The sequence below is a fragment of the Oreochromis niloticus genome, linkage group LG5, assembly GCF_001858045.2.
Source record: "Oreochromis niloticus isolate F11D_XX linkage group LG5, O_niloticus_UMD_NMBU, whole genome shotgun sequence".
NCBI classification, from domain to species: Eukaryota; Metazoa; Chordata; class Actinopteri; order Cichliformes; family Cichlidae; genus Oreochromis; species Oreochromis niloticus.
Window position 1 is genome coordinate 26,811,731 of NC_031970.2, and position 270,668 is coordinate 27,082,398.

General features: G+C 40.1%; 7 protein-coding genes and 1 long non-coding RNA gene across 23 annotated transcripts; 6 read left to right on the forward strand and 2 right to left on the reverse strand.

Moving 5' to 3' along the window:
• The first annotated feature begins 22,533 nt into the window (after positions 1 to 22,533).
• Positions 22,534 to 139,770, forward strand: dlgap4b (discs, large (Drosophila) homolog-associated protein 4b). Of its 7 annotated transcripts, XM_025907383.1 has the most exons (16): positions 22,535 to 22,983; positions 33,002 to 33,064; positions 54,534 to 54,600; positions 95,715 to 95,763; positions 111,807 to 113,095; positions 113,273 to 113,487; positions 114,784 to 114,885; positions 115,607 to 115,751; positions 116,889 to 117,144; positions 117,439 to 117,591; positions 126,437 to 126,876; positions 127,489 to 127,577; positions 128,916 to 129,397; positions 131,182 to 131,273; positions 133,337 to 133,507; positions 134,370 to 139,770. In XM_025907383.1, the coding sequence occupies exons 5-16, from the start codon at positions 111,875 to 111,877 to the stop codon at positions 134,601 to 134,603; spliced, it is 3,600 nt and encodes a 1,199-aa protein (XP_025763168.1). In that variant the 5' UTR covers positions 22,535 to 22,983; positions 33,002 to 33,064; positions 54,534 to 54,600; positions 95,715 to 95,763; positions 111,807 to 111,874; the 3' UTR covers positions 134,604 to 139,770. The 7 variants fall into 7 exon arrangements, with proteins under 7 accessions (XP_025763171.1, XP_025763168.1, XP_025763167.1 ...); XM_025907386.1 differs by lacking the exon at positions 33,002 to 33,064 and having other exon boundaries at positions 22,534 to 22,983; positions 133,337 to 133,544; positions 134,370 to 134,544; XM_025907382.1 differs by lacking the exon at positions 33,002 to 33,064 and having other exon boundaries at positions 95,715 to 95,796.
• A 1,357-nt stretch (positions 139,771 to 141,127) lies between these two features.
• On the forward strand, positions 141,128 to 147,485 carry tgif2 (TGFB-induced factor homeobox 2). Its single transcript, XM_005469297.4, has 3 exons — positions 141,128 to 141,448; positions 142,938 to 143,176; positions 143,864 to 147,485. The coding sequence occupies exons 1-3, from the start codon at positions 141,430 to 141,432 to the stop codon at positions 145,340 to 145,342; spliced, it is 1,737 nt and encodes a 578-aa protein (XP_005469354.1). The 5' UTR covers positions 141,128 to 141,429; the 3' UTR covers positions 145,343 to 147,485.
• Positions 147,486 to 148,420: 935 nt separating this feature from the next.
• myl9b (myosin, light chain 9b, regulatory) lies at positions 148,421 to 154,201 on the reverse strand. Its single transcript, XM_003441545.5, has 4 exons — positions 154,128 to 154,201; positions 150,753 to 150,956; positions 149,580 to 149,741; positions 148,421 to 149,482 (listed from the first exon to the last, which is right to left on the reverse strand). Exons 2-4 carry the CDS (start codon positions 150,934 to 150,936, stop codon positions 149,307 to 149,309), a joined length of 522 nt encoding a protein of 173 aa, XP_003441593.1. The 5' UTR covers positions 150,937 to 150,956; positions 154,128 to 154,201; the 3' UTR covers positions 148,421 to 149,306.
• Positions 154,202 to 156,130: 1,929 nt separating this feature from the next.
• On the forward strand, positions 156,131 to 168,705 carry LOC100697401 (phosphatidate phosphatase LPIN2). Of its 4 annotated transcripts, none has more exons than XM_005469294.3 (20): positions 156,131 to 156,216; positions 160,447 to 160,647; positions 160,741 to 160,836; positions 160,924 to 161,165; positions 161,829 to 161,936; positions 162,062 to 162,170; positions 162,279 to 163,053; positions 163,154 to 163,247; positions 163,436 to 163,623; positions 163,708 to 163,801; positions 163,924 to 163,993; positions 164,137 to 164,229; positions 164,447 to 164,505; positions 164,873 to 165,023; positions 165,126 to 165,274; positions 165,453 to 165,539; positions 165,760 to 165,912; positions 166,121 to 166,235; positions 166,583 to 166,686; positions 167,400 to 168,705. In XM_005469294.3, the coding sequence occupies exons 2-20, from the start codon at positions 160,456 to 160,458 to the stop codon at positions 167,548 to 167,550; spliced, it is 3,030 nt and encodes a 1,009-aa protein (XP_005469351.1). In that variant the 5' UTR covers positions 156,131 to 156,216; positions 160,447 to 160,455; the 3' UTR covers positions 167,551 to 168,705. The 4 variants fall into 4 exon arrangements, with proteins under 4 accessions (XP_005469351.1, XP_005469353.1, XP_005469352.1 ...); XM_005469296.4 differs by having other exon boundaries at positions 156,211 to 156,330; XM_005469295.4 differs by lacking the exon at positions 156,131 to 156,216 and adding an exon at positions 156,224 to 156,435.
• Positions 168,201 to 170,466, reverse strand: LOC112846947 (uncharacterized). The gene is made up of 2 exons (XR_003220170.1): positions 169,166 to 170,466; positions 168,201 to 168,809 (listed from the first exon to the last, which is right to left on the reverse strand). It is a non-coding gene; the product is annotated as an uncharacterized LOC112846947 (long non-coding RNA).
• trim107 (tripartite motif containing 107) lies at positions 168,719 to 172,384 on the forward strand. Of its 2 annotated transcripts, none has more exons than XM_005469292.4 (2): positions 168,719 to 168,851; positions 170,473 to 172,384. In XM_005469292.4, the coding sequence occupies exon 2, from the start codon at positions 170,484 to 170,486 to the stop codon at positions 172,029 to 172,031; it is 1,548 nt and encodes a 515-aa protein (XP_005469349.1). In that variant the 5' UTR covers positions 168,719 to 168,851; positions 170,473 to 170,483; the 3' UTR covers positions 172,032 to 172,384. The 2 variants fall into 2 exon arrangements, with proteins under 2 accessions (XP_005469349.1, XP_005469350.1); XM_005469293.4 differs by lacking the exon at positions 168,719 to 168,851 and adding an exon at positions 168,990 to 169,148.
• Positions 172,385 to 172,614: 230 nt separating this feature from the next.
• tpra1 (transmembrane protein, adipocyte asscociated 1) lies at positions 172,615 to 180,005 on the forward strand. 2 transcript variants are annotated; one of them, XM_019358765.2, is made up of 11 exons: positions 172,615 to 172,774; positions 173,511 to 173,710; positions 173,883 to 174,015; positions 174,315 to 174,401; positions 175,582 to 175,654; positions 175,849 to 175,928; positions 176,033 to 176,143; positions 176,237 to 176,297; positions 177,142 to 177,244; positions 177,666 to 177,746; positions 178,095 to 180,005. In XM_019358765.2, exons 2-11 carry the CDS (start codon positions 173,538 to 173,540, stop codon positions 178,363 to 178,365), a joined length of 1,173 nt encoding a protein of 390 aa, XP_019214310.1. In that variant the 5' UTR covers positions 172,615 to 172,774; positions 173,511 to 173,537; the 3' UTR covers positions 178,366 to 180,005. The 2 variants fall into 2 exon arrangements, with proteins under 2 accessions (XP_019214310.1, XP_003441595.1); XM_003441547.5 differs by having other exon boundaries at positions 172,616 to 172,774; positions 173,527 to 173,710.
• Positions 180,006 to 180,211: 206 nt separating this feature from the next.
• Positions 180,212 to 233,054, forward strand: chchd6b (coiled-coil-helix-coiled-coil-helix domain containing 6b). Of its 5 annotated transcripts, XR_003220172.1 has the most exons (11): positions 180,212 to 180,486; positions 181,172 to 181,271; positions 181,520 to 181,574; positions 182,384 to 182,540; positions 196,443 to 196,463; positions 200,877 to 200,960; positions 208,422 to 208,492; positions 220,287 to 220,422; positions 227,525 to 227,654; positions 227,747 to 227,884; positions 229,906 to 231,492. XR_003220172.1 is itself a non-coding variant. In XM_025907387.1 (9 exons), exons 1-9 carry the CDS (start codon positions 180,403 to 180,405, stop codon positions 227,567 to 227,569), a joined length of 753 nt encoding a protein of 250 aa, XP_025763172.1. In that variant the 5' UTR covers positions 180,212 to 180,402; the 3' UTR covers positions 227,570 to 231,492. The 5 variants fall into 5 exon arrangements, 2 of the variants coding, with proteins under 2 accessions (XP_025763172.1, XP_003441446.1); XR_003220171.1 differs by having other exon boundaries at positions 227,747 to 231,492; XM_025907387.1 differs by having other exon boundaries at positions 227,525 to 231,492.
• Positions 233,055 to 270,668: the final 37,614 nt, after the last annotated feature.

A 270,668-nucleotide genomic window follows, 5' to 3' on the forward strand; every position in this document is an offset into this window, starting at 1 on the left:
AAAAACTGTGTTTACAGTTTTTAAGTCCAATTTAAGTTCGTTTGCGCTTGCTTCCTTGTTGTCTGTAGGTTGTGGTTGTGGGTGCAGCAGATGTTTTGGCTAACCATAGAGTCAAACCTCAAAGCAGTGGGTTCAGAGCTGAACGGAGCCGTCCAGTGAAAGACGGGAGCAAGATTTAGTGTGCTGGTGATTGCAATCAACAAACACGAGCCAAGGGAGTGTATGAAAATTACTATCAGGGGGAGGCAGTCAAAAAAGGGAGCGGTATTGTCAGCTGGCATTTGGGTAGCTCAATTTCCCACTCCTTTTTTCCCCTGTAGGATGTATGTGTACAGACTATTTATCTTAGATGCTAATGTATTAATATTTACTATGTTGTGGTTGTTGTACACCATAGTAAATATTAATATACCAAAGAGGAACCATCAAAGGACGACCCTGGGGAAGGCCCTGCTTGCTTGGATCAAACAACTTGCAGAGCCTGCCTCCCTGACTTGTTTGGGTTTTCTTCTGTATCTAAGCCTGCAGTGTAAGCGTTATACCACTAGGTGTCATGTCTCATCAACTGTCACAGTTGTGTAATGACTGTAATTTGAGACGGACAAAGGAAAAGTCTCTTGCTTCTCAACAAGATCAGAAGAAGAAAAAAAGAGTTGTTTTTGCTCTTAGCACTCTCTCTGGCATCTCTCGTCCACATATCATCCGTTGACTTCAAAGCGCCTGACCATACACTTTAAGCGCTGTAGCAGCCTCTCCTAAAAAGGACAAGATGATTCACTAAAATAAGCTTGAACCGAACAGGGACTAATGATAAGTGTTTTCCCCCCTGCAGCCAGGTGAAGGTAGTTATTTCCACTAACAGGATAAACTGATCCAGATGGCATGAGGACTCAACTCCAGCAGCACTGCGACCCTCTCCTCAACTACCTCCACGAAAGGTATTATTACCAGCAGACCAGAAAACATCTGCTTGGAAGAGCAAGCAAAGGTCACTGTTGCACATCTGTCTCCAGAAAGATCTTCCTACTTTGATAAGATGCTGTCTGGCTTTAAATATGGGTTCAGTCAAACTTCTCGGATGGCTAAAGTGGAACTGCGAGTGTCATGGTGTTAATCATCTGAGCATGAAGATGGGCTCGTTGTGAAGCGAAGCTGAATGTATTAGCTAGTGAAGCACAACGACACGATGTGCGAACTCCACATTGGTTCAGCGCAACAGAAAAAAAGAGAAAACAGATGAAGTTCTGCAGACAAAGCATCTCTCAGACACAAGTTTCGCAAAATCGGGTGTGGCTAAAGTGTGTACATCTCTTTGTGTGTGTGTGTGTGTGTGTGAGAGAGAGAGAGAGAGAGGGAGAGAGAGAGAAGTGAATGTGGATCTACAAGTGTGCAGCTGTGTAAGCAACTGACCGGACATTCACATTAGCAAAGAGCCGGGTCATTAAATGCATCCACATACACACAGCATACACACCACACACACAAAGGCTGTGTGCAGAACAACATACATGTTACGCGTGCAGAGCAGCAAAGTGGTAACCAAATGACAGGATGAGTGGTGACATTAAAACTGGAAAAATTAAAGGACAACTTATTTCTCATTCACTGCTGTTCTCACTTGATTTATCCAAACTTTTATTTAATTATGTATTCATGTTTTTTTACTGCTGCTGCTTGAGCATCTGTGTGTGCATGTGTGTTTTTCAGCGGTTTTACAGACACACCTGTCAGTCTGTGGCTGTGTTTGTCCAGGATTGAAAGGCTTTCCAGGAAATAAAGTTTTTGAGGTTTTTTTCACTCTTTTTTCTTTTCTTTTCTTCAGGTCAAGCAATGTTGTGCATCTGCTGCTGCAGCAGCAAAAAAAGAAGCCTAATAATAGCACTAAGTGAATTAATATTCTCAATGCTATGATAACAAGACAAGCTGGACTACACAACCTCAGCAGCTGGTCGTTTTCACCTCAACAATCGTTTCGATTTTTTCTTTTAATTTATTTTGTGACTTTCTTTCTTATACTTAAATTGTGACGCTTATATCCTGATACTTTTCTCCTTTTTTAACACAATTTATTGTTTGAAAAAAGCAGATCAGTTTCAAGTCCTTATCAAGATATTTCCTATGGACTTTTTTTTTTTCCCAGAAAATTGCTATTTGAAGACAGAAAATAAAGTTTCATTCCTCAAGGTTGACAACTTGATCCAGTAAGTAACAAAAATAAAGATCCAGGCATCTTTACAAACAACAGGCAGCTGACCCTGGAGAAGGCCGTGGGAAGCTACTAGGTTATGACCTTTTGTCTCCAGACCTCGACACATCCCACAATTCCAGAAAGAAAATAACAGATACGCACATGTCAATGTCTGCAACAGACAGGTGGGATTTCTTGATGGGAGACGGATTCTTGAACAGAATAGTCAGTGAAACTTTTTTGTTTCTTCTTGAAAGGCTGTGGCGATCCTATGCGAAGTAAGAAGCACCTGAAAGTAGTTTTTTGTTTGAAAGACCTACAGGTTGGAAATTTGACCTCCTGTGTCATAAGAATGGATTTTTATAACCTAGAAAATGCATTGACCTACTTTGCTCACCTGGCCTTTGTCTAAAACTCAATCAGAATCAGGTCTGTGGTCTATCCCACTACTGTTCTTCTAAAATGAATACTTGTATCACCTATCTAAAAGGTTTTCAGGGCGGGCGAGGCTCAGGAGGTGAAGCGGGTCATCTAACCCGTCATCAGCTACTCCAGTTTGCACGCAGAAGTATCCTTGGGCTAAACCATAAGTTGCCCCCTGTGCATCCATCAGAGTGGGTGCTTGTATGAATGTGTAATAATAACTTGTTTTTTGTTTTTTATAATGTGACTGAAATAAAATATACTAAAACAAATGCTAAGCTACACAGAAAATGTCACTGTGGTACTGAGATTTTATGTATTTCTATCTGTATGTGACCATCCATCATCTTTCCATAAACACATCCCTCTTTTTCCTTCCTTCGAAACCTAAAAGCATGGGAAAGCACGAGTTTCATGTGTGCAGACAGACCCTGAGGCAAAGTGTTTTGTACATTTGCACATTTACATACCTGGAGGCCAAAATCAACCTCTTTTAGTCACTCTAAACTGGTGCCGTGCATCTTAAATTACTACTCATTCCCAATTATTTCCTAATTTAAACATCATAAAAGCTTGATTGTTCTATTTGAGCCACGCAATTTTTTAAAAAGCATACAAAAAGAAAGATACAGTTGAAGAAAGAAAATAGAGAGAAAAGGGGAGATTTGAACATACCTTGACGCCTTTCTGTGACTTGCCCAACTACCACGGGAAAATCATTTGTGCTCTGTTCTGTGTAACAGCGCTGGAGGCTGGAAACGTTGGTGAGCAAGCCTTAACAACAGCCTTGACCCATGCAACAGGTGTACCCTGCAAGGAAGGGTGGAGGAAAGGAAAGGAGGAGGGCCTAAACAAGAAAGCGATGCTAGTTTATATGAGGTGAATGAAATGCTGTGGTCATGCTACAACAAGCCCAGATATCCTTTAGTTCACTCTCTCTAATTGTCTGTATCTGTATTTGTAAAGAGGTATGGTTGTAAAAACACTGCTGTCATGCTTGGGTTTTTTTGTCTGAGCGAGAAATCCATCTTAACACTTCATTTCCGGTCTTTTAACACTGTTTTTAATGAGTGCAACACTCGAAACAGAGAAATTCTGTCCTTGTTGTAGACACAGAACACAGTGGCCTTCATGAGAGTTCAGCTGGTGGTTGCTGGAGGTAACCTCTTTTGAATAAATATAGCTGTGTACATGCACAGCCCAACCCTGTTCTCACTGTACTGTACCCAGTGTGCCTGCTTTCCTCCCCCGTCACAGAAAATGGAGCTTAAAATTTGGGTCAAGCAGCCCCAGGAGTCAAGAGGCCATCTTATTCCAATTGCAGCATCATTGCGTGTAAAATAGTGTGTCTGCATCATTTATCATAATCACAAGCTTCCTTTTTTCCTTTATGCAACATCCCTGAAATCAAAACCATTAAAAACTGCTGCGTGTAAATGCAAAAATGGATTTGTGGCTTAGAACAGTGAGGGAACAGACCAGACTGAGACATCTACATTAAATAAATTTAAATAAAACACAACCACCAAAATGTTTTGCATTTCTAAGGCAGAGTTTTGGTTTCTTGAAGAACTATGAAGAATTGTTTCAGCTCCAACAATGACATACAATACACAGTTGCTTCTTTTACACTGTCAACAAGATGCTGCTTGATTTCAGGTCCAAAAAATCTGTAAAAGACTATTTTATCTGTTTGTGATACATGACAAGCCGTGTCTCACTAGAAATGAATCCTATCATCTCATCTAGATCTATGAAACAAAAGAATTAATGAATTCTGTATAAATATAGCTGTATTTCAATGCCTTGGCAATATTTACCATTACCATTTATCTGGTATCTTATTTCACTAATAAAGAAATATGAATCATTAGGTAATATTTTATTATTCCGACACAGTTCAATTCATGCAAATAAAACTTGAATTAGTCCCTGTATACATTTTTTTCATTTTAAAATATCACTAGTTCACATTTTTGCCCTTCTTTAAACATTTTTGTCTCACTATCTACAGTAATTATTTTGCTCCCTGCTCACACTCTACTGAAATGTGTTGACTGTTCTCTGCTGTATCAAACCACTGAGCTGCAGCCTTCAACACACTCTACAGAAATGACTTTCCACCAGCCTCAGGAATGTGTCAGATATGTTTATTATTGTCATCATCTAGTTGTATTTTGAAGGTTAGGGTTTAGCAATTTGTTCCATTTCTGACAGAAATGGGCCTCTGTACATATATAATCTTTGTCCAGAGAAAATAGTGTGATGTCAGAGACAGATGGCATGCTTTTAGACAATGAACTGGATTTACTGACTGCTGCCTCGTGTGCTCAACTGCACAGCCACTGCAGTCACTGTGCAGTATGCTGTATACCGCATACAGAGCCTTCCCACTCGTAAGACTGCCTCAGTGTGAGTATACCTCCTCCTATAGAAACGATGTTATCTCCAGCTTCTTGCTGTGATGTTCATGCAGAGATGTAGGCCAGTGTGAGCACTAATCCTTCCTTCTTCAAGTCTTTAATTATTGACAATGGTTCAGAGACAGGGCACAGACCTGATGTCGTTTTACTCTACATGCTATGCTTTCATGTTGGTGATGCACTGAAGCTCAGATACACTAGAACAAAAAATATATATTTCCAGAATGAGAGGTGAGTGATCATACTCTGAGTAGAAAGCAAAACCAACATTACAAACTGCTTTCAGGGTGAGAATTTAAAATTTGGCACCAAAATAAAAAATCTGTTAGAGGATTACACAGACTAATATTAGGATATGTCTTCAGAAGGAGGAAGCTTTATGTTCTTTAAAATGTTTCATGCTGCAGAATTAAAACATATACAGCACAGCTGTTTAATAAAACAGAGAAAAATGCTGTACATACTATGTCCAGCGCTACATCTGATGTCCCACAGGGCTTCACCATGTATGGCATCGTTAATCCACAGATCCTGACTTTGGTCAAAGCCCTCAGGAAGTTTAACAGAGGGTTCTTATGGGACACAGAAGCATGCAATAGCTGTCAAGATACACAAAACCAATTGAGTTGTTTGATTACAACAAGGCAAATCTTGTTACTTTTACTTCCTATTTTCCAGCACGGCTGTTTTTAATGGCTCTCTGTTGCCACACACATTTGATTGAAGACCGAATAGTAAGCTGCCTTTTCTCTATATTTCAAGCTTTGCTTCCAGTTCACTGATGCTAGGTTTCACTGCGTAAAATTTAGTTGCAATCAGCTGGTTGTTCTCTGTTAAGCTTACATTTCAGTGTTCATTGCTAAATTTACCCTCGCTACCTCTTGCTCGCAGATAGAAAAGATCTCGCTCCAGGCAATCCAGATCTATGCAACGAAACTACTAATGAAAGCACTTGATATGCAATGCCGAAAGTGCGTGTGCTGCTTCAAAAAACAGCTTGTAACACAAACAGAAACGCTAATGAGTTGGGTTTTGATCTGCTGTAGGAGTTGCAGGTCTGAGACCAAAGTAAAATATTTGAAATTCAGCATTTGTTTGTGTTGCCTTTCAGATCTTATCAATGATATACGTGGTGATTGCTTACCCAAACATGACTACACTTGCAGGAATACTGCGCGTCCTTAGGCTAACTCAGACTTCAAAGATGTGTATTTTTGGCAAATATGACTCATTTCCTCCTGTCAAGACCCGAGCATACATTTAAATAGACACGTTGTTGGAAGCGCAGATATTTTTATGCACTGTATCAGTGAAAGATGAACTGTAGGCCTTAACTTGCTGAGGAAAGAAAATATATACGAAAAATTCTTCAAATCCATGTTGAAGATATTCTGTTGATCGTGATCACAGTTGATTATGTTTAAAAAAAACTTCAAAGGATGCTATAACTTGCTTGCAAATCTTCAGCTGGTCTTAAGACAGCATTTCATGATAGATTTTAGTGTTTTCATTGAGGGCGATCTTACCTCCAACTTGGATGTCATTAAAAAGCCTCACCATAGGCCCAATCAAAAGAGACAGTCCTGCTGTGCAGCTGCTTGGAGAGTAATTTAAACTGCATATGAACAGCTAAGCAATCAGCACTGCTCTCATGATGCCAAACTAGAATGCAAATTATCAGAGCGAAAACAAGCCTAATAGCTCAATGGCATGCTTTCCTTACTATGAATGTCATTTTAAATTAAATGTTGCAACCTGATAACTAATTTTAAACACACAGTAAGTTGAATACTTTGCTTTTCAAAAAATGCAGAATGTTTGCCATCATTCACAGGTGACCCATTAAAACGTTGCCATCCTACAAAGGCGTGCATGAGCAATAGCAACCTCTAGTGGATCACGCCGTCTTGGTGTAGGGTGTCCGCTTGGTGGGAACACTGATTGAGAGACTGCCTTGACTGCGGTGAGTCTGCGTCTGTGTGTTTGTGGGCGTGAGACAAATGAGTAAGTGAAGGGGGTTGACGGGGTGAGCATACATCAACAGTGTAACGTCTGCAGATACTGTAAAAGTGTGGGTGTGCGCCTGCAGAGCTCAGGAAGTTGTTAACACAGAAATGTAGCTGCGAGCAAAAGTCTCTGTGTCCATGTGTGTGTGTGTGTGTGTGTGTGTTGGCTCAAAGTGTGGTTATTGCTGTCTTGCTGTGTGTGTGAAATTTCTATTTAATTTCCAGTTGCTCTCATTAACGAGAGGATGTTGTTTAATGACGGCAACATGCAGCACTGCGCTGCAGTTGCACAGTGTTAATGAAAAACTAGCCTGTTGATACCCACACAACATCAGAACAGAGCTGCCATTGACATCTGCAGGTGTGACATTCTAGGAACAGGCAGATTCAACATGTTAAAGTCCTCTGCCATGCAAATGCACTGTCATATATGTGTACGTGTTTGATCATCGCACCTCTGCAGCACAGACAGAGACAGAGAGCTGAATGCACTCATCTACAGAGACTGCCAGCTGTGATGCCATGTGAAGGGATGAATGATGCCTGGAAATGTTACTTCAATCAGATGCCGCTGCTTCCCCCTTTTCATCTTTTTAGCCGATCTTTCTCAGGGAAGCTATAGAAGGAGATAAAAAACAAAAATAGGTACGAGGCAAGGCAATTTTAAAGTATATGGCGCATATTATTATAAGTAAATCTGGTTTTCTTTATATTTAAAGGCATGAAGCAAAAATGAACATGCAAAGCAGACAGCATTAAAGAGGAGATGATACGTCAAAAAAAAGGGTGGGTGAACAAGAAAAACAGCACCCACCCACACCTAAGACAGTGCAGAACTCCACATCGACCCTGCAGGCACATACAGAAGCAGTAAACAGTATCTAATCTTAAGCCCGATAAAAGAACAATTTATTTTTAAACGCAAATGAACACGTCTGAGTTTTTTTCTGATAAAACACTGAACATATTTATGTGCTAGGGCACATGAAGAATTTCAATGAACTCCTTCACACTAAGGTTTTATGGTGACATTGTGCTATTGATACAAATAACTTTTTGTTAAGGGTTCACACCTGAAAATACAGTTTGGTTTACTAGCTTAGTTTCCAGCACAGTAACAAAATTCTTAAAGAACTGGTTACATTCGAATAAAGTAAGAAGATTCTAATCATTTTCTAGCATCGCACACACTGCCAGGCTTAACTTACATGTGATTAAAGGTGATACAGATTCATGATGGAGCATGTAATTTTACTTTCATTTGGATATAATGACCATATGTCAGTTTAAAATGAAGAACCGAGGATGACCTACTGAGGAGAAAAAACAGATAGAAAAATATGAATAATTGAATTCCTGCTTCACATGAGGCTAAATAAAGACACTAAAGTCATTAACACCTGGGCTTCATAATTGAACAAAACCAGACATTATAGGTGGCTAATTGTCAGGTATGAGCTTCACAAGCAGTGACACCCGGCTCCCTGCAGCTTCCTGTGCAAGAAGTTATGCTATTTTTTCCTATTAGCATCCTTCTTGAGACTCCTCAGTGTTATAGAGGTTGCAAACCGGTGGTTTAACAGGGAACCTCTGATCAGAATGAATACAGAGTGAGACATCAAACTTTGAAAGCTATTCCACCATCAAAACCTGAGCCAAGGTAGAGGCACACTGATCACAGGTGGGTACAGCTATTGAGTACTTGCTGAAAATATTTTTCATCATTAAAATACTCTCCAGTCCATTTCAAGAAGCTTCCAGCATGACGCAACCAATCGCCAAAGTTTGTTTCTAGGATCCTAAGATCACACTTCTTCTCCCAGACTGACTTTTAACTCAAAGTCAGAGGAGATAAAGTGAGCTGCCTGGCACTGTGAAGCATTCCCAATTTTGGATAAAGAGAAAAGACTAATAAGTGCAAGCTGTACACCTACAGCCCACCAGGTATTCACCAAAGCCAACAGGATCCACTTAACCCTTAGTGGATCCCAATGTATTTGATCCCAAGGACACTATTTGTTTTCAAACTGTTTAAACAATGCAGTATAAGAAAAACAATCATTCATAATGATAAAATAAAAGCAAAGCATGGCCAATCATTGCCCATGATGCAAAACATGGGCCCATAGATATATAGGTCATCATTGGTACAAAATCAACACTATCCAAAATTGACAGTTTTTCCTTAGTCATTGACAGTTAATCTGTCTCCCTGTCCCCACAGGTTAAGAGTCTGCGTGTCTATAGTACTCTGTCCTTCCATTCCATTATTAATAATATTACCCCGTGAGTGTATTTTCCCATATGTAACATCAAACCGTATTCGCCACATCCTCACTCCCCATACCACTGCTATCCTTGTTCACAGCCTTCTTACTTGTCGCCTGGATTTCTGCAACTCCCTCTTCTTTGGCCTTCCTCACAAATGCCTTCTTAAGCTTCAGCTAGTCCAGAATTCAGCTGCCATATTATCACGACAACCCCCTCTGCTCACCACATCACTCCTGTTCTGCAACAGCTTGACTGTCTTCCAATTAAATTAAAACCTTTTATTCATTTATTGTACAATGTCCTTGGGTGTTTTGAAAGGTGCCTATAAATAAAATGTTTTATTATCATCATTATTATTAATATTATTATAGGTCAAAGCATACACATAAACGGTAAAGCTTACAAAGCACAGCTATGACACAAGCACCATCCTACGGTATGAGATCAAATTTGGGCCTGCAAAGCATATGAGGCAAAAATAATAAAGCCCTACTTCCTGCTTGTAGGCAATACAAGCAATAGAATTAGCTGCAGTGACATGAGGGTAAGGCTATTAGCCACCAACACAGCTCCAAAGTCCCAATCAAACAGTGTATTGTAATTAAGGTAAAAGGCAGCCTATACAGTGATTATCCAGCTACAGCCATCAGTCCCCAAGATTGAGAATTTGGAGGGAAGGAAAATCCACAGATGGATCTGGACAGCTAAAGAAGTCAGGAGGGAGCAGGAAACAGGATGGACATGAGTGCACCGTTTGATTAATGCCATTTAAGTTTTTATAAATAATGTCCTCGGTGTTCTGGGAAGTAGTGCATACTGTGTCTGTCTACAGTATGCATGTATGTGAAAACGTGTTATGTCTAAACTTCTTAACACACAGTGTTATGCCTATGAAACAACAGCTAACCTGTCATGTCGTACTTAACACTGGAGAATGTTTTAGAGATAAGTTTTAAGGTCACACAGTTGAAAGAGGCAGCGTGTACAGTCTGAGAACAGTCTGTTCACCTCCTCATCTGTGCATTTGCTGAAAAGTTAACAATCAGCAGTGTCGCTACTCCGTTTGTGTCTAATACAGTATTCCACAAAGGAAAAGAAACACTTTCCATGATTGCACCAAATGTTTCCAAAGTTTAGTAGGCCTGACTAATACATCAATGCAGTGGTGCAGAATAAATACAAAGTATCCTACATATTTATAATGCATGACAAACAGTTCAGAGAATGAACGAGCAGCTGTTGCTTATTTTTCCCAGAAGAATCATGACTTGTCATTTCACATTCATGAGGATTTTCTGCACTTTGTACTCAAAGAAGTATTATGTATTCCATATGTTCTTTTGTGACTAGTTCCAAATTTGCCAAAAGGCTTACACAAAGTTTTTGCTCTCTAAGCCGAGCTGCAAAGAATCTGAAATACACTGAAAATATTATCTTCCAAAACATGTCACTCTGTGGATAAGAATTTTTATGACATAAATGCACGCCTATGACGTCCCCACCCTAATGTGGATACTTAAGTTCCTCACTTATGCTCTTCATTTTCAGATATACCATTGGCAGCGTTAGATAATGGCCACCATGCTGGACAGAATTGTTCTCATCTGCTCATAAAGCCTTCCAATAATCTTTGCCTAAACCACAGCTAATCTTGCACATGCCCGGCTGCAGTTGACAAACAATGATGACAGGAGCACTCAAGAAGAGGAATTCCATGTTACTATTATTTAAAACGCACAAACATTTGAGCTTTGATCGTTTTGCACTCAAGCACTCATCCTAATCCTCCAGTCTCTTTTCCGCCTTTGTTGGAAAACAGCTTCTGCTCCCATTTGGCTGATTTCATGCCCCCCCTCTCCCCCCACCCACATCTCTAAATGTCCATGCTAGCATTAAGGAACCATCTGTGGCTGTGTTTCATTGGACACTGGCTCAAGGCTCTGATTTTTAAATAGAAGCAAAGGAAGACTTAGCCCTAAATGGAGCATAGTTAGGCTTTGGTAATATTTGTGGATATATAAGCATGAATGTGTGAATGCATTACAGGATAAACATTTTTTAAATGAATACACAGTAAGCATCAGTAAAGAGAAAAGAGGATGAGCTGCGAAATGCGAGAGCTTCTTTTACAGCAGGTCAGGTCATGTCAGGCTTAAACCAAACACAAGTACAGTATGTTCATACACAGAAAAGGTGGACTACGACCTTGAGACCTCCTAACATTACTTACTGCCTTTTTAATTGCAGTTTGTCTTTGCACCCTGGGGAAGACATTTCAGAGCCCATAAAACCACAGCGAGAACATGGAAACTGTGTCCAGAAGACTGCAGGGTCGCACTACTTTATTTCTTCTCCCAGCCTGTGGCGTGTCCAGCGGGTGGCCTGGGGGGGCACAGGCCACCCCCCAACCAGACTGGCCACCCCAGGTGCCACCCCGAAGCCAAAACAATAAAATCCAATGAAATATCAAATGTACGATTATGTTTTCACAGTGAAGCTCAGATATCCGAGTGTAAGTGAATGCAGCATCGGCTTCTGCGCTATGAGCATCATGTTAGCAAAGGTAGGAGAGCCAAGCACGAAAGACAGCACCACAGAAAACAGTTTTTCGGCGAAAGATTAACAGTTTAACATAGCTGGACTGGCCATCGAGCATGGCGGAGCTTCCACGGCGGCTAGCAGGTGGATGAGGCAAGGGGAGGCAGGAGGAGGAGAGACCCGAGGCAGCCGCCAGTCCGAGTGTCAGGTGAACTGAACTTCAGGTAAGAAGTTATGACTGCAGTCTATCTGGGTCAGATATAAACCAAGTTTAGGTGGAGTTTATTTTCGTTGTGCTGACTTTTTACAGTCAGTTACAATAACACGTACTGCGTGCTAGCTAGCATGACGGAGTTTCTATACAGCTGGGTGGTTGCTGTGATGTTACTGATGGTGAACTTTATTTTATTCATAAGGTTAGTTTGTAGAGTTGCCAACGGCTCCTTAAAAATGGAATGGTCCCTCATTCAGAGAAAATATTACACGTTTGGTATTGAGCTGAGAAGAGACGCAGTTTGTCCCGGACTTCAGCTAGAATGAAAAAAAGACACAAATCTGGAGTTATTCTGTGTCTTTGCTGCACAGCTGTCTCTTCTTCTCTCCTTCTCTCCCCTCCCTCTTCTGTTGCTATTTCAATCATGAAACTGATCAATGATCAGCTGATCGGCTTTTCTCTCTTGTTTGTTTATCGCCCACTTTGTGCCAGAAAGAGGAAACCAGCGGATGTCGCGCTAAACAACAGCAGCACCTTTAAGCTTGATCAGCTGTTGTTAGAATTTATTTAATAATAATTTCTAGTATCAGCTGATGTTTGCTGGAGCCACAGCTGTAAAAGCTGCTGGTCATGATATCGGTTTGGATATGTGGTGAGAGGGAAACATGAAGATGAAACCAGGAGATGTCCTTACTGAATCATCAGAGCTGAACAGGTGATGGAGAAACAGGTTTACCTTTTAGGTGACATGAATGAGTTGAAGGGAAGTTATGAACTGTTTCTGAGAGACAAATAACACCAGGATCCTTTTCTGTGTAGCTGACAGCTGGTAACTGTGCAGGGGCAGATCTAGCAAAGTTATGCCAGGGGGCCAGGTAGGGCATTAACAGGGAAAGGGGGGCACAAAGAAATACTTTATTATTCTCATTTAAAATATCTAGCTTTTATTAAATAATTATCTGAATCTTGCGAACAAAGTTTTTATCTGACGTAAAATTTATAGAAATCATACATATACCAACAAGACAGTGTACATCGCTGTCACAACAGCGTTTGTCTTCATTCAAAGGCTTTATGGCTTTAATACCTGGTGGGCCGGTCTGTAGTCAAAATGCCCAATTTTTTGTCCCAGTCCAGCCCTGCAGGTTAATACTGGCAGTGTCACCATGCCAGCTGACTGTATTTCATCATCAGCCAGTGTTGTTCTTTATACATCAATATTACCAAAGTTTACCATAAGGCAGCATAGAAAGTATTTACTTGCTTTCAGGTTTCATTCAAATGTTAGTCTTTTCATTTGTTTCCCCACTTTTTTCCTGTTTCAAAATCAAACACTAGTTTGTGAGAAGATTATCTTCTTTTTTTAATAGGCAGATAAAGTTTTGCATTGGCTAATTTGCCAATTGTATGTTAAAAATGTTTGTATTTTAATATTCAAAAATGTTTTTGCCCAAAACATATGTGCCCTATATGTCAGTAAAAATACTATGCAAATATTGCTGTCCTTGAATGCTGAATAAACACTGACAAAGCACTGATTGTATCTCTTGTACTTTATCAACGCAGTATCTAAAAACTTTGCACCGTAGTGGTTAAAACCTCATTCTAATAAGAGTCAGAAGCAAATTCAGTTATTAGGTTTACAGGGTTATTGAATGATGGTTAACGGTTGGTAGATTTTTTTTTTTTAACATTATCTGCCAATTACATCTGCCACCCTTCTCCAAATCTGTGCCCCTACCTGGCCCCCCCAACAAAAATTTTCTAGACACGCCACTGCTCCCAGCTGCTCTTAAATTTACTCTGTATTACCTGATCATCCTTTGGTCAAAAGGATTTTAGGACACAGGACTCATTTAGCAAATGTAAAAACCTCTTTATACGCCATGAACTGAACGGTTTATGTGCGCGTGAGAAAGAGTTCAGAGAAATAAGCCCATTTCTTCTGGTGAGTGAGAGACGGCACATTTTTCCTGACATTTCTTATGATGACATTTCCAGTCCGACTGCGAGGAAAGGGAATAAAGAGACAAAGCAATGTAAAAACAACACAATGTAGCAATTTGGCTGCTCGTGTCACAATGGGCTTAGGTAGCTGGTCTTGCTTTGCTCCGCTTTCACACGGGAAATAATTGGTGTGACCTGTGGGAATCCAGCATAGATCAATTATCTGTGTTTTTGTGTCAGAGCAGTCCTGCTGCAGTCTGACAGGGGAAAAGGTCAGAGAGGCAGCTAATTGAGCAGGTACTCATTCGGTGGAAGACGGTGAGGCAGGGCGTCTGGGCACTAGGTGAAATTGAAAAAGGAATTACAATTTTTACACCAATATATTTTGAATAGAACAATGTCTCTGTAAACACAACAGATCTTTGGTTTCGTTTCAGAAAGAATGAGGAACTTGCTGATTGTGGAGGAAAGTCTTCTACAGATGCACAGATACTGCTGGAAGATGAATTGTGTAATAAAATTCTGTAAGAAAATAGAAAAAGGAGCTAGAAGTGACATTTGAGAACAAACAAAATGAGTTATATTAAAGATGGTGTGAAACTTTATTTGTATAATCGTTGGGGGGGAAAAATCTGGTCTAGAGCAGAGTGCAATAAAAAATACTGTATATATAAATACATCAAACAATATATCATCTTCTGTTTGTTTCCATTTATTTTTAATCAAAAAGAAAGTAGCTTACTCTGACTACTTCGGAGAGACAGAGATAAATACATTTCATTTTCACTCAGTGTGGGATAAAAAATACAGCTCACAGTCCATTATAATGATGTAGGGCATCGTTACCATTATCCTTACCCTAAACAGGTTATTTTTAATGGGATGCGATAATAATTCTCAGAGCGCTGTCTTCTGATTGCACAAAGATAAAAGTTGTCCTTCCACTGACAAAGTAAAAAAAAATCCTGAGCTACAATGCAGTCCTGATTGCTAAAAGCCAAGGCAGCAACCTCTGCTGGCATAATCAACCAACAGCTTCTCCCAGTGCCCCATAAATCCGCCTTTGTTCCTGCCTCCGAATTTAAGTCTCATTTTTCAGCATTCACTTCAAGGACCAGAGTTATGGAAGGAAATCTGCCTAAAACCAAAAACAAGCTCTGCACGGCCCTCCTGTGACCTACTGTTAAAACTGTGAGCCCTGAAAGGCTTATCCATTGAAAATGTTGAATCGTAATCATCTGTATAATTAATGCTGATTGTATTTATTCTGCTATATTTCAGGTGTTTGCTGTCAAAATTGCTGTTGATGTGACGGGGGAGATGTGAACAACTCCAATTGTTGGCACAGGTTAAAAAAGGAAAATGTACAAAGGCACAGCTCTCATCGTATGAATTGCACAAAAAGATTTCTAGTTTTAAAAGGAGGGACTTGTGCTCTTGAGAAGAACAGCAGTGTGTGTTCCTGACTTGCAATGCCAGTCTGATGGTCCGTGTGTCAGTAGTAAGCCCACAACTGAAGTCCAGATACCTCTCAAATAGGTTGAATTAGGATGAATTGAATAAGGATGCTTTATAAGGATGAATTATGACCGCTCTGATGATGATTTTAATCAGATATGGTATAGATTTCAGTGTAAATGTTATTGTTAGCTATGTGGAATCTAAAGAATATATAGATGTTTATGGTTTATGTTTATTAGGTTTTCTAAGTTTATTTCTATTTTGCCTAGGTTGATTGTTATAGTTCATTGTTTTTTAGATTCCCCTTGTGTCTTCTACCCCTGTGTTTAAGTTTCCCTCGCCCTTTATGTGTTTCATGTCTGCGTCTTTTTATCAGCCTTATTAAACGGCTCTCCTTTTGTTAATATTCAAGTTTTGTTTCACGTTCCTTCGTGTCTGCATTTTGGGTCCATTCTTCACAATTCATACAGTTTGCCTCGGCACACTGTGACAGCTAAACAGTTATGAAGATAACTGTTCGCTGCTAAACTTTGCTAACAAGACGCTATTGTGTTATGGTTTACACAAAAAGACTGAACGACAGAAGGGATCTAGAAAAGATTCAACACTTGTAGTGAGCAACACATGTAAGTGCTACAGGTGTTTTTCAGGCTTTTCGTTAAGACACTGGTTCAGTCCAAGGATTTCAAGTGTTTCCTGAAATTCATTTCCTCTAGGTTTGAGTCCTGCAGTTTTAAACACACATAAGAAGCCGAGGTAAGTAAAAGTAAGGTAAAGTGTGTTACAAAGCATCAAAGTACAAGAAGTGGGTGTCAGTGAGAAACATACACACCAGCTGTAGCTGGCAGCCATGTCTAATTCTGGAGCACAGTTAACCACACCCATGCTCACACATGATAGAGAGGAGGAATAGATGTTCTTCAGGTAGGTCCGCATCTGAAGAACAAGGGAACTATGACCTACTGCCCTCATGTTAGTATTAGTAGAAACATTGCTGTGCATGTATATAGCCACATAAAATCTCTATTGTCTTCTTGGTCTTGTCAATTTGACGGAGGTGTCTTCCTGTTCAAAGGGAGTTTTTCCTTCCCACTGTCGCCAAAGTCCTTCGTCATAGGGGGTCATATGATTGTTGGGTTTTTCTCTGGATGTATTATTGTAGGGTCTACCTTACAATATAAAGCGCCTTGAGGTGACTGTTGTTGTGATTTGGCGCTATATAAAGATTTGATGAACCTTTATAACAACATGCATTTTTATCAACATTTAGACTTAAAATGTTTAACTTGGTCTTAAACATGGTGAAATGAACTAAATTCTACACATGCGCATACATTACTGACTGGAGAAGCTACACCCAGAATATACACATTTATCCTCATCTGTAAGCACAGCACCTGAGGTGGTAGTCAATTAGATCACGTTTGTATCATGTTGACATGGCATCAATATGTAGCACATAATTCTGAGTCTGCAGAAATCTCACATATAGTATAGAGCTGTACTTTGCACATTCTGTAAAACTGTATAATGTGTCCATTGCAGGCAGTGAGTCCTCATTAGATGCGCTAAGAAATTCTCATACATAACTATTTTCCCTAAAGACCATTTAATCGACATGAACTGAGTGAGTACGTGTGTAGAGGACCAAAGCAGATTCTCTCAGATTCTCAGCATATTTTTTACTACATGACAATCTGGCATAAATGCAGCATTTACCAGTGTCAGCAATCGAAGCAATACATTCATCAGGCAGCCTCTACCTCATAGTTGAGTAGTGCATATGAAGGACAAGGCTGCACAATTAATCAAAGTTTAAAGTCAGTCATGGTTTTGGGTCCCCACAATTAAATGAGCATGCTCCGCTATTTAAAATTCAAAGCAAAAGCAAATCAGCACCTGACCACATGCCACATGTTACAGCTGGTCCTTGCACGGTGCAGCTCGAAGTTTCCTGGACTAGCCTGAATGAGTAAGAAAATGTTAAAGGACAGCACAACACAATTCAGATGTATGACACAGCAGAAGCTGAAGAGCTTGTTCCTCAAGCTGTTTGGAAATACTTTGGATTTAGAGCAAGTGAAGTTAACCGAGAAGAAATTATACGCAAAGAGTGTCTTTCATAACAAAGCAACACAGCAAAATGATTCAACCACCTGTATACCCATCACAAAATGCAATATAATGGATAAGAAATGCAGTGGTTGCAAATCCAACATCAGCTCAGACGTCCACAAAAATGAGTCTGTACAGCGCATCATGGTTCAGCTCGCGAAGACAAACTGAAATCACTAAACATGATGAGTAATGAAGGTTCAGGAAAAATGGGCTAAAGATATGATATCCCTTCATAAAGTTATTTTTCCAAAGCGGCAATATCTGCACTGTATGCATGACGCATCACAGCCATCGAGTACTTTGCTACAAGTTTTAATTAACACTCGTTGTGGAGGTACAAGCAGTAGAGTGAAAAACTTTATATTAATTGTATTAATCAAGCACAATGTAAAGATGAAAGCAATGTCCTGTTGATTTCATATATTTCATACATACATCATATGCATATACACATGTGAGCTCCATTATTTTTTTCTGTTTCTGTTTTGCAACATTTTCCAATTTGCAGTGTTAACTTCTCAGGGCCACCATATGATAAGGGTGACTAATTTTATTTTGAAGCAAAATCAAAGCTCTGTTTACATGACAGTAAAACTAAAAAACAATGTCTCTGAAATCAATGAATATTCATTAGAAATAACTCTAATCTCAATATTGAACAAAATAATTGGCCATTTTGGCCACGAGCCCTATGAAGGACAAACAGGTAGCAGCTGCATTTTTATTAAACCAACTGAAGGATCCTTAACAGAAACAAATTTAATATCTCTGCTTACATCCTCTTTAGCAGTGCTGCCACCAACACATTGGGTCAGAGTGTGTTGATTAGTTGACCATGCCCTCTCTGCGGTGCAGAAAGCTCTAAATCTGGAATTAAATTACCCAATGAGCAAAAAGATGTGCAACTGACACCAGCTGCCTGTTCAGATGGGAACATTTAGCAGAGGTGGACAGGTGCCTCAGTGTGACTGCATGCGTGCGAATGTGAGTGTGTGGGCACGTGTGTGTGTTTGAGCGATCATGGAGGAGGACGGGTGTTTGGCATGGATAGATTCGCGCAAGTGGTTGGTCACAGCATTTCCAAACTGAGAGTCAGTAGGGAAAATCTTAAACTGCAGGCATTGTTTACATTGTCAGCATCCCCACTGAGAGCTTCTTCGTATGCAGGCTTTTGTGTTTAATTAAAGTGATAGGACTCCAGAATAAATAAATAAACAAACAAACCAATTTTGTTATTAAACAGCTATTTCCTACCAACAAATATGCGCTTTCATTCATTTTTATGTAGGTTTTTATGTAGGTTATGTGATCCTGGTGACGCCTTCTGTACAAAGGCAAAGTGCTTCAAGTATTTTGGCAGGTGCTTGTCTGTCTGTCTGTCTGTGGGTAGATTTTGTGAGAACAAAAGTGCAAAGGGGTGGAGCTGACATCAAAATGAAGGTCATATTTTAATTATTAACAATACGGGGCCAGAACTATAGCGGGTCCAACAAAAATCCCCAAACTGCTTTTAAATTAAGAAGATGCACTGTGAAGCTCAGATCTGCAGCACAGCTTCAATTTTTGTTCCCAATTGTTAATATGCTGTCAAATTCTATTCTTACACCACATGCAGTTAATCGGTGTTGTCAGGGACGTTGATGAGCAGGTGCAGACATCATGCATAAACAGAACTATTTCCTTAATTAGTCGCACCAGTGTTCGTGGAACAGAGTGAAAGGTCCTGAAAGGTCCCTTGGTTTCTGTGAAATGCCACTACTAATTCCCATATGCGACTTGAACCAGCAACGTACTGACTTTTTGTGACTGTGTCAAATGTTAGAGAAGAATCGGTGTGTGTGTCTGTGTGTGTGTGTGTGCGAGAGAGAGAGAGAGACCATCTGTTTGTTAGTTGGACCATGACTTGGCATTACTAATCTGCTGAAGTTCAAACTGAGCATCAGAAGAGGGAAGAAAGGTAAGTTAAGTGACTGAATGTGGTGTGGTGGACAAAAAAACCTGACAGGCTGGTATGAATATTCTGAATATTTCAGAAACGCCTGATCCACTGGGATTTTCCCCACACAACCATCTGTAGGATTTAGAGAGAATGGTTTAAAAAGAAAATATCCACTGAGTAGCACTTCTCTGGACAAAGATTTCTTATTAATGTTAGAGGTCAGAGGAGAAGAACCAGACTCCTTCCACCTAGTAGGAAGGCAGTGTTAACTTGAATAACAACTCGATACAACTAGAAAAACCAGACAGGCTACATACCACAGCAGGTGCCAACTGGTGTGCAACTCAAATTCACCAGCACAGTACAACAGATCTAGGACTGATGAATTTTGATTTCTACTTCGACATTTGGATGGTTAAACAACATGAAACATGGATCCATCCTGTCTTGTTTCAGCGGTTCATCCTGATGGTAGTAATTAAATAATGTGGGGGGTTGTTTTCTTGGCACACTTAGGGTCCTTAGTACCAGCTGAGCATCTTTTAAATGATACAGTCTACCCGAGTGTTTCTGCTGATCAGCCTTTATGACCACAGTGTAAACATCTTCCTATGGATGCTTCCAGGAAGTCAATAACACAAAGCTCATCGATGTGAAGCTGGCTTCTATCATGTGTGATGCTATCATGTCAATATGAACCACTTTTAAAAGGCAAAAGAGAGTCCAGAGAGTCTAGAAAGGCACTCATAATAAAATGTCTGGTGAGTGTATGTGTTTATAGGGTCTAATAGAAGTTGCAATTACTCACTATCTTGTAAAGCGAATGCTTTGGGAAAGATTAAATAAATGGTGTTTGATTACTTATGATTACACTCCTGATGTATTGCCCTCACACTAACATACAAAGCCTAAGTTCCCTAATTAAGCAGGTAATCCTCCCTCACATTGCCTCCTCACAGCACAGATGCTGCTGAAGTACACGCTTAGAGAGAAAGGCAGCAGAAGGGAGTTGCTTTAATTTTAATGCACATGAGCCAGGATTATGCAGGCTTCGTGTTGCAGCAGACATGACAGGAACACATGTAGAAATGCCTGCCATGTGTTGCAAGGAAAGGTCTGGATCTTGAGAGTTTTTACCATCAGAAAACCTCCCTTTAGCTTCGTTGTATAAGGCAGCAGAAATGCCAAGACACAGAGCCAATCATTTGTGCACCCTAGTGTATAGACTGTGTTCTTGCTCCAGGAGAAAGGTGTCAAGTGAACAGTGGCTGAGGCTTCACCTCATTACCAGTTCAGTTCAAAAATTTTGCTCAGAAGAAAGTGTAGAGATCTCTAATGGAAAAGTGATCAATAAGCAACAACACTGTCCTGTTTTGGAGAAAATTGCTTTCTGTAGTGTGTAGAAATGGTCTGAGAGAGACTGATGAGTTGGAATAGAACCACGTTCTTCTATCACCCCAGTGTTCTTCTATCAGTTTAACGCATCGATTTTTGTACTTCAAATACAAGAAAACTAAAATCATCACCTTTGGCAAAAAATTGTAAAAAAAGTGAGACTAAAATAAAAGTCAAGTGGTATTTTGTAATCGTATTGCTAATGAGAAAACTAATGAGCTAATTATAATTGGGGCTAATCTACCTGTGTGAGCGTATGTGTGTGAGCGAGAGAGAGAGATCGAGAGAGAGAAAGTGATCTTGTGTGTGTAAAAGGTAAAAAGTCAACCTTTTAACAAACACTTGTATTTTTCCCCGGCTTTAACATCCTGGGGGACAAGAGCAATCAAACGTGACAAGTGGAAACAGGCCTACAATAAAGCCATAAACATGTAGTGCTCTCGGTGCATTAGCTTGACTAAATCTTCACTGATGTCTCGCCACACTTGCCGTGCCTCCCTGTCTTTCTTAGTCAGTACACTAAGAGTTTGTGCCTCAGTTTGTGAACATCATAATTTTTTAGTACAATGGCTCTAATCTTAATATAAGTCTGTTCCGAGCTGAATTTAGATTAACTGACATAATTACAAAGGCGACAGCAAGAACAAGAGCAGCGTTTGGCCTAGTTAGGCTGCAGACCGTGAGCTGTCCATGGTACTGAATCATTTCATATCTGTGTCTTTTGCTCACTTTCACCTCATTTCAGCCTGTACTCTTTTTGCATAACATACAGACTTCATACAGTGATAAAGGAGAGGGCGACAAAATGAATTACCTTCCCTGCGCAAGAGAGGCCTGATAAAAACAGATGGGCAGGTCCAGTGTTATTTTCTGTTCATTATGGTTGCCTGTCTCCCTAAATGTGGAACATCTATCTCGCAGAAAGGGACTCAGTAAATATGTTCATTCTCTTTTGTCAGAGAAAAACTCAACTGAAAAGGCTTTTGCATTATCATATAAGAAACAATAGATTTCTAATGTGCATTTTTGAATGGTTTTTTTTTTTGTTTGTTTTGTTGGGGGCCACTGGTATCTATTTATGGTTTGAAACCACAAACTGCTTAAATCTGTCTGTGAGCGGTTTTGTGACATTTCAATTGGGGGATATTTCAGTTTACAGTAGTTGCTGGATGATTCTGAGAATCTGCATTTTTATTGTTAGCTCATTGTGATATTAATAATTTAAAACACTCACACACACTGTTGATGAAGAGTAAATAGGCAACATTTCCTCAAATCCATAATAGAGTTTACATTTTCCTATCATGATTACCTTTTTATCCCAGCTGGAGTTTACAGATAAAGCAGAAAACTGATTTTTTTGCAGATGATTTTAACTGTGAAAAATGTCGAATCCAGTGTTTTTAGCTAGACTCTTGATTTGGATATAACGCTGAATAAGTCCATTATGGTAGTTAGTTAAGAGTCATCTTTGCAGATGGTTTTCATGGTGATGAATTACACAACTCCAGATTAAAGCCTTTTGCTAACTGAGAAGTCAATAGCTTACTTATGCCTCTCTCCCTCTCCCCCTCTCTCTCTCTGGAGTTTGTTGGTTGGTTGCAGCAGTGTCTCAGTCTCTCTCCTCGCTTGCCTGACAGACAGAGGCAGTCCTCCTCTCCTTCTACTCACCTGCCTGTGTGTCTCTCCCTCTTTCGGTCTGTCTCTTTGTTCATGTGCCTGTCTGTCGTCTTTAAGCTTAGAAATATAGAGTGAACACAGAGCTCGGTAATGGAGACCACGGTGGACCGGCGTTCCCGCTTTTACCCCCGCGAGAGGCACACAAACTCACCGGACAAATAAGGCGTCAAAGGACGGCACGCCGGGTTTCAGCGGAAAGCGCCTGTCACTGCTATTTACCACAGCGACGCTCGCAAGTGTGATCTCCTTCATCCTCCTCCTCTTCCTCGCTGTCAGCACATCTTGAAAAACAGATGCCCTGCACGGGAAGTTACGGACTAAACACGGATACATTCTCCAAGTCGTCTTCTCCAATTTCCGAGAAGCGCTCTCACCCGAAGGTAAAAAAAAATATTAATAATTTTTTTAAAAACCCAAATCGGCTCCACAGAGACTGAAACTGTTGATTTACTTGTTGTTTGTGTCTAGGAGCCCACATATCGCCCACTGAATTTCTCTGTGTTTTACATGTTAAGTCAAATCTGTTAGACAGGAGTGAACATTTCGTCCAAAGTGGGTGGGAAGGTGACTCATGCTGATTCAAAACGCTGTTTTTTGGTTTTTTCCTTTTTTTGGAGCCAGTATTTACACTGCGCCTTTGCGGGTTTAGAAGACATAACAGGCTAAAGGCTATTTCTTGAAAATTCACAGGCGCTCTCATATGATTTGGGGGCTTGCTGGTTTCTGTGTGGTTAAATAAAACAACATGGGGCTGTGGGATGTTTTGATATGTGCCTGAAATGATTGATGCAGTTCCTCCTCCACAGCTTTCTCGGTGTGATTTTTTTGGACAGGCACAGAAGTGCTTATTGGGGGTTTGGACTCTGACATTTGTGGAGTGGTTAACTATGTTGTAATAATCACGGACTGCAGGATTTGTTCCCATTTTGTGTATGGAAATTAATAGAAATATAGCATACAACTAAGATAGTTGTAAAATCTGAAAGCTCATCTTTAACAGTTCCTTCTTACAAGCAGTTAAAAACATGATTAGGGTTTCTCAGTTTAATTTGTATGTTCCTCCTTTAAAAATAATCATATTCATGCTGTAATTGGGTCATACTTATAATAAGAGCCTTGCTTGAAATTTAATGTATTCACAAGTTTTTTGTCACACATTGCCTGTCAAAATCATGAGTCTTTCTCCTGCAGCTTCTACAGAACCTGAAAAGCCTGACTGTCCCTTAATCTTTATGTTCATTTATCAAGTTTTGTGTGTGTTTGTGTCACCAATTGCACATTGCCAAGACAGCCACCTGCTCCATGGCTACTGGGAGCCATACATTTCATGAAATATTAGTTTTTATGTAAATGCTCGTACTGTTTCAAGTGCTAAAAAATGAGGAACGGCTAATTCAGAGATAATGATTTAGCACAGACTCCCAAGTTCCATATTTACAAGGTCAATTACTCCACAAACTCAAATGAATCACCCATCCGACTGAGCTGAAGAGTCCCTTTTCCCACAGCATTGCTGAGTAGAGCCAGCTCATCATACCGAGGATAGGGACGATGTTTTCAGCAAAAGGAATCCGCAATGTTGACTAAAGACTTTGGCAACCTGCAACCTGAGTGGCACAAACAGTGAGAAGAATATGGCAGTCTCTATTTGGCACCTTAAAAAAGGAGCAACACTGTCAACTGATTCTGAGCCAGCTGTGCTCAGCCAGTAATCAAGATTTTTAATTCAATCAAATTAACTCCGGTGTGGCTGTCCTGCACGCGTAACACGACGACATGAGACAACTTGTAGCGACACGATGTGCGGCAGCATGCTTTGATCCTTTACTAGGTTGCGGTGTCTTTTATTCCATCAAATTAACAGTGGATTTAGGTCTAGCTACCCTTTTAGTACAGCTTTTTGAGTGACCTGAAAAGCAGCCTAACTGCTGCGTTAGTGGCCTCAATTTGCTTCAACTGCAATAAAAAAAAATAGTAGGCCATGCTAACTCATAGCCATTTATGTCTATCTTCCCTCTCTTGTTCTCTCGCTCATTCTCATCCACTTTCACACACACACACACACACTATCCCCACCACCATCACGACCCCCACTAGTATGCACTCACTCAAACTGTGTCTCATCGCATCTCATCACTCTCAGCAGCACTCTGCCCACCCCCCTCGCTTGTCTCCATCACACATGCACGCACATGCACACATGCACAGAGAGAAGCATACCAGCCCTCAGCCATGTTGTTTCATTATCCACTTACCTCACATGTGCATCAACATGCGTCAGAGCGCCTTTTTTTCATGTCATTTATTGATAACCCTGCACTTATTCTGGAGTTGTTGGGGGTTTTTTTCTTTGCGAGAACCCTTTGACCTCAAAAACAAGATTATCAATGTCACATATTGTATGGATGGAAACAGTGGGCTCCAGAATAGAACTTCCACACCCTGGTGGTATTTCAAGGGCAGGCCGTTTCTAGTTTTGCTTTAGAAGGATGCAGCGGTGTATGGCTTAGGGCCATTTATTATGTATAGAACAGTCCTGTATTAAATATCTGCTTGGTCAGGGGGGCCAGATTACACCATATTGCATCAATGGAGTGATGAAGGCAAAAAAATCTTTTCCTTCTTGGGTTTCTGCAGAGAGCCGTGAGAGACCTGTGACTTGTTGAATGTGTGGGCTCAGGGATGATTAATATTAAAATGGAAGTTTTAATGTTAGCGCAGTAAATATGAATTATTATGTTGACTTCCTAGAGGAAGGGTTCAGGACATAAAGCTGATGTCACTGCTGCTGAAGTTCAAGGATGGCAACGTAAAAGGAAGTCTGGTTCGCAAATCAACAGACTCTCACGCTGTAGGAACAGCTAAAGCAGCGGGAGTCTATATTTAAATGGCCTCACTGGAGAGATAAGATGTCGTCATTCCTCCCAGTTGGAAAAAGGGTCCTCAGAGGAAACCAAATCTCTTATATCTTGGTGTTCCTTTTTCTACTTGTTCTCAATAAACCTCTTTAGAAATAGATCACAGCTCTGCGTCTATTTGCAACATTGTTTCGGGCTGTTTTGGATTAAGAGCGCGTTAGTGTTGGGGCGGTAACACACACACGCACATATTATTTCCTTGTTTACTTTCCGTAGCAGTTGGAATGTCGTAGCAGAAGTCAAAACTGATTAATGCACATGCTGAAAATGCCAAACAAACCTTTTTTGCTTATTGCCGGTCTGTTATTCTCACACATAAGATGCCTGTGAGATGTTGGATGACAAGCAACTTTCTTTTTATAATTTACTTGAGATGTGTTTTTTAGCAAGAGTGCTGTCAGAAAACCAGATTATTCTTAACAAAGGCTCAAAGTCTCTATTATTTAGGCCTGATTTGTTTAGAAAACTGCGGTGATACCCGGAAAAGATCATGGAAGTTTTGTTTGCTATTTAAATTGTCATTGTCTGCTGATTACAGAACACAGCATTCAAGAAACCAAAACTGTGTGTAATTTTAGACAATTATCATGTCGGTGTCAGCGCTACATTTTCTTGTTTTCTGTACTTTTTTTTAAAAACTCTTATCTGCTAGACATTTAAATTTCAGCTGTTACAAACATACTCTCTCTAATTTAAACCAAAGACTTGGTTTTACTGCCTCCCTTTTTCCCCAGTGAAATCACAACACTGCACAAAGTAAGATACTTCTGACATCAATTAAAGCCTCCCCTACTTGTCCAAAATGCCGTGCTATCTACTCTAATTAAACCTTACGTCTCACTTCTCCAGAGGCACCAGGCTGAGGAATGAGCGCCAAAGCCCCTTTTCCACCTGCACTGGAGCTAATATCCATGCTAGCCAGGCTGCACTGGGATAGTGGGGTTGGCACAAGTTCAGGCTGGCCAGGGGGAGCTACACCGCCCAGGCTGTTGTAATTCTGCACACAACATGATGAGCTACTATCGCTGGTGTGATGCCAGGAAAGGCCCATTAACTGTATGAAAAAAAAAAGTGTTTTGTGCGACCAGTAGTCAAAGATTTTAGCATGAATCAGAACACTTTTTACAGCGAAGCATAGCAAACAGTGGTGATGTTTATTTTTCTTTCTACAGGAATCAACAAACCATGAGAAATGTATGAAGTTGTTTTAGGTCTTTGTATTAATAGTTCCTGTGTTCAATAGGAATTGTTTCCCTTTTTTCCATGTGGTGATCAACATGACTGAGTCTGTTTTCTTTAAGGTGATCTGGTGACTGTAACCCGATAGAGAGTGAGACCAGCAGAGCAGTGACTGGAGGATTTCACAGGAGTGTAAAATGCTGTTATGATGAGTCCATGTCAGTTGTATCTGAATATATATACATGTAAATGTGTTTAGGTGTATGTGTGAGACAGCAAAAGCCAGGTTGTGTGTAAAAGCTGGTCACTGAGTGTGATACTAAGTCTTTTGAAGTGTTGCAATAATATTTCTGTTCTGGCTGTGTGAAATAATTTGCTGTATCCCTCAGCCAAATGGAGAAGAGAGATATTTCTTAAAGACAATCATCTATTACAGTGTCAGTGGTGAACTATTTTTAGATTGTAATGTGTTAGCGTTACGCACCTCCAGAAGGAAAAATCACGAGGGAACAGAAATCATTTGACGTTATAAAAGAGACAAAATAGTTAAGCATTAAAAATTCAATGGTAAAAGTTATCTTTTCATTGCAAATATAATTAGATTTTAAAGGGTAAGATCTTTGAAAAAGTGCTAACCACTGGATTTTAGATAGCAAATGTTGTTATTTTCACAAGCAGCCACCCACCCACCCAGCCGCTGCTCTTTTTCCAGAGAGCCACCTAATAACAAGGCTGTTCCACACTCAGGCCTGCATTAAGATGCAGACCCTTCTCTCTCCTGCTCTTTCTCAATGGCCTTAATCCTTTCCTCCTCTGTGCTATGAATGATAGCCTCAGCAACTAGTCTCCTGTCTCTGGCAGGCAAAGGCCCATTGCTTAACATAATGGTGAGAAAATGGCTGGAGTCAAAAGATGTGTCTTAGTGAGAGGAGGTCAGCCTTTCAGCTGCTTAGCTACAGTGTTTGGGGCAAAAAGAGCCGGGAACCTGGGGTAAAGAAAGGTTTCCTGTTGCATTGTAGATACACATCCCCTTGTCTTATTTTTAGATTCGGAAATACAAGATTAGTAAGTACAGTACAAGAGGTCAGAAATTTGCTTATGCTGTGGTTGATAATTTTGTTTAGAATGCACAAAGCAAGCTCTGTCTTTAAATTCAGATCAATTTTTTGACTAGTTCTGTTAATTGTAGCTTAATTATATTAATATAAAAACATATATTGGCAAATATAATGGCCATATATATATATTAGCTATTTGCAAATATATCTATATTTATAGTTCCTGATAAATGAAATTTAAAAAGTATATTAAAGACAAGAAACACCCTTCAACTATGCACTGAGGTTTGCAGTTTGTCCACCAGAGGGCTCTCTGGAGCTTCCCTGTTGGTAACATGTGTTTGTCATGCCACAAAACAACAACCAGCTTGTCATATAATCTTAGTAAAAAACTAGTAAGTAATAACTACACACAAGGAATGCTAGAGAAATCTTTTTGTGTATCTAAAGGATAAAAAATGTCAGCCAGTATATTATATTTTTACATCACCAAATATCGATATCAGTATTGGTCTTAAAAATCCTATATGAAGCAGTTCCCCAATAAAAAGCCACACCTTACCCACTTTGAGCTGTTTGTTACGATCTAAGTTATATTATTGTGATAGGAACAACACTGGTAAGCCTCTCCAAGCTGTATATTTTATGTATATGTACCGGTAATGTTCTTCAGATATTACTCGTGAAAATAAAGCAAATCAATGTTTCTAAAATTTATGTTAGACATTAAACTTATTATATTATAAAGAAGTTTTTTTTTTTAAGACAACAGTACAGTTACAGTTGTGGTCAGAAGTCTACATACTCTCATCATAGACGTGATAATTTGGGGTGTTCAGTGATTTCTTTGATATCTTCTTTTTCCAGAGTGGAATGATTGTTGGATGATTTTTGGTTTAAAGAGAAATGGGTGTATAAGTTTGAATATATTTTATTTTTAGTATACAGATACTCCTTAGAAAATTCCACCTCAACCAGATGATTTTGGTTTTTGGTCAATAAGCTTCTGGCACAATTCTAGCCGAATATTTGACCACTCTTCTTGACAGTTCATTTAAATTAGTTGGTATCTTGTCAGTGTAGGGAGGTGCAAATTTCAGTCAAGCAGTTCCAGCAGTTTCCAGTCCATGGCAGGTTTGAGCCTTGGTGGTTCGTGGGTTTGTTATGAAGATTTGAACCATTTTCCTCTCATCTGAGGGTCACCACCTGGCCAAAGTGAGGACACATCAGAGTAACGTATACTTATGTGCAGTTGACTCCTTGGAAGTGGCTTCATTAAGCTTCTAGATTAGTCTTTCCAAAGCCCTGACCTCAATCCTACTGAAAGTTTGTGGACTACATTTAAAAGCTGGTTCTGTGTCAGGAAACCAACCAATTTAAATGAACCTTGTTGATGGCTTCCAAAAGCATCAGGGTGGTCAAGGTTTAATTTGCTAAGGAACATTTAACCAATTTTTTTGTGGGGGTATAAAGAACAGGTCAAAGACATCAATAAAAAAATACCATTATTTTCATGTCCATGACTAGTTTATATAAAGTTTTGACAACAACAGCATATTTATTAGTTCAGTTCATTAAAGAATGCCACCACAAATGCTTCCCCTTGCTGCCTCTTTCCCCTTCAGCCAGGTCCCAAACAGTATAAAGGACTGTTCTTTATTAGAGGCAAGTTCACTTCCCAGCTGGACAGGAACTCATTGATATCCAAGAGCCCTGCTGGAAAACAGAGTAAGAAAAAAATTAAATTAGAGGACAGAAGAACAAGCAGGGAGGCGGCCCACCTCTGTGTTCAATTTACTTGTTAAATCTACTCACGATGCCTGAGTAATCATCTCTCCCTGTCACTTACACACACATACAAAGACACACTCAAGTACATACAACTTGTAGAGAATGGATTCTCTTGGAGTCTGTCTATGAATATTGCATATTTAATATTGTCTGTGTTGGTTGTGCAATGCAGGTGGCTAACCATGAATGTGTTTTGCAGTTACTCTCACTTTGTAACAAGAGTAAGGTGCTGTGAATCGATTAGGGTACGATGTCGCATATTTCAAACATGCTTACAGAAACATGAAGCATGTATCTAACTCTCACAAAAAAAGCACACGCACACAAACTACAAAAACCATTCTGGTCTTTGATCACATTAATCGGGGCTTGATCTTAACACCCTCCAGTGATCGCTAACATGCTTTTTTAACTCTCTGTCGCTCTTCTACTGCTCTCCTCTGACTTCAGAAATAACCCGTCTCTTAGCACCAGATAGTTTTAATCATATACAGCAGATATCTGCAAGATTTCACCTTAATTAAACCACTGAGTTTATATAACAAATTAAAAAAATACACTACGAGAAGTGAAATGGAATCCAAAAGCTGCATCAGTATCTGCTTTACCTGCATGGTTTCATCTGTGAAAGAAACTGGCTGATCTCTTTCTTTGAACTGGGATTGCCTTTCTTTTCTGTGGATGTAGTTGATGTACAGTAGTAGAGAGGAGTTTCTAGCTGTACACCGAGGTTCTTATTACTGCCCAAAAATGAAAACGAGATTTTGTTTAATACCTGAGAAAAGTGTACCTATTAATTAATGTCTGGAAGAGCTGATGGTATCAAATGGTCTGTAAATGGATCATCACTGGCTTGTGGCAAGGAAGTTGGTTATAAGAAGATTTCTAAGATTGTTTGACAGCAAATTAAAGTGCATGGAATCCATGATGGATAATTGCATTGTTACAGTGGGCTGACTTTTTGCCACCATTTGTAAATTAACTAACACAGTGTGGCACAAATTAATGACGCTGAAAAGATTCAAGGAGCCAAGCGGCAGAAGAATATGGAGAACGCCTGGTTTTCCTCACTAATTGCCTGACATAATGCTAATTGAGCTGCACTCTGCTGCTGTTTCTGTTACACAAGACATGACTTATTAGTTGCCACATCACAACTGTTTATACCTAAAGAGGTTTTTCTGATTAGTTTATGCAGCTCTTGAGAGTGATTTAGGGTCTCATTTCCAAACTCAAACCGGAGTCTTTTTCCTAATGAGAGCTGGAAATGGTCAGGTTGATAATTATCTGGATCCAGACGCTTTGAAACGGTCTTATCCAACGAGGTGACTGATCGACCCATCTAGCTCGTTCGCATGAAAAGCAGTTTCTCGATTAAAAAACGATCTTTCCAACTAGGATTGCTGCAGTACAACAATTAGCCAATCAGCACAATGGGCAGGATTAATACTGTTGTCAAGTTGTTGTCAAGAGTTCTCAATCTGTGATGCGCTACAGTAATAATTGCTTGCCTGTTTTGGGCACCCCTGAGGCGTGTCTATTGATATGAAGGAAATGAAGGAACAAGCGGAACTGTTTTACTTCGTTCCACTCCACTCTTTAAACCCTTGCAAAACCTGTGTGCTGAGACGGTTATGCCTCAGTGTGTACTTAGAATAACATTAAATTCAGGGTTGATAGGCCGGGCTCAAGTGATTGGTTAGGGAAAATCAAACCCCCCATCCTCCACGGATATTGTTTTGAGTAGACGCAGGAGATGGAGGCAGAGTGTACTAAATTCTGTTTGGTAATAGACAAGCTTAATAAAACTTTATTAAGTGCTTCTTTATAACATGTGATCGGTTATGTAGTCTAATCAATGTATTCAATGCTGCTTGCATACTGAATAGATGGTATGGTGGAGTTTACACGAGTAACGTATTTGGACCAAAATGGACGAAATGTAATGAAATCCAGCCTTACACCTGTTGTGTTCACTGCTCATTTTTTATTATTTTCACCTTTTGCTTTGATTCTTTATTCATTCTTTTTATGCTACATTATCTATGCATTCTTTTGGTCTGTTGTGACATTTCTATTCTTCCTTGAATTTTTAAGGCACTTTAATAAACTCGGTCTTTGAAATATAAATAAACCTGCCAGGCCAGTTGTTCTGGAGTAATTACTGGAGTCCTCCGCAGCATAGACCTGCAGGTGACTCATAAAGGATATCACTGAGTGAGAAGAAAAACAGGAAAGCAGGAAAGGGAGAATAGTGCAGATAAATAGACAGGCACTGAAACTGCCAGGTTCAGAAGCCAGCTCTCAAAATAAAAAAACAAATGAACAAAGATGAGGCAGAAACTCTTGAGACACACACGTATACTTAATGGAGTGTATTAACAAATCTGCATATCAGGGCAATTTCCTTTAATCTGACACAACTGATGTCAGATTCATATTCAACAAGTCATTGTTTTCTCTCGTTTTTTCCTGCAGTCACTCTACAAGCACAATTTCTTTAATTTCCACGACATCTTTCAAAAGGCAGAATGCAAAAACAGCTCATCAAGTTGTCTTTAAAAAAATGACAAGTTGCTATTTGGTGATCGGTTTGTTGTATTTATACATTTCTGCAGACTGGATGATATATTTGCATAAGAGATTTTCTCTTTGTCTGGCAATGTTTGTCTGTCTCTTGGTGCGCCACTGTACTATCTAAATGTGCTAAATGCATTAAACATAATTACTATTATACCATCTAAATCAAATTTTAGCATTGTCGTCATCCATCTTCACATGTGCACTGCAGCCCTTACCTCAGTTGATTGGGAAAAAGTTTGTGCAATGTCCAGCTGAGGCCATGTAACAGGGAGTGGTCTTTCTGTGTCATACTTCTGTGTGCTCTACCCATGCAGCAGCCATGCTTAAACCTAATGAAACATTTCCTCTATGTGTGCACTGCATACAAGAAAGGGCAACTTCAGACAATTTCCCAGCGTGATTATCCCAACCATTATCAGTATGTTGGCATGCTGATGTTAGTATTTAGGTTGAAGCACTGCTGCACCTAAGTATAGCCTCACAGAGCTGTGGCTGTAGAGTCATATGTAAATAGTTGCATTTAGCAGCCCTTATGCATCTGTTCTGAGTGTTGAAGAAGACTAACAAGATGTTAGCAGCGGATCATTTAAGTCCTGGAAGCTTTAATGGTTCAGACTTGTTTTTCTAGCCCATCCTTCAGTTCCTCAATTGGAGTCATCACCTTGAACTCTTTCACGTACCGCAAACCATTGCTTAACAATGGTGGCTGTGTGGCACTGTGCATAAAATTTTAGAAAGAGCCAGTTAATATAAAGTGGAGTTTGTGGTTTGCAACAGTGACTAAACGGCTTATATCTGTCAGAGTAACAGCCACATGAATGCTAAAACCCAAGGTTTCTCTGCATAACTTGCATACCTTCTTCCCACAGTGCATCCTGTTGGCATCTCGTCATGAGGTTAGAGAATACACACAGCTAACGACATCATTTCAGGTAAACATTCATCAGACCAGACCACCACTCTTTAATTCCTCCATGTTCCCACTACTCTTATACCCACTGTAGGCACTTTCAGTGATGGACAGGCGGCAGCATGGGCCTTCTGACAGGTCTGCAGCTGCAGCTGGGAATAACTACTCCACACAGGAAACACCCTACAAGACCTGCCATGTTTTTGCAATAGTCCAATTCAATCCTATTGCAGTTGCTCAGTTCTTTGCCTGGACACTTAACTGTTTTTCCAGCAAGAACTCACTGTTTACTTGCTGCCTTATATATATCCTATCCCTTCAGGTGCCACTGTAAATAGATAGGTAATGTTCTAATGATAACCAGTATATATTTATTTATTTCTCAATACATCTAATTTGCCCTAATCATGTTTACATTACATGTTGCTTCTAACTAATCGTTGTCAAATAGACAGACAACTTTATATCTGTGATCAGTAAAAATTAACTGAGATGTTAGCTTGGCTCATGTATCATCCGAGCTTCACTTCTGCTTTTTTATGATTTCGTTTTTTAAATACATCAGTCTGTTTTCAGACACACGGTGCATCCTCTTTAACCAGCTAGAATAGAAAATATGATCACTTCTTTGAAAGCAATATCAAATGAAAACTTTGGCCTTCTAAATAACCTCAACCGTCATCAACCATGTAAAATAAGCTGAACTCTTAGTTTGTAACTTTAGCCATGCATCCCCTAGTGCTAATCCAGTCATAGAGGATTAACAAGGTTATCTATGCCAGTCAGATCATGGGTTAGTTTTGATCAAATGGCCTGAAGTGACCCTGGCTTGTATGAGAAGAGTGGAGCTAATGTTATTTCATCTTTTTTTTTCTTTTTTTGCTGCGTCACAGCGGCTCAGCACTGGGGAGCTAATTCACACTAACCTTCCTCAGTCGCTCTCATGGGGCTGAGTCATTGATGACTTGTCAGTGCATTTGAGAAGTTGTGAAGGGAGCAATAAGCCCTCTTGGCACTACAGCACTAATCATATTACACTTTGTACTGCACCAACAACAGCAAGGATAAAGGCTCCCGATACAATATTTCTGTTAAGAAGCAATAAAGTATAATTGTGTTAAGAATCAGGTCTGTGTTGATGATTATGTAAGGTGTGCATGCTATAGCTGTTTTTTCAATTTAGCAATTTCTGTACATTCTGGGAAGCTTTTCCAATCTGAGAAAAACTTGAATACACTGCATGAAAGCATTGTTTGCATGTCGTCCCTTTATCCGTTCTGTCTCAGTAATAAGCAGCCCTTGACCTGAGTTGGTCTTGTATTAAAGAGTGAAAGAGTTCAGACACATACCGACAAGATAAATGTTGTCAGTGACGCCAGACAAACTGCAGTGAATTCAAAAATTGGATTACCAGAACACTGATGCCAGAGCCAGAGTTTTGTGATGGTTAAAAAAATAAAAAAAATCCTCCCTGCTGTATTCTGCACTGTAACAGGCAAAGAAAAAAAAAATCATGCCCTTTACTTGATAGTTTCCTCTCCTCACTAAGACGTTACCACAGCTTGTATCTCGGGATCTATTTGGTCTCTGGATGACTTTATTAGAGTTGATGCTCTGACTGATGCACCCATGGTGGAGGTTATTATGCTTTTATCAGTGAGTCATAAAAGGTACAAGCAAGTAATGAACAGCAGTACCACACAATAAAAGAGAAAACACTTTATAGACAAGTGCATCCGATATACGATCTCTTGGGATCCGCCAGTGAACGCTCCACAATCACAACCTGGTTTTTAACTCTAGGATTCATCTACATCTGTGACTAACTATCACAAAAAACTGTTTCTGAAGACTGTGATTGTGTTATAATTGCATCATTTTCCACCCCAAAATATTTCATTTTATAACAGGTGGAAATTTATTTATCTGATTACCTACCCCCTACCAGCAACAGCATTAAGTAAATGACGGGAAAACACAAATTCACACTCAGTTTAGTTTATTTGTGATATTTCTTCCATCTAAGTGTGTGTAGACTAAAATAAATGTGCCGTACACGGTATTGACTTGTTGCCTATTTTATAAATAAGACGATGCACACTGAATAGCATACGGAGAAGAAAGAATATTAGTGCTGAGTGTTTTGTTAACCTTAAAAGTGCCGTCTGATCCAAACCTTGTGTCGTGTGGCAGCAATAATACACCCTGGTGTCTGTAATTTTAAATAGGCTTCATAACCGCGAGACAGAAGTTCATTTCAAAGGAATGAATCACTGTGATAATAATGTTTCCCTTAGTTCTACTGTGAATTGGTGACATTTCCAATATTACTGACATCTTGTCATGTCACTGTATTGTTTCCTGCCATCATATGAGTCACGGCGCCTTCATATTAAATGCCCATGACCTGATTCTTTTTTTTCATGCTCTATGTGTCAACTTAGGCAGGCGAACCAGCTGCATAGCTGCATATAGCCAGCTTGTATCTGGCCTATTTAATATAATGCCATTACTGAGCAGATTATAATGAAATCATATTTGACCAAGAGCATTTGTTCGTACAGTTAGATGAAAAGAAAAACACAATCTCTCTAATAGAAATAATACATTACTGTAGTACTAGTGAACTGTATGGTTGATGGTCTATTGCTGTCTTATCAGCAGAGATGGGCAGTAACAAGTAACGCGTTACTGTAATCCGATTACTTTTTTCAAGTAACGAGTAAAGTAAGGGATTACTATTGCAAAAAAGGTAATTAGATTATTGTTACTTTCCCGTAAGCACGCTGCATTACTGCGTTAGTAAAACCGTGATTTTTTTGCGAGAGTGTCTCATGACAATGACGTAAGCGAGTGCGACGTTCGTGGCAACAGCTGTGTGCAGATCAACAATGGATAATATATCGAGTGCGGGAGAGAGTATGAGCGTGCAGCGTTTAAAGCGTGGAAGTACTGACCTTACTTTGAGTATGATTCCGTAAAAAGTGACAAAAACATTAGCGCCTGCTGTTCACTGCGTGGAAAGAAAACTTCTTTTTACAGCGAAAAAACCCCTTAACTCCCGAGCAAGCGCCGAGTACGCTACCACGGAATGAGAAATTCACAGACAAACTCGCGGATTCTTCCGCTAACCGCTGCGGCACACCTGCACCAGGGCAAACCTCCACCTGCTATACAGGTGAAAATAGAGCAACAGGACCCCTGAGTCTTTGATTTTATTTATTTTCTGCTGTGTTTCACTTGCATTTATTTGAAAGACTGAGTGTAAGCACAAAAAAACTTTTTATTTTATGTGCTGGAATGTGCAGAAAATAGGTTTAAATGTTAAACAAATTTCTTCCAGTCAGAGAATGTTGCATATAATTTAATTTTTGCTTGATGCATAAAGTTAAAAGATTAAAACTAATAAAACAAGTTTTAAAAAGAGACTTTTCCATTTGATTACATTTTGTATGATGGATTATGCAGAAAAAGTAGAATTGGGCTGAAAGATCTATCGCTTTATCACCTATTCAGGTTGTAAATCGTGTTGTTAAAAAGTAACTAAGTAACTAAGTAATTAATTACTTTTGAAAATTAAGTAATCAGAAAAGTAATGGGATTACTTTTGGGGGGAGGTAATCAGTAATTAGTTACTGATTACTTTTTTCAAGTAACTTGACCAACACTGCTTATCAGTATAGTCTAACACTGTTATCTGACAATGATATAAAAAAGAGCAAGAGAGAGGTTAGTGAAATTAGAGAAAATTACAAGCGTGGAACATCAACTGATTTCAGAAGGAGAGGAGCATTTCCTGTACCACAACACTTTGTGTGGTTAACTTAAATTTTTAGAGTGAATAATGTGTTTTAAGACTTGAGGAGTTATATGAAACCAGAGTTATTGCAGTTGATCTTGAGAGGCTGCGAAAGTGTGTACAAAATATCAGTCCATTCAATAGTTTCTGAGACAAGAGCGCACTGACTGAAACAGGATGGTCCTTGTTACCTCAGGACATGTCTCTTCCTCCTCCTGTGGTGGCAAGTGCTTATCCTGAAGTATTTTTTGTGTAATCCTGACCTACAATGCGAGTCAAGTTACTAGTTGCAGAAAAAAAGGTGTAAGGATGAAATCTAACTTTGCAGTCTAGCTGCAAGAGTGAGTGAAGCATTGCTGTAAAATTTTCAAAAGCAGTGATTAGTCATTATGGCCCTAAACTGTGGTCTAAACTCCTTCAATTACTGAAATGTGTGCTCATCTCATTTTATTATAATAATAAAAAGTATAGCAGTGTGTACTGGAAGTCATTTTAATTACTAGCTCATTAAAGCCTTAGAATTAGATTTGGAAAAAAGATTCATGTACAGATGTTTGGGGATACAAATATTGGTTTGTAGTGGTAATACTTAGAAACATTAGGTCACATCACTGTTTTAAGATCAATGACACGAGTAGTAATTAGTTCCTGTAGACTTCTGGGCTTTAGTCCATTCTCTGACTTGTGTAACATCTCGTACGTCATGTTGTGTGACCAAGGTCACAGACAGAATTAACAGCAGAATTCGCTCTCTGTGACATTGCAAGTAAATACATATACTTAGTGTGCTGAGCCATTTGGACAACCACTGTGTGTGTGTGTGTGTGTGTGTGTGTGTGTGTGTGTGTGTCAAAGAGGCAGTAAGAGAAGGTTGACCTTCACAAAGACAGCTCTGCACTTGTCCTGGGCTGTTAGCTGGTCGCATGAGCCCGTGCATATTTGATACAAAACCTCACTTGACCTCCTTGGAAGTGCAACAAAAAGCATGCTTTGTGAAACATCTCCTCAAGTGTGCATATTTAGATGTTTTTATGCCTATCTTATGTGTTATTTACTCCAGCATAAGCGCTCAAATGACTAAACAAGCAAGAGGCCTTGACTTCGTCGTGCCTTAAATAGGCCAACTGCTGACCTGATTGTCAGCCCTGCTGTCAGTAGAAATAGGAGTGGTGCTTCTGTGGAGCTAAATGATGCTCAATGAAGAGGAAATATATGGAAATGTACATGTTTCTAGGCTGTGCAGGCCTTTAAAATGGCCACACATGACCATTGCCTTTGTGAGCATGCACACACAAACAAAGACAAACAGACTAGCCGTTTGGACATATCAATAAAAGTGACATGAGGTAAAAGCCCTACTTGGTAATCTGTAGCCTCAGCAAAGGGACCGTTTTTGTTTGGCAGAGACGGTGAAGTCGAGAGTGTATGCTATGTTTACGTGAGTGGGAAGGACAGAGAAATGTTCGTGCATGCGTTTGTTGCGTCTTTTCACTAGTCAGTACCAATCAGGCTGATAGGAAGCTATCAAATGTGGATTATTTTAGAGTGGAAAGCTCTGATTTTTCCAAATCCAGGCTCTGTTCTGAGCAAGCTAATGCCAGGGTGCTCTGAGGTCAGCTTCTGCCTCTTTTAATGCTGTTGCTTTATTCCCCCTTTTATTCTTTCTCTATCCCATCCCCCCCTTCTTTCTCCCTCCCCTTGCAGAAACTGCCACTGTCCTTGTTTTTGACCTATATCATGACCTGGACAATGTCCTGACAACACAAGGAACCATCAGATTTTGTCCCTGTGCCAGCTTTAGCTCCACTCAGCCATGAGGCATCGTGGTTTAATAAGTCTGGATTTCGTCATCGCTGACTCATAGCAAGACCAAATGTATTTTATGAACAAAGTGCTGGATCTTACATAGGCTTGATTTGTGTCATTATGCCTTCCAAAAATGCTAATGTTAATTTTAATAACTGACACGTCATCCTCAGTTATTTCAGTTTATTACTTTAGCATTTAAATATGGGGATAGGAGGATTATCACGGCACTGACAGTTGCTTAAGGGACTATATCATCTGTTAACACTGACGTGACTCATGCCATCAGAATCTGTTTTTCTTCTGCAGGATTTCATGCACTAGTTTCTATTAATGCAGCCAAAGTATCTCGAGCATATGCTGCCATTCCCGGGAACGTTTATGTTAGATATGCAAGGAGAGAGAAGCGTCGTGAGATCCTCCACTGAAGCCGACATACTTTTTAGCTCCTTTTGTGTCTCGTCTACTTGATCTCTTGCAGCAGATCACTTTGTTCTAATTTGAAAATAATTAAACAAAGAATAATCTCTCGAGAAGAAAAGTAACACAACAAAAGCAAACATCTGTCTAATAACAGCAGAAGAGGAAGCTCTGAACTTCTTGTCGTGACAGCTGCAACAGGATTAGTGAATCGCTGTGACAGCCTGACATCTGAACCCAAGGGTAGAGCTAGCTGGTAAAGTTATGCTGATAGTTGTTAGCGACTGGATTCTGACATTGCCTGTTGGTATTATTATAACTGTTTGTAGAACAGTATCCATGCAAGAGCTTGTGTCATGGTTTTTATGATGTGGGCAGATTTAAGAAGGATTTCTGGTTAATCCTTTAGGGGTTGCCCATGCTGGGAGATAATAGCTCACTTCAGCTGTAGTGCTGACAGTACAGATGAAAGGTGGATATCTCCTCTGGTCACTGGATACTGATGTGTGGCAAAAACAATACCAGGAAGCGGTATTCTGGTACTTCAATAGAAAGAGGCTATTTAACTGTCAAGTTCTGATCCAATTCAAGTACAACAAACAGAATATTTGAGATGTTTGTACATCGCATCAAATGTAAGGACCTAGCAACTTTGACCCACCTTCTCATATGTGCTCTTCCATTATAAAGGCTCAAGTTTAGCATTTTGGCTGTCACGATCTTTGTTTATTGAAACCAGACGCTTTAATGGTAGGCCGGAGCAGTCAGACTAGACTACAACTGGCTAGCTCGGTTTTCCCACCGATGCGTCCTTTTTTTCCGTATTTTTAGGTGTGTTACTAATTTTGGCTTCTGTTAAATATCATCATTTTACACCTCTGGTAATTAGAAGAAAGCGATATTTCAGGGATTGGGGGGGGGTGTTAGAGAAACCAGAAAAGAAACGGTTTGTTTCAGACAGAGGATAAAGCTGCATAAAGGGCCACCTGCTAATCATCTAATACAGTTCTGGAATAAAATATAGAACTGGAAAAGTGGAAAAGAACAGTTCCCCTTTAACGTCTGTGTTTCTGTTGCTGTTTCTTTGCTGGATGACTGTTGCCCTGAAACATTTCAAAGATTTCGAGCATATAACATTTTAGATTATACTAAAAATAGCAAAGCTAATTTCAGTGAGGTGCTTTTAGTGCGCTCTACAAATTAGAAAAAAATCATCACCGATCACTTTCCCCACCTTTGTCTAATCCTAAGTGTGCTAATGCAGAGTGTCAGCTGTAGCCCTTGCTAAAATTGTAATCAGATTGGACCAGATCCTTATCTGTGCAAAGAGTTCATTATCTGACCACTTGGTAACCTCTTAGCGACCAGAACCTTCTCTGAGTGCAGAGGTCACACACAGACTCATTCAGCTCATTAAAATAATGTGCCACTACTACATCTGGATTGCGCTGTAAGCTTGTGAGTCAGCTTCATCAAGCACTGACCTCATTTGGTGATTTATGATGGGTTATGTGTTTATTCAAAGATGTTGAGGTATAAATTTGGCTCAGGAACTTCCTCGTGGCAATGAGGCGCTGACATTTGGGAGTTTTTTAAAAAGTGGTGTCCCGGCCCCGGATAAGCAGAAGAGGATGGATGGATGGATGGATGGATGGATGGATGGAAGGATGGATGGAAGGATGGATGGATGGATGGATGGATGGATGGATGGAAGGATGGATGGATGGAAGGATGGATGGATGGAGATGGATGGATGGATGGATGGATGGATGGATGGATGGATGGATGGATAGAAGGATGGATGGATGGATGGAAGGATGCATGGAAGGATGGATGGAAGGATGGATGGATGGATGGATGGAAGGATGGATGGATGGAAGGATGGATGGATGGATGGATGGATGGAAGGATGGATGGATGGATGGATGGATAGAAGGATGGATGGATGGATGGAAGGATGGAAGGATGGATGGATAGAAGGATGGATGGATGGAATTTCATGTTAACATGTTAATATGATAAATGATGTCACAATAAAGTATTCATTTTGGTCAGCTGCAGTCACATTGCCACAGAGCACAGATATGATTCTTAATGTCACCACATATTTCTGTGACGGGAATTTAATGCAAGTGCCAAAATGAGGGTTTTGTCCTAAGAGAGTTAATATCCCAGAACGCAAAGCAAATTCCCGATTATTATAATGTTGTGCACCCCTGGCTCCATTTTGTTCTTTCCATGCTAATTTAGTTTGCTCTATGTTTGCATAGTTTACACCTCCACCACAAATGTAGCAAAATATTCATCTGCCTGCAGTCAAAAACAACTCAAAACAAGATGTGACTAATTTATGTGTGCAGAATTTGAGTTTTAAATATTACATTTTTGTATGTTTTGTCCTTCTCTTTATGACTGTAATTTTATTATGGATGGCTATGTGCTGTTTTATTTAGTGTTGACATTAACACTGTGCTTGACTTGTGTATGTGTAATTAGCAGCTTGCTATCAGTACATTTACTACAGTAAGCATGTATACTAGGATTATCATCTTTTTATGACCATTAAGAGTATTTTTAAATGCTGATTACCTTATTTACCTTTACAAATATTGTTTATTAATATTTGTTTTCCATCATAAAAAATTAACTAATCATACATTAATTTAATTAGGACAATTAATTAACTGTAAGGATTTAACACCGATAACTGGAGTTAAGAGATTACATTAAAGGTTGTCCACTGAGGGGAATAAAATAATTTGTCTGTTTTGGGAGAACAGTTGTCAATATTAATTATCTGTGAGGAATATTTTACGTGAACTTTTTTTATCCAGTAGTTTCATATAAAAAGCAGTGATTTCACATACTGAAAGCAGAGTACAGCAGATGAAAACAACACAAGGTAAACACAGGAAGATGGCTTTCATGCATTTCAAAGATCGTCTGCAACACATTTCATAGTCGCTCAAAGTAAAAGATAATGTAAGACAGCACTATGCCTCCTTTGTGCTGCATGAAAGGTTAACTTGCTAGTATGTTGGTGTTAGATGGGAATCACCTTGAATGAAGACCAAGCAGCAACAACTGCTGCAAATTGTCATGTCTTGTGTCCAGACATGGCGACTTTCTCAACAAAATCAAACTATTTCATTTTGTATAGCACCATCCTGACTTACTGCCATCCCTGCTCCCACTTCTTTACACCTTCTCTGTCAAGTGCCCTCTCATGCTTTTTATCAATGAAGGGCCAGAGATACAGAGGTGCTGCCATCCATCTATTCCTCCACAAATAGCTATTAGAGTGCACAGCTTGTTGTAGCCACACTGCTCTCATTCAGTGTTGGGCAAGGCCGAACCATTACATATGTTTGCATGAGCTCATACATACAGAGGTAAGCTCATACACACTGTACTTTTGTGATTTGCACACATGCATATGCACAAACCCACATTAAGTAATTATTCCACTTGTGGTTTTCTATGTTTTTGTACTTTGCTTTTGCATTAATACACTAATCTATGCAGTCCTGTGAAAGTACACCCTAAGTAAAGTCTTACTGCTTTTATAATAATTAAGAGGCTAAGTATCAGCCAAGTGCAGTTAATCAAATACATTTTATTAATTGATCGTCAACATGTGTGATCACCTCTAATAAAAGCAGATGTTTTGGCAGTTTGCTAATCTGGAGCATTCAGATTTTTTATTAACACAATGCTGCAATTTTCCCAGGAGTGGCTGTACCTGCAATTTCACCCCAAAGTCAGATAGTGCATTCGTCTGAGAAACTCCTGAAGAGCTACACACCAGATTCTGCAGGACTTAGTTAGCATGTTGAATGTTAAAATTCAGTACAGTTGGGAAATTTTTGGAAGGCCAGCCACTAGAAAGCCTCTTACATATCTAAAAAGAACATGGAAGTGCAGCTTTGTTTAGTAACATGTGAATAAACCAAAAGATTCTGGAGTAGTGTCCATCGGACAGACAACATCAACTTAGAAATATTTGGCCATAACACACAGGGAAAAGATGTTGCTTTGGAGTTTGTTGTGCAGTCACAGGACCTGAGCCACTTACAGCTATTCAGTCGACCATGAACTCCTCTGTATGTTCAGACCTCAACCTGACTGAACAGAGGCTGTCCATGAATGAATGTCTGCAAACCTCAATGAACTGAACTGTGGACCAAAATTCCTTCATACAGAAGTTATTCAAGTTATTCAAGTTATTGCTGCTAAAGCTGATTCTACAAAATACTGAATCATTGGGTGCATTTAGTTTTTGATAGGACTGCATAAAGTCCTATGAAAAACGTTCTTTTTCACAGAACTATATGTGTAATTTGTGGAGAAGAACCCAGTAAGATTTGGCACACTAATGTGCAGTTCTCAGCTTGTCAGAGGATATTTTAGCATCTTTCAGCCATTTGTTTTGGTTTTCTAGTCCACACCTTTTATCTTTTGGTTCTTTCTCACCTCTTTCATGACCACTGCTAGCAAAAAAAGCAAGTTTGAATCCTAATACCAGCAAACAGACACGTTACTCTGCTTACTCAGTACCATATGAGTGACTCAAAACTTCCTATACTACAAATCCATATTCCTCTTTGAGTGACTAAGGGAGTCTCAATATGAGTTGAGTGAATATTAGTCCAATAATAGTAACAGTAATACATGCTGCAAATACAAATGCAAATGGTACATTATAAACAATAGATTACATTTCTGACTCGCTTATGAGAAACAATATGTGGTACAATTTTGGGTTTATTTGACTCAAGATTAAACTGATGCAGTCTAGCTCAAAGTTAAACACTCTGATTTCTGCTGCAGTCTGAAGTAAAACTCAGCAGCTTGCTGCACCTGAGGGAGTCAATGAAAGAGGCAGCCAGAAGTGTTTCTTTCTAAAATAGTTTATTAAAAATGAATTTGGCCAGTGGCTTTTTTGTCTTAACATCTGTTCTCTTTTTTTCTCCTTCTTTGACTGGGGTTCAGTAGATACTGTGGTCCTCTGATGGTAATGTATACTGCAATCTTTCATGTAGCACACATATGTAGGCTATGCACTGCACAAAATAAACACATATAGCGAACACAGTCTCTGTCATAGATCAAGCACTACCGTCTTTCTTTTATTTATTTAAGTATATCCTGTAAATATACATTTAGATTTAGAATCGATGCCTAGAAAAAAGGATGGCCCTAATATTGACAGGCAGCTGTGAATGTCTGCCTACGTCTGTGTGAGTGACGCATTGCAGACCTGATTGAATCTCACATACAAAACAACCAGTGGGCAGAAAATTTGTCAGTGAAAAAGCATGTTTTCCTTTTCTGGAATTCAAATGACTTTATGCTACTGAGTGTTTCAGCCGCTTCTCCTCTTTATGTATGTGAAATAGAGAATAACCGTGTCACACTGGAAAGCCAACACCAATTTCTTGTTTTTTACCCTTTTATCTTTGAATGATTTTCATGTACGTGCCACAGCTGGATTGTGAAATCATAACACGGATCTGAGCAGCTAAAGACAAGAAACTAATTGCTTATCAGCCCATTTTCGTACAAAGAGAGAAGCTCTTGCTGTGTACAAGCACATAGGTATATAAACCGTAGCTGCATTTGCGCTTTCAGTTTTTCTCACCTTATCAATTTTTGATCAAGTCTGCAACCGAATTTCCAACCGCATTTCTGCCACTAAAATGAGGTTTAAAACAACAAGAAATATGAGCGTGTTAACCACATAGAGACAAACGAGAATGTATTTATTCGTCTTCTGCATGATTTTTGGTCCAGTCTAGTACTTTTATTTACTCTGCTCAAATCAGTGTTTACAGTTGATGCACATTAGCATGTGACAGAGTTTCAGGCATATTCAGCTGAGTAAACTACTGCTGGACAAAGTGAGCAGTGTGTCATTGTTTAATATGACACACACTTATTTGCTATCTTCCTCTAAGTGTTTTGGAAAAGGGGCCTAACTTCAGTACAAGGAGAGAAGATTTATTCTTTGGCCATGTCGGCATTTGCCCCAGTCCAAGAATGCTATATCTCATTGTGAAAATTAGACTTATGGGTCTTTCAAACCTGTTTAAAACAGTAAACATGTAACCTGGCAACTGATGTAAATGAAATGCATATTAAGCAGGACAAGAGCTATGCTTACCCTAGAAATCATGAAGTAACAAATCCAGAGAGGCAGAGAATGAGAGAGATGGAGAGTGCAAGTATCATAGTAATTTGAACCTGAGTGATGGGACTGTGAATCTGGAGTCAGAGAAAACACATCTGTAATGAATCTGCCTTCACCCCGTTGCTTTCTCATACTGCCTTTTCCTGTTACCCCTCCCATCCCCCCTCTCTCTCCATAAGCATCATCCAGCTGGATGCCGTCTCCATGGCAATTCTTATGGATCCCTTTGACAAGGTCACCTTCACTTGAGAGAAAAAGTCAATAAGAAAAGAAGGCAGATGGCATCTTTAGGAAACATAGAAAAAGATATATTTTGTTAAATTTAAGTCTGTGACTAACAAGGAGAAAATGAGGAGGGAGGAAGATAATGGGTTTCTTACTGGGGAAGAAAGATGTCAAAGGAGACGGAAGAAGGTGGTGGAAAACAACAGAAGAGAAGAGAGGGAAGGGGGAAGGGCGCATAAACAAATAGATTCGTTAGCAAATCTCAGACTGGAGAACTGTGCTTAGTTCACAAGGAATAAGGGAAAAAAGGGAGGAAAGCCACTCATGAGCTCACTCTTTGCTTACACACACATTCTTGGACAAAGCTCCAGATTACCTGGGAGCAAATTACCAGATGCATGTGAAGATGCCAGCTGGCAGTTGGGATAACATGGTTTTTCTCATACGCACACATACTCCATCATGTTTCACTGCACCTTGCCTCCATCTGCCAGGGCCATTCCTCATGCTAAAGTTAACCCACTTTGACTCGACCTGGCTGTGGCCACAGCCTGTACCCCCTGCAGAGACTGCTGGAGGTTGCCATCGCCTAGGGACATCAATATTTCAGGGTCTCTCAGCACTCTCGCTCACACGGGCCACTCGCAGCCCAAGGGGGGGTGTTGATGGAGAGACAGAGGCAGGGAGAAGGTTAGAGCTGGAGACTCATAAAGAAAGGTAAATTACAGTGTGAGGGATGAGGCGGCAGAAGCCATGAGAGAGGTGAGAGGATATGATGCAAAAATTATAGTGTGCAACTTGAACAAATGAATAAGGATGCTAAAAAGAGGGGGATGGAAGAATCACTAGGGTGGGTGAATGACATTAGGTTGATAGACGAGGGAGCTGCTTAACACATATTGTTTCTGTTTTCTTTTTGGGTGGAAGCTGCTGCAAGAAATGAACGAAAGAGAGGAATACTGTAATGGGGATGATGGGAACAATTTCTGTATTTATGAACTGAAAATCCATTTGTCTGAGAATTAAGCAGTCACTTATCTCTTGAAAATGAGGTAACCTACAGATAAAAGACAGATGAAGAGATTAAAAAACAGGATGAATCGAGAGGAGCTTCACCAGATACTAATGCATGCCCCATCTGACTGCGGATGACAGAAAGCCTCCTGCCCTCTCCTCCTCCTCACCCTCTCGTCCTTTTGTCTCTGTGTGAAAAAGCTGCGATAGCCAACTGTTGCTACGACTGCAGCTGTTGCCACAATGGTGGTCATTAGTTGGGTTGTTACCATAGCAAGGAGTCCCATGGGCAATCAGATGAGAGACACTCTTAGCTCAATGATGGCTGATACACTGAAGTTGTTTTTAGGTGTATTTTTCCAAGCAGTCATCATGGTGATTTATAGTTCTCTAGGCAATATGATGTTCTCATTGATCTAATACTGAGTGAATATTTCCAATGACCAGTGATTTGACTGCGCTGGTAAGGCTGGATAAGCTGTCGTACATCACATGGCAGTATCCCATTGTGTAAAAAAACACGTTTGGGTACATTTCACAGTTCAATATCTCATAGAATCTGTATTCTGTATGACTTTCTCGATCTCTCACATGCTTGCGGAGGAATTTTACCCTACTCTAGATTGTTGCTTCATTTCATTTGCTGGCATTCATTTATGATGCTCACTTAAGGTGCCGACACAGCGTTTCAATCAGGTTGACGTTTGGACTTTGATCCTAACCATAACCCTGGACAGCACCTTGATTCCTTTCTTTTTGAGAGGTTCTTTTGTAGATTTGCTGCGCTTAGGATCATTCTCCTGTTGCATGACCCAGTTTGGACCAAGCATTAACAGTTGTACAGATCATATTTCCCTCTAGAGCACAAAGGTATGCACAGGAGCTTGTGGTCGACTTGAAGAGTGCAAGGTGCCCAGCTCCTGGGGCTGCAAAACGAGACCAAATCTTCACCTCTTCGCCACCATACTTGACAGTTGGCTTGAAGTGTTTGTGCTGACATGTTTCTGTGCTAAACATCTCCACTCTAGCCTCATCTGTCAGAAGCACATTGTTGCTGAAGTTTTGTGGTTTGTTCAGAGTCAACTTTGCAAGCCTAAGCCGGCTGCCATGTTCTTTTTAGAGAGAAGACCCTTTCTCCTGACAAGCCTTACAAGAAAGCTATACTTGTTCAGATATTTTCTAATTGTACTGTCATGAACTTTGACATTTAACATGCTAGCTGAGGCCTGTAGAGTCTGAGATCTAACGGTTGGGTTTTTTTGAGGTTTTTTGAGGCATTGCACGGTCTGACCTCAGAGTGAATTTGGTGGTAGATCTATTTCTGGAAAAACTGGGAGCAAATTATCTGAAAAGCTCAAGGCTGCTTTGCTTATGATCAGTTAATCAAATGCATCTCATTAGCAGTAGCTGGGTGCTACTTATCCTCTTAATTCCAATGCAAGCAGTAATGATGTAGTTAGTTTTTCATAGGACAGCATGGATCCTATGCATCCTATGACTTGGTAAGTGGACTGATTATACTAATTTTCTGATTCTGGAGTACTCAAAGTGCTTTATACAACATGCCTCATTCATCCATTTACACCCATTCACCCATTATACTTAAATGGTTTCTATCTACCAGTCACACACAGTCATACTCCGATGGATGCATCAGAAAAAAAAACTCGGCGTTAGTATCTTGCCCAAGGATATTTGGTATGCAGACTGGAGCAGCCGGGGATCAAACCACCAACTTTCTGATCAGTAGATGGCCTGCTCTACCTATCCAGCCTAGCCATCCCTATCCCTATCCCAACTCTCAATCCCCGACTTCTATTTCACCCCGGCTTCTTCAAACAACTACGTCAGAGTCATCTCCCATGCTAGTAATTCTCCTAGTCTTCTTAAGGGCACAGCAAAGCTTTGAAGTTGTAGTGAGTAGTGAGACAGAGAGCGTACCAGTGGTCAGAGAGTGAATGGTAAAAGTAAGTGGTGTTAATTTGAACAAGGCCGTGAAAATGAGGGACATATTTTTCTGATTGTTTCATGTGTTAAATTATAAAGCACAATGAAACACGCCCTCCTCTGTAAAACCCTGAGGCAAGGTGCCGCATTGCAGAATTTTGTTTAATTGCTGTCTAACTGCAAGCTTGATCCACGGTTTCGCTGCTCTGTGTCCGAGGACAGTAGTTGACTAGATATTTCACTCAAAACCAGAAACTGCATCTTCAGGGGGACCCAAAAGACCAAATCCAGTTCACCAGGCTTGTTAACATTCATGGTCTCAGAACCGTAAATGCCTCTAAGAGTTTTCACAGTAATCACTGTATAAGATATTACAATCAAAATCACAGTGGTGGTTAGTTGGTGCTGTATCTTCTATTGTGTCTTGACTTTTGTTATCTTACCATTTAAAAGGTTTTAAATATAGTAAAGCAAAACTTTTACAACAGCATGAACATTTGTCAGCATTGATGGACTAGCTAAAGAAAGTATGCCACAGCAAGGTTACTTATAGGGGACAAGAAGTAGAGCAGGAAGTAGAGCAAGAAAGTAGCACTCACATAGAAAAGCAGCCTTTTGCAGTATTCTCTCAGGAGCGAGCTTCAGCAAGTGACATTTGATCACAATAGGGATAGCCAAACATTGCTGTTCAGAACAAAGGAAAAATATGAGAGCAAACTGAGCACTCCGCCCTGTAATTTAATGTAACCATGGAGCAAAGTGAGTGTGGTTGATTTAAAAAAATACTCTAGGTTTTGCTTACATGACTAACAGATGTAATGACCACATAGTCACCTAGTGGAAAAATTAGCATCATAGTGATCTTAACATGTGTGGGTGACAGTGAGCCCAGCAGTGGTGGTGATGGTGATGTACATGTGTTTTCTATCTACAAACCCATTTCTAAAAACATTGGGAAGCTGTGTAAAATGCAAATATAGATAGATAGATAGATAGATAGATAGATAGATAGATAGATAGATAGATAGATAGATAGATATGTACGAATGTACAGTTTACTATATACTGCAGACAGAAACAAATGAGGCAGGAATATGATGTCATGTTTATGTATTTGAAAACAAAATTTTTGGCATCAGTGTCTCAGTGGGGTATTCTCTGCTGGCATTACGCCTTTTGTTATGTGATAGTGAAAATGAAAAGAGCAGGATTAAGGAGAGGAGGGGAGGGTGTTGATTGTTTATTTGCAAAGCAGCTCCTCCAGTCAGATCAAAGCAGGATTGTGAATGATCAACTCCCAGCATGCAAAAAAAGATAAGAGAAAGAAAATCTGACATATGAAAAGCAATGTGTGTGCAGGGTTTATGAGAAGGCAATTAGACAGAGTGGCAAAACAAAAGTTTGGTGGGTGAACAATAAGAGACGGAAGAGATGAATGAGCGATCACAAAGACCAGGGGCTGATGAGCAGCAGAGATGCTATGCGACCTGCAATGAAATGTTTAGATCTTGCTCAGAGACGCTGCCTCCAAGCCAAAAGTGTGTCACAGGAAAGCTGGGTTAATTCAGCAGGATAATGTTGCTTCAGTGAGTTCCTGCTGCATTCAGGCCTCCTGGTTAGCACTTACTGTTACTGTTTGTGCAGTTCAAGCTGCGAGAAACCAGAACAGCGTGAACTACAATGAGGAGTTTAGCTTGTACACGGGCGAGCCAGCCCTGCAGCAAAACTCTGCTGTGAGGATCTGCACTCGTCACTAAACACTGCTCAGTCACTTGAAATTGTTTTTTTTCCTCCTCATATGACCCTAAAAGCTCCAGAGGCTGGCAGTGCACCATAATGCAAAATGCAAAAATCAAAGCCTTGTGCACTCTCCAAGATCAATGTTATATTGGCAGAATTAATGACCTCAATATATGCAGTAGTGTAAAGGCAAGATTTAAATTGCTAATGTGTTAGCCATCACATTATTGTTTCTTTTTCTTGCAGCTTTTGTGTTTCAACTTGAATGAACACTGCGGTACTGACCTCGTTTATAATACGTATGAACAATGATCAGTCGTTTCCCAAAATCAACACAATATATCAGCAACTAACTATATTATATACTAGAGGCTGGAATGATGTGTAATCTAAATGCAAATCTGAATGGGATATTAGACATATTATGAGCACTCTGAGCTCTTGACATACATATTTCTTCATGAAATCATATACATAGTAATAGAACGTCATATATACATGTTTACTCGTGGTTTTATGCATCTGGCTTCAGCTGTTAGCTGTTTTCCAGGCAAAGTTAACATAACATAGTCATCTTTATGTGCATGTTGGTAGAAAAAGATCTGGTGGTCAAAAACACTTCCCTCATGCAAGCCCACTGAGTGTGAAGGTTTTTTGGCCCTAGAAGACATGCTTCTCTGTCTTGTTTATGCTGTTTGTAATATTGCTATGGTGAAAAGGTTAATTACAGTTTCATGAATGCTACAGACACGTTGATTATGGCTTGAAGGCTGTCAGTTATGCTTCAGGCAAAAATGTGGAGGGAGTTGGAATTATTTGACATTTCTATGTGTGTGTGTGTGGGTGAACTCATTCACTCATGCAAATCTTGTCACAGGGAACTAACTGTGGCACATTAACACACTTGAAATGCACAAATGACCCGTGGCTAATGAAAGATGAACCTAAGGGAACAGACTAAAATTATGCTTGAAGTATTTCAGGGTTAGGCCTGAGGTGTAGGCCTTAAAGTTACTGATCAGCCCTACCTCTGTGGCTCATCACGGCCACATGATGTGGGGGCAAATAAAATAAACAATGTGCAGCTAAGGAGCCGAGTCATTCTCTTTTATGGAACTTAAATGTAAAAAAAAAAAGGAAAAACCTTTGCGGGTCTGCAATATTAAATCTTCATCTTTTTTATGTATCACAAAGCCAATGTAAGAATTTATTTTTGAAATACTAAGAAGTTAAACTTTCAGCAGTAAATACTTGATTAGAAACTCAAGTAATATGAGTTGAAGTCAAGCTTACCTTGAACCGCTAAGATGTACGATTTTCAATTTAGTAAATCTGAGATTCTTTTTTTGTAGCAAGAGCGTCTATTTTTCAGTCATTTGGTTCTTAAAGGCTCGCTGTGCTTATGTGATAGAGAAATTGCTAAATATTTCAATATCTCAAGAGCAGATGATTAATTCCACCGTGAACTGTTGAAACTCAAAATTCTAAAATGTGCATATACCACTGTCCTGGTTCTGTTATTTTTCCAATACCTGCTGGGTTATATTCATATTCAAAACAAGGACTATCAGAAATTCCTTGTAGTCCAGTTATTGCAACAACAACAAAAAAATGAAACAAAAATGAAACGTATAAAACAACAACGAAAAACTAAATGAGATTCTGTGCTTTGATACAGTGTTTCAGACTCTTGAGTCTCTAAGTTAGGGAACGGTTTACCAGCTTTCAGGATGAATGCAGTGTTAATTAGTTGCTGGTAATAATTATAGTATTAGATGTAGTGCATAGATCACTCCAGACATTACCAAGAGGTTCATCAGCAGTTCTTTGGAGACCTCGACAAAGTCACATAGAATGACTTTCACAGGCTTGTAATGAATGTGTAATGAACGCTGGTAATGGATTACTATAACCAGGGCTGCTGCATCATCTCAGATGTGGCTCATCAGACTTAACCTGAATGAATGAGAGAGAGTGATCACAAACTAATCCACCAACTCACAAGATGGTTTTATGACAAGCCGTCTCTCCAATTCATCGTCTTCATTGGAAAGGTGGTTTACGCTAGTTGAGACCCAGACGATTCTGCAAATTTTCATAATACTTTTATGTCTTTAAGCAGCTTTTGGTGTGTAGTAGTTATGTTACAACATGAAGGACTTTTTTGACAAAAAGTTAAGTTCACAGTGTGGTTCATAATATCAAGAGTATGTTAGGAGAAGGTGAGGAGAGAGATATACCACTGAGTATCTACAGCCGTCTCTAGAACATGATGGAGGCTGTGTCATGTTTGATAATGGGTTTCAGCCAGTGGGGGTCTTGTCAAAATTGATGGAATTATAAACACAGAAAAGTGCCTTCAGATTGTGAGTTTGATCCACCATAAAATATGTGAACTAATTGGAAACACCTTCGTGGTGATGATCCTAAAAACACTGCCAATGCAGTAAAAGTATTGCTGGATAGAAAAACACAGAATGGAAAATTATAAGTCATGCACTGGACTCCCCAGAGCCCGGACCTCAGCATCATTAAAGCAGTGTGGCATCGTGTTAAGTCCAAAGGAGAGCTCTGTAATATCTTTTAAGAAACCAGGAGAATTATTCCTGAACGCTATTTAAAGAAATTACAAGAACGCTTGTCTAACAGTCTTCTGTAGTGATGAACTATAGCATCGCTGTAACTCCTTCTCCTTTCTTTTGTACAATCTTTATTCATTTTCTCTAGCATTTAAGCTGTATTGCATCGAAGTCATAGTCACTTACAGAACTGTGATTGTGCCAGCAGTCACATCCAGTGTCTGATTTTGAAGACCTTGCAGCTGTTTTAGCAAGAACAGTAACTTAATGCCTGGATGTAATGGGGTCTGAAAGGACTACAGAATTGACTAGTAATAGCTCTTAAATAATAGAGGGCGTCCTCTACAGTGTAGCAGGCCCAGCTGAAACACTTCAGTCCTCCTCAGAAAATGATCAGTTATATATTCCACTTTGTCACTTGAAACAGTCGTCTGTTTTGCACAACACTGGGCTGATATAGATGTAGTCAGTGATTTTTTATTTATTTATTGTTTTTTTACAGTTTTAATTTGGCAGATTTATTGCAGCATTTACAGTTCTCAGCTCTCAGGTTGCATTTCCTAAAGCAGACGTTCTGCAATAAAGCAACAAAGCATGAGTGAATCACTTCCTGTGTGAATGTCCCTAAAAAAGCCACTCCACCAGATCAGGGAACACTCCGTCGCTCCATTTTCACAAATTGTCACTGAACTCACACCAAATATTCCCCCTCGGGAATCAGAAAAGAGCTTACATCCACTGCATCTTCCTGTAGTTTGTTATCTTTTCCTCGCTGGGCCACCACATATCCTTATTCCTTTTCCGTGAGACTGCTGTTTCCTCTGTAAAATGTTTATCTGAGAAAGTCCCTCCATGTTCACAGTTGTTTCTTTATTGCACTCAAGCTCTCTAAATAGATTTGACAATACTTGGACTCGTGGCTCACAGCCGTGAGCGTGGCAGATTTTGACAATTAGATGGACTGTGAAAATGTCAGAAACATTTTTGACTCTGCTTTGGTAGCAGATGCATACACATTATTACAGTTATGCCTAGTTATTTGCCTAAATGTACGCAAATACTAACAAAGAGTGAGAAATTCTTTATTCTCCCCTGATGGGCTCAAGTAACAAACCGTTTTGAGCTGTTTCTCACATTTTTCGACAACTTCAACCTATCTTTCAGAAGAAAAAAAGAAAAGTAAAGCTAGTATGACACAGCAGTCTATATTTAGTGCCTTTTTAAAAAATATTTGGCTTTTAAATTTCTGTACGACCTGTCGCAGCACTGGGTAAAGCTGAATTGTTTAAAGCATTTTCTGTCGCAGGAATTTAAAAAAAGAAAAAGAGCTTCTTGTAATTGATGTACATAGTCAAATTACTGCTTTATAATTTTAGTGAGCAATATGGTGAAGGCATATTGCATAAGCAGAAAAATATTTCTCCTGTTCTAGTTGCTGCAGATTTATTGCCTCCAGAAGCATTTTCCTAATCTAATCTTGGGTTTTTAATTAAAATATTTTATCTCTTAAGATGTGATGTTTTCTTATCTCCAAAGACTTATTGAATTTCCAAATGAATGAAACACAATAAGCAATATTGAAGACAATGAAAAACATGAAGAAAGGGCAATAATAATGCTCACTTCTGCAAGTCAAAGTTAAGCTGTCTAGCGAAAGTCTGACAGAGTCTTAGAGGACTTGGCTCATAACTTTATTTTCATCATACTATAAATTAAAATGACACAGTTTGTTATAATCCCTGAAGTTGATGAGGCATCTTTATTTTTACAGGATTTCTTCCTCTATGAACCAGCTCTTCACTGACCTCAAAAACAAGCTCTTCGGCCGCCTCAGTGAGGTACAGTAGATCTACTCTTCTTTTACCCTCCACCCCATCACCACTTTGATGTTCTGTCTTCATCTGTTGCCTATTTTAGCATCTTATTGCCAGTGTCAGGAAATCAATATCCTCCAGGAACAGTATAAGTGCAGTACTAATGTGATGTTCGCTGGCTGCTTGCTGTTGTTGGATACATGAAAGCCGCTTAACCACCAGGAGAACTGGCTCATAAAGAGCTCCATAAAGACAGCACGCCTTGACCTTGCCTAGACTCATAGATCCTGAAGGCTGTGGGGGGCAGAACTTGTTGTCCTTTGCCGAGACTAATAAATCTCAGAGGGTGTGTGGTTGCTGAGGCTAAAAACCGATCAGAATAGAAATGTCAGTGTATTTGATTTTAAATCATTTGAATGTAACACGAGTACAGTAAGTGTGCTAGTGTTGGATGAACATGAACAGACATGTTTTGTCATGCTTGTACAGTGTTGCCCGCGAGCAGCCAGCACTGATGGAACGTAGCTGTGGTGCACAGCATCATGGCTACCCTCACTCTGGCAGGGCTTCCCTGAGGTACAGCACTGACTGGACTGATGATTTCACACTGGATTAATTTCAATCTGAGCACAAATCTCTTCTGCAGTACTATCTATAGGAGAAAACTGGACCAAACAACCATGGGGAGGTACCTGAACGTCTTTATTCAGCTAGCAAAGGAAGAATTCGTGTATGATTAGACGCATATAGAGATTGAGAATGATGCTGGATTTCATAATCAGTTAAAATGTGAAAGAAAGCAGATAGATTGTTTTTTTTTCTTTTGAAAGTGCCAAAAATGAATAAGAAAATGTGCTTGAATGCCCAGTGAATGTGTATTTTGCTAACTTTGCAGCGTCATTAAATGTAGCTCCTTAGTTTTTGTACTCAAAGACACAAATCAATACCCTTCCTGCAGTTCCTGCATTAGTGATTTCTTTTTTCTTTTGCTTCACTGAGTTGCAACACAAACACACACAACAGTGGCCCATTCATCGGGGCATGCTGAAACATCAAAGGTGAAGAGTTTAAAAGCCTAACTTTTTTGCAGTCTTACAAACAAAAAGACCTTTGATAGATGTTTGAACAAATACAGGGAGTGCAGAATTATTAGGCAAGTTGTATTTTTGAGGAATAATTTTATTATTGAACAACAACCATGTTCTCAATGAACCCAAAAAACTCATTAATATCAAAGCTGAATGTTTTTAGTTTGAGCTATTTTAGGGGGATATCTGTGTGTGCAGGTGACTATTACTGTGCATAATTATTAGGCAACTTAACAAAAAGCAAATATATACCCATTTCAATTATTTATTTTTACCAGTGAAACCAATATAACATCTCCACATTCACAAATATACATTTCTGACATTCAAAAACAAAACAAAAACAAATCAGCGACCAATATAGCCACCTTTCTTTGCAAGGACACTCAAAAGCCTGCCATCCATGGATTCTGTCAGTGTTTTGATCTGTTCACCATCAACATTGCGTGCAGCAGCAACCACAGCCTCCCAGACACTGTTCAGAGAGGTGTACTGTTTTCCCTCCTTGTAAATCTCACATTTGATGTAATGGGGTTCAGATCAGGTGAACAAGGAGGCCATGTCATTAGTTTTTCTTCTTTTATACCCTTTCTTGCCAGCCACGCTGTGGAGTACTTGGACGCGTGTGATGGAGCATTGTCCTGCATGAAAATCATGTTTTTCTTGAAGGATGCAGACTTCTTCCTGTACCACTGCTTGAAGAAGGTGTCTTCCAGAAACTGGCAGTAGGACTGGGAGTTGAGCTTGACTCCATCCTCAACCCGAAAAGGCCCCACAAGCTCATCTTTGATGATACCAGCCCAAACCAGTACTCCACCTCCACCTTGCTGGCGTCTGAGTGGGACTGGAGCTCTCTGCCCTTTACCAATCCAGCCACGGGCCCATCCATCTGGCCCATCAAGACTCACTCTCATTTCATCAGTCCATAAAACCTTAGAAAAATCAGTCTTGAGATATTTCTTGGCCCAGTCTTGACGTTTCAGCTTGTGTGTCTTGTTCAGTGGTGGTCGTCTTTCAGCCTTTCTTACCTTGGCCATGTCTCTGAGTATTGCACAGCTTGTGCTTTTGGGCACTCCAGTGATGTTGCAGCTCTGAAATATGGCCAAACTGGTGGCAAGTGGCATCTTGGCAGCTGCACGCTTGACTTTTCTCAGTTCATGGGCAGTTATTTTGCGCCTTGGTTTTTCCACACGCTTTTTGCGACCCTGTTGACTATTTTGAATGAAACGCTTGATTGTTTGATGATCACGCTTCAGAAGCTTTGCAATTTTAAGACTGCTGCATCCCTCTGCAAGATATCTCACTATTTTTGACTTTTCTGAGCCTGTCAAGTCCTTCTTTTGACCCATTTTGCCAAAGGAAAGGAAGTTGCCTAATAATTATGCACACCTGATATAGGGTGTTGATGTCATTAGACCACACCCCTTCTCATTACAGAGATGCACATCACCTAATATGCTTAATTGGTAGTAGGCTTTCGAGCCTATACAGCTTGGAGTAAGACAACATGCATGAAGAGGATGATGTGGACAAAATACTCATTTGCCTAATAATTCTGCACTCCCTGTACTGCCCCCTGTATTGTACTGACTGCATTGACTCAATGTTGCCTAAGAAAAGTACACTGAAGGGAGGAATCATACAACCCCAATACCAGAAGAGTTGAGAAGCTGTGTAAAATGTAAACAAGACTGCAATAATTTGTATATCTCCATCCATCCATCAATCCATTCATTCTGTTTGTCTAATTCAGTGTCGTGGGGGGGGGGGCTGAAGCCTATCTCAGCTGCCATAGGGCGAGAGTCTCAAATCTCACACGTTCATATTTTATTCACAATAGAAAATCAAATGTTCAAACTGAGAAAATCTTTAATTTGAAGATTAATGTTTGCTCATTTTGAATTTGATGAGAACAGCACATGCAAAGAGCAAAGTTGGGACAGGGCTATGTTTACCATGGTGTAGCATCTTCTCTGTATTTAACAAAAGTCTGCAAACATCTGGGAACTAAGGAGTTTAGTTGCTGGACATTTAGGAGAGAAATGTTCTCCTATTCAAGTCTGATATAAGATTCTAGCAGATTAACAGTCCGGGGCCTTCTTTGCTGTATTTTTCATTTCGTGATGCTACAAATGTTTTTAGTTGACGAAAGGTCTTGACTGCTTGCAGGCCATGCTGTTGTAATAGATGCAGTATGTGCTTTAGCATTGTCTTGATGAAATGTGCAAGATCTTACCTGAAAAAACATCCTCTGGTTGGGAGCATATTGCTCTAAAACCTTTCAACACTAATGCTGTCAATTCCAAAGGCAGTAATTCTCCTCTGCACAATCAAAAATGCAAGCTTTTGGAGATTGCTGTTTGGTCGTGTTGGCGAACATAAGACAAAACTCGGACCAATAAAATTTCAGCATTTTTCCACTACACACTTTCTAATGATGCCCTCGCACATTTTAAACTAGAATGACTCACATTTTTAAATGGATTTAAAGCACACGAACAATGTGCGTTAGCAGAGAGAAAAACAAGATATGCCTGTTATATTTGACTTTACAAAAATCTGCCTCGTCTTAGTTAACAGATGTGCTTTGTCTCAATAATTTACATAATTCCCCTGTTTTCATTTACATAGTAGGACATGTAAAGTGCCTCTCTCCTCACCATTTAGTACCCTCTTAGGATTTGATCCAGGATTGCCGTTTATTAATCACACAAACATTATACGCTGCACTTTTGTTTGCTGTTAATATTGTGTTAATCAACGGCTGTAAGAAGCACCATCATATATAATACTGCATTTCATATTAGTGCTAATTAGATACATAAAATCAGTACATGCAATATTTTCTTTTGTCCATTATGTGAATTTAATTGGTGACAGTGAACAATCGAACACATTTGGAATTCAAATGGTTATTGTCATAAATGCATATGTTAATCGTGTGTGGATCCTGTCTGCAAAGATAAAGTGAATGCATTTATTAAGGATTGTTTATGTAAAACAAAAAGGGCAGAGCTGTTTGCGATTATCCAGGAGAAGCAACTGTATGTAACTCCATCAAACATTTGCCCTGTTAAACTGAACTGAGTGCACAGTAAACATGCTCAGATTTTCCTTGTGTTCATTTTTCAGGGAAACACACTGTAGAGCATCCATGTTGAAATAGGGATTATGGCATGTTTAGTTGGCTTCTTCACATCTTGAAACCGGGCCTCACTGCATAAAAGACAGCCTGCTTTCGGCCTGCAATCAATTACTTTGATCACACTTGGTTTCAATTTCTGTTTTTCATTAAGCGCTGTACTAATCTGTCAGAAGCAACTGACACCCAGACAACCTTTACAACTTTCTTATTCAGGGACCAAGACAAAACAGACACTGTATTCTACTGTGTGGCCAGGAATATCTTCCGCCCACTCTAAGATCTTCTAATATATTTCTTTTCTTGTTCTAATCTTAAACTAATTACACAGCATTGTAGATAATGGTGGAGAAAATTATGTGCCTCTCAGCTGTGTACAGGAGCCCTAAGCCAAGGCTGCAGTCCTGCAAGGGATTTTGTCTCTCATGAGAACACTTTGTTCCATTAATTTGCATAGAGGCAATGGATTGGCTTTAATGGAGTTGCAGTACATCGCCTCACGCAAGGTGATTTCATACAACTTGTTTTTAGAATGCTGAATCTACTTTGGCCAAACGAACAGAAGTATTGCTGACACGATAAAAGGCGCAGCTTCATTTGCTTTACTAATCACTGGGAACTGTGAGTCAGTGAGTCATTAGATGTTTGCATCATTTTTTTATTATAAAATTTATATTAATATAATAGATTTAGTCTCCGCGTGTGTGTGTGTATGTGTGTTGTGTGTTGAGAGAGAGAGAGTGCTGTGTGCACTATGTCCAGTTTGTGTAGGCATGTGTTGTGTTGCATTAACATGGTTTAATCCTCACCATGGCTTATTGGATACAAATCCTTCCCAAAGCTTTTAAAGCTTCTGCCTTTTCATTTCTGTCTCTCTGCCTCTCTCCCTCCCTCACTCAGTGTCTTCTTTCTTATTTTTAATTTTTTTTTCCCAAAATCAACCTATGTGCGGTCATGATACAATTAATGAAAAGTACATACACGTTGTAAACTTCAGTCTGTCTCTTTCCCCTTTGCTAATGTCTCAGTAAAAACACGCCTTTGGTGAAAAACGTTTGGGCAGCACAGAGAGTCTCTCTTACTCTCGCTTGTGCCTATCCCTGATTACCCTTTCGCTAGATATAGTTGTGTCTATTTCGGTGTTTGCCATCATGAACCACCACCAGCTTTTATATCGCACAGACAGCTCTGCCTAAAAATGGAAATCACCAAAAATAGAAATACGTTTAATAGCAATGGTAGACTGTTGTTTTTCAGGTGATGTGTTATGAAAATGAAGAGAGAAAATACAAATTTTATTCCGCTATTCTTTTTTACTCATTTTTCTCATTTGGTTATTTTGTGAGATGAGAAATTAATATCTGGGTAAATGTGCCTATTATTAACCCATGAGTTCTATTTTAATAACCTCACTTCCAATTAATGGTTCCCTTAAAAACCTCTACCATATGAATGATGTAACCTAATTACTGTGACAGTGATGGATGCTTCAGTTTCTCGTGTGTGATCTCATTTCAGTTAACATTTGAAGAAAGAAAGTATATTTAAATAGACATGCCGAGCCTGTATTAACATTGTTTTAATATATTAAAGAAAGAAAGCGTATTACAACATTTACTATTGTTAGCATGTAACTGAGAAAAGGTCTCTGAAATGTCCAGATGCTTACTGTGAGGAGCTAATGTAGGGCAACTGTGTATCTACAGATTATTAAAGGGTTAAAAACAATGCTTAATACAAATAATAGGTTTATAATAAAACTTATTAATACATTTTTAATCACCGTGGTGTGTTTTGACACATTCATTTCAGGTGCGTCACCTGATCCTGTAAATTACATCCGATCCTTTGTATTCTTACATCCTCATTCTATATGGAATTAATATCAAAGTCCCAGATAAAGTTCTCATCTCAAGGTAATTTTTTCACCCAAGTAATTTATTTATAAGCTCTGTCTTATCTGCCACACTTGGAGACTTTTGTAGATTATCCCACCGTATGGCTGCTCTGCCTGTTATTTTTATCACCACCGAGGAGTGCAGTCAAGGAAGACAGGTTATATTTTACATTGAAGTTTAAGCTTGGACTGTGTGTCACATCAAGGGCCTTCTTTTGCCTAAAAGATGACCGCAGCAATGTATCAAAAAAGTAACAGAGCTGAGGTCATCTGTCCTTCTGTGATTCCCTGTGTGGGGGTTTTTTTCTCACATACATGTGTTGCTGCTTTTGTCTTGATACCTGACTTTATCTTTATCTTACCCCCCACCCATGCATAATTCAACAGGGAGCTGTATTTCTGCCGCATGTAATGACAGCAAGTTGTCAAGGAAAGCACTATGACTTAACATCTGAGAGCCAGTGACAGCAGGAGCCATAGCCTGTCATTTTCACTGACTCCTTCACCCATGTGAATGTCTCTCCATGATGTCTCACTCCTGAAAAATCTTATCCCTTCCCATTCGGCACTTTTATGGGGTGCTTTTTGCACTCAGTTTCTCTCCTCTTTCCTCTTTTTATTGTTCTCTCCATTTTGCAAAGCCATCTGGTCCCCTGTCCTGAGCTCATGTCTGTCTATAATATCCTTGCTCTCTGAATCCATTTGACAAGATTAATAGACTGAACCTCAGTGAGCTGCTCATTTGGTAGGGATCGCTGGATGAGGAGATGAGCAGACAAGGAGGGGGTTTTTTCTCCTTTTTTCCCAATTTGATATCAAATAGTGTTCTGAGAGAAAAAAAACAACAACAAATCACTCTGATGTGAATTGAGGATGACAACATGATGCTTAAAATTTGACCCTGTTTATCACCTCTGTGTCAGGCTAGGTCACAGACGCATTGAAACCACCCAGCTGGCAGCATCAGCTTCACTGCCCTGAACTATATTCTGATTAAAATGCTGCCAGGTGGAAACCCACTTGATAAGCTGATTGGTTTGACATCAGCTATATTTTATTATCTGGATAGAGCAGGATATGGGTCAATATTCTTGATTATTTTATTTCACCTTACATTGCTTTGCATTACAGTGTTATTAGGATCAAATATTGTCTAAATCTACTAATATGATATCACTACACGATGACATGGCATTTCTGTACTGTGTATTAAACCACTGACATAAATGATATTGATCATCTAGGAAAAACTGGGTTATGGCATGGTGTGTAGACCGTACCTGGTGAGTGAAAGTGAAGTTAAGACATGAAAATGAAACCAGTTGGGAGAGGAAAAAACAGTCTCCTAAATGCTACTCTCCACCCCTCTAGCAAAGAGCCTTCATCTCACCTTATCTCTAGCGTCCTCCTCTGTCACACCAACCTTCTGCATGTCCTCCTTCAATACATCCACGAAGCAGTTGTTGTTAACCCAGGCCCTCATGGATCTAGTATGGAAACCAGATTTTTTATGACCCGCATGATTAATTTGGTGATGGATGCCCTTCCTGACATAACTCTTTATAAGAGTCACACATTTCTTTGCAACCAGATGCCCAACTCTGGTTGTATATAAAAGCAAGGTTGCTTCTTGTTGTTGTTGTTTAATCGCCGTCTCAATGCACCAAAGATGCTTTGAAGATTCCAACTGACTGCGAGTGGTCGCAGACCTGGTCCTCATCTTCAAAGCAACAGGATGTGAAGTACTTCCGGTTGTGCCCCAGTCTCCAACCTCTGTTTTCCCTAGTCTGACTGTGGCGTTTTACTTCCAAATCCAATCTAAAAGGCCCTTTGTGTACTGTAGCGCCTGTGTACTGCCAAATAAAATGCCTCCAGTTTCTGGTGCTGTGCTTTGTGGGAGCAAGGCATTAGCATTCTACTCAAGTCCCCTTCTGACTTGAGTTGAATACAAAGATAACACACAGACCCTTTCACAATGCAGTGATCAGTAATCCTGCTATCAGTGACAATAACACTGCATGCGTGCATCACTCAATGAAAAGTGGGAGCTTTAGTTGTGCAGCACAGTAAAGGCCTGTTTTTTTATGTTTAATTTAATTTTTAGCTGAAATCACAGAAACTTTTATAGAGGTTTATACACACTACTGAATAAGCACCACTTATGAGGTGTTTGACTTGATGCTTGCTTGGCTGGCATTAATTAGGCTTTTATCTTTTTTAAAATATGCAGTGATAATAGACAAACACTGTGCTTTTGAGAGTCAGCTATGACTGCTTCTAATATATTTGAGTGTCATACACAACTGATTTAAAATATTCCTGTCATTTCCAAAGGTTGTTTTTGTCCATCGTTATTCAGCCGTCCAGTCATGGGCTTACGATGAACACCATTTTCTCTTTGCTCTTTGGTGCTTTTATTCTCACCAGTATAGTAAAATGCATAAATTCTAACCAAAAGATTTATTGCATCACATTCACAGCGGATCCTATCCTCGGGAAACCTCAATAAAAGTGTTTTTATCCATTTTCTGAGGTGCCAGCTTTCAGTACATCCTGATGTAGTGGAAATAACACCAACTGAATGTCGCTTTTGAACCACTGGAAGTCCTGAAGCACTCCATTCAGTGAGTGCCATCAACGGTTCACTCCTGTTTTACTTTTGGTTTCTCCCTCTTCACCTTCCTTGTCTGCTTTCACAACAGGGCTCTTTTTCCATTGTGATTCTGAATTTTCTACTATCCATGACTTTAACCTGGTGACAGGTACTAGTTGGTAACCTGTCACCAGGTTAAAGAAAAGCGTTATCCTCTTCCTGTTTTGGTTGCAGAAATCAAGCCTTCATTTTTCCAAGAGATTTTCGCACCCAGAATTGCACAGTGAGAGCTTATAGACAAACAGTCTGAATGCTGATAGTGTGTTTGCTCTACAGCCACTTATTTAATCAAATATACTTCATAATAATAAGTAAAAGCAAAAAGCAGCAATGTGATGATTTAATCACGGTGTCAACGGTAACAATGTTTTTGTGTGTGTTTACAAGTCCAATTATAGTTTCAACCTTTCAGACACCTCGTGTTCTTTCTTTTTCTCTGCACGTCTCTCAGCCTCTTTTCATCTCCTCCACACTCGTGCTTCCTTTTTTCAACAATCCAGTTTATGTTGCTAATTAACAAGACTGGCCTCAATTAAAGCAGTAATTGGAAAATTCAAACTGAGAAACATCACACTGATTATTTGTTATCCTCCTGTGAAGATCTCTTATAGAGTGTAGGTTGTTTTAGCTGTGATTTAAACAGGAACTAGAGTGACATTTGTTTGCTGGGCTCTTTAATTGGACAGAGGATGCATTTTTATAAGTAACACAACTAATGTCAAAACAAGTTATTCTAATGTAAAAGGGACAACTGGATGACTCCCAAATGGACATAACTTGCTGCTTTTAAAATATTTGGTCAGCACTAAAAGAGACGAGAGAAGATTCCAGATTTCTTGACTCATCAGGCCCCATCTAATCTTAAAGACCTCACAGTACCGTCTCATCCCAGTGGAGCGTTTCCCTCTGAGACTGCTGGCTTACTTGTGGCTCTTAGGATATTTAAAAGTAGAATGGGAGGCAGAGCCTTCAGCTTTCAGGCCAGTCTTCTGTGGAACCAGCTCCCAGTTTGGATTAGGGAGCCGGATATCTCTACTTTTAAGATTAGGCTTAAAACTTTTCTTTTTGATAAAGCTTATAGTTTGGGCTGGATCAGGTGAACTGAATCCACCCTTAGTTACTCTGCAAAAGACCTGGGATGCTGGGGGCTTCCCATGATGCACTGTTTCTTCTTCATTCACCTGCATTTAGATGGCTGCCCCTCCCTGAGCCTGATCCATTTTTATAAGCCTTGTTCTGCCAGAGGTTTCTTACTATAAAAGGGAGTTTTTCTTTCCCACCCTCTCCAAATGCTGGCTCAGGGGGGTTGTTGCATGTGGTGATTTGGTGCTATATAAATAAAATTGAATTGAATCGAATAAAATGAATGAAATTATAATAATAATGATGATGATGCACTGCTGCTGTATAAAGCAGATACAGTATTTACTAGGTCACATCTGTGAACTTCTTTCCCTGGCAAAAGCCATCACTCCTTCCACTGTTACCTTTTTAAATCCTTTTTTGTGGATGTTGATTTAATTATCCAAATCAGTGGAGCATATTAAAGTATGTGTTCTTGATACCTTCATACCTAAGATTAAGAGTCACCTTGAATGACACAAATGGGTAAAATCATATTTTGTTAAATACATTTTTACTAAATGAGTCAGTTAGCGATAGTATTTGTTTATAGTAAGATACATTTACATATATCTTTGTAATCATGTGCTGTGTTTTCCACATGTTCCAAGATGAGAAAGACTGTTGTGGCCTCAATGAAATAAAGGCGTTTCTTCAGTGTTTCCAGGTTATTAGAGTGTTAATCACCTGGCATAGTTGCTTTAATGCATAATCTGGAGTTATGCATATTTCTCTGTGTTACTACTGTGTTTGAAAATGTAAGTGATGGCTTCATATTCAGCAGCAGATGTGCATCATTTCCCATTCTTTTGTTCTGTGTTGTATGTCAGTGGAAACTCACAGTGTGGTTTTTGCAGTGACAAAGCTTTACTGCTCTGCTGGAGAGCAGCTCACTACAAAAACGTTTAACAGTAGGCCGCTCACCTCCACAGCCTTTCAGAGAGGCTTTTCTTCTTATTAACTATGAGAGATGGGCTATGCATGCAATGGAGTTTGTTCTGTATAGTAATGGAAAGATGGAGATGGTGCAGTACATGTATCACTCTCATCCTGGAGAAGTGAACATAGGGACATAGTGGATATAGGCAACAATTAACAGTGTGAAGTGGTGAGCTTAAGATGTTTGCAGAAGGAGTGGTCATTAGAAAGCCATTGAGAATGTGAGATTAGGATGTTAGAAGTCAGATGGAGGAGGTGTTTTGGTATCCTAAACAGCAGGAGTGTGAATATGCAAATACATGCGGTCCCAAATGCCCCTGTGGAGCTTCCAGAAAAAAGCACTGGGCAGCTTCCTTGTATTAGTTTGGTTGAAGTGTCAGACTCTTTCTCCTCTTACTACATTGACTCTGAGCATATTGCTTGTTGCTGTGGTGCTCTCCAGACATGAGACTTGATATGTCTCTACCACAACTATTGAATTATAACTTGCATTTTATTTTTGTCATTTATCATCCCCTTATAGATGATTGACAGCTTTCTTGTACTGTGTTATTTTTGACAGTTAGGGGCGAAACAGGAACTGTTTTCTCCACACAGAAGCGTATTCATGCCAGAAAGTGACAGCGGTCCTTGTACGTTGATCAAACTGAATTAGTAGATGTCTTTACTGAAACCTATTTGAGTCAAATCTATTTCAGACTGTTAGTAAAGTTATTTTTTTAAATAAATCTGTGACAGTCACCATTGTAGTAGCTATAAATATCCATCCATCCACCCATTCCCTTCCATTTATCTTTATCAGGGTTACCTTTCCTAGCTACCATAGGCTGAGAGGCGGGGTACACCCTGGGCAGGTCACCAATCTGCTGCAGGGCTAACACGGAGAGACAGACAACTATTCACACTCACATTGATACCTGTGGGCAATTTAGAATCACCAGCTAGAAATATTAGCTAGAAATATTTTGCTAAAAAATATCTCTGGTAAAACTTTATAAAACAGCCTGCGAATAAGGGGCATTGCAGGAAACAATGAAACAAGTACACTGTAAGTACCCTGTACTTTTCCTGCATATTCCACATAAGTAAAGGTTACTTGCACCTTAGTCACTCCATAACATGTACAGGGTACTAACAGTATACTTGTTTCATTGTTTCCTGCAAAAACCTGACTTGTTGGCAGCAAAATGCACGTAAGTACAGGGTATTTGTGCCTTATTTGTGGATCTAGTTATAAAGTGTATCTTTGTTTCAACATCTACAACTATCTGCAATGTGTTTAGTGAATTTATATTTGGACTAAGATTTCACGTGGGTCTGGTAACCTTAAAAATGGAGCATATAGATCAGACTAAAGCAGTGGCGTGTCTAGAAAATTTTTGTTGGGGGGGCCAGGTAGGGGCACAGATTTGGAGAAGGGTGGCAGATGTAATTGGCAGATAATGTTAAAAAAAAAAAATCTACCAACCGTTAACCATCATTCAATAACCCTGTAAACCTAATAACTGAATTTGCTTCTGACTCTTATTAGAATGAGGTTTTAACCACTACGGTGCAAAGTTTTTAGATACTGCGTTGATAAAGTACAAGAGATACAATCAGTGCTTTGTCAGTGTTTATTCAGCATTCAAGGACAGCAATATTTGCATAGTATTTTTACTGACATATAGGGCACATATGTTTTGGGCAAAAACATTTTTGAATATTAAAATACAAACATTTTTAACATACAATTGGCAAATTAGCCAATGCAAAACTTTATCTGCCTATTAAAAAAAGAAGATAATCTTCTCACAAACTAGTGTTTGATTTTGAAACAGGAAAAAAGTGGGGAAACAAATGAAAAGACTAACATTTGAATGAAACCTGAAAGCAAGTAAATACTTTCTATGCTGCCTTATGGTAAACTTTGGTAATATTGATGTATAAAGAACAACACTGGCTGATGATGAAATACAGTCAGCTGGCATGGTGACACTGCCAGTATTAACCTGCAGGGCTGGACTGGGACAAAAAATTGGGCATTTTGACTACAGACCGGCCCACCAGGTATTAAAGCCATAAAGCCTTTGAATGAAGACAAACGCTGTTGTGACAGCGATGTACACTGTCTTGTTGGTATATGTATGATTTCTATAAATTTTACGTCAGATAAAAACTTTGTTCGCAAGATTCAGATAATTATTTAATAAAAGCTAGATATTTTAAATGAGAATAATAAAGTATTTCTTTGTGCCCCCCTTTCCCTGTTAATGCCCTACCTGGCCCCCTGGCATAACTTTGCTAGATCTGCCCCTGCACAGTTACCAGCTGTCAGCTACACAGAAAAGGATCCTGGTGTTATTTGTCTCTCAGAAACAGTTCATAACTTCCCTTCAACTCATTCATGTCACCTAAAAGGTAAACCTGTTTCTCCATCACCTGTTCAGCTCTGATGATTCAGTAAGGACATCTCCTGGTTTCATCTTCATGTTTCCCTCTCACCACATATCCAAACCGATATCATGACCAGCAGCTTTTACAGCTGTGGCTCCAGCAAACATCAGCTGATACTAGAAATTATTATTAAATAAATTCTAACAACAGCTGATCAAGCTTAAAGGTGCTGCTGTTGTTTAACGCGACATCCGCTGGTTTCCTCTTTCTGGCACAAAGTGGGCGATAAACAAACAAGAGAGAAAAGCCGATCAGCTGATCATTGATCAGTTTCATGATTGAAATAGCAACAGAAGAGGGAGGGGAGAGAAGGAGAGAAGAAGAGACAGCTGTGCAGCAAAGACACAGAATAACTCCAGATTTGTGTCTTTTTTTCATTCTAGCTGAAGTCCGGGACAAACTGCGTCTCTTCTCAGCTCAATACCAAACGTGTAATATTTTCTCTGAATGAGGGACCATTCCATTTTTAAGGAGCCGTTGGCAACTCTACAAACTAACCTTATGAATAAAATAAAGTTCACCATCAGTAACATCACAGCACCCACCCAGCTGTATAGAAACTCCGTCATGCTAGCTAGCACGCAGTACGTGTTATTGTAACTGACTGTAAAAAGTCAGCACAACGAAAATAAACTCCACCTAAACTTGGTTTATATCTGACCCAGATAGACTGCAGTCATAACTTCTTACCTGAAGTTCAGTTCACCTGACACTCGGACTGGCGGCTGCCTCGGGTCTCTCCTCCTCCTGCCTCCCCTTGCCTCATCCACCTGCTAGCCGCCGTGGAAGCTCCGCCATGCTCGATGGCCAGTCCAGCTATGTTAAACTGTTAATCTTTCGCCGAAAAACTGTTTTCTGTGGTGCTGTCTTTCGTGCTTGGCTCTCCTACCTTTGCTAACATGATGCTCATAGCGCAGAAGCCGATGCTGCATTCACTTACACTCGGATATCTGAGCTTCACTGTGAAAACATAATCGTACATTTGATATTTCATTGGATTTTATTGTTTTGGCTTCGGGGTGGCACCTGGGGTGGCCAGTCTGGTTGGGGGGGTGGCCTGTGCCCCCCCAGGCCACCCCGCTGGACACGCCACAGGACTAAAGGCAGAAGATCAAGATCATAACCCTGCAGCATGATAAGCTGTCCATTTTTCTTCACGAGAAATATTGAAGGACTGCACTGATTAAAAGTAACGCGTTAGTAATATTTCACATTGGATTAGCTTTGAAATTCCTTCTCTCAACTCGTTGATGCCAAAATATTGTGAGAAGACGAGCTGCTTTTCAGGAAGTCCTGCAAGCTGTCATTGTCTGACTTTAATGGAGACTATCTCAAATTTTGTATTACAAGCGTCATCCACCATACACCAAATACAATTTACACTATTCATCTAGGAATTAAACAGTATATATACTAATACTTATATATCAAGAAGACTTTTACATGTCTCCATTGTCTGATCTTGGTCAAAGGCTTTTATGAGAAGTTACTTTACCCATTTTTGCCGGCTTGCCTATTGCAAAACTTTCGGGTTTTTTTAAGTAACAGCAGATGACATCTGAGATTTTTTGTTGTTATTGTTTAAATGCACAAGTGGCAGCAGTGGGCTTTTTTCTTTCACTGAAGGCATCGAAACTATGAATGAACACGTGGAATTATGTAGTGGACAAAAAAGTGTGAAATAACTCAAAACATGTTTTAGATTTTAGATTCTTCCAAATCACCACCCTTTGCTTTCATTACTGCTTTGCACACTCTGGGCATTCTCTCGATGAGCTTCATGAGGTAGTCGCCGGAAATGGTTTTCCAACAGTCTTGAAGTTCAGTTCTTCAGTTCTTAAAGTTATGATGGACTGTGTACCAACCTGCACAACACAACTGATGGTCCCAACCCCATCAAGAAGGCAAGAAATTGCACAAATGAGCCCCGACAAGGCACACCTGTGAAGTGAAAACCATTTCAGGTGACTACATCATGAAGCTCATTGATAGAAGGCCGAGGGTTTGCAGCACTGTCAACAAAGCAAAGGGTGACTACTTTCAGGAATCTAAAATATAAACATATTTAGAGTTATTTATCTTTTTTCTCTTTGCTACATGTTTCCATATATCTTGCTTCATATATTTGATGTCTTCAGTATGTATCTACAGTGTAGAAAGTAGTAAAACTATATGTAGTAAAAGCATTAAATGAGAAGGTGTGTCAGAACCTTGGAGGGCTCTTGTGAAAACTACAAATAGAAGTAATACTTGTAAAACAACCTCTTAATAAGGTGGGTTGTAGGTAACTTGAAAAGATAAGACAAAATAATTTATGAGTAAGTGGTTAATAGAGAAGAGAGAGCCAGCGAGTCATGGTTAGTACTTTTGTGATGCTATTCTGCTAGAGGTTTCGGATCCTGCACTATAGTAAGTAACTCTGTGGGTTTGTGCGTGTCTGTGTGTGAACTAGACAAAGACATAGAGCTGTGGAAATAACACAGAAGATTTCTTTTTTGTTGTTGAATTGTTTGGTCTTGCAGTTGATGATCAAGGGGCGATCGTGGCTCAAGAGTTGGGAGTTCGCCTTGTGAATCGGAAGGTTGCCGGTTCGAGCCCCGGCTTGGACAGTCTCGGTCGTTGTGTCCTTGGGCAAGACACTTCACCCGTTTCCTACTGGTGGTGGTCAGAGGGCCCGGAGGCGCCAGTGTCCGGCAGCCTCACCTCTGTCAGTGCGCCCCAAGGTGGCTGTGGCTACAATGTAGCTTGCCATCACCAGTGTGTGAATGGGTGGATGACTGGTTGTGTAAAGCGCTTTGGGGTCCTTAGGGACTAGTAAAGCGCTATACAAATACAGGCCATTTACCATGATAAAGTCATCAAGAATATGTTTTTCAAGGTCTTACAATTAAAACACAATCTCGTTTTTCAACTCTCTTATTGGTGCATTTCAGCTTTGACAGTTCGATGGCTTTCTGAGGCAGGGGGAAAGTCCTTCCTGGGTTCTGGCCAGAACCTGTCTGTCAGGTTTATGGTCCAGATTTGAGGTAATCTTTTGGCCAGTTTTGTGGAATATTAGTTTGTCCTATACTTCTGAGTTTATCTCTCAAAAAATAAGTCATGCTAAGCAGCCCTGCATGCTTTTTTTTAATCTATAATTCATGCACATTTGTAGGCTAAGCTACCAGTTACCATATATAGCAATGTAATAACTTCCCAGCTATGGAAAGTTATTCTCTTTTACTTACTTTTGGCATATCTTTTATTGGAACATCAAATGTAAGTATGTAAGCCTGGCATTTTATATAGGAATGATTCTGAATCCATAGACAGAGCCCTTGAACAAGACAGCAGAAGCAGCGATGCATTTTCCAAGTCTGGATCTGAAACACTTCACTTCTGTGGAAGAAAAAAAATGCTGTCTCATTCTTCCTAAACGTGAACATAGAGGCAGCCTCTAGTCTGAGAATCTAACTGCATAAACCTTTTTAAGACGCCATGCACTATTAATCCACTAGAAGGGGAAAAAAAGGATTTATATTAAGCTCCAACAGCTGCCACGCAGTGCTAACTTTAGCATTATCAACATGTCACTTCTGGGAAGCTTATTTAAATAATGAAGAGCCGGCTTGCACCATAAACTTATCAGGAGTGCCCAGCTAATATTTTACTTTGCACCAGATTGAACTGCATTAATGCTCTTCTGCAAATATAATCAACAAACACATTTGGCAAGAGGATTGTGCGGCTGTGCTTTGGTTTCTGCTTTAAGGTTGTCTTCGAATAAAGACTAATGCATGCAAATGGAAAACAGACACTGGAGGGATGGGAGAAGACGAGATTAAGGCCACATCAACCGGATGCACCGAGAGCTTTGGCATCATCAACACGTCGCTGCAGGATGTCAGAATGTCAAGCTATGTGCGAAGCTTTATTAAAACACTCCTGTCCAGATCATCCTACTAAGAGCTCATTTTTTTCCTCTTTGTGTCACACAGACTGCATATTATGATATTGCCAGCTGCAGCCAGCTCTTACAGAAGGGGTTGCAGTACTGTATGCTCACCATCTCAGTCACTCCCCTGTTTCTCTTTCCACCTTTATCATTTAAAATCAGCTATAATTATGTCATCATCCTCAGTGCTTCTCTCTCTCACTCTGTTTTTCTCACTCTTTTTCTACTAGTGTCTTCCCACCTTATGTAACCGCTTCCTCCATCTGTGATCAAACTGTCTTTTGCCTCGTGTCCCACCCCGTCAGTAAGCAGGCCCATTAGCATAGCATTCTTTGAGCCTTTCCAGAGATGTGACACGTGACAACGTTTTAAACTACCACTGCAGACGGAGATGGTTAGCTGAAAACGGTAAAAACATGGTGGATGATCAACAGAGCAGTAGATATTATTTTTAGCGCGTGTGTCTTGAGTGTGGCATTTCTTACTTGTTTGTTTGTTTTCTTCTTTTCTGAGCCACAGTTGACCATGACCTCTGGAGGTCTGATGCGAGGGAGTGGAGGAGCACATCTGGTACTTGGATGTCTGTGTTTGTGTACGCTTCTGTGTGTGTTTGTGGATTGTGTGTAAGTTGAGCATCCCATCTGGCCTGGCGAAAAAAAAAAAAAGAACAGGACTGAAGCCTGGAGCAGACGGCAGGAGGGGGCTGTCACTCATGTCTGCGAAGATGCCCACATCTGTTTATCTTCCTTACAACAAGGAAAGTAAATAAAAAACAGCAAATAGCTGGATAACAGATTTTACACACACCATAAAGCCCACTTTTTTTTTTAGTAAATCTTTTTATTGTGGGTGAGCTTCCACTCACGCTACAGTAATAGTGTAAGACATATCTAATGCTGCCAAATGCACCGTATAGGCCTGAGGCAGGTGTCCAACCCTGAAGAAAAGAATAGCAAAAATAGAATTGCCACAGAAACACACACAAACTTGCACTTAGGCTGACTCTGTGTCTTAGAGGCTGTAAATATCACAAAACTCTCACAAAAGTAAGCCTCTTTATCTCCTTAGTCTCCTTATCTTCCAGACCATAGGTGAAAATATTAATTTGTCATAATTAAATACTTGTAGCTTATATTTTATTTTCAAATGCCAGTGTGTTTGTTGCTTCAAGTACTTTGGCCTTTAGGTTTTAGTGTATGAATATGCATCATTGTCACAGCAGCCTGTGAACTTGTATGCGTGTAGTTACACACTCAGGAATGTAATGGCATTTAACGGTCCTAGAAGAGACTTCAGTTTAACGTCCATGTTAACACCACAGCTTTCGTCTTTGACTACGTTTATTATATTTCATTTGAACGCAAGTGGACAGAACAGTGAGTGTCCACTGATTAACCAAGTGACAGGCAGCAAAATGTTCTGATGGTATGCCTGGCATGCCAGAGGCTAGCAAGCCTGAGGTCCTCTGGCTGACTGGTAGCAGTCTAGGAAATTGGCTGGGCCTAGAAAACACATTTAAAAGTCCAAAATCTACAGATTGCTTCACATTTTCTAAAACTGTCCAGTGCACAGTTGAATCTCCCTGGCTCTGTGTTTGACACTCCTGCTCTCACTAGCAGGTCATATGTCAACCAACTCGTCGCTCGCCTGAAAGTTTATCGTGGTTCCTGCCCACCATCACCAGTGGTTATCAACAAATATCATTTACTTTTTATAGTCTCCGGTTCAAACGTTGCTGCAAAACACTCCCAGTGTTTACGCAATTTAAAGCTGGATGGGAAAGCAGTGCTTTTTACCCGTCTAAAAAATGTAATATTAAGAAAGAAACCACATTCCCTCCAACTGCTTGATAGTCTTTTGGCACAGAAGGAGTGTGGTTTGACGGATGTGAGTCATCGGGCTGTTTAGATTGAGCACCACATGGTCAGGGTCTAGCTGGACAGAATGCTGAGGAAAAATAACAGATGTAGCTAAACGCTTTAAATGGTTTGGATTTAGTGTGAATTTGTATTCTCTGATCTTCAGCTTCACTGAAGTCCAAATATAACAATGTTAACAAAGAAAAGGGCTGACACATTTACACACGCTCAGTGCTATTTTCAGTCCACCGTCAAATTTATTTGGGGACGAGATCTCGCTCAGACTTTGTTGTGATTCGCTCTTAATCTTTGGATTTCATTCGGCGACAGCCATTGTGAACGTGGACCTGATCAGCGTGGGTGCCAGGATGAGACACTTCCCTGCGTTCTACAGTCACCCCACCCACCCCCACCAGAGATACACTGTGTACTTGGCACAGGAAGTGGTGCTATCACATTCTGTGTGACAGCCACACAGTCATATTAAATGTGAGAGGAGGACAAGCAGTCTGGGAAATATGAGTCAAGTGCTTTTTTTTAAGTAAAAAAAAAAGCTCTGCAGAAGTCATCACATCAAGGTTGAAAGAAAGAAAGAAGAAAGGCGAGCTTACCATAGCTTGCATACAATCTTCAAGTACTTATGTATGTTTCTATGATTTTTGTTTTGTTTTGTTTTATCTTCTCCCATTCAGTCCCTGCTATGTCATTGCCTTTGGTTCCAGAAAGCATTTTTTCCAGTGCATGAAGCTGCTGAACAAATGTCTAAGTCAAACTGAGCTGACAGGTCAACTGAACCCAACGTTGTTTGACAAATATGGACACTACTACCAAAGTGCAGCGCTTTTCTTTTTCTTTCCTCTTTTTTCTTTTCTAAAGTTTCTTGTACCAAAACTTTCATAGTGAGTGAGGGCTGCAGTGCTCTCTTTGAGTGATAGTTGAGTTGATTTATTTAATGTCGAAATCCATAAAAAGGGGTAGAAGCACTGATGTACTAAATAGAGCAGTGTGCATTTGGGACAAGGAAGTGGGGCACAAATGAGGTGACACGCACTACAAGTTGATATTGAAGCTCTTACGCTAATAAATAATTTAAGCAAGTCAGTGTGTAGAAAGGCAGTCTCATATATCAGTCTCATATACATATATATATTAGTGCTGTCAATAGATTAAAAAAAATTAACTAATTAATCGCACAATTTTCTGTAATTAATCACAATTACTTGATCAATAGCCTGGTTGCAATTACGTTTTTTCAACTTTATATTTAAGCTTGTAACAGACATTTATGCAATATAATGAAGTAAATGCAGAATAAACACAAAGAATGCATGCTTAACTTCAAAGAGAATTTGAAGAGTTTTCTTCAATCTTTTAACACAAGTTCTCTCCTGTGAAATACAACTTTTCAAAAAACCTACATACTAATAGGTAAGTGTACACTAATATATAATATATATTAGTGCTGTCAAACAATTAAAATGTTTAATCAGATTCATCACAGGGTTACTGTGGATTAATTTCGATTAATCACGATTAAATATCATTCATTTTTATTCTATATTAATCGCATTTCATTTTACATGAGCAAACAGACTCGAGAAAAAAGGGAAAATAAACATGTTTATTGAACATCTTGAACATTCATGTTAACAAAAAACACTGTAAACATTTATCCACTCTCTTTCTGTCACTCTTGGGGAGGCACTTCAAGTCCTTGAAACAAGGAACCAAAGCTATGTAAAGCGCGTGTTCTCAATGATATTAATTGGTCTGCAGTTTGTTGCAGTCCACTTGGCAATTGTGTCAGTCAGTATGTCCGAGGTAGACTTACTGAGTCCCCGATGCTCCGTGATTGGTTTGTCGCAAGCTGGGTGACGCGTTAGCCAAAGTCCTAGCTAGCAGCATCCCCGACTAATGTATGCTTCGCGTCAATGTGATATTTTAAGCTGGAAGTGCTATATATATAAATATATATATATATATACAAATATATGTATAATAGTCCTGTCAGCGTTAATCTCATTAAAATGACGTTAACGCCATTACCGCATTAACGTGGCAAATCTCCATTAGCGAGTTAGCGCAGTTAGCTCGTTAACGCGTTAGCGCCGTGCAGCCCCACGCACGGGGTGATCCGCGCTAACTCGCTAACGGAGATTTGCAGCGATTTGCATTAACGTCATTTTAACGAGATTAACACTGACAGCACTAATAGATATAGATATGGTCATAGTCACTACAGTGGACAGCTATTCAAAGGCTGGTCGTTTAATGTTACTATAGATGTATGACGTGTTTCATTGTAATTATTGTTATTTAATCCTGTCAATGATGAATTATGACAACCTCAATCAGGATTTTTTTTTGTATCTTTATTCATTTTTTTCATTTTTACTCATCTTTTCATGCCTAAAGATGAATAAAAATCCTGATTGAGGTTGTCATAATTCATGCATGAAAGGGTTAATAACATAAAAATAACATTGATAAAAAAAAATATAATGCAATCACACAAACAACATTGTTCTCTACTACAACTATTGCAAACTTAACTAAAGATTTCTAATAACATCATCGTCAAAGTTTCATCAACTAAAAACGGTGAGCAGGCACCGTGTTTAAACTGACAGCTCTGTGCAAGAAGCTGTGACACATATTGGGTCTATGAAGTAACTATGAGTACCGGAAAAAGACTGTATTCATTATGCTTCTCCATGTTTTTCCTGTCTCCCCCTGCTTGAATATACCAGTAATTACGAACAGGAGTGTGTTTCAAACGGTTAAGCTAATCACAAGGATTGATTAAAGAAGATGTGTTTTCTCCAAACTTCAGTTGTCAAGATCAAACTGCTGTTGGAGCAATGTGTTACTGCAGAGCAACATATGCACTACCTACGATGCAAATGAAGACATAGCATTCAGGCTTTGCACTAACAACTATGTTTGCTGCAAATAATTCAATTTTTAAATGTGTGCAGCAAATGTTGCAGGCTATTTGTCTTAAAAACCTCAAAAAAACTGATTAGGATATTCAGTGTACATGCCAAGTTGAATATTTAATTCAAGGATTTAGTTAAATAGTGGACATATGTGATTAAAAAACCTCTTATTTACAAGTCCATCCATATAATAGTTAAAAGCAGAGCAGGAATGAACCGAGTGTCTGTCTACACTCGCCTCCTCCTCTTAGCTGCTGTAGCAAAGACGTAAGCTTCTCAATTAGCTTGGGATTGGTTTGAGTGAGACAGGCTCATGTAATATGTCAAAGTGGTTAAGCCCCTGGGCATCTTTAAAGAGCTTTCAGCAGCCACGCAGGGAGAAAGACAGGAAAGAGGGCAGCTGGGGATGAAAGGATAGAAAGGAGTTCAGAACAACAGAGAGTAGAGGAGGCCTTTTTTAAGCACAACCAGGGGATGGAAAGTTGAAAGTAAGATATCATCAGGTTAAAGTGAAATACTGTAGCAATTAAGAAGCAGACGGACAGATTTTAAAGGGAGAAAGAGAAGGAAGTCAGCAATCTCACACCAGCGAACAGAGAGCTTGGAGTCAGAGATGACTAAGCTTTATTTCTGTGGATTTGTCCGTGCTGAGCACCTCTAAAGCCTCTGGCAGTGACACACTTATGTTTCCACTCTTCAAAGGAATCTCCCAATGCCTCTGTGATTTACATTAAAAAGCACTAATAAAGTCTGTGTAGTAATAGGTGACATATTCAGTTCTACTTAGCATTTTTAATGTGTTGCGTTAAGTCTTGGTGGGTGGCGATAAAGAAACCAATCCTGTCAGGTCTGACATGCTGCCTGTTTAGTGGAGGAGGACGCGTCAAAACGCTTCAGTCTGACCCAAAGGCTGGACCACAGTGAAAGGCTGGCACGGCTCTCTCTTGGTTTAGCTGAAAGTGGCCGGCATCGAAGCAGAGCAGGGGTCATTCTGCTGAATGCTTCTTCCACCCGTGCTAATGATGTTCTTCTCACCTGTGAATTGTCAGGCTCAGCCGAGCTCCCATGACCTGTATTAGTTTATTAATCAACCACCAGGATCAGAGCAGTATACAAACTCATACTCCTCTTGAATCGGTGTAATAATAGCCTCATTAGGAGAAAACATTTGGTTGTGACAGTGAGTCACCTATTGACATCCCGACTTACAGACTCTAAAAAACTGCTTCAGAAAAACAAGGATTCTGTGCGGCTCTGCTGTCATTAAACAAACATTAAGTGAGGACCTGTGCTGATAAATGGCAGCACTCAGGCAAAGCACCAATTGTCCTGGTCAATCTTTTTTTTATTTTTTTTAATCCAGGTGCCAGTGGATTATATCGTGACAGGATAGCATGGTTGTTAGTCACAGTCTCACGGCTCGACTTACGATACGAAGTGGAAAATTAAAGGACAGCCTCAAGCAGGATCAGACCTATTTATTCCCACCACTGGAACAGATTTTTTTTTCCTTTTTATTTATTTATTTACTTGTTTATTTTCTGAGAGAAGGAAATCTGTATGAATAAGAAAACTGTCTGAAGTTGCCTCAAGATATTAAGTGTTAAGTATAGAATGCTCATCCTTCATTGAGGTTATTGCTCCATAAATGAAGTATTACAGTTGTGTATGTTTGTGTGTGTGTGTGTGTGTGTGTGAGAGAGAGAGAGGGAGAGAGAGAGAGAGTGTGTGTGTGTCTCCTCCTATGCATATTAACACGTGGACAGTAGCCAAAGAAATATTGAACTCAGACTGTGTAGTGATGTGTAAAGTGTAGTAGATTAGATTTAAAAGCCAAAGCATAAGTAATTCAAAATTATATAACACGTATTTTAATGTACAGCAAATAAAAACTTATTTATCTTGAGATGTAATACTTCCATGTGTCTTTTCATGATTCCTAATTTATTTAGTGTTATGTAACCAGTTAAAACTGATCATACTCTTTGTATTTAATATTTCCATATATGTATATATATATATGTGTGTGTGTGTGTGTGTGTGTGTGTGTGTGTGTGTGTATAGCAGAGTATTAGTGTGCTGTGACTTTCAAAGAGCAAGCAGAGATGATTGATCCCCCAATACACACTCACAAAAACATTTTCCTCCACTGTTTACCTATTTAGCAAAATAAAATTAATGAGATTGTGCTCAATACTATTACTGTTGTGAAACTATTACAATTAGCTGAAAATGGCAAGTGGTGTAAAAATTCTTCAAACTATTCCTTTAGGAAAAGAAGCAAGAAAACACTGTGAAAATACCTCAGCACACATAAAACTGTGTTATTGGGAAATCATGCATAAAACATCAAAAGTTAAAAATAATTATTCTGCAGAAAATGTTCCCCATCAGTATTAAATGGATTAAAGTTGCTGCTGCACATGTTTAAGATTCATCTCATTTTATCGTCTTATTTCGCAAACATTTTTATAAATACTAAAATTCCTTTTAATGTCCAGCATCATATTCTGTAGATTATAGATTTATAGTGGCTGTCATTTAAGGACCTTGTATGGATTCGTTTTGGAGTCTGTTTTAGTCTCTAAAATTCTTAAGGCCAAGCTTGTTGCTCCCTTGTTGGTTAGTTTTCTATACAGTGAGGGCTTGACTTTCATTTTCTCACACCTCTATGTCAAGAATAAGAATCTGACCTTTTATATGTACTCTGAATAACAACAATAAACAGACACAATTTAGAGTATCGTTAACGTTTTTCTGCACAATAGTGGTTTTTAGGGCATTGTGCAGTTTAGCCACAATACTACTAACATCGGTTTGGTTAAGCACAAAATAGGCTTTAAGTTCTCAACAGTCAACCATCATAATGGTGTTTCTTGTGATATTACTATAATCTGTTTTTTGTTTTTATTTGGAACCCCCCTCTACACTGTTGTAGAAAGCTGAGGAAGTATATCAGCGAGGATGACTTGGAAAGGTAAAGCGACTAGCGTCACTGCAGCGCGTCACTGCTGTTTTCAGGAGACCCCTGGGACTGTGTCACAGATGTGGAAATAGAGATCTGGGGCACTGTTTGATTCAGCTTAGGCTTCTTCACTTAGAGAAACTATGATTAAACACACACCGGCACTACGTTGATGGCTGATTACGATATTCCTTGAAACCTAAAGGTTTTACCTTTTCCTTCGAGATAGTTCACGACCATACAGCAGCCTTTGAGCGTGTCAGTTATTGGGCCAGGTACTAAACTCTCTCAGACTCTGGTAAATGAGAACAAGAAGGTGCAAGGGTGTGTAATCGCATAAATAGGATCACTTTGCAGTACATCCTGTGTCAGTTGCTTTGGTTTCTGTTTAGTTGAAATCTCCCACTTTCATGCATTAGTTTTACTTCTGCTCTGTTTTGTGCACTAACATAACCAATTATCTAATTAGTCTTCCTATTTTATATAAAATGCAGGCGGCTTGTTTTTTCCTGTTCCTGTTTTCCTTCAGAAAGGCAGTCTTATCAGTATCCTGGATTGTACAGTAGAGTAGATTCAATTCTCCTGCTTTTTTTGCTAGTTTACCGTCTGTTTCGAGTAATGTCTTCTGTCCTATTTTTTTCTTCTCGAGTTCAGTCGGGTTTATATATATAATATATAACAGAAGTGTAAGAAGTGTCGGAGTGTTAATATCTGCTGATTTATTTCCTCTTATATTTATTTTCTGTATTATATTTATCTTCCTGTAACTTCTTCCATGGATAGTTTAATAAGACGACCACCCACTCTGGTCTGCACACACGGTAGTGATGCCGCCTTACATTTGCAGGCAGCAAAGTGAAAAAGTTGGAGGGAAAAATGTTCAAAGTTACATTAGTCACACACAAAGAACAGAGCCATCTGCACATCTGTATGCAGCACATATCTCTTTTTTATAACTCCACTTGCAGTGATTGCTGGAAAAGTGCTACCAACTCTGTACAGTCACTGCATTCAATAAACCAATCACATAATTCCACAGATCCAATTTTAGGTTACTGATTACTTTCCAAAAGTTTACTGTAATTTTCCCCTGTGACTGGCATTCATTTCTAATCACAGCATTTTCTTCTTTCCCTTTTTTTTTTAATTAATCAATTTAACAATAACCTTTTCTGCAGATGTTTACAGATGACTGCTTAGTAATAGCAGCTACTAATCATTTCCAAGCCATAAAATAATCCAAATAAACTGATTGTGGTTATTTCCTGTATGAAGAACTCTAAATATTCGTGGAGGAACACCTGCAGCATTGTTTGCGCACCATCCTGTTGCTGCTGACATGAAGCAGATGTTTGTGCTAGTTCTCAAAGACTGACCAGATGTCTACTTCATGCTCATCTTGATTTGGAGGAAAAACACAGAGCAGACTGCAGGGCACACATGGACCATTTAGACACTATTACTCTGAGGGAAATCTTATTGAAGCCATTCTGTGTTTAGCCTAGATTCCTCTCCGTGCCCTTCTGTCCCACTTTCTTCACTTAAAGTGGTTTACTGAAGCTCCTTATTCTGTGGCATTATCACTGTGAAAATGGGAGGATAAATGTAATTGGATTGTTTATGAAATATTGAAGAAAAACGACTTTTTAAACTGCCAGACTTATTCGCAACTATGCATGCTTTCTGTTCCAGGCATCTAAGTGAAGCAACCTAAGAGCTGTTGCCTGGTAGTGACACATGGCAGCCTTCTGAAATGGCCATGCATATATTCAGAAGCTAATCTTAGAAATGTTAAAATTCCATCCTCCCTGCAGTGATTTCTTTGGGATCGGTAGCTGTTACGGCATGTGGCTAGCAAACCCCTTCAAATCACCACCACTAGGAAAATGAAAAGAGTGTTAATGCTCAGTTTAAAATAAAAACCTTTAATACAGGTAAGCTACTCTGTTGCTGCAAGCTAATATAAAGGGTAGAAACAGCATTAATAAAAGCTGATGAACACATGCTGCACTCCTGCTGTCTTGCTGTCTTAACATGCTGTTGTTCCAGCTCAATAAATGCAGCACTCTGCTGTCAGTCTGAGTGGGCTTTCTTTATCTGTGAGCTTCCCATGGGCTTTTACAGTAGGCCAGCCTGTTCTTGTCCTACTTTCCAGCGTTCCCGTCCTCCCTCCTTGTTGTCTGCTGAATATGACGTGCTTGCTCTCCTTTCGCTGACCTCTCTGAGGTATCAAACATAAGCGCCGGTAGCTGTAGAGATATAGGGTGGCTAGGTATGCATCCATCCATCTTGTTTGCCTCTATGAAATTCAATTCTCTCCCCTTGTGCACGCATCTCCACAGACACTCATCCATCTTTTGCTTCCCATAAATCTGTGCCGTCTGGCCAGGAGGTGCGAGCACGTCATTTGTTTCAGTTAGGGCTCTATCCCTCCCCCCTCCCTACTTTTTTCTGTACTCCATTCTCCCTCTTTAAATAGCCAAGCCACTGGCCTGTAGCTCACAAAGGGCCCGGTGACGCTATGTCCATTGTAACAACATCACACTGGCAGGAAAAGAATGAGATTTGAGCTTTTGCCGTCAGCAGCTGCTCTAAACCAATAAACAGGATGTTAAATTGAGAATCAAGGCCATAGCCAGGTTGTTGGCAGTACCTTTGGCCATAATCCAAGAAGCAGTAATAGCATCATTGGTAATGCTATAGGTATCAACGGGCTGTAATTGAATGTGGCTTATTGAGTTACACATATGAATCTATGTCTCCCACCCTAGCTTGGAAGGCGCCTCCTGTGGTTTACCCCACAATAAAGACAGCAGAGAGTTTAATAAAAGCTACAGCAATTTAATGGTGGGTAACTGCCAGAATAATGGAAAATATCTGGTGTCACGTTGCATCATTGTTTTCAGTGATATAATAGCATCCACACATTGTTTTGTATACTGAATCACTGCATGTCTCTCTGCTGTTTTTATTGCATACTCCTCAAACGGCATCAAAAACAATCTTGTTATCAGTAGCACCGCACACTCACACACAGCGGTCGGTCTGATGTGAATACTTGTTAACCTGAGGCGCACGTACCATTATCCACATTGCCATTCAGCAACCTTGCTGAGAGGCAGAGCGGGCACATTGTTCTCTTATAGCTTCTCTGACAAGAATTTGCCTCAGTTGTTTATAGAGTTTGGCTGTAAGCTGTTACCTGTTGTTGCACTGCTGTACTTGCCAACAAGGTTATTTAATGTCTTAAGCATGACATACAGTAGCTGTCACCGTGTCTGTCAGCCTCCACCTTTGTGTTGCTGGTACTAACATACCTCCAGGAATAGCGCTATTGCTCTGTCGGTCCATCAGTCCACCTCTGTGGTTCAGCTTAAACATCGGGATCCATTTATCCTGAGTAGGAGCCTCGCGTTTCCTCTGGCAGTGTATATGAAAAGGTGTCTGATTTTTAGCCAAGTACTTAATGGATTGCCATGACAATCACCAACATTTTGTATGCTGTGTTGCTATGTTAACATTTAACTTTTTCATTTTCATTCAGTGCAACCATCAAATTAAAATGACACTAATGACATTTCCACTGGAGGGTGGATTTCTGGCTAAGAATCGGACCTTGAGCAGTAACTACATACTACAGTAAGCATGATCAGTCAGCTACAGTGTGTCCGTCTAACCACATTTGACAAAAATCGGTGCAGTTTTCTGTTGTTTTTCATTTTAACTGCGTGGATTACATGTAAGATGTGAGGATAGCGACCTGAAGTATGTAAGAAGCAGAATGAAATAATACAAAAAGTGCAGAATCATGTTTGCCAAACAGAGAAGGTCCAAAAATCAGTATTGTACTTTCCCTTTGTTGTTAAAATGAACAGCTGTACAATTGATTGCACTCATTCTTTTAAATAATAGCATGAGATGGTTGGTTTTCCATTTCCTAGTATAAAACATCTGCTAATGGGTCACAGTTCACACTTGTGTTAGTTTCAGTAGAAACATTTTTGTTCTAGAGACGGGAAGGAAAAGGGGGGATTAATTAGAAAAACACTGAGTGCATGCAAACATCTGCTATTCTCTTGTTAGCGTTTATGAGCCATGTGGTTCCATTTGGTTACGAATCATGTGATGCTATCGGTGAAGGTGCGTAGGCTCGCGAGCAAATGTCAGATTGCATGTTTCTAGGTTATATTTGCATAATGCATTTTGGAAGAGGTATGTGGTGCTATATCTCACGAGAGTGTTGTACTCAAATAGACACAGGTCAGCAGTAAGGGTATTCCATTTTCTACAGAGTTGTCTGGAAGAAAAATGTATTTTTAATGAAAGAATGTTTGGATGACTTGTGACAAATTGGTCCAATATTTACTTTGGCTCTATCTGATAGAGTCTGTTGGAGTTTGTGATCAGGTTCACTTCTCTGCTTGAAGTAATAAACTCAGGATCTGCCACTGCAGCTGTGGAAAGAGGTGGGAGAGTTGCAAAACGCAGCTAGCAAAGTAAAAAGACTCCTCACTGTGTCAGCTTGTTTCCCAAACGTCTCAGATCCTTAAAACTGACAGGAAGGGTTCGTACAGCTTCACTCTAGATTGGAAAACTGGAATCCTATAAGAGATAGCTTTCAGTTTTAACTAACTAACTTTTGCAGCCATTTGTGGAAAAAATACAGATGAGTCGAGAAGGTATGACTACTAGAAATCAATTGTTTTCAGGTTTAAGCAGATTTGTAAACTGTGACATCTTTTAAGTTCATTCTAAAGTTCTCACATTTATTTTAAAAAATTACCAATTATGAGAAAAGTTAAGTTAAAGAGCCATTTTTTTGTCTTCCACTGTTTCCATTTTCAGCACCAAGGCTGGACTATAAACCCTGGACAGTGTGCAGTGTATTGAAGTGTCTGAGCTGCCAGAGGGCACGCAGACACCTGCGTATAAGGTTATTAACGAGGGTCAATGATGATGAATGTCGGCTTTGTTGGCAAAATGTTAACAAAGACTGTAATTTAGTTTATTAAACACTTGCAGCTTCATAGGAACTTCATACGCACCTATTCATGCAAGCCATTCATGCAGAGCAACAGTAATGTTATTAATTGATCTAACTATAGTACCAGTGAAATGAACTGTTGACTGGTGCAGATAAGATCCATAAAGATCAAACAGAAAATCAGACACAGGTGAGATCTCACACACAGAGTTGTGTCGTTACTCGTAAAAGCCGAGAGAATATTGAGGGGCAATTCTGAATGTTATATATAAAAAAAACATATAAAACAACATTTATGTAGCTGATATGGCATAACTCAGTCATAATGTTTGTACATTTGTGCACGGGGAATTATGTACTGCAAGAAGCAATGAAAACATGATTGATTGTGACTTCAGTCATTTTTCTGTAGCCTCATAGAGCCAATAGCTCAAAGCTCTTTTGTAGCATTGTATGTGCAAACATACAAAGATTCTTACACAGATGCAGAATATTTTTGATTCATCCAGCATTTAGAACTCTTTGTTGAGACTTGGCATGTCTGTGCCACATGGGGGTTCACCCCAAACCTGCTATTCTCTGTGAGAGGTTTATCCAGGGCAGTCAGACTATTGAAAGTAGATTTTGCACGCTGTTATAATAAATCAACAATACATTGGAAGATATCCTCTTTAAACACTGGCATTCATTTAAGTGAATCTTTCACTGAACACTTCCGAAACAAATAATCCTGCAAAATCACACGTACACACATTCATTTGGAAAACACAAGCACAAACTTGTGAATCTCAGAGATGAAAATAAGTGGAAGTCTAAATTTAAAGGGTTTTTATTACCATCTTAGCACCCTCGATCACACAATTTCAAGTACGTACTTAACAGTCTTGTTACTACTTAATACTTATACACTGATGTAAATGAGCTCTTAAAGCACTCTGAAGAAATGTCATGTTCATTCCAAGCTAGCTCCATACTTACCCCCTCTGCTATGCTGCTCTCACTCTCCATCTGTCAGTGGAGCCCTATACGCTTGTCATCTGTGTTGATCTGCATGTGCTCGTTTTCATGTACGTACGTGGTTGGTAAACCACATGCATGAGGCTGCACTTCCCTGTCTTCAGCTTCTTAACATTGCCTTATTGCTGCAGTCTGAGAGAGACGGACATTCAGGAAGGGAGACAGGTGCTTTCTGAGTTCCTGCCTCTTTTTGTCCTGTGTCTGAGTCTGTGTTAATGCGCCAGTGTGTATCCTGGGGTTCATGTTTCAGTGCTTCTGTGTAATTGCATACGTGTGTCGCTGTGTATGCTTCTTGTGCATTTTGGTTCCATGGTGTATGCATCCATTCAGTGTGTGTGTGTGCATCTGTGTATCTGTGTGTGTCTATTAGCTGAAGGCAGTGCCTCATCCTCTCTTGAGCCAGGTCCTGCAGAGTTAGCATGCTGCTTTCACAGTCAGCCTGCATTTTATCAGCAGTCTCCATTTATACCGTCTGCCACTCGACAGTCCACAGCTGAAACATAGTATATGGATTCTCTTGCTTCCAGTATGTGCCACTGAGGGCAGCTTAGTGTGGACTATATTTAATGTTCAGTCGTATTAGAAAACAGAACACCAGGGTCTTTCATTTTCAAAACAAACAGAGTTACTTACAAATGTAATGAAGGTATTTACCAGCAGGTCCTTGGGTGTTTGTGGTGTGTACTGATTAAACAGACCCATATGTAGCTTGTATGTCAATGGAATACATAATGCACTGCATTTTTATATTGCAACATGAAACCTAAAAAGCAATGCAAAAGCATATATTTACTGACAGAGAGAGCTTTCCAAGCTTAAACAGAGTGTACTGGACCAGGGATTGGTGTTTCCAAGCTCATCTATTTTTAATTAGGGGTTTCTCTAATTGATTTGGGTAGCTAATTGATGGTCAGGTAACATTTAATTCATGGAAATAAAAAGGAACTAACTTCTTTGTCAACAACCACTTTCCTCTGGAGGTTCCATTAGATTAATGTCATAAGCTTCTCATTATAATGATCCAGGCAAAGTAAATGTTTTTCTTCTCCATTATATCCAGGATCTTCTCTGTGGTCTTCCTCTTTTTCATCTGCAACATCCTGGATATATGCACTGTCCCTTCTCAGCACATGTCCAAACCATCTCATCCTAGCCTCTCTAACTTTGTCTCCAAACTGATCAAACCTGAGCTGATCCTCTGATTTCTAATCTTGTCCATTCTGGTTACTCCCAATAAAATCTGTGCATTTTCTGCTCTGCTACCTCAAGCTCCATCTCCTGTCTTCTGTCAGTGTTGCCATACATCATAGTATGTCTCACTAACATTGTATAAACCTTCACTTTCAGTCTTGAGGCTTTGCTTTGGTCACAATAAATAAATAAACTGTGCAAGTTCAGTAAAGTTTTTTTTTTAAATTTCTCGAAGAATGAAATCAATATATCAAATAAGTAGTGCCTTTCCACTGCACTGCACAGCGAGGCAAAGTTGTTTACCCAGTGCTCTAATGAAGTTCATCTAAATGTCTGATAAACACATTGAATTTGCAATGTCTTCTTCATAAAAAATATGCAGTCATTTTGCCAGAGGAAAGCTTTTAGTGTGCATTAGCACTAACTTAACACAGGTTTGGTACAAATAAGATGTCAAAATAAGAATTATGCATGTGTGAATGTGGGAGGCAGGAGTGAAAAATAAACTTCAAACCACAGAGATTGGAGTAGAGCCCATAATAGTATTGAAATTTGGACATCGAGAGGCTTTTAAAAACAACTTTTTTGTCTGGGGGAGGGCAGCTCATTAATGAGACCATAGTTGAGCTGAGATTGGTTCTGCCACCTCAGCATAACTTTTATACTCGATTCTTCTACTAATATCTGGCTTTTCATTTTGAGAAGTTGAAGAGATTGTAGGTGAAATTTTAAAAAAAAGGACAAAGTGTTTAGAATGATAATTACACCGATCAGGCATAACATTATGACCACCTTTCTGATATCGTGTTAGTCCCTCTTTTTTGCCAAAGCAGCTCTGATCTGTCGAGGCACGGATTCCACTCCCTGAAGGTCCGCTGTGGTATCTGGCTCCAAGATGCCCCCAAGGATTGGACTTGTTTGTACAGCAAATCCCATAGATGGGAATTGGATTGAGATCTGGGGAGGCCAAGTAAGCGCCTCAAACTCATTGTTGTGCTTCTCAAATATTTCCTGAACCATTTTTGCTTTGGGGCAGGGCGCATTAGCCACAGCCACAGACATCAGGGAATACCGTTTCTATAAAAAGGTTACATGGTCTATAACAAGACTTAGGTGGGTAGTGTGAGTCAAAGGACCCAAGGTTTTCAGCTGAAGAATTCCAAAACGGCCACACTGCCTCGGACGGTTTGCCTCTTCCCATAGTGCATTCTGATATCAGCTCTTCCCCAGATAAGCGATGCACACACATCCGGCCATCCACTTGACGTAGAAGAAAACGTGATTCAGCAGACCAGGCCACCTTCTTCCTCCGTGGTTCAGTTCTGATGCTCATGCATCCATTGTTGGCACTTTCAGCGGTGGACTGTGGTCAACAAGGACACCCTGACTGGTCTGTAGTTATGCAGCCCCATACACAGCAAACTCTGATGGACTGTGCATTCCCACACCTTTCTATCAGAACCAGCATTAACTTTTTTGGTGATTTCACTTTCGGTAGCTCTTCTGTCGATCGGACCATACGGGCCAGCCTTCACTTGCCATGTGTGTGTCTCAGTGAGCCTTGACCATGTCGTTGTTCATCACTGTTGCTTCCTTGGACCACCTTCGAAAAATACTGACGGAGATGTTCTGACCCAGTCTCTAACTATCACAGTTGGGCTGTTGTCAGACTTCCTCAAAAATTTACACTTGCCCATTTTTCCTGCTTCATACGCACCTTGTGGACAAAATGCTCCCTAATTTATCGCAGCCACTAACAGTTGGCTTGATGAAGAAATAATCAGTGTTATTAACTTATTCTGTCAGTGGTCATAAGGTCATGGCTGATCGGTGTAGAATTATAATTTTGCTTTTAGTTGTTTTTTATTTATTTTCGGAAGAGTTTGAGTTCAGTCATCCTGCTCTGGATACATATTTTGTCGATGGCACGTTTAAAAAAATTGAGAGCAATTTTTTGAAGTAAATTGTTGCTGCTGTAATCAAATACTTATCTGGTAACCCAAAATCAAATAAAAAAACTAAAGTGGAAGACCGATTGATCTTTGTCTAGTGCCCATACCACATTCCCTGTAGACCTAATGTTTTATATGGAAGTTATTGGAACCCAACTGAAAACTCATTAAATTTCAAGAGCAGAAACTTGGCATCCACTGAAGCAGTTTTATTTTCAACTTCAACTCATAGGATAGCCTGAGCTGGCTGTTTTTCCAGCACTTTCTCTCCCTCATTTTTTCTGTATTCCATCTCCTCGCTCGGAGCACGGAAGCAGCAAAGTTCAAAGAATTAATATGAAAAAATACGCTAGTGCGCAAACATTTTTTCATACACTGCAGAGCCCTGGAGTTCTGTACTTTCACTGAAATCAAGTAGCTTGTATGAGAACCAAATAGTCTAAATGGATCTATGTTCAAGTTGAAGAACGTTTTGACTTTGCCCAGTAAAGAGAGAATGTGAAATCACCCTTTTACAAAGAATCTGTCTTGTTTTTTCAGTGTTGTGCACATTTTGCCTCTGTGTAACTTTAAATCTGAAAACTCTAGTGGTTAAACATAGTTAACATGTTTCACAGTTATGCTGCTCAGTGGGTCTTACTGAACCCCATAATAATAAAAGTAATACCTTTTATGGTGTCTCTGATATCCCCGAGTTGGTACTGTTCCTGCATCATTACAATAATTAGTTTTTTGCTTATATAAAACTCTCTTCTGGAACAAGTGGTAAGCATTTAAAGTGTTTTCTTTGTTAATTTATATAACAGAACATATGATCAAGTTTGCTTTGCTGTTATCAAAATATAGGTTACATGTTGGTTTGCTAGTCATAGTTTTTACTAGCATTAGCCGTCTTCTTGGCTAATGCTAACTGAGTGGCAAAGTGACTGGTCAGTTGCAAAATGTTGATCCTGGACCAACATTATGATGATGCTATATGAACAACACCAACACGTGGATATCAGATCTTTTATTCCTACACAATTCCCAGATTGTTACCTTTACATCGTGTCCCTTGTGTACCAGCTAAAAAACTGTCAGCAGGACAGCATCTCTTAACTCAGAGACATGAAATGCTAAATACAAGGACATCTTGTTGGGAATAACTTTCTAGAATAGACCAGCTTTTTAGTCTCCAAATTTTGATTAGCTTTATTAACAATCTGTTAATCATAACTTTTCATGAAGCAAAGGATGTCAGAGGGTAATTGTTTTCAAAGTTGTCTTTGCATACAGCCGCAAGGCAGGGTTACAAAAATGTCTTTATTTCACCTGGATAAGATACTCAGAAAGGCCATTTTTTAATTCAGCAATAAATGATGATGTGCAGATAATGTCGGCACATGTTTTATATGCACTCACGTACCTCGCTCTCGCACCAGGCGCAAACACACATACACACTCCTTTAATTATTGCAGAGATCACATTTAATCCAGTTGCCGGATCTGCTGCCAGCTACTGAGTCATTAGAATAATTATATCACGCAGAGATTTTGCGAATGAGCGTGTGACTCTTTCCAAAAGCGTTGTCACACCGCCTCACTTTTTGGGATTTATCTTCAGTCACACTTAAGTTGCCTCCCATCTGCTCATTGAATACTACAAATTGTATAAGTGTCCTAATCCTGATCCTCCTCCTCGTCATCTTTAACGAAATGCCTCAACAGATTTCTTAAAGACACTCACACGTCTTGGCCTTTTCATCAGTCTTTTCCTCTTTAGCGTTCGTCTTTTTAAAACATTTATGTTACTGGGTGGACAACCATGAAGGAGTCAGAGCCTTTGAATAATCAGTGTGGTTGATAATGACACTTAGAAGTGGAATTTCATAGTGTAGAACTGATGACTTAGAATAGTTTTTTGCACTTTTCAAAGACATATTGACGACATTTTTCACATTAATTATCATGTATGTATAAAGTTGCAATAAAGTAGATATAAAAAAAACAAGGTACAAAGGAATATTACATTTCATGTGTAATTGCGCATAATAATATGCTTCTTAACTTTCCTTGGCAAATTTTCTTAAGTATGCATTTGTTAGGTATTTTCCTGGCACTGAACAAATGTGCATCCAGGCTCGAAATTGCATTTGGTTTGCATTCAAACTTGCTCAGACGATACATTATTGCAGATTTTATTTCTTTAGGCACACATGCATGCAAACATATTCACAATAAAATACTCAAAAAGATCATTCGCTTCCAAAACAGCAACTTAACTAATGTTCCACCAATATGGCATCTGTACCAGTCAGGGTCTAACATTGATAAGTGGTGTGAACGCTTTTAGTTATTCTTATTATTATTATTAGCAGAAGTATTAGTATTAATGTTATTGTTTCTGTTTTGCAATTTTAGCATCCAAGCACATCAATGTACTTACCTGTATCTGCTCAAATCTATAGCCTCGATCTCTGAGTCATTTCAAGGCCCGACACTTTAATATATCAGTGTCTTCAAGGTTTTGTCTTTACAACCCAATTTTCCCAGTTAGTTTTAGGCATAATTTATAAACTGGTTCAGGTTTTGATTAAATGTAAATAAGCATGTTGTAACTCATGTGTCTGTGCACTTTCTCCATAATAAAAGGATTAAACTTCATCAGGTGAGTGCCTGAAGAGAGCTATAATTGTATTAATGTAAAACAGCTGTGATTACATTTCCCTCAACAGATATTTGCTGTTTTAGTTCAGGTATATAGGAATATAATTTCTAACAACCAGGGTTGTTATACAGGCCTTGACCCGAATCATAATTAAACACCGGCTGGATATTGCCAGTGCACAAATGAGTCAAATTATGTTCATTGAGCCACTCAAAATACACCAAACATATGATGGTTTATTTAACACTAGCATATGTCTGGTGTTAAATACCAGTAACTGTCGTTTAGTGGGATTTCATGTCCTCACGATTTAAACATCATCACAGACTTTCTTTTTTTTTTAATTTGGCTCAAACGTTTGCTTGAGTACACTGACCTCATAAACTTTAATAGAAAGTGCTAGTTTTAGTGCACATGTGGACAGACGTGGATATTAACTGCAACTTTATTAAGACAAATATGGGATGAACTGGAGCATTTGAAGTGCATCTGGATTCAAAGTTAGAATGTGGTGTGTCCTACCTCTATGAGCTGCTGCTTCTGCTTTTGGTTTTACGCAGATGGGGAAAAAAGTGGATTCAGAATGTGCTGGCTAGCTGGAAATTTCAGCTGTATTGCAACAGATCAACAAGAAGTAGTTATATTTCAAAAACAGCGGTAACACAACAGTAACCTTTCTTGTTCTTTAGCAGTCTCTCTGGGTTGCAAGGGAAACTTTGTAGAGCTCCCTAACTTCCACTTCAGACCACAATGAGAGTCAAGAGCACTTAAAGAGGTCTTTACAGGCCAGCGTTTATATGTAGTTCAATAGTATAGTGTAGTGTGTTCATGTGCAGCTGCTTGTGCATGTACTAAAACATGTATACCAAAGCTTCGCTGAAACACACAGCAGAAATACCTGATAACAAACTGTTTTAAGTATAATCCATGTTTTAGCTGTCATGAGACGTGGTGACATTCCTCATATTGACGCGATAGCATCTCACAGTTGCAGTTTTGTCGACTTCACATCCATGATGCAAATTCCACTACATCCCAAAGGTGCTCTGTTGGATTGAGATCGGGTGATTGTGGCAGCCATTTGAGTACAATAAACTCTCATGTGCAAGAAACCAGTTTGCACTCGGTTTGGTCTTCTGCTGCTGTAGCCCATCTGTTTAAAGGTTTGATCTGTTGATGTGTTCAGAAATCCTCTTTTGCATACCTTGGTTATAACAAGGGGGCATTTGAGTTACTATTGCCCTCCTGGCCTCCTCTGACCTCTGGTATTTTCTGTTTTTCTCGCTTTTCTCTGCAAACGTCAGAGATGCTTGCTGATCTACTGGGATTTGCCTGCACAGTTTCTGAAATACTCAGACCAGCCCATCTTACAACAACAACCATGCCACATTCAAGTCACTTAAATCACCTTTTTCTCTCCACACTTCCCCATTTGAACATCGGCAGGTCGTCTTGAAGATGTCTTCACACCTAAATATATTAAGTTGCTGCCATGCGACTGACTGAGATGTTTGTTTGATTAGATGTTTGCTTGAAGGAATAGTTGAACAAGTGTACCTAAAAAGTGGCGAGTTTGTGTATTTACCTGCAAAATTAGAAACATTGATCTTAATTTAGCCTAGCTTAATCACAAATTCCCCTGCATACGTTCAGTTCAATGCATTCCATCCAATGGAGAGATTTCCCAAAGCAGATATTTATAATGCATTCCATAAATGAAGGGCCTAATCAGCAGATCCCGCCTCAATCGGTTTTCTAATCTCATTTCTAATTTATCTCACTCTGGCCCCCAACAAACCCGGTGCTGTGAAGTGCATTTTGACATCAATCCTTCAAATTTGCAGTGGGCAGTAAAGCAAGGCAAAAGTGGTTTGGCATGAATCCCATTCACAATTCAATGCATAAAACTCCATAAAGTTCATTTGTCTTCCATTCAAGTTCATCTGTGCTCTGTGAATGGTTTTAAAGCTGTGTAGATGTGTCTGTTCTTTCAGTGAGTTGAAGAAATCCTTAAGGTGCATGTGGCTGCACATGGGAAACATGAAGAATCAGCTTTACCATAAACATTAGCTGTAGGTACAGTTTTTACTCTGTGTCAAAATAATTGCGATCCATACTGGTGATTGTTCTTGTTAGGGGCCAGGCTTGGTTATGTTCTTGTTCTTGCCATTTAGATTCTTTTGAATAACACTTTACAGCCAATACGAGATGACCTTTAACACTGTTAAGAGGTGTGTGTGTGTGTATGTGTGTTTGCATCTTTGCAATTTTTCTTGACATTTTATCAGAAAAGGTCACAGCACTTTTGAGTTTTGTGTTTGTTGATTCTGTCCCGAAAATCAAAGCTAACCTCTGTGTGTGTTTTTTTCTTACATATTTCACAATGATTGTGGATGTTCAAGGCCCAATGCTGTGTCTATAGCCTGAGTTGTGGTTTAGGAACATGGCATTTCCTATAAGGGTCCACTTCTGAATGTGGCTGAAGGGCAGCCTGCTGTATCATGTTATTGATGCCAGCAACAGGGACACTCCCATACTGTCAAGCAACTTTAAACTCATCCATTAGTTTGATAATCTGCTCAGAAATAACTTTGATTTTTTCTTGCCATTGCCTTAATAGGTCCTACTATTTTTCTGCTACTTAGGGGTATGACAAGATGTTGAGGTTGTCAGGGGTCACCGCTAACATTGTTTTGCCCATAGAAATATGTCACACTTTGAGGTTACAGGAAGAAAAACAGCTCAGTTAGTTCACGGTTCCCTGCATTCAAATGTCTGAAAGAATTACACTTTACGTGTGCAAAAAGGCATTGTGGCTAAGAAAACATAACTCTTTTGATCAACAGACTTATGATATTACACCGCCTCAGTTCTGAATATTAAAGTCATTGGTCAATGTTTTAATTTAAAATAACTACTGTTTCCTCACAGGACTGTTGTTGCACTGATAGAAATGCAGATGCATCTCCATTAGCGAGTTGACGCGGATCGCCCCGTGCATGTGGCTGGACGGCGCTAACGCGTTAACGAGCTAACCGCACTAATGCATTGTGCACGGCGCGTCAACTCGCTAACAGAGACTTGCGGCGTTAATGCGGTCATGGCGTTTTAATGAGATTAACACAGACAGCACTATTTATTATATAAATTTGCAGCAGTTTTTGCTTGAGTGGGTCACCAGATTTAAAATTGCTCAAACAGGGTATTTTGTATTTTAATTACCCTCATCTATTTTAAACAATAACCTACTCTCATCAGTTCTGACTGACAGCTCATATATATATATATATTTATTTCTAAACTTCACTGTTGTCTTTAAACCTGCACGAAAGATCTTGTGGGCGGGTTCTGTATCTTCGTTTGCATTGAATGCTTGTGTTGTTTGTGTGGCATCCACACTCTTTGTTTGCTTCCCACATGAATGCGTAAAAACATCAAAGAGAATATTTTCGAAAGTTGTCATACTTCGGGATGAAGCCTTGGCATGACACACTCTGCACACTGAATACTAACACCAAGGTTGTGCCCTTCTACTCACTGTATATTTTAGTCCTTGTGGCATTGATGAACAAAGCCTTCTTTTCACTGAAGTCCTGAGGAGAAGCTCAATCCATAATGCAAAATAAGAGTTCTGGGATGCCGTTTGATGCCTGACCTTCGAGGGTGGTTCTCCCAGGATTTTAGATGGCACTTGTCAAAGTGTGGACCTTTTGTACTTTCCGGTGAGAAGCCTGAACTCCTTCTCTTCTTTTCCTAACTAAGGCAACATGAAATTAAAAAGAAAGCTGTCCACAGAGAGACTTTTTTTGTCCAAGCACTGATCATACTCCTCTGTGTGGAGTCTGTTATATCACAGAGTCCACACAGGACAAAACAGTGAGTGGACGACTGCTTTGAAAGGCCTGGGGTCAAAAGATTTGTGATCCCACGCTGTCATAGTTTCTGTAACACTGCAGGTGTTATAAAACCAGCCGGAATATGAATGAGTGGGAGATTGCCATGATTGAAATGTCCTAAAGCAACTCTGTGCCTTTGTAATATCCTCCAAGGTGTGGGAGAGGCAAAAGATAGCGAAAGTAGGACACTCGGGCGTAAAGCAGAGACAACAAGGTGGAGCTGCTTGCTACTTTGCTGGCCTGAGCCTGCATACAAGTTGCCCTCAGGCACTGGTTCACAATCAGTATATTTTGTCCTGATTTGCAATGCTGCATGGCAAAGCCTTATCCTCAGCTCCGTGTGCTCCCCGTGTGTATAATGTGTGTGTGTGTGTAGGTGTCTGTCGCAAAACAGCTTAACAAGGAAAGCATGACATGATTATATGAGTTCATAACACACAGAAATGTTGAAACACTTTTTCTTTGTATATCTTCCAGAAGAGCTCCCCCAACTCAGATCGAGGCTTCTGAGAAATGAGCTGCCAATGTAAGTCCCTTGGCTGACCTCAGCACTTCGCTGGTAATGTTGCTTTTAAATTAATTAAACTGACTGAAAGTTATAATTGAGTACACAAACACTCGTGCATGCACAGAGTCATAACCTTGTACCCCAAACCTTTCCCTCACTTCACCTCACTAACCATCAGGGACAGGGTTTGCCACTGACATACACTAATTTATTAGCAGCTAATTGCTATCCCTTGCAGACATTCTGGTGGGACATCAAAGGATGACACTCCTCAGGAGAAACGATTGAAATTCAAATTTCAAACAATACCCTTTCCCTCTGTATCGTGCTACGGACTCGCCGCCTTTGGTTTTAGTTTGTCATCCCAAGTGCATGGAAGGCTTAAGGCTTTATCAATAATGGATGAGGATGTGAGACTTTACAGTGGGTTTTCCAGGAGATTCGGTGCTTCCATTTAAAGCCCTGCAAGACTGGCACTCTGTATACCTGGAAACTGCTGTTGTCGCTTTGAAGCAGTTCTTGAGGCAGTATAGTCGCTCAGTGCTGCTTACAGAAAAAGATAAGAAGCTGTAACTTTCAGAGAAGCACCGCAGCTGTACACATGGGATTTTAGGGTGAAGTCTATGCTGCGGTCTTTCATAGTGCATTCCCTTCTAAAAGCACGCTGTAGCAAGCTCAGGCCCACACAACAAAGGCACTGCAAAAACGTCCCATTTGTATCATATTATGACCCAGTGTGAACTGCAGCCTGTTTTCTGTTCTTAGCTGACAGGAGTGGCACCCAGTGTGGTCTTTTGTTTCGAGATTTGACTCAAGACTAGATAACAAAGACACTGCAAAAGCATCGCGTTTGTGTCATATTGTCCTGTAAACATTGTAATGACTGATTTTGTATGGACAGCTTGGAGCAGTTCAAAAATCTGTTGACTATCTGGTATTATTTCATATAGTATGTTTCCCACTTACAAACTATGAGAATTAGCAGACACATCATTTGCATTTTGTTTACTAGGCAATTATAAAATCAGCATTCAGCATTTACGCTTTGTTTCTTCGCTAACTCTGGAGGGAAAAGCTAAGTCATTAGTAGCTAAATGCTTTATATGCTAGTTAATGACTTTGTGTTAATGGTGGTATATATTCAGCTTTTTTGGAGCACCTTTGCTGTAACCATGGCTAGAAATTCAACTACTGAAGACCATGAGTAATAAGCTTAAGGCCTAGGGACTGTTTGACGACCTCCTGTGTATTTCCTGAGTGGTTGGCAAGGAGTTGTTGGAGGCTGCTAGCTGTCGCTGAGTGAAATGGGTAGCAAAGAGAATTCTGGACCAAAAACTTCTTTGTGATTACTTTAGGGGCTAGCGGATTGCCAAGATCTCCCTTTGTTTACATGAAAGATGTTGACTTACGTGCAAACATTTGCTAATTAAACACCAAGCTATAATGAAACTTCAAAATAGCATAAAGCAAACAGAGAGCACTCTCCTTCAAAATAAAAGCTGTGCCTTACCTGAAACCAACAAATTTCAAAAGATGCACTTTTTATTTATTTGTCCTATACCCATCACAGTTTCACTACAATTTAGTGAGAAGCTGGCAAGTGTTTTGCAGACAAATCAGCAACTTCTATGGGCAGCAATCTGCAACAACCAAAGAAATCACAAGGACGTTTTCAGTGGAGCACCATCTCAAAGAGTACCTCTTTTTGACCAATTTCACCTAGCGACTTCCAGCAACCTCCAGCTACCGATCACAGTGTATCAGGGAACACACATTTTTCCTAGCAACTGGTATTTACCAGCATGTCCCTGACTGATCTCTAGCCATGTGTGGTTGGGGCTTTAGCCGTGTACCTGCCAGCAGCCACTCACAGCTAATCTGGGAAGACAAATTTTTCCCTACCAAGCCATGGTGGCTAGCATTAGGCCCCAGTCACTCAGAGACTGGGGCATCAATCATTAAAACAGACAGTTGTGTCTGTTTTATTTGGTAATTGCTTATGGACCCTACAGAAATGGCTTTCAACCCATGCAAACATTCCCACGCAGAGCTTCAGAAAGCCAACACCGCCTAGCTCAACTCTGCGTGGGTCAGATGCCGATTGATTGACAAGTGACACTCGGTTTTACTTCAGCTCTTTGTATTTTGTAACTTTGCTCCTCTGTGGAGTTGGCTGAAGGATCAGCAACAGCACAAATCAGTTTTACCACATCCTTTGGATACTCCCTCTTTCTGGCAACAGGCGTTCCCTGCTGTCTGCCGATGCAGTGCCAACGGAGAACTATGTTGAACCCATAAAACACTCTGTAGAACTGAAGCCCTCAGAGGTGGATGATAATATTTTCTCACTGCAAATCAGCAGCCTCTCATGTGCCCGTGCCAGGATGTTGTAAACCAGCAAGGTGGAAAAGTGAGTTACATTTTAGACGTGTTGTAAAAACAGCACGGTTGGGCGTTCATTCATTCATTCATTCATTAGGGTCACATTCATTGCAAACATGTTAGTTGATGTAAACCTGCAGAGAAGGTTAGCCACACTCACCAAACATTGTGTAAATTCAATATTATGCGTGTTGCAAAGTGTTTGAAATATTGATGGTGTTTAAAATTAGATGATTTTAATTAGATTCAAACTGTATTTTTGACCTTGTCCATTACATCCTGATTGTTTCTTGCGTGCTTTCTTCCTCTTACATAACTCAGTTTGTTTGGGTTTTTGCCACATTTAATCAACTAGGAAATTCATCCTAAGGAACATTTCTCATTATTCTAGAAATGTCTATAATTTGAAGGGTTGTTTCTCATTCTTATTTTTGGTTAAATTAATTCAATTATCTGCCTATTTAAGCTTGTTGATTCTCTGGGAAACAGCTTGCCCTATTTTTCTACCAGTTTATTTCCTTATACATATATATATATAGTGGGTAAAAAATAAGTATAGAGACAAAAATGACCACAGATATCGACTTTTAGTACAAATCTGGCATAACTGTGTAATGTAATAATGTTAAAGCGTGAAAATAGAGAAACCACAGTTGTAATATTTAGCATTGTGTCTGCAGTGTCGCATCTTTGTGCAGAGCAGGAGTTGTTCAAATAAAATGCCTTGTATTTGCCACTTTCTCCATTTGGTCATTTTAATGGAAGTTTTACACTGTTATCATATTTAAATGAAGGATTAGGACAAAAGCTGACTAGCTCTCATATACTCAGTGTATATACCCCTAAAAACATACACAAAGATGATGCAATCTTTATGTTTTCTTATATCACGTCACACATACACACAGAGAAACGCATTAGTATGCAGATACGGCCCTTGACATTTATACTCACAGGCAAATGAACAGACACTTCTTCAGGCCAACACATAGGCACACATGTTCACACATACAGCCACTTTCCTGCAGAAACAGTGGTCCTGCCAGCTGTGTTGCTGTGGTAAGGAGATAACAGGAAACTCCAATCATAGGTCTTCTCTCAATCCATTCCATAACACCCCTGATGGGAGTCTCCCTGGGGTGGAGGATGAGAGGGTATAGCAGACATCACACTAACAATAGGCCATGCTAGAGGTGTTGAAATTGGATCTAAAGTTTGCATTCGACACAGGCTTTTGTATAGTACCTGTGTACCAAAAGTGCACTGATAAAAAATTAACCACACAACATTTTTTTTTTCAATTCAAGCGGAATTTGACAAGAAGTAATATGAACAATAACAGCTTTGTGAAGAAAGGAGGAAAAGGGGTGCAACTGCAGTACTGAAACATTGTGATCAAAACTGAGCACGCTCTGAATGAGAAGGTAGGGTTGAGAGCGGGGCTGCACTGCACAGTCATGATTGATGCATTACTCTGCCCTAGTTGTCTGCACACAAGAACAGGAAGACTGTGGCAGTTTTACCCAATCCCAGTGTAAAACTTCTTTTGTCTCTTCACTTTCCCACTCCTGTTTTGTCTCTCTATGCACTTGCAATATGAAGAGCTCATCCTTTGCTATTAAAAAGCTTCTTATGTGTGCAGACAGTAAGAAGCAAGCATGGAAATCATTTTTAGCATTAAAGGGCTCTTACTGTCCTACACATAGAATATAAACTATCTCTTCCAGAGAATACAGACTATTTCATCCCATTTCCTGCTGCCTTTTAATATGCTGCACACAATCACATCGTAACTGTGACGTGAACCGTTCCGTTTTTCTATCCTTTGTTGCTTGATACCTAAAAAGCAAAAATGAAATGCTGTTTCATCCCCAGAGATGAGATGTACTTCTGCCTCTGAAATCTGTTTATTTTTAGAAGAGTCACTTGAGACAAAACATTTGCTAAATGTATATGGTCTAATATATCAGGATGAATTTGCTCAGAAATGCGCATTCCTTCTTGTCAAGGTCAATATCTTCTCTGACTCAGAAATCCTATTAGTGGGAGATCTCCATTACCTGCTTTAGTGCTGTTTAATAGGGTAATGAGTCTCAGTGGTAATATTCAAACACAGAGGGAAGGAAACCTCACGGGGATTTGTAAATCACACCCTAAAACGACTCAAAAGAGTAATAGAACTTTTTCAGCCTTTATGGACTGTAGATACAAAGACGCAGCACTGAACTTGGATTACTTTGTTTTTGTGAGTTTCAAAATTATGGAAATACTTGCCGTATTTTTTGGACTATAAGGCACACCGGATTATAAGGCGTATTACGTGAAACAAAACAGTCAGATAAGTCAAACTTTATTCAACTCATTGTTCTTGCTTCCTCCACTTCCGTACCATTGATTCATTAATGGTGAATTCCCTCACAGCTGCTCTATTCCCATGCTATTGCAGTATATTAATGACTAACCTCGTATTGTGGAAAGATTATGTCAGTTGTTCTCCTGACTGAAGTTTGGTCTGTTTACAGCATCCTGCCATATGATTGCATTTGTCCCTAACCTTCGGGAACCTTCACGTTAACTTTTATCGAGTGGAAAAAAAGTTAGCGTTCATCCTCCAGCTTCACTGTTTATGTTATGCTAACATAGCTGTGTCGCTAGCGATCACGTAGCACATCATTATATACCAGCTAGCCCAACTTCAGTAACCTTACAAACATCACTACTGTTTAGTTTTCTATTTTCATCTATGTTGGAAGTGACAGCAGAGCTGTACTTTTGAATTTTTTCAGAAATCTCTCAGTCAGAACATGCTATATCATGTTTAGGTGGAAACTAGCGAGCTAACTTCCTGCTAACTTCTAACTCCGTTAAGTTTAATAAATTCTGTTTTAATGGATGCCTGGATGTTAAACGTAATTGTTACACCTGATAAAGCAGCAACGCTGATCATTTTATTAAAGAGGAAAGAATTTTGACAGTTTTTAACTCTTAGTGATGCATTTGACTTTGGGACCTGAAGCGGACAGAGTTTTGGACCCAGATAACTCAGAGTCTGCGAGGCTCCTGACGACATTAGCCGTAATGCTCCGACAACCCATCAAGAGGTGCAGCCTCGTAGCTTACCAAAGCTGTACTAAAACATTTTTTGACAGATTTTGGAGCGCCATGTACCACATAAAATCAGTTCGAGGTCAGTAAGCATAACCAGAATTCATACATAAAGCACACCGGATTACTAGGCGCACTGTCGATTTTTGAGAAAATTAAAGGATTTTAAGTGCGCCTTAAAGTGCGGAAAATACGGTGTGCCCTTTTTTTATTCATACTCAATAGATTTACTGTATATATCTGAACAGAAATAAGACAAGTTACAGCTGAATATGTACGGAGCCAATGGCATTTGTATCGGTCTCTATTTAACTGTTGTTGGCATCCCAATACATCAGATCAAAAGGGCGAATGCGACTGTAATCATTATGCTTAACACCAGCGTGATAAGATTTTTGTTTCGACCAGAACTCGGAGGTTTACAAACACTGACTTGGACTCAAACTGAACAGAAACTGTCAAACAGCAAAAAACAAGAATAAATTGAATAGTAATTAATGCAAAAGATCATAAAATGTCATAAGACGGGAGAAAATGATGAAGGTTTGACATTTTAATGTGTTACGGTTTTAAGGTCAATTTTATAATTTTCTGGAAAAAGCAAAATTTTCTTGCTTGCATTATTAAACAGTATAACTCAGGGGTAGAAAGAGGCATTTTGATCATAGGTCACTGTATCAAGCTATAGTTTGGTATAGGTCAACTAGATGACAGCCTAGGGTGTCAACAATTGGATGTGTGCATAGAGGGGCTGCTACTTGTGTTACTCTACGTTTGACATATAGTGCAAAATTTATATTATCAGAAACACTGTTATATTATAATACTGAAAGGAGACTGCAGGAAGACATTCTACAGATGCTGACTGCCAGTGTTGCCCACACTGCTGATTACTGAGCTAAAGATCATGTATGAGTAACAAGCTTCCTGTTGTTCCCTGCAAAAATGACTGTAATGTGATTCAGTTCAGTCAGGCCACCGATCAGTTCCTGCATCAGGACAGATGAGTCCCCCCCTTCCTTCTCCCCTAGAATTCCCGGCAGCAGCTTCATTGCCTCCATTAAATGAGAGCTCATCGAATTATGCCTCCTTTGCTTTTGCGAGTTTCAAAAATATAGAAAAGCTTGTGCTGCTACACAGTAAATTTACTGACTGTCCATTGAGGGAACCGTGCTTCCAGATTGCTTGTTGTTCGGTGGACTGTGGCTTAATTCCTCATGAGCACAATCAAGACTGGGATGTTAGCATTGTCACCGATACATTTCTATCACAGCAAAAAGATCTTGGGTTTGAATCTCGTGGCCTGACTGGGACCTTTCTGTGTGGAGTCTGAATGTTCTCCATGTTCCTGCTGATGTACTCTGGCTTCCTCCCACATTTCAATGACATGTTTTAAAGACTAACAGGTGATTCTAAACTACCCTTACATGTAAAGCTGAGTATGAATGTTTGCCTGTCTCTCTATGTCAGCCCTGTGATGGTCGGGTAACTCATCCAGAGTATACCCTGCCAGTGACTGGGTTTCTTGTTAAGTTTTAAGGATTTTAGTATGAGCACAGGTGTGTTAAGCTTGGGTATCGGTGAGTCAGTAGGTTTAACAAAAAGAAAACAAAAAATAATAATCTTCTGAAATAAAAATAATGTTACTGATGCGAGGTAGATGTTTGTCATCTGATACTGATAGCCAGTCTGTAATGATATAATGACCATGATTTACATACATCCAAAATGACAAACAAGTTATTGTCATGTGTTTAGTAGTCACGTGTCAGCAAAACCTCAATTATGGAGACCCACCAGAATCTAATCTGGGATTGGCACAGCCTTAAAACAATCTGATCCTGTGTCCCTCAGGCTGTTTCCTCTGAGTTATACCTTATTACATCTTATTTAAATACCTTAGTTATTTACAATTATTTGTGTGCATTTGACACAATATATAACTTCATATATTACTTTTAACTCAAAATCATTGTATTTATACATATTTAGACAAGTAAGTTTAATTTAACTGGTTTGCAGGGGCAGTTCAAATCTTAGGCAGTAATTCAAACCCTATGTTTGCATCTAGAAGTTTGGCTCATTGCTTCACTTAGCTGTTGTGGCTTAAAGCAACTAAGTCACCTTCATCTCCTGGAAGTAAAAATATTCCTGAACCATATTCCTGAACCTTTTGTTCAGGGATACTTACTTGGGGCTGCTATGTTATGAATTTGTCAAGTCTAAGCTATTAGCAAACAACTGCCAGCAATACTGAGAAAATATTCATGCTAATCTTTTAAGTTACTTTCATGACACAAGCCGTGCATTTATTTTTATGCTCTCTGCTTTATGCATATTTTAGCCTGTGGCTGAATTCACTCAGTATGCATTATATAGTACCATTTATTTACTTATTCCCCAATGCAATGCACCACATTTTCCAACTTTTAGAATGACCCTTTATGCAGCTGTCAGTGATGATGCAAAATGATGATCAATAGTGCCTGAAATGCCAGTGAGTCAGCAAGTGTATTTTACTTAAAATGGTTTTTGGACCCAACCATACCAAATGTTGCTAAAATACTATAGTCATTATTATCAGAAATAGCTCTTACTAAATCTGTATATTTATATACCTCTGTACTCTGGCATACAGTCAGCTTGCCTTTTGTAAAAGCATGTTTTTTAACTTGCATCCATGTGATTTTGGCAGCAGCAGCTATGTAAAGGCTGCATCTCATGTTTTCTAAATGTCATGGCTCTGTTTGAGATACAACATGTAGCATTTCTGCCTTTCCTGCTGACTTTTTGACATGACAGTGGCTCGTCCCAGCGCTACCGACGGGTTGATAACTTGACAGACTGCCATTAGGGTATTACTGTGACGTCGCATGGGGATTGTGAGTCATGAACGCAGGGTTGACCCACTTCCTGATGATCCCACACCTCCTAACAGGAAGTGACATTCAATTTTAAAGCAAAAGAAAAACTGCATTGCACTGATGCTTCCTGTGTGTGGGGTCAAGGCTATGTCAGACTGAAGCATGGCCGTTGTGTTTAACACCAAGGACGTTTTGAGTAGGTGAGGTTCGAAGCATATCCCGGTGCAATTTATAGCTGCGCTGTGGATGTTCATAACGGTCTGTGGTTGACAGCTCCGAGCTCATACACATGCAATGCAGCAGCTCACAGAGAGCACGGGATGTCACTAAGATGAAGCTACGCAGTGAGGGCTTTAAGCTATTTTTTAATCTTTCACGTTTGACAAAGTTTACTCTTGATCACTCTGGAAATCCATCAAATAGTCAACAATGGGCTTCCAGTGTAACCAGTGGACCATCATCTCCTTTTCTTCCAATTGTTCATATATTTATAACAAGTTAGTAAAGGGCTAAGTCACTGTCAAAAGAAAAAGATGGCCGTCTAATATATTTTTGCAAACCATCTATTTTTTGCCCTTTACATGGCTGTTTATTATCTACATACAGTCAGTCAGGTTTAGCTTGATTAAACAGAGTGGCTAAATACTGAGGACACCAGTGAGGATACCAGGGTGTTTTTGCCTTTGTAGTACATCCTGGTGTACAAAATGGTTCTCTTTGTATGAGAACATGTACTTGAATGTCTTTGCATTCAAGCATTTAATATACATTCATATAAACACACTAGTCTCTCTGTGTTTGCATGCACATCTCACTGTCTGTTTGCATTAGTCCTTCAGATTTGCCCTAAATCCAGAGATAGAGGCCACAGCTGCAGCCCACAACCCTCTTTGTGCTTCACTGTGCACAGCATATTCATCTCTATGTTAGTTCCAAATATGAAAATATACAAAAGTTATAGTAAGTAATGTCCATTTATTCTGCCAAGACTTGGTTTCAGATTACAAATATCACAAGGTTCAAAGAGAATAGAAGTTCACAGTCAGTTGTTTTTGTGTCTTTTGAGTGTTGTATTTTAGCTTATCTATGTTTTATCAAAGTTTCTTAAAAATAGTTTAATGACTGGCTGAAGTTGATCATGAACTTTATATTATTACATTTTAATCCTACAACAATGCAGTTTCCATCCAGTTGTCCTTTTTTTTACAGTTGTCCTAAAAGATCGTCAGGGAATCATCCACAAGTCCAAAACATGATAACCATTGTTGCAACATTTGCTCTTGCTATGAAGCTTCTAGTGCACAGTTTTTCTGCTGATGTTGATGCCAGAGGTGGTTTGGAAGTCTACAGTTATTGAGTCAGCAGAGCGCTGGTGACTTTCATGTACTAAGCGCCTCAGCAGCCGGCAACCCCGCTCTGTAACTTTATGTAGCCTGACACTTTGTGGCTGAGTTGCTGTTATGACTAAGCACTTCCATGTTGCACTAATACCACTCACAGCTGATTGTGGAACATCCAAGAGGAGAGAAATTTCATGAACTGATTTCTTGTAACCGTGACACCTTTCAAAGGACCACACTTAGATTCACTGAGGTCTTTAGAACAACTCATTCTCTCACAAATGTTTGTAAAGGCATATTGCATGACGATGGGGCTGAAAACACCTGAATTCACAGAATCAGAGGCGTGGCCCAGTACTTTTGTGCATATAGTGTACCAACTTGAAAACCAAAAATAGTTTTGAGGACATGGAAAGTTCCATCACTGCCATCAGAAGTAGTGAAGTGGTGCCACTGTCTTTCACTGACTTCCTTTCTGGCTCACAGTCTTTAGAGGAGGGCTAAAATGAGTGGGTCATCTATCACAACAGAGGGGAGAGTGGTAAATTTATAGCTGTGAAAATAGGCCAGAGCACAGCACTGATGGAATAGATAGACTGTAATTAGGACAAGGTTAGCCTGCTTTGCTCGCACACACACACCAATGCACATCCATGTATGCTATTTATTATTAATAACATAACTCACACATGCATCCAGGTATGCATATGTGTGTGTTCGCTCGCACACACATACACAAATTATTCAATTACTTTTCACCTGAACTTGCAAAACCCTTACAACATAAAACAAAGGTATGGAAATTCTAATATCTCAGCCAGCCGTAGGCAATTATTATCTCTCACACGCATATGTCTCACATATTCACACTTATTTACACCCTCACACCTTTCTGGAATAAACACATGCATCAGACGTTACGCTGCCACACATCTCCTCCTCCAGTACCATCTGATTACCGTTCCTCAAAGAAAAAAAGAAAAAGTATCTTCTTTGCTTTATCTAGACACTCATTGAACTCATTGAAAAACTGAACTCATTGAACTCTTTTGCTCCCTTGGCAGCCATCTTTCTCCGTTTTTCTTTCTTTCTTTCGTTTCCTCCCTCTTACTGATTTCTGTTCTTTTGTTTTACTGGATTTTTACCTTCTCCCCAGTGCGCAGTTTACAACACATTGACTCATTTTCACACCTTCTCCTTCCTTTTAGATTGCTTTCATTTTCGCTGCTGTCAAATCCCACACCTTTCTCCCTACAGCTTTTCCCTCACTTCCTTCTGTCCCTTCCTCCTCACCAGCAGTCTGTAAGCATTCATCTGTCTTGTTACGTGTCGCGCACACACACACACACACACACAAAGCTGCCCCCTGTCTTTCAGGGCAGTGCTGTAAGCCTATGGAGCAGATGGGCTCAGGGCTGACTGACTGAGCTGTGCTCTGACAAACTGCCTCTCTGGATATTGTTGCTCAGATGAGGGGATGATTTCCTTTGCACAGTGGCTCATCGAAAATTGTCCACCCACAGACTTGCCAATCTAAAAACTGGCAACTAGTCTAGAAATTTGAATACTCGTGCTACAGCTAAAACTTTTTGATACAGAGTTTAGCAACGGTCTTAATATTTCCTAGATTCTTGGGTTTGCTAATTAATATACTGGGAATAGGAATTCTCGCTATGTATTAGATCAGGGACCACATTTAAATTTGTAACTAGTTTTGTGCCAAGAACTATGCAAATTTAGTATCAAGCATAAAAACTATTGTCATTGTTTCAGATGTCTGAGTTGTTGTTTTCATCTTCATTTAAATCATCATTTGAAGTCTAATCAATTTGAATTTAAAACCCACGATTCCATGAATGAAAAGCACAAAATATAACTCATATCAGAACAGAGCTCGACCGGCATATTGGCCAATTTTTAGCTATTTGCCAATGAATCTGTATCGGCATCATTAAGAAATGACGAATTAAAATTAAGAAAGTAAAGGAGAGAAAGGAGAAGCACACTCTGACCCCATTATGAGTGTTGATGTTGTGTAGTTTGTCCTCCAAGTAGTGAAGCAGAGGCAGTGAAGGTGCATGACTTTAAATGGCAGGGGTCAACCACAGTGCACAAGAGAGGTGAAGAAGACAGCCAGGATACAGGGGTTAAGGGGTTGTTGACAGAAGGATGGCAATGGCAGTGACGACTTTATTTATATATCAGATTTTGTTATACTTAAAGTACTTATACTTAAACCCACCTCTTAATACAGAAGATAAAAACATAAAAACATAGGTAGGTTTACAGTGTATTAAGGATAGCAGCATGAGTGAAAGGGAAGGTTTAGTGAGACCTGCTATGATGTTCGGTTCAGAGACACTGCCGCTGACAAAAAGACTGGAGGCCAAGCTGGAGGTGGATGAGCTGAAGATATTAAGATTTTCATTGGGAGTGACCAAGATGGACAAGATTAGAAATGAGTGTATCAGAGGGACAGTTCAGTTTGAGCAATTTGGAGACAGACAGGCAAGGTTGAGATGTTTCCAACGTGGGAAAAGGAGGGATAGTGGATATGTCAAAGAAAGCATGTTGAAGATGGAACAGGAGGACATGCAGAGGGTTGGTGTAAGAGAGGATGCTAGGAATAGGGCAGGCTGGAGGCAGATGATCCGCTGTGGCGACACCTAAAGAAGAAGCAGAAAAAGAAGTTAACACTTCCTGAATCAGAAGAATCCAAGCTGAAGTACAGTAGGTCCCTGAAATTATCCAACCATTCCTTCCGTCTATCCATCTATCCATCTATTCTCTTCCACTTGTCCAATTCAGGGTTATTGGGGGGCTGGAGCCTATCCTAGCTACCATAGGGCGAGAGGTGGGGTACACCCTAAGCATAGTGTTTGATTGTGAATTTACCTTTATTTGAAATCCACATACATTATCCGGAATCACACTGACACATTAAAAATCTGCAACAGATAAATTATTCTGTTAGCTTCGACTTGAACAAGTGAATTGTCAGCATAAATACTTCCACATGCTGTATAGAAACATCAAAAAATAATGGAACTTGGCAGAAACACCAGTACAGCTTGTGTTGAGTGTGTCGCCCTCTTCTGGTTGACACCATGAATTGCCTGTAGCCCTGACATTGTGATGGCTGAGAAACCGAGTAAGGTCATGAATTGGACACAATGCCAAACACTCCTTCTCCCATTGGAAGAGCAGATGGCAGCTCCCCAGTGCACAAGGCAGGGAGATGCCACCACCAGACGCTCAAGGGTGTAGAAGCACACACGAGCACAAGCGCATTAACATTCTTGGTATTCATGCATTTGTGTGCGCACCAGTAGTATACACTCGGAGCACTGAACGCACACACACGGACTCGTGTCTAGGACCCAGCTAACAGAGGCTTGACCTAAATTCCTTAATTTCCCATGTCTGAGGGTTGAATTGTCTCTTCGCCTTTCTGTCACACAGTGAAGTAAAGTTGTGGCAGGTTTGCATCATAAGCACTCACATCACTGGTTATATGTCACGTATATACATTATCTGCCAAGCTTGATTTTGCTTAATGACAGTTATAGTAACATGCAGTGTCTACCAGTCCCATTGAGTCATGATGGTGAACTCAAGGCACCACGTTACCCAACGTTTCCATGTAAATCCAACTATAATATCTACTTTTTCACTGTATGAACTATAGCTTGAACTTGAATGATTAATGTCATTATAAAGTATAAGCCTCTATGACATGCACTGGTAAGCATCCCTATTTAAACCATCTTATAATAAACACTTCATTAGCACTTTTATTAAATACGGATGCACTGCAGTGATCGTCTGCTCAAAACATACAGGAAATGTCAATTAGCAGACAAATTTGCTGTGTGTATTTCACCGCATACCCTCGATTAGAGTGCTTGAGATCCTGGGCATTTAGGCACACAGATTTGTCACGTTGCCTCCAATACATAATAATAATGCGGCTATCAGTGTCAGTTTGAGCCATATTGGTTGACACATTGAGGAGGGTATGCTAAGCTTAGCTGAGTGGCGTGTCACGGCGGGATATGAGGCAGTTAGCTAATGTGGTGTAAAAGGATTTAGAGGATTTGACCCTATCAGCGGAGATGGCACTCAGAAAGGCTCTGTTAATGACACTAAATGAGTCTGTGCCTGGAGCATGCTAATAATGGTGGAAATAAAGCCAGTTCATAATTTACATGGAGATTTTTTTTGTTGCTTTTTTCTTTTTGGCAAATGGTTAATTGCAAAAAGTGTGTCAACGTAGTGCATACTTTAAAGGTGAAGTAACACCTAATGTTTCGGTGCCTTCTCTGAAACAATGAGTTGTAATCAACTCAAATTGCCCTTCAAATGAGGTGTAATTTTTAGGTGAGCTGCTTTGTTATCACATTGCCTGTCTCACACTGCACTGTGCCATTATCTGATTTTTATGCATGTTTGTAACTCTCCTAAGGTGATAATAGAGATTTATAGCAAACATCTCCTCGCCATTTCTCCAAAGAAACTGTCTGATTGATAGAAACTCTGACAGAGAAGAAGAAATGTCTGTTTCCGGTCTGGTGGTTGATTTCCAATTTGACTTTCAAATTTTATGAATAGGAAAGTGGTATAAAAAGCCATTAACTGCTAGGCTGACAATTCACATTAGCTTTCTCAATATGGAAACTGTGAATGATGAAAATTAAAGAGCAATGTTATTTTGACGATTGTTTTTTATGGAATGAGAGTACCTGACTAAAATTCAAATGAGGGAGTGATGGTTTTTATCTGGCCCGAACCCATAACCTCCGTAGCAAACAGCAGTTTGTGCAGAGCGACTGTAAGTTAATACATTTTCAGTGAACTGTTGTTGTCCTGCAGAGCTGACTTCGTCTGAAAGTAATTAAGATTAAATGTACTGTGCTGAACATGAGATTAAGTTTTAACAGTATTATTAGTTTTCCTTGCATCTGCTTCGGAGGTAGTCTCTAATATTAAGACATCCATATTTTATCCCAGTTTACCTCCAGTTTACAGCCTGATATCATAATATACTAACAGTATTTATTAAAAATGGCAATTAATTCAGTAGAAATGTGCGTGTTTATTAGCTGTCTGCCAAAATGTACAAAGAATAATTCCAGTTATTAATTCACTCGACTGCACCAGCAGAGATAAGGAAGCAGCATGCTTTAAAAAGCTGAAATGTAATGTACTTACAGATGCTCGGTGGGCTTGTTTACTATTCCTTTGGCTTAAAAAGTTAGCTGAAATTGAGTAATAATAATTACACTATTCAGCTATTAATAACTTCATATCCACATAGGATAACAAGCCTAATACCTGTCACTATCACCTTTGCATGATATCCCTCCATTATAATCGTTCATGGTCCATGACGAGAAGCACCATTCTTGCTGCCCTGCCAGGCAGGGCATTGGCACAGCTTGACTAGGAGGACAAGAAGTTGTAGCTGCCAACTCCTGCCGCCCACCGCCCACTGGTCAAATCCTCTTTTACTGGTTTCACTATGACATTCTGCCCGCCATCCTTGGCTCACCATGCAAAGCTAGGACAGGAGCTTCATCACTCGTGCCAGGGATACCCACTGGAGGTGGGAAGTGGAGAGAGAAGTGACAGTGGAGGAGGAGAGGGAAAGAGAAACAGATGGAATAAGAGAGAATGATACAAGCTGAAAGAAAGGGCTTTTACAGAGATTTGGCCATTGTGTGTCACAACTTACCTGGAGGAGATACAGTGAGTCAGCCAGAGACAGCAGGTAGTGTTGTTAACTATATTTTTTTTAAACTGCCTTAAGTGTGTAATATTATGTTTTGGATTTTTTTAAATTATTATTAAAGGAAAGGCCACAAAATCAAATCTGCATTTGTTTGTGGGTGCTCATGAAAGGAAATGTTTGTGCAATGATGAATATTCCCCTGACCTTTTTTTTCTGAATGTGATTAGACAGAAAAAGGAGATATTTGTTCGCTGGCAGCTGCAAAGACCCACATAAATGCAGAGGCGTCTCGAGTAACTCAGTACTGTCAGCAGTTTTTTCCCTACTGATAATCTAAGCCCTGACCCACAAGCTGCAGCGCGCCTTTGTTTAACATGTTGTTTTTCTATCCATTTCTTGCATTTTAACACAGATGTTCACTGTGGGAGACAGTGGAAAGCTGGCTCATTCACTGCACAGACAAAAAAATGCCTTCCAGCTAGTCTGTTTTAGTCTGGTTTAGCACAGAAGTGGGCGTATTTGTGTGGCCAAGCTGATGTGGATGGTTGAGTTTGAGTGTTTGTGTTATGTGCTGTATTAATCAGCTCTAAACCTTTTTCCTTCTGTCTTTGTGTTGGGTTGTTTGTCTCTCTTTTCTAGGAAATATCTTCAAAGGAATCTCTCTTCTGGCCTGGAGGTCTTCTAGAGGGTTGGACCTCCTCGCCATCATGAAAGGCTTAGGGACCAACCGCAGCAGACACCTGTCTGATTCCTGCAACCCTTCTGCAGACCATTCAGAGGCCCTCTTCTCTCAGAAGACCACCACACTTCCTCGCAGCCCTTACTTGCTGAGTCCCACAATGGACCACTATGGCACCATGGACCCCCACCTTTACTCTTCAGCTAATCCAAGCTCCCTTCCACCAGAATGCATGCTGCCCCTCAACAACCAGCTGTCCAACAGCAGCACCTTTCCTGGGATTCACTACAACTCCTACGACCAGTCTGATTTTTCTCCTCCTGGGGACAGCATCGGAGGAATAAGCACAGGGACCTTGGGGACCTCCATGTCCATGGGCATGGGAACGGGAATGGGCATGGGCATGGCAGGACTGAGCGCACGAACACCTATGATTACAAGTGGCTCGGCAACAATATCACATCATATGACCAAGAACCAGACCCCACCAAGTCTGCTTGAGTTTGATAAACAGTTACCTGGTGGCCGTGATGGATTCAGCACATTGCAGTTTCACCGAACATCTGCTGCTGCTGCTGCCAAGCAGCGTACGGACAGTCCTGGTCGTATTCGTTACATGCTGCACTCAGTGCAGAAGCTCTTTGCAAAGTCGCAGTCACTGGAGAGCCACAACATGAAAGGAAATGTTAATGGACGGTCGACCGGCAGTGGTGGAGGTTCGTCTAGTACGGAGGATGGAGGGAAGCACAATCGCAGAGCCAAAAGTAAAGATCGGGGTACAAAATCAGAAGCAACTGCCAAGCGACGGCCACGCTCCAACATGTCGGGCTACTGGAGCTCGGACGATCTGGACAGCAGCGATTTGAGCAGCTACCACAACACCATGGCCATGATGACTCTCGGGCGTCCATCTGGCCCGGACAGCCACGGGGGGCAGAACAGATACATCCACAGTGGCTACAACACTATCAGCTCCTCTAAAAGCAGCAGTGACTTAAAGTATCAGGCACTTCCTGGGCCAGGGGGTGGAGGAGGTGGTGGATTAAGTGGACTAGGTGGATTAAGTGGACCAGGAGGTTTGATGATGAATGATAGTGACTATATGAAAGGAGGGTCATGGTCCACATTAACCATGGGTCAACCAAGACAGATTATTCAGAAGGGCTCAGCTACTCTGGACAGGTCCATGCTCAAGTCCAAGTCCTGCCAACAAGAACTAACCTGCAACTACCTACAGGTTGGAAGAAGGGTGAGTAGCCCACAAAGTAGAGTGGATAAAAAATTATATTCTATCTATTTGTTGAGTGTTTACTGTATGTTTATATAAGCTATTACCATTAAGGGAAACACTTCAGTGGTTAGGTAACAACATAGATCGTTAAAAACTGACTGAAGACTCATTTTGTTCACTTAATGGTGGCTATAGGGTGACTGGAGCAGCTCATTAGGTCGCAGCGGGGGTGCCAATGAAATCCCATGCCGGCGGATGCGGAGTGGTAGCTATGTGAAGGCAATGGGAGACATGGAAGACAGCGATGACTCTGAGGGAAGTCCCAAACCCTCACCAAAAACTGCTGCTCGGCGTCAGAGCTACCTCAGGGCTACCCAGCAGTCTCTGAGTGACCAGTTTCCCCCACGCAAGTAAGGGCACAAACTGAACTATGGTTTATTACACATTAGCATAAACAATAAGGGAGAAACTCTTCACATACAAACAAGGATCAAAGAAGAAGAAGAAGAAAGCGTATGGTTACCGTTCATGAGAACAACTAGAAACCATGCCTGTTTCTCCAGTCATGATAAGCTGGGAAAAATACAACATGTTGTTTTTAATGCATGACTATAGTCAGAAGAAAAGTTACTGATTGGCCCTTTAAAATGTATGTAGCCCCCCAAAAAATCTGCTGATTTTCAGAGAACGCCCAAAACGTTTATTAGCGCGCACTGTTATAAATACTGATTGGCAAAAGCTCTTAACAATCAAACAACAGGAAAAAAAATTCTATGGATACATACTGAAGCCCCAGCCTCAGAACAGACACACACACACAAGTGCGCACGTGTACACACAGTTCACGCTGCGCTTACTCACGCATAGAAGTGGTGTCAGACTCCCTGCTGCTGTCCACATGTCACTCTTACTATCATACCTCAGCTGTGATTTACCTACATACTATTGGCCTTAGAAAGCATCACTAAGATAATACGCTATACAATAGTGCAGTTTACACAATACGACACTGACTTTTGTTTGCATTCAGCCAGTAAATCAGCACAAATCAGCCCGATCGCTTTGACTAAGTGGGATTGTGGCTCACTTGCCTCTGAATGACATGCTTTCTGGAGCAAAGCATTGCACAATGTGTGATGCAAGCACAGTGGGACATTGCTAATTGACTGTGCTTTTTCATGCAAGGCAAGAAAATATAGTCATATTGTTTCATTTTTATCCACAGCGATGTTACACTAATTTAAGCCACAGCTGTCACGCTTTCTAATGTATAATCAACTTTTCAAATATTGACTTGTTAGAGAAATGTATGAAATTTTAATACCCCGCGATAACATCTTTTCCCCCAGATTATCATGCTTTGACAAACTTTAGTGTATTTTGGGCTTTTTTTGTCAGTGTCTATTACATTCATATACATACATGACACAAAACCTTGATGCAATAATGTGTTGTATAATTTCCTTTTGATGTATCTTATAATTCTGGTTGGATCAGAGACAGAGGGTAAAGAAGACAAGCAAGAGGTTGGGGGGGTGGGGGGGTGGGGGGGTGATAATCATGGGCACAGCTTACCTACCAAACACACCAAGCAATTTAAAATCTAGAATTACGCTTGAATGACTTACCCTAATACCCCCCTGCTAATTCCTGATCGTCCAACCCTACTTTCTTCCGTTCTGCGCCTACCTGATTGGCGTGAGCAGCAGAACCCTGGAATACACCTTGTTGCAAGGGGAGCTAGATGCCCTGTGGTCTCCACTCCACAGTATGACCTCTCTGCACCAGCTGGGCAGGTCAATGAGCAGGTTAGTGATAGGTCTGCAAGCCACTTCTCAGGGGCGCGGTGCAGAACACTTCAGATCGGATTGGTCTATGATCAGTGACTTTGCACTGCCCCCCTCAGATGTCTGAAAGTGGAAACTCCAAATGCAAAAATTCATGTCCTGCTGCCAACAACTGCTAACCTCCCGTAAGCTTGTAAATACCATCTGTCCAGTGCTTTTAGGTGGAAAGTAGCTTCAACACTATTCAAATTAGGGAATGAGGGGGACATCTGTGTCCATACATTTTGGCATGGCATTTTACTGCCATGTCACTATCACTGTGTGCCAACAAAGAACATGTAAAACATTCTATTTTTAGCTTAATAAAAACCTAAACATGTTTTGTTTTGGCACCATGATGGCATAGAACGCTGTGCACTGTACATGCCTCGCCTGACATCATTGGCTTTGCATGCTGGGATGCTAAAATGACTAATGCTAAAATTAGATGAAATAGAGATGAGATTTGGAGCATCAAAGTGGAAATTAAAGGGACTTCAATAATAAACTTGTCCTCCTTTTATCTCTCTTTCAATTTCTGGTTTTGCTGGTCACTCATTTTCTCCCTTGATCAACGTTTTCCCTTTTGCCTTTCTGTCATTGTGCATTAGCAGCAGCATATCCTGTTTACAATCATTTTCCATCAGTTTTTCTCCTTAGACTTCATATCCCTAAATGATATTTTGGTTACTTCCCTTCCCAGCTGTCTTCCATCTCTCAGAGAGTTCTCCAATAATCGCAGCCTAGACAACCTAGACTGTATCGGGAGTATAGGCTCATCTTTGCCACCATGGGACGACGATGACTTCAGCCAGGCTTGCAGTACCTTGGGCAGACGCATGGGACAGGTCAGTGTTTTCCTGGAAGACTGACAGGACAAATGTGGCATCTCTTATCTTTCAGAGGTTAAAAAAATGTTTTCCATTTCTGTCTGTGTCTCATTTGCTTCCATTATCTTCCTAATGAGTTCCGAGTGCATTTGTTCTCGATCATAATTTACATCATTTGGCTCCTGGCAAACTTTCTACTCTCACATCACCAGTCAAAGACCCTTTTGTCTGCCTCGAGCTACACTCGTTTCCTTAGTATAATTTACATTTTCACAGATACAGCCCGAACAACTGTAATAAAACGAGCTCCCAGCGAACAAAAATTCCCTATTTTCTGACTGCATCTCACTGATAGTTTAAATTTCCAGTTCATCCACTTACATAAGAACTATTAGCCTCCCAATGTCAAGGTCGGTGAGATGATGAACAACTGTGCAGCGTGGCTCTGATCTTCCTCAGTGAAATGAGGCAGTGCAGGCTATTAGTACAGGATTTACAGCCAATCTCTGACAGCTCACTCACTGCATTACAACACATTCGCCCAGTATATCAATTTAGGGTTTGAACTTACATGCACAGTAGCGAGCCATGCAAATTCATTATGCATTATATTTTTGACTTAGTGATGGACTTTTTCCAGAGCAGAAAAATTCAAATTACCTGAAACATTTACCTGATTGTGCCAATGTGTGCTTACACTCACCTTTAGAAAAGTCAGAGCAAAAGCTGAATTTATATGAGCACTGAGTCACTACATGAAAAAGTCACATCTGTTGCCTTATTTTTTTTGGTTTCTTTGTTTTTAGCATTATTGTTGTACAGTTTTATGTGAGGAAAAAAATTTAAATAACGGTGCAGATCACTAGAAGAAAAAATTACTTTAATGCATACAAATATAGCCTATAAAATAAATCACAGTCTAATATATCATAATTTGGACATCATAAAAATGCATTTATAGCAAATTCTACATACCCTTAACCATACACACATTTGCACAAGTGCACACATTTGGTGGTTTTACTGCACATCTAGAGGCTACTCCTAGCAGCTACTCTCAAGGCAGCCGCCTTGAGTGCGCAGAGCAGCTGCAGTGAACAAAATAACTACTGCTACATCAGTGCCAATCTTGTTTTTTTTTTTCCTTCACTCTAGCTACGAGACCTAGAAAGGAGCCATCATTATGAAGACCGCAGCTCAGATTCTACATTTAGAGATTCCTGTTCCCATTCTCAGGACAACTCAGAGCCTCCAGACCTACCCATGCCTACGTGCTTCCGATCCCGCAGCCACAGCTACCTGAGAGCCATCCAGGCTGGCTGTTCCCAAGATGACGACGTTGCATCCATCGACTCGGGCTGCTCTCCGCCTCCCATTGACACCACGGTTCGCACCTACAGCACCAGCACTGGTGAGTCCCAGACTGAAAAACTGATGGTAAATTGCAGATTTTTTATAAAACAATATAGGAAGAGTCATTGCCACAAATCACAGTAATGTGTTCCCAACTGATAAAACCATTTTCTTTCACTCCTTTTCAAGTGTGACACAATCACATGAGCCCAAATTCTTTGCTTTGCTTTGCGTTTTCCATGGTAGTAGTTTGAATGTTCATTATAACCTTGGTCTTTGGCGGGCAACTGATCCTCCAGCATGCACACAGCATTACATTTAGCTCAAATGCAGCCTTTTTTGCCCATGCTAGACGACCTTTCTGCACAATGGAAGACATGGAAAGAACAGTTTGGCTCTTACCTGAGAGCCACAGGCTTGGACAAAGAACCAAAGGAGAAACAACTTGCAATTTTTCTTCAGCGTTTTGGGGCAGACAGACCACGCATCCTACCCCCACGCACAGGTAACAATGTGAAACCAGCCCCCTTTCCCCCTAAAATCATTCTATCCATTTACCACTTCATGAACTACAAAGAAAAAATAAATAAATAAAATGTTTATCAGTACAAATATAAAGTTGTCAAACTGCTGGATAGAGACTAGATTGAAATCATACTCTAAGTATACATTACTGTGTAACTTGTGATTACAGGACATGGTAGCACAAGAAGACAGTGGGCAGTTTGTTTGCTAACCTAAATTTTAATTTCACAGGAATGTTTTACTGGTTGTTGACATCTCCTGACGCAGAACTGGAATATGGGTTTATATGCCTAGGTTACTATTAAAAAACAAACAAAAAAAACATCCACTTTGTGGCGCTCTTCACACAGTCTGTAAATCACAGACCACATGCTGCCTTCATGGTAATGAAACTTTTCAGTGCTACTTGGGGGATTATTCTGTAGCTTCAGTCTACATATTTTCACCAAGGATTTGTTTTTTGTTTTTTTATTAAATGTGTTTACTTGCGCATAAACACAATAGGAAAAATTAGCTTGTTTGTTGTTTTGTTTTTCAAAAAAAAATTGCATAAACAATTACAAAAATTACAAATTACATTTGAGAAATTAAATCCAATTTCATTTCTGATTATCAGAGTTTAGAGTTTAGACTTAAATACATCAGATAGAGTTGCTTTTTTGTTGTATAAGAAACAATCATATTTTACTTAGAAAGGGTCTTTGTTGCAGTTATACTAATACTTAATTTACTTGTGCAAAATTTAAGGCATTATGAATATGGTTGTGTCTAGAATTGCATTTTACAGCAGTGGAACAGAATTAAAACTAACACTTTCATTGGCAGCAAGCCTGGGATCCTGCAAAACTTTACAGTTAGAGAAAGAAATTTTCATTTTAGATCTCATTTTATTTCAGTTGTTGTTATCCTTACCCTATTTTTTATGTCTGAATTTAAAAAAAAAAGAAGAAGTTGTAGGACCTTGCCGATGCTATTATTAGCATTTTTTTTTTTAATGGAAAAAAAGAAAGAAAAGAAAAAAGCTTTTGGTCTTCTGACGGTGGTGATAGAATGTCCGAGGTGCTCCTGAAGGCATCAAGTAGAGCTGCCACCACGCCTCCCTGGAGCTCAGAGAGACGCTCCAAACAAAAGGCAACAAAACCCGGCTTTTAGTCTCCACAGGCGTGACAGGTAGTGCGTGTCGACAGCTGTCATTGAAACAGTCTTTACTCAAGACTCTTCGTATTTTTTGACTGCGCTCTGAGAACAGGGTAAGTAAACTAACCGTTCTCAGCTTACTGTTTACACTTTATCATCAATTACGCTCAAGTTTGGTGTCCCGGTTTGTTCGGTGACAGGATGACGTTTAGCTGTTGCCCACGGACGTATGCTTTGTGGCGTTAGGACGATAATTGAGCATTCCCGTTGATAGTTTCTGATGGATAAGGGCGGTGTTTCTGAACACAAGTCTAAGTGGACGGCTAAATTCACTTGTCTTCATTAAAATTGGTCTGCACAGGGGGATTATTTAAGGGCTGCCCCAATATTCGCCCAAATGTTGGTTTAGAGCCCTTTTCAGGTTACATTTAAGGCTCTGCAGTTCTGTAACTGTGAAAAATCTGCCTGTGTCCTGATGATGGTTTCCATGACAAGGGAGTGGTGGTGATGGTTACAGGCAGTGTTGTGTGTTTCTTGTGATGTTAATGGATTAAACTGTACACAATCCATACTTTGCTGATAAACCCAGCATCACAGTCCACCTCGTGCTGTTTCTGAACCATCAGTGTCACTTGAACCAGTTGTTGTTACTGATCCAGTGTTTATATTGGCTTACGCTGAGCTGGACCTGTCATCCACCATGTTCAGTCTTTCCAGTCTTTATTGAGAACGTGGTTATGTTTGGATCCAACCTTCTTGCCCTCAGCTTTTTTCCATCCTGGTTTATTAAATAAGCATTTTGGGATGAAGATTAGTGTGTTCTTTAGTAAAGTTGTGTACCCTATAACAAGATGGATTATATGCTGGATTATAGCTGGTGTGCTGGTATCTTAAGGGTTTGGTTTTTAACTTGTTGTGTCCTTAATTATTTAATTACTATTGCAATATTCTGCTTGAGGGCGAACTTTAACTCACTCAAGCTCCTAAAACGAATTGATCAAATGTTCCAAACCCGATGGTGGGAACTGCCCTTCAAGCAGTGGTTGCATTGTGGGAACTACAAGTGGTTATCATCTATTCAGTATTCCCATACCAAATAGTAAAAAGCTGTTAAGAGAAAGGAGACTACTGTTTGTCCTGTAGCACATGTCCTATTTTTTCTTTCAGTTTGGGATTTATTCTTTATTCTTTAGTTAAGGTTTAATTAATTGGGATGGTTTTTAAAAATTGATTTATATCCTCCTAAAACCTCAGCAGTTCTTTTTTGTCCTCTGTTAGGGACATGAGTCTAAGACCTCTACATCAAGCATCATGAATGCGATCTATACGAGTCCTACTTTACTGTCAAGATGACATCCTGGTCTTTCTATTTATGCCAATGTGTTCTCTGTCAATTAAATTTCAATCATACTGAAAATCGGTTGAAATAATTTTTTGGGATGAAACATGAAAACAGGACAATACTGACTGAGACCACCAAAGAGGTGGTCCTCTGGTTACATCAAGCTGAAAATGGGCACCCGGGTTTTTTAAATAAATAAATGTCAAAGCACATAAACCAACTGCAAAGGTTTATCTCTGAAGGTAGCATTAAAACCAAACATTAAAAACACCAGCTTAATTCATTCTTCAGCATATCTGTGTTCACAGCATGACTCAGATAACCTCTGCTCTAAATTTACTGGCTCCTAGTTATAGATCGAGACAGATTCTTCAAGCTTACGCACTCCAGAGTAATACTTGATCTTCATGCCTCAGATAAGGACGAAAAGAATAAAGCCTTCTGAAAGGTGATGTAACAAGGCTGCCTCATTCTGCTGAGGCAATGGAAAGACGATTTCCTTCACAGGCCAGTGTCTTGTGCGGCAGAGCCCTACTTTTTACAGAAATTCTTATCAATACAGTGGGGGAAATAACTATTTGATCCAGTACTGAATTTGTAAGTTTGTTCATTTCTTTGGAAGCGAGCTGTCTCTAATTTTTATGGTAGTTTTATTTTTAAAGGAGAGAGACAGAATATCAACCAAAAATCCAGAAAAAACACATCAAATAAAAGTTACAAACTTTGTTCACACAGCCACAATTCTGGCTCCCAAAATTTGTCTATGTGCTCATGTGACACACAAATTACAGTATATTACAGATACTACTAATCTCAACTTGTTATGTGTACAAAGCACTTCTGTCAACAGAATCAATTTCTTCCATTCAAACCTTTCCGCGAAAGTGGGCAAGACCAAAGAGGTGTCAGAGTATGTCACGGGAACGCTTGTAGACCTGCAAAAAGCTGGAATGAGCTGCAAGGCCATCAACAAGAATCTTGATGAGAACGTGGCAACTGCTCGTGCGATTATTCAGAACTGGAAGAAATATAAAATCGGTCACAATCAGGAGCTCCATGCAAGATTTTTCTTTGTAGGGTGAAGATGATTATGAGAACGATGGTGGATCAGCCAAAAAACACATGGCAGGAGCTTGTTAGTGATCTGAAGATAGTTAGGACCTCAGTCACCAAGAACACCATTGCTAACGCACTGTACTACATAGCAATGTAGTACTATACATTTCTCCTGCTCAAGAAGTTTGACAGTGAACATCTAAATAATTCAGTGAAAATTTGGCAGAAAGTGCTGTGGTCAGATGAAACTAAAATCAAGCTCTTTGGCACCAACCTGACCCGTCGTGTTTGAAGGAAAAGAAATGCTGAGTATAATCCAATGAACACCATCCCCACAGTCAAGCAGGGAGATGGAAACAGTATCATTTAGAGCTGTTTTTCTCTTAAGGGTACAGGATAACTTCACCGCACTGTTGGTTGAGAAAACTACCATAACTAATAGAGACTGTTAACCTCATTGTAAGTGAGCAAACCTACAAATTGAGCAGCAGATGAAATAATTATTTCCCACGCTGCTATTGTGTCTCAATAGAAGATAAATCTAATTTTTTTTAAAAACAACAACAATTGATGCAACATGTTGCTTTCAAACATAATGCTGAAATTATCTAAAAAAAATCTAGATATCAAAACATTTTTTTCAGCAACCTGCTTTTTTTTTCTCTCTCTCTCCTTTGTTAAATTTTTTACTCCAAAGACCAACTATATGTTTTTAATTCAGTGCATCCCTGTTGAAGCTTATTTTGTGTAACTAAAAGGCAGCAGTTTTTGGCTTCATGTCTGTTTTGTAGCTCTTTTCTGCAGTTCTGAAAAAAACTTAGGGTTAGAAAGGGCTGGCTGCACTTTTATTGTACAATTTAAAAGAAGATTTTTCTGTTTCCACAGCTGTGTATGCCGGTGTGGCTGAAATCTTTAACCTAAGCAAGTACAGGAAACAGTCTGATGAGAGAATGTGCTACTTGCTGTTCCTCTGTTGTTAATGCGTTTCTGCACTGGGTACTCTTTCTGATCGCAACAGGCTTTCTACACCTGTTTTCTATGCTATCATACAGTTGACTTTTTACACTTTGCTCATTAATCTGTATGAACAACAGTGGATTGTGTGAGTAAACTCCAGACTTGTTAAAAACCAGTTGGGTCACTCGTGTGGTTGCTAATCTGTATCTGGAGGAATCTGCATAGTCTCGTGGGAACACAGTCGTGGTGCTCAAAAAGACACGGGAGAAAATGTTTGACAGTTTGTCAAGTAGACACAAGGTTTTCCTACCACTGTCCATCTAAAATATACCGTCTTTGGAATTAATGTTGTTTATTTGACAACATACTGATTGTATTTGAGTGTCCCGTTTGTTGTGTCCAGCTCTGCTGATTTATCTCCTGACTAATCTCAGAGGCAGATGTCAGTTATGACAGTTGTGTGAGTAAAGCAGATTCGGCGGCATTAAGAGTTAAGAGGGTGAATTCTGGTCAGATGACGAAAGCGTGATGTGACACTTGGAGATCTGCGGGGCAGGTGTCCAAACACAGACATGCACATTATCTATGCCCTCTAACACCTCGTCATGGTGACAGTTACCCCGCACGCTGGGACTGATTGATTGATATACCTTTATTAGTCCCACAAGGGGGATGCATTAGTAGTGCCAGCGCACCACATCACACGCTGTGCTCTGCCTAGTGTCTAACTCTCGTTAGAAAAAGGAGAGGAAACGTGGACTTTTCAGCTGTATCAGCGAGGATGTTGGTCATTCTTGGTGGATAGTGACGTGTATGGCTATGATGAGTGTTAAAGTGAAACTTTCTTGAATGACATTTGTTTGACAGTGTTTGTGTGGAAAGATGTCGAGAGTGGATAGGAGCTGGACTGAAATAATGGCAAGTCCCAGACACTTTACAGTTTTTGTTTTGTCAGCTTTTAGGCTAGCTCAGAGTTGGTGCCTTCCATCTTTGAAATGTGTGTTTCAGTGCATCAACTATCGATGCATCAGGTCAACAAGAAGAACTGTTACAAGTTTTTAAGGCTGATGAGGAAACTCAAATCTGATATTTGTTAACCTCTACAAATGCCTGATTATGCAAAAGTCAGCGAATAATTGTGCTGAATAATCGTGTTCTCGATATTGACCGTTATGACTATTCAGGCTTTCGCCATATTGGCAACACCAGTGGATCCTTTATTGTCAGTTTATGTTTCCTATTAGGAAAGGGTGTGTAAAAGGGTGTGCGTGTTTGCTCTCCTCTCTGTGAAAGGAAGAAGACACGCTCTATGACTGGAGCAGGGCCAGTTTAGGTGTGGACTGGGTATCATCTCCACTGTTTATTAACTCTGTCATTGTTCAGGCTTCTCTGGAATGTGATCTTGAGTGCATCGCTGTTTAGTGTCACAGGGGGGACAAAGGGCAGCAGTCACAAGTGAGACTTCTTGGCTGTTGACAGGTATTAGTCTCTCAGTAGGAAGTATTGTATTTTTGTTTTTTCCAGACGTTTATCTTCAAAGTCCTGAATTATTCCATTCAGACTTTTTTTGTGCTAGTAAATGAAGTAACAGCATTTTTTTTCAGACTGGAAAAAGAATTCCCTGTATTCATACATCTTGGACTGCCAGAAGGACCTTAGATCTAATGACGGTCCAGTACTTCAGGCTGGTAACTGACAGCAAATTGACAAAATTGACTCGCACTTTATCAGATTAAACTGACTCAATAATATGTACGAGGTCAGATGAGCTGTGAGTGTGTGTGTTTGGAGGTAAAGATAAGGAGCAGATTATGGTGAACACATGACCCTTTTGTTAGTGATTCAGAGCAGCTCACATGTTTGCTGCAGGGCTTTTTAAAAACCCTTCTTGGTATTTTGACCGCAGCTTTCAGTGAAACCTGATGAAGCGTAAACAATGTTGAATGGAGTTCACCAGAAGCTGTTGTGTTTCTTCTATTCTAAAATGTAAAATTTAGCACGTGACTATAGGAATCTCTGATCATGTCCTGCTGTTGTGCCACGTTTTACGCTTTGATTAACAGAGCTTTTTGGTAGTGAAGCTAAGCCTGACTATAATGTTAAATAGGCCAAGTTTAAATTTCTATTAAGGCGTTATATATTATATTTGATGCATGAGTTTTTGTGACTTTTTGACACTTTCACATCATCTGTGTGCTTTTTTTTTTTTCCCCCAGCTGAAAAAACAAAATAAAAGGCACAACACATTTTTAATGATGTAACAAATCTGATGCCAATTAAAACTCATATATGCAAATATTTACTTGATTTTACTTTATTTTATCAGAAAGTAAAATAAACAGTCCCATTTCAAAAAATTAGAATTTTCCAGCAATTATTTCATGGTTCAGGCTTTAAAAGGTCAGTTTCTTCTCTCAGCTTCAAAGGGTTGGACTCTTCTCTGTGCCAATACTCTTTCATGTTTTTTTACTCATTCCTCTTTTTTTCCTCATGTGATGTCAAATAAATCATCTATTTGAGGGATTATACAGCAACCAAAGGGTTTACAGTGTTACAGTAATATTCCCTGTTTAGATTAGACATTTTTAGTGGTACTCCATCGCACTCTGCCATTACTGTGTGTGTAGCATGAGGGGAATAGTGGTCTCTTCTACAGAGTCCTTGTGTTTAGACTAACTATAGAAGCCTGTGAGTGTGTTTACATGATCTTAATGGGAATCTGTTGCCTTGAACTGAACATCTATATAGCTTATGATTGATGACTCGATAATACGCAGCTCTAGAATGGCCAAATGTTCTATTCTTAAAAAGATTTATATCACAAATCCTTCTTCCGATTTTACTAATATAGATCAGAGAGAAATGAAAGCTATAAAGAAAACTGAATGAATAGCCATGCTAGCATTGAATCATTGTGGTCTAATAGGCAGAGGGCAGACGTTGGTATGAGCTAGAAAATCTGCTTTTTATATTGCGTGATGGTCTCATGTTGTGTGGATTTCATGTAAACTAACACAAACTGTTACCAGTATAAGGAGCTTGGCTTCAGAATTTTAACCCCTGTATATGGTACGCTGCCATGTGACCATGAAACTGGAGCATTGCGACGCGGTCGAGTATTAACACACAGCTAGCATATTTGTTTTGTTGGTGCAGCATTGAATATGTCAAAGCATATAGACCCGAGCCCCTTTCAGATGAGCCCTTCTTTCCATTGATCTGATGGCATCTGAACGCGTCGGGCTAGATGAGCGTCTGACTGGGCACTCTGGTTACTTTTCGCCACAGCAATCTAACTCGCTCAGAGTGTGAGGTGCGGAGGGAGCTACTGCATCACATGCAGCACACACACGCTTACATTGAGTAAGTTACTCAGATAGATATTAACATATATAGTTACGCTTAATGAATTAATGCTTACAGTTTTCATTAATATAGGTGCAAAAAGTCTTTTCTCACGAGTGCAATGGTGCTCTCCACCACTGTCACTGATGTATCTGACAGAACATTAAAAGTGACCTGTGTCGGAGTCACTGCAGAAAACTTATGTATCCCATGTTTGAAAAGCCCAGCTGCTTGCTTTTTTTGTGTCTTGCCAAATTGACATTTATTACTCAACATGCTGTAACAACAAGCATAAATGCACTATGAAAGGTGGTGGAAAGAGAGAATATTTTACTTGTAAAGGTGTTATAAAAATGTTAATTGCATGTTATCTCTTACTACACAGATTTTATTTGAGTGGTTTTTCTCCCTCCTTTGTGTATACGTTCTCTCTGCGTTATCTTTTATGACTGGAGGGCATTTTTGGACTGTCATTGGTGAGCACTGCAGATAAATCTATCTCCCTCAGCTGTTCTACCATATTTGGCTTTGAGTGTCAAGTGGCCAGAAATTGGTTTACTGATTTCATCACCTGTCTTGTGATTGAGTCTTTGAAGCACACGGGGTGTGTGTGATTTAATTTAGCAACCTTTATGGGATGATAAGTTTGTTCAATTTTCTGCCTGATTAGATTTTCCACTTTATGGGATGCTTCCCCAGTTCTGCTGGAGCTCCAGCTTTCATGCAACAGTGTCTCTGTGTGTTTATGTGCAGCTGAAGAGTTTTGCTTTGGACATGTAGAAAAGTGGTTAGCGAGTTCTTAGAACGACCCTGATAAACAAATGGGTAATGCATTTAGCTGTTTGCAGTTCTACTTATGCATTTTATTATCATTGATTCCTCCTTGTTTTGCGTTCACAATCCCTAGAAGTCACTTGCCAGTTCACTGAAACTCTTATTTATAATCCTTCTCTTCTAATTTCTCCCTCTCTGCTCTTTTCTCCTTCAGTCTCCACATGCATAACCACCTGTAAGAAAGCAGCTCCTCCACCAGTGCCGCCCCGTACAACCTCCAAGCCCTACATCTCAGTGACCGTGCAGAGCAGCACAGAATCGGCCCAGGACAACTACTTGGACCAGCAGGACAGGAGGTCAGAGGTCAACAGCCAATCTAGCCACGCTCAAAGCAATTCTTCTGACAGCCTTGACAGCACCCGTGCCAACAGCCTGGCCCGGGGCATTCCCCGCCCTCCGCACATCATCCCCACTCCTATTGCTACCCCGAGAGAACCAATTGCCCCCGCCACTGCAAATGCTTCCACTGAGACAAGTGACTCTGTAGTCCAGCACGAACCCCTAAAATCGGGATTTAATAAAGGAAATCTTGCAGCAGAGGAGCCCCTAGTAGCCCCGGTGCCCAGGCGGAAACTTTCCTCCATTGGCATACAGGTAGGACAGGGGTGGCTGTACCACTGTTGCACAGTTGTGTAGAAATCAGACGTTAACTACACATCTAACACAAAGCAGTGCCAATAGTCACATCGTTGACTGAAGTGTAACTCGTTTTGCCTGCTGATCTTGAATCCAGGAAAAAGCTAATTTTGTTCATGATCTCTGTCTAAATGTTTCCCATCAAACCTAAAAGTATGCCTGGAAGTTAAAGGTCTCATTACTGTGACTCTTGCTCTCTCATTACACCTGGCGAGAGCAATTTTTTTTTTTTTTTTTTTTTTTTACTGTGGTATTGAAGTCAAACCACATATTTTCGCTTCACCCTCTTCTCACTTTCTGTTCTGAAGCAGAAATATTTTATCCATTTTCCAGATCCGGCTCTCAATGACTCATTTAGAACAACCTTTGGTCTCAGCATTGTAATGAAACCAAGCATAAATTATACAGGTTTTTTTTTTCTTTTCATTTTTTCCACTAATGTTTTGTTTTGTCACTCTGGGATGCCAGCTAGTAGCCATTGCTCGGTGCCATATTAATTGATTCGTGAGCGTAGTTTCGACAAAGCCTTTGACTATATTTTTGTTTGTGTCATTGTTCCTTACTTTTCAGGTGGACTGTATTCAGGAAGTTGCACGAGAAGAGACTCCTCCCCTGACCAGATTTCAATCAATTGGAGTACAGGTGGAGGACGGGTGGCAGTAAGTCCTCTTCCTGTCCTTTTAACAACGTGAGGAATTTATATTATAGCCACACATACTCCTCTGACTGTTCTTTCCCTTTCCAGGAGCTTTGTAGATGTTAAAGCACCCTCATTGTCTTTGTGTGTTGTGTTTTCAATGTTGAACCATATTCCCATAATGAATATTTACTACTCAAAGATCCCCTCTGGGCATGTACAAATAAACAAAAATATTAATCACGTGTAATGTAATGGGGGGGAAAAATTAATTACTCGCCTAGAAATTCTTAAAAGCCACCTACATTGAATTCAAATTGTCAAATATGAAGCTATTTTTTATCTTAATTGAAAAGTTTAACTGCTGGTTGTAAGGCTCCTCATTCATTACTTTCTGTGAGTGATAGTTGTGCAGCAGGGTCCAAAATTATCTTAGTTTGCTAAAGTCTGTCTTTTGAACTCAACTTGTAGCAAGTAAATGTGAAAATAGTCTTAAAGTGTTAAACTGTGAACATGCATAATGCAGTTAAATGTGAAATGTGCACACAATTTAAACTTGCCACAGGGTGATGACTCACACTGTTTCTATAGATTATATTCAAGTGCTGCAGACAGTCTGGAAAGTGCAGATTGAGTGTTTTATGCATTTATTAGACGTGTATACAATCAGTTAGCTTATATAGTAAGTGACTGTCAGCTTTCTTGTCTCTATACAGTCTTTTGCAAAGTGCTTGAATATAATCAAGATAACGGAGAACAGGGCAAATGCACGTCTGTCTCTGGCAGCTAGTTTTGGCTTCGCACCACGGGAAACTTTAAATATGTCTCTGTTTAATGTGTGGTTAAGATTCATTTGTTTGGTGCAGTGCATTCTGTGACTTTGTATTTTGCTGGTATTGTGCTATGTGACTGTTATGTCAGTTTTGGTGCAATAATACTGTCATTCTTCAGGTTTTTTTCCTCCCTCTTCTTTATAATGTTTCATTATTTGACTGAACGCAAACCTCCTTATGTTCATTTTCTGACTGATAACAGTAATGCTCAGTCATTGCATCCATCATATCTAATCAGCCCTACAAAAACAAGAAGCTAGAGTTTCAATCCTCACAAATCATTTGATGCCGGTCTGAGTGCATCATGATGTATGCAAGGCCCAGACTCCATCAGATCCTCTGTATTTATAATGTCTACATTGACCAGTGGAATTGGCTCACTGTTTAAACTAAGAAAGACCTGTTTGTTCCAGTAAGGAGTAAACAGGTTTTCTTTGTTAATGTTGTGCACATAAAATGTCACAATGTTTTTCTTCTAGTTATGAAAAAAAGCAAATTTATCACAGTGTCAACTACTTTTGTTTCAGGCTCAGTCACTCCAGCAGCATGGCCTCAAAACACGAAACAGACTCAGACACGCAGGACATCTCTATCATCTCCCATGTAATTAATGCCAAACCCACTGAGAAGAAAGTCATGGTCAATTGTGCCAGTCAGTCCATGAGCTCCCCTCCTGGACGAGACTCTTTAGACAGCGCCGACCCCACCGGAGACACCTCTTCACCTCCACCTCCCAGGCAGATTCTCAACCGCTCCACCACAAGAAGCAGCTCTTCCTCTTTCTCGGAAAGTCTGGACCCAGCGTTGGACCCCTCTTCTCTTCCACCGCCAGACCCCTGGCTGGACAGCGGGAATAACAGCAGTGTCCCTCAGAGCGGAGGAGGGGGAACGCTGTGTCGGAGGGACGGCCAGTGGTTCTTGAAGCTGCTGCAGGCCGAGACGGGACGCATGGAAGGCTGGTGCCAGCAGATGGAACAGGAAACCAAAGATAACCAGCTCTCAGAAGAGGGTAAGGATGGCAGGGTGCTCACTGTAACACAGTTTTCTCATTGTTTAAGTGCCTCTGCCAGCTGGAGAAAGTTGCAGAATAGGAAAAGCATAAATCAGCTTACTTTGTGTTGTTTCGGATATGGTTTAGGTTGTGGTGACACATTTTGTTATTGTCTGGAACAGAGAGTGTTAAATTCACAGCAGAGCCTGTGACTCCTGGGTATTGGTGTGTACCACAGTGGCAAAATTACAGGAAGAAAAACAAGATTTCTCGGAAATAAACATGAACTAATTAAACCTCGTGACCATAAAACAAATTCACAAGTTCATTGCACTACCGGGGATAGTTTTGTGTGCAGTAACATAAAGGAAATTGTTTTTAAAAAAAACTGATACGTGAATCAATCGGGACGCACTCTCCTGAAAAAACATAACACTCCAATTGCTCTGGTTTCCTCCCACACTCCCAGAATCATAGACTGAGCTGTGGTGACCATAGTTTTAATGGTCACATAAACCCTGAACAGTCAGTTTCTCTTTACTGAGTTTATCGAAGACGTTTCACCTCTCATCCAAGAAACTATGTCATGACATAGTTTGTCCAGTAGGATGCGCTGTTACTCTAGTATTTACATGAGTCAGCAGGAGTAAGCAGAGTCTGCAGCACATGTAGTTGAGTCCACTTATAAGAAAAACTTTTCAGTAAAACGTTCTTTTTGGGGAGTTTTAAGCGGTTGTAAATGTATTTACTGCATAGGAGTGTGTTTCATTATAAGCTAGCGATGCAATCACATAAATACCATGATTGTGTTTTGTTTTTTCTTTTTTTTCCATTAATGATTTGAAACTTTCTACCTATGGTTGATGTAGTCATAATTTAAACCAGAAAGAGCACACCAAGGCTAAATGTCAAGTTACTACTGAAGTCAGTCATGTGCAGGCCTTCTGAATGAGCGCTTCTGCTCGAGCCGAATTCTTCCAAACGTCTGTTGTTGTCTCGCTCGGGCACTTGGTGCGGAGCTCAGTTTATGGGGTCTTGCCTCAAGGCCTCTTCTCACTCTTATCAGAGTTGCACAGCATGGCAGGGATGAGGCGGTAATACCTGGGGTTACCGCACACAAGCGGGCCTCTAATCTCCAGAATTACACAAATCTAGTCTGGACCTGATTAAACCCCCAGATTAGATTAATGCCTCCACATCAGCCTGTGGCATAGAGCAAATACACACAGTACACACAAGCAGGGCTGTGGGTGGTCAATATTCAGACAAGGCCCTTTCCTATATTTGACTGCATGTACTCAGGTGTGTGTGTGTGTGTGTGTGTGTGTGTGTGTGTGTGTGTGTGTGTGTGTGTGTGTGTGTTAATCATAAATAGTATAATAAATTTGAAATGCAGTGATCAAAATTTTGTCAGGACAGATGTTTGTCCTGATTTTTGGCAAAGCAAAAGACTAGCATAGTGACAAGTGACAGACAGAAGGCTGGGGTATCTATATAGGCTTACATTCCTTTAAATAGGATCACAATGTCCAATAGACTGTAATCCCCTTCATGACATCCTGTGAAGTCTGTTAGATTCACTGTTTCCTACACCTACGTCTAGACCCTAAAGATTTGCTTTGTATGATAATGTTCTGCACAATAGGAAAAAAACAGCAAGTGTTGACCCAGTGAGACCAACTGTATGCAGGTCAGTGTGTAAAGTACCACTATGATTCCTGTCTCTACTTTAGGAGGTAGAAAGAAAGAAAAGAGAAAATCTTCAATGATTCTTACATTTTTGTTTCTTTCTCTCACTGTAGTGCTGGGGAAGATTCGCAGTGCAGTAGGAAGTGCCCAACTCCTAATGTCTCAGAAGTTTCAGCAGTTCCGGGGACTGTGTGAACAAAACTTGGTGTGTATATCGCCTTTCTGTGATGATTCCACTCTCCAGGCTCGCTCACGAGACTGAAAGTCCCAGCTAGTTTCTTGTACCGGTTACCAATTTGGGAATTTGGGTTTTTTTCTGTCCACAGCAAGAGCTGCTTGCTTTGATGATTAGAAAAGCTTTTACACACATGACAACTAATCTGATATACAGCATATTAGGCCTACACACAACAAGTCATTGGGATCAACCCACACAAAAGAAAAGGAGCTTAAAATAAAGAAATAAGCCCTTCATCTCAAGTGTTTTAGTGAAAATGGCTATATGCCGCAGACTTTACAACAAATGCTGCAAAGTAGGAAATAAAGAGCAACTACACAGTTTATCTAAAATATATGAATATAGATCACAGCAGTGATATAAAGCTGCATAAATGTAGTGCACAGAAAAAGAAGGCACAATCTAAAAGCCAGCCTTCCCCAAGCATTATAAACAATGGCTGTGTGAGAGTAAAAGATCTCAGAGCAGCCTTTACTTCATATCTGTCAGGCAGTATCTGCAGGTTAAATCAGCAGAATAAACATAGAGGGGACAGTTTGATTTGACACTAGATGCTGAGTGGTTGTTTTCTAGATCAAAGTACTGAATTTATCAACGTGGGAGTTGGAAATGTATGATGATATTGAAATGACTAAAACCAAACCGTGCTGTGACAGTAGTCCCTCCAGCTCAACAAAAACAGTTAAGCTGTGATGTAGCTCCCCCTAGTGCTAAATATGAAAACAACAGCTTTTCTGTACCACAACTCTTGCTGGTCAAAGTAGGCAGTGCTATTATGCAGCTTTGTCCTCCTCCATTGATATTTTTCTTCTTTTTCTTTTTCTTTTTTTTTAATTTAATAAGAAGATAAAACTCTTGAGAACTAAAATACCCTCTGTGATCATGTGTTGGCCAAGAGAGGCAGCGGCTTAATCAGCAGAACAATACACACACAACAGGCACACATTTGCATTATAAAATAATGGAGGCTCCTGGTTTGTTCCTCAACATCTTAACCTATTTCCTGTTATCTGAGGGTGCCGGTTTGGGTCTTCTTCTAGACCTTGTCAAATTGGTGACACATTTGAATAACTTGCATATGGTTGTTTGAGCTGATGATCTCCGAATCTGCATTGTCTATAAATGACTCCCGATCTAAACTGTAAATAGCATTGTTGTAATTCAGCTAAACACATATTAGCAGCAGTTCTTTCAAGCCTCAAAGGAGGTTGTTTTAAAGCCAAAAAAAGGGGACGGGTCTGTTATAGTTAAAAGAAAAGAGAAAGGAGCAACCAAATAAGCTTTCTGGGTAAGAAACAGTGCTCATTTTAAAACCAGCAAACCTAGAGTCAGTGCTGTCTACTCTCTAGTCAACCTGCTGAAGGCTTCCATGGACAGTGGTGGTTCCTGCTGTGGTGAAACTACAATACACTGAGCTCCTGAGGTTCCAGTGACAGACTGGGTGTGATGTAAAGAAACCATTCCACCAAGCTGATGGCACATTATGGACATAGATACCACCCTTTTACTTGCCAAGATCATTTCAAATAGAGTTAGCCAACTTTTACATTTTCAGCCGTTAATTTTATTTTTATTCATTTATTTTTCATATAAAATTTGTTTTCCATTTTCACACATGCATTTTATTCCTGGACAAGACTTCTCTGGTACACTGAAAAGGCTGAAAACAGGCAAATTTGTCAGAATCCATGGCTTCTTTTTTGGAGCTTTAAAGGCTACACTGTGATAGCAGGAAAACAAACTAACCCATAACCAGAATGAGATTGTAGATTTTGTCCAGAATGTGAATCAAACTCCAAAAAAAAGTTAACATGTGTGGGCTTAAGGGTAGTAATAAAAAATTTTTAAAAAGCTTTTTTATTTTTAACAAGGTTTCATCAGCGGTGTAACACTTTGTACACTTAAACTTTACTGCAGTCAGCTTTTATATCTTATGATTCTTTTCTCATTGTAATATTCATTCCAGTGTTATATAGATTACATGTATTGTATTCTTACTCCTCAATCATTTTCATCTCTCTTCTGGTTAGAATACAAATGCCAACCCACGCCCTACAGCCCAGGACCTGGCTGGTTTTTGGGACCTCCTTCAGCTATCCATTGAAGACATCAGCCTCAAATTTGATGAGCTCTACCATCTCAAGTCCAATGACTGGCAGCCCGTGACATCTGCAGCTGCCCAGTCAAATTCTGAGCGGAAGGTACTTCCCACCCCTGCTGCCCAGTGCCCTGGCTGGGGTAGGAAAGCCGCCGAAACCGGCCTCTCTCCTCCCACCACCACTACCATTGCTCCCACTCTTCTTTTACCCCGCATCCCCTTTGTGGGATGAACTCTTACAAGGCCTCCCTGTCCAAAGGGGCCAGAGTGATCCCTGTAGGCATGCATGGAAAAATTAAAACATCTCAAAGAGGGCTGACGCTTGTGTGTTTTTATGTATGAAGCCCTACTTTGAGCATGCATGTGTCATTTTTCCGATCTGTGTTGCAGCGAAGCATGGCTGAGATGCGCTTCATGTGAAAGAATTCTGGCTTTTGTTATTTAAAAGTCTGTGTCCTTGTGTGTCCTTTGTTGATTGTTAATAAGTAACTGTGTATATGTGTCTCTGTGCCTGCATCTTTATGTCAGTGGCTGTTTTACCTGTCGCTGAGGTGCTTTTGCTTCTGTTGCTTGTCAGTATACGTGCATCGAGTGTGTCTTGTGAGCCTTATAATTATTAATAATGTAAACTCCCCATCAGTTCATGTTACCATTTCATGTCTTTGAAAATTGATATTCAAATGACTGTTTAGTCTTTTTTTTCTCAGTGTCTGTTTTTCAGTTGTCTGTAATGTCAGTGTCTCTGTTTATCATGTAAAATCACTGTTATTTCAATCTTAATTGAAGATAATTAGCCCTGTTGTAATGTCTCGTCAAAGTCCTGTTTGCTGAACCTGTCTAAACTGATAAAGGACCTTGATGTTTCTTGATTACATTTTCTCACTGGATGATATCTGTCTTTTTCCCCCCTTATCTCCTCTTTACTCTTTCCTCTCTGTCACTTTCTGTCACTCCCAACACGACAGGACGAGGAGAAGGCGGCGTCAAAGAAGCCTGGTAAGGTACGACCACCGCTGGGCCGCGAGAAGAGTGCCGACTCTTCATCCAACTCTTCCTTGAGCTCTGCAGAGAAACAGCGACAAGAGGCTCGCAAGCGTCTGCTGGCTGCTAAGAAGGCTGCCTCGTTTCGCCAGAACTCAGCCACAGAGAGCGCAGACAGCATCGAAATTTACGTCCCTGAGGCCCAGACTCGTCTCTGAGAGAAACTGTGAGAGAGGGCCGTTGGGTTGGAACAAAGGACAGATAAGTGTCAGTGAAACACCTGGAGAAAGGAGAGGAAGCTTTTGCAATGTAAATGAGCCATCTCAGTGAAGATGGGTACGGGTGGAGGGGAAAAGAGTGGGAAATTCCTGGGTTTGGAGGGTTTTGACACATTCATACAATAATAGGCTGGTCCTGGTGACTGCAAATGAGCAAACAAGTCATTGAATATTTCTCGGACCCAACGGACTTTGAAGCAGGAGACTCCTCATTTGAGTCTTGCCATTGAAAACCTCAGCTGATGAACTTTCTTTTCTTGTTACTGTTCTTGATATTATCATTAAAAAAATTGTTAATGAAGGTATTGTTATAATGACAATTATATCCTAAAGAATCTATATGAAGACTGTTTTAAATGTTCCTGTATCTCGGCTATAAGATATTTTAAGCAGACAGAAGGCAAGCGTTAATGCTTTTCTGTCTTCCATCGTCCTGCTCTCTTCCCAGACCATTGGCCATCTTGTAGCTTTTGCACAACACCGCCTTGTGGCCATCACAGACACTGCACACATACCACAAACTCACCTCTGTGTGTCTTCCTCCTATTTAGTTTGTTTACTTTCTTCATCATTTGAGTTATATAAAAATCAGTTTAGATCAGGTTATTACGAATAGTTTTGGTGTGATGAAGCTGAAAGTCAGGTTTAAAGGGGTATTTATATAGATAGCTGTTACCTCTTGCGTATGTCCTACAGAGTGGATTGTGTCAAAGATGTTTTTTAACAAACTTTAGGTTTAGTGTCTGAATGGATTTTGAATGAGAACCCATCCCAATAATCAGGCAAAGCTTGAGGACATAGAATTTTAGGATACGCACTACCGCTCGAAAGTTTGGGGTTTCTTTGAAATGTTTTTGTTTTGTGAAGAGAAGCTCACTTGTTTTAAGCTAATGTAGCACTGACCAGCAGAAATGTTATAATTGGCAGCAATTAATTAAAATTTCAGGCATACATACCTTCACTCCTGTGTTCTAATGGCATGATCCCTAATACCAGTTTGTCACATTAAAAGAATAATTATTAGGAAACCTCTTTCAGTTATGTTAACATAGCTGACAAAACTTGTGCCATTAACAGAAGCCATTACATTACATGCCATTACATTCAATGTTGTTTCTCTCACTGTGTTATTCAAGGTTACTATAGTTAACAAAAACGACCCTAAAAACTAAGATTAGATGTTTAAAAAGATGTTTTAGATAACTAAAATTTAAAAAAAAACTGGGGGGAATTTAAAACTATAACTGAAACAATTTTGTGAACTTGGAACACTAATAAATATATAGAAATAAATATATAGAGGAGATATCCTTAATTACTATGTGTTAGTTATGTCAAGAAGAGGCTGTGATGTGTTTGAAACTCAGGGTCTCTGGACACTGTGAACCAGCTGCTTTCAAAAAGTTGTGTGATTTTATTGTAATACCTGGACTGATTTTCCTCAATCTTCTCTTTGACATATACAGTCCATATAATTTTAATTAAAATGAACACTAAAACTAAACATTTTCAAAGAATAGAAACTAAATTGAAATAAGAGAATCACCCCTGGAAAATAACTGAAAAACAAACAGTCAAAATAAAAAGTAATTAGAAATAGCTGAAGCAGGTCCAGATATTGTCACTTTATAAAAAGCATTTATCGATTCATACAATGTTTTTTTTACTACTCCCAGCTCAGAGAAGTGCAAACCAGCTCTAAACAGAACAGAAAGAAGAAGATAACACCCTGTAGATCATTGCGCTAGGAGATGTAAATCAGTCATAAATCAGAGTTTCTAGTCTTCTATTGGCAGCTTTATTAATTTGACTGCCTGCTCAACCATTTGGTTGAGCATATACATTTGTTTGTTTGATTGTGATCATTATTGACCCAAAGTATTAGAAAATATGGACAAATAATTCTTTCATTGTATTTTTCTTGGTGAGGCAGTCAAAGGGTTAAATGGTTCCCATAAGAGCCAAGTCATGTTGGTTTGTGAAAAGAACAGTACACACTGTTTAACTTTTCAGGCATGTAATAGGTAGTTCCCTTTTTTTAAGAGAATTTTGAGACTACACTAAAACCCATAAAGGCTGATGTATCAGACTCTTAACTATCCAATATTTTTAATCAGCGATACAGTTTTCATAACATTATCAAATAGGTCAGGAGCACACTGCTTGCATTACCAGTACCATGTTTGCTTCTCGTGTTAACAAGTTAGAGCAGTCTGTCTGAGAAGCACGAGTCAGCACTCTGCATCTAAAGACCCAGAGTGTCACTTTTTTTTTCTCCCCAAGTGAAACATGCAGCTCTCAGCAAAATCTGTGAAAAAAAATAATCTATTTATAGTCATGTTGTCAGCCTAGCAGGACTATAACTGATATTTTTCAGTATAATTTAAAGATGTGGAATATATCTGAGAAACGTTTTTCACAAACGTGGAATAAATGCAAGCTAAATAAAATGTCATTAATCTGATATAATATAGGAGATAATTACCAGAAACACAATGAGGGTTATAATTATATTATTATTGATAAGTTACCAGAATCTTTGACAGGGAATATCTTTCCTGGTGCACTCTTTCTTTCTGAACTGTGTGTGAGCCACAACACTTTATCTGTCATGCATAGATAGAAGCTAGGTAGCTAACTTGCACTTGCTGATGCAATCTGCCACTGGAGCACAGGATTGATCCCTTGATATATATTCCAGTAATGATTGATTAATACATTTTAATTTGCAACATTTTTGTAAACCATTACTTTATACGCAGCGTAAGATTTATCCTACAGCTGCCCTAAATGAACAGTTTTGGCAATTACAAAAATCTGTTTTTAATGTTTGTGTAGTGGTTAATCCACCGGCATGCACACGCTCTTTAATAAAATGATGTGTTTAATACTAAATATAATTACTGTTGGTAACCATGAATTATCAAAGTTGTTGTTTCGCAAAATAGTTTTTTTTTTGTTTGTTTGTTTTTTTTTTTGTTTTTTGTTTTTTTTTATGAAGATCCCAAATTACTGTTATTTGCTTGCATTCATGAATTAGTTTTTGTGGTTGAATGTTATATGTCTGATTAATTTCGGACTTGTCTGAGAAGTCCAGTGTACCAGCTCAAGTTTGGGAATATTTTGATTGGTCATTTTTAGTGTTATACATGAAGTGGGAGTTTTGTGAAATTACCTCAAACTTTTGAGGGGTAATGTTTACCCGACAGAATGACATGGGGAACTATATACCGAATATTTATTCCTTTTGTTGGGACGAAATCTTTCACCCCTCCTGGTGTCTTTTGCCTTCTCTTTAGCCTTTCGTGTTTCCAGAAGTGTTTTTTGATTTTATTTTGCTTCCCATCACTCAACAAAATAACGAAATCAAAGTTCATTGTTACATTATCCCCACCCACCCACCCATCCCCCCCGCCTTAGAGGAGCACCCAAATACCTGCACTTATTTTTATTCAAAGAAGACTTTCTTATTAAAGCATTACATACATTAGTGATTGTGTTTTCATCATTTATTCAGTTGCTTCTTTTTTTTTCTTTCCACTGAAGACTGCATAAGCCAAAGATGAATTCACTGTTTTAAATTCATCTTGTGTATTTAAATGTCAGCTTCAAGGAACTCAACAGTCGACTGTGAAAATAGATTAAGTGCACTGTAGCCATAGCAACATATAGATTTAAAGATTTTGATAAGTCCGTGTTTGACAGCAGAACCGGCCATCACTTGTGGATCAAACCTCTCCGTTTGGTTCATGAACTTAGGAGTTTGCATTTTGAAAAGCATCGTTTCTGAAGTCTGCAGCAGCAGGGGCTGATTTTTTTCTTTTTCTTTTTCTTTTCACTCAAGAAAACATATGATGTCTCTGCCATGTGTTTACAGTGAAATGACATAGCTGGCATTGCATAATTTGCATGAAGGGGACACATCGCTTTGATTGCACATATCCCCTCACTTTAGATTTTTACACTGCGAGTAGCATACCGAACCAGCGAGTCACCCCTGACATGCCTTAGATCAACCACTGTCATTTGCCTGTCTTCCACTCAGTTGGTAAGCAAACAAACTCCAACTGTCCCCTCCTAATTACTTGCCACTGACCTTAGCTGTTGCAGCGTCTGTTTCTCACCTGCTGTGAACCAGAAGTACATAATTTGAATTGGAAATACCTAGTAAGCACCACTTCTTACTCTTGATTGCTCACCATTCTTTCACTGTTGTGTTTGCCTGCTGGGGATGTCTGTCAGCCAGAAAAATGGCACAAAGGTGTCAATAGTTGGCTCCGTGATGGCTGTCAGTATACCCCCTTCCGTTTGAGTGGGGGTGAATAGGGCCGTTAACATCTGAGGCCTACAGTGTGACTCAAACTTGGTGGTTGGCTTGATTTAATTTCTGACTGTCTGGAAGAACTCGTCTGACGAAATGTTTTCCTAAAATAAGCATAGATGTCTCTTTTATGTGTAAGCAGGGCGGCTTCTAGTGGATATATATGTATCAACGACAAGATGACAGTGTCTTCACTCTATGCACTCACTTCCATGTTTTACAATACCTAATAATTATGTAATATGTTACATAATTTCATGTATCATTTTCTTTTCTTCATATTTTTTTCCCCCACATATTGCTTGCTTGCACAAAACCGTAGGACTTGAATGCAGATAAAACACAAATGTGGCATCTCCGGTGCACTAAGGGGAGGAGGCCAGGAACACAGAGAAAGTTGTTCTGTGATCTGTTTCAAACTGAGAGTCAAGACTTTTTCCAGCCTGTTGATGACTGTGTGTGTGTGTGTGTGTGTGTCTGTGTCTGTGTGTGTGCGTGTATAGGAAACCAGGGGATGTAAGTGGGGTACTCAAAGAGACAAAAGAAGGCTCATCTCATACATTTAAACAAAGCTGTTCTTTAGCACACAAATAATCACTGGGGCACACCTAGCTGGATTTCCTGGGTAGGTTTATCAGTGATTCACTCAGTGGCACAGTGGGGGGGATTGCTGCTCTAAACTATTGATTTTTATGGGTGATAATGAATGGGCTTTTATTTTGCATCACACTAAATGCATGATGAGTTTCATATCAGAGCATAGCTTTGATGAGCTAAAGGGTAAAAGTTTCATTTTGGGAATCCAAGTTTGATACATTTTTGCACATTTAAATGCGTTTCCATCAGACAGTGTGAATCTAGTGAAACTAACCCCACGCAGTACTCTGAAGAGAGGGGGGAGGACAAAAAGCTCTTTCGTATCCCTTCATTGTTTCTCTGACTTTGGAATATAACTGGGTGAAGGGCAGGGGCAATACTCTTTTAAACATGAGAGATATGATGTAGCAAAAAAGTGTCTGTACAAATCCTAGAAGAAATACTTTATGAAGCAAGCACATACTTTAAATCTGTTCATTAAACTACTCTTATAGGCTGTGTGTAATTCGAGGTCTGTGGGTTTGGTAAAACTGGTTGTGCTGTCTGAGACAAAGTTGTGAGAGAGTGGATGTGCTCATAAAGTGAGATTTACCTAGATTCTTGTCACTATACTCTGGTAATATTTAAAGTATATGCGCAATACTGAGTAAAAGGGTTGTTTGATATTAAGACGAAACTAATAATCTTGCATTTCTCCCCCCGTGCTTCTTAAAAATGTCTTCTGTAAATAAGAACAAAGTCGGACTAAAATCCCCATCTTTTACAATGCTGTAGAGCTATTTATACTATTTCAAGGTTGTTCAAATGTATAATGCAGAGACCTAAAATTCAATAAATGCACACAGTACTTTCTCAAAAACGTCATCATGGCTGCCTTTATTTTAGTGTTTTGCTGTTTTAAAAAGGTGATTTCCTTTGCTTTTCTTTTTTTAAATAATAAGTGTAAAAATCGTTTTTAACACTGAAAACATACTGTGATCTATAGTGTTCCTTTACAGTCATCTTACGTTGATTTGTTTGTGCTGTCTATCTCACAGAAACCAAAACTCCCGCTTATTTTCTGGAGGAGTTTGGGTCTCCCACAGATGTCGAGAAATCAAAACAGTCCCATTTTTGTCAAACGAGCCTCTCGGGCTTGAACAGAAACCGAGCAAAATGAATAATAATTCACCAGTCAGCTCTTAAGACGCTTATGTTTTTGTGTTATGTTTTACATATCTCAAACTAAGATATAAGCTATCTACTGGAGACGATAATAAAATGACCACAGTGGTCTGAAGGTATTACACCGTTGTTATATATAAATCCCGCTTGTGTCAATGTAACCACTGGGTTGTTGGTTGCTCCCCTCCAGTTTTAACCGTGTCGAGGTAATAACAATGTTTCAATGACTGCGCTGTATTTTGAATGAAATGGTTCTCCCGTCACTCACTGTGACACCGAGTCCGTCTTCTGCCTGAAAACGCGCCGCGATTGGCGCATGTTCGCCTAGGAATAAATGCCGCGACGCGATTGGCCGACAGCTGTGAAAGGGGTGGGACGGACTGTCAAGATTAGCAAACCGCTGCAGGTAAAAGGAAGGAGCGACAGAAGACAGCCAACATTTATCTTTGCAAGAAAGCGAGGAGTGCGGTGGAAATGTGACTTTTGTTTTCTCCTCACCCCCGTGCGGCACAACTCTAGCGGCGACGGCTTTTAGTTCTTTTGGAGTCGGGACGAGAGCACCAACACCTTCGGCGCCTTGGAAGAAAGTGTCGCTGTGTCAACCATCGTTTGGCTCCCGGGCACGCTTTGTAACAACGAGCAACTTGGACAGCTGCGTGTTTTCCATACAGCTATCAACAAAGAATGAAAGCAGTCAAAAGAGGTGAGCGTTACTCGTCTTTTGCCGTGTCCGTTTCTCGCCAGCGGAGTGTCTGCCTACGAGCCCCTGCGTGGCTTTTCGCTGTTGACTCTGGCTGGTATGCGGGGTTTTTTGTTGCGAGCAAATGCAGCGTGTGTTTGTGTTGAAATTTGGAGGGACAGCTAGCCAGCTAGTTATCTCTGGAGGCAGGCATGGTGTCCATCTGGCGGAGCGACATGCGGGGAGGCTGTGCGTCCCTGCTCGCCTCCTTTTGTGCCTTCCACATGGCTAATTTACCCGTTTTTCCCCCAGGTTGGTCATATTTTATTTTATGCAAGTAGTGGGGTTTTTTGTTTTGTTTTGTTTTAATACATCCCAATAACAAAGCGGTCTGTTGTGCATAGTTTGGGCAATCAGATTTTTTTTTCTTTTCACGGTCTCAGCAGCCTGAGACCGTGACCATGTATTTGTAAACTTTTTTTTTTTTAGGGGTTACTTTTTCAAGCCTTTCCAAGGCGACCTCGAGCTGCAGATGCCTACAAAGGTAGAGAGGACATTTTGTAAACACAAGTTGATCAGCGTGATGCTGATGTGACAATCTGGCCTATCGGAATGAAAGCGAACTAAGCCAGCCCTGCACTGAATTGTATTTGCTTGCTGTCAGTAAGATAGTTTGGAGAGTTTTTTGTTGTAGATCTTAAAAGGTCCGTGCCGTGAGCCAGTGGAGTTGTAGTATCACGTACGTCACGCCTCTTCGGGGCACTGCAGGGAATGCCTCAAATCTCTGTCAAGCGAGAAGTCCTGTTTTTTGTCAGACCCAGTTTGACCACATTAAGGCTGTTTTTGAAACATCTATCCCATTCATAGAGTCGGGCTTTCTGAAATGTTTTTATTAATAGTAATAGGATTTTATTTCCCTCCTGCCCTTTTATTTTTTTAGGCAAATGGAGGAATGCACGTTTGTCAGCTGCTCTAGCAGCCTTCAGTTGAATCGGCTCGAGGTGCTTTGCATTGTCAATAGATTCCTGGGCCACTAGCTGCTGTGATGTTGATATGGCCACAATGTCTTTGTGAGGACAGGCGCTGCCCCCAGGGGTCAGGTTTCACCCAGCCCCACAGAAGGACATTTACTGCATTCACTTGCCCACCCCTGGGATCAGGCATGCTCCATTTTGAGGGGAGATTCCCTCCTGTGCCAACCATAAATGTCTTTTTCTGCAAGGCACGCGTAGCACAAAATCACAAAGCTCTTGTAAATCTGTTTGTTACTAAGTAGTAATTAAAAAATAAAGTAACTGTACTTGTTTACTGCTATGTGCTTGATCAAACCGTTACCTTCCTTTAATGTTTGTTTACCTGGTGTCTGAAGAACTGCCTAAACCACACCATGCATGAGCCAGAATAAGTGATGGGTAACATCAGAATCAGAATACTTTATGACTACCTCCTACAAACCAAGTCAGCCAGGGGTGTAAAAGTCAAAATGACTGACGTCTTGCCTGCTTTCCCTCAGCTCTCGCAGAGGATACTTGCCCGGAGCATGAGGAGCACACCTCAGCGGACAGCGATGATGGCTCCCCGCTCGACCTGTCAGGAAGGGGGCTCTCTGGGAAGCGCCGTCGCCGTGGTAACCTGCCCAAGGAGGCGGTGCAGATTCTCAAGAGCTGGCTGTACGAGCACCGCTTCAACGCCTACCCGTCAGAGCAGGAGAAACAAAGTCTGTCGAGCCAAACCAACCTCACTGTGCTGCAGGTAAGGAGCAGGTTTTCTTTTATTGATTTATTCTCTTCACTTGTTAGAGGAACTTGCATCAGAGACATGACACTACGTCTGTTAGTACAAACAAGTGTGACGCATATTTGGCTGATGATGTCTGATGGATTGTGCATGTAAATCTAAAAGCACTTTTACTGCTTTAACGGCTCTTTCTGATTGTGAACAAGTGAAAGCAAAACAATAGTTGAATGTTTGTGGAATGTATGCATTGTACTAAAGAGAACAGCATTTTTCCCAGCCTTCCTTTTTTAACTTTGTTGCATCAGTGGTAGACGTTTCCTCTTTCCCTCCCAACACGTAGGCATGCACAGACAGGCTGCATTAGATAAGGCATTTGCAGATCAGTATGAGGCTGCAGCAGAGTTTCTTGTTATGTAGTCAGTTCACTGGAATGCCTTTGGCTGGCTTCTCTGTGGCTCAGCATATTTGAGCTCAAACCTTCATTACTGCCAGCTGTATGGGGGCTCTCACGCCTTGTCTTGTCATGTGAGAAGCTGTACCACTAGAGGGAGTTAGTAGGGCCTTGGGTACAGGTTTAGGTGAAGAAACATTGCTGTTTGCGTCAGTTTTCTGACACTTTGTGATCCTCTTTTAGGGTGGTAAGCAGAAAATATTGGTTCTTCTCATACCTGAAATTGATAATTTTTGTATTTATTTTCACAGATCTGTAACTGGTTCATCAACGCACGTCGCCGCCTGCTCCCTGACCTGCTTCGCAAGGATGGAAAAGATCCCACTAAGTTCACCATCTCTCGCAAGGTTGTAGGTAGAAATGAGGGGCACTCCTCCAGCGGAGGTGGCGTCTCCTTCACAGAAAGCCACTCCTCTCCCAGCCCATTGCCGGAGCGCCCATCTGTCATTCATTCTGCCCCTGTTTTCGACCTCGGTGTTCTTGGGAGCACAGCAACAGCTATTCTGACAGGAGCAGGTTACCCTGGTAAGGAAGTGTCAGTCCAGGCACTGATGAAGCTGGATACACAAAGTCTGCTGTGGAAAGTGAAAGAACAGGGGGCTTATTTGGCAAGTCTTGCCAGCAGAAATACAGCAGCTAGCACCACCACCAATGGCCTGTTCAACACACCTCCACCAACTCCTCCAGATCAGTGCGCTCCCCCGGACTTTAGTGCTTTGCGCCTCCTCGCAGATGTAGCTGCGCAGAAAGCTATAGAGCTCGAAAACGAGATGAAGCTGAAGAGCCAGAATAAACCCACAGAGACTGAACAAGCAGAGTCACAGAGCAGCACTTGTAACCGAGAGATAGGCCTCACACCTCCTCCAGAAGACAACCAACAAATCTTGGATCCTTCCAGGGTGCAGCATCTAATGGAGACAGCTATGACCGTTCCAGCATCAGATGTGCCTTCGGGAAAGGATTTGGTGCCTGCGAGCACAGAAGCATCTCTTCCAGTCCCAGCTCCAGTCTTTCTCTCAGCTCCAGGGATATCACCTCTTCATATGAATAAAGTCATCGTTTGCCACATAGAGCAGGATCAGCCTCAACTCATTACAGCCCATCTACCAACCATGATGCCAATACCTGCCTTAGTCTTAAAACAGCAAGATCCTCACAAACCAGTTGCTGCTCCAGCCTCACCAGCTTCAGCCTTGAGCTCAGTTGCAACTCAGTTGTCCACTACATGTCCTGCAAGTGTGCCGGGCTCAGTGCCATCCCCAGTCCTTCTGCCAATCACAAATTTATCTTCCGTCTCTGCAAACCAGGAATTATCCACAAATGTAGCTGTTGTTCCACCCACCAGAGGAATACCACTTCAGCTGCCGTGTCCCAGGTCCCCCTCAACTCCAGTTGCAGTAGCATGCCCACTGCCATCTTCAGCTGTCATGTCTTCTGAAGCCCCAGTTACAAGCCCAGCATCTGCCTCTGCCCAGGTTTCAGCCGCTGCCTCAGTTTCGCCCCAGTCCGCATCTATCACACCTCCTCTTGGCCTCAGTTCCCAGCACACCGCCTCCCAGCAGCCCACGTCCCCGAGCAGTACCAGCACAAGTAGCAGTAGTTCACAGAGGAATTCAGCTTCTGTGCCCCGTGTTTGGAGCATGGTCACCAGGCAAAGCCGCTCCCTGGGGAAAACCCCCATTAGCGCCGTGTGGGGCCCACTGCACCCGGTGAGTGAAACTGTCAACTAGGAGCTCTTTTTAAAAAAAAATATATAGTTGTGGAGACCAAACACTAGTTTTAGTATGGACAACACTATATTGGAGAATGTATTATTATTACTTTTTTTTTTTATTCATCACCAGTACCTTTTGATATGATAACCTGAGCCTGTAGAATGTGCAGCGGGGAATTGAATAATCAGATGCGCAAACTGGGATGAAGTAAAGTAACCAACATAATGGTACTTATAAAGTGTTTATTATGCTGTTTGACAACGGAAGTGGGGTTTTTTGTTTGGTTTTTTTTTTAAATCACTTTTTCAAAATGAACATTCCTGCAGCGTAAATGCAAAAAAAAATTTTAAATTTATTTTATCTTTTGTTTTGTTTTTTTGTTGTTTGTTTGTTTGTTTTTTACCTCTTCCCATTTTTACCAGGATGTATTGATCGCCCACTTTTTGGTGTAATTGGCACCACCAGCAAAGTTGGCCTCTTTAGTAGCAGTACTGGATTTTATTGAATGTACAAAAGACACTGACTGCGAAACATCCACTCCCCTCTAGGATAAAAATGAGGGCATGGTTTTGTTTTTTTAATATTCACATCACCGCCTTCTTAGTTTAGTGCAATGTTTTCTTTTCTTTTTTATTATTATTATTTTTTCCTTTAAATTCATGTCTGTACTGTCTACTTGGGATGAGAGAAACTGATTTTTACAGCAGGAAGCTCGGACCCTTTCATAATGTATTCCTATTGTTCTTTTAGTTAAAAGGGGAGGGACTTGTTGTGTCAACTTTCCGCGAAGTATATGCTTTGCTATTTTTTTTTTTTTTCTACAGTTATATCTGTAGTTTTAATTAAAATCAGTATTATAGTGATTTAGCCAAAAACACGTTTTTCTTCTAGGCAATCATCTGTTAACATGAAGCCCTCACAACTCCACGATGCATTCAGTTTAGTGAGAGAAATGGTGCTTTTTATGGTTTATAATATTTATGGTTTCTATGTTCCCATTTTATTCAGCAGATATTTCTCTGTGCACATAGGTTCTCTGCAAAGCAAATGTACCACACTCAGTAGCTGACTTTTTGTATATTTAATGTTCTAGTATTTCCTCATCTGTGATTTCCACTTTTATTTACAAATGGTTTCTATAGACTTTCTAATCATAAAGTTGTAGTTTCCATGAAACTGTATTAGGATGAACCACAATTTGTGGCTGAATGCCATCTCAACTTTTAACAGTAGCAGTGTTTCTGGGAAAGTTACCTTTGTATGAGAATAATGCTGTAGCAAAACTTAATCTACAATACTGTCATGTTTACCAGTGTTACCGAGCTGTGTTCAGCTCAAACGGTTAGGTTTATTCTGCGTTTTTGGTTTTTGTTTAAATAAATGTGTGGGTTGTAAATGTTGTCATACTGCCAAGCATCGACCATCACAATCATTCCTAGAAAATACTTTTCCTTTTTTTTCTTCTTTCCTGTCTTGCTCTTGACAGACATGAAAATGAACGTGGGAAAATGGTCGTACATTTTTATTTTACTGTTATTGTTTTGTTTTGTTTCCTCACTGCCAGTTGTATTTCAGGATTTTGATTTTTCTTTTTAAGGCTTTATTTTGTTCAGGTATTCTGTTGTCTGATGTGCATTTATACCTCAATTTACAAAAGTCATGTCAGACTTGGGTCATGTCAAGGATATTAAGTATTAAACGCAATCTTTCTTTCCTTTTTTTTTTTTTTTCTTCATTTCATTCATACTAAATCATGTCACTGTGACTACACCTTAATGGTTGTAATACTGGATGGATGACTAAGGTTTTTTTTGTTTGTTTTTGTTTAATGGCAGTGCTTTATATTAAGTTTCCTGTGATGTGCTTTTTTTTTTTTTTTCTTTTTTTTTTTGATGTTTTGACTTAAGCTTTATAACTGTGTGGCCTCTGTACAGCTACATGCATTCAAAACGTGATCGTTCAGTTTCATGTGACTCACAACTGAGTGCTGGTAGTATGGCTGACTGTTGTGCCTTAAACCTACAACTGATTAAGATGTCCCATTTTATATTAAAGACTTACACAGTCTGTGCAATATATGCCTTAAATTTAAAATGTCTTGTCTTTTTTTTTCTTTTTTTTTGTATGAGCCTTTCAAAGAAATAAAATTTCAAAACTGTTTATAAATTTTTTCATTTGCCTTTGTTTTGCTCCTGAAAGCAAATTGTGATCACTTGTGAGTTCTTACTAGGAGTAGTGGGGTTGACCTTGATTTCTTCAAACATCTTGGCTAAAATTCAGAAATTTAAAAACTTTTGCAGCTTTTAAAGGTTTAAATATCAAAGTTTCTAACTTGCAATCTGGCTATCATTGTGGGATGTTTCGTTGAAAAAAAAACCAAAAAAAAAACAGGTGGTGTTCTTTTTTACTTTTTTTTTTTTACTTTTTTCAAATTACAAAATTTTATATGACAGAATATCTATTTGAAACAACTTTCAAATTCCATGTTTATTTTAGCCCATCTGCTACAAAGTGTGTACACATGTACTCCCAGATATGTTTTTATTAATCTAAATGAGTAAAAAAAATGATTCTTTAGGGTGGGTGTAGGGTTTATGGTGGCACTTTTGTGTCTTTACATACAGAGGCAAGAAGTTTTATTACAAGTGGACCAATTTAATACGGGACAAAAGCTGATTTGCTGTTGAGGAAAATCTTTTTTATTTTACTGTCCAGATGTTATAATAGCAAAAATTGTGGAACCGACACCTATAGATCTCTTCTGGTCTATGATATGAGATTTAAAAATTTATTTAAGCAACTAGAAAGGGGGGGGTTTGCAACACACAACAGCTCATGTTCCTTTCATATGTAAGTCATGTAAACAGCTGGGATGTCATATTTCTCAAAATGAATCCAATGTCTCTTTTTGTCCTACCTAAAAGATTCAGCCCAACAAGCAGAAATAAAAAAATTTAAAAGTTACATTTTAATCACAAATTTATTAAAAATTGGTGCAGTGTATCCATTCTCTTTAAACCCCTGATAAAGACACAAATAACCAAAAACCATCCATGTCAGTAAATGTGTGTCAGTGAATATGTACTTATTTAGTTCATGCTGCAACGTGAAGTAGCTGTAAGTAAATATTTATTGGTTGCATTCCAGCTAAATTTAAGTATCTGGCAGTTATGTAAAGCACAGAATACTGTACTGCAGCTTTGTAGGAAAAAGCGCTGTCATGAAATGTTTGAATGCAGGCATGGTACAATATTTTAAAAATACGCCAAACACGCTCTCCACTTGCTTTATTTGCCTGAGAAATTTCGAGACGGAATTCCTTCAACAACACAGACATACCCGATCCTTTAACAAATACACACAACCAGCTGACGGGAGGATGATCTCACTTGACTGCCATTCCTAGTGACCATTTCAACTACAGGAAATATTTGCACCACATTTGATTGTCTGAACCGAATAAAAATGATGAAAGGTCAATTTTTTTTCTTTAATCCGTTTTCATCATACAAGGATATATATTAGACAGAAAAGGAGATAAGTTGCGCAGGTGTGGTAGCTAACTGGCAGGAAGAGGTAAACATGGCTGGTATTGTATGAAGTACGTCAAACAGCCCCTGCACACAAATACACAGATCTGCTTAATGCATCTCCGAAATCCAACCATGTTGTCTACAAAGGCCAGAAAAACTGCAGTCAATGTGGATGAAGACAGGTGCAACATAAATCTGGAATGATGTTTAAATTTAAACAAAAAAGTGGATCTCAAATTACTTCAGACATGCTACCCTTGTTAAACATGTAGGTATTTAAATGTACAATAATTTATTTCTGCCATTTTATAAAAGATATACTGCAGTCCTACATGAATTCCTTTTTTCCCTTCAAATCTGCAAGATTGACAAAGACAGGAGCTACAGATGGATTTGTGGTGCAGCATGTGTGCAGGGGGGAGGCCAGAGGCAGTCATTTTCTCCCTCTACTCGTCATCCTTGTCTTTGGCGCCATGTTTGAGGATGCGGGTGAACTCTGCATAGTTGAAGTTGCCCTTCTTGTCGATGGGAGCCTCCCGAAATAGCTCGTCCACTTCTTCATCTGTGAAGCGGTCACCCATGGTGGTCAGCAGCTCTCTCAAATGGTCCTCGTGGATCACACCTTGGACGTGGAGAATTGAGAGGGGAGTTAATGATCCGAGCCCTGGCAGAGTGAAACAGGATTTGTGCGTGTGTGTACAAGATGCGTATTGACCCACCTGATCCCTCCTCATCAAAGCAGGCAAAGGCATTGCGGATGACATCCTCGGGGTCTGTTCCATTGAGCCTCTCTCCAAACATGGTAAGGAACATGGTGAAGTTAATGGGCCCTGGTGCTTCGCTCATCATCCCCTCCAGATATTCATCAGAAGGGTTCTTACCTGAGGAAGAATATCGTCACATGCATCTATCGCTCATCTAGGAATTAACATCTTGCTGTCTGATAATAAGTAATAATCAACCCAAACCAGCAAGTGTGGATGAACATTAAAGTGTCACATATAGTTAGTTTGTTTACCCGGGATCACTATTAGCAGCAGACTCAGGTCTTTGCTATTCTTTTTGGGGTCCTTACATAATCAACCCAAGATCCATTTTAATTGCAGATTTTCCTGCTTTTGGTAATCCTGTTTTAATCAATATTTCGAGTATTCCTTCGTACTCTTATGTACAATTTGAAGTGGTGATGACTTCCACTTCAACACCCCTCTGAAAATCAACCTTTTCTGTATATTACTTGATTCAACTTTCAGCCATTATAATCTCCTTTCTGTTGCAAATCCTATTTAACAAGTATATTGACTAAAATCGCAAAAGTGTCTTTAATCTAGTACAGTTGGCAACCTTGTCATACTTGCATTTCTTATTAAACTTAACAGAGTATGGACTGATCCCAGATTAGCATGCATTTCATTTGCACTGGTTCTGTACTGCAGTGCAAAGCATGCAGCTACTATTTTATTTCTTTTGATGACGCACTGGACTCGATCACACTGCAGTAACCAAACTGTGTCAGAACTAATGTATTTAGAACCAGTTTTAAGTATTTGATCTCTGTTACAGTCACCGTGTTACACTTCATTTTGGTATTATTTAACATATTTATTTTTTAATTAAAAAGGCACATTTATTAAGTCATATCTTTATACTTTCACTGTTTTCACTTGGAAAACATTTTACTGATTCCCTAATTTTTCTCTCTCTTTCCCTGACAACATAATCACCATCATCATCATCATCTCTGGCCATCACCAGAACTGCAGTTCTGCTAATCCCGCAGTTTTATAATGTGGAAAAAACAATTCCCTCAACTCCTAAGGGAAGTTCCTCTTACAAGTAAAATGTGACCTGTTTATATATTTAGTCACGTCTATAAATGTAACACTGTTTACCCAGAGAGGCCAACATGTCATGGAGATCTTCCTTGTCGATGAAACCATCTCTGTTCTGGTCGATCATGTTGAACGCCTCTTTAAACTCCTGAATCTGAGACTGATCAAACATAGCAAAGACATTGGAGGTGGCTCTCTGCGGGCGCTTCTTGGTGGTCTTTCCCTTGGCACGTTTGCTCGACATGGTGGCGTCTGGATCTGGACCTGTGCACATATTCGTAAATTAGATAAAAGTGTGATAACCCCCAAAGACATTATACAAAGAGAGTGCAGTCTTTTTTTTTTTTACAGTGAATGAATTGTGAATTAGTGACACGCGGTAGTAACATCACCTTAGTTACCCAGCTCAAGATGTCGTACTTCTTTGGGACTCGACCACATTTATCTGCTCTTTTCCTGCACAAACCTGCCTGTCCCTCTATTCTCCGCATCCTATTGCACGTTGGTTCTAACACAATCAAACAATCGAACACACTCACACTCACATACACAGACAAATGGAAAATCCCTGCAGACCCTGACACGAGTGGCAGGTTTAATTCTGGAAGGAGATTGAGTTAGCTGCTGCTTGTACTGTGAAGACATGTCATTTTCACACTCATCTCAGCACCTGACATTTAGCGAGACTGCAATTCCCTCTCTAGGGGAAGTGAGAGAAAGAAATTTACCAGCATGGGGACAAGCCAAAGAAAAAGAAAGGAAAAGAAATGACACACCAACCCCCACACACACCACCTAATGTACATAATGCAATCGAAGCCATTCCCTTATATGGTTTAATGATGATGTGGATAATGGTGTCAAACTCCACATAATGTGCCTATAATTTACATAATTTTTATATCCGTCAAACCTTTTGGTGACTTGTGCCTTATAGATCGGACCATTGTCACCCTGGAAGAGACTGCTCCCCTAAGGTTAGACACGTTTCATCACAGGATGTGAAATACAACAGTGAGTCAGTGACAGCTCATTGCAACTTGTGCAGCCTGAGAAAACAGACAGAATGTAGTACTGCGTCTTTTCTTCATCCGCGTCATGTGATTCTATTAGAGTGATTAGAACAATAGCAAGGGAGCATTTCTGTTTATTTTCAACTCTTCTGTTCTAGACATCATACTAGAATAAACTTCCCAAACATTGATAATAATGCATCTGGTGTCAAGAAATGCTACCCAACAATGATTACGAAAATAGAAAGCCAGTACAATAACTGGCAATTAGGAACGCACAGACACACCGTTTGTTCTTTGAGCTCTCAGTCATCAAAAAAACTGAACATGCATACAAAAAAAATACACTAGGCTGTCCTTATCTCCACAGCAGACAGCAAGTTTTGTTTAATTGCTCAGATAATCTGGAAAGCTTTTTAGTTTCTCCTCACGTTAATCTGTCAATAAATTGGCAAAACTGCTTCAAATTTGGTTTAAATGCGTGTACTTAACAACTCTCTGCAGAAAAAGTGAACACAATTCAGTGTTTGTTTGGTTTTGTGGGCAAAATGAACTACAATCCCTTTGTTTGATTGCATGCTTTAATGGCTATGTGCATTCTTCACTGCTCCATTTTCACAAAAGGTAATGTCTTGGTAACAGTGTCATCGTATTTAAAGGGCTGGGCTAGTCTTAAATTTCGGCGTCTCTTGTGTATTTTGCCAGCATGATTCATAAAAGGCTTCACAGAAAAGCATGTGAAGACAGGTTTGCCTATCTAATCGGACCTTTATCTTTCCTAAACTAAATATAAAAAGGTTCTTCTTCTGTTGATTTCTATACAAATGAATGCACTGTGACAGAATTTGAGTTTTTATTGCCAATGCAAATCAAGCTCTGCCCCAAGTTTCCAAATGGGTAACATTTACATAAAGACATAAAAATCCAGATATGGATCTGCATGCTTGGGTTCCCGCTATAAATGGTACAGGAAGGGTGTTTATACAACTGTGTGCCAAGTGAAGCAGACACACACACACACACAGAGTTTCTCTCATCCCCTCTTTCATCACAGACACATGTTGGATTAATCCTTCCTTTCATTTGGCTACTGTTTGGCTGCTTCAGTCCCATTGTGTGCCAGAAAAATGAAGAAATCTGGAAGGTGTGCAGTTGGCCCGAAGCCCTCCCATTCTCCATCTCTCTGTCGTTGAGGAAGCTAGAAACAAAACATTGTATAGCTCTACTTGATGGTTTCAGGAACAGAGGAATTCCTCCGCCCGATTACGGCGTCTCCCTCCTGCCTAGATGGTAAAGTCCTCACACAACACAAAACGCTTGGATTATGCAGACACTTTGCTTAGGTCTCAAATGAAGTGGCTCAAGCGTAAACAGTCCAATGTGAGGCATGTAGTGGAAATTAGTTATCTGTATTGTGGAGTCTTGTTTGGCCTCACTGATAGAATTCTTGCTGTGTAATGAGAGAGGCTCACTGGTATTTATCTCTACATCGATATCGCTTTGAAATGAGATCCATGTAAACTCTGTGAGAGGAAGATTATGTCACAGCTCACATTTTTAAGCTGCAAGAAGACAGAACGTGGTTTCAAGTCCCTCTGCATCTGGTGCTGTAGCAACAGCTAAAAACTCCCGCATTCTCCACAGAGTGAATCAACAATGATTCATAAAGAAGCTGAAAAATCAACTATTTTTGACAGCAACGTAAGCGTTTGGCTGACGCGTCTCAGCTCAGCTTGTGCTAACAATTGTATTTGTTCTCCGGCTGCCTCGGCTCCTCCATGGACCCTTTTATCCACTGAGGAGTGACAAAGCTTCTCTGTCCCTCTGGCCAACGAGGACAGACACCCACGCTCACACTCTGCTATCATCAAACATTCAGGCTGTCATCCCACAGCCTTACATCAGGTCGTGCAGGTCAATATTACTGAAGCGCAGACCAAGAGGCCAACGGTCAGGAATTCCAAAAGCAAACAGAGTGAAGAGAAATCTCATCGCCTATAAAAAGACATCATCAGAGGATTGTGTGTCTGCGTGTAAGACAGTGTGAATGACACGGCTCTAAATGGGTCAGCTGCATTCAGAAATTCCCCTGTTTAATGTGCCGTGGTGATGACATGGAAGTAAGCACACATCCATACAGTTTATGCAGAAATTCAAACTCTGAGATAAATAACATCTTCAGGTTTCTCCCTGCCTTGATCAAGGGATGAAAATTTCCTACTGCTACTTTACCTCCTTCCTAGTTTCCCGTTTCAGCAGCTCCCTGTAACTGTATCCTCACTTTCACCCTCGCCACTGACAGATGAGCATTGTACCCAAAAATTTACACATCAAATTCACTTGTGGCTCACCGAACAACAGCTCTAAAGCTATGTATTGTCTATTTGTTCAATCCAGGCTTAAAAACAGCTTTTATTCTCACCTTTACTTCAAGTAGAAATGTTTGGGAGTACTTCAAACTCCTTTTGTCTGGCCCCGAAACAGCAGTGGGAAGAGAAGCAGGCACTGAAAAGTTTGCTCAAAGAGTCAGACTCCCAGTGGGTCCCTCCCCTTTCTATCCCAGCCAATGGAGAGACTGGCCTGTCCTGCACAAAGACATCCCAGGCCAGGCCATTTCTCCATACAAGGCAAAAGAATGCACAAGCTACAGCTTGCTACTGCCACAGACGCTGCTCGGGATGTTTGGGGGAAAAGGGAGAAATGACAGGAACTACGATAAGGCTGCCTTATTTAGAGAAAAGGCCCTAAACATTTAGAGGCTCTGCATGGTGGAGTGGTGGAAGCACGAGGAAAGAGAGTTGTGAGCAGATGCAGAGCCGTTTGGGAAAGGAGCGTTTCTTTCGCAAGACTGTGGGTTTCCTTAAATAGGCAGTGTGGCTGGTCACCACAGAGGCCTGACTGCAAAAGAAACACCTTGAATGATGTCATTAAGGCAACGTCTGTTTTGCGGTCGCCTAACCTTGCTCCTGTCCATGAACAATGCTTGCTATGAAGACTAGTCTGACAAACCCTTTTCCTCACTTTTTGTCTTTTTCTGTCAGGTTGTTGTCAGAGAACTATATTTTATCTGTGTGTAACATCTTATTGTTTCTTGTTTGGTGTTGCATAATGCGTTATATTTTTTATGCTTTTTCGATTAATGTGGGTTTAACTTTTCAAAGGTTTAAAGGATTGTTTAATCCTTTCAGTGTTGTTGCAATGAAAATAAAGTTCTGTGATACAATCAGGTTGGCTAATATAAAAGTAACAGCAGACAAAATATTAAGCACAACCAAACTTAAAATGAAGTAGAACAGCTCCATAAATTACAAAATAACTCAAGCAAAAATAGTTCAATAATGTATAAATTACATAAAATTAAAGGGCTCAGAAAACCAAAGTAAATTAAAGTAATAATCAAAATAAAATGCAATAGAATGCTATTTAAAAAGTGGAATATAATACAATAAGGAGCTTAGTAGGTGGTGCTACCAAGTGTTACTAAAATAACAATATTCTGCATTTACATGTATTATCTACTTTGGGGAATTTATCAACATAACATAATCTACTTTCATTTGTTTTTTTGTAATCTTTTAATCGGTGTATATAAGGATAAAAATTACAGACCGATCATTTTAAAGCTTGAAGATATGAATGATTTCAGGCAGAGTGAGGCGGTTTAATGAATCTCAGTGCAGGTCCATCGATGTCCTCTGCTGGACCAATCTAGTCATGATCTCTGAATGTTAAAAAGCCACGTATGAATTGTGTTGATTCACATTGTACATTTATGAAGATGTCAATAACAAACATGGAAGTTAATTAATTAATTGTAGTTTATCTTAAAAAGATCTTTAAAAGATATAACTTTTGAAACAGTCATCTGTCCTTTTTCTTAGCTGCTTATCGGTAGAGGGTTGGAAACTATCCCCAGCATATGCTTAATATATATATATATATGTAAACATATTACCGGCATAATCTTTTCAATCCTGTACTTTTTAGGTCCTTAACTTCAGTAAAGTAGCAGTTATGTGAACCTTATGAGTTTTGTTTAGGCTTCACAGCTTTAGACCTTTTCCTGCAACTGCTCAGATGAATTTATTATCATTAACTATATTATCATTAACTATATAAACGTAACACTTCATAATGGATTTAGGTCAAACTTTGTAAGGCTTTGAGACTTTGTGAGACTGATAGAGTTTGTGTAGAATCAATATCTAAAATCACCGTTTGCCATTAAGCAGCAAGATAACAAAAGACTATTTACAGATTCCATCCCTTTGATAAATTACTGTACATACAATACCTGTTCATTTATTACTACACTGACAACTGAAATCCCCAATGAAAACATCCAACGTTGATGCCTTTGTTTACTATTCAAAATTGGAGGCGGGTCATGTTTTCTTTCCAGCTTTCTCATTGGCTGTTTGTTGGCTTGGGTCGTGCATGCGCAGGCGCACTAGTGTAGGAAGAAGGATGGATGGTTGGATGGCTTGTCAATCTAAAAGGCAACACGAAAGGTAAGCTACTGCCTTTAAAACCTTACTTCTAAAGAAGTGAGAAGGAATGAAGCCTCTGTAATACACGTAGCTGTCAAGGAAGAAGTCAAACAGCCAGTGGAGCAGAGTTATTTAGTGAGTTTGTAAAACTGTTTTGTGCCGTTAAAGTGAGACACATCGCTTCACAAGATAAGTCCTAAAGATGGTTCAGCGCTAAATTCCCGGTCAAGTTAAGTTAAGGTGGGTGAAGTACTTCAGAGTAAGGCTAAGAGTATGTGTAATGTCCTTTTATTTTTAGCGCGTTTGAAGTGTGAGGAAACGTGTTTTCTCAATAGTTTGAGTGGCTATTGGCTGGACTGTACCAGACACCTTTGCGGAAGTTGTTTGACTTAGGGGTGTACCTCCATCTAACTAAATATATACACAAGTCAGTAATACAAACTCAGCAAGAGCGTCTTTAAAATCGTTTGTTGGTTTACAAAGTAACTTTAGTTCGAAAGCATTCAACTATTTGCGTAAAATGTTAATGTTCCCCTTGGGTGACTGATTTTAGCGAATCTCTGATGATGGTGCTAATATTATGCAATCATAAAATCTGACGTAATGGATGTTTCACTGCATTTTTTTTATGCAACGCTGAATAGAAAAGATGACACATGTGTTAGACTAATGTGCAATAGGGTGAGGCAACTTCGATGTCTGCGGCTTAGAGGTAAAGGTCAGTAAAAGCAAAAGAAAGAACAAACTGATGGAAAACTGATGAAATCATTTGTGAACGGCTGTGGTTTTGCAAGTGTGAGAATATGTTGACTTTAAAGTAAGTAATTTGCATTTTTGGACTGATGGACAAACAAATTAAGGCATTAAACTAACCATGGGCTTTTATGAACTGATGACAGTTTCTTTGAATGGAATCAATGGGCGTGATGATAGATGGCATTTACTTTAAGGTAAGTTATTCCTCAGTAATGAGGCAATAACGACAGTGATTCTTTGAAATATACAGTCTTTCACTTAAGGGATGAGTATAGGAAGTTTACGAATGAATAAGAAGCACTGTGAATTGCAGATCAGGTATTTGACCCATGTATAGCAACGTTAACTTTTTTCCTCACTATGTGATGGCAGTTTCAGTTTTGAGATATTAACTTGTGCAAAACCTACCCTCCAGAAAACAAAATGTGCAAAGATGGGCGTAGCACACATTAGAACACATTAGCATACGGTGGAGAGTCGTCTTTTTTCCCTTAGGCCTACCTCTTTCCCTCCATAGGGAGAACAGGCAGTGTTTTCCATTCAGATTTGCAAGTCGTTTGCTTGAGTTCTTCCAAAGTGAGCTAGGATTATGAAGGGCTTTCCAGTCCTGTCAGAGCATGGCTGCTGGAGAGTCCCCTCATCTCTGATGGGCCAGAGAACTGTGGTCATTCCCAGAAACTGTGTGGCCGAGCAGTTCACGTGCGTGAGCGGTTTTATGCCATGCGTCTGTGAATAGCCTGTCCGACCCTTTTAGAAAGTGCTGGTCTGGCTGTCATGTGCACAGCTAGTGGGGAAGTATGAATTCAGTGTGACAGGAGGGAGTGTGTGTGTGTTTTAGTGTGCGCTTGTGAAATTGTATAAGATAGAGGAAGCAATAGTGTGAGTGAATATACTAGGACTCTCTCACAGATTGCCATATTTTTGCTTTCAACCTCAGAACTGAGAGGACTTGATTGCTGTCATCGCTGATGATTAGTGGTAGAAGCGGAGGTTCTGGTTCCACTTAGCTAGTTATAATCGACTGTTCACACTTTTGTAGCTGCACAGTTAATAATGTAGCCTCACAAATGTGGGGGGGTTAGCGACCTCAAGAGAAAGGCGAGCACTCTTGGGGGATCATAGCTGACAGGTTGCTCAGGTGGACATGGAGGTAAAGTGTCTTGACAAAGTTTCTTAGTTCCTGCTGTTGGAAAAGTAATTCTTGCGGTGCCGTATGGCAGACAGGAGATCTGGGAAACACAGCCTGGTGTTGAGGGGCCGTCTGCATCCTTCTCTGTGGGTAAGACATGAGATTAGCATAATGTGAAATTTAGATGGGTAATAGACAGGTGCAGCGGTTTGCTACATGATAAATCGGTGTTCTGTTGAATTTTGGTCTGTTATTTTATCGGTTCTTAGTGTTAAAATCATAGAAAAAGTCTGTTTGGGGGAATTTTTGATAATATTATGAATTTCAGTCTGATGGATCCTCACACATCTCGACCATTTCTGTTACTTTGTTAAGTTAACATTAAAAGCATCACAAGCTGTACAGAGCTGTATTAACGTAGATAACTCTAGGCATTTTCTTTAGTTTTTTTCCCCCAAGTTGCTACTTTTGCCCTTTGTGTTATTACATTATTACTTTGCCACAGGATCAAATACAACACTTCAGAGATTACCTATTAAAAATAGGTGGAAAACGACATCAAAAGGCTTTGATGTCTTTCTTTGAAGATGTACTGTATTAACATCACTGGGGCTTGTAAGACCAATTCAGGTAGAAGTCCTGTTTACAGATCCCACAGAAGCCAATTTCCCAAAACAGCGATGTTGATGGTGGCAGAAACGAAGTCAGAGCTGTTTAAGTAGATCTTGCCAAAGTTTGGATTCCTTTCCACTTGTTGTCAAACATGTTACAACCTGTTACAGAGAAAATCACGTATAATGGGTTTTTACATGTGACCATCATGACTAGACATAGAAATGACTCCAGTAGTTCCCTTTTGTTACCGTGACATCTGCACATAGTCATGATAAAAAGAAAGTAAACCCTCTTTCAGTTCTAAGGTTCGGGAAATAAATAGGTCTTTATTGGGGCTTAAAATGAGGTAAATACATCCTCAGATGAACAACAAAACATAAAATATAACACAGTGTCATTATTTATTCGGCAATACAGAAGCAGTGTGTGTAAAGCTAAGTATGCACCATGATTTGGTAGCTTACTGAACCCTGTTTAGTACCAGTGACTTGAAGTAATCATTTTCTGTTTATCAGTTTCTCACATCATTGTGAAAAGGTTTTGGCCCTCTCCTCTTTACAGGAATAATTCAGTTCACTAAGATTTGTGGGCATTTGTTAATGCAAAGCAGAATATTTATGTTTGTGTTCATGCAGCTCTCCTAAGCATCAGGTTGAGTTCTGTACTTTGACTGGACCATTGATTCTTTTCGTTCTGTTGTAGATTTCTTGGTGAGCTCGGGCTCATTTGACATGGGAATATATTGGTACACAGAGGAGTTCATGGTTGCCTCAGTTACTGCAAAGTGTCCAAATCCTGTGGCTGTAAGGAAAGCCCAAAATCAGTTGACAGTTGGTGTCAGGGTGTTTGTGCTGATATGCTGTGTTTGGTTTTCACCAAACATGGTGCTGTGCATTATAGGCAAACATCTCCACTTTGCCCTAATCTGTCCAAAGGACATTGTTCCAGAAGCTTTGTCACTTGTTCAGATACAACTTTGCAAACATAATTTGTGCTGCCATGTTTGTTTTTGCCTAAAAGAGGCTTTCTTCTTGCAACCCTTTCAAACAAGTCATACTTGTTTAGTCTTTTTCTAACTGTACTGTCATGAATCTTAATATTTAACATACTAACACAGCCCTGCAGAGTCTGAAATGAAAGTGGCGAAAATGAAAATGAAGCTACTGGGGTTTTTTTAGTTTCTCTGATCATTGCATGATCTGACCTTTGGGGAAGTTGGATGCCCGCTTCTGGGAAGACTGGCAACTCTCTTTGTTTTCCCCTTGTGAATAATCTTTCCCACTGAAGAATGATGGAGTAGGAATTGTTTGGAAGTGGCCTTTTAACCCGTCTCAGACAGTCAGTAAAATCAGTCTTCGCTCCTTGGCATTTCTTGGCAAACTTTACCCAATTAATTACGACCTCCCCACCCCACCCACCAAATCATTCAAGGACAACCCTCCGTTTTACAGTTAACTTAGATTTAACTATGTGTTTTTTATCAGCTAGCAATGTAACATATGTGCATATGGATAATTACAGGCTGAATATGAATTTTATCTTTGTCATTTAATTATTTTAATGCCTACAGGATGTATGACTGTACTGGCTTTTCCCTGCTATACTTGCTGCTGAAAATGTTAAACAAAACAAGAATTAAGGGTCAAAGTGCAGACCACAGACAGTTCAAATTGCAAAGTCGACACTATTTTTTTAATTTATTTTTTGGTGTGGTGTGACACGTGGTCTCCCTTCTTCCTTTTTGTTTCTAGTCCCAAACCATGAATATTGTGGGCCAGCTAGCAGAGACGGTGTTTGTGACGGTAAAGGAGCTGTACCGCGGCCTCAACCCCGCCACTCTCACAGGAGGGATTGATGTCGTCGTAGTGCGACAGCCCGATGGGTCTTTCCAGTGTTCCCCGTTTCACGTCCGCTTCGGCAAGCTCGGCGTGCTGCGCTCCAAGGAGAAAATTGTTAGTGTTTTGGAATATTTGTGTCATTTCAATTTCAGCATGATTGACTTCCTGTTGTCCCTGTGATAAGTGCATTGTTTACTGTGACTATAGGTGGACATTGAGATAAATGGAGAATCTGTGGATCTGCACATGAAGCTGGGTGACAATGGAGAAGCTTTTTTTGTGGAGGAAAATGAAAATATGGAGGTGACCACCAAATTATGTTTTTTAAATGTTTGCTGTCTTTTATATTCATTTTAAGTTTATTCGATTACTTATTTATTTCTGTCTCAGGTGCCAGCCCATCTGTGCACCTCGCCGATACCTCTTGAGGTCCCAGATGAAACGGAGGAGGCCACTGAGGGCTCCTCCTTAACTGGGTCCTGTTCCCGCAAGAAGAAACGGCGGCGGAAACGCATGCGCTCCGAATCTCACCTCAAAGAAGAGGTCAGCTCCTCATCGGATGAGAGAGAAAGTGATCATGCTCAACAAGAGTGTACACCTTCAGAGGAGCTTGCCACAAAATTGCAACTCAGGTAAGTCATCAGAAAAAAATAAAATAAAATGTGGTATATCTTTCAGAAGAATTCACTCTTTAAAATGCCTTTTTTTTGTAAATATAAATTTGAGTCTTTTAGAACTTATGCTTATGGTTTATGACGGTTAATCCTTGAGATGCTTTTGGAAAAGGGACTTCTCCTAGCGTCAGCTGAAAGATGACTCATATTAGCTTAAATGTTAATTTACAGTTTTAGGCAAAGTCACTGTTGAACACTTCTCTTCTCTATGAATTCATTCTGCATCTGGTAGTTTCTATTTTGTCTCTTGAAACAGGTTAAAAAATGCAATTATTCTTTGTGTAGCAAGTTTCTAATCGTGAGTTTAAGACAGCATGCTTGAAGGAGGTTTTATTGTTGCTTGACATTAGCATGTTTTGTTAAACCTGACATGGAATTTAAACATGTCATCCATCTTTAAATGTTGTGTGCGGGACCAAACCTGCCAGAACAAAATAATGAGCACAAAGCAGCTGGAAACTCCATAGAGCTGCGATGATGAATTTCAGTAGAACTGTCAATACAAGCAGCCCGAGGGAGTAATGTAGCCCAATATTTGTCTAAAACAACAGTCTACTGGAGCTGTAATGATGGTTTAAGATGAAATTTTATGTTAAGTGTGTGTGTGTCTGTGTTTTAAAGTAAATCGGTGTACTATTCATTGTCTGAGGAGGCAAATGAGGATCCTGGGGCCACCCAGACCAGAGAGACTCATCCACATTCAGATGGAGAGCAGTCACCTTCAGAAAAGTGAGAAAAGTCTATTAACTGACTAATCATATTCATTTGTTTGCATCAAGTGTCTTGTTATATCATCACTTTTTTCTGTCTCTGTAATTATGATCCTTCTCCTCTGTCTTTGTACTTTGCTGCAGTGTGTTCTTCAGTCACTCGTCTTCTCCTAAGAGCGACTCTGAACTCATGTTTAAAACTCAAGAGTCACCTGGTCCTCAGATGCAGTGGAACTGGGGAGGCTTTCCCACAGTAGGGCGACATACGCTCACACATGCAAATGTGTACCACTTCTGCGTACCTGTGTTGTCATTACTGACTGCCTGTGTCATATTTCTTATCCTGCTCTCCCTCTCGTAGCTGTGTCAACCAGAGAAGACGGCAGTGGATTCACAGGGTTGTTCTTCTTCCGACAATTTTCATTTCCGTGCCATTAAAAGACAAGACTCCTTTGACATGAGCTACGATCCTGTGATTAGCTGTGGGACAGTGGGCAGCGTCACTGTGGTGAAACCACAACCTCTGACTCACGTGCTCGATTTAGATGGACGCAACATGCAAACCATTGCTTTATCCAAAGAAAACAGTCACATTTCCATGTCTGCCTCCAGTGACGTCTTCAAGTCTTGTGCCTTATCGATGGATATGCCTCATGCTTCTGAGGCTGCAATGGAACAGGAGCAGAACAGAGACTTGTCTTCTAATTCAGTCAGTAAATGCACCGATTCCCTTACTAACAAAGGAAGCACACTGACTGTTGTTAGCCCAGTTAGCCCTGAAAATGAAAGTACTGTGGTCAAAGTGGCCACACCAAGCAATGCACAAAAACAACTCATTAAAGACCACACGGACCTAGAAACAAGTCCAAGTAATCCAAAATCCTGTAATGCACAACATCAGGGAACGCTATCTGACCAAGGTGAGCAGAGTTACAGCAGTAGCGCTCCTGTGAGTGAAGGTGACAGTGGAATCGATCCTTTCTCTGAGGGAGGGGAAGAGAACAGTGAACCCAGAGGGAGTGAGGGGTCAGCAGGAGCTTCTCCAAGACCCGAAGTGACAGACGCTGGGGTCAGCCTGCCCGCTGCAGAGGCATCTGCAGCATCTTCTAAAGCAGAGCAACAGGATAAGATAAAAGGTGAAGCATTTCTCTAAGCATTCCTGCTGTTTTAGGCATTACTCCATCATTTTGTACTCAGTCTACAGTGTATCAGTGTTAATGTGTCAACTGGTCACAGGTAAACGTAATCACCACCTAGGACCGACAGATATTTACCTGGATGATCTGACCACACTGGACCCGGAGGTGGCCGCACTTTATTTCCCCAAAAGGTGAGATGTCACATTAAGGTTCCTTCGTTATTGTAACTGAGCTCGTTGTTCCAATCTTCATTACTGACAATGATAAACTAATGTTAGAAATTGAAAGAACATACAATCATCCAGTAATTGTGCTCGAGTATTGAGTAGGTGTTGATTAGGTGTAGTTCAATTACCTTAAATCCCTGTGTTTCCTGAAGTGAGGGAGAGGGAGCGTTTCAGAACGGGGCAGAGCAAGGCTCCCGTTCAGGAAGCCAGTCGCCTCAATCAGTGGGCAGTGGGGCAATGGACAGTGGCACCGAGTATCTGTCAGATAACACCTCCTACAACATGGATGTCAGCATGTCCCTTTGCGGACGAGAAGGCAACACCAGCAAGATCACGAAAGGTAAGTGTGGTTAAACTGCTGCTGATGCCTGCAGAGTGTCTGCCACTGAAGTTAAGTTAGTTCCTGCATTCCTTCTTACTTCAGAAAAGTTTATGGAGCACCTTGTGACATATCAGGATTTTGCCAAGAATCCAGGAATCATTGAGGATCCAAGTCTTGTCATCTGCATAAACTCCAAGTACAGTTCCAAAAAATATATAATAATCTATTTCTAAAGTCACCACTATGTTATAACTCCAACAAGTTTATATCCATGACTCTTCATCAGCTGTTTTTGTTTTGTTTTGTTTTTTCTCACAGCTATTACAACTGGGCAGTGGCTGCTCCAATGGTTTTGTCAATGATGTCCTTTCAGAAAAACCTACCAAAGGTATTTTATTGTATTAAAACTAAACCACAAAAATGTTAGCTAAAGAAGCTCTCTTTATATTCTGGTACAGTTTTTATATTTTATTTATAAAAAGATAATCACAACAGGGGGAATATATTTGTTGTCTTTTTTTTTTTCCATAGAGTACAATAGAGCGACTGGTGAAAGACAAGATGCCCAAAAAATCTGGACGCTGGTGGTTTTCCTGGAGAAGGAGAGACATGAACAACAGCCAGGTAGATGCTCAGAAACTCATCACAGTCGTTATTTATTAGGTTTTGACAGTGTACCTAGAAGAAAAGACACACTACTTGTTTGGACCTGCAGAAATTAAACATGATACCTTGTGAGGAGGACGCGGCCTTGTCAGCCTTTTTTTTTTAATGCTCAACTCAGACATCAACTCGGATAAAATGATGCCAATGTTGGTTGGTTTTTTTTGTTTTTTTCCAGCAAAAAAACTCAAAGGAGGAGCCAGAGGAGCCACTGGCAAGTGTTTCTTCCACAGTAAAGTAAGCCACCTTTAATTACAGTAACTACCATTGTTGCGTTAAAAAATATCTTCCAGAGTTGTCTTTTTTTGTGCTGGGCGTAAAAAATGTTTTTGTCTTCTGTGGCCTTCCCTTTCTAGTATCAGATTTTATTCTAAAGTCACACATTTTAAAAGAACTATCTATAAACTGTAGCAACAAGACGAGTGCTTTTTCTATCCAGCTATCCAAAACTTTAGTACGCGTTCTCTAGTTTTTAGCATTTCTATAGACTCAAAGCAATCAAATGGTCGTTGTCTGTAAAACAGCCTCTGCATGTCCTCCAACTCTTCGCAAACAGTCCATTGCCAAACAAATTAGACACAACATTTTAATATCGTTTCTTCAGAGCGACACTGGATGATGTGGACAGTGATGAGGCAGCGGGCCTTGGACGAACAGCTGTCATTTCTTCCAGTCTTTCAACAGAAACCCTCAACACGGCTCAGTCTATCAGCCAGCTGTACCGCAAATCATTACGTCTGACGTCTAAACAAATCGTAAGAGATAAATTCGCACAAATCTTCATGCACCTCGATAAACTCTAATGTATCACAATCAGTTTATGTTAGGATGTATTTAACTGTTCTCCCTATACCCAGGAGGATTTAAACCTGCATGAAGGAGCGAACAAGGTGGTGTTCAGTGTGACCACACAATACCAGGGCACCTGTCGCTGTGAGGCTGCTATCTACCTGTGGAACTGGGACGATCGTGTGATCATATCTGACATAGATGGCACCATCACCAAGTAAGAACAAACACGATTTCATGCAAAATTATTAACAAACAGCTATGAGCAGAAATTAATATACACTTCTATTCCCCAGAAAGATTTCCAGCAGACTCCATCTGTCTGTTTGTTTTTCTTTTTTAATCAGCCTCATTCTTTTGCATTTTGAGCAGTCTTCTCTTTTGGTCTCCCGCAGGTCTGACGCTCTCGGTCATATCCTACCTCAGTTTGGAAAAGACTGGACGCACAAAGGCATCGCCAAGCTCTATCACAAAATACACGAGTATGTTAAATTGAAATATTGTGATATTTAATATCGTACCTGTAGTTTAACCATTACAGAAACATACAAAAAAAAATTGGAGTTTACCAATAAGATTAATATAGGGCAGCTGTGACATGAACCCTACATTGCATGGTAGTCTAATACATTTTTTAAGCACTGTAGATAAATTGCTCCCACATTAAAGTAAAAATTTATATCACTGTCACTTTCTTTGCAGAAATGGCTACAAGTTCCTGTATTGTTCAGCACGAGCTATAGGTATGGCTGCTATTACCAAAGACTATCTGCAGTGGGTCAATGACAAAGGTACCGTCCTCCCCAAGGGCCCCGTACTGCTGGCTCCCAGCAGCCTTTTTTCAGCACTACACAGGTACCACATATTCGTACTGAACTATTGAACAGAAAAGAGATGTAGTATGAAGCTGTTTAATAATGCAAATAAAATTGTTTTTTTAATGTACTGCTGACCCCTAGTGGCCAAATTGCCAATGCTCAGCTATTGCCAAAGACATAAAAATGTATGAAAGGGGACAATCAGTTGAACAGATGTGTGTTTTAACCTTAAACCATGTGTGCAGAGAGGTGATTGAGAAGAAACCGGAGGTCTTTAAAGTTGCCTGCCTCGGTGACATCAGGGACTTGTTCAACCCGCACAGACAGCCTTTCTATGCAGCTTTCGGCAACAGGACCAATGTAAGCAATGCTATGGGGCTGCTTTTAGCCCGGCTGTGCATCAAACCAACAAGTGTATTTGAAGTTTTCCGTTTATTTGAAGTTTCCCAGGTGTTAAGCTGCTTGTCTGGCAGTTATTTTAACCCCTGGCACATGACTGGGTTTATATATCATTGCAACACATTTAGAATTAAATTATGAGAAATATAGTAGTAAAGTGTTGCTTGTGGAAATGAATAAAACATTGGATAATGATTTATAATTATTGATTTGTGCTCCAGTAGCACAGTTTGGCGTACATAAATGCTGCAGAGGTGAAGAGAAGATTAACCTTAAACTCCTGTCTGTTGCTGCCTGGACTTTTACAGGATGCATATGCCTATAAGCAGGTTGGAGTGCCTGAAACCAGGATATTTACCGTCAACCCAAAAGGAGAGCTCATCCAGGAGAAGACTAAAGGCAACAAGTCTTCGTAAGTATGCAGGAGAAAAGTGATGGGAAAGTACATTGTTGAAAAGCAATACTGTTTTCTTTTTAAAAGGGAAACAAAATGTATAGATATAAGACACATTACACATGTTTTATCACACCATACAAATCAAGCAATAGTTAAAAAGCATAGTTTATGCACTTTAGGGGATGAGGAGCTTAAACTAAAAAGAACAAGGCTAAAAAAACAATCCATAACAGGCTAAAAATTAAATAAAACCAAAGACCTGTGTATAGCAGTGATCTGGGTTTGTTATTATAACCCATCTGTGGATTGATGTCCAGTGGTTAAAAATCCTTTGGCATTTCTTAAATTATTTTTAAATTTTTTTGCTCTTTCGGTGTGATAGTTTTCTCAGTACATACTCTCTTCTATCATGGACTGCTTAAGAACTAGACTTATGATGCCTCTGATAATATTTCTCTGGCTTATGACAAGGAGTACACATCTGATTTTACATTACAGCTGATTTTAAGCACTCTCCTTTAAAAAAGAAATATCAACAATTCAAGACGTTATATTTTTTTAAACCTATAATTGAAGTTTAAATGACTAACACGATAATTCTCGATGCAGGAGCACAGCTTTCAGAACATGTAATCCTTAATGTGGACATTTTTTAGACCCCTCACCTTCCATATATAAATATTAATGGTGTTCTCATTTGTGTTTTTACAATCCGTCATGTTTTGCAGATACAGCCACCTCAGTGAGTTGGTGGAGCATTTCTTCCCTTTTCTCTCTGCCGAGGGCAGAACATCCTCTGTTCTTGACTGTCCTGACTACAGTAGTTTTTCCTATTGGAAGGAGCCTCTACCAGAGCTGGACCTGGACGCACTACTGTAGACACGCAGTGCCAAACTCATACACAAAACATACACAAGCTAAGGCAAGCGCATATACTCCTAGGTTTTTCCCCGGCTTCACTGACTGTTGCCTTTGTCAACTGGAGTGCCTGTGTATGAGCCACCGAATAAACTGAAACATAAAGAGACCGCTCTCTCTTCTTCTGCTGCACTCAAAGGCGGAGCCCAATCGATGCACTGCCGACTGTGTCTGTTATATTTTGCTGTTTGTGTATTATACTACAATCAATATGCCACAACTGGAAAACATATGCCTTTGAACGGTTTTGAGCTTGTTGTTACTGTGTGTACCAGTGTTACAGCAGCACAAAAATATAATATTTAAATATTATAAGCCCAACAACTCAGACATCAGCTATGAACCTGTACAGATATAAAACTGAACTTTATTAGATGTGTGATGCCTAAATCCTCCAAAACATTAAATTAAATGTGTTATCCTTTATTCTAAGAAGATTGTAGAGAATTTATGACTGTGTGCTGCTGACAGCAGAAAATGTCTTAGGATTTGAGTGTTTGGGTGTAGATTGCAGCTACATGTGCTGAGAAACCAAATATATATTCAACACATGTTTAAAATGCTTTATTCTAGAGGTGGTTTCCATTCATTTGGATGTAACTCGTGAGGTATTGCCTGATCTGCAGTGACTGTTAATGGAGTGTTTTTAAGTTAAAGTTGACACAGGTGAATGCAAACCCCCTTGGATGGAAAGCTGTAATAGAATACTACCACTGTGTCAAGTCTAAATGTAAAGTAAGCAAGCAGATTACAGTTTGTACACTACATGAGTGAGAGGGCCTCAGACCTACAGCCACTTACATTTCAGTTGAGCAGGCAGCTGTTCCACTTTGTGATGACACTGTTGTGTTTAGTTTTTTATTTTTTTGCACATATTTTGTCCTCCAACTGTGTGGCAATGCATTGAAGCTGAGGATACGGCTGTTACTGTTTAGACCAAGTATGCAGAAATACGCATGTCGTCATTTGTTTTTAATGATATACTTGACTTCAGTTTAAAAGATTAATTATTGCAAGAGTGAAGTTAAATTGCCAGGTGGGATTTCTTAAATGTGCATTAACATCTGTAATACAATAAAAGGCAATACAAAGTAATCAAATAAAGAGCTAACAAATTCCATTGGTAGCTGCAGTTTTATTAGCTCCACGTGGGTAGGTGACGGCGTGTTTGCTGAAGAGGATTACAGCGGATCTCTGCGCGGGGCGTTTTCTTGACGCACCTGACACGGAAGAAGCAACACAAAAAATTACGGTTCCTTCAGGTAAGTCTTTAAAGCTGGATGGTATGTTTTAAAATAATAATACTAATAATAATAACTACATGTTTCTAAATAAGTGCTTACGCTTTACACGATGCCCCAGAAATTTGGGGCTTGAGAGGCTTTTGAAGAGCAATCGTGCAATGTGCGATTTAATAAGAAAACAAAGCCGAATTAAGTGAGCTCATTTTTTTGTTCCCACCCTAGCAGGAAATCGTTCATCGTACATGTTAAGGAAGGTAACCTTTGGATTCCGCTCGTGTGCGTCCTGTTCTCAGGAAAGCGAAACTTAACCAACAGGTTAACAGTCTTCTTACCAGTTACTCGTAGATCTTTCTGTTTCCTCTTTTATGGCTACTACTACAAGTTTTCATTTACAGCAGGCATCCTGTGACGATGCTCACATATGGTCTTATTTTGTTTTCAGTGCACTTCAACTTTTCAGTTGCCTTTTGTTGTGCTTAGTCACTGGTGTAACTTCCGGATTTTACTACTGCAAGAAAATATATTCTATATTTGGACTATGTGAGACACGGGGAACGATGTAGACGCTACCAGTTATGGGGAAATAGCTAATTATCATTTTATTGTAATGCATTTAGGAAACTGAAAAAAAAAACAAAAAAAAACGTGGTTTGTCCGTCTGTGGCACCAGCTCTGCAGTTTCCATTAAATAATGTGTTTGCTGTTTTCAGCTCATCAACCCTATCTAGAAAAGAAGTCGATGTCGCTCAAATACATTATGCATCCAACCCCCAGACCATGAAAATTAAACCAGATTAAACCTTTTGGAAGCCGAGAAAATAAATATTTGTTATTAGATCATGACAAAAACATAGCCGGGAAAGAAGTAACAGAGCTGCAAATCAATGTTACTGTTGCACATATATTTTTCTGAAAGTGATTCTAACTGTAAATCTATCATTACTGTCAAGGTCATAGCCAGAGTTCTGTAAATTATGTCTGCCCACATCAGCGAGTGCCTCACTGGTGTCCTTTCCCCTGTGTTTTGCTGTAATAGTTGTTTTTCTCCTCTGTCAGGTGAAATACACTTCATTTTAATGCTCAAACAAATATAAAACTTGGTTGGTTTGCAGTTTGGTCATTAAGAAGACAGAAGCTAAAGAGCTTGGTATTTAATCACTGTCAACATTTTTTTTTCTTTCTACTGTGTTTGCATTAGGTCTGGACCGCTGCCAGACCAGTTCAGTAACATACTGCTGTAATACACGCACAAAGTGTTATGGCATTGTCTTCCTGACATCAGCACGCCTTCTTTCTGGCAGCATTTATTGTTCCGAAACATCTGTAATGTCAATCATCATTAATGGTGCCTTCAGAGATATGCAGTGCTACTCCAGAATCTCTTATAATAATGTATTTTTCTTTCCCATTGTTGTTTTAACTTGCATATGTAAAAGCAATACTTTTACATAGTAAAAAGTATTGAAAAATGATCTGTGGTTCGTACATGTAGTCATATATGCATTCATTCATTATAGTTAGTGTAGAGTGTAAGCCCTTTTTGATAATCAGTACAAACGCTAGCAAACAATTACATTAATTGTGTATTGTGAATTACTTACCATTGCAAATGTTTACCACAAGTTGTCTTTTTTTTCAGCACCTGTCATCATGTCTGAGAGTGAGAATGAAGAGGCTTTGGCTTTGGAGCTTACATGTCCCATTTGCCTGCAACTATTCTCTGACCCAGTTTCTCTTCCTTGCGGTCATTTCTACTGCTTTGCCTGTCTTGAGACCATGGCAGAAGGCCTTGACCATCACAACTGCCCCGAGTGTCATTCTGAGTATCAGGGATCCGATGCCTTTGTGAAGAACTTCAAAATGAGTTGTATTGTAGAAACCTACAAAGCCACTGCTGGGAAAGTCCTCCCCCCTGCAGACCCTGCTGATGGCAGCTATGTAACAGTCGAGAGCGATCATAGCTCTATGACAGAGGATTCTGAAGCCAAATATCACCAAGTGCAAGAAAAAGCTGGAGAGCTCCAAGAGGAGAGCGAAGAATGCAAAGCAAAGGATGGGTTTCGAATTGGGTCTGGATCCACAGAGCATCCCTTTTCAGTGGATCAGGAAAAAGGTGGTGGCAGAGGCAAAATGGAACTGGATGAACCAAAGTTTAAACTGGCGTCGCAAGTGACTGAGCTGAACCTCAAGTTAGAGATGGCAGAGGGTGTCCTTAAGAAAGAAAAGGAGTTGGAGTTAGAGGTGACCACTGCTAGTGGTCGGCTGAGAGAGAAAGCATCCGGCCTGTTAGAGAAGATAAAGGAGCTGTCACAGAACTACATCGAGGGAGTGACACAGATGATTGAAGAACAGTTAGGTCCACCTGAGGCCATCATATGCTCTCGGGTTAGTCAGGCCTCTGAGCTGACCGAGCAGCTGAGGCAGGCTTTGCAAACAGCTGAATCCCTTTTGAAAGAAGAGGATGGGGCAACATTTAGTGAAGAGCTCCAATGTTTGCAACCACAAATTGCAGATTTGATTTCAAAACAAGTGGGAGAAGAGGAAGAGCTTGTTAATGTAAAAGTCAACCTTGCACAGGCTTGTCCCAAGGTGGAAAACATGAATGCTGAGCTGAGGGAAAGACTCGGAGAGATTCAGCGCTCTCTTCGAAACACCCTCAACCCTTCTGAGATCACCTTTGATCCAGAAACGGTCCACCCTAACCTTGTTCTCTCAGAGGACTTGAAAACGGCCACATTTAGTGCTGCCAAACAGAACTACCCGTCCTCTCCTAAGAGGTTCACCAGCTTCTTCCAGGTCCTCAGCAACCAAAGCTTCTTTGAAGGTGATCATTGCTGGGAGGTGGACCTGGAGGGGTCACCTTGGATCATTGGCGTGTGCTACAGTGGGAAACTAGAACGCAGCGGGGTGCCATCTGCTCTGGAAAGCAGTCGAAGCTCTTGGTGTCTGATGTGGTTCAACAACCTTCTGACTGCCTTCGAGCAAGGTCACAGTGTACCTTTGAAGAGGACCACAGTGTCACGCAGACTTGAGCTCAAGCTGAGCTTCAAGACCCACAGGCTGAGCTTCTACAATGTTAGCCCTACCAGTGGAAAGACTCACATTTATACATTTAAGGCTAACTTAACTGAACCAGTGCACCTGGCCTACAGGATGATGTCAGGTCACCCAAAAGGCCGTGTCACAATTTATTCATAATTGTAACCACAATTTAACAAACTGTGCCTAGAAAAAATAGTAAATAATTTAAGTTAAGACTTGTACAATAAAACAGTTTTGCCTTGTACTAGAGGCTTTACATGATGTCGGAGGGACGCTTCTCAATTTGGCATCAACATAAAATCATTAATATGAATGAAATACCTGTTGCAGAATGACTGAAAGACTAGTGCAGAAATGCAGAGCTCAGAGGGGAATATGGATAAATATATTTTTCTTACTCCAGCATAATGCACTCCTAATGTAATGTAAACAAGGAAGAACACTTTAAAATGAAGATGTACTTTTAAAGATGTTCTACTTTAACTGATAAATAAACTCCTTACAGAATCCCCAGGGCCTCTGTTTCATAATATATTATGATTATATAATTAGTCTTCACAACCATACACGCTATTTTACACATTTGTGAGAGATCAGTCTTTTGTGCTTTGTGTTTTACTTGCTTAAGACTTAAGTAAACAAAACCTCCCTGCTGCCACATCCATTTCATTACAAAGTATGACATCTCGCGAGACTTGCTCGTTTTGTTTGGTGGGTGAGAGTGTCAGCTGACCCGACGGGAAATTTGTTAACGAAAGTATCCGGCATAGCTATGTCCCCTGTTGGAGACCAGTGTGTCGGTCGATTACTATGTGTATGACAGCACATGTGCTTGAATTACATTATTGAATAATATATTTTACAGCAGCTATATCCTTAATTCCGAGTCTTCTGAAAAGGTAAGATGCTAATATTTACTATTTCATGCTCCATGGTGTGTCGGCGTCAGTACACTGCCACCAGTTTGTTTTGTTGCTAACGCTAGTCCATCGGCTTTTAAGCTGTGGTACTTTATATTAATTAAACAAGCCGCATGTACTATGAGTACTCTCGTCATTGACGAATTCGTTTCTGATGAATGAGCGAGTAGCTTCGTTTAATAAATAACACAAATTCTGACGGGAGCTAACGAGCTTAGCGGCGTAGCTAACGTCTGAAATTCCCCTTCCCTAACTGAAAGTATTCCGATAAATAATACGCAGAAGTCCTGCTGCGACATGATTCCTGCCCATTTTCAGTTTTAGCTGACTCTAGCAAAAAATGTACTTATGTTACTCTTAGCCCCTGGTATTTTTGTAAGCTGTGGACAAGTTTGGAAGGCTACTGTAACTTGTCTCTTGTCCAGTTGTTGAGTAGGCGTTAAGTAAATGTTAACGAGATTAGTGGTACTGCTTGGCACTGAACACTGCATGTCGAGTTTCTCATTATGTAACGTTCAAGTACATGAGCTGTGATTTCTTGATACATCGTCTGCACTACTTCTTAAAGAAGTGTTCTCGTGTATATAGCTTTATCTAGAAGACCAACTATAAATTCTTTAAAGGAGGATACAGCAATCTTGTATGTAGCTAAAGCAGACCCCTTCAGTACCTGCAGCACCCCCACAGTGTTTGAAATATTATTTGACATAATCAGATATTTTTTCCCTCAGGCTCTGACACCATGCTAGCCACAGTGACTACTGTGGTTAGTTTTTCTCAGGACAATGGCAGTGTTTCACCTACGCCACTGGGAAACACAACAGCATTCTCGACCTGGCAACCTGATACCCAAAACAACATCACCAAGCCTCACAAATGCCTACAAGTTCTCTATGAGGACATTGGAGAATCCAGGTAATCAGCTGATTGTGCAAAATTATTGTTGAAACTACTGTTACAATAAGTGCAAAACAGAGACTGTTCAAAGTAGACATTTACCAGATTATCAAAATGTTTATAGATATGCACTCGTTGCTGAAGGACTTAATCCCTTCATTTACCCTTCACATTCACCTGTCTGCTTCAGGGTGCGGTTCTGGGACATTTTATTGCTCGTGCCTAATGTGGCCTTCTTTGTATTCCTGATGTGGAAGCTGCCCTCAGCCAGGGCAAAGATCCGCCTCACCTCTAGCCCCATCTTCGTCACTTTTTACTTGCTGGTAGGACACCAACTGTACAATCAATGGATGTGCTTTTTCCTCTTTGAACTGGCATACCAAAGCATTTAAGATGTAACAGATTGATCTATTTGTCAAACAGTATATTAATACACCTTACCTCAGCCATGCATTGCCTGGCAAAGTAATAAAGGAACTGTTGTCAATAGCGTTGTTGAGTACAGGATTGTTATCAGCTGTACTTTGGCCTAATTTTGCACCAGTATATAATTTTATTATGACCATGTTATGTTGACAGACTATATCATGTAGTCTAACGTGTTATGTGCTGTGGTTCTTAGGTTTTTGTTGTTGCAGCAGTTGGAATTACCCGGGCTATAGTGTCCATGACTGTCAGTGCATCCAGTGCTGCCACCATTGTAGACAAAGTAAGCAAGCACATGATCCACAAGTAAAACTTTACAGGTTTATGGCTACAAGTTGTAATTTAAAGTAAAATTATAATCTGTGATAGAAATGACACCTGTTGAATAGCCACACCACAACCAAAACGATCGAGTCTGTTACGGTGTCAGAGGTTTGTTTTCAGAAAAAGCTGTACAACAGAGCTGAATTTCAAGTTATTATCTACCGTTTAAATTTAATATGTGTCTTCCCATTCCTAATGTTACTGCAATGTACAAATGGGAGCATACCTGGAATTTGTTAAAATGTCTTTTAATTATAGGCTTATAAGAGACTGAAATGTATGCCTTTTCCAAGTCTCTTGTGTACAAAACAGTCTGGGTTTCTGTCACTATAAATATTTTTTTTTTTTTTTTTTTGGTACAGCATGTCTCATAAGCTTTATTTTTCATTTTTAAATTGTAAATTAAACAAAAACAAACAAACTAACAAAGCAAACAAACAAAACAGAAAGCTCACAACTATGGGACAGAGCAAGTATCAACAAGTAACCACAACAAAACCGGCCATTTGGCCACAGAAGCACTCCCAGGTGCACACTCTTGTATTTGTGTCTTTCAAGGATAACCTCAGACACCTGAAAACCAAACACAGAAAATACAAGCATAATCATAATAATAATAGTAATAATGATAATGATAATAATGATAATAATAATAATAATAATAATAATAATAATAACAACAATAATAATAATGATAATAATAACAACAATAATAATAATGATAATAATAATACTAATAATACTAATATAGCAAAATTAATAATTACAAAAAAATTTTTAAAAACACTCACTATAAATATTTGACTTGTTTTGAAATGACAGGGACAATATCCTGCGAGAGAGATTTTTTATTAAGTGTCCTAAAAAGTTTTTGACCTTTCATGTTTAAAAGAAAAGGCGTAGCTTCATTCCACACATACCAGGCAGATCACTATGGAGCTTAGAGAGATGGACCTGTTATTTCCATTGCACATTATTAGGGCTACACTATTAAATATATCAAAAAGAATGAATGAATATATAACATAATGGTGTGTCTGCTGCCCTTTAAAGTTATGCACTTCGACTTAACACGTGTTAAAACACAACTGATCTCCTTAACAACAGGAATTCCTCCTAAAGTATTCTTTTCTCTTTAGGTGCTCTGGGAAATTACTCGCTTTTTCTTGCTGGCTATTGAGCTCAGTGTCATCATCTTGGGACTGGCTTTTGGTGAGTTTGCCATGTTGGTTTCAGTTCTCATTTACTATGCATTTTATTTTTAGATGTGTCATGTTTCTAGCTTGTTACATGACAAATGTGTTTCATACGGGTTTTTTTTTTTAAAATTTTCTTTTCAGTGCTGAGTGCAATTAATTTAATGCAGCTGTTTTCCTGTTAAGCATAATTCTTTCTCTGTTCATTAGGCCACCTGGAGAGCAAATCCAGCATAAAGCGTGTGCTGGCTATTACTGCTGTGTTGGCTCTGGCCTACTCAATCACACAGGTAATGGCAGATGGGAGGTTAAATATAGTTTCAAATGATTACATCATGACATATTGTGGCAGGAAATTCTGCATGCAGATGAACTGAATAATACATTGTCTCAGGGCACGCTAGAGATACTGTATCCTGACAGTCATCTGTCAGCGGAGGACTTCAACATCTATGGTCACGGGGGCCGGCACTTCTGGCTGGCAAGCTCCTGCTTTTTCTTTCTGGTCAGTAACTTCATTATAATGGCAGCATGAGCAAAAAGATCCTTGACCATAAATGATCAGCCTGTTATCTCATATTTGTCTTTTTTTTAATAGGTGTACTCTTTGATTGTGATCTTACCAAAAACTCCAGTAAGAGAAAGGATATCTCTGCCATGTAAGTTAAATTGCATTAAACAACAAAGTTAAGATTGGAGAAGTAGAATTGCTCCTGACTTTTTATATGATCAAAAAAAGTTACAATTTTTCAATAGCAGAAGTATTTTTGACCTAATTGGCCACATAAAGTCGTGTCGTGTCTTTTATAGTTAACTTTTTAAAACCACATCTATACTTACCTCACGCAATTGTACTTCCCCTGCTGCGTTTGTGTCATTGTCTTCATTTTCACATCCTCACACAGTTGATCAGAGGAGCCATTGTTATTGACCTTTGCTATAAAGTTAGAATAGTTGGGGATTTATCAGCGAGGTTCCATAAAGGGTCTTATTTATAGTGAGTGGATTATCCACAGTAGAGGCCAGTAGGGGGCGGCAACAAAGTCCATTTGACATACTAAAAAATCAGTTTGATTGAAACTAGAGCCTTTTTTTTCTGCTTTTGTCCACAATGCTGACAATGTTGACAAAAGTAGTAGTTCATATTCTGCCAGGTAAAATGACTGTTTTTGTTAACAAAGACTTGCAGCTTTGAAGAGAGCATAGATCATTTTGATGGCTTCAGTTTCCTTACATAAAGGGCAGTAAAAGTATCTTAATTATAGTCAAACTTTCGCATGTCCCACTGGTTTTGTTTTTTGTTTTTCTGTTTGTTTTTTTTCATCAAGTGAAAATTAACAGTCCATAAAGACTGAAAGAGAGGGGAAAAAACACACCCATGTATAAAACATATAACATGGAACCCAGTGTTTTCTGACTCTGATATCGTTAAAGCCAAACTTGGTATTTAACATATTAAATTTACCTGCAAAGCCCTGATTGATCTCTGCTTCCTTTCTCCAGCTAAGAGGAGTTTCTACGTCTATGCTGCCATCCTGTCATTGCTGAACCTTGTTCAGGGCCTCGGCAGTGCTCTGTTGTGTGCTGGAGTCATAGAGGGACTATGGTCAGTATTCTGAAGCATATTTGCTTATATTACATCAAAAATACATTATATAGCTATAAAGCCAATTTAGATTTTTTTTGTGATTAAAATAAGTAAATCAAGCCTCATATTTAATTTTATGCTTCTAAGAAGAAACAATAGCTACATTCAGAGTAGCTGTGGCTCTAATGCTTTGTAAGCCTATTAGAAAATGCCCTTGATATGGAGCTGGCTGCCTGTTTTAAAACCTCTTAGTATTTTAATTTTGTTGGCTGAGTTGCACCCACTGGGATGACTCACTGTTTTGCTGGGTCCACCAAAGTTCAATGGAGTTTATACGGGTGAATCTGAACATAATAGTCAGGGAGCAATCTGTTGGTTATGCTTTTTGTGAAGCTGAATAAGCTTACTGAGACGGTTTGCTCTTTCTCTTGTGAACCAGCTGTGTGGATGTCACAACGTTCCTGTACTTCTCTGCCTTCGCTCCGCTCATTTATGTCACATTCCTCAAAGGCTTCTTTGGGTATGTAGTCACATGAGATGTAGAGACTAAGAGTATAATCAGCACTTATTATACATTTGTTTTTTTTCTTATTAGTTTTTATTTATTTATTTTTTACTTCTATTTTTTATTTTTATTTTTTTTTTAAATTCAGCTTCGTTTGTATTGTATATGTTTGTATTGAGAACATATGTCAGACAGGATTTAGGAAATGTAGCCTATAGATATGACCATGAAGTGGTTTTCTCTTACATCAGTTTAGATGCTTGATTTATTTGATGAACACTGCAGGAACTGACAGTTTTAGGTCTGTACAAATAAAAGCTTACCTTTTCCCTCCTTTATGTCAAAACTTTCTCATCTCTGCAGTTCAGAGCCCAAGATCCTGTTCTCCTACAAGTCGCAGGTAGATGAGCCAGATGAAAGCGATGTCCACCTTCCTCCAACCGTCGCTGCAAACCTTGGTCGTAAAGAGATGAATGACCAGGGCCTGTACTATTCCTCCACCCAGATTGATGGCTCTGGTCCGAGCAGTACTCGCATGGTTGGAGCGTACCTGGATGATGTTGCCTCCGGACCCTATGGGTCCAGCAGCGTTAACAGCGTTGAAGCTGACCGCTGGAGACCTGTAATTGTGTGAAGGGGTCAAGAGTTGTACAGCTGGACTAAAATTGTTGTGCATGTGTAGTGTTGTCAGCAATATGGAGATCAGTGAAATTGGTGCAGAACAAAGCAGTTGGACACCAAGGAGGGTGATAGTGGTCTTTTTTTGGAGGCCTGAAAGTGCTTCAAACAAACAAACAAAGAAAAAAAACGTATTTCTGGAGGACTGTGAATTTAGCAACTGCTTTTGTAACATTGTCCAGAGTGCATTGCTGCTGCTGCTGCTGCTGCTGCTCCAGCTCCGAACTGGGAGCGCTGCCCCTCATTGTGGCCCCAACAGGCTTGATAATGATTCTGCTCTGCAAGCTCTTATTTCTGGGCGTTTATTGACTCGTCTCACCACATTTTCTGTCATTCCAGCACTAATGCAACAATGAATATCTCAGTTCTCACTGATGATGTTTTAAACCTATTTTAAGTACAAAAGTTTGTAAAACTGATCAAACATTCTTGTGATGGAAACCTTACATCTGTACATTCCCACTGAAGACTTTCAGTAACAGTATCTCACCTGACTTGAGATTTGTGACCGATCAGGCTAATCAGTTTGCACTGGTCACGTTGCTTATTGGGAACACTTCAAAGACTTGTGCTAATTCATTTGGTATGTGTTGACAAGTAAAACAGTGTTGTTATTATGTATGTAACTTCATTATAATAGGGAGCTGCTGAATACAGGCAACGCATTGGTGTTAAAGGTCAGAATGTCACAGACACAAAGGACAATTCCTAACAATTGAAGCCAGATCTTGTGGATGACATCTTTTCATTTCTGTCTTTTTGTTGTGCTTTTTACTTTAATTCCAGATGAATCAATGCTGCCAGTGAAATTACATTTGTTGGCAAGTTATATGTGTGTGATTTGAAAACAAAATTTGCAAAAACTTATTTGTGTATTCCACTTCTTGTGATTGATACCAGTGGTTTTCCAGTTTTGCTTGCTGCCAAAGGTTGCTGTTGCAGATTTGATTTTTTTTCCTATATTCAGAGTTACAAATGTTACCACAAGTGGTGAAATTACACCAAAAAACAACTGTTTTCATAGTATCTAATGGGGGTATTGATACAGTTTCATTACATAGTTTAAACTTTTGTCTTCTTTTGACAAACAAGGTCAGGCACTTGCATTGGATCATTGTAATACAGTGACAAGGATAAAGCATATTGCATACTGTTGCCAAGGAAAATACAATATTTGGTATGAGTTGATTGCTGTATTTAAGCTAGCAGTATTCATCAGCGTAGTGTTGTAACCAATATGCAAAAAAACAGAGGGTTGCAATGATGTTTTTCATCATATTTCAACAACGCCACAGTAAAGAATTCATGAGATTCATTTGCGTTTTTCCTGATTTGAAATATTTTATCCTCAAACGTAAGTGCTGGTGAAATTTGTTTCATGTGGGGTGATGGATTAAAATATTCTTTTCCTTTTTTTGGACAAGAGTTCACAAGTTGCATCACAACAGAATTCCACTCTTAAAAACTTATTTGATGGTGAAATCGTTTGGAAATGTTTAAAATTGCCTTTTTCTTGAAGTGCATTTATTGTACAATATTGCACCCATGTTAAATCAAGGTGTTAAGCATTCCATGAATTAAAGAATAAACAGTGAACTCTTTCTTTCAATTGTTTTTTTTTTTTTTTTTTTTTTTTGTCTAATATATATAATGTGTGTGTGTGGGAGAGAGAGGGCAAATGTGCTCTGTATGACCTTAAATATACCACACAGGTCGCATTTTAGATTCGTCAGTCTGCTGTTTAACTACAATTCCCATCAACCCTTCATCCGTTTACGGTAAGCTACTCTTAGCCATTGGATCCGTAATGTAAAATCTGGCCAATAAGCTTTCAGGATACTGCAGCGTTAAAATGACCTTTATTGGAGTATTTTGACCAGCAGTCGCTGTGGCGGCGACTCGAGCCGCTGTCCAATTTATGTCTTCTTCACATAAGAGTCGACTTGGCTTGTATTGCATGATTTAATTGAGTGGGAACGGAAAACTGTTCAAAATGGGAGGAAACGGGAGCACGGCGAGGAAAGTGTCATTCGGACTGGACGAAGACGAGAAGGTCACAGTAATTGAAGGCGTAAAGGTATAGAGTACGTTGTTGCTTTAGGGGTAATTCACACCATAGTTTGAATTATTATCATTATTACGGTATAGCTGCTAATGGCAGAGGCAGTAGTGGGATTTTGTGGTGGTATCCGTATGTCTGCTGAGAGCCTGACAGGTCCAGTGTCCTTAAATGAACCCGGGTCAGAACTTCTTTTTCCTGTCATGTCCAGTTACTGTTGCCCTCTTTCTTAGGTTATTATTTTAATATTGTAATGGATGACTGATAAAATGCTAGCACAGCGGACAGTTTCACAAGACTAGGTCACATGAGATGCTGGTGTTATTTCCACAGCAAACCGCTGATAGCTAAGACGCTATGTCGACAACAGCAAACACGTTGCTCTTGTCCAATGGTACGTTAATCAGAAGTACATGTCATGAAACATGGGCATTTTCATCAACATATTTGCAGTTTTGCAGCATGAGAATATGTAATCATCTTTTCTATCCCTGCAGGCAAATAGCTAGCTAGCATTTGTTTCAATACCTGGTCACTGGAGTGGTAAGGTGCAGCTCTACAGCATCACATGCCGCAGAGCTGGTAGGCAAGGAAGTATGTTAAAGGACACTTGAATAGGCTAGGTGATGGACTTTTGGACCTCTTAAGATTTAATCTGGTATACATTTACACTGCATTACATGTGTTTATTAATCCCATCCAGCTCTCAGAGGATGTGCTCCGCAGGATGAGGGAGTCTCGGGGGTCTGACAGCAACAAGCCACCAAAGTCCTTGCCGGACAGTCACAAACCTCCACCACCAAGTATGTCGCCGGTCAAAGGCCTTTCCTGTCTCACAAACTTCCCATTGTAACCGCAGCAAATATGTTCCCATGCACTGATTCTTGAGCACAGCATCAAAATATAGTATACTTGCACTATATAGTTTTGCCATGATTCATGTCTGAAGGGATCCTATTATACACACTCCTAACCCCGCTGCAAATCCTGCAAACTGGTTCATAATGTCATTTTTATATGCATCAGTAATGCTTATCCAATTGTGTGTTAGGTGCAAAACCATCAGGACCATCTTCTAAAGAAATTCAAGAGGAAATGCGGAAAAAGTAGGTGTTCACAATGTCAAGGTCACTGTTCCCTTGTGTTCAGTCATGATTGTTTACATGTTTAGAATTTGTCCTGTAAGTTGGCTTTGTTGCTCTGTTTTGTACACACACTACCTGTTGTTTGTCTGTAGAGGGATCACTCCTCTGGTGCTTTTTCTGAAGTTTCTTCTAGTTTTCACAGTTACTGAGGGGAGCCTTTTTTTTTTTTTCTTACCAGGTTCACAAGGCTAAGGACTTGGTTTATACATGCCATAGACTGTAAACCTGTTTCAGACAAATTTTTGATTTCAGATATCAAATTCTCACAAATTGAGTTGTATTTCTGTCCTAGTTGGTTAAGGAACAGCTGCAGCTGAATACATGGAGCTGACAGATATTTGAAATGGCGTGCACACAGTGTGCAATGCTGTGCAAACGTACACATGCTGAGTGACCTATTGACACTGCCTGTGCTACATTACTCTGTATAACAGGCATGTTTCTGTGCTGTTGGAGTGCCTATATGCTGTGCTGAGCCTCTGAAGACTTACATATTGAAGTCCAGCAGTTCTCACTCATGCTCATTGCAATGCAGTTAATGTAATCTATGTATATTTTACTTTTCTATCACATTACAGTGGAACACCATGCGTAACATTCTGGAAGTGACTTCTGTAGGCGTTTTCCACATTTATTTGTAATGCTTTGCATAAAGCAAAATCTGTAAAAGCTCAGTGGCTAACCCGCTATGCGAACAAAAACTTGAGAAGGCTTTCCATTGCAAAATAAAGTGTCAAAGGTTAATAGATCTTATTTTTCAATTATTTTAGCTTTGAACGTCAACAGGCCATGGTGAAGGAGGAGCTGGCCAAACTGGCCCAGAGGGAGAACGAGAATGCAGCAATCACTGGCCTGGATGAGCTGACCTCTGCCCTCATCATAGAGAAAGGAAAATCCCTCGAAGAGCACGAAAAGTCCAAGATACTGGTGAGTGATGTTTTCTGGATCTATGCCAGGAACACATTTATTTGAATCTTCACGTCCTGCATAATTTCACTAGACATGTCTTGATAAAAATATACTTAATTTGTTAAGGCTTAACCTTGGTAATGCTCTTATATGAATTTAAAGATGTGGGGAGACGTGTTTGTGATTCAAGTTCCAGAAAGTTAAAAAGAGCAGTGTTAATTCATTGAGATGCTGTGTAGATATATTTATTTATATTTTTTAGCCTAAGTTAATTATTCCAAGACTTTAACATGAAATAATGGCTCAATTTATCATTAAAATTGTAAAATCTAGCAGTAGTATGGATGCAGAGTACTACCCTGATGTAGTGGTAAACAGCACCCTCTACTGCTTTGACTTTGAATACTGAAGCTTTAGTGAAGCAGGGGATGTCTGTGTCCATGGTTTTTGCTCTGCATTTCTGAATAACACGTGTTTGTAAAAGCAGATAAATCAGATATTTGGATATTCAAAATCTGATTGTCTTCTCGTTGTTCAGTTAGTAACATTTGTCTTATCGTCATAGTTGGTACATGAAAGTTTAGTTCAGTATATTTCAAAACTCAGTGGTGTCCTATGCTATTTGTGTTTGGCATTGGTTGGAGTTTCTGATGATGTGAGTAGTGCGAGAGCAACATAAACGTCATGGTAATATGGGGCTGGATAATATACAGTGTCTACAGATCATGGAAATTTCTGATGGTTCCCGCAGTGCAGGGGTGTCGAACTCCAGGCCTCGAGGGCCGGTGTCCTGCAGGTTTTAGATATCACCCTGGGTCAACACACCTGACTCAAATGTTTAGTTCATTAACAGGCCTCTGGAGAACTACAAGACATGTTGAGGAAGTAATTTAGCCATTTAAATTAGCTGTGATGGATCAAGGACACATCTAAAACCTGCAGGACGCCGGCCCTTGAGGCCTGGAGTTCGACACCTGTGCCGTAGTGCTTTGCAATTAGTAATGACTTAGTTCAGGAGGTCATGTCAGTAAGAATATACAAGAATATATGATCACAAAGTGTCTCCTACTATGAATATTAACACGCCACATTAATGTCCTAGTGTTTAATTAAATGTAGGTAATCACGTCACCCTCGCCTTTTAGAAGCGGCGTGGTGTTAAAAGCGTGGCAACAATAAACTTGACAATTGGATACAGAACCTGTGATGTTTCAGCATTTTACTGTCTCAAAGCAGGCTTGTTGAAACAAAATGTTGTCAATATTCATAATTTAGACTGGTAATGAGTCAAGCCAGCAGGGTGGTGTGTGTAGGATTTCAAACGGAGACGTTAGTGAGTCAGATGTGTGAGGAGTTTGATGTGAGATGGAAAATAATGTCTAAGGCAGTAAGCTTGACTCAAAGGCTGGAAACCCTCCTCTGTGTGTGTGTGTGTGTGTGTGTGTGTGTGTGTGTGTGTGTGTGTGTACATGTTTGTATCTTAAACAAATGTGTTTTATGTGTGTTAACCTTGGATAGAGTGTTTCTCTTGTTAGTGACATCTATGTATAATTATGAACAATGAACTATTGCTGATGATTAATTAGCAATTCTCTCCCTGGTGGCTTCACTTGGCTCTGCTAAAGTGAAACATTGTGGATTTCCTACAACCCCGTCTCCCTCACTTTCTCTCTCCCCTCCAATTGATTTGTCCTGCAGTGTCTTTTCAGCGTGCCAGCCCGCTGTAATGAATACTGAATGAAGCTGCTGGCTTAGCTTACGCTGATACGGGCTCCAAACATTTAATAATGTTGCATTGCAATGAGAAACTGAGCACTTCCCCTCAAAGCCTTGTTTTCTACTTTTTCTGTCAGGACAAGTCAATACAGGGTGTCAGTGTGTGTGAAGCTGTGTGTTTGTGTTCAAGGAGGGATGGACTAAAAGTGTTGCCTGTCTGTGGTTGTAAAGAGCAGAAAAGAAGTGTTGAGGCGACTCTGTCATTGCTTGTCGCGTGTTTGAGAAGGTTGAGCCTCACAGGTACAGGTGCAAACTATTTAAGTAGAAGGAAAGGGATTTTATTTATTTATTTATTTATTTATTTATCTTTGGCCTTTAGGTGATGATAGAGTTGTTGTAGATAACCTGCACAGAGAGTGAGAAGCCTAGAGGTTCCCACCTTTCTTTCTCACTTGTCTTTCTTTTTCAGTCTCACCTCTAACTCTCCCTTGTTTCTGCTCAGCTAACACATTTATTATTCCTCAGCTTGATTTTTATCCTGCTTAAACTGTAACCCATCCTTAATTGACCAAAAACGATAAGACAAAACCTAGAAGACCTTAGTTCTGAGATAATAAGATGATAAACATTTTCCTGCTTGTGCTGTATTGCTTCAACTTTTTAGTGCATTCAAAGAATTGATTTAAAAGCTCCTCCGTTCTTAGCAGGTGGGCTTCCCTCTCTTCCTTGTATTTTCCATTGACCTTACATTGGAAACGACCTTGCAAAAACGCAGCTGGAGGCTCAAAGAACAGCTTTCCCAAGCCCCCCCGTCTTTCCCCATTACACTTTCAAATGCACATTGAGTACTTTCTGCGCTTGCCATGTTCCTTAAAGGCAGATGCATTCTCTCACACACTTCTGTGACACTTGCCACAGTATATTGGCACATATAGCGTACGCTTCTGGCCTGTTTTCCCCCTGTGCATTCTTAGCTCTCCAGCATCAAAACTGTGTGTTATGGGGAAATTCTGGTTCAGCTGTGGTTGTGTCTGTGGGCAGCTGCCCATCTAACTGCAGAGACCACATCTGTCTGCATCTGTTATCAGATGGGGGCAGTATTAAAAAAAAAAAGTAGTCCGACCAGCGTACTTGTCAGTCAACAGAAAGGGTCATCAATGTTGAACAACATGCAGTTGAGATTTTGGAGGCCTGCACAGGAGCATGTTTATGTTGGTTGAAAACCCCTCTCCAGAGGCATACGCCTCTGCAAACACACACAACCTCGGTAGCATAAATTAAGCATTACTGGTGGGTTGATTAGGGGGGTAGAAGGCATGTACCCACTGAAGAGCTGAGCTGCTCCTCACACTGCCTCAGGCTGCCTGTCACAAACATTCACATTAGCCATTTACCCCACACTCAGCACCGACCAACACCACCACTGCCATGAGTATTTGTGTGTCTGTGTGTGTCATTGCATATGTATACCTGTGCATTAAGCTGGCTCCATCTGTCAGTCCACTCATAATGTTGACTCTTTCCATCTACGGCCCATTAATTCTTTCACATTAACTATAGTACTATAAGAGTCTAGCTATCTTTTCTTTTACAGACTTGTTAGTGATTTTGGTCAGACTTTTTCGCCAAATGTGGTTAACACTGTCGGGTTTAATTAATAATGTCATTGTGGAAGAAGTGTGTTTTCTGAAAAAGTGCTGCTGTATTGGCGCTCAAATTTAGGGTAAAGATTAGGACTAATAATAGCTAACAATCCCTATTATTAGAGGAGCTTCTTCTCCTTTTTGCTCGTCCCTTTAGGGATCGCCACAGTGGATCAACTCTCTCCATCTCATCCTCTCCCCCTCCTGTCACGCCAAGTTCCTACACATCCTCCTTCACTACATCTATGAATCTTCTCTGTGGCAAAAATATTACACCGAACGCCCTTCCTGATGCAGATCCCCATTTATCAAGATTGGGAACAGCACTAGAAGTGCACTGGCTTGCCACCCTAATCACACCCCACCACACAGTTGTGGCTATTATTAATATCTGAAGATATTACCCTTAAAATACATTTGTAATGGTTTTTCCACAAAAATACCCTTTTGGGGGAGAGGATGCTTTTAAGTTTATTTTTTAATGTGTAGCAGGTGATGTGGGGAATCTGTGTACTCCTCCAAAGTTTATTTTCTATACAGTGCTGGATTCTTTTCTACTCCTACTTCTGACTCATATTTCTCCATGTCCAAGTTCTCACCCCACCTACAAAGGTGCTCTTAAGAAGTGCATTCAACTTGGCTCTTGCAGTGTGTCATCCTGTCTCATTCGGAGACTATATTTAACTGTTACACCATGAGTGAAGACACAGAAGAGATGACGCGTTACATTAACACTTAGTCCCTTCTCCTCTCCTTTCTTTCATTAGCACCTCCTGTGTTTGTTTTTTCCCCTGCCTGTTCTCTCCACCTCAGAGGTGTCATTTCTGCTGCAAGTAAAATGCAATTAGTATGCACAGGTATTCAGTGCTGAGCATCTAACACCCGGAGACATGCAGACAACAACAAGCATCTGCTTGAAGCAATTGAATTTCAGAAGCCGGAAGGTTGTGAAGAATAGACTTTAATACCTGTGTGTGGACCACGGGTGAATGTTTGTATTCCTGTATATTAAAAGCATTCTTTTATCTGCTGTCTCCAGTGAAGAAATGGTGATAAACAGCAACATGAGTGCTCATACTATTCTAATTCAGATCTGCTTAGCAGAGTTCCAGATGGATCCATTTCAGTGACAATATTATGAAGGAACTAATAAAAACTAAAGGCACTGATACATATGAAGATAATCTTAGGAGAGAAGGACAAATAGACTGAGTGCCAGCTATGAATCTTTTTATGAGAATTTACTGTTGATCAGTCTTGTGAGCTTTTTCTGTCGTACTTGAAAGTGTTTGTATTATTATAATTCTGCATGTTATGGTATAGAATTTATATTTGCACCAAAAATGTCAACTCATTTGTATTCTGCTCAAACCAAGAAGAAACTCTGCCCCCCCACAAAATTCAAGAGTCAAAGATTTTTATTTTATTTTTTTTTGTCAATTTGCTTCTTGTACAGGACATTCAGGAGAATCAAAATTCTGTTTCTCTTTCACCTTAATATAAAGAAAAAATAAGAAAAGATGAAGCACTCGCCAGGGAATAGATGAAAATGAAACCTAAAAAGAATAGTGGTAGTAGTGCAAAATATAAATAAATGAATAGAGTAGCTTGAGAGATGTACAAAAATGGTAGTGCAAATGGCCAACAGGAAAGCTGCTTTTGCAAAGCTTTGGTTGAATCTGTTGAACTGTAAAGAATGCTTTATTTTCATGTGAAAATATAGTTGGTAGCACAGTTTTAGCTGAAGTGTGTGCGATAAGAGGTGATGCGCCCGTTTGGTCAGTCTTCGTGTTCTCACACCTCCTCCTTCCTTTTAACACCCTCGCCAGATTGTGGGTTATAGATTTAAATCCTGCAGCAGGTAGTTCTGTAAGCCTAAAAATGTAAACATTGCTGTGAGGCAATGCTTCTAGGAATTTGATGTCTTTAGTTGTTTTGTTTCCTTTTATAGCAACATGCAGCCTGTTTCTTTTTACCATATATTTCTAAGTAATTTCCATTTTCAGTTATAAGTTGATATGCCTGCTATTTGGATGTTTTCACGGTGACAAAATAGGATGTAAGCCAATAAAGGTTCACTAGATGGCACTGTTGATGCATGTTTGGTTAGCCGGAGGATTAAAAGAAGGATGAATGCGTGTTCTGCACAGCAACATGTGCTCCTGGGCAACATGTTCTTCCAGCATTTATTCCTCCTCCTCTGTATCTCATCTTTTTATCTGCCCTTTATGTGTGTGTGTGTGTGTGTGTGTGTGTGTCTGTTTGTGCCCGTGTGTGACTGATGACTCAGAGTGAAGCATTTGACACTGTCCAGAAAACCGATGATGAAAACCAGGGTGAAAAGCACAGAATTCATTAAAGTCAGACCTGAGATGACAAACACTCAGACCACAGGGTTGATGCCACACATGTTAACAGTATTGCCCAGCTGCTGTGTCGAAACACTCGGAGATGACACTTGACAAGACTGGAAATGTTGTGTTTTGCACTGAATATGCAGCCTTTCAGCTACAAGATGTTCTCACTAACCAGCAGGCCCCCCTGCTGTCTAAGTCTAAAAGACATTTGTCTCATTACTGAGTAGAATTCTCTGCAAAAGATCTCTCTGCTGTTGTTTCAGCACATTGCCACACTTTTATTGATTACTTTAACCTTTATCTTTTAATTAACTGTTTCCATTATCTCTGTGATTACATACACTAAGCTTTAGGATATTATTTATTAACATACTCATTTATATACTTGCCTGGAATTGTATACCTCCTTGCTGATTTGGCCTGTGGCTACGCTATTCTGTCTGTTCTAATTACTTCAAGTATATGAATCGAGCAACAAGCGTGTGGCTTCAGCTCTAATTCATGGGATACTTTTTCATTAAGGCAAGATAACCTACACCTAATTCAATAGTTTCACATGATTATAGAGCAGATTATCTGATCTTGTAGGTGTACAAGATCACGTGATCACTTCTTGAGGTTGTATTTTCATTCAGTATTTATCTTTCCACATTTGTTTTTTTGGCTGCCTGAGTAGAAATCTTTATGGAAACACCAACATTTAATTTAGCCTGACATTTTCGATGCAGTCACATTCAATGTGTTTGCTTTTCTTTGTCTACCACCATTCGTTTTGTCTTGACCCACCCGTGATAGTAGCCTGAGAAGTAATTGTCATTGTTATGATGGCTGGCTGTGGTAGAAAATGGCAGCATTAGGCTAGAGATGATCCATAGAGCTCAGAAGTAGAGAAACACAGTTGGGGAAAGACTGTAGTAGCTGAAAGGCAGATAGAAGATAATTTATTACTATAGCCCTTACAAATGAAGATGTCTCACTATGACTGTCTGACTGGATAACAAGGCCTGGTTACTGGCCAAAGACACAGAGACAGGAGGATGACAAGAGAGAGGAGATACTTGATCAATAAAAAGAATGCTTGTGGAAAAGTTTGTGTAGACATTGCAGTGGATTGAGAGAAATTTGTATTGAAATTGAGTGGGTTCACCATAAGAGAGGCGTTTGAGTCCAGCAGAATGACGTACTGTGAAGGTGCACACGGCGTTTTATAGAAGCCGACTGAGGATGAAGTACAAGCGATTCAGACACACACATTCACACACGGCTAAACCACTTGTTATCAGCTAGTGTAATCACAGACTTGACATCTTTTCTGCATGTTAAAGCAGCTAAGCCCTTTGTGCACACTCTCACTCGCTCACACACTCGCACCGTACATCGTCTAAAGCAACAGTAATTGCTGACGAGCAGAGCGCTCACCAGATGAGGAGATTTTGATCGGTGCCGAGCAGCGAGAGAGCGCCTCGCACAAATCCTGTCAGTTCAAAGGACAAATGTGTAGGACTGGAATACCTCTTCACTCTCCAGGAGAGTGGTTGTGATGTAATGAGACGGCTGGACAAGACTTATTATCCACAGGAAAAAAATAATTCCTCTCAGATAATTGTTCTCATAGGAGGCTATAATGATTCATGTTTGAACACTCAAAGTATGAGTCAAAGGTTTTAAAAATTTTAGGAGTTTTTGCTAATTGTTAAAGTAAATTGTGAGGTTGACTGGGCTGAAGCTTCCACAGAGAAAAACAAAGGCAGGAGTGCTGACCCTGAATTTGTTTTATGTGAAAGTTTTATTTGATTCTAGCTTTTGTTTTTGTTTCATGTGGAAGTCTCAAAATCACTAAGTAAGATACTACTTAAGAAAATTATATTTGCAGCTTTAACATTTAATACTATTAATAATATTAATACGATTTATATGATAAAGAGTAAACCTTGAATCTTGGCTCTGTTTACCAGAGAACACATTTTAAAACAGGTAGTAGAACATAGTCTAATTTCAGGAGTCAAAGAAAATGAAATACAAAATCTATTCTAGTTATTTATTTACTTATTTAGGCAAAACTTATTGTTCATAAGATGAAAAGACTCTTCAAGACAGAATCATTTAAGGTTTTTTCTTTTACTATTACCCAGTTTTCCAACAAAGCCTCTTTCTTTTTAGTTGAATTGCATCATTTTTCCTCAATCCCTCCTTTCACTTTTTTCATTTTAGTGTCTTTTTCACTCTCTGTCTCTGTGACAGTCTGTGGTGCAAAGCAGGCTGATGATGAAGTGTTAATTCATTTAACCTCCCCCAGCTATGTGACGACAACACACGTTTAATGAGCAAACAGCTAGACTAACCAATTCATGCCTTTTGTGTTTGTAGTACACTGTGTGTGCATTCTCATGTTTGGTTTCATGTCTCTTGTGGCTGCATGCAGCTATGTACATCATAAACAGATGTCAGGGTGAGGATTTATGCTCATGTATGTAAACATCACCCTGTTTCTTACTAACACCCCCTGCTGTTTGTTTTTGTGCATCAGCTATGAATTGTAAATTCAGTCCAGTTGTTATAGAAGATGTAAACTCAATGGCCACATTTGTCAAGTACAGCTGTTCAACTGCCCATTAATGCAGAGACCTAATCACCCAATCACATGACAGCACATCAATGCTGCAATGCCTCTGAAGTTCAATACAGTAACCACTCTTTCCAACCAAGGTATGGAGAAGAGTATCTCTGTTGAACTCTACATGTTTAATATTGGAGCAGATGGTCTACAGCTGCAGAAGACCACACCAGGTGCCATTCTAGTCAGCTAAGAACAGAAAACTGAGGCTACAGTTTGCCTGGGTTCACCAGACGTTGGACAGTAGAAGACGGTTGCCTGGTCTCATGAGTCTAGATTTGCGCTGCAACAGTTGGATTGTATCAACAGTTCAACCTCATGGTGGTGTAATGGTGTGGGGGATATTTTCCCTGGCACACTTTGGCGCCCCCTAGTTTCAACTTAGCATTCCTGGTACTAACGGCACAGCCTACTTTAGCATTGTTGCTGACCGTGTCCATTCATTTATGAGCGCTGTGTATCCATTTTCTGATGGCTACTTCCAGCAGTAGGACTGGTCCAGTAATGACAGTATCATTTTCTATGTGATATAAAAGTGATATCATTGCTATAGGAACAGCATGCCTTTACGTTCCCTAGTCTACACAACAACGAAACCAGCCCGGGCATATCTGAGAGTAAAAGCCGTATCTCAGCCTTTGATGACGATTTAGTAGCTAAAAAGGAAACCACTTCAATAACCTTCAAAAACACACAGTACTTTGCAAAATGCGCAACAAAACTGTTCTGACTAAAGGTGGAAACAACAAACTTGTTTCACCACTTGAGGGGAAAAACAAACCATTGATTACAAGCAGGCTATGAAGAAGGAGCTACTAACAGCCGGCGATGTCCAACCGAAATGTAAACAAATGACTCCAGCAAGCGCTTGATAGTTACACTCCAGATGACAGGCAGAGCAAACAGTAGATGAAAATTGCTGATGAGGTGATGTGGTGTTAAAGCAGGGTTCAAAAGCTTGAGCATGAAATACAACTTCCCAGGCAGAAAATATTTTTCAGTTTTATTGTGTGACAATATTGTGCAACTCTGGCAGAGATAGAAGGCTAATTCAGTTCAGGTCAATTCAGTTACCTCAAGGCGCTTTATATTGTAAGCTTAAGTTCCTACAATAATGGAGAAAAACTCCAACAATCAAACCAAGCCTCTTTGAGCAAGCACTTGACGAGTGGGCATAGTGTAAGTAAAAAAACAACTCCCTTTTAACAGGAAGAAAGCCATCTGAAGGTGGGAGGTTAAGTGCCTTTAGTTACTGTTAAAATAAAAGTAAAACTACCTTTGTGCTTGACTTATGTTGTGTTATTGCAAATATTGTGTCACTGTTGCACTATAATCCCTTAAAGATAACTATGAGTTTGGTACATTCAAATGGACCCAAAGAAGTAAGGCAGTTCTGAGGGTGAAAGGGGGTCTGACCCAGTACTACCAAGGTGTATCTAATGTAGTGTCCACTTTTTCTGTTGTTAGAATAAAAAAATGACTTGACTTATGACAGAATCATAGTATGGTAGCCAATTACTGTTTTAGGAATCAAACTTTGTAAAATTAAGATATTTTTGGAGAACTAATGTGAAATGATGTTTGGGATATTAGTCCCAAATGTCACATGGATGTAATACTCCAACCTGCAGCTGTGAATACAGTGTCAATGAGTTTTTATAAAACAATGGGTGAAAATGTTTGACACGCATCACACACTGTCTCTGGCTTCTGCTACTCATTATTTGATGTTTCTCCCCTTATCCATTGGAGAGGGCAAGTAATGGTGCATGATGCCCCTGCTGCTACCTGTAAATAAAAATTAACCCAGTTATAAATTGTTGTTTGGTTCACATTTTGAATTAGTGGAGTTTTATTTAAATAAAAGGGGGGAAACGATAAAAAACGTATCTCTTTTTGAAAGTGATGGACATGTGTAAGCTCAAGTTCATACAAATGCTCTTCATCATTCTCTTTTACGGGAAATTCAGACCAGTACCAGTAGATTTTTAGTGAAGATGGCAACAACCAAAAGAGAGGTGGGGTGACAGCACTTAGCTTTACCCATGGTGTTTATTACTGGCACAAGTGATGAATGTGCTTACTTCATTTGAGATGGCAGGAAGAAAGCTGTCACTGAATTAGCCCTTATTTTCTCCTCTCTGTCTGTGTTTGTGCCGTTCTTTCTTCCTCTCCACCTCTTTCTCCCTAATTAAAAAGCCAAATCAGGAGTTAAACTGCATAAACTGTGTCTGCCAGTGACATTCTCCAGCCTAATCCTCATTTTAGCCCTCTTTCCTCATCTTCTCTCTCGCCTCTCCTGACTGCGAGTATAAAACCACAGCAAAATCTTTTCTCCCCAAACACAGATTTATTCAAATGTACCATTTGCATAATTCAGTATTTACATAATTGATTTTCAAGGAAGCATTTCTCACCATGTGAGGTGGCTTTGCAGACCAAAAGGTCTCATCTTGACACACACACACGTGCACGCACGTTCTTAGTGAAGTGTCACATTCTCTGCCACTGACAGACACGTGTACGTACGTATACACACACACACACACACACACACACACACACACACACACACACACACACACACACACACACACACACACACACACAGTTACAAGTCTAAATGAAGCATGAAGCATTCCATGAAGCATCTGTTGACCCTCATGATACACCCAGCAAACACAATTCAGCTCAGCATAGATTAATCAAATCTATTGAGATCCATTAAATTGGTGTGGTTGGTGGAGGGGGTGTCATTATTTTGCTTCCTTGCACTGAAACTGTATTTTTCTCCCTAGAAGTCAGTGTCCTGTAAAAACGACCAAGAGCACAACATGCAAACCCCAAGAGGTGGAAAAGCAAAAAATACCCTGCATAAATCTACAACTGTACAAATTTTACTTCTCTAAGGGTAGTGTTAGTAGAAGGACTCAAACAAAAATGAACACTGCTTTCCAAAAAACATTTAAGTGTGTCTGTAGTTTGTGGATGTTCCACAAAACCTTCTGACTACTTTGTTCTTTGCCCATATGAGACAAAAATCATTGGGCAAAAATGCATAATCCTATGTTTGGAGGATAAAAGGCAATGCAGACCAACTCCAGAATCTCATCCCATGAAGCATCACAGTTTGGGGCTGCTTTGCTAACTCGGGTTCTGGATGCCTTTCAATTATTGAAGGAGTGAATTGTGAATTTAAAAAGGGTTTAAAGAAATTTCACAGGAGACTGTTAGGGCTGTCAACTCAAACCACATGAAAGATGGATAAAATCTTGTAGATTCACTATCTACAACATATATTGATGAAAGATGAAAATTCAGATTTTGGAATGGCAAGGTCAGTCCTGATCTCAACCCAATTGAGATACTGTGGTATGACCAGAAGATGGCTGTTCAACTGAGACATGGAAGTAAGACTGAAGGAGGACTTTTTCGGGAGGAATGATCCTAATGTTTGTTCCGCAAGACTCAAAAGCACCAAAAAGCATCTAGTAAGATCAATGCAGCTGAAGAAGCAAATACAGGTAGTAACAAAAAAAATTCAAGTTTTTTCCAGAATTGGAAATGTCTGAAACAGTTTGATCAGACTTTAAATGAACCCTGCCGCTCTCCGCCATAAACTCCCTGTGATATCCGATTGCACACGTCTGAGAACAGCGCAGGTAATTGTCTGGAGAATTCACTGTGAGGAAGTGAACGTCATGTGTCCTGCCTCCTGCACAGACACCAACTTTGCCTTAACCAAACGATTCAGTAGTAAGAAGAGCAACTTTAAAATTTGTTAAAGCCTAAACTTGAAATGCTGTTGGTACAGTTACCTGCAGTCTAATAATTTTTTTAAGGAATATTCCTAAACTGTTGGCTTGATCTACATACAAACATGATCTGATCTGCAGACAGTTATAAATCAGCTGTATGTATTTCTGTTAACTGAGGGATCACAGTGAATTCTACATGTATTAGATCTAGGTGAAAGTCCCTGGGAATTAACCCTAGTCTAATTGGAATTCTTCCTTGGCTGTGTTATTGCTAGCTCAGTGGATTCAGACTCTTAATGTTCACATTGAGGCTGCTAACTGCTGGTCATCAGGGAGCTCGGAGCCTGAAAAACAATGAGTGGATGCGTCTGAAATGCTATGGCCCATGAACTGCACCAAACTGCTTGGGTGTGTGTTTGTCTGCATTTGTATCACAACAAGCCCCTTCACCTATCTTCTAAGTCTTTCATCTATGGAAATGGGACCTCCATACTCCTGTGAGCACTGTTGGGGTCTACATACACACAGCACAAACACACAGTAACATTCAGACACATACTTGGTTTAGGGCCAGCCATTGAAGAGCAGGGAGGTTAAACAGATGGCATCGGCTGTATCCGTTACACGGATTACCCAACACACACATGCATTCTGCCGCAACTGGCTTTGTGAGTTCACCTCATTTAACTGAATGGTGTCTTTATGAGGCATAGCAACATTAGAGCCACCTACTGCTCTAATCTGCCCCTTTCTGTCCTGTGTCTAATGCCAGACTGGCGGTACTTGGTAGGACTTCAAATTTCTTAACAGAATGTTTTTGATTTGGTGATATTCAAGAATACGCCGTATGACATTTTATTACTGTATTTAAGACTCGTATTGAGGCCTATAAATGATCATATAAATACAGTTGTTGAGCAGCTAGTCTTGGCTGGCCTACTAAGAGGTTTTAAAGGAAACAGTAATCATACACATTTATAATTGCAATTGAACTATTATTGTTAAAACTAAAAATTGAGGCTTAAACTAACAGTAAATCATCTGTAGTTTTTTTTTGTTGTTGGTTTTTAAGCCAGAGAGACTTTTTCAGTCTCTGAGGAAGTCGCTTACCTGGATTATTGAGCATGCATCAATGCATAAGAACAGGATACACACATGGTCCATTTTTGCATACTTTGTCTACCAACTCTGTGTTGTGGTTTCTACTTTTTACACTCTTCTAAAAGTGTAAAGATAATCTCTTCTCTCTCAACTGAAGAAAAAAATCAAGGCACATCATGAGATACAGGCAGTGAAGTGAAACAGGACATATAGGTGGTCAGGGCAGGGAGTGTGAATGGAAAACTGACAGGGTAGTGAGGACCGTGAGACTTGCTTAGATCCAAAAATATGTAGAGTATGAAGATTTTGACACTTGTGCTACAAAGTTACTTGGTTAGAGAGTCCATGTTGCAATATACTGGATGTATTATGAGTGCTATGAGTAAATGAAATGTGCCATATAAATAAACTTGTCATCATTTGAAGGCTAGAATGACATCTGGGGTGAGATTTTATATCTGGCAAATTAAGTTTAAATCTTAACCACTTGCTCTGCAGTGTGATGTATTAACCTTGTTCTGTCCTTGATCCTTTTCATTTCTTTCTTCTCTCGCTTTTTGCTGCTTTCATTTGCCCCTTTCTTTATATCTCTCTACCTTCCTTCTTCACTCTCATAATGTACTTGTTGGTTGTTTGCTCTTCCTCTTTGTCTCTTAAACCATCTACTCCAACCCCGTGCCTTTCTTATATCCTCTACTGTCTAACTAACTCCTGCTCCTTCTCTCTCCCAGCCTGCAGATTTGGATGCCTGGGTAAGCAACGCCACCATCGCTAGTGCCTGCTTCTTTTCTTTCTTTCTTTCTTTCTTTTTTTTTTTTTTTTTTTTTTTTTTTTTTTTTTTAACTCACTTTTTTTTTCTTCTTGCTCTTCCCTTCTTGCTCTCTCTCCCCTCTCTCTCACTCTCTCTTCTCTATTCAAATGTCATGTTTTCATTGTGCATTAAAGCGAGGCTGTGAGTATGCTGCCGCCACCATTCCACACAACAACACTTTGGGAGGTATTCAGCTAGAAAATTACACATCATCTGTGCTGCTGGCAGAGGTGATTTTACTCACAAACACACATACACTCACATCCCTTAAGCGTCAGTGTAGAAAGGGAAAGCTCTGAGCACAGTATAGGGATTTACAGATGTGTTCCTTGGGAATACATGCGACTGTTAGGTTAGGATGAGATTAGATTGGATTACAATAAATGTGATGTCAATCAGTGTAAGAGTGTACGTCTGCATGGTTGTACCCACCATATCAGCAAAAAGCAGGGAAGATCAGTAGATCAGTCAGGGAAGATGTTGTTGTTCCATCTGATCTATATCGCTCTCGCTAATGCACAACTCAGTACAGTAATCAGTCATCATTACACCATCACACAGTGTGTGTGTGTGTGATGGTCTGTGTCCGCATGTGTGTGTAATACAGTCTTTCTGTTTCAGTTCTCTATAAATCCAGGGCCCATTGCTGCCTTTTGCTGCCGCACCCGCAGCCACTTACATTGTGTTCATGCACCATGTCGTGTTCATACTGTTGTAGCACTGCTTCACTCATTACCCATATTGGTTAGATATAATTTGCGTTCATAAATGCCCTTCATGAAAACTAATTGGCATTCATTTTAAAAATGTAGACACACACATACCCATACTGTACGTCCACCTTTATAGATTACAGGTAGAGAGAATTCAACCATCTCATGCACAGCGTGCTCGTTCAGCTAACTCTTCTAAGGCTGATGCAACTTGGCTATCTATATGCAATTAAGATTTTGCAGCTGTTTGGGTTTTTTAACTGCTTCATGATGAAACCTTTGACATATGTATGTAAACACTTAGTTCCTCAACCAGCTGGCAGGGTTTTTGGAGCAACAGTTGAATTTAAGCTCACCTTAGTTAGTTCAAATTTGTTTTATTACTGTATAATGCCTGTGTTCTGAAAACCATGTTCTCATAGAAAGAGCACCGTACCTTTTTATTGCTAAATGAGTCAGTGACTGTCCAAGCAAAGCATTTTCTTGCTTTTATGTTCCAGGCCATGTTTGTTTATTCAACTAACTGTATCTTTCTTTTTTTTCCATTATAAATGTTGTGATCAGAGGTTCTTAAATTGGCTCAGTGAATAACGCCCAGTAATACTACACACTGAGCTCAAGGCATGGCTAAACAACCCTGATCTGTAGTGTGCCTGCGTGACATTTGTGACATTGCTTCCTTACCTGCACAGTTCTTTTTCTTGCTTTTGTCACTTGTTTTTGCACCTTTGCTACAGTTAATCACTGTATCTCCTTATAAGATTATTTTAATCAGTATTTCTTATAAAGAAGTTCTTTTCTGTCCTTTTTTTTTTTTTGTAATATTATGAAATAATATTGACTTACTTTAAATTCTCAGACAGTTAAAAGAAGTTGACTCTTTATAACAAGCATTTTCTTTGCAGCCACCATGCATGGATATTTCTGACCTAAAGCTGATTTAAAGCTCATTTTCAGTGTATCTTTTTGACGCCTGCCTCTTGTCCTCCTCTGCTTGCATGCTGCTACGTCATGGCCCAAACTATGGGTCTTCCTACAGCCAATCTGCCACCTCGCTGCCTGTCAAAACTTGGCTATAGCCATTCACCTCATCTTAACGCCAGCGACGCCATGTCAGCCCCTGCCACAGCTGTCCCAGTCTCATGCTACCTGAGTAGTTTTGTAAGTTTTGTTACAATGCATGGACATAACCTTAAATAGCTGTTTTGTTGTTAATTGTTGTGGGTTACTTTGTGATGTAGATGTGCATAATCATAGACTTTCATCAAACAATATAAATAAAGTAGTGTATAGATAAGAAGACATGCATGTTCCTGGAAAAATACTTTGTTTTTTGCCATAATTATAAACTTGTGAAGGATATAATCATACTTAGAAAGTTCTCTCTGTGCCTATCTGTGTATCCCCCATATCTAAATGTGTTGTTAAAGGACATTTTTCTCTGTTTTGTGTGGTCACTAGCAGTGAATAGATGGAGGGCCTTTTGTAGTTTGGCTTCCATTTTCTTGGTAAAAATCCGGAAAGTGTAAAATATATATATATATTGTGCATGATTGTTACTGTTAGTAACCGTGTATTCCTACTTTGATTTACAATGAGTGGATTGTGTAGTCAGAGTTGTTATTTTGCCATATTTTTCCAGTTCAGGGTTTCACTGAAAGTCTTGAGGCTTTCAGCGCTACACTGCACTGTCTTTAAATGAGCACACATTCAGTCCTAAAAATGCACAATATGATCCAAAATTGATGATCCACACTTCATTTCTTTATTTTTTTTTTTCCAAAAAAATGGGAAGCTGGTGCAGTGATTTATTGAAATATGCAGTAATACTTGGAAATACAGTATGAGTCAAAGAAAAAGGTGTTTTTACATTTTCAACAAGCTTGAAAGTCAATATTTGGTGTGACCACCTTTATTCTTCAAACTGTCTGAACTCTCTTACGCAGCTTTCTTGTCATTTCTTTAAGTAGTCTTTAGGAATAGTTCTTCAGACTTCTTGAAGGGCATTCAAAGCTCTTCTTTGGATGTTTGCTGCCTTTTGTTCCATTCTCACAAAATGTGCCACACTGCTTCACTTATGATTTTTATTATATTATTGTGGGGCCTTTACCTTACAATATAAAGCACTTTCAGGTGACTGTTGTTGTGAATTGGTGCTATATAAATAGAATTGAATAATGTTGAGGTACCACTGTATGTGTTTCCACATATTTATGACTTAGTGCATTGGCAGTGTGTTTGACCTAATTTTATGCTGAAAAATGAAGCAATCGCCAATCAGACACTTTGCTGATCTGAAGATGCTTTTCTGTGTTTAGAATTTGGACAAGATCCCCACTGGCTGAAATGCATCCCCAAACCATGTCTGTGTTTTACAGACGGCTCTAGACACACTCTTTTGGGCATCTCCTGACCTCAGCATACACAGTGACAACTATTTGAAACAAAAATCTGGATTCCTCACACTGTCAGACCTGTCGCCACTGATTTTCAGTCTAGTTCTTGTGTATTTGGAATACCTCTGTCTTTTCTTCCTGTTTTCCATCTTTAAGAATGGCTTCTTGGCAGCCACCTTTCCATTGAGACCATTTCTGATGAGACATCAGTGAGCAGTAGATGGATTAACCAAAGGTCCAAATGCATCACTCAGGACCTGTGTCAGGTCTTTGCTGGATTTTGTTTTCCTGTTTGTTAAGGACATGACTTTCAGATACTGTTCATCTGCTGTAGTCATTTCTTCAGGCCTGCTACTACATTTTTTTTGTTTTGTTTTTCACTCTGGTTTTGTCTTTTCTTTCCTTTCCCCCCTTTTTTAAGGACACACCACCCACCATGCAAAAATATGCCAGGTTTTCAGCTCTTTGGTACTCACCTGTTGGTGTAAAAATACTATTTTTATGGCGATCAAGCTGTGTTATCATCAGTATCTTTCATAGATTCAACTGGAACATTCTGTTAGTAACAAAGTGCCTAAAGAATTTAAAATTGGTTCTTTGCTGAGTTGTCTGTCATGTGTAGGCACAACTCTGGTTTGTCTTTTTAAGTTAAGTACCTTTTCACGCTTGAATGATTCATAGGTTACTGTTAAGTGACTTGACAAACAAGTCAGGTACAAGGACTGGACTGAAAATCAGTGAAAAAGAAGCCAAGAAGAAGAAATCTAAAAAGACTTTCAGAAAACTTGGGGACCTGAGACCATTTAAAAATGACAAAGTCTGGCTCCTTGGAAGCAAAACATAAAGAAAGGTGCGGCTTGAGTCATTTCCACAGTACTGTATGAAACCGGATCCCAGGTCTACAATATTGATGTGACACAATAAACACTGACCAGTACCATCCAAGAATATTATTTTATTAGCCAGCAGACAGAGAACAAGGTGAATATTTACCAGCACAAGAGATCTGACCAATTAACCAGTTCTATTATGTTTAGTGTCAGGTTTTCCAGTTTTTTCATTTTCAATGAAAACGTAGTTGTTGTTGTTTTTTTTTATATTTACACATGTATGTCATAAAACACCTTGCTTGCTATGTCATTGTAAAGAATATCTGCAACAGCTGGTCTTCACATGTCATTTAAAAAGTGGTATACTCCTTCTTATTCTTCTTTTTTTCCTTTCCTTTCTCCCTCTCTCTTGCAGGCCCGAAAACTGGAGATGAAAGAAAGGGAGCTTGCTACTATATCCAGCTTCTATAAGGAGCAATTGGAAATACTGGAGAAAAAGGTAAAAGCCTTGTCCTTATCTCATAAACATGACTGCTATTGCATATCAATATTGGCAACACTAACATTAGTATACTGTTTAAAACAAGAAGCCAAAACTCACCTGAATGGCTTTTCCATTTGTCCACTGGTTCCCTTGTTTTTCTGCTTTGTTTCTCCCCTCTGGAGAGGTTTCCTGAAGGGTTTGTTAGAAAGATACAAGAATTTACATTTTTTTAGATGTATAACAGCTGATCTCACTAATGAGATGAAAAACATCCTGTAGACTTGGAATGAAAAGACAACTTCACATATAAGGAATATCAAAACAAATCCGTAAGTGAGATACAGTGTTACTCACTCTCCATAGAGATTAAAATCTTGGTGGAATACAAGACACTGTTTCCTGTCTTGGAAATGCCAAGCCAAGCCCATGTACCAGTGTCGGAATATGAATGTAAATGAATTAAAAGTTTCAGCAGGCAGATAAGAGGCGTGACTTTCTGTTGATGGGCCTGCACTCAAGAGGTTCCTCAGATAGCTGGAGTTGCCTAATGCAATGCGCTGTGCTTTTCTGTTTTCTCATCACTATATACCTTTGCCAGCAACCCTGTGGGCTTTTCACAGAGTAGAAAGAAGCTTTTTTTTTTTTTTTTTTTTTTTTTTTTTTTTTTGTGCTTTATAGGAATTATGTGTTGTCTTCCCTCTACCTAATTTGCTTTTGATATTGTGCACGGTAAAAATCACTGCAATGGTGGTTTGATAAAGCTTTCTTTCAGCTTACACAGTAAACTTTGTGAGGAGTAAGGCTGCACTGGCGTAGGATTTTGCTTGATAAAGCATGTGCAGATGCTGCAAGGACCGAAAGTAAATTTAGAAAGAACAATTCCAAATTAACACAGATGATAAATTATGCTGAAAAATTATGAATAATTAAATGTAAAGGAAACAGGGTTTGAATGGATGAGTGAATTTCTTTTCTGTTCATTATATTTTTCATGTTTAATTTGACTGCTCATTTTAAACATGACAAAACTTTTAAATACTCCCATGTGAGCCAAAAGATCAGGCTGCTCTGAACGTTCGGCTTCCATCGGTGTTTTCAACTCTTGGATCTGTTTGATGCCGAAAGGAGAGATTTCCCTGGCCGTCTCTTGGCTGTGGGCAAAGCAACCTCACCCACATGTTCTGTCTGACTCAACAATTTGCTCTGCACAGGAAATGTATAATCAAACGTAGACGAATAGCCTACGTTTGATCATAAAGCAAGCTAGGGGGGCGGCTGCGGCACAGGGGGTTGAGTGGGTCATCTACTAATTGGACAGTCGGTAGTTTGAGCCCCGAATCCCCCAGTCTGCACGTCAAAGTATCCTTGGGCAAGATGCATCCATCAGAGTGCGTCTGAATGTTAGGCAAAAGTCCTTAGGCATAGGAAAAAGCATTTTTATTAATGTATGCGTGGATGGGTAAATGATGCTTTGTAGGAGTGCTCACTGCTCAGAATAAAACATTCCAATATTGTTTAAGCAATCATAAAAATCAAAGCAAAATATTGAATTTGCTTTATTTGTATTGTAGTTGTAAACATTTAAAGTAAGAGTCCCTATAAATAAAATGTGCAGTGAGATAATAGTCAGTCAATATTATAGCACATTTCCCATATGTGCACTTATTAACAGGGACCTAAATAGACACAGTTTTATACAGCGTATGATTGAAAGATTAAGTCCACCATTATGTTCCACATTAAGCAAGTGATTAGTGTTAACTTTGCTATTGATGTTTTTGCTGTCCACTTCCATTTTCCACATCTTATATCAGCTCTGACATCTAATTGAGGGACAGCTAATTCCAATAAAGAAGAGGAAAGCTTTTTTTTTTTTCTTTGTCTACAGCTTGTTTACAAAAGCTCTCTATCAGAAAACGATGACGTAAATACCCACAAGCACCTGCTTCCGCCTGGAGGCAATGAGGAGAACTCATAGAAAGTTGGCCTCAAAGAAACAGTAGCTAAATCAGCTTGTTTCAGACAGTTCATGAACTAAGGCCCAGTATAAGATAAGGGTTTTTCTGAAATGTGAATACTATAGTGTTACCATAGTAGACTAAAAAAGAAAGATGGAACCTGAAATTAGTCCAATAAACTTTAAGGCTACATTGACATAACCTGATAGCAAAATACACAAAGGAAATGAAAAGGTATCCGGTAGATGCAAATAACCTTACTCCAGTTTCCCTTCGCCTCATCAGTCCCGTTTCCCTCCTTAAATCCCAGCTTTCCCTCAGGTATTTGGTAGACACTCCTGGGGTCTTGACTCCCTCTCTGCGCCTCTACTCAGTCTCTCCCTCCCCGTAGCAAGACCCATCAGGCAGAGGGTTACTTTATCTACTCCCTGACACTCGCCTCCTTTAGGCCTGTGAGAAAACCTTTTACATAGGCAAGTTAAATGGGAGGGCCCCTGCACTCCGTGCAGCAAGCAACACGCAGTGCAATACTTGACGGAAGAGACTGATTGGCAGAAGAGTGCAGGATGGTCTATCTTTCTCCGCTTGCTGCTGCAGTCCCGTTTTCTATCTTTTTTATTTCACCCCTCACTTGCACACAGCTGACCTGCATTTGAATGAGGAAGCTAAAAAGCAGGGTACTGAGAGGGAGAGATAAAGAGGCTATATGGACTGTGCATTAAACAGACAGTCTATCCTGAGCCGGCATCCACCCTCCTCCTCCTTTTTCTTCATTTTCCAGTCTAGCACTCCATTCATCCAGTTCTCCTTTCAAGCTTCCTCTCCATTTCCTTTCCTATCTTTTTTTCTTTTCACTCTCTCAAACCTGGTGCAAATTCCAGTGGGGCTGAAATAAATGGCCACTTAAAAGTTGAATTGTGACTGACACAGGTTATATACATAAATGCAAAGCACGGGCTAAAACAGTAATGTGTCTCACTTGTGACACAACTGATTCAATCAAGTCTTTAAATGGCTTTCCATACTTTAGCCTTTTTACATTCTGTGAAGACATGTCAAATGTTAAAACTGAGAAATGTTATCAGTAACAGGATTGGGTATTGTTGCAGCTCAATGTAAAACAGAGAAATTGAAAAGAATCCAGCCTGTTATCGGCACACAGTTCAAAAAGCTATTATCTGCGATTGTATGGCGGTCCATTAGTACGCATGGCATGGGTAACTCGCGCACCCAAGGAGCAATTCTTGAGCTGCTTTCTCTTTTAGCGTGACAGATGCAACAGGCATGATTTCAAATGCAAATTTCAGATTTAAATTTGTCAGTCTGTGCATCAGCCAATCTTCAGACCCAGATAGGGCCGCAGGGCTTTATTTATTGGTTCATTGTTTTATTTATCTCTAATTTTATTTTACATTGCAAATGGAGTTAGCCAAAGGTTGGAAAGGCTGTAAAAAAGGACAATCCACTGGTAATCTGTGTGTGGCGTTCCACTGAATCAACATTTTACTTTGGCTTAGCGTCAGATTTTTCTAACAGGTTAATAATGGTGTATATAACTGTGTGCACACTTTGTGTGTGCCGGTGTGAGAATACACACAAGCAAGCTCTAGTGTCCAGTTTGCCTTAGGGATGAATGATGATAACAGGCTGTAATGTTTGTATAAGGGCTGCGGAGACTGTTTGAATTCACTCCTGACACAAATGTGAAAACAGTGTGTGCGTGTTTGTGTGCAGGTGTTTGTAAATTTGTGGGCTCTGACAGGTTTGTGTGCATGCTGTCATTTCAGAAGTAATTGTGGCCAATCCATTGCACAACTTCCACACATACATGTATTGTGTATATACAAAACAACACACAAACGCTGCAACGCCTGCTGAACATACCAGTGCATCTTCTAATTCTGCTCCTTCCCAAATCTCCTTCCCTCCTCCTCTATTTTTTGGATGCCTCCCTAATCTCTCAGCAGTGTACAGGTAGTGTATATCTGTCTTCCTCTGGAAATATACCCTGTGACTCTGTAAACAAGCCTCACTTTATAATTCACCTCTTTTAATCCCTTCTACCCCCCTTTTTGTCGACTGCTTCCTCAAAAAAAAAATAAAAAAAATTAATCCTCCTCCTTCCAAGCACGGCGCATGAAACAACCCCTCCCTCGAAATCCTGACATCAGCCCATCTCAGTCCACAGCTCCTGGAGGGTGTTCAGACAAGTGTACGCTCAAGGATCATCTGAACACAACAATTCAAGTAGAAACACAGATTTAGTCACACACCTGCATGTATGCAAGCTAATACACAACCACTAATCCCCTCCGTGAACCTTTCCAGCAACCCCAAAACCTTGCCTTCCCCCACTGAGGGCTGTCATCCCCTCTTTCTGCCTCTCCACATTGGGCTTTTGTCCCCATGGGTGGAAATGACTTGGAAGAGCTCGGTGTGTGTATGTCAGTGATAGAGCTACCACCTCTCTGTAGTCACAAGAGCTGAGCTGGGGCTATTCCTTGGGGTTTGTTCTTGATTAGACACAAAATAACATGTGTGTGTATATATATATATATATACAACCACTGAACAGCATCACAGCCCCCCAAAGTTTCAGTTGGATTAGCTGTACCTGCCTAGCTTATTCACATATGTTGATTCTCCTTTGGTTTGTTTCTTTACTTCTGCATGTTTGTGTGGAGAAAAACAGACAAGATGCTCAAATGAAGCATGAAAAAGCTCCAAATTGGAAAATTCCTGACAATCTCTGAAGAGCACACAGTTTGCAGGGGTAAAATATAGTGTTTCAAAGTATGTTTTACAAGCAGTGACAACATAACTAGTGAAAAAGTTTGTTTTCATTGCATGTTTCTGTGATTTATTTATTTATTTATTTTTTTTTGCATCACTCAGTCACCTATCAACCACTGCTTTACCTCTCTAAAACCTTCTAAGATCGAGCTTTCGTTTAGGATATGCCAAAAAATGACCCCTTTTGACAGCAAACATTTCGACACAGTCTGTATTTATAAAACAGGCATATTAATGTCTGCAGTCCCTTTAAGGAAGGTCCTGCTATTGTGCGTCCGTTTTATTGAGTTGACTTGGACACTTGATGGAGACGAGCTCTACCAGTGCTGTCCTCACTGTTACAAGTTAAAATGTTTGCTACAAAAAAGGTTCATTGTCAGCAACAAGTTCACTTTACCTTTAAACCATCTACTTGCTGCTTCTCTTTCTGGTGCCCAGCTTTCTTTGTCCTGCATAATCAGAGGCACCCATGGGTTTAAGCCCCTGTGGAGACATTTTTTTTTTTTTTTATCTTGGCTCAAACACTTGATGTCCCACAAGGGAACCATAAACTTTCAAGTTTCAGCTCAGCCTTCCTTGGAGTCTGTCCATTGAGCCCATTGACCTGAGGCTAAGGGCTAAGCCACTAATGGGAGACTAAGTTCTTACCACAATATTCCCAAAGGGTGAACCAAAGTAGTAGCTTCACTCCAGCAAAAAATGAGTCTTTAATGTCCATGAATTCAGGGACTGGTTGCTAGTACTGTCAGATTATGGCATTTATTAGTGATGGTTTATGCTTAGTAGATTAATAAAACATCTGAGCAGAAGTTCAGAGGTCTGAAACTGTCTCTTCTTTCAAAGGTACAGGATGGTGGTATGAAATATGCTTGACTTGAAACCTTTGAGTTGGAGTTATTACTCCCCCATCCCTGTCAAGGTATGGTATTTAAACCTAGTCCTATACTGGCAAAGGAGAGACATGGCGACAAGAGGAGTCTAATCCTGAGTTCTGTCCTGGATAATCCAATATAGCGCAGCTAGGAAGCATAACTGGCAGTCATACACCTGGGGATGTTTGGCATTTTCACAATTTGAGTTACTGTGCAGCCCAAACATAAACTCAGACAGATAGGGGAGGTAAAGTGTAGCTGGATACATTTATTAATTACTTTTTTATTGTACATTTACATTAGCATTTTTACGTATCTCTGAATTGTTGTCCACATTTCTGTCTTAGCGACTGTTAGGTGTGTTTGAAATTGGTGTAGTTGGAAAAGGAAATTTATGTGCTGAATTGATTTATTATCATATTTATAATGGATCTTTTTGAATCTCATATAAAAGGTGATTCTTGTCTAAATCTGGTGCCTACAGCTTCACTACTTCAAAGTTGGTGCTCATTTGAAATATCCTTCTCCTTACAAGACATATGACTCCTTTTTTCCATCTTTTCTTTAAAGAACAGGAATGAAGATAATGGAGAAGCAGATTATTACACTGTAGTGAATACTAAAAGATAGGATTAAGGAAAAGATGCCTATGACATTACTTGATACAGTTCCAACACCAGACATTCAGATCAGGAATTGCATGTCTGCACATCAGCTTGAAATAATGAGATGAGAAAATGACTAGGGGGCACTGGAGGAGTAGAGGACTAGGGATTGTGGGGGAGGTTTGTGTTTGATCCCATCTCTTCTCTACTCCATCACTTCAATTATCTTCCTCTCCTATCACCCAGTCTTTTGGGAATATGGGGAATAATTAAGTAAAAGCCGGAGCACTGCGGTTATTGGTTTAAAATGGCGATTACTGCTCACTGAATGCGTACGAGAGGTTTGGCTACAGAGATTTGCTTTGTGTTTGGGGTATTCTAGACAAACTGTATTTCAGAGGTTTTGACGCAAAGCCTGCCAGGTGATCCTACGTCTTACTGAGATGATGATTTTAAATGTACTCGAGACTTTTTCCCACACAAGCACACACAGGAAAGTTCCTCAACATAACTCATAGAGGTACATATAAGTATGCAGTTATGCAGTCATTTAACAGATTGTGTATTAACAGCTGCCTGGTTCAAAGGAATGTATGTGTCCATTTGAATCCCTGTGAAAACAGGGCGGGCATTGGTGCAGAAAATTTATATATAACATGTGTGAAAGGCAACTGGGTTTGTTTTCTATTAACTTTCTGCTATTTGCTGCTCATTTGGACCATGATGCTGTACAGTTAGCACTGTCACCACTGATTACAAAGGTGTACTCTATGCGACCTGGCTCTAGTTACAAGATCAATTTGTGATGTAACTTTATTTAAATGCCACAGTTTGTCACATGAGAGAAAGAAAAACATGAAGTACCAACAGACTATCAACATTCAGATTTGTAAGCAGGCTGTAAAATTCAAAGGTCACTAATTTAATGAATGTGACATTTTCCAATGTTGTTTTATGCATTTTTCTTATCGTTGCTGGCTTTTAAAGCTTGTACTAAATTGGAAAAGGTAGTTGTAATTGTGGTAAAATTATGTAGATTATAATTCATGATTCACTTGATTTGGGGACTTTAATGTAGTCTGTCTTGATTTTTATGTTTTGTAATTATGTGATCTGAACATTAAGTTATACTAAGTCTTGGAAACAAGTTCTAGTATCATTAAATGCAGCTTCCTGAGAAGCTTTTTTAAGCCATGAAACACTGTTGAATTCATTCTCATGTTTCTTATTTTGTCTCTTTGCCTGCAGAGTTTTGAAAACTACAAGGAGACGGCTGAACAGTACAACCAGGCAGCTACTAAAGCTGAGGCTCGAATTCGGTAAATACTCTGCATTATCTTTGTAACAATATGTTTGGTCAAAGAACCTGCTACACTGCTACTTGCTTGCTTACTCGGTATTTATTTTTTACTTATTTCATTTCTAAATTGTTAATTAGTGTGAATGCTTGAAAAGGATTCATAGTATTGTTCTTCTATTCTTTATTATTATTTTCTTTTCCGTACGTTTTTCGCCGTCTATCTCCTTCAAAACCGTTCAACTTAGTTTGAACAGTTAGAAAGAAGAGTGAGAAAAGTCAACTGCTATAGTGGGAGCGGGGAAAAATTTTATCTTAAAATCTTCTCTTTAAACTGCTGCTGTGTCCACAGCGTTTGATCTACAGTCATCATTTTACCCTCAAAATGTAGCCATCGTTGCCCTCTTTCATCCAATGTTATTGTTATTGTAGTAGATGGTATGGTTCTTTCATAAATGTCACCAATGCACAGCCTCCTCCCTGCAACTCTTCCATAGAGTCCAATGTTAAAATGGCTCCCAAATTTTGTCTGAAAATCAGAAGTACAGGCTGTTTTTACACTGGCACCACGTCCACATTATAAACTCCACAGGCATGAAAACTGAGAATTCTGTAGACTGGACATTACTGGCGCTCACGGTGAAAGAATTTTGTCTATACAACTTGTAGTTTTTTCTTCAGAAGCATTTGTTTCAGGGTCACGTTTCTGTTTATTTGAAGCAGCAGAAGAGAGGCACATGTCTGTGTGTGTGGGGGGGGGGCACCACTGGCTGGAGTCGCTATAGCAACCAGGCTCACACCTGCCTGCTTAACCTTCTAGCTGACCCATTGAAATACATGGTATTTTCAGTCAGGAGTTTATCTCAACAGCAGAAAAGACCCCAATTTTCAGTGATTAAAATAATATGAATTTTTAATATTCATTCAGATGTTGTCTGACTCTGAATTTTCTTTTCAGGTGAACATTTTTAACTTAAAATTCAGCAAAATTCAGCAAATATTTCATTTCAGCTCAAAACATTCAGCTATCAGCATTCACACAGCAGTTTCTTCAGAAAATGCATTTTCTAGTTGTTTTTTTGCTATTTTGCATCAGAGTTTGTTTTTTTATTTTTTTAAATACACCTTTAAATGATCTACTGAGATTCACATCTCATTTCTTTGCTCTATGCTAGCCCTCCAAATTTAAATAGAAGATGCACTGGGAAGTTGTCAGAAAGCAGATGTGCTTGTGTAAAGGTGTAAAGGCTATTTGCGACATTGGTATGCTGTTAATGTGAACACTAGACTTCCTGCTGCTTGGCACTTATCCACACATAGTGGAGAGGCTGGGTGATAATTTGCTATTATCACTTCATGTTGCCTCCATAATATTATTGTGACAAAAAATCTCTAATTACCATATCAATTGATATTCCTCTCTAGATAATAAGGTAATGTTTCCTGTTTTAAAATACGTGGGAATATACATGGATTTTTGAAAATTAAGGTTTGGATCCTTAATTTTGTATTAGCTTTAAATCACAGGATAACCCATTCATGCCAGGCCATTTTTACCATTTTACCTTTACAATGGATGAATATCAGAACAGCAATGTCTAGATATTGCTGCGAGATGTTGTCACTGCTGTTGAGTTAGTGCAGCAAAAGTAAAGTGACTTTTACTGTCTTTTATGAGACCATATCCTCTTTATTTTTCAGTTCTAGATTTGGCACAGTGAATAAAGTAAACATATCTTTTGATACCTTTTATGTCTGCTTTTCTTGCCTTTGTTTAAGCTTCTCTGTTGTTTCTTTTAAATCTCACTTTCATGTGTTACTCTACTGTGAAAAAATACAACTGAATTTCTTTTTGTTTTTGGGGTGCATCTAACACTGAATTTTATATATATATATACAATATACAATTTTAAATCCTTAGAAAGGACAGGTTGGACACATTTTTAGAAGCGTCATCTGTGTCATAATCAAATGAAGATGGGAATATTTAGCGTGGTACAAAGTTAATTCTGAGGACCTGGGACCATTGGAGAGTGGCTAGGAAAAAAAAATCACTGTTAATCCAGACAGGCACACACATTATCCTCAAAGCTTTTAGGAGTTGTTCTCTGATCTGATGGTTTACAAGTAGAGCTGTTTGGAAACAGGAGTCCTTCACATGTGAATAGAATTCCAGCTTGAATTATTTGAAGGCACTTAAATGTTGATGATTACACATGTTTCTACTATGAATACCTGACTGATGTGTAGATGTGTACAATAACATAGGCTCATTTCCACTTGCAACTGTTAGGTATGGGGTTAGACTCCCGTTTGCCTTCAAAACTGACTTAGTCCTTCATGGCATAGATTCAACAAGGTGCTGGAAACATTCCTCAAAGATTTTGGTCCATATTGACAGCGTCAGTCATATCATGCATATGCTACAGATTTATTGGCTACGCATCCATGATTCAAATCTTACATTTAACCACATCCCAAAGGTGCTCTATTGGATTAAGTACAGTGATCTTTTTGTTATGTTCAAGAAACCAGTTTGAGATGGTCTGAACTTTGATGTGTTACCTGCCGGAAGCAGTGACCAGAGAATGTGTGCACGGTGGTCATAAAGGGGTAGACATGGTCAACAATAATACTCAAGTAGGTTGTGGCATTTAAATAATGCTCAGCTACTAAGAAACCTAACGAAAATATCTTCCCACCATTAAACCAACAACTGCAACCTGAATTATACCTTTTTTTTCTTTTTTCTTTTTTTTTAGTTACTGTTGCCTTTCTGTTAGCTATAAGCAGTCTGGCCATTATCCTCTGACCTCTGACACAAAACATTTTGGTCCAAGAATAGAAACTCGCTGGTAATTTTCTCTTTTTTAGATCAACCCTAGAGATGGTTGTGCAAGAAAATCCAGGTCGATCAGCAGTTTCTGAAATACTCAGACCAGGCTGTCTGGCACCAACAGCTATGTCAAATTCAAAGTTTCTTAAATCACCTTTCTTCCTCATTCTGATGATCAGTTCAAACTTCAACAGGTCATCCTGCCTACCTGCCTAGATGCATTGATTTGCTGACGACTGTCTGATTTGATATTTGCGTTAATCAGCAGTCAAGCAGACGTACCTAAAAAGTGGCCAGTGAATGTATTTATCTACAATATCAGAAACATTTACTCTGTTTCATCACGGCTTCTTCTGCATATTTGCAGATCAATGGATTGCGTCTGCTGGAGAGATTTCCCAAAGCAGATATTTATAATGCATTCCATAAATGAAGAGCCTAATCAGCGGGTCCCTCCAGCCTGACGCTTCAATCGGTTTTTCAATCTCATTTCTAATTTATCTCACTCTGGCTAATTAGACATTTGTGTTAACAAGCAGTTCAACAGGTATACCCAGCAAAGTGGCTGATAAGTGTGCATTAATGTAGCACATTCGGACTTCTCTGTTCGTACATGTTTCTGTTTTTGTTTTTTTTGTGGTGGGGGGGGGATGGGATCGTGATAGTCTCTAATAGCCACCAGCCTGGTCTGCTCCAAGGCACACAGAAATGCTGTGACTTTGCTAGACACAGTGGTGCTCTCCTGGGACAACAGAGATTTCAGTCCTGTCAAAAAAAATCATGTCAGTTTGATTCAACACTGAGCCACCACCACCACCACACCTGCACTGCCAGAGCATCTGAGCATTTCTAATTTATGCCCCTCCATAATGCTTGCTCTCACTTCTTTCCAATTTTTTTGTCAGAGAGCCGTTTTCCTTTTGGTTTCCATTAACACGTACTTTTCGGTCTGTACCCTGATGTCTTTTTGTACATAATTATAATAAACGTGTAAAAACGGACCATTACCAAGACAAAATTGTAATGTAGGAGTCCCGTGGTGCCAGTATCGGGGTTTAAAAAGAAGCAGTGCTAAAATGATAACCCTTCTACAGAACAGTTCAAGTCTTGTATTGACATTATGAAGTTATAATAAGTTGGTTTTATTATTGAGTAAATATTCTTTCTTCTTCCACTTTGTTTCCAGTGTGCACATACTTCATTATTACTATCATTTAATGGATCAGTCTGAAACCTGGAACCTGGATAGTAAAGGTAGAGCAAGTTTGTGACGAAAGTCATTAGTGGGTGGTTGGTTAGTGTAATGGCACCAAACTTTCTACAGTGTTGTTTGTATTTGAATGCAGCTGTCATTTCCTACATTCGAAATTATTTATTTGTCACCATTGTCACCATTTTCTGGTACCTTGAAGAGAAAGTATTCAAATTTCCTTTACAATAATGTATTGCCATACAGCTTTTATACTTTACCTTTGTAGTACTAGTTGTGGTGTTTATTGTTACGTTGTATAGAGCAGTAGCACACAGTTTATTTCACTTTTAGAAACGGCAGAAAGAAAAAGTTGCTTGGTCTCTTTTCTGGCTTTGTACTGTGTAATGGGCAGTGACCTCATCCACAACATTGCCATTTTCTTGCACCTGGTCCACTGAATTCAGCGGCATACAATTCAAGTCTAAAATTTCGTCCAAATGATTACATTAGCAGGGATTTGCTATTGTCTACGGCTGCATGGAAGAGGTTAGGAGATCACTTCAGCACAAGTTCGCCAAAGGAATAGCATTTAGTCCCGCCACAATGTGTTTCTATTGCTTTTTTTCAGTGCGCGCACACAAACTTTCACTCCTTTTCTGCCTTTCTATCTCTGCCACCAATACAGGCACACTTTGTATTCAGGCAGCCATGTGCTCATCATGTTCTGTCAGCATTTGGGCAGTGTTTCATTGTGCTGTGGTCACGCTGTCATTTCACACTACACTGACCACCCAGTAATTATTCTATTTACCCACTGCTGAAAGGAGGGGCGAGCACTCGGGGGTGCCGCACTGTCTAACATGCTATGTAGTTACAATATGTCTTCCTTTCTTTTTTTCTTTCTTTTTTGGGGAGGGTCTATGTCTCTGATTTACCCTCTCTCCATCTTATTGTATAATTTTCCTAATTTTAAAATGAATCCTGGATAGCTGAGTCCTTAAAGTCTGTTTTAGTACAGTTAATAGCAGAGCAGGACTCCTGTGCACTGGATTGACCACACCAACTTTTCATCTTAATGCAGTTTAAACATAGATAGCCTCACATGGCCATAAAATGGACTGCAATTTTTAGCACTTTTCGTGTCTCTTTTTTAGCCCTTGAGGTTGCTACTTGATCACTGGTTATTTACCTACACTAGTAACCATGGATACCTGATGGAAGGATTTGGGCGAACCACAGAGCCCTAAAAACACACTTAGGGAGGTTGAAATCAGGAACAGTGGTCTAGATAAGTTAGGAACACCACCATTTCCCTTGTTTATTGACTTGTTCAGTCGTACCTTTTTCTTCTGTTTCTCAGCTTTGATTCTAGGAATGACCCCAAATAGTTTAAGTGCAAACACTAATGCTAAAAGCAGCCTCTCAGACTTGAGGTGGCTACTTTCATAAAAGCAGAGCAAAAAGATGGAAGCCCCTGGGATGTTGACTGTAAAACATTATTCTCATGTGGCGACATGGCGAACGGTAAAATGTTATCCAGTGTCATTTTCTACTTGCTTTGCCCAACAACATGAGGTTATTTAGAGGAGTTAATCCATTAGCCTTGCCTTGGGGTATCTGACTACCCATATTCCCTCAAAATGCTTTTCTGTAGAGACCCACAACATTGCAGTCAAGCTTACCTTAAGATCTAAAAATCCATTAATCCTCTTAAAAAAAACTTGTTACCCTCAAAGTGTTAGCAAAGACAGAACCTTTGCAAACCTCAGGTGGATGTCTGGATTCATCATAAAGTAACTGCTGACAGTTTGTAGTTAGAACAAACTCAGATGAAAGCATGCTTTTATCTACTTTATTCTGTATATGCTCCTTCTGTTTTGTGTGTGTGTGTGTGTGTGTGTGTGTGTGTGTGTGTGTGTGTGTGTGTGTGTGGCTTCCATGTCCAATTAATGAAACAGACAGGTAGCTTACTGTAAGGATCTCTGTGCCCTCCAAAGCAATAGACTGCTAGTCATTACACGAGACAGGACCTGTCGGCACCGTGAACTGGCAGAGATTTACCATGAAGACAGAAGGCTGCAGTCACTTAGACACTCTGCCTCTTTGACTGCCTCTAAAAGCATATGAAGAAACACAATTGTACAAGGTTACAGGACTCATTTATTAATGGAGTAAATTAGATAGGTGAGGTTTTAGACAGGTTTATCTTAACAGCTCTTGTCATTCCAACCATTAGGGTAATAGTTAAACCGTTACATTTATTCACATTTTTTGAGGTCTTCAAGGATCCACTCATATGCTAGAAACTCAGAGGAGCAGATTACCTCTAAATTAAATGTGCATTTTTTTTCTACTTGTTAGTGTTAGTTCTGTTTAACTGTCTAGACTGTTTTGATAAAACTTGCCCAGCTTGGGAGGTAGTGGCTGTAGGAAAGTATGCCTTTTATTCAGTCTAATGGAACTAAACGGTACTTGTGTCAAGAAGGAAACTCCACAGCAATGTCTCTTTTCAGGTATCATGTCACGGCCTTGTTGTGAGTGGTTTTATGTAGGAAATATTTTCTATCTGCTGAATCGGACCCACCACATGACAGAAGAAACATCCCTCTACCTGTTACTGTAGGGCCAGCTGATGATGGACACAATATAATTTTATTATATAGAATATAGTTTCAAAATAAGAATGAGAAGATGAAGAGTAGTTGTTGCAATATAAATAGTAATAGTGCATTGATTTAAATGATTTTCTGCTTGAATTTGATATGACGAGCAGAATTTCAGCACGGGTCCTTTGTAGAGTGACTAGGTATGTAAGCATACAGTATAGTCAATAACCTGATGTGTGTGTTTAATAAGAAAAGATGTGTATTAGAGTTAAGTTAATGTGATCTCTTGTATATTGATATTAAAGTGCATCTTTTGGTAGGACCTGACCCTAAAAATTTCTGTATGTAGGGAAAAAAACTAACAAGGCAAAAATCTCATTGATATCAGTATAATTTCGGGGGGGGGGGGCATTGGGACCTTGCATAAGAACATGCTGAACCAGCAAATTATTTAATGATCTAAAGATTACCTGGTGCTAATGGAAGGTGAACAAAGGGCAAGTCGCCTCACTGAGAGGCAAATTATGAAATTGTGTTCTAGATTGTGTTTTACCGTGCAGAAATAATATGCTCAGGCTTTGATGCGATTTGTGCTCTGTGCTTAAAAGCTACACTGTGTTTTTAAGGGGAAGTATAGTTGTTAAAAGAAAAGGACAAATGACACGGCACCAAACTGGAATTGAAACTGTTGATAGAAGGGAGAGTGATGGAAGGCGATAGCAGTCCCCTATCATTCCTAACTCGAGTGAGTCGTCCAAGCGCAAGTTTTCCTGATTGAAAAGTTATCAGTGATGAGATGTCACACAAACACACGTGCACATGCGCCTCTTATCTTGTTCCCGCATGTCACCTGTTTTAATGAAACACTGTCCTTATCCACTCCCATCTCTCTCTCCCTGTATTTCCACAAAGAGAGGTTTGGCGGGGATCAATCAGCCAGGCCAACAGAGTGCGAATTTTTTTTTATCCTACATCCTTATCTGCCTTCAGCATTTCATCTGTCAGCATATGAAGATAAAGGGAGAGTTCTGTCTGTCTCCAGTCTATGGGTTGTTCTAGATTTGAGATGAAGACTTTGTGTGTTCGCGGGAGTTGAGATTAAACTTGGTAAAGTTTTGGGCTGGTGTCATATCGTGTGAAGTGAGCTTAGGACTTAAGGATTGCCGCACACTTTGCAAAGGTAGGATAAGTGATTATTGCGACTACCAGAATAATCAAAGTTACTGAATTTAGTCAGGCATTAGACACCTCACAAGCTGTAGCTAAGTCTGCAGCTCTAATTTGATGTGATCTCAAAGTAAGATTTCTGCTGAACCACAATGTTGTGAGTGTTATCCATATGGCAGTTTAATAAAAGCTTGACAAAGCCTCCAACAATACACGATGCATGCTCTGCCATTTCTTTTGATCTCACCCCAGCCATGACATCTTTGATCCTCTCTTCTCTTCCTCTCCACTCAGCGTAATATTAAAAACCAAAAGTACAATGCCTCGGCTGCTTCTTTAAATGAAACCAAATCCTTGTCATCATACATTAATAACCATTCACACACATCACACACACGCACAAACACAAACAGTACCATCTCAGACACAGAGAACAATAAAAAGCGGTGTCCTTATGATCTTCTCTTTTTCTTCTTATTGCCTAATTCCCCAGTGTCATGCTTTGCAGCAGACCAGAACTTGAGCTTTCTTCATAAAAGCCGCACACTGCCAAGGTGAGACAAAAAATAATGAGAAACTTTAACGATTTGAGCCTAATCTTTCCCCCTCAGTGCTGCACGTATTTATGCAAAACGTCACAGACAGAAAGCAATTGGAGTGTTATTTTGCTTCTTTTTCCCTGCAAAAGTTGGCTATCAGACTAGCTTTTTTTTTTAATAAGAGCTCACCTTTAATTTCAGTCAAACAAGGCAGTTGGTGCAGATTAGCAGAGGCAATTTTCTGCTTCAGATTCCATTATTAAAACACACGCTATCAAAAAGTTCCTCTTGTTGAATAGAAAAAAAGGATGATTTTCTTTTCTTGGGTTTGGATTAAGACCTTGTGGTTATTGTTGCTGTTATCTGCTGTTCTTGGGGAGGAATTCAGAATGCCGACCAGCTCTCGAGATGCTCTCAAGTTAAATACCAGCCAATCGTATAATGTAATCAGGTGATTGAAAGCCCAAGCTGCTGATTTTTACCACAATAGCATAATCTAAATATTCTGTGCAATAGTACGAACACCTAGAAGCTGACCATTTCTGTCCGCACACATCAACATCTCTGTACCAAATTAATGTGGAATGGTCAAACATCACATAAAAGATTTACCCTTCTTCCTCAGCGCCGAGTGGCACGGCACCACATGATGTGGCAGAGGTTAAATGCAGATTATGATGATTGCTACTGGGCTACTGTTCGTCCATGCACGCTGCAAGGGCTATTTGTCATTTAATACATCACTGTCACATTCTCTCTCCTGCTCTCTCTCTCTCCCAGGTTGCATTCACTTCTCTTTTCATGAATATTCTCTCCACCAGTGATTTATTTAATCCTGTCGCTCTACCCTCCACTGCACACAGAAGCGCGCGCACACACACACACACACAGCCACAGACACCGGGACTACACAATACACATACCAGTGCAGAGAAACTTCTCCCGCAGTCTTGTTTGTGCGCACGGTTTATCTCATGGACACACATGCAGTGCATTCACAAGGTACAGATCAACACACGCACGCACACACGCACACACACACACGCACTCAGGCTTATTGTGTGTATTTGTCAGTGAAGGCAGGGACTGCTGAGCTCATTCATATGTAAAGGATGCATGATTCCATAATTGCTTTCTGCGGAGGCATGACTGCAGTTCTGTGTGTGTGTGTGTGTGTGTGTGTGTGTGTGTGTGCACATGCATGATCGTGCACATGAATACCAAGTGGTCAGCTTCCCAAAAAATAAAAGGCATGCCCCATCATGTCAGATGGTTTATTTGAAGTGATGGAAAACGTGCCTCCTTATCAAACTTAGAATTTCTGTTCTCTCTGTCTCTTATTTTAAAGGCAGAAAAATTACCATCATATATGACGTCATAGTATGTTAAGCTGTGATGATTGCGATAGTTTAGCTGAGGTCTGTACCCAAGAAAAGTTTGGATTATAAATACCTACAGTAGGTCTTGTTTGGAGTCACGGAGCAGAGAGAATACCTATTTTAGTCTATTCTGTTCTGTTTTACTCTGTTCTATTCTAGTTCAGGCTTAAAGTTCATGCTTGATCTTGGAGAGAGCAGTGGGAAACAAATCTCACCTCAAGACATAGTAAAAAAATAATCATGACTAACAATTGGAAATGTAATAATAAGAAAAAAATCCATGAAATTTCACTGAATATCATTTAACATGATCAAATGCCTGAGTGAAACTATTGAATTGGTTTTGAGGTGAGCTTTTTTTTCATTCGCATATTTTATTCTACTCCAATTTAACTCTAATCTGTATTCCGGTCCTAATTTTTTCACTTAAATTCCATTTCAGTCCTTTCTCTTAATTCTATTTTCTCAGTTTCTCTTATGATATATTTTATTGCATTCTATGCTGTGAAAAATAATCCAGCAAGAAGGGAGTGTGTGCAAAACGTCAAACGGCTCTTTGCAAAATAAATTCCATCCATCATCTTCTTCTAGTCATATTTCTTGGCTAATACAGGGTTGCAGGGGAGCAGAGCATTTTCCAGCTGACACAGATTTTGAGGCAATTTTAAAACAATGTTCGTCAACTTACAACTGCAAAGAATTTGCAAATGTATCATCTATAGAAACTAATATTCTTAAATGATATCAGTGAGTCTTACAAAAAGTAACCAAAATTGACAATGACAACAAATACTAAATGGCAGTGATCATGGCAGCACTGCATTAAAATGGACACATTTCTGCAAGGGCTGAGTTTTCTTAAAACTACTATTAATGCAAACAGGAGCTACATCAGTAAATTCAAGTTAATACACAATCATTAAATTACACAATCATTTATTAAAAAAGATCAAAATCATCTAAAAGATCATCATGTTGCTGCAAAAGCCAGCATGTATGACATATGGGCAGCCTCTACATCTGTGAAGGTACTACTAATACTGAACAACACAAGGCTTTACTTACTATGCCAACACAAAAAACTCACAATGGCAACAAGGATATCAGTTAATGGAAAGAAGAGACGGGGTCATCGCATGGCCCAGCTTCTTAGTTCTTGAAGGCCCTCTTTAAAAACATCAACTGACAAAGCTCAACAGAAAAGTGTTTGATGTTTGCGGTTTACCAAAACCCGAAATGGGCATCATGGATTGATTAAGCGTCTTTGTGTTCATGTATTCCCGTGCGTGCGCATACGTGCACGTACATATCCATATCCCAGTCCTTCCAGTTGCAAGTTCTTGTCACAACAGCAGGTAAATTACCACGAGCAACAGAGCACTCAAGGATTACCCTCTTATAGGATTAGCATTCGCTACCTGTATGCGCGTTTGTGCACGTGCGTATGTGCCGATCTCGTATTTCGTGGCTGTGGTTTCGATTGTGTGCTTTTCTCTACACACATGTACTGTACGTGTGAGTCAGATAAAAAGAGAAGAGAAAGTTTGACTTTGACTCCTAAGCCGCTTTGTTGATGCATAATTCATCTCTCTCCACAGGCTGCACCTTAAAGCCTTTGAAACTATCTTAGCTACTTCAACTGCGACTAAAACAAACCACAAACAATCTCGCTTTTCTTTTTTTTGTTTTTTGTTTTGCTTTTTTTGTTTGTTTGCTCATCGTATGATGTACTTACACCAAACAGAAGCTGTTATTGCTAAAAGCAAGCTGAACTTAAAGGAATCGCACCCGCCAGCGCTCATTTCCTTTAACCTCGTCTGTGTGGCTGTGGTTGAAATTTCCATTAAGCAATCACAGTTGGAAATAACAACTGTTTTGGTAGTTATTTTCCTGATTATCTGAATCAGTGTTTCGACAAACAGACGCTACAGCTTTGTGTTTCTCATGTGTGACAACTTCTATTTCTATTGCAGCTGGACTAACTTTACTTTGAGTTCACATAGTAGCATTTACGACCTTGATCTCTGGTCCTGGTGGGTGGGGGTGGTGATGTTTGCAAGCAGATTTGAGCTTTTCCTTCTCTCTGTGTGTTTCTAGACCCCAACATACTGCATATCTGTGCACTGAGCTGCAGGCCAAGGTGCTCCAGTGCTACAAGGAAAATCCACAGGAGACTCTCCACTGCTCCAGCCTGGCCAAACAATACATGACCTGTGTCCATCAAGCAAAGAAGGTAGGGCACAGAAGCCATCTTTGTCACCTTTAGTATCTTTTGCATGTGATATTTATGTGAAGGTTTGCTTATTTCGGCGTACTAGAGTGCAGTATGTGTTGCTCTAAATAGTTTCTCTTACCTTTATCATTCATTCGCCTCACATTTCCTTTGAGATGTACCAACGTCCCTTTTTTAAAGCTGTGATTTTCAAAGTTGTTGTTGTTCGTTTTTTTTCCTGGCTTGCCAGAAGGAAAAAAAGAAGTTCCTTGCACACAAAAAAACGACAATAAAAAAGGATCCAAGTTGAATTTTAGCAAAATAAAGGTCAGAGCGTTACCATCAAGAAACTCTTGTTTATTTTCCTTTATTCCGTATTTGGTGTGAGGGACACATAAGGACATATTTTTAAAGCCTTCTTCCCCCCATGAATATATTTATTTTTTAAAGAAGACGAGAGAGAAGGCTGGCTTGAATGAGTCAGACCTCGAAGGAGTTTGACAGCCAGACTGACAGTGGAACAAAAGGGTGAAGAGACAAAGAATCCCTTCAGTACCTACACAGAATCAGTTAACTTCTGAGAATCACCATCTACGTGTTTGTTACTTTGACACTTGGAGTAGAAAGTTAAATCAATACAACGCGCTCATTGAGCGGATTTATAAGTCACCAGGCGTGCACTGTGTTTGGGGACTTTCTGATAGGAAGATTACACCATTATTAGTGTATTAAAATCAGTTTTGGCATTCAGTGCTTTGAAATGCATTCTGTTTTCTGCAGATGCTTTTGCAAATAATGTTCAGACCCTATGCTTATCTACAAAGTGCTTATTTTAGCCAATTTCTCCATCAAAAAAACAATAATGAATGGGCCAATTTGCACATTATTATCATGACAAAATGCACTGATACGGCTCCAAAGTAGATAAAAGCCACAAAACAACAATTGGTGAATTTGGCAGTTTAAACGGTTGATAAAAGCAAAGCAAAGGCTCACAATAAAAGCAATCAGTCTTTTTAAACTGGTTCAAAAGATCAGCTTGCTATTGGGATGTTGCTCTTTGAGGAAATACGGTGCGTATGAGTTTGTATATTAGACCAATGTTTGTATGCATGTGCTATATAAATTCTCATAGGAAGTGTTTGTTTTTTTTAAAGAATAGACGGTACTGCACAATAAAGTCAAACAGTTTTCTTTTCTTTGAAGCAGGCCGAGTTTTAATTCATATCCAATTAGGCATATCTTTGACTGTGAATGGAAAATGAAGGAGAAAATACTACGGAGGCTGAAAGAGGGCAGCTTAAAGGGCAAATGAATGAAAGGGAAAGCTCCAGTCTATATAAAACACATCAGCACTGTGCCCATACCTTTATACTGTTTTATATTGAAGAGAAATAATAAGTTCCTAACTTTCATCTTGGTAGAAAGAGGATGGATTTGACTGATGTAGATAAACACAGCATAGTTCTTTTTGTCCTAAATATAGTTTTAGATCCCTGAATTTGCCACTATTGGCCATATTTTTGAATCACTTTATACTATATCCCAGATTTAATTTTATACGAGGGTGCTGCTTTTTTATTTCAGTTTTTTGCTTTCTTACTTTGGGGAAAAACCAGTTTCGAATCAGGACATTTTATCACTGACATCTTCTCTGTCTAACCTTTCTTTATAGGGATAATCTAACAGATTAAATCTTTCTTTTAAAGAGTAACCTGTACTACTCTTTTGAAGATGCTGGGCTTTTCAGTTTGACCTTTAAGACTTTTGAGATTTCTATCCCAAGCTGAAGCTTAAAAAGCCATATAAATGTTTCTGGATTTAAACTAGAAATATGGAAACCTAAAAGATTCCATATGTATGCGTGGCCTTAAACTATCTTCATCTAATATTTTGTCATGTATTAGAATATCCTTTTTTCCTTCCCGCTTCCCTTATCCACCCATCTTCTGTATTATCTGTTCATCCATGGATCTTTTCCTGGTGCTGTTGTGATTCATCCCTCCTTTTTCTTTTAGTCACCATATTAAAGCTTTTTTCACTGAACACATTGTCACATTAACCGGTGTTTAGCTCTGTTCTGCACTGCTGCCCATGGAGCTCTCTTACATCTTATTCAGGTCTGACTATGTATGTTTGCCTCATCCTAAACCCACCCCTGGGGAGACACTGTGCATATTTCATACATGGGAAAAAAATCACTAATTTGGCTAATACGGCAAGTAAACTTTAGCAAGTAATTACACATTGCATTAGGGTTACTAGCAGGGAGGGAGCACTGATAATGGACAGATGGTGCCAGTGAAAGTAGTATAGAATGAATCCAGGAAAAAGGTTTCAAACAAAGATTTTATGTGAGGGACCAGTGCATGCTTCAGTTATTCTAGTGGAGGTAATCGTTACTGTACTCTGTGTCTTTATTCAGCTTTAGCGTTAAATGGCTGTGAGACAGCCAAAAATATAAGCTAGTTATAACCTACTTAAAATGTAACGCAACATCCATCATTTTCTTTACTACTTGTCCAAATCAGAGTTTCAGGATTTGAGGGGGGCTGGAGCCCATCTCAGCCACCATAGGGCAAGAGGCCGGACACACCCTGGCCAGATTACCAATCCACTGCACAGAGACACACAACAATGCATGCTACATTCACATGTATTTAATTTAGAATCACCAGTGAACTTAATGTGCATGCTTTTGGACTGTTTGAGGTAGCAGGAGTACCTGGAGTGAAAATTGCAAGATTGTACAAACTCCCTGTGGAAAAAGGCCCTGGTCAACCCTTATACTGTGAGGTGACATAATGCACATATTTATCAATATATTCGCCCATCATTGATACATTTCTCATAAAGCTCCAGTAGGCAGAAATACTCCCCTCCCTCTACCTGTCTATTCCGAAACTTCCCCAACAAGATGAGCACAGGTATGTGGAAGTGCTTCATATGCTGAAAGTGCAGACTTTTGGCTACACATGGGATTCAAACCAGTCTCCCTTTGCATAGCCTACTGTAAAAACCTGAAAGCAAAGTGATCTGTTTTATAAATTTCGAAAAAGAAGCATTCCTTGCACTGCAGGTACTTAGCTTAGGATCCTCAGATTTTTGTTTATTGTTCTTTAAGATTAAACTAATCCTAAAATATCCCTCAGTGCAAACAGAAAATGTTAATATCTAATTAGACTGACAAATTAAATTATATCTATGTTCACACTGCTAAACTGTTAAAATAATAAAACTCAAATTTCACTTAGTTCTGGAGTCTGGAGTGCAGATTGAGTGTAATGTCCACGTGAAAACTCATTTTAAAATTGTCTTTTGATCACTGACCTCTGTCCAGGAAGCTATCCGTTTTATAGAACTTAGTGTTTTCTGAGTTTTTATGGAGCTATTTAGTAATGCTGGGTTAGACTACGTTTGGAATGATGCCCAAATGAAGTATAAAAGAGAGGGTAGATGAGTAGACCTCCCAGCAGAGCCCCCTGATCAGTCAGCCTTAATGAAAAGAAATAAGTGGGTTCTCCCAAGACCCCTCTGGACATGCAGACAGCTGTCCGGTCTGCTTGTCTGTAAATGGATCTGACAGGGCCAGCAGCTTGGCAGAGCGGAGCACTTGGACGAGCGTTTCACCAGCAAAAGGTTCAGCATTTGCTCCAGGTGGAAAAGGGTCAACAGGGAGCAATATGCACTGCAGATTTAGTCATTAGAGAGAGCATTTCATTATGAAATATAATGTTCTATAGACCCTGGAGAAAATATTTTGTTATGGTTGAGACTGTTAATAATAGAGGTAGTGCCTGTGCTTGCTCCTGTTGTTGTAAAGGGAATCTGATGTTTTTTGCTTTTTAAAAATCAGAATAGGACATGTTTTAGAAAATTCTATTTATTGCTCTCAGGAAATACTTGAAAAAGACTGTCACAAGAAAATCTCCCATTTTCAACCAGCTTTTACATAATGTGTGATTTCTAAATTGGATGCCTCATTTGGGAAATGTCTCAAATCTGTTTTCGTTCATAATTTTGTAATTTTAAAAAGGCTGTTTTTCTCCTTGAGTGAATGACTGATACATCGTATGTTTGAGATGTTGGTTTACAGACATTTTTGTTTGAATTAACGAGCAGAGTAAACTGGCTTTCATAGCTTGATAAAATAGAAATTTAAAAAAAAGACATGCAACATTTGGATGCAGTGATTTTTTTTTTTTTTTTTTTTTTTCTCTGCAGTGCAACAATAACACAACTGCTCAATAGGCAGCAAAGCTTTTAGCCTGGTGAAAACCTCCAGACAGCTTAAAGGCTCTGTTCTTTTGTTATCTGCATTTGCTTGTAAGGATTTTCAGAAGCAGACACATTCTTCCCTATGATTAAAGGGAGAAAGCTGTATTTTTCTGACAAATTACTCTTTGTCTGAAGTGGATACCTTATGGTTCGCACATCATCTTTTTCTCTCTTTTGGCTCTTTCTGTACGTGAAGCATGACAGCTATTGAATACCACGTGTCTGCCTAAAAGCTAAATCTTAGTTATTTTTGTTGTCCACCAGACACTCGTGTAAGCAAAGTTCACATTTGTGTACATCAGCAGTAGGCTCATACGATTTAGTGGTCAATCCTGTCAATTCCACAGAGCTGAGAGTGACTCATATGACTTTCCAAGAGTTTATTCATGTAGACGCTGCCATATATTTCTGTTACTCTCAATCGAAGTGTCTGTGCTCGCCAATCAATCTGCCAATAAAACCAGCGGCTTGCTTATCTGTCTTTTCTGCCAGAGTCTTGATCTGAACATCACTAGAGTATCTATCTCAATTTTTTCTGTCTCTCACTTGAAGTCCACCCAACTCACTATCTGCAGCGGCACAGCCTTCCTTATATGTCACTCAGAGGCTCTTTTATGTTTTATGATTCATGCATGGATGCACACACATACACATTTTTCACACATTCTACCCTCTGCCATCTATTAAAGACAGTTGGTTCAGGATATGGCCTTTCACCTCCTCTCTGCTATCACTCCCCTGTCCCTCTCCTGTCAGTGTCTCAGCTCAGGCCATTGTCATGCATATGGAAACCCACTGAGTGAGTGTATATGTGAGGAGCACAGGGTAAATGTCAGCTCACCAAGGCCCTACGTTATCATGAAGCTCTGAGCATTTTGTCTGTCTTTCGTGCGACGTTAGGCTCCATCTCATATTTTGTCATTACTGTTTATAGACATTTTCATTGCAAAATGTCTTTATTCTAAGCATCTGTGTGTGTTTGCATAAGCACAAGCCCATCGAATAGTCTGAGAATTTTTGGTTTTCATCATCTAGTCTCACATGCAACCTCCTTCAGAGAAAAACAAAACACAGCCGTCCTCAAAGTCATATTCAAGAACAAATGTTTGTCAACCCACCACTTACAATAATTGTCACCCCTCCTCTTCTGCAGTACTCAAAGGTTTCAGTACCAACTAGTGCAGAATGCTAATGCTATTGTTGCCCTATTTAATACAATCAGCCTGGGCTAACAATATCATATCACCACACTTTCTGTTGCATCTCACATACTTAACCCACTTGAACCTGCTGGTCTTCAGTCAGTGGATCTTTGTCTGCTCTGATGTGTTGGTATGAATGAGCAGGCCCTGGTCTCCAAGGCTAGAAAAATCTCCATCCAGCACCAATTCAGAAATAATCTCTATTCATAACAGCAAGCCTGAAAACACGTGAACATGATTCACATACAATAAACATGCCTCCTGCACATTTGGGCAGGTGTAGCATAATAAAATGCAGAGTTTGGTATAGTGCACAATAGCTGCTAGCTTAGACAACAAGGGTTCCACAAACTTGTAATAATTATTATTGTCTGTGTGGTTACAAAGTTACTTTGAACAGGGCATGGTTGTTGGTGTTGGTCTGAGTATCTGAGAAACTGTTGAGAAATTTTCCCATATAACCATTTCTAGATTTTACAGAGAATGGTCTGGAAAAAGGGAAAATATCCAGCTTGTAGCAGTTCTCTGGGTAACAGGGACAGGCTCACTGAAATTGGACGACAGAAGATTGGGAAAGCGTTGCCTGGTCTGATGAGACTTGATTTCCTGAGATTCAGATGGAAGGGTCAGAATATGGCATAAACAACATAAAAGCACGGATCCATCCTGCCTTTTAAGAACAGTTCAGGCTGCTATTGGTGCTGGTGGAGAGGGGGACATTTCATTGGCACACTGTGGACCCATTAGCACAGCTCGAACATTGTTTAAATGCCACAGTCTATTTGAGTGTTGCTGCAAACCGTTTCCACCCCTTTATGACTACAGTGTGCTTGTATTGTAATGAATGCTTCTAGCTGGAGAGCACACCTTGTCTCAAAGCTAGGAACATTTCAAACTGGTTTCCTGAACATAACAGTGAGTTTACTATATCACAGTTATATTTGTGACCAGATCTTAATCTAATAGAGCACATCTGGGATGTGGTGGAAAGGGAAATTTGCATTGTGCATGTGTTCCTCACAAATGTGCAGCAGCTATGTGATGCTATCATATCAATATGGACCAAAATCTTTAACCAGTGTTTCCAGCATCTTGTTGAATCTATGCCACGATTAAGGCAGAAGTGGGTACAACCCAGTTAGAAGAAGGTGTACCTGATGGTGACTGTATATGGATGTATGCAAGTCTCCACTTGTAAATAATATTGTAGCATAATTTTTTTTAATTGTTTGTTTTCTCCATGCCTTTTTCTGTTGGCAGTTAGAAGTTGAACTTGGCACATCATTTTGGGGGAGATTTATATTATTGATTTGCTTTGTGTCAGCAAATAAGATTAACAAAGAGAAAACTTCTCACACCAAGCCAGTTGGAATGCTTCACAAGCATCCAGCTGGCTTCAAAAAGATATTAGTAATATAATAACATGACGATGGGATGTTGTTCAGTGCAGGATGTTGTATGTTTGCATGTTTATTTTCATCTCTTATCAGATTTGTCATCTGAATGCATATGTGTGTAGCATTTTGTGTATCTGTGTAGCACAATCCCTCCCGTTTCCAAACATTTTAGTTGACGTTTTCCACACATGCCACTTTGAACCACAAATTCACTTTCTTCAAGTAGTTGTCCATTTCTAAATGTAGTGCCAGCAGCATCTTAAGTACCTCTCAAGACTACATTCAGCGTAGACCTCCATTGCTAGGGAAAAGAACAGGATGGCTCTAGCGCTGGCAGACTACTTCCCTCTGCTTCTTCCTCGTATTTCAGCTGCAGGTAATTCTGGCAAGAAGAAAATCTCTTTCAGACATGTTCAGGTCGCAATGATGAAGTTGTCTGTTTTTTTTGTGTGTGCGTGTGTTTTTCAGCTAAAAACACCAACAACAAAAAAGATAAGAACGTGGATGAGTCTTTGAGATGAAAGAGAAAGGTGCCCGTCACCAGGGGAATGGATGGAGACTGATGAAAGAAAAGAAGCTGGTAGAGGAAGAGGCTTCCACATGGTTGTCAGTGAGAAAGGGTTCATTGAAAACTGTAAGAGAGTGATACAGAAGGAAAGAATGGATGATAGGAAAAATGTAGGTAGGATGACTCTGTCAGTGGGAGGGATGGAAGGGAATGACAGTGGGTTGAAGTAGGGAAAAGGAAAAGAGGAGGAAGCTGTGTCAGTCACTATTGTGAGAGTGAGGAAAAAGCATAAGGATGGTAAAATTAAAAGCACATAAGGAAATAGTAGTGTGGTGTGTGTATGCGCACGCGTGTTTGTTTTTGTCTTTTTTTGTTTTTTGCATGACTATCAGTAGTAGCAGGTGGTGAACCCCACTGTGAGCCTTGGCCTGCCTGCTAACTCTAATCTGATAACGCAGCCACTCTTCAGCAGCAGTTTGCTCCAGCACACACACACACACGCACACACACTTTTATATGTGCACTCATGCAGACACACTTGTATATAGACCCAGTCAGTTCTTTATACTGTATTATCCCTGTTATTAATATCATTTTTATAGAGTCCTAGTTTTGCTCTTATAGTGATTAGAACTCCTGTTTGCTTGTGAGAACACATTCATGTAATTTTGTGTGTGTGTGTGTGTGTGTGTGTGTGTGTGTGTGTGTGTGTCTCACATTCTCATACACACATAAGCACATATTTCTGTCTTTTTATGACTCTCTCTCTCTCTTTCACCCTTTTACCTCCTTCCATTCCATCTCTCCTTCACATCCATCATCTCCAAGGCGACCGCCCCATGAACGCACAGGCCACATAAAGATTAGCTGGTCTCTCTCGTGTCCCTCCCCTATATCCCCTCCACTCCCACCTACCCAGCCCACCATGTGCCTGTCTCTCAAGCCTATAGAAACACTCCATCAGCATCCAGCTAAACATGTCTTCCATGCTGCTACACTCCACGGACCGCAATCACTAACATGCCATCGATCCTTGCCCCCCCCTGCCCCTTTGCCAGGTTTCAGCTGCCACGTGTCTTATTTCATTTGGCTAAAAATAACGTGTCGGTGTAAATTGTGACAAAAGAGACTTGCTATGTGAGGACTGAGGAGCTCTTTAATTTCAGAGTGTGACTACCATTATCAACTTAAATAATCCTCTATTTAATGTTTGCAGTCATTAATCAGAATCAAAAATACTGGATAAAAAAATGCTGTTCCAAAGGAATGTTGACATGTTTGGTTTAGGAACTATTTTTCTGCGTAACAGTGAAAAAGAAATCATCAAATTAATTCAAAGTGTCAGGGAGTTTTTTTTTCTTTAACAACTATAAACCAAAAGAAAGATTGAGAGAGAACCTTTTAGTGATTTTGTACTCGCCCCGTGAAGTTCACCTTGAAACTTTGATTATTTGCTAAGAGTGAAAATCTGTGAAGCTTTCAGTGATCATGATGCAGAACTGATCAAAGTTCATCATTTACCGACAGTATCATAGTTATGATATTGGTGTCTTATCAATGCCTCTCAAGGCTTTTATTTATGAAGCACCCTGATTGGATTTAGGACTCTTTTGCTTGGCTGCCAGCTTAAAGTGTGCCACATTTGCCTCACTGGTTAATATAACCCACAACAGAAACTCTAAAACTGGACACACGACTCCAAAGGAGTCACACGGTTGTGTAAGTAAGCATTATTTGATAACCAGTGTGCTGCCATATCATTTTAAAGGGCATAACGTAAGGATTGTTTTTGCAACTTGTTTCCGGTGCAGCCCCGCCCACCACCAACAAAATAATGTAATGTTCTTGCACATGTAACCAACCAGCTGACTAACTGCACTGGAGGCTTCCTGGACTGACTAATGGAGTGTCTGGTTGTCGTACTGACTGGGTAATGAGTGAATCGCTGTGTGTTTATAAAGCAGTCATAGCCACGTCCACTGTGAGTATCTGATTGACAGTTCTGCCTGGCAACTGTCTCCGTCCCTCCTGAGAGAGGGAGAGAACTGAGTGCTGTTAGCACTGAGCAGAGGAGACAGTTATTGATTTTCTGCTTGTCTATTATTTTTGTTTTTCGCAGAGAAGAAACAAGTGAGCGAGGCGCGTGAGTGAGTGAGGCTCCTCTTCTGTGTGCTGCAGATGCTTACACGTGTGTCCACCGTCTCCATGTTGCCTATTAGCTTAAAACTGTGGAAGTGTGAACATGCGCACGGTGTGCACGGTGTTGCTTCTGTGCCTTTTTGACGTTCAAAGTTGATTCCCAGCCAACAAACGCAACGATGTACTCCTCAAACTGCTCGCTAATTGGACAGAAACTGGCAGGTGGAAGAAAACATGCGTTTGTGTGACTGTATGTTGTCTCTGTCTTTGTGTGAATCCATGTTTTTGTGAATATTAAATCTAATTATGACAGACAGATATACAGTGATGATAAAGTCAACTTTAAACTTTCAGTGCAAACCACAGCTCAACCTCCAGATGTGAAGCTGTGGTTTTCCAATCTGGCACAGATTCTTGTGGAATCCATCCATAAGGCAACATTAAAACCTTTGTAAAGGGTAGGATTTCTTTTCCAGTATAGCTGCATTAGAATACATTAGCTCAGTGTACCTAATAAACCGGCAGCTGGTGTATGTCTAAAACTCAACACAGACCTTGAGCTAGAATATTTGACTGCCCTTGCTGCCCACAGTTTTGTGCATGAAAAGCTTTTCCTGTCTTTAAATTATCCAAGTGAGGATGGCGGCAGTCCAAATTTAGACCTGGGGCACCAAATTGAACTGTGTGTACTGTGGGGGGTGCCAGGGGTCAGTTTGAAATTCAGGAACTACTTCATACACTATGCATTAGGCATAATGTTCCGTCACACTGCTGTGTAAGAGTGTGGCAACACCAACACCCGTCTCGCCACGCGCGCACACGCACACCGGTGTATGCATCAACTCCTGCTCGCATAAACAGCCACTTTCACACAAATAGTGAGTTTTTACGCACACATGCAGACACACACTGTCCCCCTTTATATCTCAGAACGTGAGTGGAACAGTAAAGCTAAATCCCCTTGTCACATTTGCTGCTCATCTCCAATTCAAAGGCACAGGCTGCGATGCCCTCGGATGCACTTGGCAAGTGAACAGCTAACCTGCCCGCCAGCATATCTGCCTGCCAGCCGAGCACAGGGGTAGTTAGCATGCCAACTAGCACACCCAGCAGCGTCAAGCTAATGCTTCACTAACCCTGTGTTGCCCCGCGTCTCTTCCTGCAACTGTGTGTTTGGATGTGTATTTACACTAGAGGAGTTCAGTGTAACCCCACAGTAAATTGGCTTTCCGAAACAAAATTAGCTACAAGTGTAACTCCGTGTAAACATATAAAGACAGTACTTAATAATCTTATTTCAAGAGACTGCCAGGTCACTTGGAAAGTATTTTGATACAGAGTAAATCTCCAAGGCTGCTATTTTTCATCCCCCCATTTAATCTTTGCGCTGCTTGGTTCCAAAATGAGGTGTCCTCTAAATTATTAAACCATGAGACTGGTTCTTACTTGGCAACTATTAAGTACAGTAGCTGTGCTAATATCACAATATATTGTTCTGCTTTTAGACGATAATTCTTCTTGGGGTGGGATAAACGCCACCATCTGGTACTAAAAGTAAGAAACCGATCCAAACTGCATGCTTCACTAAGAGAAAAATCTTATTTTGTGTGTGTGTGCTGCTGTGGAACGGTCTATATTAATAGGCACCAAGCAAATATGATTCAGCGCTCTTGATGACAGAATGAAAATGAGTAAAATCAGATAAATTATGATGACACCTTCAGCCTCTGCAGATTATCTTCTGTTCAAGTGCCTGTTGCAGCTCTTGGGCTGCACAGCAAATCCCCCCAAAAATCACCTGTTATGAGTGTGGCTAAAGTATGTCAAGTGTAGGTCTACTGTAGCAATAAACCACTTTAGACCTTCCCTGCTGTGTGTGTGTGTGTGTGTGTGTGTGTGTGTGTCTGTTCTTGTCCAGCTAGCTTTGTAAAGACCAGTATGAGTTTTAGACTTTGGTGGTGAAGACATTTTCTGGAACTGTGTTTGTCTTTAGATCTGTGTTTTGTCCTTACTCTTGTTTCCCATTTTTCTAAATGTAGTTTAGCAGCAGTTAAAGTAGCTACAGGCTAAATACGTTCCTGCAGAGGTCAGACCTTCTGCAGAAGCTTGTCTTAGCATTAGCCCGTTATCCCGAGGGCTGTTGATATCTCCAGTCCAGTGAAACAAAAAATAGGTTGCATTTTTGTTCTTTTCTTTTTTTCTCCACTGACGCCACAAAATGATCAATTTCACCCTCACAAATTTAGATTCATTATATTGAAAAAGTCAATATAGTTCTATATCTTCCACACTTGGCAACCACCTGAATGAATTTTGTTTACCTTTCCAAAGAAGGTTAAAAGCAGAATAAATAGTTTTCTTGTGTAATTGTAAAGCTCTACTTACAAAATACAGACATGTACTTTTTGTGCATCATTATGATGACGTGTTCTTGACACTATTTGGGATATGTTGACACTTAGAAATCTAATTTAGTTTAAAAATGGATTATTTTTTTAAAGAAAATTCCATACAAATCCATATTTCTGGGTAATCATTGATAATCTCGAGACTAGAAAGATGATCGTGTGCCCAAAGTTGTTAGCTGGCACTGTAATTTTCTACGTTAAGTTCCAGATATTTTAAGATGTTTAGGTGTTTAAATGTGGTACTGTTCTTTGTATATTGATCATGCATCATCAGGTTAGTGTGTTTATATTAGGGAATAGATTTCCCATGATGCATCCTGGCTCCTCTTACCTTTTTTTTGGATTCTAGCAAAGTAAATGTATTATTTGACAGTTGTTCTTCTTTTTCCTTGTCATACCCCCCAACCCCACCCCCTTTGTTTTCCAGAGCACTCTGACGAATCACGGTTGAGAAAGTCAAGAAATGGAGGAGATCTGAAGAAAGAGAGTGCATGTCAAATCTGTCCTGTTTTTTGTTGTTGTTTGTTTTTGCTTCCCTTTCTATCAATCCATCCATTAATTTAGCCATATCAATCAATAAATAAATAAAAACTCATCCTACTTGGTTTTTGAGTGTATTATCTTGACTTGTCACTCCAGAGTGTACGATGTGTTGATTTACTGTCACGTTGTGCCAGCACATTCCTGCTGTCTGTGAAATAAATCCCAGTGATCCAGTGGTGATGAAACTGCAGGTTTTGTATTGTGTGTGTGTGTGTGTGTGTCTGTGTGTGTGTTGTGGTGAATGGCTGTCTCTTGTCACAGCATGCTAATAATGGTTCCACTACTGGAAATGGGGTCGTGTGCACCCTTCTGACAATGCTGTGCAGGCCCAAGGGCTTATTGTGCACTGTGTGCATGGTTTCATTAAGAGGGAGAAGCGAAAAGAGAGTGAAGGAAATGAGGGATAAATGAATTGGAGGACAGATGAATACTGAAGCATGCACCAATTAATGTGTGTGTGTGTGTGTGTGTCATGTGCTTTATGTGATTTTGCACTGCACAGAACCTGTAAGTGTCATCACATATAGGTGAATGTGTACACACGAGCAACACACCGGACGGGGCACACATTGTCCCTGCTAGCTGTGTTTCCATGGTGACAGCAGGGGTTCGTGCTAGCAGCAAGGTGTGGAGGAACCTTCCAGATAACCCTGAAGGTCAGCACACAGAGCTACAGCTCACAGCACTACTCTGTACTCACACACTTAACCCCCTCCCTGTGTGTGTGCGTCTGTGTGTGTGTGTGTGTGTGTGTGTGTGTGTGTATATACGAGTGTGTGAAGGAGAAGGACTCTGTCAAGATGCATTTCCACTTATATATGGACATGGTTGGCCACCCTTGTAATGACAGAGGCTTGTTATCACACACACGCACTCACACATACACAGACATTGTACACGCAATATGCACACATTCACACAGCAGAGACACATAGAATATTAATGGCCTTACTGTGTACCCACGCAGCTCTTCCTGAACGTAAGAATGTATTCACACAAGTGGCAGTCGATGTGAAAATAGTGGAGTGCGTTTGTTAATGATATCTGTGAGGAGTGATCTATTGATCACAGTTTGGGTCCCATTCATCACCATCACAACATGATATCCAACAATACAGTGGACCGATCCATTGACTCTGCAAAGTGCAAAGTTGTATACTCTGAAAACACTGCCCACAACACACTAATGCTAACGAAGTGCCGTAAGTTAGCCAAATATCTTTAAGAGGATAGCTGTTGACATATGCTTACCTGTATGACAGCAGTGTGGCTCAGCTTCAGATGTGTTCTCACTACTAGGAATATTTAATTTGGTTTAAATCAGCGAGTGTGCAGAAGGCAGGACATTTACCTCCACTATTGTCACATACATGTGATCTGAATACCTTTTAATGTCTAACTGAATGCACAGTGCATGTGTGAGAACAGCACAGGCACTAGGAGAAAGTGTGAATTCTGTGAATGTTGTTGCAAAAAGAGTGCAGCAAAAACATCTTTTTGATTTCTTTGGTCATTGGCACATCTCCACAGTCATCTGTAGCTTCCATGGAACACTCCCCAATTACTCTTCAAACTGTACTGAAATTTGAAGAAGTGTGATGCTGGAAACTGGAAACGCAATGTAAAACGTTTTGCCTTACTTTTACTTTGAGGCGAACATTCTTCATTTCCTGTTTGTGTTGCACTCTACAGTTTCACCGCTGCTTGGGGAGTAGTTTTGGAAGTGTTAGCATACAAGCCAGCATCATCTCTGCAAATTACTGCCGACCTTTGCAACTTACTAGGGACCAATCCAGCTAGAGACCTCCAGCAAACACTTGCCAACTGGTTGCAGAATACAGAAATTTCTTCAGCAAACAGTCATTACCGGGGTGTCACTGTCTGCTCTCAAGGTCTGTGTGACTCAGGTGTTTTATCTAGTTAGCTGTAAGAATGCTAACATTAACAAGTTGCTGTAGTGTAGTTTGGTAATGCACTTGGATGCATAACACAAGTCGCACACTGTCAAAACCCTTAAGCCTAACCTACAAAAATGTAGTAGCCCATAACTGACATATGCTCATTTGAATTGTGACAAAAGTGTTTCAGCACATACGTAGTGTGCATGAATCCCACTGTCTACCCACTGGTTACTTCTTGTTGCCAGTGTCCACTTTTCTTTCCTGCAATACTTAGTTTGTTAGTTCAGTAACTCATAAATACTTCTCTGGGGTTCTATACCCTGTTAGCATAGTGTTAGATATTTTTAGCTTTGATTTTGGGGTGTTTTTTTTCACTAAGACAGATTAACAGTGAAGCACCTCACACGAGTCAGAGTCAAGGGAGAGCCATTAACTGTTAGCCATTAACCGTTGCACGCTATCTCTTTGCTCTGTTGCAGAAAGCTAGCATAGGACAGTGACAGCAAGTCAAATGATAAAGAAATGAAGTCCAGCATGGCCATCAGTTTTGTCTGCCACTGCCTCCGTCTACAAACTCCACTTCCTCAGTTGGGATTAGGCAGCTCTAACCCAACACACATGGCGCACATATTACCTATATTAAAGTCAGCACCATATTAGAGGTTTCAGCCAGTGACTCTCATATCCCTTCCTTCTCCCTGACATTTCTTTACAAATACCAGCTTCTATTCACTCTGTTATTGCCTTCTTCCATTCAACAATTCTCTGATTAAACAAGCTCCCGAAAAGCCCAGGCACTGCTATCTGCCATTTGGCTTTTATTAGAAACCCACCCCCTTTAATTAAATTGGTTGAATTACAGAAATATCAGGGATATTTTGCCAATATATTGGATAAGAGAGCACAATGGGTGAAAAATAATGGAAGAATGGGCTTTATGAGATGCTTTGAATGTGGTTTGGTGATGAAATGAGATAAACACTATCTTGATAGTGCGGGGGATGTTTGTTTTTTGTTTTGTTTTTTTAAGGAACTGGAGTTTGTACAATCTGAATGAGTCTCATTAAATTTATGCCACTGCTAAAACTCATTTTTAATGTTTTTTTTTTTATGTTCCCTCGAGACTGGGTTTATTTTTCGCTCCCTCCACCTTCTCCAGCTCCATCTCAACCGCACACCCTCAGCACCGTGGCTTTCTTTTCCCGCCCTATTACCGTGGAAGACACGGGATTGAGGTTGCCGTGGAAACCAGCCGAGCTTTGATTGGGAGAGGCAGCTGCTCGGTGCAAGGTTAGAAGATGGCTACTCACGCCTTGCAGTGTGCCACTATTGATTTCCAGTCTTTACCAATTACCGGGCCCAGCTGAATACAACGAGTTCCAGAAAACGTGCATAAAGCAGAGGACACTGTGTGTGTGTGTGCGTGCCGCCGAGGGTGGTGTTACTGTAATGCTCATTTTGCAGCCAGCGTGCAGTAATTGACTTGCTTTTTTCTTTTTTTTTTCCACCCACTTAAGTGCATGTGTTTGTCTAAAATGTGATCCTTTCAGCTGTTGCCACAGTTTTGACCTGTCAGGCATCCCGTAGCTTTAGCTAGACACGTGCTTGACAGTCAGCCGCGGAGCCTAATGTTGTATGTTTTATCAGCTCTGCACCATCTCCTTTGTTCCGTTCTTGAAATGCTGTTTGTCGGCTGTTCTTTCTCATCCTGCTGAAGAGGTGTCAGGCTTTGACAAACCGCTGCCCTTTGAAAAGACTTAATGGGGATCAATTCAAGTAAAGTTAGACACTTAGAATTCACATGCAGTCAGATAAAAATGCTTTTTCATACACACACATTCCCACACATGTAACTACTTCTTCCTGGAGTTCACACAGTAGTAAAGTTATTTGCCCTACACTTCTCCCTCCCTCACTGTTCCCCCACTTCTCTGTTCTTCCGTCTTCGCTCGGCCAACTTGGCATTGTATGTGTGAGAATTCGACAGTGAGCCTAATTGGAGTGTGTGGCTGCATCAGTGACAGTCACCGTTCTGTTTCTGCGCACGCTCGCATGAGGTTCTTTTGCTAATTTTAATAGTCTTTTATTAAACTGTGCAAATGTGAACTGTCTGCTGGTGATTTTAATTAGACCCCCCACCAACAACCATATGCATGAACATGCAGCTCGGCGAAGCAGTGGAATGGATGGATCCTCAGCCTGGAGGGAGGAAGAGGAGGAGAAAACAGGAATAGAGTAAGAGGTGAGTTACATTCGGCATTATGTTTGCGATTCAGGAGATTTGTAAGGAGCTGCGGTGTTGTTACACTGTCACTTCACAGACGGGAGGCGGTTTGAACCGACTAGTCAGCTGGGGCCTTTCTGTGGGACTTGCATGTTTTCCCTGTGCTTGTGAGAATTTCCTTCCGCAGGCAAAATGTAACAACTGAGCTAATTGTTGATTCTACATCAGCCACAGGTGGGGGTGTGGGAGTGATTGACTGGTGTATTCAGTAATTTTAGATGTGTCATGATGCTCACACAAATACAATAGGGTGAAAATACAGTGTCTTCAGTGACTTAGCCTTACGGTCAGCAAGTCTACTGCCTGTAGCTGTCCATGTGTCCAGTCCATGTAGTGAAGCTGCAAAAGTTAGACACATTAAGAATCCAAGAAAATTGTAATCTTGTGAAACATGAATGTAAGTGAAGATGCGACAGGTAGAAACCTCGTATAGGCGTGTGAAAAAGAGTTTTCACCAGACTCTGCAATGCTGTGGAAAACTACCTTACTGCTTAGATTGAAATGAAGAGACCAAGAAGCAGCCAGGTGCTGATGATCAAATGCACCTGATTATTGATCGTCAGAAAGTGTGAGCACCTCTGTACAACAGATCTTTTATAGAGGTACATTCAGGTGTGTGCTAACACAATATAACCGTTTTCCCAGGAGTGGACAACCCACAAGTGTCATCATCCCAAGGGCTGCGTCCACACTAGCCCGGATAGATTTTAAAACGGCGTTTTCTTCTGAAAACGCACCGCGTCCACACTACCATTTTCAGTCGTTTTCACAGAGTTGCGTATCCACATTGAAACAGCCGTAAGCGCTTACGTTCCAGTACTGCACATGTGTGAAACACAAGACGATTCGACCTGCCTCATTTCTGTCTGCTGTTTATTTACTTTCCGGCTCTTTGAAGCGTCACGGCAACATGTTGAGGAAAAGCACTGAGTTTTTTAAATGGACTAACAATGAGGTGGAGTTGTTGCTGCGAGTAACACAAAAGTACAAAGTTGCAAAAGCAAGTGAGAATTAAAGAATTTAAAGAAAAGCTATCTGCAGCATGTACAGACTGATATTAATCTTTAATAGGGCTGTCACAATTGAAAGCAAACAAAACAGCTGCTGTATAATGCCCTCTGCTATCTTAGTTTAATTGGTCACATGACTGCATCATATGACTAACATGCGTCATCGTTTTAGAAAGTCTCCGTTTTCGCTGTCCACACTGCGACATGGAAGCACCATTTTCAAATGCGTTTTCAAAACGCTGCGTTTTCCATGAGCGAAAACGCCGTCTCAGTGTGGACGGGAGGCCAAAACGGAGAGAAAACGATGCATTTTCAAATGAAAACGCATTAGTGTGGACGTAGCCAAAGTCAGACCATGCACTGCTCAGAGAAGTTACAAAGAAACAAGGGGTTAGCATGTTAAATGTCATAACAGCACCATTAGAAATAGACTGACCGAATATCTCTTGTTTGGATGGGTTGACAGTTGAAAGTCTGCTGCCATGTTCATTTTAGAGAGAACAAAGCTTAGGTTTGCAAAGTTGCAACCGAAAAAACCCACAAGACTTCTGAAAGTGGACACACCTAGGCGCCTTGCAATCATTGAGTCAACCATGAACTTCTCTGTATACCAGAGTATTTTAGAGTCAAATGTGAGGCCATCTGTCTGACGGCTACAACTTGGCTGAAATTATGTCATGCAGCAGGACAGTAATCCCAAGCATAGCAGCAAATCTACAACAGAATGGTTGAAAAAGAAAAGAAACGAGGTGCAGCAATAGTTGTGCCCGGCTCATTCAGGACATACAGTAGTAAAGACGGGATATGGCCGAGGCTGTCACACAGTGGCGCGGTCAATGTCCAGTGTAGGGACTGTTTAGAAATGAATGGTCACATGCTTAATGAACTGAAGCAATGTTGCAAAGAAGAGTGGGCCGCGATGATATGAGAGACTTATAAAGTCATACAGAAAATGATTACTGCAAGTTAATGATGCTAAAAGTGGTTCTTCTTCACATGGCTAAACATAACACCGAACAGCTTCATTGCCTGCGCAAGTTATCATGTCCCAGACCAGTCTCCCAAATGCTGCAAATAATTTTCTAGTAAAAACTGTAAATTTCACATTGTAATCATTTTCTCTTTACTCCTCAAAAAGTGAGGCTTTTTCCCTCAATATGACTCACATAGTTATGACCAACCTTCCTTGGAATGTCAGACAAAACCCAGACAAATGAAAACATTAGTATGTGCTGGGAAAAGTTTGTGTGCCATGTGAGTCTGTTCATCCTCGGTGTTTAAAATTAGATGTTTTAGGTGTTTAAAAAAGTGTTTAAAATGCATGTTTTTTCATTCTGATACAAAGTCAATTCTTTGTCGAAATTGTTGCTCACAGTTCTTCGTCTTATGGTTGTTCTTCCACTCTAAAGGACAGATAATAACATCTTTTCTGCAAATACCCAGAAAATGTTATTTTAAGTTTGTCCAGTTTTCTAATAGCAAGATAAAGAAGGATCTGCCACCAGCTCCAAAGTGCGCACTACATAGGTCCCAGTTAGCTGCCCTGAAAATTCTGTCTGCATTTGTCCCCCAGAGAGAAGCACTGTCTGTCTCATCCAGTGTGTGTCCACTGACAGAGTGAAAAAAGTACAAGGGATGGTATGGCTATGAAAAGGGAATAGAGATAACCAGAGCATCCGGAAGCAGCAGGGAACCTGACCCAGGTGTCTGGAGGGAAACAGCATGTGACTTGAGTGTGAAGCAGTTCAGGAACCCTACACTGTCATATGTGACACTAGAGGAGTAGGGGAGCTTGGAACAAAAGGGAAAGCAGAAGGCTGAACAAACCCAATACACCAGTGAAGTCAAAGAGTAAGGGAGGAGAACAAGGGAACGAGGTCAAGGTTAGGAAGGACAAAGAATTTCATCTGGGACTAGAGGGCAGGATAGAGAGAGACGGAGAGAGAGAGAGAGAGAGAGATGAGCATGACATAAGTTAGAAAGGTGAAAGAGGGAGCGAGAGAGAGACTGGGTAAGAGAGTCCGCTGAGGCCAGTAGAAGCAGTTCGAAGAAGACGGCTTCCTCCTTTCTGCTTTATTATATTACACTGGTGGATAAAAAGAATCCGACATCCTCTAAAGTCATTACAGCCCAGTAAGACTGGCTCAGAGGGCAACGTAGCTCCTTAACCCCTCTCAGCACATGCCTGGATGTGCGTGTGTCTCTCAGAGGGTGATTGAATGAGGAAAAAAAAGGGTGCGCACATGCCCGAAAGACTGATCAGGCCTATTTCTGTGTGTGTGCATGCATGCATGCACACACATTCAGCGAACCAAAGTGGCACATCACTTAATCCTTTCCCAGTAACTAGGATAAGCCACCAGCCTTATCTTTCCTTCCTCCCCTCTCGTTGCTGCTCTCACTCTTTCTTTCCTCTGGAAACTATTGTCCCTTTTCCCACCATACCCTCCACACTCCCACCCGCTCTTTCAATCTTATTATTACCCTCCTCAGCCCCAGACTTTAATGCCTCATTATTCTGTATTTAGGGCCTGGAATCTTCATGGATTCCACACTTCTTTGGTTCTTTATTGCCAGGCTGTGCACAGGATTTGAGAGCAGCTTTCCAGAAGAAGAAAGATTTTGCTGTAATCAGCAATCGCACCACCTGCTCCTGGAAAGGCGTGATGTACTGATATTATTCCAGGAGAAGTGACAACAACTACCTTTATGAATGGAGCCACGGGTCTTGGAGTATCTGATATGTTGAAATGTAGGAGGTAAAAATATGAGGTTTGTTTTTGAAACAAGTGGCCAAGCGTCACCAAACCTTCCCTGCTCCTTTGGTTGCAGACGTTTGCATGAAAAAGGTTGTACAGTCAGTGCAGATCGCAGAGCTTTTAATAAGTCAGCTCATTATTTCTTCTTCATACTGTCAGCAAGTCCCATAAAAGCACCAGCGACGTATCGATCCTACAAATATTATCTAAAGTCTGTTACATCTTCATGGAACTTTTTAAATGATCCACACACTTCCAGTGACTCTGACAGGCTAAGTAAGTCCAAGATTTACAGTACGTGTTAAGCAGTAACCGATGAGCTGGCAGCGGGAGGCTGGAGAGCATTCACAGATGGACTGATGCATTTTTGGTTTATTTCTGTTTATGGGATTTGTTGACAGTAAGATAAAGAGAGAATGTTGCCAGGCTCGTCTTTAAGGCCAACTGTCTAGAAACTGAGCTGGAAAAATATATAGGTTTTAATCAGATGAAATCTGCTCGTCGCCTTTTTCCAGAAATCTCTGAGAGTGGTAAACTTGATATAATGAGAACAAACACATTCTGGCAGCCTTGCTTGTTGTGCAATGTGCAGTTGTTAAACGACTCATTCCCCTAAAGGGCCCGCTATACAAAGCCATTACACCTTATTAAATTTCCCTTGATAAGAAAGAAAATAGAAAATGATAAGGCAACATGAAAGTTGCTCTTAACAAATCCAATTTTAATTCTGTAGCATCCCTTAGTTGCACCTCGGCCCAGGGTGATTGGCCTTAAACACAATATCACACACGATCACCTAAAATAGCATCAAATCGAGTGAGGTGAACAGGTGTGAATGTGCCCAGCGTGCTCGCTGTATTATTAGCATCTAAATGCTGCATGGTATGTGCTAAAATGGGCCTGTCTCTTATTTATTTATCTATTTATTCATTCATTTCTTTTCAGTGGGTGAGTATCATGCATTCACTGGATCTTAGTGTGAGTTTCATTTTTAACAACTCGGTGAAAGACAGGAGGCGGAGTTGAAGATGGTAAGGTTGCGCAGTTTGGAGACAAAGTTAGAGAGGTGAGCCTGAAATGGTTCGGACATGTGCAGAGGAGGGATGGTGGATATAGTGGACCAAGGAGACCCAGAGAGAAGATGGACATGAAGGAAGGACATGCAGAGGGTTGTTGTGACACAGGAGGATGCTAGAGAAAGCTTGGTGTCTTTTGAGACTTGATCTTCAAGCACTCAGAGTTAGAGGGTTTAGCAGAGGTGGGCGGATCGATCCAAATATTGATTCCATCAATACTAGTGCTGGTATTGGTATCGGATCAGTATGTAGCCCACTGAGTTGTTTTAATTTATTGTCTTAAATACCTCAAACATGCACTGTGGAAAAAAAAAATGCTGTCATGTCTATTTTATTTATAGCCTAAAGCACATTTAAACAACCGAAGTTGAGCCAAAGTGCTTTGGAGACATTTACATCACAAGTCTCCATAAAAAAAAAAAGTTTCAAAATACATGAAAAGCTTTAAGGTGTGTTTTGCTGTGTTAGCTAATGATGGCGTATCCAGCATTGATATTAGTACTGCAGCATCACATAGTACTGGTGTTTAGTGTTTAGGTGCTTTGATATGCATAGAATGCATATCAATCTACAGTACATGTTAAAAACATGACCGCTTGTTTATTTCTTAACAAATTGGGCCTATGAGTACAGTTTGTAGGAGGGACTTCCAGAGTTGCTTTCCCCTCATAAACTGGTGTCACAGCAGCTGTGAAAGCTCTCGCTCACTCCCACAGCCTAAAAGGACGTGATTTTAAATTGGCTTTATATGTTATTGTGAGTGTGTATTTCTCTGTGCGTCGGGCCAGCGATGAACAGTCGATCCGTCCTGTGTATCCTCCCTCTTGACGTTTGACAGCTAGGATAGGTGTGACCTAGGTCTGGATAAGTGGTTAGGGGAAATGGAATATCTCAAGAAGTTATTAATACTGACATATTTTACATGCTTGAAACATACTAACGCTCTCTCTGTGCCATCCGTGCAGTCACACAAGCGCAGTGTCAATAATGGCTGGGCGCTGTTTGTATAATGATCCTATCTTCCCAGATAGACGGGGTGCTATCGGCTTTGTCTGTCACACAAAAGGAAGGGAGGCAGTGAGAGAAGAAGTGGATCACCCGTCAACACACACACACCGAACCCCACTGTCATGGTGTACGCCACAAGACTTCCTGTGTCAACAGAAGCTTTGATTAACTGGGGACAGGCACGAGCCTTTGTATCACTTGGACAAAAGCAGCGTTACATGGTGAATTTCTATTGAAGATGGCTCGCTGCAAGTTGAGGCAGCGAAATGATGTTTCTCAGTCTGGAACAGTATAAAAGCACCGATAAGAATATTTGATTTCAATACATCAAATTGTTTTCAATTTTCCTTTCAGCTCTGCTGCTTTGTTTTTCCGCTCCTTGTTTGTTATTAATACTCCAAAAGAAACATAAAAAAAATCCTATATGTGCCGACACTCATCTTGTAGCTTCAGCTGGGAATCATTTAGAGAGCATAAATTAAACACAGCCAATTTCCTCTCCTACTGACAGCGTGATTTTACCTTAAACTTCCAATTAGCCGCCTTCACTTCAGCTATCAGTCACTCTCCAGAAAGGCTTTCTCTTTCTGCCGCACGATGCACATCAGCCGCACCGTGATCGATTTGACTCTGATGATAGGCATGTAGGCTGAATCCATCAAATGCAGCTAGTTATGACAGCAAAGGGAAATTGATATTTAGTTTCCTTCACGTATGGAGCCGGAGGAGACGTGACGCCTTCGAGTGCGCGTGAGTTTGGATGCTGTGTGTGAGCTGAGACCCTGAAGACAGCAGGTGTGTGTGTGTGGTAGAAGATAAGTGACAGGGTGAAGGACCTCTCAATGAAGCTCTGTCTCTCTTTACCTGCTGGCAGGGAGTCAGCCAGGTGAGAAGCTGGCCAGTGCCAGCAGGGCAACTGAATGCCAATCAACAGCGGCCTGCAGGTCATATGTGGTCAACTTTAGTTAGAGGAGGAGGGTGATGAGGTGTAGTGGGGACTTTGTAATGTTTTAATGAGTCGTGTGTGTGTGTGTAGCTGCATAATATGGTGCGATGTGTATTGTGAGGGTTATGGTGCAGGCAGGAGATGGATTTTGACGCATGCTGAGGTATAAGTGAACAATTTGAGAAGCATTAGATGCATTTAATGCTTATATGTTGTGGCCTTGCTGTGATGGCTAAAAAGAGAAGAGCTAAAGCTAAATGGAATGTGTCCCATGTTGTCTGTGCTCTATATATATAAATCGTGGATGAATACAGAACAGCGATGGCTTCTTTCCTGCTGTACTTTGAGAGTGTGTTAGAGAAAGAGGAGTGTGTGTGTGTGTGTGTGTGTGTGTGTGTGTCCTGTTTGCTGAAACATCAGCAGAAATGTACTCCTACCTATAGATGGCAGCATTATACTCAAAGTCATCTGCGTGTGTCACACCCATTTCCATGCAGCACGGCTCAGGCCTTCACGCTCACACCGTTACAGGAGATCTCTTTTCACCCCTAAGGCTGCACACGAAGGCTGTGCCCTCCTTAAATTTAAGCATCCCGGGTTTGTTGCTGTAATTGTCCTGATTAGGAGACAAAGTCAGATTTTGTAACTTGGTTTCGTTAAAATTATGATGACAGTTCCAATACATCATTACACTGTGTATTGCTCCGTGCCCTTTCAAATCAAGTTATTTTCCTTTTCAGCACAGTAGGTCACCTGACAGTAAGAGATCATTCACCTACACCCCCTCCTGCCACCACCTTCCTCCTAATGTGGGGGCTGATGGTGCATGTAAATGCGCTTTTCGTTTCTGGATAGTTTCTCCTGAGCAATAAAACTTTGTTTCCACCCTCTGTCTGTCAGCAGAGACAACCTTTTTCTTCACCATACTTCCATGAAGTGTTTCTCTGCTCTCAGCAACCATCAAATACAGAACTGTCATCAGAGATATCCTGTTGATTATTCCTGCTATCGAAGATTAGTTGTTAATATTCCTAGATATAACGCTGAGTGATGAATTGAATTTGGGCTAATACTGAGATTAATCAAGCCCGTTTACACTTCTCAAAAGTAATTGTGCGCATCCTTTTTCTTAAGGCTGATTTCTCTCCCACTTTGTCTTTCTCACCTGACGGTCACAGTGGTCCCGACACCTGGCAGGTGTAACATTGCAAAAAAATACAGAGTTAACAAAGAATTAACCCATTTTGATGTAGAATTATAATTAGAAACAAACCTTTTTTATTCGTCATTATCTAATTCTGATTAATTTAACCACTGTTCGTAAGACTGTTTCCTCTTAAAAGTGTCTGTGTAGAAAATGATGTCCAGCATAGTCATACATTCTGTAACTTTGCAGTGTGGGAGGAAAACGTGAAAAACACATATCAGACAAATTATTATTGAAAATACTTTTAGAACATATTTTTATTTCTTAAAAAGTGCCCGGGGGGAATTTTCTAAAGCAGACCCCCATCTGGAGGTTTCCAAACTCTGTCTTTGCTGGCTTACTAGTCCCCATTCAAAAACCAGATTGCTGCACACACCAGCCCACTAACCCCCATAAACTGGGTCACGCAATCTGTTGTACAGATGCCTCTACATTCTGTTTGCTATCACGACCCATGAAATTGATTCTTTTTATCTGTATGTTTTGTAAGCATTTTCCCAGCGACTCTGGCTGCTCACCCGCTCTCCCTCCGCGCTCTCGCGCCACACTACCTGGTATTTCTGCGTTGTGTGCGAGAGACTCATTTCATGCTTCATTTGTCACCTCGCAAGTTCCTTCAATAAACAAGACCCTTTGTTGCCGCTGTCTCTCTACCACCTTTTAGTGTGAGAGCGTGCGCATATATGTGCGCGTGTGTGTCCACTGCTGTCGGACAACTTCTCATCAGCACCGGTGTGGGATTAGGCGAGGCGTCACGCTCATCAGCATGATGTCTTTGTGTTTTCTGTGAGAGAAAATAATGTCAAACTCATTACCAGCTTCAACACCATCGTCCATTTTAACCCCTCCCATTTATAAATCAGGGAATCTGATTGTTCTCTAATTTTGCCATGATTGCTTTTTTGTTGAAAAATTGTGGATTTTTATGAGCGCGCCCAAACAGCAGCTTGTTATCGGTCTGTCCTTGCTCCTAATGCATCCCTTTAGAAAAATATGATATTGCATAAGAATTGCTAAAGGGCAGGATTCATCTCCCATCTGTCCAAAATACACCTGTGATGGGGGAGAGCACTGTTAACACCTGACCAAGGTCCTTTCTTTCTATTCAACCTTTCATCTCCTAGAGTTTCACATCTTTCAAAGAAACTCAGCGAGGCTGCTGCAGTCTATTTCTCTTTCCTTTTTTTGAGGCACTTTCTTTAAAATGATTGTCTTTAACGACACGTCTATTGGAGGCTTTGAGTAAGTTGCACAAAAGAACAGTCACATAAATGTGACTGTAATAGTAGCCTTTGTGATTTTTCACAGTAATGTAGGTGTTTATTAAAATCCTTTTTCAGATTTGTTTAATAAACTAAAGCAGACATTTTTAGGGGGTATGAAGCAGATATCGCAGTAATTCATATTGTTTTCACTTTGCGCTGCGCTCTATTAAAAAGCAGTTTCCTTGGAGCCCTTGCATTGCATTTTGAGATTTTTTTTTCCCCCTCCACTCAGACAGCATGAAGCAGCGTTTATATGTTGTGTTATTAAAAGAGAGAGAGCTCAGACAGTGACTAATCTATTTCCTTTCACACAGAACCCAGTAATCACTGTTCTATGAAGCTGTTCACTCATCCATTCATAATGTTATCAAGACACATTATCTGTGCGCATGTGTCGGCGTGCACTTGTGTGTCCGCCTACTTGTGGGATTTTCGGGGGATTTGAAAGAAGGTGTTAAAAGTGTTATGGTGTGTGTTTAGATTTCGAAACTGTGAATGTGTGTGTGCACGTGAGTGTGTGTGTGTGTTGTTTGTGTCTGCATGTGTGCAAGCCTTTATGTCAAAGCTCTGTCCACACTGCAGATACAAACGCAACACATCCTCCCTGCAGCCTGTGGCTCAATCTCACATTGTCAGCCAATGGAGGTCACACACTAATGTGTGAACACAGGTCCTTCTGTCCAGCCCGAAAGGCAGATGAAGCTTTCTGCTGGGCTGAGGCCACAAAGACAACACCCAGCTGGTTTTTACAGGATCTGGCTGCCAGTAGCTCCTCTGTATCATTATGAAGCTATTTGTGCTTTGCATACAAAGACACATAGCTGATATTGTAACACCTGAAGTTTTGAAATGTAAACGACATAATGGATGTTGGGATGCATACATTATTCTCGTTAAACAATAGGAGGACGCTAGGAACATTAAGGCAATGTTGGCAGTTACAGTGCAGTGTTGTAATCTTTGTTAAATGTTGTGCAAGGTTTAATTGATATGAAGGAAAGAGATGAAGAATTAAAGTAATCCAGTGAAACGTTGGCTCACATTGTGCCTGGAAAGTGCAGTTTGTTGCAAAAGTCACGAGCCACTCCTCATTTATTCATATTTTGCTTCTAAGGAACCAGGCAGGTTTTTTTTTAAGTGGTCTTGATCAATAATTCTCTGAAAATTAACATTTATCATGAAGATTTTTAAAAAAGTTTTGGCTGAAGATTAAAACTGGTCTGTTTTCACTCATTCTCATGAAACTGCTCTTCGGACAGTCTCCAGTGATATTTTAATGCATGGTGATGCAGGGAAATTTTCTGTTTTGCTGATGTTGGGCCTGACCTCTGACTTTGATACTGTTGACAGTCACATTATGCTTGATAGGTTGAGATACTGGGTGGGTGTATCATGGTCTGCTTTGCTTTTCTGTGGCTGCTTCTATGTACACATCCACTCCCACTTCTTGCCTGTGGTGTGCCACAAGGTTCTGTTTCGGAGCCCTTACTGTTTCTGTTCTATCTATCTCTTCAGTTTTCTTCTTATAACCATTAAACAGCTGACATACTGCTATATATAATTTTCAAGCCCTTAGATGTTTCTAAGTTACAGATCTTGGACTGTTTCAAAAGTTAGATGGCAGACAATTTTCTCAAAATTATTAATAAACAAACAGAAGTCCTTGGTAATGGCAACTTGTCCCTTTAGTTAAATCTTTTATCAGGAGCCTTGGGGTAAATTTTGACATGTATTGACATGGATTTGGATTATTAATTTGTTCTGGTTCACTCATAGTTTAATCACTTATTCCCAAGTTGAACTCCATTTTACCATACGCTGAATTCTAAATTGTTAGTCATGGATAATATGAATAACATGAAATAAAGGCATAAGATCATAACTCAAGGGATGAATCCATTTTTTTCTGTCCACATTACAGAAACATTAGGAAATAACCAATTTTAAGAAAAGAAAACAAACAGTGGAGCACTATCAGTCATGGATTGGCCTCCCCAGAGCCCAGACCTTACATAATAGAAGCAGTGTGGGATCATCTTGACCGTGACGAGAACAAAAGACCTCCAAATAACAGTTTTAAATGTATTTCAAGAAGCCTGGAGAACTATTCCCGATGACTACTTAAAGAAATTACAAGAAAGCCTGGCTAAGAAATACAGGCTGTGTTGAGTATAAAGGTGGTTCCAAATATGGGATGTGTTGAATGTAACACATGAATAATAGACACTTTATACATGCATCCATGCTGTAGATATAGTCTGACAGAGTGACAGTAAGTTAACATTTCACAAAGGATTCACCATGTTTGCTTATATTCATAGATTGTATATAGAACCTGTACATGTAAAGTTTCCTTCTGAATCCTAAATCGCAGAATAGTCATTTTTGCTGAGAAAGGCTCCGAACTGAGTGAAAAGACCTGGAAGTATTTGTGTGGCAGCCATAATAAGAGCTGTTTTGAATTTTCCCAATACTTAGGAAAAGTGCTTCAGCGCTTCCTTCATTACCTCCTTAGGCGGAGGACACACTGGTCCATCTTTAATGAAAGTAGATGAGATAATTCCATCCCATAATTAATAGCGACGCACCATCCAACATTTGATTAAAAACAGTCAGATGGTGCAGATTATGTAAATGTTAATTATGATTTTTAATTTCCATAATCTGCTGATATGTTTTGAATTTTCAAAAACAGGCCATTAAACCCACAGGTTTACTACAAAGATCGCGCCGCTGAACAAAATCTGTTTTGTTTTTTGCTTTTATCGAGACATTGACTTGCATGTGTAGATCTATATAATCTCTCTAAATTCAGATGAGCAACACTAACCTATATTAACTCATGAAGATGCATTTAAGGTTCATTTTGCATTAGCAATGTCCATTGTATTTCCAGGCTTTTTGGATTATCGTGAATTAATTTTTACTTTGAATTAACTCAGATAAGTGATTGATGGAGGGAATTTTACTATATAGAAAGAATCCAGCAAAAGAAAATTGATTGTCATAGAAAATAACCAGAAACTGGAAAGGAATTACGCTGGATAACGCACCAGCAGGCAGATATAAAAATAAGATTCGTTTTATTTTATATGCTAATATCTTCATTTTTCTTTATACTTCCAGCTTTATATCTTTTTCTATGAATGTTCTCTTTTATTTGACCTGCACAAAACAAAAGGGTAAGAGCACAGTATGAAGCAAAATGTGAATTTTGTAGTCCGTCTTCTGGATACCGTAGTTTCAATACAACAAACATCTTCGTTCTCATTAAACTTGATTACATTGTTAAGGAGTACAGAGTGAAAGCAGCTGGATTTCCTGAGTCCTTACCAGTTCTCCTTCACATCTTTCTTTGACCTGATGATGCTTTCCAGGTCAAGGAAGAGAGATGAGGAAAATGAGGTAGGGGGTCATTTTTTTTCTTTTCTTTTTTTGACTATTTGACGGCCAGACATGATGAGGAAGCGATGGTTCTAACGGAGGAACTGAAAGATGCTGCACACCATAAACTACAGCTACATACTGTAAGCTTGTATCAGATTTGTACACAACTGGGTTTCTTTTTATTTGGAACCGAAGCGGTCGCCTCATGTTGTTCATATGAATGAATGTATATATGTGTGTGTGTGTGTGTGTGTGTGTGTGTGTGTGTGTATATATATATGTATATATAACACAAAAAAAGTAGAACATATAGACCACACATCCATACACAATGTATGTTGTGGTATCATGGTCATTATCAAGTACTGATCCTCGTGGGAGTGTTTGGTCCCCAACCCCTGCCCAGCTCTCTCTTACTGTCCTCAGGCTTCTTCCACCTACACCTGTCAGCACCCATTAGACGTTAAAGCACACAACACCACAGGATGTGCTCTCGTTTACTCTTTGACCTTTCTCTCACTAACATACAGACGATATACAGCAATTGGTAAACCTCTCCCCTTCAAGATCTTCTGTATTTGAAAAGCAGCTGCATTTATCAAACTGATTTTTACACAATTTCAAAATGGGAACATTGTAGTTGCATAGCATCTCTCTCTCGTGTACGTTCTCTTGCAGCGATTATGACACTTTAATTGTTGGGCTAACGGATGAAGCACGTATCAAACTGAATGCACTGCTGTGTGATAAAAGCCAGCCTCAATCAGAAATAGGGATTTGAGGAGGCAAATCGTTATTCAAACAGAGGGTCACGGCAGCATGCAGGTGTTAGGTAAGGTGGAGAAATATTTGGGTGACTGGTGAGTCATACGATTCTGGTTCTTTTGGAGCAACTCTCTGTATATTGGAAAGCAGCCTCTACACCTTGACTCATTCCCTTCTCCCTGGGGAGTCCTCTCTGTCAGACTGCAGGGGAAATTGACCTGTGAGTAAAGCGAGCATTTTTTGGGGAATGGTTATTTATTGAACTGGTAGAGAGGAGACTTGATGATTCACTGACAGATTCACGCACACCCACGGATACAGACACACAAATACTGTTTTATTTTAGGGAACTTTTATGAAAAATATCAAGGTAACTTCAACCAAGCCAGGATCCCTTTTGCTCTGCAGTCAGAACATTTTCTCCCTCTTCGTGCCACTCTTCTTCCCTGACTCACAATTGAGGTTTTAGTAGCTACAGCATTATCCGGTCTAGTCAGTACAACTGACTCTCAGGTCTGTGTAATATGATTTTATCACCCTTTCCTTCATTTAACCTAATTTTGTTGTTGTCAAATGAAAATATTGTATCACCTTTCAGGAGTTAAGAAGTCCATTACTCACGGTTATCCAGTGGGACTTGAATGCACGGAATAGAGATGTGAATTTATCACCGGAAGTAGTAGAGTATGCTATGTTTCAGTGGACATAAAAGGGATTACTGGTGATTTCTAAGTGATTTCCTGCTGTTAGGACTTTGCATTCCTGAGAAATGCTGCTAGATTCTGCGTGCCTTTCTCTTCATGAAGAGCAGCCAGCTACCATTTTTCAACAGGTCTAGGGACATCTTTTCTTGTTGGACGGTATTCCCTTAAATCTCCGCCTACCTTGATCTTAACATAGCTGCAAACTCTGAAAACTCTGTGTGTCCTCCAGTGCGTAATCCCAGAGCACTGAAAGATCATGATGGTCTAAGGTTGGTTTGATGTGTTTCTAACTGGCCCATGTCTCCCACTATCTTCCAAATGCGTGCCCCACCTAGATGACCAATGTGGGGTCTTGCTGTGGGGAGTCTGGCTTCACCCTCACATTCCTAGACCATGATAGATCACATGATTACAGACCACATGGGGTCAGTAATCATGACCATCACGCTCCAAGTGCAGTGAGGAGAAGATAAACACTTTAGCACACGGTTGCTTGTTTACAATTCAAAATTGTCATTTACGTGGATCTGGCTCTCCTTGCCGCTCCATTTTCAGTCTCCACCGTTTCCCGAGAGAAATATTTGCCCCATGGCTGAAAAATCCCAATCAGTTAACTGCCACCATTCCTGTCTGAGCTCTAATTAGTTTGTGCTTTTTCACTCCTGCATCTTTTTGCAACCAATCCACCCACCGCATGTCTGCAGCCTGACTCACACACTCGCCTCAGCTCACCACTTATCACCCCGTATATCTCCACTTGCCATCTTAACCTAGTTTCTTGGCATTTTCACACGCAGATGTTTTCTCTTTTTGCTTTGTGTGTCGGCTGTTCGATCTCTGGTCGTTTCACTTTGGTGTTTGTTTCTTGTAAGATTAAATCTCTTTCAAATAAACCCCTAAAACTGATCTTGCCTCACTGATCATGTTTGCAGTCCTTCTTGTTCTCATCATAGTAAGCACAGCGAGCAGCTAGTTAACAAAGTTTGGTTGGACTGATTAAAGTTGCTGCGGTAAAACTAAAACACTGGGTATGAATATGAAGAGCAGATGCAACACTTTTCTGACACTCATAACAAATCGAAACGATGATGGAGGCGATGTGCGTTTGATACATTTCAAGAATCCCTTGTGAAAAAAGGACTATTATTCTTGCTTCTCGCAGACAAACTGAACTGAACGAACAAAGAAACGCTGAGATGCCTCGAGAGCCTTTCATGATACTATTCTTTAAGAAACACACAAAGGCACCACACCCAGGCCAGCAGCCCACCTGATCTGATGCTTAGCGACATGACCTTCACGTCTCGCCCAGCACAATGGAAAGCCCCTCAGGTGATCTCTCCCTGTCTCTCGCTCTCACTTCCCTTCCCCAGCCCCCCCCACAATACCATGTTGGCTGTTTGGTGCTCTCCCAGCTATGGTCTGGTACCAACTGTCACTTGTATTCACCGGCAACACACAGGCACAACCACCAACACGCAGATGCAGCCAAGCATGATTGGAGGCGCAGACAAAATCATATACACACACTTGAGCGTGCACACGAATGACAAACACAGACCACCCACACACAGGTTTGAGGAGAGTTACCACCTAGGACAGAAGGGTCGGAGGAGGAGGATGGAGACAAGTGTGTTATTCGTTTATTGGTGTTGCGAGTCCACGAAAGAGTTTTAAAGTTCATTTAATACTTTTATTTTTTAATTCTCTTTGATGTGATGCAAATGAACGAGACAGGACCTGGAGTTACAGCAGGACCTGCCCCACCCTGGTTTGAAGTAGGTGGTCACAATGTGTGTGTGTGTGTCTGCAATACAGGCAGGGTTGTAATCAAGCAGCTAGCTGTCCCGTCCTGACATGAACTGGTCACTTACCATCCCTGAGACACGTTCAGTCTGACAGCTTACATTATAATTCATGAGGTGGATACAAGTCTCCTCCACACATACACACACACACACACCTTATTTAGCCTTATGGTGTTCATCAACACAGCGGTGAGCAGAGAGAATTTTACTGCTGTCATCACGCAGTGTAGAGTCACATCTAATTAAAGCCTTCCTGTTTTACTGCTGCAGATTATTTTGCCTTGCCAGGCAAGCAGCGTAATCAGTGGATGTGCTTTGCTGGTGTTGTGACAGACTCCAGCAGTATCTGTGGTGTTGCAGTTTTTTTGACCAGGTTAATTGTGAATCATTTGCACTTTGTGCTATTTTTCAAACAGTACTTTTATCTGCTAAACCTTTGTGTAAGGAGAGTTGTTTTGACTTGTGTGTCAGCGCACTGTTTGAAATATCGCAACAAATAATGCAGAGTGTACACTATCACAGCATCATTAGGCTGAGAGTAAAATTATTGAGTGGACCGACAAAAATTGGGACATTTATGCTCACCTTAGCTCGACTCGTAGTAACTTTCGTTTTCTAGCCATGAGTTCAAAAGTTTACTTTGTCAAGCGCTTTAGTTTATGACCAAGTACTTGCATGGGTAAAAATAGAATAGCCCTTAGACTCAGCCATCATGAACCTGGACTCTTGCAAGCGTGGTACATCACAGTAAGCCCTTCAGTTGCCATGAATCAGAAAAATATCCTGATGCTTTTTACTGTGAAGCATCTGCAGAGAGCCAGGGTCAACTCTGTGTTCCTCATCTCTTTAAATCTGAAAATCGTGGTCCTCTTTCTGTATTCTTCTAGGAGGAGTTGTGTTAGGAGTAGTTTTGGGGTTGATGCTACAAAAAATAAATATATTACACATTACCCGTTACCTTTCTGAACAGTAATGCAGTATGCTGCTTATACGTCACGCTCTGGCTGTTTGGCTGGGGTAAGCATTCACTTGACTTCATCATCCCTCTGAGTTCTTTGCTAGCTTTGTGTTAGCATGCTGTCTGTGCAGATGATTGCAAAGTGCTATGTTGTGTTAGCAGCACAGGGTCGTCAGCAGACACGGGACGGGCAAACAACTTTGACCTGGGTCGGGGGGATTGTGGTTCAAATCATGTAGCTTTCTTTTTTTAGGATAGCAATCATATTTACAGTCATATACGTATTATACACTCATAGAGAAATATAGCCACAAAAGTCCAAAAATTTCAATCTTAAATTGTAGAAGCAAAGCAGGAGACAAATAGGAGAGATTGCACACTAGGACAGTGTACTGTGAGCGTGACCTCAACGCATCTTCAACACATTTCCATTTGTTTTGCAGTTTTCAAGTAGGGTCATGGTCTAAAACTAGCTGAACAAGCTTATCAGTGTTTTCCAAAACTCTGACCTGCATGTGCCCGTCTGCTCAGTGTCCTCCTCAGTCATGCTGGTTATCACGATTGCTGCAGGAGCACTAAACTACCGGGAAGTAGGTAAATAAAACTGAGCTTTCACTGCAGTAACTTATCGGCGATCTGAGTGTTTTAAGATTTCAATCACCAAATTGTAAAAATCAGCATAACTTATAGCTGAAGCGTATCAGTAAAAATCAGCTGAGGGTGGACAGTGACTTTATTTGGATGGTCCTGGATCCCTGCGGCCCACTTTACCAGTGCCCTTATGTCCATCTCAACTGCTCAAAAGTTGCACACCACGCAATCATTTTCCCCTTTCTGCAAACGAACCAGGACCTTCTATCTGTCCTACCTGTATTAAAACAAAAAAGTGCTTTTATTGCTGAAATAAAAAGTTGTTTGGTTTGATTTTAGCAGCAGACACAAAGTAAAACTGTCTTTAAATAATAACCAAGACTTTTTTTCCCCCACCTTAGTGGCAGGCCTGATCTATTTGCGACTCTGCTTAGAAGGAAAAGTTAAACACCATGTTGCTGCTTTTCAATTTGCCCATGAGAACATTGGGTTTGTGCCAATAAAAGGGTATATAAATATTCAGAAATTCAGTGAGCCTATATGAAGGGTTAGATGTAAAAACCCTTGCAGTGGTATGTGAGGTTTTCGTGCTATAGAAAGACAAACACATCACCAGTGACAGGGAAAAAAGCGACACCTAAATACAAGCCCAGAACATGCCTGCTTGCTTCATCCTTTGCACTCCTTCTCCTCTGCTGTCTGTGTTTCCTTTACAGAGTCTGCATAAACACACTGGAATGCTGCAGTGGAGACAGTAGAAGTCTGTGTTTCCAAAGGATTTGTGTTTGTGTGCAGTGGCCTCTAAGGGCGTTTATGTTTGAAAAGGGAAAATGCACTTTCATCCTCAAGCCTATTAACACGTCTCCCAGTGACACACCTGTCAAAGGAAAGTTCAGATTATATTCACACAGATCCTATCTGTTCTTCTTCTGTGGGTTTTAAAACCCTTCTTTCTTAATTTGTAAAATTCTATGTGCAATAAAGTGTTATTGCTCCACTGTTGCATTTTTCCCCCTTTTGCAGTGAGAATGGGGCCAATGTGACTGAATTCTTTGGGTCTGTGCCTTGCTGGACTAGATACTTGGATAGCTGCATAACATCTGGACTATGAACAACCATTTCCAATATGACCTGAAATGACCTGGCACATTATGGCGTGTTCTCACACCCTCACATGCACACAAAGTTGAACTGTTCAAAAAACACGGTCCAGTTCTTACAGACACAGATGTGCCAGACATCGCCAGCGGGCTTAGGAAAGTGTGTCTGTGTGCACACGTGTGAGTGTGCACATGTGCGTCCATGCATCTATCTGTGTCTTCATTGCACAGACATGAAAACACAGATAGATGCACAGACTCTCACATAGACACTCACACTCTGTATGGGCTTATTGTAGGAACCACTAACTTGAATATTCACTTGTCTTTTTATTCAACCAGAGCCTCATTTTCCTATTTACCATATTTTCCGCACTATAAAGCGCATTTAAAATCCTTTAATTTTCACAAAAATCGACAGTACGCCTTATAATCCGGTGCGCCTTGTGTATGAATTCTGGTTGTGCTTACTGACTTCGAGCCGATTTTATGTGGTACATGGCGCTCAAAAATCTGTCAAAAAATGTTTTAGTATGACTTTGGTAAGCTACGAAGCCGCACCGCTTGATGGAATGTCAGCATTACAGCTACCGTAGTCAGGAGCCTCGCGGAGTCAGTGTTGCCAACTTATTTAGTGATTTTTCAGACCCCCCTTAGCGACTTTTTTTCTAAAAAGCGACTAGCGACATTTTCTGGTGTTATTGGAGACTTATTTATGACGACTTTTTGACGTGAAAGCGCGTATCGCTCTTACTCTCAACAAGCAGCGGCTGCTGCCGTGGGCACCTCGACAGTGCCGAGGCGCTCATGTGACATTAGAAATACAATAATTGCTAAAAGAAATTTAATTTGTAGTTCTAAATAAAGTCTAAATGGACGTTTTTACTCACTTTATGTCTCTTCCACAATGTTATTTTTCTCTCCTACAAGTAGGTTACAATTACATTAGCATGACTAATTATGCAAATTAGGCGATGACATCATTTAGCGACTTTTAGGACAGCCAATAGTGATTTTCCTTACTGAGGAGTTGGCAACACTGCGCGGAGTAATCTGAGTCCAAAACTCCGTCCTCTTCAGGTCCCTAAGTCAAACGAACACTGCTGCATCACTGAGAGTTAAAAACTGTCTAAATTCTTTCTTCTTTAATAAAATGATCAGCGTTGCTGCTTTACCCGGTGTAACAATTACATTTAACATCCAGGCATCCATAAAACAGAATTTATTAAATTTAACGGAGTTAGAAGTTAGCAGGAAGTTAGCTCGCTAGTTTCCACCCAAACATGATATAGCATGTTCTGACTGAGAGATTTCTGCTGCTCTGCTGTCACTTCCAACATAAATGAAGACACAAAACTAAACAGTACTGATGTGTATAGAGTTACTGAAGTTGGGCTAGCTGGTATATAATGATGTGCTACGTGATCGCTAGCGACACAGCTATGTTAGCATAACATAAACACAGTGAAGCTGGAGGATGAATGCTAACTTTTTTCCACTCGATAAAAGTTAATGTGAGGGTTCCCGAAGGTTAGGGACAAATGCAATCGCATGGCAGGATGCTGTAAACAGACCAAACTTCAGTCAGGAGAACAACTGAGATAATCCTTCCACAATACGAGGTTAGTCATTAATATACTGCAATAACATGGGAATAGAGCAGCTGTGAGAGAATTAAACATGAATCAATGGTACGGAAGTGGAGGAAGCAAGAAGAATGAGTTGAGTAAAGTTTGAATTATTTGACTGTATTGTTTCGCTTAATGCGGCTTATAATCTGGTAGGGCTGCTCGATTATGGCAGAAATGATAATCACGATTATTTTCACTGAAATTGAGATCTCGATTATTTGACGATATTTATTTAACAATAACAATGTATTGAATAATGGCTTTAAAGATTGTCAAAAAATAATATAAAATAGTGTGCAAATACTGATTACAGTGCAAATGTTTGCAATATAAAAAATAAATGAAAAATGTAAACATCTATGTTTAGTGAACTTCAAAATACTGCACAATATTTGATCCACGTCTGACTCCGCGAACCCATAATGTTTCCACCAATATTCCCTCAAATATTTCACGTGTCTGAGCGAACACACAAACTCCCTGAGCGGTCCCTTGGACCACTGAGAGCGACATCAGACGTGTGCACTGTGGTCACGCCAGCATCTAATCCATCCAAGTTACATGGTTTATTAAAATAATCAAATTACAGCATTTACATTTCTGTTAGACTACTTTTAATTAACTGCTTTAGCCCACTTACAATGAAAATTTAAAAAAAATCCTGTTCATGACCTGTGTAGTATGTTAACACTATTGGAAGTAAAAATAACTTGAACTCCAATTTTGAAAACACAACTTTCTTTCTTTCTTTCTTTCTTTTTCATAAAGCTCTGACTTGTATTATGAGTCTGTGGTCTGGGAGAGTCCTGCAACTCTCTGTCTGCAAAATACAGTATATAATGACCAATGTTGGGCAATTAATTATATAGTTACTACTTCAAAAAAGTAACTCAGTTTGGCAAACAACAAAGATTTTTGCAGTTATTTTTTTTTTTTTAATGCAGCCAAGGCGTTTTTTTAAAATAAACATTTCAAACTATTTACAGAACAATCAGCTGTTCTGCATCAAATTTGATGCCACACAAATTATTTGTGCCACTCCAAAAAATAATTTCTGTCCACTATGAGATAAAGGAGAACAACAGCCTGATACCTGCAGGCCTGACAACAGGAGATGTATCACTCCTGTAACACCTGTAACATTCAGCAGCCGCCTCATTGTTCTGACACACAAACAAAACTATTGACTACACTACACACTAACTACACACTAACTACACAAGATTTGCGCTAAACGTCTCAAATCTCTCACATCTCAAAACACCGCCTTAACTCCTAAAACTTCCCCCCGTTTCTTAACAACTAGATGCCACGTTGCCATATCATTTTTTGATTGGTCGACACGGTACTTTTTTCGACCAATAGGAAAGGGTGGGGGTTTTTGGTTTTGTTTTTGCTCACAGGCGGAGAGTGCTTTCGATCGTTTTCCTTATAAAACGCCGTTTTTACCGTTTCTTCCCGCAGTAAATATAAACAACGATAGTATTCAGGAAGAAAACCAAACATTGCAGATATTTTTATCATAACTCTGGTTTTACGTGGCCTATCAACACAATTTAAAAACTGGTATAAACTCCACACTTTTTCCGTCAATTGTTCCGTCTGTCCTGCTCACATCTCCAATGGTTGGACACGTTGTCATTAACGTGGCTTCACTCCACATCTGCCGCGTCGCTTTGCTAGCTAAAACACCGGCACATAAGGACGCTGTCATAGCCTGTCAACGACGTTGATTGGCTGCGTATATACGAATGTGAATCGCATTATTGGCTGGACTATATGATAAGGTGGCATCGTTCTAATCCCATACAGGAGCAGCCAGTCACTTACTGACTAACACTGCAAAACAGAATTGTTAAAGTTTTAATTTTAATTTCAATTCAGGTTAGATTTTTTTTGTGCGCAACGCAGATTTTCTGTGCGCAGAGACCGTGCCACCAGTGCGCAATTGCGCACGTGCGCAGCTTAGAGGGAACATTGGTTTCCACACCACTGAAGTCGTTTTACCTCTCTTTTCAACCAATGGCATTCTTTCTTCAGCAGCCATTATCCTCTCCTCTCCAAATAACTTCTGCTTAGCTTTCCGAGCTTCCCTCGGGTCCTCTTGTGACGCGCGTTCGAAACGCAGAGAGGTGCGCTCGATTTGCCACACGGAGCAGCGCGAGAGTAAAGCACGAGGGAGGTGCTAATAATCGGCTCAGTCATTATTAATGATCGTTGAAAACCCAGATCGTAATCGAGATTAAAATTCGATTAATTGAGCAACCCTATAATCTGGTGTACCCTATGTTCATCGACAGTGCACCTTATGGTCCAAAAAATACAGTAATTCCACTTGCAGTTGTAAGGACCTATACATCCTGAGAATGCCATTTGTGACTCTCTGATCCATAACTGTAAAATCAGCTTAAACTGACACACGTGCCTTGCCATCTGCTGTTATACTACACCAGCACATATGTTTTAGTCAGGAGTAGCCATGAACTTAATTAGAAAACAAGGTGAAAGAGATGAGATGAAGCCACTGGTAGGGAAGTCTGATGCCAGGTAGCATTTATTATTCGAGTTACTAAATAGGGATACCACATCACTGCAGTGAAGTAGGCAGAGACTGAAGACTGAACTTCAAAAATCCCCACATCTTTGCATGTCTGTGTTTAGCAAAGTGCATTACTGCTAGACAACTGAGAGGAGATAAGGGTAAGGTTTTTTAAAGGTTTATATATGAGGAAGTTTAACATTACCCGCTGTCTCTCAGCAGGTAAATCACACTGCTGCCAGTGATGCTTTGCCAGTTTGCGCAGGCGTTACACTAGGTATGAGGTCATGCCAATTGCACGACCGACCAGTATACGTGTCCTTTTCCTTATGCAGATAGTAAATGGCAGCACAGAAATAGAAGCAGCCATGGTGCATGTTTCCTTTCCTAAGTCTACACAACACAGACTCAAAGGATGGCCTAACTAACCTGTTAAAGTGGAGACTGGCTGAGCTAATTTACACATGAAAGCTGCTGCCTGTAACATCGTGAACTCTGTTAGAACTCACTGAATTCAAATCAGTGACTGATGTCATATGTACACTGGCCAGCGGTTCTGAGAGAGGTGCATTTTCCCACCATTTAAAGATGTGTTTCTGTATTTAATTTCCTTTTTTTCATCTGCCAAAAAATAAGTGACATGTTTTCTCTGCAATGTGTAAATATTACTGGACCTCACCTGCCGATTAACAAAGCCTGTAACCCACGTCTGCATACTTGGATCTCAGTTATGCAAAATCTTTCAAACGATATGATTTACAGCATAATATAGCAGCATTTATATAAAAGTGTCAGTGAAAATATCTCATTTTTTTTGGAGCATTCGCACTCAGAAGTAAGACAGTGAGTGTGAGCAGAAGCTTGTGCTTGGAGACAGGTGTACTCATCTTCAAGACACTTCCCCCTCCTTCTAATATCTACATCTGCATTTCTTCCTTTCCCTCCTCCCCGCTCTTTTCTCTCTCCCTCTTCCTTCTGCAGTGCTCAGGTGGGATGGTGATGCATCGGCTCAAGCAAGCGTCTTATTAGCTGAGCGCTAACAGGCAGGCAGTGTTCCCGTGGGGGCTGAAGGATGCTGAGTCATCCTGTAGAAGCTGAACAGTACAAGTCTTCTTCCTGATCCACACACACAGACACACACACACATGTACTCTGGCAGCTGGATGGAAAATACACTCACCTGCGCATACACAAGAGCTTTTGACTTGCTGGATTCCAGAGGGAGTGTTACAGCGTAGGCGTATCAGGTTCAGTATGCATGGTTGTGTGTGTGTGTGAGGGGGGGGATAGGCACAGAAACAATAATGTTACATGTAGCCACCGCTACTAACCTCCCCATACACACACTTTCTTTTCCCCCCACCTGTGCAGGTTGTTCAAACAGCAGTGGGAGACCAGATTTGGTGACAGGCACTCTCTCGTCACCTTCTCAGATTTTCTTTTTAGCAGACATTACCTGATTACTCAGACACAAAGTTTGAGACATCCAGATCTGCACGTGTTTTATTCAATTTTGTCAACCATTTCAACTCCTGCATCCCACAAAAATGTGATGTTTTTAAGCATTTTTCCACAAGCTGAAAGTTGCTCTTTAGGCTTCACTTTTCTTGAAGCTTCCCTCTAGTTGGAGAAAGTGATCTATGTTGCTTATAGATGTGCCTTATAGATGGGAGACTAAAAGGTTAAAGTCTTAGCTACAAAGCAGGTAGAGACTTACCTCTGTGAAGAAACTTTTCCTATGGTGGAGGTCAGTCAGAGTGTAGCAGGAGAGTGGAGTTCTTAAGTTTTACTTTTAATCCACTACATTCTTTGTTAAGAGAGGGGGAAAAAAACATATTTGAATGAAATTTGCTAGAGCTGCTGGTAGGCCCACAGATTGTTTTGAATAATCCCAGCTGCTGAACAGTCTTGACCCTTCGCTAAACAAGCCACCCATTGTCTCTGTTGCACCTGACAAATTTTTCAGGCACAGATGCTGTTTACGATAACAAATTCATAGTAACGTTTGAAACAAGCAGGCCTCTCATTTTTTTAGCGTACAACCATCAGTTCAGTTAATTGCATGCTTCAGTATGTGCAACAACCTGACTGCATTTCTGTTTGAAATAGTTACAGATACAACCACTTTCAGCTGCTTCCTTATTCACAAGGGGTCACCATAGAAGGTAGCTCTGCGTGTTTGATTTGGCAGATTTGTGTCTTCTCCCATCTTTTGCTTGTTTGCAGATCTTTAAACCACTGCGCTATGCAGCCACCCAACACCCACATGGAAGGCTAACTGTCCAGTGTGTAAAATATCGCTGCTAGATGTCAACAGATTACAGACTGCAGTCAACTGTACTCTGTTTTCTTAGCCCTCCCAATTCCCAAAGTGTATAATCCTAGCTATGATGACCACTGTAGGACTAACACTGGCCGCTGTTCCTCTGTGGTAAGTGTGAGCTATCAGTGTGCCATTTACCTCAACTGTCAATATGTGTCCACATCTTGATGCATTCTCAATCATCCAGGTAAGTAAATCTCCAAAAGTTGATTCTGTTCATCTGGATGTAGCATTTTCAGTGGGAGAAAAGTTTCGTCACTCATCCAAGTGACTTCTTCAGTCTGAGCTGACCGCAGGTTTCCCCAACCTTATAAACAGTACATTTGCATAATGACTGAAACCAACCCACTGAAGGAACAATGGGCTGGGAGGTCAGTTCCTTGATCATGATTATGCAAATTCTCATGGCCATTGATCAACAACCACTGATCAATGGCCATGAGTACCATTCACAGAGAGTTGGGGATTGGCTGCAATCACAGCACTGTAAGATAGTGACAGATGTACCCTTAGGCCCCCTCCTCGATTCAGAGATGGTCTTTCCCTTTTCACGTAAATGGCCTCCTCGACTCCGCGCTCAAACCAGCGTTCCTCCCTGTCCAGGATGTGTACATCCTCATCATTGAAAGAGTGTCCACTGGCCTGTAGGTGTGAATAGACTGCAGAGTCCTGGCCTGACGAGGTAGCTCTTCTGTGCTGTGCCATCCGCTTCGCCAGAGGTTGTTTGGTTTCCCCGATGTATAAATCCTGGCAATCCTCCTGGCACTTACCAGCGTACACTATGTTACTCTGTGTGTGTTGGGGGACCCGATCCTTGGGGTGGACCAACTTTTGGCGCAGCGTATTTTGGGGTTTAAAAGCCACAGAGATGCGGTGTTTAGAAAAAATGTGTTTCAGCTGTTCCGATACTCCTGACACGTAGGTTTTACTTAGTCACTGAAAACGCTACGTCCAGATGAACAGAATCAACTTTTGGAGATGTGTCCACATCTATTTAATCTGAAGGAGGCTGTAAAACTTTATGAAAGTAGTCTATGAGCTGATGAATCAGTGAAGCTCATTTGATACCAATGACAACAATACTGAAGTAAAGTTAGCTTTTAGCCTCTGTTAGCTACTGTTAGCCAGTGTTAGCTTTTGTTAGCGTCTGTTAGCTCCTGTTAGCCAGCATTAGTAACGTTTTCTTTGAAGTTTATGTAACTTTGTTGGTTCCATACTGAGAACATACAGGTATAAACCTTCATTTTTGGAAGGTGTCTGAAGGTGCAGATATGAATTACAATTTTCCTCCAGGACACATTAATACCTACAAGCTCTTTTTTCCATTGCTTTTGATCTCCCACATATGTGGCTGGTCTCAAGCCACATACTTAAAACATAAAGGTGGAACAGCAATGTCCATCTCAACAACTATATTCAAACTGCTTCGGCAAATTGGCACCTATTCCTGTGTATTTTTAAGAGATTCATTCTAAGTTTATGAGAATGCATCACTTTGTTGGAAGAATTGGAGACTAATAAAGATATATTTATAAGGTAAACATTCTTTTTTCTATTAAATAAAGGTATTAAATAAAAATAATTGCCAAAACCAGACTTACTAGATAAATGAACACAGCACCACACATCAGTGATAAATATCAGATACAATCTTAGTTTGGGTTGTGTCCCATCTACTAACACGGAGGAGGCTGGGTTTATGTTGGAGTCTGCAGCAGGCCTCCAGGTGGACGGTTTAGGTGTTTTCATTTCGCTTTTTGGGGAGCTGTGATGTTGTCTTACTTCACATACACCCTAGTGGGACAGCTCCTGATTACTAACCAATGACTGGTGAAATAACATGAAATTCCCTTGAATAAATCAAGCAAACAGGTATGAAACAAGGTTGCATCTACAGGCTGAAGACATTTTCACTATTAGCAAAGGCTTTTTGCTCTGCTGAATTCATGCTGCAAGCTGCATTTTTCAGATGCACTTTATATCCAATGTTCTCCACTTTCACTTTGACAAATATCGCCAGTCCTGCTTTTCTACGGAGAAAACCCTCAGCTGACAAAACCTTTATACGAAGATGTTGTCTTGGGTTGTGAACATTGTGTTCTGTCAGCAAACTTACTTAAAATAAATCACTCCTCCACCCTATGAATATTTCCAGAAATTAATGCCAGAAATAGAAAAAAGGCAATAGGAAAAGAAGAGGAAAAAATTTAAAAAAAAAATAGTGTGATGTCATACTATACAGGAGAAACAGCAACAAGCTAGACAGCAGAGCGAAAGAAATAACAAAATAGGGAGTGAGAGTAACAGTAAACAGTCGAAAGATCGATGAACGACTGACGTGACTCAGCTCTCGTTGCCGGCCAGCATTTCCATGACTGGCGAGCAGCCTGCTCGACGAAGACAAACGACCGGGCAATGAAGGAAAATGAGGATTTTATCACCCATTTCCCTTTCACACCGTTGCCGGCCCACGCTCCCCAGATTGCTTGTGTGTGCATGTGTGAGTGTTTCTGCACTGGGAAGTTAACCAAATGTGCGTCCCGCTTTCCTGACAGGCTGGCTTATGCTCATACGCTGGCCCAGGGGTGCAGTTTAGAGAAATCACTCACACAGTTGGAGACTTGTGGAGAAATGCCCAAGGTCTGGAACATCTATACGTTACCTGGGATCGTTGTGTGCTTGTGTGCGTGTATGCATGCATGTGTGTGTATGCAAGAGTGGTTTTAAAAGGACATTTATCTCATCCTCAGATATAATTACACTGCCCCAGGTGGAGGGGGGGTATCAAGCCCTCACTCCACCTTTCTCCATTCCCATCATCCATCTCCTTCACCCTCCCTTTTTTCTCCTTTACCTTCTATTTCTTTTCCAAGCCAGGAAAGCCAATCCGACTCGGCCACCTTCGGAAGTCATTACGGGATTAACTTATTCCCAGATTATGGATCTCTTCCTCGCAGCCCAGGGAGGGCACTCCCATTCTTCGCTTCCCCACCCACGGCTCACTCTAGCTGGTGTAATCAACCAGCAGGGCTCCTTCCTGCAGCCTGCAGCGCCACCTCAGGGGAAATCACTTCTCATTTCTCTTCACTTTATCCAAAATATTAATCTTCCCCAAATCTACTCAAAAACACAGAATTAAATATATAAACTACTCTTTTTTTTTCATTCAGGAGATGGGTTATTACACTAGAAGGAGGGTTATGAAAAATGTCGGCTATTCTTGTTTTAATCTTCGCCGTGCAAAGTAATAGCTGCGGCTGCTGGAGCTGATGAACAAATGAGTGCTTTTGTGATGATAATAACAGCGTTCCCGCAGACCTGACAGGAATCCGCAGCCTGGGGGGAGAAATGTAATATCATCACTTCCTGTTTGCGAATCCCTCGCTGCCACGGGCTGTCGGGTAATGACACCTGCCAACAAGCCCACGACTCTCACTTACTCTCGGGGCGAGATTAACAGCTGAAAGCAAAACAGTTTGTTCTGAAGTGAGAAGCAGATTGAAGATGGTTTTGGAGGGTTTGTAACGCTACTCACCTCAACTCACCTTCACTTTATCATCCAACAAATACGCACGCAAGGCCTCTCAAAGACCTAGACGGCACCGCTATGCTCTGTACGCCGATAACTGTTACATCTGGGGCTAGATCGTTGATTTGGTGAGGAGGGGAGGCCCTGAAATTATTTATTTGTTATGTCACATGATGTGTTTGTTGATGAAATAGTTCCACCAGGCCACCAGGCACCATTTTATGAGCGTGAGATTCAGAGAAATCGCATTCAGTTCGCCTTTTTTTTTTTGTTCTCCACTGACTTCACGACTGTGCAGCTGTCTTCAGCCTCGCTCGGGGGCATAATAACCATGTGTTGGTGCCACGCGCACGCGCCTGTGCACCCCGCATACACACAGTGTCGTCTTCAGCCTCGCAAGTTAGGTTTTTTTTTTTCCTAAACTGGGCCATGTGGCAGCCTTCTGTTCTTAAGAAGCCACACATATTTTGGTGCAAGCTGGGCATTTATCAAGCATAATGTGATTGTGCTGATGTGCCCTCTCGCTCTGCGGTGACCGGTCAGGGTGGGCCACATGGTTTGGGGTCAGCCCCTCGCCTGGGTCGTGTTTTTACTCACAGCAGTGGTGCTTTTTGTTCAGATTTTGTACATCGGGGGGAGCCTGAAGAGCCTCAGTGGCTCGCTTTCTTTCTAATTTTAATGCTTCCTTTTATGCTGCTGACTGTCATAGAGAAGGCAGTAGAAACTCTCACAATGGTAGCACGCCAACTGTTAATACAGTAAGTTTTCAAACCATACCCATCTTTGAAATATATCATATGTTTGCACACCTGATAAAGATTGCCCATCGCAAACTTGAAGATTAGCGGAATGGGGGGTTAAAGAAGCACCCTTTAGTTTAGGTGTGGTCGACCTTTCTTTTGACGTCGATCACATCCCTGTAAAGTTTCTGTATCTGTCCACATACAGACAGTTATATAAAAAACCTGCCATAGTACTTCTTTTGTGGCAGTTTATGTAACAGCAGGCGTCAGCACAGAAAAAAAAATACAAGCTACACTGTTGAAGGTGTTAATTTGGAACAATGTCAGTTTAAAGTGACGGTGTGTAGAACTGTTTTGTGAGTGTAGCACATTTTGAATTATTTGTAGCAGCCTGCATCGCCGCTTGCCACCATGTCTTTTGTTTAATGCTACTGGGAGGCATCAAAGTCAGATTTTTTTTTCTAGAAATAATGGCTTATGTGCTTTCTGGGCCCATTCCAAAAAAACCAAAAAAAAAAACAGTGAGAATTTTGCTCTTTTGTCTGTAACAAAATTGCAAAACATAAAGTGGCATTGTCCCCTTGGGGCAGGTGAACAGCTTTGACATTACCTTATAAGGTTGATTAAGCTAAAATTTCAGCTTATTATTCTGCAGTGTTTTATTTACAAATTTAGGGAGCAGCATTATCCTTCACTGGAATTTTTATAGCTCTTCAGCAGTTGCCATAACCCCCCGAGGGAAATATCGAAGTATTTTCCTGCTAAATGCTCCACTTTTATTCACCTGTTTTTTGTTTTTTGTTTTTTTGTTTTGCAAGGTAGGTATGGCATCCAAAGGATTTTAAAAGCTTTATTCAGTGAAAACAATTGGCTGCCAAATTTGGAAACGATGCTAATTACCACAGTGACCCTGAATCAAAAACTTAAAGCTTCATCATCAAACATACTGAGCGGAGAGAGCTGAGGGGAACTGTAGGATCTGCTGATAATTCTCAGTGGATCTGTCACTTCGTGTGACCCCCATCTCTAAATATTGATTACAGTAGCTTTAATTAGCATAAGTAGGCACATAAAAATGTAACACATTGTTTCCTTTCCTGATAACATCACAAAAAGCAGTAAAAATAGGTGACCTTTTATTAGGCCTAAACTTATCAGCATGTCACTTCTCCTGCTGCAAACTGCTGACAGCTCACAGCAAATCCTCAGGTCCTTGTTTTAGCCCCTTCAGACCCATTCCACCTGTTAATTTTCCTCCCTCCTCTGTTATCCACATATAGTAGTATGTTCCTTCTTTGCCACTCTTTATCATTTTCCCTCTTCAACCTGGCAATTTCCTTGCCCCCTCTACCCTCTCCTCCTCATTCCCTATCTCTCTTTTAACTTTTCCCCCTCTCTCTTTATCCCCTTCTCCATCCATTCCCTCTCCTACAGGGAGCCTCCTGCGAGCCCATCTCAGGAGTAAATGCTCATTCTGACCAAGTGTTACGACTCTTTCAACCACAAATGTCTCTTGAGTGACAGCCTGAAAGAGGAGAAAATGCCAGTCAGATTGCTGTTTAAGATAGGCCACGGGAGACAGACAGCCAATCTCTGCTGGCTGAGAGTTTAAATATTCCACCTAGATTTAGCGCCGGTGACAGCCCCGTGAGACGAGCGGCTACCCTCAACTTCAGTAACAATTTCCTGCCACAGAGATGACTCCAGTGAGGAGCACCGAGAGGTTGTCGGTTCAGCTCCTTGTATGTATGGAAGAAAGGAGGGAGAGAGTGAGGCTGCAGGGTCCTAAGGGAGAAATATGAAGCTTTTTTTTTTTGTTTTTATCCAGTGTCTGTGTATTAGTGTGAAGCCAGTTTACCCACAGAAAATAGATAATATATCCCTCCATCTTTCTCTTGCTCGTACTCCTCTCTTTTATCCCATCCCCCTCTGCCGTCCTCTGCTTTCCTTTGCACTCCGCCGTGGTGGGTTCAGTTCTTGACAAGGCCCCACATCCAGCTAGTTGCTAAATGAATAATACATGCATGTTCGCGCAGCACTGTTAGACAGAGGGGCAGAAAGAGAGAGAAAAGAGAGGGAGAGGCAAAGACGGTGTGTGAGAGATGCTATGTGTTTGTTTGTGTGTGTGTGTGTGTGTGTGTGTGTGTGTGTGTGTGTGTGTGTGTACGTCAAGGTCTGTTTGGTGTTGAAGCCTCATATGGAAAGGCCAAAGCTGTCACGGGGCTTTAGATCTAGTCTATATACATCCTGCACTAGAAGAGATGTCTGCACAGTCTCATGTCAGATGATTTTCTTCCATCTTATATAGTCCTTCAACATAAGTGGAAGGAAGAGGTCGTCGGCGAAACTCCCGCAGGGGTGAAAGACAGGCCAGTGTCGCCCTCGGGAGACTGATTGAGAACATTATTGCAGGCAGGTTTGCAGAGCTTTGATTTCCAACGCTCCGTGCGTGGCACTAATACCGCCGTTAGGTCCCGCCATTCATCCCGAGCATCACCAGTTCCGTTTAACCCAGCAGAACGAGGGTTGTCCTACATTTTATCAGCTCCTCTCGTTCAGTTTTGATGGAGATCAAAGCAACGTGCCAGCAGCCAGCGGAGTATGCATGCATTATCAATCATGGCTGTGGCTTTCTGTTGTTCAGGAAAATATATTGCAGAGATCAAAAGGAAAGGGTCATCAAAGGCAATATCACTTTACACGTGGGGGGGGGGTAGGCGAGCTGTATGCACACAGGCTGGGGCGCAAATCTGAAATGTTTTGGCTTTATGCAAATGCACTGCTGTGTATGTTCGAGGCAAAGAAAAGAAGTGTGAAAACAAACATTTTCTGCCGTCTGCCCTCTGACCCCCAAATTAGACATGTGCAAATGTATGCTGTGTACTTGAGAGAGCTTTTTGTTTCTCTGCACTCCCGTTTTCTCTTTCTTCCTCTCTCTCTCTTCTAAAGACAAGAAATTTCTGGTCTGAGCATGGCATGTTATCTCAAAGGACACATGCAGAGTCAAATGATTCGCCTCCCGCTCTCAACTATTTCCACTTTTATTAAAAAAAAAGAAAAGGAGTGAATCAATGGGATCGGGAGGGGTCTTTGGGACGAGTAAAGTTAGTGAAAGCAAGTGAGCCGGGCTTGTATTTTTTTTGACGACATGTGTAAAGTGGGTTTTTCAAGGTTGTGGAAAAGGTGTTTTGCCGAGGATGAAGTGCAGTCTCAGCTATTCCCAACGCTCCAAGTACAATGAAAGTCCTAGCACCTCAGGCGGCAGGCTGCTGATTGATGCATCATGACTTCACTCCTCTCACACCGACAGGCAGCTCAGAAATCTGTCTAAGCAGCTCATTGCCATGCTCACGCAAACATACACTTTGTTTCCAGGCAGTACCTGTGAATGCACCTTTTCTGTTTGCTGTGTTTTTAACCTTGACGCACTCTGCACGTGACCCACATGCTTGTCCACTGTTGGTCTTTCTGTCTTGCTCCCAACAGTGGCTCTCTTCCACAGTGTGCCTGTTGTCTTGTCTTCCTCCCCTTTAACCCCTAAGCAGTCGTATCAGTTGGCCGCCCCTCTTCCTAATCCTGTTTCTGCCAAAAGCTTCTTCCTGTTAAAAGGGAGATTTTCCTTCCCACTGTCACCAAGTGCTTGCTGACAGGGGTCATCTGATTGTTGGGGTTTTCGCCTCTTTCTGAAGCGCTTTGGGGCAACTGTTGTTGTGATTTGGTGCTACATAGGTAAAAATGAGCTGAACTGAATTGAACAGTCCCCCTGTTAGCTTAGGGACTTTTTGCAGTGTTATTTCAATGCATGATTGGTTAAACTGTAATGGAATTGTTATGCAGTTACTAATGAAAGATTAAGGCTGAATGCACAAAGAAAATTTTGGGCTTTGTTTGCTTTTAATTTTATTTATTGTAGCAAAGTAACAGTAAGTTTTTAACACTGCTTATTTCAAAAAAGTAACTAAACAATAATAAGCGACAATATACTAATGAGTCCCTTTAAAAGGGATGGCTTAAAAAGATTCAGATGTATGAACACTTCCTTGACTGATTCCCAGGGATCTTCCTTTCTTTTTTAAACAAAAAACCTTATAATGTCTCTTGTTTAAAGAATGCAGGCCCTTAAAAAGTACACACTGGCACAAGTTTTATCATCTCTGTCTGTTTTACTGCACGATCGTTTACTGTGTAATAAGCAAACATCGGCCATGTAAAATTTTGTGTCTTCCTTTGAAGTTTTCCCAGCGATGCTTGTCATGTC

What these genes read in the sequence shown, in the direction of transcription:
- dlgap4b (XM_025907383.1), top strand. Translation starts at nt 111,875, where the DNA reads ATGAAAGGCTTAGGGACCAACCGCAGCAGACACCTGTCTGATTCCTGC. An exon ending in CTGGGCAGGTCAATGAGCAG is followed by an intron (nt 114,886 to 115,606) that starts GTTAGTGATAGG and finishes TTCCCTTCCCAG; the next exon opens with CTGTCTTCCATCTCTCAGAG. An exon ending in GACTGTGTGAACAAAACTTG is followed by an intron (nt 131,274 to 133,336) that starts GTGTGTATATCG and finishes TCTTCTGGTTAG; the next exon opens with AATACAAATGCCAACCCACG.
- trim107 (XM_005469292.4), top strand. Translation starts at nt 170,484, where the DNA reads ATGTCTGAGAGTGAGAATGAAGAGGCTTTGGCTTTGGAGCTTACATGT.
- myl9b (XM_003441545.5), bottom strand. Translation starts at nt 150,936, where the DNA reads ATGTCGAGCAAACGTGCCAAGGGAAAGACCACCAAGAAGCGCCCGCAG. An exon ending in TGACATGTTGGCCTCTCTGG is followed by an intron (nt 149,742 to 150,752) that starts GTAAACAGTGTT and finishes ATTCTTCCTCAG; the next exon opens with GTAAGAACCCTTCTGATGAA. An exon ending in CTTTGATGAGGAGGGATCAG is followed by an intron (nt 149,483 to 149,579) that starts GTGGGTCAATAC and finishes TCCACGTCCAAG; the next exon opens with GTGTGATCCACGAGGACCAT.
- tgif2 (XM_005469297.4), top strand. An exon ending in CCAACCTCACTGTGCTGCAG is followed by an intron (nt 143,177 to 143,863) that starts GTAAGGAGCAGG and finishes TTATTTTCACAG; the next exon opens with ATCTGTAACTGGTTCATCAA.
- chchd6b (XM_025907387.1), top strand. Translation starts at nt 180,403, where the DNA reads ATGGGAGGAAACGGGAGCACGGCGAGGAAAGTGTCATTCGGACTGGAC. An exon ending in CAAGAGGAAATGCGGAAAAA is followed by an intron (nt 181,575 to 182,383) that starts GTAGGTGTTCAC and finishes CAATTATTTTAG; the next exon opens with CTTTGAACGTCAACAGGCCA. An exon ending in TGGAAATACTGGAGAAAAAG is followed by an intron (nt 200,961 to 208,421) that starts GTAAAAGCCTTG and finishes CTTTGCCTGCAG; the next exon opens with AGTTTTGAAAACTACAAGGA.
- tpra1 (XM_019358765.2), top strand. Translation starts at nt 173,538, where the DNA reads ATGCTAGCCACAGTGACTACTGTGGTTAGTTTTTCTCAGGACAATGGC. An exon ending in GAGGACATTGGAGAATCCAG is followed by an intron (nt 173,711 to 173,882) that starts GTAATCAGCTGA and finishes TGTCTGCTTCAG; the next exon opens with GGTGCGGTTCTGGGACATTT. An exon ending in GCTCCTGCTTTTTCTTTCTG is followed by an intron (nt 176,144 to 176,236) that starts GTCAGTAACTTC and finishes TTTTTTTAATAG; the next exon opens with GTGTACTCTTTGATTGTGAT.
- LOC100697401 (XM_013269160.3), top strand. Translation starts at nt 158,165, where the DNA reads ATGGCAGACAGGAGATCTGGGAAACACAGCCTGGTGTTGAGGGGCCGT. An exon ending in GAGCAGTCACCTTCAGAAAA is followed by an intron (nt 161,937 to 162,061) that starts GTGAGAAAAGTC and finishes ACTTTGCTGCAG; the next exon opens with TGTGTTCTTCAGTCACTCGT. An exon ending in GCACTTTATTTCCCCAAAAG is followed by an intron (nt 163,248 to 163,435) that starts GTGAGATGTCAC and finishes TGTTTCCTGAAG; the next exon opens with TGAGGGAGAGGGAGCGTTTC.